Below are 288,358 nucleotides of genomic sequence, written 5' to 3'. Positions count from 1 at the left end.
CCGTTCTGCCACTCGGTGCAGGGGATGGTGCAACCTTCCGTGGAGCAGGGCGTTCCAGGTTTGCTCCACTGCTTTCGCTGTTGGCGACGCAGTATTCAGTCCGATATTCTGCACTGAACTCAAGTTGAGGTTTGAGCTTTGGAATATCCACTTGGAATTCCGTTATTCTCAATGCAACACAAGGTCCAGCAGCTACTGTCCGCAACGAGCCATCCAAGCTGCCATCCAGTTGTGTCAATTCTCTTATCTGGGATTCTCCAGGGACAGGTTGAATGGGACATCCCACCCTGACACTTCGATAAAGACCTTCCAGTTTTGTGTCAAGGTGTGATGTTATCTCCAGGGAGTCGATCTGCAGTTCCACCTGCTGGGGGCTATCTGCCCCAGGTTTTAGGGGCGGTTTAGATATCCTGGGAGGAGCTGGAGCACCCAAACTTTGAAACTGGCCGGGAAATCCCATTCCTGATCCAGCATGTTTACTGTCGGCCGTTCCATCTTTGACCTGCATCCCTCCGAATTCACACTGGAAGTTTTGAGATCGCCGATTTTCAAATTGGCCCTCTGCTCCTGGCAGCTCAATGGGCGATTTGATCTGATGGCTTTGTCCCAGAGAGCCCACTGTTTGGAAAGCAAGGGGAGTTTTCACTTCTTGGGGCTGGTCCGAGTGTTCTGCCGTTTGAGGGTCCAAGCCAGATTCTACTGCCAGGCAGACGACAGGAAATTCCGTTATCGATTCAGTCCCGGTTTCTTCCCCAACAGACAGCCCATCCTCTGGGGAGTCGACATGCAGTTCCATTTGGCATTCCTCAAGTTTGCTGCTGGATGGGGATTGCCACGATCTGGTTCCTGCTGGATGCTGTATTAAGTCACCACTCACCAGATGATGTTGAGCTGGTGTGGACTCGTCTTGAGAGTCAATAATAGGCGGGTTCGTCCATTCAGACAGTCCAACTGGAGGCTTAGTTTCACAAGGTTTGAATCCTTGGGAATAATTCTGGTTTGAATGCGCCCCAGTCTCTTTGCTGATGACACAGTGGGGGTGTATTTTTGTCGTGGCGTTTTGAAATGTTCCGGAATCTGCTCTGCTTATCCTGCAGGCCAGTGTTTCCTCTGCAGTTTTATTGGTGTCCTGGACACGTGTAGTTTTCTTGTCTTTGCTGGGCTCTCTCCTGAGCCCTGTACTTGGCTCCCCCTTACAGAGTTGCTCACAACGCTGGCGTGGAACCCCCAACACCTTCACATGTTTTTGCACTTTGAATTTACTGCCTTTTGGGGCCAATTCTCTCTTGGGCCGATGCCGGTGTCTTTTATGATACCCTTGGCCGTCGGCATCACAGCTTTCCCAGAAAGTATTGCAGTTACTCTGGTAGGATTTTGGCAGCGGATTCTGGCTCATTCCCACACCGATTCTTTTCACAATTTCCGAAGACTTACCGACTCTCTCATAAGCTTTGTTTAAGTTAGTCACCGCTTTGGTGAGCAGCTTAGCCAGTCGGCTGTTTTTGCTTAAGGAGGCTTCACTGGACAAAACACTTGCCACTTGCGCAATTTGCCTTTTGCAGTTGAGAAAGGCACAGATACGCCCTTCATCGGGAGAAGGGAGATTTCCCGTGGAGCCGGTGTCACTCCCTTGGACTTTCCCATTAATGCTTCCTGTTGGGCGTATTCCCACATATGGGACACACTTTGCAGATGTCCCTGGGTGAACCAGTGCCGGGGCTTTATGGTTTGGGAACCTTTGTGTCTGGAGTATTGACTGTACATTATCATCGGAACCCAATGAGTCTCTGGGTTCACCAGCAAGTTGAGCTGAGCTGCCCATTTTAATGTCTTTGTGTTGGCTGTTTCTGAGGGATGGAACTCCTTTCTCTTGGCTGGCTGCAGCTTTCTTTATTTTGTTCACGTCAGATTCCACATGCCGAGCATGGTCGTTTGAGGTAACCTTTGAATGGTCCTTTAAGCCACTGATTTTCTTACGATGGGCATTCAACTCTTTTGTGCACTTGTCCTGCGGTTTCAATGCTGATTTCTTCCTGCCCTTGTTCTTGACCTCAGTTAATTTGCGCAAGTTGTCACTTAATGCACTGGCAAATTCGCCTTTGGATTTATGTGTGTGCATGCCCCGGGCACCACCATCCGATTCATTCAGAAACTCCACCTCTGCTATTCTCTCCGTATTGTCAGGTGCCGTGGCCTTCTTGTTAGATTGGATGTTTGTCAACTGTCCAACATACGTTGCTTCCCCTTTGTAAGTGGGAAGAATACCCCGTGGAAGCTGTTTATTCAAGGGCAATGCGCAGAGCAAATCTTCCCGCGTACAGTTCTCGCTAGGCTGGGGACGTGGGCCACTTGATAGTTTATTTAATATATGCTGCCAATCATTTTTAGATGTGAGCTCACAAGTATCATCATCTGTACTTGCGAAAACGTGGTTTAGCTCTTTGCTCGCGACCTGCAATGCATCTTTAGATTCAACCTTTTTCACCGTGGGGGCAGGTTTATTGGTTCCTGTGACCAAAGCTCCCTTACAATCTCTCCCTGCTGTTTTTACAGGTGTTTCGGTTTGGGTTTCAGTGCTGTTTCTCAACTGTGTGCATCGTTTTGCAGAGTGTCCTGAACAGCTACCATTTGGAACGTGTATCAATGTGTGATGCTGATTGTATTCTGCAACAGAATCACCGTTTGCCATCACCTGCAGACGAGGAATCGCCGTTTGGCTGCCTGGGGTTAGCAATTCTGCGCGGATGGATGAGGAATCCTGCTGGTTCCTTGCATCTGGACCATCTGCAAACTCTGGACAATGACGGGTCAGTTGACCGAATGTAGTTTCTGCTGGAGGTGGGATCTGCTGACCAATGCTGTTGGCAATTGCGGCCGCTGAGGCCAGTTCTGGACCTGCTTTCAGCTCATTCTCTTCTGACCTCTCGAACAGATTTTCCCATTCAATCCGCGCCGCTAGGAAATCGAGCAAAGAGTCCACGTTGGGTGGTTCGTCCTGAGCTTCGTCTGTGTATTTACTGGAGGCGACTTCCTCCAGCTGGAAGTTGGAAAACAACCTGTCCTCGCTGAACTCTCCATTTTCCCAAGGGCTTGGCATGTCTTCTGAAGCCACTATTTCTTCCTTTAACCCAACATTCATGTTCGTCTCGGAGATCTCCACTACTGTAGGTGCACCATACCCATAGGCAATCTGCACACGTTGATCAGGCGAGTGATCAACAGTGCTTAGGAAGCTGAGCTGTGTTGATTCATTGCTGATATGAATGTCTTTGCTGGGGATAATAGGTGAAGAGTCTATCTGCCTCTGGGACTCGGTGGCTACTGATGCATCCTCAACTATGCTTGTTTCATTATCATCAAGAGAGCTTTGCAGCTCTCTCTTCCATTCTCCAGCCGTATTGCCAGATTCAGGAACATGTTCTTCGGTCAGGTCAAATCTCTTTGTTGTTACATTCTCTGCGCTGTGCGAGATTCCACCGGCGGCACAGCTCAAATCACCTAACTGGTTGCTCTGCACGCCTCCCGCCTGTTTATCATTCGCCCCCTTTGAATCAGAGAGTGTGGTTTCAGTTTGCCCGCGTCCCTTAGACTCTGCGAGACAGTCAGCAGTGGCACTAAAGGCCGGCTCCGCACTGCAGCCAGACGAACCACCTCCATGTGTGAGCGCACAGGAGCAGGGTTGCAGAGCTGCTCCTGTGGAAACAGGCGAGCTGTGTGGATAAGCAAGGTCGTGCGATCTGGGCACGGTGGCCCTGCAGCATTTGTCGAGGCCCAGCTCACTCTGGTATCTTTCATAATACTTCTCGTATTTCTTCAGCCTGCAGTAGAAGGCCTTTCTGTCTATCCTGCTCAACTTCTTCAGTGCCTGAATCTTGGAGACTCTCTCCTTGTCACACAGTACCAAGAAGGCTGAATACTTTTGCAACTTTTGCTTGACCTCGCTTTCGTATAACTTTATGTCTTCAAAAAAGGGTTCGTCCAAGGGTTTGTTGTCCGTGCTGGATTTGGGTGGAATGTTGTTTATTTGTACACCCGAGTTCATTTTCTCATCTAACCCGTTTATCAAAGTGAGGCCACTGTCTTGATTTGCTGTCTTTAACGCCTGCTGATTAGCAGTTTGAGAAAGGACTGCCGTGATATCCGGGGTGCTCTGCAAGCTGACCCCAGCCCCTGCAGCCACTGCTCTTGACACTGGCAGAGGTGCCAGCTCCCCTTGCTCCATTGCTGAATTCTGGAACCGTGCTGGCTCTCGCACAGTCCTATCAACTGCTCGAGGGCCGGCTTCAGCCGCACACAGCAACTGTGCAGGAGTGGAGGAACAAGCTTTCAGGAAGCAAAGAGTCTTCATTAGGCTGTTAATACTGTAAAGGGGTTCGATGGGCAGAGGAACAGGCTTGGGAATGGAGCAATCCTTTTCACCCTCTGCACAGCTGGGCCGCTTCAGTAGCCTTGGATCCTGGTTGGTTTTGGATGTTACCACTTTGCCAAGATTATTAACAGGAGAGGATGGAACGGGCGGAGCTGGAGCCTCTTTCTTTTTCCCAAAACGGTGGAAGACCACTTTGGCATTCTTTCCTCGGCCAAGTCTTTGAGCGACCGTACAGCTCCCCAGTTTCGGCACCTCTGTTAAAATAGGATAATGGAAGAAATAAAAGCTCAAATTAGATCAAATTTTTCGGTTATAAACATCCTACCCTATTCAGCAACATATATATGCCAATTATCCTCTCCAACAGGGTCCCAAATACCTTGGTCCTTTGGAATAATTTTCATTCCAATCCTGCTGGAATTGAAGTGAAGGGCTGGAAAACAGGCTGAATTGTGGCTTCCCAGCCTTACACGGGGGATTCCGACAGATTTTCTTTGATGTTTGGGGTGGTGGGGGTTGGGGAGGTGTGACGGTGTGGAAGAAACCTCAGCCACTCCCAAACAAAAACACAAGGCAACTCAAGTGTGGGACCAGAGATCCCCTACACCCACCATCTTCAGCCTCTGAGAGACTTGACTGACCTTCAAAAGTCAATACACTCAGAAGAGGCCTGAGACATGGTGGATGATGGGACCCACCTTGGGGGGAGGGGGGAGAGAGGAGAAGAGGCACAAAGTCTGTCTTTTGAAGGGAAACCCCAACACTTCTCAAACCCAACCCCAGGGGTGTGGCAGCAGTTACCAGACTTCCTGATCTGTGGAGAAAGGCTGATACCCATAATGACATGGACCACACTCGATGAGCCCCACCTACCCCAATGAGTTTGCCACCAGAGGGTACAAACCCAATTGGTGTCAAGATCACAGCACAAACAGCGGCAGGATATAAGCATTAAAGCATTGGCCACTGGACGGCAGATCCAGACAACTTTCTGTACACTGAGATTCCTTTCTGCTCCCTTTTTATATTCTAACGTTACTACTGGCTCTGGTTCTGGTGCAGAGGTAGCTCATCTCAGTGGGCTGAATGGGTGACAATGCTGCTGTTGTTGGCATCAGAGACACTGCTTTGGGGAAGATAAGATCTGCTGGCCTTGCTGCCACTGATAGTTCTTCAAGGATGCCTGCTTAATGTCTAATGTATGGGGATGCCATGTGAGAATGGGATAGGATGTGCCTGAGGTAGACCAGCTGGCCAAATAGCCAATGTTTAGCTGACGTATTGAGCATGACCCCCTTGGGCAAGTTGCTGAAGAGTACCTGAAAACCCAGATTCAATGGCCTAGGTAGGGGAAGACCGATGGAGAGAAATATGAAAGAAGCCAACAAGCCAGTCTACAAGTTACATCTTGCATCATGCCCAAAACCTAACCGCATTAGTAACCCACCAAAGCCCACAGCACAAATGTGGTCCCACCTTGACGTGCAAGCCTGGGATCTTGGCCTGGGTGCCCGGAAAACATCTGGCTCCTTCATAACTGGGCGCAGTGTGTGTGAAGAGGGAAGGTCAGATTAAAGGTAGAGGAGGAAGCTATTCAGCTCCTCAAGCCTATTCCAGAATTCAATTGGATCATGAGATGGGATCATCTCCATTTACCTGCTTCTAATCAACATCCCTTGATATCATTACACAACAAAGACCAAAAGACCACAAACCTGGAAGTTCCAATTGTTCCAGGCATTGTAGCCTTTTGGAGGAGACAGTTTCCGATACCCACTGCTATTTTTTTATGAAAAAGTGCTCCCTAATGACCTGAATGACCCGACTCTGATGTCAAAGTTGTTTCTCCTTGTTTTGGATTTCCCAACTAGAGGAAATGGTTTCTCTGTCACTGACACGCTGAAATCCCTTTAACATCTGATTAACTCTCCCCCTCTTTAATTCAAGGGAATGTGACAGGTACCTGCAACCTGGCCTCTTCATTTAACCCTTCAAGTCCTGCTTTCCTTTGGGTAAACCCACGTTCGATCCCACAAAAAATTTATATGTGGAGACAATGGTATGGGCTGGCATTCTGTCTGGCCAGTGCCACTTCCACGAACCCCGATTTTACAAGTGTCCACATAGTTAGCGTGCCAAAACCAGTTTGCCAAGGCGATCCTGGGTGTTGCTATAGGGATCAGGCCAGAGGTCAGTGGTGGAACGGGATTAAGCCAGCGCAGAAAGGCCGAGGGTGTTTGGGCCCAAAGTTTTTCCTTACCACACAGCGGAGTGCTTGTTGCAACCGAACCAAACCGCAAAGGTGCCACAGCAGCTTTCACCTCTTGACCTACGAACCTCGCTGTAACAAAAGCATAAGGCAGGCACTGCCTCGGGAATTCCATCGTCTCACACAAATCATTGAATTCGTATAAGTAAACCTAAACATGGTAGACACAATAAGAGGAATGTCGTTAAAATGAATGCAACAACAAAGCTCTCTAAATTTAGGAATTGTGCCTGTGACTGGGAAGATTTCGCATGTCACCATTATTTAAGAACAGTAAGAAGTCTTACAACACCAGGTTAAAGTCCAACAGGTTTGTTTCGAATCACTAGTTTTCGGAGCATAGTTCCTTCATCAGGTGAGTGATCACCTTCATTGCTCACCTGATGAAGGAGCTGCGCTCCGAAAGCTAGTGATTCAAAACAAACCTGTTGGACTTTAACCTGATGTTGTAAGACTTCTTACTGTGCCCACCCCAGTCCAATGCCAGCATCGCCACTTAAGAAGGGAGGGGGAAAATGTAAATCTACAGAGCTGTTGTGTGCCATGAAAGATTATCCCAAGAGAATCAGCACGGACTTTGTGATGGGCTGGTCATGTCTGATTAATCTGACTGAATGTTTCGAGGATGGAACTGGCATGGTGAATAGAGAAGTGTCCATGTCTCTGTCCCACATGAACCTCCAGAAGGCATTTAGTAATGTTCTGCACAAGAGATTATTAAACACCAAAATGCAATTAGAGGTAACCTTATGACACATGTTGGCAATTGTCAGAATGTAGGGATAAAGGAAACAGTATCTTATGGGCAGTGATGCGACAAGGCGTGTTCCTCAGGAGGTTTATATCACCGGAAAGGACAAGGGCAGCAGACGCATGGAAACACCACCACCGGCAAATTCCCTTCTGAGCCACTCACCACCCTGACTTGGAAATATATCGTCTTTCCTTCACTGTCGCTGGGTCAAAATGCGGGGACTCCCTCCCAACAGCACCGTGTGATGGATATCACGTTCACCGCAGAATTCGGATTAAAAATAAGGCAGTAATACAAACAGCATTCTAATTCAAGCATTCTAATTCAGCTAAAGTTCAGATAGAGGTTACGACCTGATGGGAGAGACTCCAAGCTGGTTCCAAAGACTCATTAGTATCAAACAATTAAAGGCTTTTCTTTGATAGACCATAAATCCTTTGAGACAAACTCCCCTCCCGAGAAGTATTCAAAATATAAGGACAGGGAATTGCCTAGATAAATAGATACACAAATCTTTCTCAAATTATACCGTTGGACACTTACGATAACACCTTCACAAAAGTGTCTGTTTTGATATCTGGAGAGATTGTCACCCTGACAAGAGGCAGGCACCAACCAGTGCCTCCCTTGCCAATATATCTTAGGATTCCTGACAGTCACACAGACACTACAACCATTAAAAGATCTATCAGTGATAGTACATCCAATTAGCCATTTGGCTATCGGTAATTAACCAACAATAAATGCCAAGGTAATAAATGCCTTCCTGAACCGATAAGCAAGTTTTATGTATATAAGGAGAGGGGATTTTAGCAGAAGTATCTCTCTCTGATCCTGACCCCCCTTTTAGGGCGAGAGTCAGTTCTGTTCTTCGGAAGCTTGTCTCGTCGGACAAAACCTGTTGTAAGTATGGTTTTGTATAACTTCTCATAGATGTATTAAGAAACTAATAGAGATGCTTTTAAGGATTTTTCCATGTTTATTCGATTCATTCGATTGAGAGAAGTTAGTATGTTAGTAGATAACTAGAAGGACTATTTAGTCCACTTATTCTTTAACTCTGCAATTCGGTATGTATCTATTGGTAATATTTTCACAATAAAGATACTTTGATTAAAATCATACTGTGTGAAAATTAATCTCGAGGTTGATCTCCTAGACACCAAGGAAGCCTAAGTCGGCAATAGGACCCACGACCTCAAGAGGTATCGATTTAGTTATGAGTGACGAATCTGAACTCTCCCTATAGAAAGTAACTGAGATCCTGTTTAACTGTCTGAGACCCGGAAAAGCATTCTTCCTTCATGAGATCTATTCTGAGTCTTGGCAGGAAAACAGGTTTCCCTCTTTTAATAGGTTAACCCAGGGCCTAGGTTAGTAATAGAGTATTATCAGGTCCGGAATAACCTAAATCCACGACAACCGTGGATGTACCTCCACCACCACCTTCTTGAAGGCAAGGGCGGCACAGTAGCGCAGTGGTTAGCACTGTTGCTTCACAGCTCCAGGGTCCCAGGTTCGATTCCCGGCTTGGGTCACTGTCTGTGCGGAGTCTGCACGTTCTCCTTGTGTCTGCGTGGGTTTCCTCCGGGTGCTCCAGTTTCTTCCCACAAGTCCCGAAAGTCGGCTGTTAGGTGAATTGGACATTCTGAATTCTCCCTCTGTGTACCCGAGCAGGCGCCGGAATGTGGCGACTAGGGGCTTTTCACTTAACTTCATTACAGTGTTAATGTAAGCCTACTTGTGACACTAATAAAAATAATTATATTATTATTAGGGATGGACATTAATTGCTGTCCTAGCCACAGCTCATGAGCATATATATATATAAAAAAAATCTAAGAAACCAATTAACTATCTTTTAATTCAGTTTGAGGGACTTTGATGTAAAAATTGGCTATTGTATTTGCTCAGAAAAGATTAGATTATTTGTAATATTTCTGAAGTAGCTCAACCTAATCTGAACTACTGAGGTGTCGGCCCTGCAGTGTCAGTTGGTAAATGGTTAGATATACTTTGGGATCCATTTGGTGATAATGCTGTTGTACTGATGCCAAAATCTGTACTGAAATGCAGTTGGGACGAGCGTGGGTTAAACAAGCCTACGTGATTCAGTGATCGAGTCAATCGAGTTTAAAATCCAAAACTCACCGCCGAGTTGACAATCTGCATTTCAAGCGGGTCCTTGAGGTTGGGTGGAATTTGAGACATGTGGCAATCAAATTTTGCCGTCGGGTTCACATCAGTCTTTCTCTTCTTCATACATGGTGGAATTGTCTTCACTTTCCCTAATAATACCTTTAAAAGCGGAAGAACATTTTTAAAACATCAGTTTGTGTAAAACTACAGCACACCATGAGACACCCAGAAGGGTGATAGCAATACTTTTCACTGCACCTCAGTACACTTGACAATAAATAAATCAATTGAATCAGCTTTTTAATGTGGACCTCTTGGGTATCTGGCATTTTTGATTAACCCGCATCAGCCATTCCTCATGCATGTCAGATAATAGAAACCTCTACTCTCCTCCCCAATTTCCATATTTAGTGTCAATTTTAAGAATATATTTTTATTGATATTTTCCAGTTTTTACAGGGTAACAGCTCAATCTATGGTCTACCTGGTATTCACCTATAAAGTTGTTTCTTATTTATAGAGATTTTTACATGTGGTTCTCCCCCCCCCCCCCCCCCCCCCCCCACTGTTGGTGGTCTAGCTTTCCCTCTGATGTTTGGCCTGGGCGTCACACACTGAGTTCCTGTCCTGTCAGTAGTTCCAGCTCCTCCGTCAGTTCGTCAAAGGTCGCGAGTCTGTCCCCTGTGTCAAAGTCCCAGCCTGCTAGCATCCCCCCCATTCTGTCTCCATTTTGCAAAGCTGGCATTGAGCATGACTGGTGGGAAGTTGTGGTTGCCGCAGATGGGGGGCCATGGGGGACATCTCAATTAAACCAAAGTGCTGCCTCATTTGGTTCCATGTCTTCAGTGTGGCTCCCACCACTGGGCAGGATGTGTACTTTGTCGGGGGAACGGGAGCTCGGAGGGTCATTCCCTTGCAGGAGGACTCCTCCAGCCTCACCTATTCTGTGTTGGGTTCTCGTATCCATCCCCTCACCTTCTCGGCTGTGTCTGCCCAGTGGTAGCATTGTAGATTCAGCATGGCCAGGCCGCCCACATTTTTCCTCCCATGCAGTGTTGCCTTAAGGATCCTTGGGTTCTGCCTCGCCACAAATGCAATGATCATTTTCTCTACCTTATGGAAAAAGGCCTCGGGGATGAAGATCGGCGTGGATCTTAACAGGAAGAGGAACATAAAGGAGCAGGTCATCCGCATAGAGAGAGACTCTGTGCTCCCTGCCCCCTCTTCGGATGCCCGTCCAGCTTTTCACATCTCGCAGAGCGATTGCCAGAGGTTCAACTATTGCCCGGGCGAACAGGAGCCAGGACAGTGAGCATTCCTGCCTTGTGCCTCTGTGCAGCTGGAAGTATTCAGAGCTGGCGGTGTTGGTCTGAACACTCTCCTTGGGGGCGCTGGACAGGAGTTTCACCCACACAGTGAACACCGTTCCCAGTCCAAACCGCTCTAGTACCCACTTCCACTCGACTCTGTCGAAGGCCTTTTCTGCATCATCCAGGGAGATGATCAGCTCTGGTGTTTGTGGTGATATGCATCATTGTAGGTACACAAGGGGTTAATGTAAGTACACGCAGACTAGCTAGACACTAGAGGGAGCACCAGAGACATGACACACAGATACTCAACCAATAGGTCAGTAAGAAAGGACACGACCAATGGGCATTCACAATGCACTCAGAGGTGACACTACCACAGGGGGGCATTACACCAACCCATATATAAAGGACACAGCACACATGATCTTCCTCTTTCCACTGGAGACACTCAGTGAGTACAGACATAGGGTTGATTCAACATTACACCCACCACTTGGATTGTAGCAGACTGGTTTGTCAGTCTGAGTAGCTATAGAAGGATTAACAGTAGTGGCGAACCCGAGTAGGAGAATTGTAATTAGTTCAATAAACGTGTTGAAGTTATCTTCACGTCTGAACCTTCCTTTGTCAGAGTGAACATCAAGGAAGCAGCTTATGCTACGCCAAGAGCATAACAAGACATTTTTTTTTTTCTACAGTGATGCATATCACCACAGTGTTCCCTCCTCGGATGTGGTCCTTATTACATTCAGCAGCCGCCTGATGTTCGCAGTTAGCTGTCTACCCTTAACAAAGCCTGTCTGGTCCTCTGCAACCACCTCTGGTACGCAGTTCTCCCGCCTAATGGCCTGGACATTCGTGAGTATCTTCGTGTCTACGTTGAGCAGCGAAATGGGTCTGTATGATCCGCATTCCGTCAGTTTGTTGTCTTTCTTGGGTATCAGCGATATCGTGGCCTGTGTTAGCGTAGGAGGCAGGGTATGTCAGCGAACATATCACGTAGGTGTCGGGCCAGGGCTGGTGCAAATGTTTTATAGACATCCGCCGGGAACCTATCAGGTCCCAGCACCTACCCGTCTGCATGGAGCTGATGCTCTCCATGATCTCTCCCAGTCCTATCAGTGCTTCCAGTTCCCCTCACTTATCGTCTCCCTTGGCTGGTATGTCCAGTCCATCGAGGAACCGTTTCATCTCCGCGTCCCCCTCAGGGGGCTTGGAGGTGTACAGCCCTCGGTAGAAGATCCCGAACGGTCGGTTGACCGCTTTTTGCTCGGTTGCCAGTCTGCCTCTGCCGTTCCTCACCTGCACTATCTCCCTCGAGGCTGCCTGTTTTCTCTGCTGGTGAGCCAGTAGGCAGCCAGCCTTTTCTCCATTTTCGTAAAAGGTCCCCCGTGTCTATCGGAGCTGGTGCACTGCATTCCTGGTGGATAGCAGATTAAAGTCCATTTATAGCTTTTTCCTCTTCGCCAGCAGCTCTACGGTCGGGGCCTCTGAGTATTTTCTGTCGACCTACAGAATGGAGTCGATGAGTTGTTGCCTGGTGACTTTTCAATTTCTGGGCTTTAGGTTGGCCCAGACAGACTCTGGCGAAGTGTCCCTTTTTGCCATAGACTCGCAGGCCCGCAGACCGTGCAATGTCGCTGCGTGCCTGCCTGGAATGCCCCCTTCAGACACGTCATCAGCCTCGTACGACTCGTGGGGGCCGCCATCTTGGCCGTCGGCTCCGGCACCGACTGACACGTGCGACCGATGGGGGCGGCCATCTTGGTTGCCACCTTCGAACCAGCCCGACATGTGCAGGCCGCCATTTTGTGAACCCAGTACCGCCGACCACGCAGGCTACCCGCAGCTTGGCGCAGTCACCCTCGACCAGTCGCAGCCAAAGCATCTGGAAAACTCAGTGATGGTCGTCCGGGTCAACGGGTACGAGACCCCCTGTCTTTTCGACTCCAAGAGCACAGAGAGCTTCGTTCACCCTGACACGGTAAGGCGCTGCTCCCTTCACATCTACCCCGCCATCCTCGGCTAGGTCGTGGAGAACGGAGTCCTAGGGCCCGACCCCGACCGTATGCGCCCCCTCACGGAACTCCCCCCTCCCCACAGCCTCAAGGCCCTCAAACGATGCCTGGGGCTATTCTCCTACTATGCCCAGTGGGACCCAAATATGCGGACAAACCCCACCCACTTATTCAAACCACCACATTTCCCCTGACGGCTGAGGCCTGCTTGGCCTTCAGCCGCATCAAGGCCGACATCACCAAGGCCGCAATGCACGTGGTGGACGAGTTCGTCCCCTTTCAGGTAGAGAGCGACGCATCCGACATCGCACTGGCCGCCACACTCAACCAGGCGGGCAGGCCAGTAGCATTCTTCTCTAGCACCCTCCACGCTTCTGAAATCCGACACTCCTCAGTCGAGAAGGAAGCACAAGCCATAGTGGAAGCCGTGTGGCACTGGAGGCACTACCTAGTCGGTAGGAGGTTCACCCTCGTCACCGACCAGCGGTCAGTCGCCTTCATGTTTGACCATGCACAACGGGGCAAAATTAAAAATGACAAAATCTTGATGTGGAGGATCGAACTCTCCACCTACAATTACAATATCAAGTATCGTCCTGGGGGAGCTCAATGAGCCCCCAGATGCCCTGTCCGGCGGCACATGCGCCAGCGTGCAAGATGACCGACTTCGGACTATCCACGAGGACCTCTGTCACCCGGCTTACCCACTTTATTAAGGTCTGCAATCTGCCATTCTCCACCGAGGAGGTCAAGGCCATGACCAGGGACTGCCAAGTCTGCGCGGACTGCAAATCGCACTTCTACTGGCCAGACAAGGCCCACCTGGTAAAGCTTCCCGGCCCTTTGAGCGCCTCAGTATTGACTTCAAAGGGCCCCTCCCCTCCACCAACCGTAATATATACTTTCTAACCGTCGTCGATGAGTACTCCCGCTTCCCCTTCGCTGTCCCCTGCCCTGACAGGACCTCGGCCATTGTGATAAAGGCACGGCACAGCACCTTCATGCTGTTCGGTTTCCCTGCGTACGTCCACAGCGACCGGGGCACATGGTTTATGAGTGATGAGATGCATCAGTACCTGCTCAATAAAGGCATTGCCTCGAGCAGGACTACGAGCTATAACCCGCAGGGAAACAGGCAAATGGAGAGGGAGAATGCGACGGTATGGAAGGCCATCCTTCTGGCCCTCCGATCTAGAAGTCTCCTGACCCCCCGCTGGCAGGAGGTCCTCCCCGACGCCCTCCACTCCATCAGATTGCTCCTCTGCACAGTCACGAACGAGACCCCTTATGAACGTTTGTTTGTCTTCCCTAGGAAGTCCTTCTCCGGGGTCTTGCTTCCATCCTGGCTGACAACTCCGGGACCTGTCCTTCTCCGGAGGCATACGAGGAGCCAGAAGACCGATCCCCTGGTCGAGAGGGTCCAGCTGCTGCACGCCAACCCCCAGTACGCCTACGTCGTGCACCAGGACAGACGGCAAGATACGATCTCCCTACGAGACCTGGTGCCAGCTGGTTCCCCTGCCAATGCGCCCCCCTCCCCGCTACCTACCGCCACCCCCAGCACCCCTTACGCCCCCCCTGGGTCTCCTGTATTGTCCCGCGCCTGCACTACCACCACCTACCACCCCCCTGCCTACCCCCACCCCGCAACTGTCTCCAACACGACGGACCCAAAGCTCAAGCTCCAGTTATAACCCCCCCCCCCCCCCCCCCCCCCCGCGGAGTCACCACCTGCATCAACCGTGCCCGCCACATCGCCAGAGCCGAGGAGGTCTAAAAGAAAGATCCGGCCTCCAAACAGACTGAACATTTAATGACCCCACGTCACCCCCGCTGGACTTGATTTTTTTAACAGGGGGTGAATGTGGTGAATGTATTCACCAAGTATGAACTGTCAGTATAGTGCTGTGACCTATGACCTGGAAATGATGATACGGTCTACTTCCAGGCACTGTACTGGAACCCCGGTGGGCTCCGCCTCTGGCTCTGCCCTCACCGGAACGATATATACCCCGGCCACCAGTGGGTGGCACTCATTTGTACAGCCAACTCTGGCAGGCGACTTCATGGATAATAAAGCCTAATGTTCGCTCGTTCTCATGGTCTCACAGTGAATTAACGGTATAACACTAGCCATGCCTGTCCTTTTCCTCGATCTGAGGTTCGATCGGACTGTCAGTGGGTGCTGCACACAGTTGAAGTCACCCTCCATGATCAGTCAGTGTGTATCAATGTCAGGGATTTCCGCCATGGTCTTTTTTATGAAGTCTGTGAGGTCCTAGTTGGGAGCGTACACATTTACCAGAACCATCGGTGCTCCATCCAGGATGTACCGTTCCCCCTTAGTCCCTAACCGGTCTTGTCGCTGTAAACCTCATCCTCTTGCTGATCAGAATGGCTACTTCCCCAGCTCACGTCCTGTAACACGAGTGATAGGTCTGTCTCACCCAGCTCTTTCTTACCCACAGTCGATCCTTCTCCCTCAGGTGTGTCTCCTGCAGGAAGACTATGTCGGCTTTCAAACTTCTTAAGTGGGCGAAGACTCTGGATCTTTTCACTGGGCCATTAAGTCCCCCGATATTCCAGGTGATAATCCTGGTGGTGGTTTCTGACCCCCCCGGTCCTGCCGAGAGGTACGCCACGGCCCCCTGTTACTGTCTGTCTTCCCATGTTAGCTATCCCTGCTAGTGTGGTGGCTCGCCTCCCGGGGCTGGTCAAGCCCTTAACTTAAACCCGCCGACTGTCCGCTTTCTCTGTCTGTACCCTCCTCTTCGCTCTTTCCTGTGACCTGGTCTTTTTTGATTCGAGCAAGGCAACACAGTCCCTCGCAAACATATTAACTGTCTGATGAGTCCCTATTTCTTTAGTGATCCTCCTCTGATCGGGCCGTTGGTCTCCCACTCTCCTGGGCCCGCCGGCTCATCCGCCTGCTGCTCATGGCCATTTCCGCCACTTCTGCCGTCCCTTCGACCTCCTGTTTTCTGGCCTTTTTGTGTGGTTGCTTTCTTCTCGCCGTTGAGGTTAATTTGCCTTCAATCTTCTGGGCGAAATTCGCCATGAGTGCCTACTTGGTTCTGGTCTGGGGGAAGAGCCCCCTGCTTTGCGTCTGCTCAGCACATCACCGTCACCGGAAGGCTCCAATATTCATCTTTGAAACATCCCGTACCAAAAAATAAAATTCTCCTCTCAAGATTTTTATCCGGCCCATAGGAGCTACGACAGTAGCTTCACAATGCTGTTCAGACTAGAAAAGGTTCTAAATTTAAAAACAACATTTTTCAATTACCCGTGACAATATGGAGAGCACTTTTTCACGGTGAATAATGGACATTGGCAGATAACCGAGAGCCCTGGATTATCACTCTGCATTCTGAACACTCTGCATTTACCCTGTAGCCAGCCATGGCTTGTGCAGTTGGTTGTACACTTAGCTTCTTCTCCAGAGACTTGCGAAGAATCCAGGCTGATGCTTCAGTGCAGTACAGTGGGAGTGCTACATTGTCAGCCAAGTTGACTATGGGGTGAGATGTTAAATAATGACTCATCCTCGCTCACAGATGGATGCTAGAGATCTCATGATACCACCTGAAGAAGTGCAGGAGAGTTCCTCTGACGTCCTGGCCAATGTTGATATCACAACCAAAACAGATGATCACACTGTTGTTTATTTAGAGTGCAACAATGGCACACTTCAAAAGTAGTTCATTGGTTGTGAAGCTCTTTGCGATGTCCTCAGGTTATGAAAGGTACAAATGCAAGTTCTTACCACTTTCCTCAGCCCAAGCCAAAAAACTGAAGAAGTGATGGAAAACCTGGGTGAGGCAGCCTACTGGATACGGGACTGGACTAATAACCCAGAGATTGTGGGGGCTCGTCGAACATAGGACTTAGGAGCAGGAGTAAGCCATTTGGCTGTCTTAGCCTGGCTCCACCTTTATATAAGATCGTGGGTGACCTGATTGTGGTCTGAACTCCACTTTCCTGTCCGCTCCCCCCGTAACCCTCAAGTCCCTTGTCTGTCAGAAATCTGTCAACTTAAGTCTTGAATAAATTCAATGACCCAGCCTCCACTGCTTTCTGGGGAAGAGAACCATTGATCCTCAGAGAAAAACATTCCACTCATTCCTGTCTGAAAAGGGAGACCACTTACATTTAAACTGCGTTTATACTTTAAAATAAATTCATAATCTCACTGTGGCAAAATGTGAAATTAAAAACTGAAGTGGTAATCTAGCAGCTAATCAGGACCAGGAGTAAACCATTCAGCCCGTCCTCCCCAAGACTGTTCCTCTATTCAATAAGATCGTAGTTGATCTGGAACTTAACTCCATCCACAGGCCTTGGCTCCATACCCTTGTTTACCTTTGGCGAGCAGAAATCTATCAATCGCTGAGTTATAGCGTCCATTGCTCTTTGTGGGACAGTTTAATTTTCACAACAAATGTTAAAAGTTTTAATGTCCCTCTAGGAAGGAGAAATTCACCCTCTATCTGGCTCAGTCTACTAATGATTCCAGTCTTATAATATGTGGTTGACTCTTCATGTCCTCTTCATGTTGAGCATACCAATTATAGTACAACCAAATAGAACAATAAGAGAGTTCACGACAAGGCCACCACAAGAACTGCTGTGGTTAAAGAAGGCCCATCTCAGCTTTTCCAGGGCAACCAGAGATGGGAAGTAAACGTTGACCGTGAGAACATTTTTCGGATCCCAAGAATAAATGGAAGGAAAATAGGTAATCCAATCAATGGAATTACAACCAAGAATGTGCGCATTAGATAGAATTACCTAGAATTCTACAGCAGAGACAGGCCATTCGGCCCAACAGGTTTGTGCCAGTTTATGATCCACACGACTATCCTGCTATTTTACCTCATAGGAACACAGGGCCACGAGGAGATCATTCAGACCATTAAGCTTGTTCCTCCATTGAATGACACCATAGCTGATCAATATATTATATCCATGATCTGCCTTAGCTTTGTGCCCTTACATTTATCCCTGGTGAGCAAAAGTCTAAGAATCTCAGATTTAAAATTATGAACAGAGATGGAATCTATTGAATGGCCTGAATCAGACTTGAAGATTATGGATAGAATTTTGTGCCACTCCCGGGGTGCGTTTGCTGGCAACACTCTGTCAACATATCATGGGTGGGATTCTCCCTCCCAACTGCCCCGTTTTCCGGCCCGGTGCACCCCTGCCGGCAGTGGGATCCTCCATTCCAGCAGCCGGCCAATGGGGTTTCCCATTCTGGCCATCGCGCGCCATCGGGAAACCTGCGGGCGTGGCTGTACTTCCGGCGGAGCGGAGGATCCCGTCGACAAGAGAATTGCGCCCCACATCTTTCCTTTGGATGACTATTTAGCTTACCCTTGAATGTATCTACATCATCAGCCTCAATCACTCTAGGTGGGAGAAAGTTCTACATCCTCACTCTTGAGTAAAGTGGTTTCTTCGGCGTTCATTCTTGGATTTATTGCTGACTCACAGTTTAGGCTTAATAGACGCACTGGCTGACCTGCCTGCTCAGGAGGCCCAGTATTCCCCAGCTGATGTTAACATTCACAAAATGTGCTTGGTTCACTGGAACGTTCAAAGAAGTTGGCTTTGTATTGATTTTAAAAGTCGGCTAATCTCATGAGATCGCCATCAGCAGAATCGCTGCGAAGGAATGTGCAGGAGCAAGGCAGGCACGAGGTTCACCCTGGGGAGCCGAAGGAGGATCGCTGAGAGTCAGCGACTTTGCAGGAAAACGGAAGTCTTTGTTTCAGAATCAAGGGAGTTTCTAAATAAATAATCGAAGTTGAATTGTACACTACTATGAATTTGCCAAAAGTTAAATAACCATACCTTAAAAAAGACAATTGTTTCTGTGACCAGGTTGTTTTGCTGATGGTACCTCAGGAGGACATCAATATGTCGATGAAGATAAACACCGCAAGATGGCTTTCCTAGTGCCCTCAGAGTAGAAAAGTTGATGTTCAATCCTTCCTGGTACAGTTTCGAAGCTGCACTGTAGGATGTCACCAAAAACAATGTGTTTTCTTCGAGTTCTTTGCCACGTCTGCCATCCTCGCGCAGCTTAGCCCTGGTGTTAAAAGTCGTTTGAAATGCAACACAATCACTACAGGATTAAGAGGTGAAGTCAACTGGTAAAGAACTTCTGCACTTCGGACTCCCCTTTCTAATTTCCTCCCTTCCTCTTTAAAGGTTGGCGAGGCCCATTTCAATGGGTCATGGCAGTCCGAGGGCCAATCACTTTGGTGGCTTTCCTTTGTGTGTGGGTCAACTCATTGAGTGTTTGAAAAAAATGAAAATGAAAATCGCTTATTGTCACGAGTAGGCTTCAATGAAGTTACTGTGAAAAGCCCCTAGTCGCCACATTCCGGCGCCTGTCCGGGGAGGCTGGTACGGGAATCGAACAGTGCTGCTGGCCTGCTTGGTGCGCTTTCAAAGCCAACGATTTAGCTGAGTGAGCTAAACCAGCCTGTTTGCAGGATATTCAACTGCATGGGCATCACAGACAAGCTTGATCATGTTCTCGCCCAAAAGGAAGTTTCTTTCATTTAAAAAAATAAATAAATTTAGAGTACCCAATTATTCTTTCCAATTAAGGGGCAATTTAGAGTGGCCAATCCACCTAACCTGCACATCTTTGGGTTGTGGGGGCGAAACCCACGCAGACACGGGGAGAATGTGCAAACTCCTCACAGACAGTGACCCAGGGCCGGGATTCGAACCCAGGTCCCTCAGCGCCGTAGGCAGCAATGCTAACCACTGTGCCACCGTGCTGCCCGGAAGTTTCTTTCATAATGAAAAGTATCAAAATTTCCCAATTACTTAACAACCTGACAAAAATTGGTTGGCGTTTTCACAATTTAAAATGACAATATTGTCTCAATTGCAACAACAGATTGTTAATTATGTAGAAAGGCAGACACGTTAATCATTCTTGCTAAAAGAGGAATTCTGGGAGTACCGTGTACAGTGTTGGTCACTTTACTTTAGGAAGTATAAACTTTAACTGGAAGTACTTCACAGAAGTTTGAGCTGAGGGGGAGGATGGAAGGGTTCTACAATTCATGGGCATTGTTTATCTTGCATTTCAAGAATAATTGGATACCATCGAACAATTGGGGGGGGGGGGGGGAAGGTGGAGCTATGGGGGGGGGTTTGGCATATTGTTTATGGGATGACTGTTGATTCTCTTTTGGTCTTTTTGTTTTGTTTTACTTGGAATGTATGGGTGATGTTTGGGTTTGTATATTGAAGGGGATGGATGGTTGGGGGACTGATATTGTATTTGTTATTGTAGGTTATCTTTTGTTGTGTATTTGATGAAAATGTGGAAAATTAGGAGAATAAAAAAAACATTTTTTATTCACCCGTTGATTCCTGTCATGAAGGGGTTGTCTTCAGAGGAAAGATGAAGGAGGTTGGGGCCGACATGCATTGGAGTTTAGAAGAATGAAAGGGGACCTTATTGAAACATGTAAGATCCTGAGGGAGTTTGACAGTATCCAAAGACAACTGGCCATGAAGCACTTAAAACTCCCATTTGGGGAGCATTGCATTCACATTTCTTTTAAATCCTGGGGAACCTGCCCTGATCCTTCTTGGGTACCTGTGCTTGCTCCCAACGGATATGGATCTTCTGGGCTTAACCACATCACACTGGGCACCATTCCTCTAGTAGCACCCATCCAGTTTCCTGTTCTCCCCCACTCCCCACCACCACCACTGCTTCCTGAGGCAGAATGTGTGGACAGATTTCCGGGGGGGTGGACACACACCAATTATGACCCCGAATTATACCTCAAGCTTTATGCACAGCCTGTCAGAATCATGGAGCAGCTTTGCTCAAAAATTGCAGATCGCACGGGCATTTTATACCCATTTCTGTCCTGTACGTACCTCTTCTCTGCAAAACGCTGCTCAAGTTTCACATTGTGTATGAGTTTCATGTCACCAAACCTCCACAGGAAGTTCAAATTGTAACTGCTGTCAAGCTTCGACCCATCTAACGTCGACTGTATGAAACTGTACTCGCGCCAATCCGTGTGACAAATTTCTAAGTAAGCTTGGAAACATAAAGTGGTTCATATTAGGGCAGTAGTGCAAAGACAACAACAAGAATTAGTTTTTTAAAAAAACAATTATTCATTTACGGGATGTGGGTGTTGGCCCGCATTTATTGTCCATCCCTAATTGCCTTTGAGGTGCTGGTGAGCCGCCTTCTTGAACCACTGGAGACCATGTGGTGTAGATACACCACAGCGCTGTTATGGAGGGAGTTCCAGGATTTTGACCCAGCGACAGTGACGGAATGGCGATATATTTCCAAGATAGTATGGTGCGTGACTTGGATGGGAACCTCCAGGCGGTGGGGTTCCCAGGTATCTGCTGTCCTTGTCCTTCTAGATGGTAGTGGTTGTGGGCCTGGAAGGTGCTGCCTAAGGATCCTTGGTGAGTTCCCGCAGTGCATCTTGTAGATGGTGCACACGGCTGCTACTGTGCGTCAGTTGTGGACCGAGTGGAAGTTGGAGGTGGTAGATGGTGCACATGGCTGCTACTGTGCGTCAGTTGTGAACCGAGTGGAAGTTGGAGGTGGTAGATGGGGTGTCAATCAAATGGGCTAGTTTGTTCTGGATGCTGTCGAGCTTCTTGTGTGTTGTTAGAGCAAGTGGAGACGTTTAGACAAGTGGAGAGTATTCCTTCACACTCCTGACTTGTCCCCTGTAGATGGTGGACAGACGTTGGGGAAGTCAGGAGGTTGAGTTACTCTGTGCAGGATTCCCAGCCTCTACCCTGCTCTTGTAGCTACAGTATTCATCTGCTTTGCAAATTTTTCCAGCTCCCGCACCATCACTACTGCTGGCGTGTAATGGGCGCGTTTGTTTCTGCAATATTCACCCCTTTCTGATTCCTTCAACGGACTACCAACCTGGATTTTCTTCCCAACGGGCTTTTTCAGCGAACCTTTCGACATAACTCCTTCGAACAAATGTTCTCTGGATCAGCCCACTAAGTTTGGAAACAAAATTCCGCTGGTAAATGGGCAAAAGGGATAAAAAGCAAAGGCCCTGGCAGGATTCACCTTTTGGGCGACTTCCTCTCACATGCAGTCACCGGAGAACAGCCACAGTTCTTATACGGCTAGTTCAATTCAGTTTCTGGTTAATCCACCAGGTTGTTGATAGTGGGGGATTCAGTGATGGTAATGCCATTGAAAAGCAAGAAGAACGAGAGGGGATCTGATAGAAACATATAAAATTATGAAGGAAATAGATAGGATATAAGCAGGGATGTTGTTTCCACTGGCGGGTGAAACTAGAATTAGGGGCATAGCCTCAAAATAAGCGGGAGCAGATTTAGGACTGATTTGAGGAGGAACTTCTTCACCCAAAGGGTTGTGAATCTGGGTAATAGCCTGTCCAGTGAAGCAGTTGAGGCTACCTCATTTAATGTTTTTAAGACAATTATAGATTTTTGAACAATAAAGGAATTAAGGGTTACGGTGAGCAGGTGGCGACGTGGAGCTGTGTCCACAAAAAGATCAGCCATGATCTTATTGAATGGCGGAGCAGGCTCGAGGGCCCAGATAGCCTACTCCTGCTCCTAGATCTGATATTCTTAAGATGGTTAGATTCTCACATATGGAGATAATCATTGCCTGGCACTTATGTGGCGTACATATTACTTCCCATTCATTAGCACAAACCTGAATATTGTCCAGGTGAGCACTCCCAGTGAGACAGAGAAGAAACATCCAGAGAGAGACACATCGAAGAGTGACTTTGGGAGCTGGGAATTTGAAGCTGGGTGGGAGGAGGTGCTTTTTATCCCTTGACTTGTTACACTCAAATTTTCAGTGATTGGCCTTGCCCTGCTGCAGGTGACTGCAAGGGAGAGAGCTGATTGGTGGGTAGCAGGTAAGGCAGGTAAGTCCTTCATATCGGGAGCTGAGCAGGAGAAATCCGGACTGCGATCTGGGAAGGTAAGTGGTATTTGTGTCTGTGTCTCTGAGCGGGAGAAATCCGGAATGCAGTCTGGGAAGGTAAGTGGTATTTGTGTCTGTGTCTCTGAGTGGGAGAAATCCGGAATGCAGTCTGGGAAGGTAAGTGGTATTTGTGTCTGTGTCTCTGAGCGGGAGAAATCCGGACTGCGATCTGGGAAGGTAAGTGGTATTTGTGTCTGTGTCTCTGAGCGGGAGAAATCCGGACTGCGATCTGGGAAGGTAAGTGGTATTTGTGTCTGTGTCTCTGAGCGGGAGAACGCCGGAGTGCGGTCTGGGAAGGTAAGTGGTATTTGTGTCTGTGTCTTTGTGTTTTCAAATTTTGGGGGAACAAAACTGATAAGTGACCTCACAGCAAACCTGTGACCTGATTGGCTGGTGGGAATCTGTGTTAAATTTGAAAAAAATATTTTAAAAACTAATTAATAAACTAGGTAGAGGAGTAACTAAACCTGAGGGCGGAGATTAATATTTAGCATTTAATTCTACTGTAAAAATCTAGCGCCAGTGACCACATAGTTAATTGTAACTTAATCTAATAATGATTTAATTATTTATTTTAAATTAATTAACTAGTGCTTAAATGTCACTCAGTGGGGTGCAGTGCTCGAACTGTGAGATGTGGGAGATCTGTGACACTGCCAGCGTTCCGGTCAACTACGTCTGCAGGGAGTGTAACCATGGTGTTGCCTGATCTGGAGGGTGTTAGCTATCTGGAGAGGTCGAATAGACGAGAGCTGTTTTCATTAGAACAACAGAGGTCGAGGGATGACCTGATAGAGGTCGAGGGGTGACCTGATAGAGGTCTACAAGATTATGAGGGGCATGGATAGAGCAGATGGGCATTTCCCAGGGTGGAGGGGTCAGTCACCAAGGGGCATCAGTTTAAGGTCCGTGGGGCAAAGTTTAGAGATGTGCGAGGCAGGTTTTTTTAAAAGTAGAGGGTGGTGAGTGCCTGGAACGCGTTGCCTTGGCTTAGTGTTTGGCATCCCAGCCACCAGCTTAAACATTCACTCCCTTCACCACTAGTCCGCCATGGCTGGAGTGTGTATCTTCTACAAGGTGCATTTTAGCAACTTGCCAAGGTTTCATGCACTCTTGACCTTTGACCTCCACCACTTCAAAGACCCTGTGCAATAGGGGCATGGGAACAGTACCACCTCCAAATTACACATCACTCCAACCTAGATATACATCTCCAACAGGCATGAAGATCATTCTTTGCCAATTCCTTGTTTTTCGCCCTAGGTGAATGCTTGATTCCTCTTGGCTGAATTTTGCTAGTTGTTGCAAAATGAGATTCAATATTTCCAGTCAATTTGTGGGCTCGTACCTACAAAATGTTAATCATGGAAGCCACTAATGTTCTTCAGGGAAGCAAGAGAGTCATTCCTCCCTGGTCCGGCCGACACTTGACTCACAGTATGCGAATAAGGTTTGATGCATTCTAACGGGGCCTAGCAACCAATTCAATTGCCAGAGCAACTATGGGTGGGCAATAAATTCATCCTCCTGAGAACAAGTACAAATAATTCCACCGCAAATTTCATTTCAGCCACTTACCTCTATCAGTACTCTTTTTCTTGGGTATTGTGAACTTTTTCAAATTGTCTAAGTTTGGGCTGATGTACGAGATTTCAGTCTTGCTGTTTGGCTCCATTCCTCATGGTTTTATACTGCATTAAAAGCAGGAATTCAATGAAGGAAACCAGCGTTGAGTGACAATCCATGCACATTTCAAATTATTTACCAGCCCAACTTGTCCACACAACAACACGTCGTATTAATGGACTAGCAATCTAAAAGCCTAGAGACCTGACTTTGAATTCCACCACGGCAGCTTTGGAAGTTTAAATTCAATGAATAATTCTCACGACAAAAAGACATGAAAGAAAATCTATATATCTATATTGATATCACCCTAGCTACATGATAAAATAATTAAAAACATGTTTATAATGGACAAAGGCTTTACACTGACCGATGCCATGATTGGCTACAACTCACACAAAAGTAATTTCTAGTCTTCAGAAAGCCACAACAGACTTGTTATCTCGAAAGAGGCGTTAATCCCCCTCAGACTGTGGAAATAAAATTCCACGACTTTGCAGTAAGGCCCCTTTACTTTTCTGAGGCAAAGCCCTGGTCAACGGCGACAATCCGTCTGCGAGGGCAAAGGACGTTGAATCCTCTGGTAGACTTATTAATGGATGGAACGTTGACCATCTGAAGAATCCTGATGAGGAATATACATAGAACATAGAACAGTACAGCACAGAACAGGCCCTTCGGCCCTCGATGTTGTGCCGAGCAAATGATCACCCTAACGCATCCACCATATACCAGTAACCCCCCCCCCCCCATTAACCTTATTTTTTAGGACACTAAGGGCAATTTAGCATGGCCAATCCACCTAACCCGCACATCTTTGGACTGTGGGAGGAAACCGGAGCAACCGGAGCACCCGGAGAAAACCCACGCACACATGGGGAGGACGTGCAGACTCCGCACAGACAGTGACCCAGCCGGGAATCGAATCAGGGACCCTGGAGCTGTGAAGCATTTATGCTAACCACGATGCTACCATGCTGCCCCAATCCTCTGCTTAAACTAAGGGGAAGAGATGGGAGTTACGTGACATGAAACCTCCTACCCTGCCCCCCCCCCCCCCCCCCCCCCCCATCCACCTCTCCAAGCTGCTAGACAGCGAGAACCAATAATCTAGCCTCGTGGAGCTGAAGAAAGGTGGTCTGCCACCTTCCAGCAGTAAAACAGCAGAACGAGAGCTCTGTCCAGGTTTCCATTGCCTGGCCCTCACCCTCACTCTTTTTACTGGAACATCTAAACTTCTGTATCAGTGCCTACTGCAGGACTACTTCATCTCAGGTTTCTTCTCCCATGTGGAGGTCAGCGCTACTGGTAAAGTGGATTACCCCACATCAGTAAATAATTCCTATTTTACCTGTAGTCTTTCCCCTGTACCTCTTTCTTTCCCTTATCAAATTTTTATTGCATGAATGCAAAAAGGGGATGGATGGTGGTGGTGGGGCGCGGGGGGATTGGGGGGGGGGGGGGCATTGCCAACACTCTTCTTGCATTTTGAGTGTGTGCAAATAAATTAACCCTTTCTCAAGTTTGCTGTGGGATTATTAGTAAGGGATGAGATCATTCCAAAATTAGAGGGTTGAGGTAAATTAAAGGGTTGAGGAAAGTTAAAATTGTCCAGCAAAATCAAACAAGGTGAACTGATCCAGTCGTTAGTCGGTTCATTTAGATCTCACGCTGCCAGTTCAGAAGTTGTGTGGATGTCCGTCATGACACCGAATCCCCTCCCCTGTCCATTTACTAGCTGGAAAAGCTCGGATTACAGCTAGAATTTCGGGAGAGGAAATAAAGAGAGGGAAGCACAGGAGAGGGAAAGAGCTCCAAACAAATTGGAAACGGAGCTAGCAGATCAAGGCGGAGAGAGGACGGACAACTGGAAGCGGCGAGGGAAGAATCTCCCTCTCCCCATTGGTACTCCTTATGCCTCTATCCTGGAACCACTCTCTGAGGCCCTCAGGTAATGTGACACTCACTCCTAAATATAAAGACAGTGACGTGGACTCATTTTTTTTGCCACTTTCGAGAAAATGGCAGGACAGTTAAAATGGCCATCAGAGATCTGTGGGTTTTTTAAATTGGAGGGCAGCAGGCAGGGGAAACCCAGAAAGTCTGCTCCATGCTGCCTCATCGTGTCCCGGAATATTTGAGCAGACCAAGACTGTCATCCTAAGTGCCTACGAGTTAGCTGCGGAGGCATAACGCCCGCAAAGCTCGTAAGAAGCCAACATCGAGCTTGAACGGCTGAAACAAATCACGTCTGACCGGTGGATAAGATCCCTAAGGATCCCACGTGTCTACCGGGGGGGGGGGGGGGGGGGGAGGGGGGTGTTGTGTGGGCTCGTCCTGTTGGGAAGAATTTGAAAATTGCAGACCTTCCAACTTGTGATTACACTGAAAGGAGCGGAGACTCCTTCCCATACTGGCCTCCCCGAATAGGCGCCGGAATGTGGTGACTAGGGGCTTTTCACAGTAACTGCATTGAAGCTTACTTGTGACAAGAAGCGATTATTATTGTTGTTATTATTATTATTACACCTCGGGGTGCAGCAGTCAGCGCAAACTGCCATGATCTCACCACCCTTAGACCCGAAATCTCAGGCAGACCTTTTCCAAACCATTCCCATGAGCACTGGAAAGATAAGCAGATAAGCAGGGTGATCCAGATAGAGGGACATTAAATCTGGAATGATAATGAAAGCACCGGATTATCATAAAACCCCATCTGGTCCACCAATGTCCTACAGAGGAGGAAACCTGCTGTTCTTACCCTGTCCCTCTAAAATGACCTACCAAGCCACTCAGTGAGACCCACAACCACAGTAATAAAAGCAATGTGAGTGGAGCTGGACGACGCGATCTGTAACTGTTGAAGGTGGCGGTTGACGACCACCTGGACAATTAACATTGGCTGTGTGATGCACAATCAATGGACACGAAACGTAGGTGAAGTCCGAAATGAAAGCCTTTAATCAGCAAGAAGTGAGCCCGGCAACAGACGTACAGAAATTGCCTGGCTGCTGGGGAACACGGGTTCTTATACCCCGCCTCGTAGGCGGAGCTACCTCCCTCTTTGCCAATAGGAATACAGAGAACACGATACCTGGGCCAATGGGCAGCGAGCCCTCTGCACCAATGGCAGCTCACACTCCCAGATACCGTAATACCCCTAGTCATACTACCACACTGTGCTAACCCCTCAGGAAGCAAGAAAGGAAACTGGTTACTTCTTTCGCCCCACCACTGGCAGCTGTGCCTTCAGCCATCTAGGCCTCATGCTTTCCCTAAATTCCTTCCAACTCTCCCTCTTTAGGGCCTCCCTTTGACCAATTTTATATCACCCTGCCCAACGTCGCCAGTTTTGCCCAAGTTCCCCGGTGAAGTGCTTTAATTGAGACAATTTTCGATATTCAGATCTATGGAAGTTCAAGATGTTATAATTATTGTTGGTTATTCTTCATAATAATTCACCGTGCTTCAGACACGAATCGATTTTCTGCAGCCTTGGTGGATGTGACAAGGTATTTTGCAAATACATGAACCTTCCTTCCACGAGATAGGAAACTGCTGCTTGAACGGCAAGTGCAGAGTCCAAACCCTTCTTTCCGAGTGAAGTGGCTTGTACCTCTGATGCACTATCAATGACCACAGAAACGAGGTTGTAGTCCAAACTGAAGGCTTTAATAGACGAGATGTTTCCCCCAGCAGCTCAGTACAGAAAAGAAGCTGTGGGGGATACACGGGCTCTTATACCCCGCCTTACTGGGCGGAGCTACCTTACAATTCTAACCAATGGTGAATAGTGTTACATACCATTGGGCCAATGAGCAGTGAGCCTTCTCCACCAATGGTGTCTCGGCATTGCTAGGTACCGTAGTACCTCTAGTCACACTACCACAACCCCTTTCAACTGGGTAGACCGTATGCACTGCTCACAGAATAGTCTCCTCCCAAACACAGGTTCGGCAATCGCTTTGCTAAACATTGCCACTCAGTCCACAAGCATGACCCTGTCGCTTAACATTTTTAATTCTCCATCCTATTGTTACTCTGACCTCTTGATTATGGGACTCCGACGCCGACTGAATATTGTGGAGGCAAACGAGGGTTTTGATGGCCAGCTGGAGAGCCAGCAAGATGCCTGCATTGTCTATTTTAGAGAATGCCGCTGCAGTTTGCGCCGCACCAGCACTTGCCAACGGCAAACCTTCTCCTGGGATCAAGGACCTTGGGTGGGGGGGGGGCAGAGTACTGTGGGCCAATCAGAGACAGGTACCTCTCCTGTACCCGGCAGTACTACTGCTGAGGTGATGGCTGCCTCGAATCAAAGAGGAGCCAAGGCACAGGGGTGGTCATGGGGGCAGGGATTGGCTTTCAGTGCGCCTGTGCACCTGCTTCCCGTTGTCAAGGCCCAGATCACTGCCTGCCTTTTAACAGGAGCACCTCCCTCCCCTCTCTCCACCCTGGGAGGCTATGAGCAAGTGCACTTGAGTTTGCTTGTTGTGCTCCCTGCATGACAGCACCCCATCCCACCCCCACCATTTTGTTAATATTAGCATTAATTTGCCACTTAAGGGCCCCAGCTGTTGGCAGGGCCTTCTCACCACGAACTTCACAGGGATGGTCACAGGAAGGTGGCAGGGTTCCCACCCACCACCACCCCCCCCCCCCCCCCCCCCCCCCCCCAAACCACCCTCCCATCACCAAACCCACGCACACAGTAGAGTACAAGATCCCACTCACTGTTGCAATGAAATCTCAAGGAATAGGATTTCAACCATCGATTAGTCATTTTAGATCATAACCATTCCTCTTGATTTCTGTACTCTGGTGCTCTGGTAACAGAATGCAAACACTGACCGTGAGATTCCAGAACCAAGTCATTCTGATGAATGGGGTCCTCAAATCGACTAGAAATACATAAATATGACAATGGGCAGAAACTTGAGGCGTGATCGGTGGTGAGGAAGGAGAATCTCTCGAGAATCGGGAAAGTTCCCGCCGGAGAGTCGCGTTTCCCAATTTTCCGCGCGTCCCTCGCCAGTGGCATCATGGGATTATCTCTTTTCCATAAATTTACATTCATTTTAATTTTATTAGTGCCTCCCCTCCCCACCCTGCCAAATAACCCCCCTCGTCGCACTTTAATCCTTTATGATACTTCTTAAAACTCTTTGACCAAGGCTTCGGCAATCTGGCCTAACATCTCCTTACGTGGCTCAATGTCACTCTTTGGGCGCGATTCTCCCAAACAGGGAGAAATCGTAAGGCTGGCATCATAAACGGGCGGGTTTGACGCCAGCCTCCTCCCCCCCCCCCCCCCCCCCCCCCAACCGACCGGGAACCGATTCTGGTCCCCGGTCGGGGCTAGCATGCCGTGGCCGTGAACTCCGGCATCGCGGGCTTAAAGGGCTTAGCCAGAGTTTGCGACGGCTGACGCGTCGCATGACGTCAGCCGCGCATGCACGGATTGGAAGACTCCAACCCGCGCATGCGCGGATGACGTTATTGGCTTTTGCGCGAAACCCGCGCATGCGCGGGCCGGGATGCCCCTCAGCCGCCCCGCGAATTGATACAGCGGGGCGGCGGAAGGACAAAGAGTGCGCGGGATTCGGACCCGCTGCCCATGATCGGTGCCCACCGATTGCGGGCCCATGGCACCCTTGGCACGGCCGTGGTACTGCCGTGCCAATCGGTGCCATGGTTGCCAAGATCGGGACTTTACGGCCGTTTTTACGAACGGCCAGACCAGGTGTGTTTGCCGTTCGTAAAAACGGCCGTAAAGGGCTTGGACTTCGGCCCATCGGCCAGCTGAGAATCGCTGCTCGCCGTAAAAAAACGGCGGCAGCGATTCGTGTCGAGCGTGGGGGGGGGGGGGGGGGGGGGGAGAATAGCGGGAGGGCGTCAGACTAGCGTGGCCTTAAAAATTTACGACCCCCGCTATTCTCCGCACCGTCGTGAGTGCGGAGAATTACGCCCTTTGTTTTAGAATGCTCCTGTGAAGCGCCTTATGACGTTTCATTACATTAAAGATGCCATATAGATACAAATTTAAAAAGTTTTCAAATACAATATAAATATAAGGGATGGCACGGTGGCGCAGTGGTTAGCACTGCTGCCTCACAGAGCCAGGGACCCTGGTCCAATACCAGCCTTGGGTGACTGTGTAGAGTTTGCATTTTCTCTCTGTCCACGTGGGTTTCCTCCGGGTGTTCCAGTTTCCTCCCACAGTCCAAAGATATGCAGGTTAGGTGGATTGGCCATGCTAAATTGTCCCAAAGATATGCAGGTTAGGTGGGTTTATGGGATTACGGGGATAGGATGGGGGAGTGGGCTTGGGTAGGGTGCACTTTCAGAGAGTGAGTGCAGACTCGATGGACCGAATGGTCTCCTTGTGCACTGTGGGAATGAAAGAAAAGTTGTTGTGGTTGGCAACAATTTGCTAAGAGTGTAGCCTGTCACATGAACACATGTAAATGGGGTTCTGCAATATTGCTGGCCAAGCACTGCTGGTGAAGCAAGAGCAAAAGCAACTGCACAGAAGTTGCTGGTCAAAGAAAAAGGTGAAGACACTGGGGTAGAACTTGACTTGTGCAATCATGTAACATGGCTGACAGCAACGTGGCAGCTGCATTCACAGCTCTTCCAATTTTTATTTCCATTGTGGAACATGAATGATGGCAAAGCACATAGAAGAGTGAGGAGACAAAGGAAGGATTTAAACTAGGAAACGTTGACAAAAGATTGTCAACTTTCCCAATTACTCCAAGCGAGTATCAGCCCAAAGCACTAGGTGTGGTGGTCAATCTAGCTGCATAAATTATTTGGGTAGACAAGCCAGTGGGTGAGCAACAGGCAGAGCTCCAATCTCTGCAGACCAGCAATTAAGAATGTCAATAGGTTGTTGAACAATTTAGTCAACTTAATGGAATACATATCAGAGGAGGGTGCCAGGAAATTGTGTCAGAGCCCTGGAGGCCAATGCAATTGGAAATAAAGATGGAAACTTTTAAGAAATTAAGTACAGAACATGACGGTAGCACAGTGGTTAGCAATGATGCTCCAGGGTTCCAGGTTTGATTCCCGGCTCGGGTCACTGTCTATGCGGAGTCTGCACGTTCTCCCCGTGTGTGCGTGGGTTTCCTCCGGTTTCCTCCCACAGTCCAAAGATGTGCAGGTTAGGTGGATTGGCCATCCAAAATTGCCCTTTAGTGTCCAAAAATGTTAGGCGGGGTTACGGGGATAGAGTGGAGATGTGGTCTTAAGTAGGGTGCTCTTTCCAAAGGCCGGTGCAGACTCGATGGGCCGAACGGCCTCCTCCTGCACTGTAAATTCTATGATTCTATGACAAATGTTCCATCACAACAGCTCGTTTTAATTATTATGAGATACGATATTACAGTTCAACTTGTATTTACAGAAGAGTCACCAGTACGTTATCGGTACTGACTGAGTTAACATGTTCCGGGCTGATGAGAGTCATAGAGTTTTTACAGCACGGAAAGAAGCCCTTCTGCCCTCGTGTCTGTGCCGGCCGTCAAGCATCTATTTACTCTAATCCTATTTTCCAGCACTTGATCGTTAGACTTGTACGCTATGGCATTTCAAATGCTCATCTAAATGCTCCTTAAATGGTGTCAGGGTTCCCGCCTCTATCACCCTTTCAGGCAGCGAGTTCCAGATTCCAACCACCCTCTAGGTGAAAAGGGTTTTTCTCACATCTCCTATAAACCTCCTGCCCCTTACCTTAAATCTATGCCCCCGGTTATTGACCTCGCTACTGAGAGGAAAGGTTCCTTCCTAATAACCCTATCATAAGACATAGGAGCAGAATTAGGCCACTCGGCCTATCAAGTCTGCTCCACCATTCAATTACGACTGATATTTTTCCCAACCCCACTCTCCTGCCTTCTCCTCATGACCCCCGATCCCTTTATTAATCCAGAATCTATGACCCTCATCATTTTGTACATCTCAATCAGATCCTCTCTCAGCTTTCTCTGCTCCAATTAAAACAGCCCCAGCCTAAACATCCTTCCTTCATAGCTGAAATGCTCCAGCCCTGGCAACATCCTGGTGAATCTCCTCTGCACCCTCTCCAGTGCAATCACATCCTTCCTACAGTGTGGCAACCAGAACTGCCCACAGTACTCCAGCTGTGGCTGAATGAGTGTTTTATTCAGCTCCATTACACCCTCCCTGCTCTGATATTCTATGCTGCTGTCTGGGAGAAGCAAACTAAGTCGGCTACGAAGCCGGCGACCCATGAACATCTTAGCGGGGGCCACTCCAGTTACTGTGTGCAGCGTAGTCCTGTACGAGAACAAAAAGCGTGCCAGCCTACTGTCCATTGAGCCTGAAATCTGCTTAATTAGCCCCCCGCTTAACCGTCTGCCAAGTCAATGGATGCCGGATGGTATGGGGCAGTGCCGACGTGCCAAATCCTGTTGCCCTTCATGAGAGTCTGCACTCGTGGAAGAGGCCCCATTATATGTTACGAGCACCTCTGGGATTCCATGGGTCAAAAAGGAAATGCGCAATTCATCAACAGTCACCCAGAGGTAATCGTTGCCATCTTTTGGACCTTCTAGCTATTTGGTGTGGGTGTCCAGCAGGGCAAGAAGCATGGAACCCCAGAATGGACCGGCAAAATCAGTGGGTACGCGAGTCCAAGGGCACCCTGGCCACTTGAAAGGGTGCAGGGGTGCTGGCGCAGGGAGCTTCTGGTTCTCTTGACAGATGAACCACTGCTGAGCCAACATCTCGATATCCGTGTCCAAACCCAGCCACCAGACACAGCTTCTCGCCAATATCTTCATTTTGCACATTCCTGGGTCCCCCATGCGAAGGTCCTTCAACACGATTTCCTGGCTCTTCGTTGGACCAACAATCCTTGTGTCCCACAGGAGGATACTGTCTTCTATGGTCAACTCGGAGAACTTATAGGAGAAAACCTTCAACACGCCTGGTAACCGTTGATGCTGGCCACTGTTTGGCACCAGTTGCCGCACCTTGGCAAGGTTGGGGTCTGTTTGCATCCAGTCACAAATACATGATGCAGTGACGGGCGATTGTCTATAAACTTCAGGACAGCGACCACCTCGTCCGCCGTAGGAGGATTTGCAGATTTGGTCTACAGAGGAAGCGGCTCAACGCATTGGCAATCTGGGTCACCGGGCGGTACTCAAAAGTGTACTCGTAAGCCGCCAATAACAAGGCTCCGGGCTGAATCCTTGCGGAAGCAATTGGTGGGATCGCCTTGTGTTCGCGGAAAAGGCCCAGCAATGGCTCATGATCTGTCACGATAAAGAAATGGCGTAATGATGACATTTCTTCATGCCAAATGTAAGTGCCAGAATTTCTTTTTCTATCTGCGTGTAGTGTAATATCCCACACCAAGCACATGGGACAGGTTTGATGATAGTCCTCGTGTGGCTCGAGGAGTATGCACTCCCCCATTAACTTGGGGTCTGTTGTATATAAGGTGGGCCTGACTGGAACAGGCCTCCAGAGAGAAAGGAGCCTCACCGGGTCCTGTGTGTATACATGTTTCTGTTGTGAATAAACCAGTACTTTATTTTTACTCAACACTCCATTATTAAACGTACTAATGCTCAGCCACAGCCAGCGTCTGGGAAGTAAAGGCGATCGAATGTTCACGGCCATCGCACATCTGATGAGACAGGACTGCCCCAATCTCATACGGCGATGCATCAAATGTGATGACAATGGCTTTGAAGGATTTAAATGCGTCAACACCGCAAGAGGACAACCACCGTTTCATTTTTTTTAAAAAACACCTCATCCTGGGCCTCACTCCAAACCCAGGCTGGTGCTTCTTGAGGAGCAGTTGAAGGGGAGCCAGAACGGTCGCCAAATTAGGAATGAATCTGCCATAATAATTGACCAATACAAGAAAGGAGCGAAGCTCCGTGGCGTCTGGCGGGGTGAGATCAGTTGGATGGTTCGAACTTTCTCGGATGCAGGCCATCTTGGTCCACCTGATAGCCTAAGTGGACAACTTTTTTTTGTGTGAAACACGCACTTTGCGCAGCGCAGGCAGACACCATACTCAGGAAAGTAATAACACCGCTTCGAGGTTCCGTAAATGTTCCTTGTCCAAGGCCCCCCGTGACTAGCATGTCATCTAAATAGACCGCAACATGCGGCAATCCGCACAGGATGTTTTCCATTACATGCTGAAAGGCAGTGCACGCCGAGGATACTCCAAATGGTAATCTGGTGTACTGGCGGAGACCCTTGTGCGTATTGATCGTGACGTATATCCGAGAGGACTCATCGAGCTCCAGCTGTAGATAAGCGTTGCTCATGTCTAATTTCATAAATGTGTAGCCACCTGCCAGTGTAGCAAAAAGATCCTCGATGCGGGGTAAAGGAGAGGTCCATCCTCAAACCAAGTTCACCGTCAATTTATAGTCTCCACAGAGATAGACTGTCTTATCTGGCTTCATAACAGGGTCCACAGGTGTTGCCCAATCAGTGAGGTGCACAGGTCGAATGATGCCCAAACTCTCCAAGCGCTGAAGTTTGATCGCGACTTTCTCCACTAAAATGTAGGGAACCGGACGGGCACGGAAATATTGGAGTTGGGCCTTTGGGTTCATCTATACCTTGACTATGGCCCCATTAACTGGACCAAGACTAGCTGGAAAACCTCGGGGCACTTGCTCAGAACCTCACCCAGACTGCCAGATCCCACTTCGAGGACATGTTGCCAATCCAGCTGCAGCTGATGTAACCAATAGCAGCCCAACAGGTTAGGGCCGCTTCCCTGCACGATAATGAGGAGGAAGGTGAATCAGTTACATAGAACATAGAACATAGAACAGTACAGCACAGAACAGGCCCTTCGGCCCTCAATGTTGTGCCGAGCCATGATCACCCTACTCAAACCCACGTATCCACCCTATACCCGTAACCCAACAACCCCCACCCCCCCTTAACCTTACTTTTATTAGGACACTACGGGCAATTTAGCATGGCCAATCCACCTAACCTGCACATCTTTGGACTGTGGGAGGAAACCGGAGCACCCGGAGGAAACCCACGCACACAGGGGGAGGACGTGCAGACTCCACACAGACAGTTGCCGCCCATAAACTACCGGAGTAAGAGTAGTCCCCACAATATTCAGTCCCTCTCCAGTATCAGTGGCCAAACTGTGGTGAATGTATAATACCAATAATCCACCATAGTATTTGTATCTGTGCCATACTGTTGCCTTTGTGGGCTTCTCCTGTGGGCCATTGTATGGCATTATCCATAGGGGAACATGTAGGGGCATGTATGGGCTCCGCCTATGGCTCCTCCTCCTGAAGGGAGGTATAAAGAGCAGTCGACCAGTAGGTGGTTCTCGGTATTGGATCAGTCACAGGCAGGCACTGTGCTAAGTTGATTAAAGCCACGGTTTACTTCTACTCGTGTCTCGAGTGAATTGATGGTTGCATCAATTTTTCAACTTAAACGCAACTATGGAATCGGCCCTCAAACCTGACCGCCTGGAACTCGACCCGCAGGCCGCGGAGGCGTAATAAACTTTTTCGCACTAGCTCCGCTGCTTCAAGGCCTATCTCGCAGCCTTCTCCACGCCTTCCGTCACCGACGAACAGAAGCTGAGCCTCCTCCACGCACGGGTGAGCCATCGATTCTCTGTTCAATTCGACGAGGCCTCCTCCTACGCAGACGCCCTCGTGATGCTTGAACGCCTCTATGTACGGCCCGTGAACGAGGTCTACGTGCGACACATCCTCACCACTCGCCGCCAGCGTCCCTGGTAATCACGAGAAGACTACCTACGCCACCTCAAAGTCCTCGCACGCAGCTGCAATTACCAGGCCGTTACGGCCACTCAACATATGGAACTCGCCGTCCGAGACGTCTACATGGCGGGAGTCCAGTCCAACTACGTGAGACCTGGATCAGACCTGATCCTGGACCTGGATCAGACGGTAAAGTTAGCCTCCTCTCTGGAAGTAGCGTTCCAGAGCCTTAACGCGTTCCCGGATGACCACGCAACCCCCTCGTGGACCCCCGACCAAAGACTACACCAGGCCTGTGCCGCACGGCCGCCCGCCCAACATGGGGGGCTACTCTGCTATTTCTGTGGCCTGTCCCAACACCCCCGGCAGCACTGCCCGTCCCGTAACGCGAACTGCAGCAGCTGATGGAGAAAAGGACATTTCGCCAAAGTTTGCCTGGCCAGGTCCAAGAACTCTAACTCACAGGCCCGATCCTCAGACGCACAGGCCTGCAGACCCCACAGCGTGGCAGCGTGTCTGCCGACTCCACCCCCTGCAGACGCGTCATCAGCCTCGCGCTATCCGTGGGGGCAGCCATCTTCCAGCCCTCATAGCAGGTGCAACTCACTGGGGCCGCCATCTTGGCCATCCTCCCCACGTGGCCGGCCACATGCGATCCATGGGGGCCGCCATCTTGCTTGGACGCCATCTTCCTCACCGCCCGCCATGCTCGACCAACGGGGGCCACCATCTTGGCTGCCATCTGCTACGCCGCTCGACGGGTATGATCAACAAGGGGAGCCATCGCGGAGCCGCCCCAGCACCTCTGACCACGCCGGCTACCCGCAACTCAGCGCGGTCACCCTGGACCAGTCATGCCCCAAGCACCTCTGGAGCTCTATGATGACCGTCCGGGTAAATGATAATGGATTCTAGAATTTTCCCCAAAACCGGCGTCAGGCTTGCTGGTCGATAATTTCCTGCTTTCTCTCAACCTCCCTTTTTAGTGGAGTTATATTAGCTCCCTTCCAATCTGCAGGATCTGTTCCAGAGTCCATAGAATCCTGGAAGAAGATCACAAATCATAGAATTTACAGTGCAGAAGGAGGCCATTCAGCCCATCGCATCTGCACCGGCCCTTGGAAAGAGTACCCTATTCAAACCCCCACGCCTCCACCCTATCCCCTTTATCCCCTCAACCTAACCTAAACTTTTGGACACTAAGGGCAATTTATCACGGCCAATCCACCTAACCTGCACATCTTTAGACTGTGGGAGGAAACCGGAGCATCCGGAGGAAACCCTCGCACACACGGGGAGAATGTGCAGACTCCGCACAGACAGTGACCCAAGCCGGGAATCGAACCTGAGACCCCGGAGCTGTGAAGCAACTATGCTAACCACTATGCTACCGTGCTGGGGATTTATCAGCCTTCAATCTCATCAATTTCTAATATTGATCTTCAATTCCTCCCTCTCATAAACCCTGCGTTCCCCAACATTTCCAGTATCTGATTTGTTTCCTTATTTGTAAAGACAGGATCAAACTATGTGATTAGTTGCTCAGCCATTTCTTTGTCCCCTATTATACATTCCCCTGTTTCTGACTATCCCACGCGGGATATGAGGGTATCTTTCTTTGGTGGGTGACCTCACATTTACCAACAATGAAATCCATTTGCCACAGTTTTGGCAATTCACTTCATCCGTCACTATCTCTTTGTCATGTTATGCTTCCATCAACACTGCGTATAATGCTACCGATCTTTGTTTCATCAGCAAGTTTGGACAGGCGACTGTCTTTCCACCATCCAAGGTACTTCGCAGGAGTGTTATTAAATTTGAAAACAAGCCACGCAAGGTGGTCAAACAGATAGGTTGTCAAGAAGCATGTTAAAGAAGGACAGAGCGATTTGCAGGCACTGGTGTTTCAGAAGGAATCCCAGCGTTGACGAGTAATGCAGCCAATACTGGAGCGATTAAAATAGGGATGTGCAAGAGGCCAGGGGGTCGGTGGGGGGGCGAGGATCACGGAGGTGCACGAGACTGGTGCAGATCACAAAGATCGGGAGGAGTGAAAATATTTAGCAATACTAAAGGAAAGGGATTGATCATATCCTCCACTCCACAAACTTTATAAATAATTCCATTCTGAAGAAGAGACCTACGGACTCAAAACATCATCTGTTTTCCTTCTCCGCAGATGCGACCAGATCTCTGGGGTTTTTCCAGCATTTTCTGTTTTTGTTTCAGATTCCAGCACCCTCAGTATTTTGCCTTCGTAAATAATGTACTTCCTTGTCAAAATTTCGGGGTACATTGGTGTTGTGGTTGGGTTGGAAAGGTTACATTCGGAAGACTAATGGAATGTTGGCATTTATTGCAAAGGGATGAAAATAAAATTAGGGATGTTTTACGGCAGTTGTAAATACAGGGCCTGGGTGAAACCACATCTGGAATACCGTGTACAGGTTTTTGTCACCTTATTTGAAAAAAATAAAGATGGTGCAATTGCTTTGCAGCAGCGTAGAGAAGGTACACTCGACTCATTCCTGGGATAAGGGGCTTATCTTATGAAGAAGGTATGAATAGGTTGGGCCAATTCCCAATGGAGTTTCGTAGAATGAGAGGCGAAATATTGAAACAAACATGATCCAGAGGAGACTTGATAGGGCGGAAAGTCGGAGGATGTTTCCACTTGTGGGAGAGACTAGAACCAGGGGACACAGTTTAAGAATAAGACGCCTCCGTGTTAAGATGGAAGTGAGGAGACACACACACACACACATGGAGAGCTGGGAAATGGACATGTTATTTCAGATGCAAACTATGAGGCAAGAATATAATGCTCTTGAGCAAAGAGTTAGAATCCATCAAATCCCTACAATGCAGAAGGAGGCCATTCAGTCTACACCCGAACCTCTGAAAGAGCACCCTGCCTAGGCCCAGTCCTATCCCCGTAACCCCATCTAATCTTTTGCACACGAAGGGGCAATTTAGCGTGGCCAATCCACCTAACCTGCACATCTTTGAACTGTGGGAGGAAACTGGAGCACCCGGATGATGCACGATCAATTGCACAAAGACTTGAGTTGAGTACAACTGAGGCTTTATTGCTCTAAGATGTGTGGCCTCCCACAGCAGCTGGCAAAATGGCTGCTGCATGGAGGACACACATATTTATGCTCTGCCTACTGGGCGGAGCCAGCAGGCAGGGACTACCAACGTACCTGTAGTACAGGTGCTACTATACATCCTCTAATAGAGGTGCAATAGTGATTTACCTCACCAGAGGAAACCTACGGAGACACGGCGAGAATGTGAAACATCCACACAGTCACCCTAGGCTGGAATCGAACCCGAGTCCCTGGTGCTGTGAGGCAGCAGTGCTAACCACAGTGCCGCTCTAATGGGTGGCATTAGGAAATATTATTCTTCCCAGAGAACCACTGGAGTCATGTATAGTCAATGATGACACGTATCTCTCTATAAAGGGCATTAGTGGGACTATTGAGTTTGAATCACAATCTGATAGTTGAACAGTCAGCTTTACCGATACCAGCATTTCACTTCAAGATTTAAAGAAAAACTGAATTTCAATTTTCAATCTGCTCAGAGATTTGAGCCCATAGTCAGGGGATTATTAGCCCTGGCTTTTTGGCTTACTGGGGCAATGGCATAACCACTACATTACCTGAAGCCAGGTCTCCGACTTCGGGGTCTTTGAGTCCCTCCAAGCTAATAATATCCGTCTCCGGTCTACCAGGGAGGCAAAGGCCAGAACGTCTGCCTCTTTCTCCTCCTAGATTCCTGGGTCTTCTGACACTCCGAAAATCGCCACCTCTGGAGTTGGTGCCACCCTTGTTTTTAACACCTTGGACATGACATCCGCAAACCCCTGCCAGAATTCCCTAAGCTTCGGGCATGCCCAGGACATTTGGACATGGTTCGCTGACCCTCCCACACACCTTGTGCACCTGTCTTCTACCCCAAAGAACCTGCTCATCCGGGCCACTGTCATGTGTGACCGGTGAACGCCCTTAAACTGTATCAGGCTGAGCCTGGCATGTGTTGTGGACACGTTGACTCTACTCAATGCGTCCGCCAGAGACCATCCTCTATCTCTCCTCCTAACTCCTCTTCCCATTTGTGTTTCAGCTCCTCGGTCTGTGTTTCCTCTGACCCCCATGAGCTCCTTATAAATGTCCGAAACCCTCCCTTCTCCCACCCACACTCTGGAAACTACCCTGTCCTGTATCCCCCTTGGTGGTAGGAGCGGGAAGGTTGAGACCTGCCTGCGTAGGAAGTCCCCGTGCCTGCAAGTACCCAAACTCATTTCCATCCGTCAATTCAAATTTCACCTCCAGTTCCCTCAAGCTGGGAAAGCTCTCCTCTCTAAACATAACCCCCCTCCTCTCGATCCCTGCTCTCTGCCATCTCCGGAACCCTCCATCTAGTCTCCGGGGGCAAACCGGTGATTATTGCAGATTGGAGACCAGACCGATGCTCCCTCTGCTCCAGCATGTTTCCTCCATTGCCCCCAGACTCTCAGGGCCGCCACCACCACGGGGCTGGTGGAGTATCGTGCTGGCAGGAAAGGCAGAGGGGCCGTTACCAATGCCCCCAAACTAGTCCCCATGCATGATGCCGCCTCTACCCACTCCCCCCCCCCCCCCCCCCCCCACCCACTTCCTAATCATGGCTATATTTGCTTCTCAATAATAATTACTAACGTTCGGCAGCACCAGCCCATCCTCTCCTCTGCTGCGCTCCAACATCCCCTGAAACAGATTGCCTTTGACCAACCAGTTGAACAGCAGCAAAGGGAAAATCCTGCGTGTCAATTGACTGACCATCACTTTGGCTGCAACAGGTGGGACATTGTGGGATCTGGGGGAATACAACATAAAGATATTCCCACTTACAAAAACAAGCCAGAGTCAAACCACGATCCCCAGCGTGTCATGGAGCATTACAGGGTGACTGTGAAGCACTGTTACCACAGCAACCCTACCACAAACCAACTTCAAAACAGAGAGCATGAGTAGACACTCACGCAGGTTAATAAAATATCGTCCGCCGCGGAAGGTATTCTGAGCTCACCTGTCTCTTTGTGAAATTAAAAGCAAAACACTGCGGGTACTGGAAATCTGAAGTATTCAACAGGTCTGGCAGCATCTGTGGAGAGAGAAACAGAATTAACAAGCGGAATTCTCCCAGCTGGGGGCCGGAACAGGGTCCCGTTGTCCAGAGGGCGGCAGGAAACCACGCCATATCTTCCATCCCCCGTGTAATGTATTATGTATCCGGGGACGGAGTGGGTTTGATGCCACACATCACGCCGTCCTGTGCGCCATATTTAGTAGCCCCCCCCCCCCCCCCCCCCCCCCCGAAACCAGTGACACACCGTTGAAGAAAGAAGATGGATCTCCAGGAACGCTCTGGGGCTGGAAGATGGACCTCCTCAAAGACACCTGCTAGATGCTTCGCCCACCCACTGCTGCAGTGTTCCAGGGTCACTGGGGCCTGCATCCCAAACTCCGGTGGCAGCCTCAGGCCTTCTTCCGGCAGGCCCCGGCTTTTGCACCCCAGGTAGGTGCAGACATGTTCTGTGTTTTTCTGCTGGATCCACGGAGAAACTGGCAGCGGTGAAGGTCCCATTCGAGGGATGCAAATCGGTTTCACACCAGCCTCCAGTGGAACTCCCAATCCACCACGGCGGGCTCCAGCAGAAGATCCCACCGCAATTCCACGCTGACGTGAAACCGGTTTTTGGGCCACCTGCCAAATTGCACCCTCCCTCCTTCCCTGCACACACCCATTGATCCTGCAGGCGGGGGCATGGGAGAACTCCGCCCAACACTCCGAGACCAATATTGACCCTTCTCTGCAGCAGCTGTCCGCCCTGCTGAGTATTCCCAGCAACTTTTGTTCCCCCGAGGAAATAATTTCTTTCAGCAGATCCCCACAACAGGTGCCGGCAATTGGAAACTGCAAACTCACAGAGCTGCCCCGAGGCATCCCGCCAGGTCGGTGCACAAAAGAAATACAGCATGCCAGAGAAACCACGGAGGTTTTAATTGTTTGCTTTCCCCTCGGAGGGGAAGAGTGATGGAGTAGTTAACCGTGGTGAACATCACCTCAGCCACATGCTGCATGGGAGACCGAGGAAGTGCTGCGAGGCTGCTTTTCCGACGGCAACCGAGTTCAGAGAAAAGACTGTGCCCGTCTGACACGGGCATCCCCAGATTTCAAGGGGTTTGTTCTCCAAATTTTAGAATCCTACATTTTGGGAATAATCAAGATTTATCCCTGAAATCAGAAGGTTGCCCTTCGGCTGGGAAGCCATTAATGTTTAAGGAAAGAATAAGATTGCAACACAAACACTTTCCCAAAAGTAAGCTAACCAATCAGGCTGCCACCTCAGTTGTCGCTACCCAATTATGCTGCTCCACATTCACTGACGATGGAGGTAAAACTACTGACTTGCTCAGCAAATGTATACCACCGCAGAGAGTCAGCAGGGCAGAGAGCAATCTAAACACTTGGGTTAAAAAGAAACCACAAGACTTTTTCTATCATTGCCAACATTCTGACAAGTGGTTGGCATCCGCGAATCAGAACCTTTACCCAACTACCAAAGGATTAATTCAGACAGCCTCAGTCACTATGTACAGGTGCACGTCATTAACCCTTCACAAGCCAGTTCCACTGCGGTACGGATTTGTGTAAAGCCGACTAGTTATTACAAAGCAAAATGCGACTATTTTCCAGTTGATTACAATTATTGATTATGATAACATGCAACCAAACGCCTCATGTCTTTGCTTTAAATTTCAGTTCCCTCATGTTGAACAGTAACAGATAATGCAGTACATTCTTTTTATAACGTGGTCCCGTAATCATGGAAAGATGCACCTCACAAATCCGAAATCAACAAGTAAAATTCCCAAACCATTTCTTAGCCGGGTCCATCCTTGTTTTCCTTTTTCTCCACCGTTCTTTAACTTTTGTTTTGTACTCATACCTCTTTCCGGATGACACGCCTCAGAAGCGCCTCTGTTCTGAGCGAGAGGCTGATGTGCCCACCTCCATTGAAGGGATTTGGATGGACGTTTTCAGGTCGTCCCTGAGCATCAATGGAATGGTCTGCATTTTTAGAGTTCGAGGTCCACAGCACAGAATGTGGTGAATGTGTAACCACTATAATTCACACTGTGCATTACTGTGTCCCTGTGGGCTCTATCTGTGAGCCGTTGCGCAGCTTTGCCCACAGGGGGAGATGAGGAGCATGTGCAGGGCTCCGCCCTTGGCTCCGCCCCCAGCAGGATGTATAAGTGCGAGTCCGCGAGTCCTGCGAGTCCGCCCTCAGTTCAGCATAGTCGCAGGCAGGCTCAGTTGTAAGCCGATTAAATCCACAGTTTACTTCGTGTTTCTGAATGAATTGATGGTCGCATCACAGAAAAGGCCCTTCGGCCCATCACGTCTGCACCGGTCAAAAACAACCACCGAACTATTCTAATCCCATTTGAAGTCCATCGTCTTATATATCTTTTTTTTAAATTTTAGATTACCCAATTATTTTTTCCAATTAAGGGGCAATTTAGCGTGGCCAATCCACCTACTCTGCACCTTTTTTGGGTTGTGGGGGCGAAACCCACACAGACAGTGACCCAGAGCCGGGATCGAACCTGGGACCTCAGCGCCGTGAGGCGGTTGTGCTAACCGCTAGGCCACCGTGCTGCCCTAGTCTTATATATCTTGACATTGCAAGTGCACATCTAAATACTTCTTAAATGTTAGGAGGATCCTCGCCTCCACCACCCACAGGGTTCAGTCCTCGCACCTCTACTGTTTACAATCTATATAAATGATCTACAAGCAGGGACAGAGTGTAACATCGAAAAATTTGCAGATGCCACTAAAATAGGTGGCAGAGCAGGCAGTGAAGAGGAGATACAGATTTTACAGACGGATATAGATGGGCTAGGAGACTGGGCCAAAATTTGACAGATGGAGTTTAATGTGGATAAATGTGACGTTATCCATTTTGGTCAAAAAAATAGTCAGGCAAATTATTATCTAAACGGAGAGCAGATTCAAAATGTGTCTGGGCAGAGGGATCTGGGTGTTCTTATTCATGAATCGCAGAAGATCTGCGTGCAGTTACAAAATGTAATAAGAAAGGGAAATGTAGATCCAGCCAGTCCCTGGTCAGCTGACTTTGCATTCACTTATAAGACTCTTATATACTAGTAAGACTCCTGGTGGTCAGTCGGTGAATTACAATATAACAATGCTATCACTAAGATGTCTTACAACACCAGATTAAAGTCTAACAGGTTTGTTTCGAATCACTGGCTTTCGGAGAGCAGCTCCTTCCTCAGGTGAATGGTCACAGAGAGATCACAGACGTAGGTTGAGAGATGGTAGATTTAAAACTGAGATGAGGAGGGATTACTTCTCGCAGAAGGTGGTGAATTTGTGGAACTTGCTGCCCCCTAGTGCGGTGGAGTCCGAATCATTAACTGGATTCAAGAGGGAGATGGATATATTTCTGATTTTAAAATGGGTTAAAGGGATTTGGGGAACAGGTAGGGAGATGGCTTTGAGACCAGGAAGAGATCAGCCATGATCTGATTGAATGGCGGAGCAGGCTCGAAGGGCTGAATTGCCTACTTCTGCTCCCTATTCCTATGTTCCACCCTTTCAGACAGTGTGTTCCAGACTCCTATCACCCACTAGGTGAAAAGATTTTACCTCACATCCCCACTAAACCTCCTGCCCCTGATCTTAATTCTATTCCCCCTGGCCATTGATCCGTCCGTCAAGGGAAAATGTTTCATCCTGTCTACTCTGTTTATGCCCGTCATAATTTTCTACATCTCAATCATGTCCCCCCTCAGCCTCCTCTACTCCAAGGAAAACAACTCCAATTTCTCCAATCTCTCTTCATAACTAACACTCACTCTGTCCCAGGCAACATGCTGGTAAATCTCCTCTGCCTCCTTTCCAGTGCTATCATGTCCTTCCTATAATGTGGATTCCAGAACTGCACACAATACTCTCGCTGTGGTCTAACCAACATTTTATACAGTTCCAGCGTAACCACCCAATTCTTAAGCTCTCTGCCTCGGCTAAGAAATACCATACGCCTTCTTAACCATTGTATCCATCTGCTCTGCTATCTTAAGGGACCTGTGTACATGCACACTATTACGACACCCGGGGCAAGTGCGTGGTCAATTCCAGCCCCACTCAAGTGAATTAACCAATAATTCTTATAAGAATTCATGCAATCTTCGGCCCTTGGCTGCCCAATAATTACAGTCACCAGGTTTGTAAGTTGAAACACAATTACTGTTTATTTATATCAAGAATAAAGATGAAATATGCAGTAAATGCAACTGAATAACAGCAAGCTAACCCCCTTGAACTGTCCCACCCTCTAAACCCCCCCCCCTCCCACACACAAGAAGACAAATACAGGGTGGTGGGGGGGGGGGGGGGGGGGGGGAGGGTAAAAATAAAGATGAAGGTCAAAACTTCGAATGATCATTCCTTAGCACGCGTTCCACACAGCATGCTGGTTGATTGAAGCCTCTGGTTGACAGCGGATAAGGGTCTCCCTTGTAGGGCCATTCATTCAGTACTCACAAGCAGCAGGCTTTCCTCTGGAGAGGCACTTTAGGTGTTATTCGGCTGGGCTTTCAGCTGGAGGTTCACCCTCAGGCCTATTTCCTTCTTGAGGCAAGTCGTCTCGCATCACACCCTGCTTCCAGCTCGTGGTTTTAACCCAGGCCTCTGCAGCCTCCGGAGAACAAGGTCCCAACTTGCTGGAGAGAGTCAGCCTCACTGTGGCCCTCTGAAGGGGCTGGTTTAGCACACTGGGCTAAATGGCTGGCTTTTAAAGCAGACCAAGGCAGGCCAGCAGCACGGTTCGATTCCCGTACCAGCCTCCCCGAACAGGCGCCGGAATGTGGTGACTAGGAGCTTTTCACAATAACTTCATTGAAGCCTACTCGCGGCAATAAGCGATTTTCATTTCATTTTTTCATTTAGCTGGATCTTTTGGGAGAGAAATAATTAGAACCCTCCATCCAAGCTGCAGAATCAAAAGATTTAGATTTATTGTCACGTGTGCTGAGGTACAATGAAAAGGAATGTTCTGCGTACAGTCCAGACAGATCGTCCGCATATGGAAACATAGAACATATAACAAATACATGAGGGTACATAATGAAAATACATAAACATAGACAGCAGGTGAAGTATACAGTATATAGTACTTCACCTGTAGAGAAGATGCATAGAAAGATCAGTTCAGCCCATAAGATCAGTTCAGGCCCAAAGACTCCTAAACGACCCTCTTATGAACTGGCCTGATTAATACTACACTCTTGTATACTTCACCCGATGCCAGTGTCTATGTATTTATATTGTGGACCTTGTGTTGCCCTATTATGTATTTTCTTTTTCTTTTATTTCCTTTCTCATGTACTAAAGGATCTGTTTGAGCTGTTCGCAGAAAAATACTTTTCACAGTACCTCTGTACACTGATTGACCCTCCTACATTAAAGTCTGAATAATTTTTATAAGCCACAAACAGCAAGGGCCCCAATACTGATTCCTGCAGTACCCCACTGTACACAGGCTCCCAGTCATGGAACACCCCTTGACCATCGCCCTTGATTCCTGCCACTCAGCTAATTCTAGATCCAATTTGCCAAATTTCCTTGGATCCCCATAGTCTCTTACCTTCCTTATCAGACTTCCATCAGGGACCTTATCCAAAGCCTTGCTGGAGTCCAAGTAGACTACGTCAAATGCATTGCCCTCATTTGCACATCTGGTCACCTCTTCAAAAAATGCAATCAAGTTGGTCGGACATGACCTCCTCTTAACAAACCTATGCTGACTGTTCTCGATTAATCCCTGCCTCTCCAAATGTAGACTGATTCTGTCTCTCAAAATTTCTTCTCGTAGCTTCCCCAGCACTGAGGTTAGACTGACTGGCCTGTCGTTTCCTGGTTTATCCCTTCCTCCCTTCAGGGCAGCATGGATGCACAAGTGGCTAGCACTGTGGCTTCACAGCGCCAGGGTCCCAGGTTCGATTCCCGGCTTGGGTCACTGTCTGTGCGGAGTCTGCACGTTCTCCCCGTGTCTGCGTGGGTTTTCTCCGGGTGCTCCGGTTTCCTCCCACAGTCCAAAGACGTGCAGGTTAGGTGGATTGGCCATGATAAATTGCCCTTAGTGACCAAAAAGGTGAGGAGGGGTAATTGGGTGACGGGATAGGGTGGAAGTGAGGGCTTAAGTGGGTCGGTGCAGACTCGATGGGCCGAATGGCCTCGTTCTGTACTGTATATTCTATGAATGATGGGGTTTTTTTGTGGAAATTGCATAGTGCTTATGACTTCCATACCGGAAAGCATATTCAGAGGGGCGGCTGTTCGGCCGCTCAGTTGAGGAGACTCCTCAGACCCCTGCCTACGTCCAGGTCAAAGGAGCTTTTGCCTACAGGGGGCGAGATCCCCAGACTTGCCATGGGGAGTAACGCTGAACTGGGGCTGGGAGGAAAAAGACAGGAAAATGTTGAATGCATCTGTCCAAAATTCTGGCTGGTGTGCAGGCAAGTGTTTCATTCCCCCTTGCCCTCACATTTGCATGGCAGTGTTCGACCTTAACAGCTGACTCAGGGAAAACAGCAGGAAACACACTGGAAGCCATCTCTATCCGATTTGCAAGTCCTCACCCATATGCCCCGAGAATAAATTTAAATAATATATTTATACTGAAAGAGAAGCCAAAATAAAAACAATTGACATGGACATCAAATCCTGGAAGGATGTATCATTTTTCAACTGTGGTGGGAGATTCTGACTGAAAGTATGGTTCCTGAAGCAGAATAATTTTGTAGAGCTGAGTGCAGTTCCTGAGATATTTGGTAAAATTTGTTTAATCTTTTCATAGAATCAGAGCACAGAACAAGGACATTTGGCCCATCACATCAGCTTTTTGACAGGGCTATCCACTTCGTCCAATTCCCTCGCTCTCTCCCCATAGCCCTGCACATTCTCTTCCTTTCCAAGCACGTATAAAATTCCCTGTTTAAAGTTACAATTGCAGACTTCCTGTGGCGGCCATGGAGTGAGCGGCCGTACATTTGGCGACTCCCGCTCAAGGCGGATTTCTTCGGTCTTTTCCCCGCCCGAAAGGTGAAGTGTTTGGGTGCAGGAGTGCCTGGGGAAGGTGTAACTCCTCCCGTGCGGCTTGTGGATGGATCCATGGACAATGGAGTGGGGCAAGAAGGAAAGAGCTGCTGCAGCAGGGGATTCATCGTGGTGTGCCACAGGATGGGATGGCGGAGGGCAAGGGGGCTGCTCCACCCGCCCAGTTGTCAGCGGAGCAGTTAAGAGAGTTCTTCAATGGAAAGTTGAGGAAAGAGGCCTTGGAAGACCAGCCAAGGTGGTGGAGCCGATTAAGTCGGGGATTGAGAGGATGGAGCAGAGGCTGCAGTCCCCGGCCCGGCTGATCCAGAAAGTGGTGGAGGTGGTGGGGGAGCACGAGGCACAGCTGGCCACATTGGCCATATCTCTCTAACAATTAAACAGGACAAGGATCTGGAGCAGTGTGGGTCTTACCGCCCAATATTGTTACTGGCTTTACGAATCAAGGACTTCATCCGGGAGTGATAGGCGAGGACGGGGTTTGTGAAGCGGGGTTTGTGAAGAGGGGGGGGCAGTTGATGGCGAATTAAGAGACTGCTTAATGTAATCATGATGCCTTCGGAGGGGCAGGAGGTGGAGGTAGAGGTGGCGATGGGCAGGAGGTGGAGGTAGAGGTGGCGATGGGCAGGAGGTGGAGGTAGAGGTGGCGATGGGCAGGAGGTGGAGGTAGAGGTGGCGATGGGCAGGAGGTGGAGGTAGAGGTGGCGATGGGCAGGAGGTGGAGGTAGAGGTGGCGATGGGCAGGAGGTGGAGGTAGAGGTGGCGATGGGCAGGAGGTGGAGGTAGAGGTGGCGATGGGCAGGAGGTGGAGGTAGAGGTGGCGATGGGCAGGAGGTGGAGGTAGAGGTGGCGATGGGCAGGAGGTGGAGGTAGAGGTGGCGATGGGCAGGAGGTGGAGGTAGAGGGGGCGATGGACGTTTGATCGCGTTTGATCGGGTGGTGGGAGTATTTGTGGGAGGTATTGGGGAGGTTCGGGTTCGGGCAGAGGTTTGTGGACTGGGTCCGGTTGCCATACGAGAAGCCGGTCGCAAGTGGCAGATGGACTGAGTGAGTTTGGAATATTTTGGGCTGCATCATGGGATGGGGCAGAGGTGCCTGCTCTTCCCGTTGCTCTTTGCCTCGGCAATAGAGCCACTGGCAATGACGCTTAAGGCGTCGAGGGACTGGAGGGTGATTGTGCAGGTGGGGTGCCGAGCACGGGGTCTCATTGCATATGGGTGGCCTGTTGTTATGTATCTCAGACCCGCTGGCTGTATCGGTGACATCAAGGGGATTTCGGAGGAATTTGGACAGCTGTCTGGGTACAGGATTTGGAAAGAGCGAGGTGTTCCCGATTGAGACTAGAGGGCAGGAGAGGAGGTTCGGAGAGCTGCCTTTCAAGGTGATGGGGGAGAGCTTTAGATACTTGGGTATTCAGGTGACTCAGGATTGGGTGCAGCCCCACAAGTTGAAACTTGACCGTTTGGTGGCGCAAATGCAAGTGGATGTGTTGCCGTTGTTGTTGGCGGGGCGGATGCAGACAGTAAAAATGGTGGTGCTGCCAAGGTTCCTGTTTGTGTTTCAGGAACCTCCCAATTTTCGTCCCAAAGTCGTTTTTCAAGAAGATCAATGCATTGATCACTGGGTTTGTGTGGGCGGGAAAGACCCCATGGGTTTGGAGGGTTTTCCTGGACCGGGGGAGGTCGTGCCAAACATGATGAACTACTACTGGGCGCCGAATGTCACTATGGTTAGGAAATGGGTCGTGGAGGAGGGGGTCATCAAGGGGTCAAATGGAGGCGGCATCGTGTCAGGGAACGGATGTGAAGGCTTTGTTGTCAGCGCCTCTGCCGGTTTCACCGGCCAGGTATTCCGTGAGCCCAGTGGTGGTGTTGGTCCTCAGGGTGTGGGGGCAGTGGAGGCAGCATTTGGGACTGGTGGGTACCTCAGTATGGACGCCAATCTGCGACAACCATAGGTTTGCAGCGTGGGGTTGGATGCGAGGTTTCGGGGGTGGCAGCGAGCAGGGATCGGGCGATTTGGTGACCTGTTCCTAAGGGGCAAATTCACCAGACTTGAGAACCTGGAGGAAGAGTACAAGCTTCCCAGGGGGAACGGTTTTAGGTTCCTGCAAGTCCTGGATTTTGCGAGGAGGTGCCATCCTTTCCTGGGCTGCAAGACAAGGTGCTAGCGAGGGACGAGATAGGGGAGGGGAAGGTGTCCGAGGTCTACAAGGAGCTGATGGACCTTGAAGGAGCCCTGGTGAGGGATATAAAAAGCAAGTGGGAGGAGGAGCTGGGAGGAGAGGTGCAGGCCGGGCAGAGGTCCTGCGCAGGGCGAATGTGTCCTCGTCATGTGTGAGGCGAAGCTTCATTCAGTTTAAAGTAGTTCTCACGGTGCACATGACGGTGGCGTGGATGAGTAGGTTCTTTGAGGGGGTGGAGGACAGCTGTGGGCGGTGCGCGGGGTGGCCCATGAATCACATCCACATGTTTTGGGCATGTCCGAAGCTGAAGGGGTTGTGGCAGTGGTTCGGGGACATGATGTCTGAGGCGCTGTGTGTGGAGGGTGTTCCAAGTCCAGAGGTGGTGATATTTGGGGTGTCGGAAGACGCGGGAGTCCAAGAGATGCCGGTGTTTTGGCCTTTGTCTCCCTGATAGCCTGGAAACGGGTCTTGATCGTGTGGAGGGACTCAGAGCTGCCAAAGGCCGGCATGGGGTGAGCAACTTCGCAAATTCCTCAGGCTGCAGTAGGTCAAGTTCGTCTTGAGGGGGGTGGGGGCAGTGGATGGGAGGTGGAAGCCGTTTATTGATTTCTTTAACGAGGTTTGAGAGGTCACCAAAGGGTGCAGGAGGGGGAATGGGGGGGGGGGGTTTTAAAATGGGAAATTTAGGATGGGAGAAGGGGAGGTATTAGGGGAGCGGGGGGGGGGGGGGAGGGAAGAGTGAGTGTTGGTTGTTTATAACTTTGTATGGTTGTTCTTCTGCTTTTGTTTATATGAAAATGCCTTGAATAAAATATAGATTTTTATAATATTACATTTGCTTTTACTTCCACTTTTCGTGCAGTGCATTCCAGAATTCTGCAACTCTGTGCAGAAGGCAAATTATCTCCCCCCCCCCCCCCCCCCCCCCCCCCAACCCCCCACCTCACCCAACACTTTCCTTTCCTAATACTTGAAATCTGAGTCCTCTGGCGATCAATCCTCCTGCCGAGTGAAAGTTTTCCCTTGCTCCCCTTGCCTGGGAAGGGCGGGGGGGGGGGGGGGGGGGGGGGGGGGGGGCTGTTTAATCACCACCAGTCAGCTATCAAAGCGGAGGAGCAGCCTGAGGTCCTCTGGGACAATGGCGACATTTACATTTTCATAGTTCTACACAGAAACAGGCCATCTGGCCAAACTGGTCTGATGGAACCATCAATTCAGCGAACATGTGTAGTTGGATCTGAACAGAGGCTTTAATACACTTACAACAGAGCCAACCTATTCGTCGTTGAACTTCAGATGAACTGCAGGCTGGCTCTAAGGCACTGATCTTCATACATCGGTCACAGGGGGAGGAGTCCTGGGCGGAGCCAAGGGAGGAGCCCAGTACAAACTCTCGCGTACTCCCAGAGCGACTCCCCCTGGTGGTCGGATAGTGCAACTGCACTTACAATGGTGGACAGTGAACATATATACACGGAGTTATATTGGCAACTATATACAGCATTGATCTTACAACGGGTTGATAACGAACATATCTACATGGAGTGATATTGGCAACAATATATAGTGTGAATCACATTCACCACGTGGTCTACACCAGTGTTTATGCTCCACGCCAGCCTCCTCATCTCATCCTATCAGCCTAACCTTCCATGTCTTTCTCTATCAGGTTCGTATCTGCTTTCCCCATAAACACACCTGTACCACTCACTTGGTCGGCAGTTCTCCAGTCTAACCAGTCTCCGGATAAAAACGGTTTCTTCTGAATTGCTCATTGAGTTGGTTTGTGACCGTCTTACATTCATAATCCCCTCGCTTTGAACTCAACACATGTGGAAATGCCTTCTCTACGACGACCCATAATTTTAAAGACCTCGATCAGGTCACTCCTTAGCTTTTGTTTGAAAAAAAACTCGTTTAAGATCCAGCTTGTTCAGTCCTACCCCATATTTACTATCCCTCAGTTCTGAAAAGGCAAAGACAACCAAAGTCAACAAGGTGGCTTTATCAAGACAAAGTAAGAAGTCTTACAACACCAGGTTAAAGCCCAACAGGTTTGTTTCAAACACTAGCTTTCGGAGCACTGCTCCTTCCCCAGGTGATCTTTCAGGAAAATGGGACCAGGAGCACTCACCATTTTTCCATCGTAGATGGAACTCCTGGGCTTGTGTCTTTGAGCCACATTTGGGTAAACATTCACCTGAGGAAGGAGCAGTGCTCCGAAAGCTAGTGATTCGAAACAAACCTGTTGGACCTTAACCTGGTGTTGTAAGACTTCTTACTGTGCTCACCCCAGTCCAACGCCGGCATCCCCACATAATTTCAAGACAAATTAATGGTTATCTTCAGTTCTCCCTCATTTTTCTCCCAAGGCTTATTATCCCTTGGTCACGTTACACACAGCCCTCTCCACCTTTATCTCCTCTCTTCGTTGCTGTGCTTCATGACCAATTCCTTTTACCCAGAGATTTATCTTGACTGTTTTGATTTTTAAAATCTTTTCCATTAGCCATTGAATCTAAAGATTACAGTGTACCGTTTTCACCGTACCATTGTGTTAGCTGTCTGCTCCTTAAACATTTCAAAACACACGTCAAAAAATTACAGTCTACTAAAGATTAATTTTACACTCACCAGCGAAGTGGACACTGCCTGTTGTATTGTTTACTGTATTCTGAACATTTCATAATACAGGTCCAATATGTAGGCAGTGTATCCAATATCTGTACCCCGCACAAACCTAAACGGTACAGATTCCTTCACTGCACCAGTACAACCGGAGACCAGTCTCTCTAACAGCTGGAGAAAAAACAGCGGTTTCTCTAACTGTTTGCCCAGAGCATCAAAACCACATCTTTCCTTAAGAGGGGCAGGTACCGGAACATTCTCAGCCTCGATCAACAAATCAGCATTTTCCACATCTGTGTCAGGGCTCACAACACTGTCACGTTCAAAACACAGCAGGCAGCAGATTTACGCTCACAGGAAAAAGTCAGAAAAGTGAAAGAAAACAAAGCAGAAAAAGCTACAGGTCCCCCCCTCCCCCACACATTCTGTTCTCACTGTTTACCTTGCTGGGATTTGAATATTTGACGGTAGCTATTTTACCACGACATTGCATTATCAAAGGGCGACTGCAGGCTCCACGATAGTCTTGGAAGCTAAAGAGACACAGAGAGCGGGATTCCACGACCCCCCGCCAGGTGGGAGAATCGCCGGGGGCGGGGGGGGGGGGGGGGGGGGGGGGGCGTGAATCCCGCCCCGCCGCTTCAACGCCAGCTGCTGAATTCTCAGGGGCCGGTTTTCGGGCAGGGGTGGGGTTCAGGCTGTGCCGTCGGGGGCCGTTGGCAGAGGCCGCCCCGGCAATTCTCCAGGTCCCGATGGGCCGGGCGGCCGCCCGTTCTCGGCCAGTCCCACTAGCGTGAAATGGACATGGTCCATCCCGGCGGGACCTGGCTGGTAGGCCGTCGAACGGAGTCCTCGGGGGGGGGGGGGGGGGGGCGCGGGAGGATCCCACCCCGGTGGGCCCCCCACAGTGGCCTGGCCCACGATCGGGGCCCACCGATTAGCGGACGGGCCTGTGCCGTGGGGGCACTCTTCCCTCTGTGCCGGCCTCTGTAGGGCTCCGCCAGGGCGCGGAGAAGAAACCCCCTGCGCATGCGCAAGAACACGGCAGCAGATCTGCGCATGCGCCAACTCGTGCCGGCCCTGGCGGCCCTTCGGCGCCAATCCGTCCGCCGCCGGCCTAGTCCCCGGAAGTGCAGAGGATTCCACAACTTCCGGACGGCCCGAAGCCGGAATGGTTCACGCCGCTCTTGGCGCCGGGCCATCCGGTCAGTTGCGGGAGAATTTACTCAATTGCACGAGACTCGCCGCTCTGTCCATATCTCACGCGGACCCGTAATTTAATTTGAATGATGAGATAACGCATGATTTTCCTGCTGTCCTGCCTCACTGCCTCTCAACAACAATTGGCCGTTGAACGCCAAAATGGTCAAGGATGAAGGGTTTCTGTTGTGCGAAACAGGAACTGTTCCCCTGAGAGCAAGGGGAGGTGTTCAAAATGGTGTGGATTTTTAAAAAAACATTTTAGTCAAGGCATTTTCAGAAGAACAATGATCAACTCATTAAACAACCATTAACCCACCGACAGCAACACCCCACCACATCTCGCCTTCCCATTTTAACCCCCTTCCTCCCCCAACCCCGCTCACCCCTCAATCCACCTTAAAAAAAATCGATAAACGGCTTCCACCTCCAGATGAGCCCCTCTGTCGACCCTCGCAAAGCAAACTTGACCTTTTCCAGGCTCAGGAATTCCGCCAGGTCACTCACCCACACTCCCGCCTTTGGCGGCACCGAGTCACGGCACCCTGGCAAAATCCCTCTCTGGGGTATCAGGGAGGCAAAGGACAAAACATCAGCCTCTCTCACCCCCTGGACTCCCGGCGCTTCTGACACCCCAAATATTGCCACCTCTGGACTCGGAACCAGCCCCATACCCGGCACCTCGGACATCACGTCCGAGGAGACGTGCCAGAAATCCCTCAATCTTGGACACGCCCAGAACATGAAAATGAAATGAAAATCGCTTGGGAAGGCTGGTATGGGAACCACATGTGGATGTGGTGCACGGGGGGGGGGGGGGGGGGGGCCCACGCACCGCCATCACCAATCCTCTACCCCCGCAAAGAATCTACTCATCCTCGCCACCGTCATATGAACCCTGTGCACCATCTTAAACTGGAAGAGGCTTAGCCTCACACATGACAAGGAGGTGTTCACCCTCCGCAAGGCCTCCGCCCTCGTCTCGCCCACACCTCCCCTCCCAGCTCTTCCTCCCATTTGTGTTTAATGTCCCCCACCAGGGCTCCCTCCCACTCCATCAATTCCTTATAGATATCCAACACCTTCCCCTGCCCTATTTCATCCTTAGACAGCACCTTGACTGGCAACCCCAGAAAGGATGGCACCACCTTCCTCACAAAGTCCCGAAACTGCAGGTACCTAAAGCCATTCACCCTGGGTAACTCATACAATCCTCCGAGTCCTTTAGCCCCGCATATTTGCCCCCTATGAACATGTCCCCAAAGCGCTCAATCCCCACCTGCCGGCAGTCCCTAAACCTCACATCCAGCACCGCCAACGCAAACCTATGGTTACCGCAGATTGGTGCCCCTTACTATACTCCCCATACACAACTGTGGCAAAATTTGGTTCCAACTCCATCAACAAGTTTGCTGATGACACGACCGTAGTCAGTCGAATCTCAAACAACGATGAGTCAGGTTTGGGGCTGATACAGCTGAAGGTCGTGGGTCGGGCGCAAAACTAAGGGGCTGGTCATCGACTTCAGGAAGCGAAGTACTGTACACACCCCTGTCAGCATCAACGGTACCGAGTTGGAGCTGGTTGACAGCTTCAAATTCCTAGTGTGCACATCACCAAAGATCTGTCCTGGCCCACCCACATCGACGATACGACCAAGAAAGCACAACAGCGCCTATACTTCCTCAGGAAACTAAGAACAGTCGGCATTGACTCGTACCAATTTTTACAGATGAATCATAGGAAACATCCTATCTGGCTGCATCACAGCCTCATATGGCAACTGCTCGGCCGAAGACCGCAAGAAACTACAGAGAATTGTGAACACAGCGCAGTCCATTATACAAACCTGCCTCCCATTCATTGACTCTTGTCTACAACTCCCCCGCTGCCTTGGGAATGCGGGCAGCATAATCAAAGACCCCTCCCATTCAGGTCATTCGCTCTTCCAACATCTTCCATCAGGCAAACTCTGAGAGCACGCATTAACAGGTTCAAAAACAGCTTCTTCCCCACTGTTACCAGAGTCCTAAATGACCCTCTTATGGACTGAACTGATCTCTCCACGCATCTTCTCTAGTGAGTAATAATAATAATAATCTTTGTCATGAAGTTACTGTGAAAATCCCCCAGTCGCCACATTCCGGCGCCTGTTCGGGTACACAGAGGGAGAATTCAGAATGTCGAATTCACCTAACAAGCACGTCTTTCGGGACTTGTGGGAGGAAACCGGAGCACCCGGAGGAAACCCACGCAGACACAGGGAGAACGTGCAGACTCCGCACAGACTGTCTCTGCCTTCAGCGCCTCTGAATATCTCCTGTCCACACTGCAAATCTCATCCACCAGCAGTGCCCTGTCCTTCCGCTCCGTTTTCTCCCTGCGAGAAATCATGCAGGCGTTGTTTAGTACTCCATTCTAAAAACAGAAGACTGATGCAATGGCTGCTCAGGGGAACTGGGGAGGTGAGCAGCCATTTCCATTTTGAGCTGCTGCCTCAGTGATCGGGGGGTGGGGGCTGAAGCGTTCCAGCGTCAGCCCTGGGCTCGGCTGGGGTGGGGGGGGGGGGGGGGGGGGTGGCTGTCTTTCTGTCTGTGAGGCTTTTAAGCCATCTTTAAATATTGTGCATCCCCATAACAGGGGCAACTATAGCTGCTCCCTCTCGGTTCTACGAAACACTTCCAGGATAGAGCCCAGTCCGTGGTTCTATGCTGAAGGTCACTTTAACTCTCTTTGACTGTGAGCAGTCTCCAGCTTCACAGCTGGAGGCTATTGCGAATGAGGAGTTGGCCTTTATATTGGTGAGATTGACCGTTTGATAAACAAAATATTCTCAAGTGGTGCTGGAGGTTGTGTTTGCTGCTTGCTGCTGCAGCAGCAAATGTCTGGAGTCTGTAGTGATCTGTACATCTGCGCATGCACCAGGGACCACAGCACAGACGTAACAGCCACAGCACCACTAGAGGGCAGCATTAGAGGCGGGTATAAAGGGTCTGACCCAAGGGAGGATCCGCCTCATTTAGGAGCACAGGGCTCGTGAGCAGCAGCAGCACACAGAGACAGCTCAGCATAGGCAGCTTACCTTAGCTTCTCTTGTTTTGCCTCTTACGTCTGGTTGCACCCTGGAGACAGAACAAACCAACTGAATAAAGTATTTGTGTTAACTGGAAGTCGACAATCTTTACTCAGACAGAGAATAACATAGAATCTGCTGCTCTTTCCTTCATTTTCTGTAGCCTGGAGTACGGAAAGGTAGGATGGAAGATGACCATTGTCTGCATCATGGTGTTGACGCCCTCAGCGATGCCCCTCAGTGACGTCATCATGCTCTGCAGTGCCTCGGCAATGTCTGCCTGCTTCTGGGACACATCCTCAGTCATTGGGAATTGATGTTGAGGCCCTCAGCCATGATCGCCACCGACTGACCCACACCTTGGGCACCACCACGCAAGGTGCTGATCTCGTGCTCCAGGCTTTCCAATGTGGTCGCCAGCAGTGTTGGCCTCGGTGCCAGGCATTATCGGCATCATCTCCTGCGCCCGTAGCCTTTGGGACTCCTCCAATCGGCTACGTACTGGCTGGAATGTTCCTTACATCCACTCCTAAATCTCACGGCCGTGTCCTAGCATCTGCATCAGCTCTGGGATAACCTTGTCCAGAGGCTCGGCATCTAACTGGGACTCAGCGGAGTCCTGGGATCCAGCAGAACTCCGAAAGATGTCCCCCTTGGATATTCCTGCCTCTACCCGACTGTGCCCCAGAACCCCGTCCACTAATGTCACCCACCGAGCTGTGTGTCTCTGTGCTGGTGGAAGGGTGGGTGATAGGTATGACGCTTTGATCATGTTCTCCTCAGAGCTCTCCTCTGAGGTGGTCTCTTGGGTCGTGGGAGGACTCAGAATGGCCCCGTCCCATTGGCTGGAGATCCTGCGAGACAATGGCCATGTGGTCAGTGAGACGGGAGGGTCATTTTGTCTGAAATGAATAACTCTCCTGAGGCAGGTCATCTGGGTGAAAGGGCAGCGGACCCTCACCTCTGCAGCGCAGACTAACCTCACAGTCGGTGACTGCTGTCTCCTCGGCCAACCCCATGATCTCCAGGGCCCACTCCTCATAGGGGATGAAGACTCGAATCTCTGGTACTCGCCTCCCCCACCATCTTGGTTCTTTCCCGCTTATTATCGGCTATCTTCTGTTGCGGGGACAAAGAGTGGGCTATGTGAGCCACGTGCTTGATGGATTGGGGGGGGGTGGGGGTTCTGTAGCAGGTAGCATGTGTGGGCACCGCATCTGGGCATGAAACGGTTGTGTTGCTGGGGGTCAGGGGGTTCTCTGAGACAAGCCCTAAGATTACATGTGGAGAGGGTGCGAGGTGGCAGCTAGTGATTTGTGGGAGGGTTGGGAAATCGAGGGGTGGCAGGTGGAACCAATGCCAGGAGTGAGGCGGTTACTTACCCGTGCGGCTCGATGCAGGTAGTTTGGCTCCTTCCTACACTGGGCAGCGGTCCCCCTCCTTGTCACGCTGCTCGAGCTATCAGCCGCTGCCTCTGCCTTCCGAGCGGTGTAGCTGACCCTGCTGTTGGTCCTCCAAGCCCCTCGGAGGAACCGGAGGATGTCCCCTCTCTCACCCGCAGCTTCGAGAAGCCTGGTGAGGTCGGCACCCCCAAAGCAAGGAGCAGGTCTGGGCGCTGCCGTCCTTGTGTGTCGACTGGGAGTGAGTGGCGAGTGCGCGTTTAAAAGCAGCTCCCCCTTGTTAACGGCGGGGCGTCCGGGCGAATCGGCCAGCGGGACAGCCAGTAATGTTGAGAATCTTGCGGGGGCTCATTTCCGGCACCGAGTGCTGCTAAATACGGACTGTGAACTCGCCAACGTGGCCATTGAGAACCACCCTGCTAATCCGCCCAAAGTGACACTCAGAAAGTGTTCCATTAAACCGCGCCCAATGTTTCAAGTCGTATGTGACTCTTCTTTGGAATCTGAAGGGTCACATTTGACTCTGTTTCTTTCTGCACAGATTCTGCCAGACCTGCTGACTCTTACCAACACACTTGGTTTTTAATTTCGGATTTTTGACATCGGCAGTGCTTTGCTGTTATTCAAACCACCTGTCTACTTTCTCCTTCTTTGGCCCTGTGTCAATTCGAGTCTAATTATGCTCTTGTGAGGCTTGTCAGAATGTTTTTCAGTGTTAAAGGTGTTATTTGAATACAAGTTGACATTTTTGTTACTGCAGGCTTCAGTCCTTTTAATTTAAACAGGCTCGCAGCTCCACGACTAAGACAGTACTGTCCAATGGAAGCAGTTGGCTAGCCACAAGTCAGGTTCCAGCAACACCATTTTAGCCATGGGTATTTATTTTTCTGGAAAGGCCCTTCCACACTCACGCAATACCGACAAATGAATTTCACTCGCAGAGAAAGCAAAATTATCATAGAATTGATACAGTGCAGGAGGCAGCCATTCGGCCCATCGAGCCTGCACTGACCCTCTGAAAGAGCACCTTACCCAGGCCCACTCCCCCACCCAATCCCCGTAACCCCACCTTAACCTGCACATCCTTGGACCACGAAAGGGCAATTTATCTTGGCCAAGCCACCTAATCTGCTGCTCATCTTTGGACTGTGGGAGGAAGCCGGAGCACCCGGAGGAAACCCACGCAGGCACGGGGAGAACGTGCAAACTGCACACAGGCAGTCACCCAAGGGCAGAGTTGAACCCGGGTCCCTGGCGCTGAGAGGCAGCAGTGCTAACCATTGTGTCACAGATCCACCGTCATCCCGTAACCCAGGAAGTAAAACACCCGACAATCTAACAACACTTGCATGTTCTGGTAGGGGCTGGTTTAGCTCACTCAGTTAAACCGCTGGTTTTTAAAGCAGACCATCAGCACGGTTCGATTCCCGTACCAGCCTCCCCGGACAGGCGCTGAAATGTGGCGACTAGGGGCTTTTCACAGTAACTTCATTGAAGCCTACTCGTGACAATAAAGCGATTTTCATTTTTTTCATTTTCATTTCTGCTTTATCACACATCTAACGACAGTGCATGTTGTTCATTTCTAATCATAAATACAATTAGCTGAAGTGTTGGCTAGTGTAGACTTGAGAGATGAACAGACACTTCCAACACTGATGAAGGTTCAACCCAATTTTATGAACTAACTTCTAACTAACTAGCACACAATGACTGTGGGTCTAAGTGATGCTAACTTAAACTAGAGACCCAAGCCTTGTCCGAACCAGTTGATTCTCTCAGCACGTGGTGTAAGTCTGTGCTGGGCTGAATAAGTTCCTGTTACACTCAGAGGCAGCACCCAGAATGAGCGGGAACCATGGTGCCCTCTGCCTTTATAGTGTGTGTATTCTAACTGGTGATTGGCTGCGGTGTTTGTACATGTTGATTGGTCCCTGTGTGTGTCCATCAGTGTGTGTCTGCACCATGATATACTGGTGTATATTATGACATTAGCCACATCTAGATTCCCAATTAGCCAGCTGCCTGTGGCTTGTGGTTAATAAATAGGATAAAACAGCACACTAAAACGGCAGGTAAAGAAGTGTTTACTTGTCTGCTAACATGGCAACATTAATTTGTGAGTTTCTTCTTTGGTTTTCCAACTGATGGACTAAGGAGAATGCTTCAGAATGTTAACGCTGCCACCTGGTGCCTGAAATCAGTATTTGAAATTAGCAGTGACTCGAACGTTATCTTTCAAATATTGTCAGAGGCTTACATTTTCATTCCGTTTGAAGTATTTATTCTTCAGTATCAGTCTCATTACAGTGGTCAATGTTCCTACTTTTTAAAATCTGCGGCAATTCCCATTCCATCAAGGAAATGGAGAGTAAAGTTAAATGTAGCATCAAGGCATGAAGGGCCAAACATGGCTGAAGACTTAACAGGAGGGGAATGGTATAATTGCAGAGGGGAATGGGGGTGTGAAGGCAAGGTGGCCTGGCGGTTATGTTATTGGACTATGGGAGCCTAAAGGACACAGCGTGGTGGTCCAAAGGATTAATAATCCAGATGAACGCGAGTTGAAATCACACCATGGCTGGTGTCATAAAAGTGATCGCCACCACGATCACTGGTGGTGACATTACCAAAACTGGTCGCCACATAACCAGAAGGATGTGGATGCTTTAGAGAGGGTGCAGAGGAGGTTCATCAGGATGTTGCCTGGTATGGAGGGTGTGGTGAACCAGTGCGCACCTGTATTAGGGGATGCAAGGTAAGACCTGACTACAGGTTCGCCGGTAGCCCCTGCCGGCTAGCTCCGCCCACAAGGAGCCGTATAAATACACGTGTCCTCCTCTGATCTGCCATTTCACCAGCTGCAGCAGGAGGCCACGCATCTGACTGCAATAAAGCCACAGTTATACCCAATCTGAGTCTTTCGTGCAATTGATCGTGCATCAGACGGTGCTAGCTATGAAGAAAGGTTGAGTAGATTAGGATTGTTTTCGTTGGAAAGACAGAGGTTGAGGGGGGACCTGATTGAGGTCTGCAAAATTATGAGTGGTATGGACAGGGTGGATAGCAACAAGCTTTTTCCAAGAGTGGGGTTGTCAGTTACAAGGGGTCATGATTTCAAGGTGAGAGGGGGGAAGTTTCAGGGAGATGTGCGTGGAAAGTCTTTTACGCAGAGGGTGGTGAGTGTCTGGAATGCTTTGCCAGCGGAGATGGCAGAGGCGGGCATGATCATAGATCATAAAATTTACAGTGCAGAAGGAGGCCATTCGGCCCATCGAGTCTGCACCAGCTCCTGGAAAGAGCACCCTACCCAAGGTTAACACCTCCACCCTATCCCCATAACCCAGTAACCCCACCCAACTAAGGGCAATTTTGGACACTAAGGAAAATTTATCATGGCCAATCCACCTAACCTGCACATCTTTGGACCGTGGGAGGAAACCGGAGCACCCGGAGGAAACCCACGCACATACGGGGAGGATGTGCAGACTCCGCACAGACAGTGACCCAAGCCGGAATTGAACCTGGGACCCTGGAGCTGTGAAGCGATTGTGCTATCCACAATGCTACCGTGCTGCCCATTTAAGGTGCATCTAGACAGATATATGAACGGGTGGGGAACAGAGGGAAGTAGATCCTTGGAAAATAGGCAAAAGGTTTACGGCGCAGGCTGGGAGGGCCGAAGGGCCTGTTCCTGCTGTAATTTTCTTTGTTCTTGACCAAGAAGCTGTTCAACAGTCATGAGTGAATCAGTTGTTTTTTTTGTTAATATCCTTTCATGATGGAAACCTGTCGATGTTATCAGGTCTGGTCTTTAAACATTAAATACACATCTGACCCGGGTTCCACAACATCTGGACGACTCAACGTCCCTCTCCTGCGGGATAGCGAGCCTCAAACCACTAACTTCCTGACGAGCAGCATTATTAACAGTGCCTGCACCATGTGGGCGATAGCAGAAGGCGGCCACCCACCATCGTTTCAGGACTATGCGGAAGGGTTGCAAGTGTGGCCTTGGCCAGCGATTCACACATGCTGAGAATGACAGGTCACTTTCACTGTAGGATGGAAACCAGCCAGGGGGGGATATGACGGGCAGAGCAGTGCAGCACAACTACCTTTGGCATTGCTCAGGAACAAGGCACAACACCACTGGCACCAAAGTCAGGCCCTCGGCCGCGAGTGGGGAGCGAGGAACATTTACAGCCGCATTTCCAACTGCAATCGGGCTAATTTTGCAAGAAAGTTGAAAAAGGTTAAAAAAATTATTCATGTTACAAACTGTATTTTTATTCACCGGTGTGCAGTTGATAGGAGGGCAAAACAAAATGGGGGCCGACAGCGCCTTTCTGAAGTGACCCCAGGGTCTTTCAGGCTTCAGTTCTTCCTTGGCCAGAAAATGTTGCAGTTTGGAAACTCCCATCAGGGAGCCAGTCAGAAGCAAGCAACATTAGTGTGTGCTGTCTGAAGTGTGACACATACCACAGTTACCAAGCGATGTGATCGGCAACATTGCTTGTGGGAGGTCAGCACACACAGCGAGGCTGATTCAGTGATTGGCCTCCTGTCATATTCCAACCTGGATCTTTCTGATTGCGTTGCTTTTCTACCACTGTGCCACCCCCTTCCATTGCCTCTGGTTAAAAATAGTCTCAAGTGCCTTACGAGGGAGAGCATATAATTTGTGGCATTGATCACACCGTGTGAGGGGCTACGCTGTTTGGAAGAGAGACTGATTCGCCAGAGGGCATGGGAGGAGCTAAAGGAGCTGGGGGAGTACGCAGCTGAGAGGGAGGGAGTATATCTTGGGGAAAGTAGCAGGTAGCTGGGGAAGCAGTGGAGTTGCGGGGCAGTGGGTACGTGAGGTAGAAGAATGAGAGGTATTAAGGGTGGCACGGGAGCACAATGGTTAGCACTGCTGCCTCATAGTGCCAGGGACCCAGGAACCCAGGTTCAATTCCAGCCTTGGGTGACTGTCTGTGTAATGAACTCCAATTGGCTTTATTGGTTGGCCAATTGGAGTATGAGCTCCCTCAATGATAGATCATTGAGGGGGCCCATATAATCACCTGTGTAGGCTTTGTGAGCCAGTCTTTAGCTGACTGGACTGCTAGCAGCACTGTTTGTAGCTGCTCCTGTAATATCGTTATTGTAAATAAATATTGGTGTGGTGACGGAACTTCTGCCTCCCGTGAATTACTACAGTCTGTGTGGAGATTGTACGTTCTTCCCGTGTCTGCGTGGATTTTGTCCCACAGTCCAACGATGTGCAGGTTAGGTGGCTTGGCCATGCTAAATTGCCCCTTAGTGTCCAAAAGGTTAGGCATGGTTCCTGGTGGTGGAGCAGAATTAGGCCGAGTGGCCTACGAGGATAGGGTAGGGTGTGTCTAGATAGGCTGCTCTTTTGCTAAGCTTCTTTATTTCTCACTGTAAATTTGGATTACACCATCACAAAGGGAGAATATAGAAAGCTTCCCTTGCAGACCGTGCTCCTTTGCTGCTGTCTCATGATGTACCATCAATTGAACGCGAGACGAGTTGCTGAACAAAAGTATGTCTTTAATATACTAGATGTTAAGCCCTGCGGTCGATTACAGTAGAAGGACGACTGCCGGGAGTACTGGGTATTTATACCCCGCCCTGGAGGCGGCGTTAACTCAGCCTCTCGACCAATCGGGGAGCCGTCACATGACTGGTCTCAACCAACCGGTCAAGAGGCACATGACCGACCAGGGCCAATGGTAAGCCGGTGTTCTGCACCAATGGCAGGCAGCTATGCTAATCATACCACCACATCTCATTGGGCTGTTTTCCAATTCACAGAACAAGGGACATCCTGTGCAGACAACAGGGGGCAGATACCTCAATTGCAGTTGCAATTGTCGATGCTTTATAAAGAGATGGCAAGAGAGCAGTAATTTTAACTGCCCGTGGCAGGGCTGGGACCTGTGGTTTTGGGTCAGAAGCCCATTTTACATCTTCCTGATTTTACCCTACAATGGACATCGATAGAGAGTAAAATGGAGCAGTGTACTAAACGGGTTGCTGAACTGAGCCCCTTCCCATTTCTTATCCAGCAAATTAGCTTAAAGTTACCCCACACCCCATCACGCGTAGTTCTCTATTATGGACGATGTTCATTTTGACCTTCTGAAGCAATAAACTATAGGTGACGGATTCAGCACCTCAAGGCAGTCCTTATCGCCCATTGTTCACAGCAGGTCAGGCACCATATAATGGAGCGAGAAGCCGAGTCAACACTTCAGGTCCACAATCCGCACTGGTTCGAACAAAGGGTCATGGACCTGTTTCTCTTTGCACACGTGCCGCCAGGCATTTCGATCATTTGCATTTCTGTTGGAGCAAAAATAACCTCTTTTGCCAGCCCTCCAAAAAGCAGCTCATCCCCAGCAGGAAACCCAGCAGCCGCTGCCTGAGATCTGGCTTGGCACAGCAATAAACATGCATTTAAAAAAGGAAAAATAGTTCAATTGTAAAGAAAACGTAAAAATCAATGTCAAAGCAACGAATTAGTAAAGTAATTAATAAAAACGACCGTTAAAAATTGCCAAGCAGCAGAGGTAACCAATGAAACCATTTGTGCCTTTACACAGAACAAGCAGAGCTAGGCAGAGACAGGTAAGGACCAAATCCTGGTTAGCAGGGAAGGGCAGAGGTAGATGGATTCTTGATTAGCAAGGGCATGAAAGGTCATCGGAGGGCAGGCAGAGAGTAAAGTTGAGGTTGGAATCAGATCAGCCGTGATCTTGGGGAATAGCGGAACAGGCCCGAGTGGCCTCCTGATCCTAATTTGTATGCTCCTATGTATCATGACATGCTCAGAGATAGCCACACTGGGAGCGAAGGTTAGAGAATTGGGAGGGGGGGGAGGGGGGGATAAACACCTGTACCCTCAACACGAGTGAGGGGAAGACAGTGAGGTTGGCATTGCAGGGGACAAGTTCCTGGCTCGATGCGTCACTCAACCTCAAGGATTCTGAACTCACAGGGCCACACGGATTATTATTTAAACGGGGAGAGATTGCAGAAAGCTGGAGCACCTGAGGGTCGCTGAACATTTTAAAGGCTGAGATTGGTAGGTTTTTAATCAGTGGGGGAATTAAGGGTCACGGAGATAAGGCAGGAAAGTGGACTTTGTGAGTGTTAGATCAGCCACAATCTTATTAAACAATGGAGCAAGCTTGTAGGGCTGCATGGCCTACTTCTGTTCCTATAGCTTATGGTCGTCCGATAAAACATTTCAATATCCGTGCTTGGTCAAGTCGGTTAAAGTTCAGGTTTCTCAGCTTCCTCAACAGCCTATTCCCTCCAAAGATTCCAACTCCATTCCTTCCCTTTCCAGAGACTTGAGCACAAAATCCAAGCTGACACTTCAGTGCAGTGTGGGCAAAGTGCTGCAGTGTCAGACCTGCCATCTTTCAGCTGAGAAATTGAACAAAGGCCCCTGTTGCCCTCTCTTTCAGACAGTAAAACCTCATGGCACAATTCGAAGAACAGAGAAGTTTTCCTCAGTATCCTGGCCAATGTTTCTATCTCCTTTTTATCGCTTTTCCTACATTACAATATTGACTTGATTGTCCTGAAAGGGGTTTGGGATATTCTGAGGTTCTGAAATTTCTAAGTAAATGGGAGCCTATTTTCTTATTTTCTGATGTTACGTAGGGCGCAACAGGTAACCACGTTTGGGAATGTACAGCACAATCCCTCCCGACCTATTGAGACTCCTGAAGACTTCCCTTCAAAATCCCAGGAGTCACCTTAATAATCACTCCAGTTGATGACTTGTGTCTCGATATACAGTTGGGGAGGGAGACACTGGAAGTGGAGTTACAAGTCATGGGAGCAAAAGATGCCCGTTATTTCCATGGAGGATAGAGAGGTGTGGAGCTGCTTTTGAAGAATAGGGACTCGGACAGTGCTTCCCAAACTGTTGTCCATTTCGATACTAAAAAATTAACACGACCCCAGGCACCAACAAAATTGCAATAAGACAGCATTGTCACATACAGTATATAATTAAAATGTGCGTATTGCAGATCAACATCAATATGAAATTCCGTGATGAAAGTCAGGCCCTCGGTAACCGGGATGTTGCTGGGCACTAAATTCGTGCCCATTGCGAGCAGGCATTCCAGGAAACCTCTCATGTAGTTATGTCGATCTATTGTTACTTCACAACATGCCTGATCAGAACCGCCGCAGGTAAAGTAGCTGTGCCAGCAGTAATTCATCAACCGGCAGCAGAACAATACAAGCTGGGGTGTAGGGGCGGTTGCCCATGTGGGCAGGGGAGGTATTATTGTGGCTTTATTTCTCCCAACCTCAATCATCGTTTCTCTGGTCTCAGTTGGAGTCGCAGACCGCAGTTTGCTTGCCGCCGGGCTTGGGGTGGCCAGGGGCTGAGGGAAATGGGAGATTGTTGTCACAATACACAACTAAGTATATAATGCAGTGCAGACAGGCAGTGATTGACACACAGGATGACCAGTAAGCACACAGAACACAGCAGCCAATCACCAGACAGGACACGAACACTATAAAGCCAGAGGACACTAGGTTTTCCACTCTCTCTGGACCCAGCCACTGAGACAGTCAGAGTTCGTGAGCTAGTCAGTGCAAACACCATGTGGTAGCTAGTAAGTCTGGTCAGGCTAGTACCAGGTCACCAGTCAAGTCAGCAGAGTGTCAACCCACAGTTGAATATGTATAATAGTTAAGAAGTTAAATAAAATCGTGTAGCATCTTATCAAGTGTTGGAAGTCTGTCCCTCGCTACACTGCATCGAGTGCAGTCCACATCGACCCAGCCTGCCCAACACATCATGGTACATGATGTACGTGAGTGATGCTGAAAATTGACGGACCTACCTTGAGTGAATCAGCGTTGACCAGCAAACAGCCATCCGGTGACATGAAAAACGTCCGCCCTCCTCCGCAGCTCCGCATCGCCGGCAACCTCGGCGCAAATTGGAAGATCTTCAAACAAAAATTTCAACTCTATCTTGAAGCTACCGACCCCGAGGCCGCATCGAATGCCAGGAAGATCGCACTATTCCTCTCCACAGCCGGGGACCACGCCATCCACATCTACAACTCCCTTACATTCGCTAAAGGCGAAGACAAGACGAAATTTAAAACAGTCCAGCTGAAGTTCGACAGCCACTGCGACATTGAGGTCAACGAGTGCTTCGAATGGTACGTTTTCCAACAGAGGCTTCAGGGTAAGGATGAACCTTTTCAATCCTTTTTGACCCATCTCCGCATCCTTGCGCCGTCATGTAACTGTGACTCGCCAACTGATTCCATGATCCGGGATCAGATCGTTTTCGGGGTCCACTCCGATTCCCTTCGCCAGCAGCTCCTGAAAATCAAGCAGCTCACCCTCACCATCGAAACGTGCGTTCTCCACGAACATGCTAACAACCGGTACTCCCACATCAGGGCGGCAGAAACGGCAAAGCTAAACCCCACGAGGCGGAACGGGTGCAGGCTATCGCACAAATGCAGGGCCCAAGTATCGACGAGAGTGGCCATTTTGCGCACTTTTCCCGGGCCCCTGCTATTGCGCGCCACGACCGAGGGGACGGCGAGACAGATGACCAGACTGTGCAGATGCGTATGTCATTCGACCGCACTGCGCATGCGCGTTGGCGCACGGAACGCGCTGATGTTGGCGTCATGACGTGTTCGAATTGTGGCTCCGCCCATTTACAGCGGCAATGTCCGGCACAATCACGATGATGTCTACAGTGTGGCAAGCTTGGCCACTACGCAGCCCTTTGCAGATCTGCTCCACTGCCCAGCAGCCAGCGAACCCAGCCGTCCGTTCAATACAACAGGCCATGCCAGACTCCGACAGCCTAACAGATCCTAATGCTGAGTGCCTCAAATCCCCATACCGGGTGGGCATCATCACAAAGCATGCGCTGCCTTTCTCCAAGATAGTGAAGCACCTCCCGATCCTCAGCGTGGATCCCGATGACGAGTGGTGTTCTGTCCTCACGGTCAACAAGGCTCACATCCGGTTCAAACTGGACACCGGCGCATTAGCGAACCTCATCTCGAAATCCGATCTCGACACCATCCACGTCAGACCAAGTATTCTTCCACCGGCCTGCCAGCTCCTTGACTACAATGGCAATGTCATAGCTGCCAGTGGCTCGTGCCAACTCGGAGTGTCCAATACGTCAATTAAAGCAACGCTGCAGTTTGAGATCGTAGGACCTGACCGAGCATCCCTGCTCGGTGCTCGGGCCTGCAAACTCCTGAACCTGGTTCAACGAGTCCACACCATGTCATCGTCACAGGCAACGGCCTCACCTGATGAAAACTTCCAGGCTGAAATTGATGACATCATCACGCAGTACCACAGCGTGTTTGACAGAATGGGCATGCTCCCATACCGATACAAAATCCTGCTCAAACCGAACGCCACCCCTGTAATTCATGCACCACATCGGGTGCCTGCACCCCTCAAGGATCGCCTCAAGCAGCAATTACAGGACCTCCAGGACCAGGGCATCATATCAAAGGTCACAGAACCCACGGAACTGGGTCAGTTCCATGGTCTGTGTCAAGAAGCCGTCAGGGGAGCTTCGGATCTGCATCGACCCCAAGGATCTAAACCGCAACATCATGAGGGAACATTACCCGATACCAAAATGAGAAGAGTTGACCAGCGAGATGGCTCATGCCAAATTCTTTACGAAGCTAGACGCCTCCAAGGGGTTCTGGCAAATACAGCTGGACGCATCCAGTCGCAAGCTGTGCACATTCAATACCCCGTTCGGTCGCTACTGCTACAACCGGATGCCTTTTGGCATCATCTATGCCTCAGAGGTATTTCACCGCATCGTGGAACAGATGATGGAGGGTATCAAGGGGGTGGGAGTGTTATGTTGACGATGTCATAATCTGGTCCACAACTCCCCAAGAACACATCGCTCGCCTCAAGCAGGTATTCCACAGAATCCATGAGCATGGTCTCCAGCTCAACAGGGCCAAGTGCTCGTTCGATCAATCAGACATCAAATTCCTTGGTGACCACATCTCGCAGCAAGGCGTGCGCCCAGATGCTGACACGGTTTCGGCAATGAACGCCATGAAGACCCCAGTGGACAAGAAGGCGGTCCTCCGCTTTCTAGGGATGGTCAACTTCCTCGGGAAGTTCATTCCCAACATGGCGTCCCACACCACAGCTCTCCGCCATCTCGTCAAAAAGTCGACAGAATTCCAGTGGCTGCCCGCTCATGAAAAAGAATGGCGTGAGCTGAGGGCAAAGCTCACCACAGCCCTGTACTGGCGTTTTCCGACCCGACCAAGGAGACCAAAATTTCCACTGACGCAAGCCAGGACGGTATTGGGGCGGTGCTCCTCCAACGGGATGACTCCGCCTCCTGGACCCCAGTTGCGTATGCCTCCAGAGCCATGACGGCCACTGAAAGACCCTGGGGTCACTTCAGAGCAACAGTACGCTCAGATTGAGAAGGAATTCCTGAGCCTCCTAACGGGAATCGATAAGTTTCACGACTATGTTTATGACCTCCCAAAATTCACGGTAGAGACGGACCACAGACCACTAGTCCACATAATCCAGAAGGATTTAAATGACATGACGCCTCAGTTACAGCGAATCCTTCTCAAGCTACCCCGCTGTGATTTTGACCTTGTCTACACGCCAGGCAAAGAACTCATTGTTGCAGATGCACTTTCCAGGTCAATTACCACACCCTGTGAACAAACGGACTTCGTCTGCCAAATCGACGTGCAGGTACAATTGTGTGCTTCCAACCTTCCGGCCTCTGATGAGAGGGTCATCCAAATCCGTGAGGAAACGGCCAAGGATCCTCTGCTACAGCGAGTGATGCAGCACTTCACGAATGGCTGGCAGAAGGGACAGTGTCCCCAGTTCTACAACGTCAAAGACAACCTGACGGTGGTGGACGGCATCCTGATGAAGCTCAACTGAATCGTGATTCCTCAGAGCATGCGAGCTATGGTGCTTGGCCAGCTCCATGAGGGTCACCTGGAGGTCGGGAAATGTCGACACAGAGCTCGGGAGCCAGTCTATTGGCTGAGCATCAGCCAGGACGTTGCCAACACGGTCCTCAACTGCCCTACATTTCAGAAGTTTCAGCCAGCTCAACCCAAAGAAACTTTGCAGCAACATGAGATAGTGACCTCTCCGTGGTCCAAAGTACGTGTAGACCTTTTCCACGCCAAGGGGCGTGACTATGTCCTCCTGGTCGACTACTTCTCCAGTTACCCAGAGGTGGTGAAACTGTCCGACCTGACGTCGAAGGCAGTGATTAAAGCCGGCAAAGAAACGTTCGCCAGGCATGGGATACCACTCACGGTGATGAGTGACAACGGTCCCTGTTTCGACAGCCAGGAATGGTCTGATTTTGCACACTTATGCAACTTCCATCACGTGACTTCCAGCCCCCACTACCCGCAGTCAAACGGGAAGGCTGAAAAACGGGTCCATATTGTTAAGAGATTGCTATGCAAGGCTGCAGACTCAGGCTCCGACTTCAACCTGGCGATGCTGGCATACAGGGCAACCCCACTGTCCACTGGGCTGCCTCCAGCGCAGATGCTCATGAATCACACTCTGCGAACCACGGTTCCAGCCATCCATGTTCCAGACCTTGACCACCTCACGGTCATACAAAAAATGCAGCATTCTCGGGCCCAACAGAAATCAGCATACGACGCTCATGCCACGGATCTCCCCGAGCTGGTCCCGACTGATCGTGTTCGCGTGCAGTTGCTTGACGGCGGCTGGTCAGCCACAGCTGTGGTGGTCAAGCAAGTGGCCCCGAGATCGTTCCTCATCCATATGGCTGATGGCTCCCTGCTACGGCGCAACAGAAGGGCGCTGCACAGTGTTCCACGCCCGCCACCTCACCGAGATGCCCTGCCACACACAATGCTTCCTCCGGACGTGCCCTACCACAAGGCCACCGATCTACTAGTAATCCTGCCGACCCCTGCGACCACCGCATTGGCAGCGGTCCTGCCTATCCAAGTGCAGGCGGCCCCTGATCCATCCTTGCGGCGATCAACCAGAATTCGTCGCCCACCACAAAGACTAAATCTATAGACTGAGCTTTTGTACATCTTGTTACCTCATCGTTTTGACCTCTGTAAATATCATTTTACGTTTCATCTGCGCTATATCTGCACTAGCGACACCTTTCTATGTATATAAGTTCATTTGAGCACATTCTGTAGTCACGCACATATACACATCCCCACGCACACGCACCTTAATATTTATTATCTAAAAAAAAGGGGGGGAGATGTCATAATATACATCTATGTATATAATGGAGTGCAGACAGGCAGTGATTGACACACAGGATGACCAGTAAGCACACAGAACAGAGCAACCAATCACCAGACAGGACACGACCACTATAAAGCCAGAGGGCACCAGTTTTCCCGCTCTCTCGGGATCCAGCCTCTGAGACAGTCAGAGCTCGTGAGCTAGCCGGTGCAAACACCATGCGGTAGCTAGTAGGTCTGGTCAGGCTAGTATCAGGTATCCAGTCAAGTCAGCATAATGTCAACCCACAGTTGAACATGTATAATAGATAAGAAGTTAAATAAAATCGTGTTGCATCTTATCAAGTGTTGGAGGTCTGTCTCTCGCTACACTGCATCGAGTGCAGTCCACATAGACCCAGCCTGCGCAACACATCAACTGTGGTTCAGGCAAAAGAGAAGGTAGACTGGAAGGGTGAGAAGACGAGAGGTTAAGTATCGTTGAATGACAGCTCACAGGGAAAGAGATTGGCTTTGGAAAGTGTGCGACACTGACATTAGAGAGGGAGAAGTGAGTCAGCATGGAGTTGAGAATTTCCCACAGAGCTTGGTGTTGCAGCTTTTAAATCACGGATCTACGTAGAGATGACAACAACTTCCAGGTGCGCAGTAACTTTATTTACAGTGCTTTTAAAATGTCTACTCCATGCTTCAAAACTCAGCTTCTAGTAGCTTCTGTTTACGTTTCTCTGATTTAACAGCCAGACTTAACTAAACAAGCGACTGAATGTAGATCTGGGGTGGGATTCTCTGACCCCCTGCCGGGTCTGAGAATCGCCGGGGGCCGGGGTCAATCCCACCCCCGCCGTGTCCCGAATTCTCCGCCACCAGAGATTCGGCGGGGACGGGAATCGCGCCGGTCGACGCCCCCCCCCCCCCCCCCGGCGATTCTCCGGCCCATGATGGGCCGAAGTCCCGCCGCTGTCAAGCCTCTCCCGCCGGCGGGAATCAAACCACCTACCTTACCGGTGGGAGCAGGCGGAACGGGCGGGCTCCGGGGTCCTGGGGGGGCGATCTGGCCCCGGGGGGTGGCCCCACGGTGGCCTGGCCCGCGATCGGGGCCCACGATCGGCGGGCGGGCCTGTGCCATGGGGGCACTCCTTTCCTTCCGCCTTCGCCATGGTCTTCACCATGGCGGAGGCAGAAGTGACCCCCTCCCCTGCGCAGGGATGATGTCAGCAGCCGCTGACGCTCCAGCGCATGTGCGGACTTACGCCGGCCGGCGAAGTCCCTTTGGCCCCGGCTGGCGTGGCGCCAAAGGCCGTCCACGCCAGCCGGTGGAGCACCAACCACTCCGGCATGGGCCCAGCCCCTCAAGGGGAGGGCTTGGCCCCTAAAGGTGCAGAGATTTCCGCACCTTTGGGGCGGCCCGACGCCGGAGTGGTTCACGCCACTCCATCACGCCGGGACCCCCCGTCCCGCCGGGTAGGGGAGAATCCCGGCCCTGTTATCAGACTCACATAATCAAACACAGAACAATTGAACACTACACTGGGAGCAGCATGGGCAACATGGAATGGCATTGAGAGGGGCAAGCAGAAAAAGAGTCAGTAAAATATGGAGGCCTGCAGTTTGGGTATACAGGGAAAGATTATTTCCACTTACGAGGGAATAGGGAATAGTGAATTTGCTCTACATCATCTCTGCATCTTTCTTCAGCAAGGCTTCCAGCCTGAACTCCGAATCAGTCTCTCCCTCCTTCCTATGTCCCAACTTCCCGGCTCGCATCTGTGCTGCTCCAAATACTTTTTAAGCTTAGGACATAAAAGTCCTCCTTTCTCCGGCTCACTCATTACCATCCTGCTGCCCGCCTCATTGCCAATAAAAGTGGTGAGATGGAAGCACTCCTGAAAATGTTTTTCTGGCACCCAGCTCTCAACACACTCTGTGGAAAGAGCGTAGCATCTTAAACTAAGGGCTTTGGACCAGGGTGTGCACCAGGGTTCAGAGAAAGGGTGGGAATTATGGTGGATGGGGGAGGGGCCAACCAGGAGGAGGGAAGGGGAGAGTGAAGGAGAAGTGAATCAAAAACCGTACAATGGAGAGAATGGGGTGTGATGTTAGCCAGCGACCAAGCAAAAGTGGATCTTTCAAGGAAGGAAATTGTCCAGGGGATCACTCATATCATGAGACACAGAGATGGGGGTTAGCTGGAAATAGAAGGACTGGGGGTGTTGGGTAGATGGCTTTGGGATCAACCAAGAGTGAGGGGTAGAACCTGGAGCCACGGACGGATCACAAGGTTAAATTTCAATGTCATTATCTGGGCAGTACAGTGATGGAACAGGTCACTAGTCTGTTGTGGAACTCCCTGATTTTCATCACAATAAAATCAACAAAGTGAAAATTGAACAGGTTCTATAATAAGTGAGCAATCTACTCCACCACATCAGTGCCCAAGACTTGAAAAAAAAAAACCAAAACCCTCCGTCCACGTCTGCCAACTGCCTCCTGCCATTTTTGGATCCCACAAGCTCCCACATTCCACTTCCACCTTGTGGCTGAATTGCGATGCATTGTGATTCGCCTACACTACTGAAAAAGTTAAGAGTGAGAGTGCTGGAAGCAGAAAACCACAAAGAAAGACACGTCCTCCTGAAAACAAAGAAGGGGAAGCAGCAGAGAGACATTGAGAAGAAGGTGGAGACAGGAACACTAACACAAAGAGATGGCCATGAATTCCAACTTCCCACGTCGGAGGACACGCACCACAACAACAACTTGCATTTATCGTCACACCTTTTTAAAGAAATAAAACGTCCCAAAGAATTTCACTGGAATGTTATTGCACAAAATTTGACGGCGACCTACTTAAGATATTACTGTATCGTGAAAGAGGTAGATTTTAAGGAGCATCTTAATGGAGAGAGGTATGCGGTCAGAATGCTGGAGCTCAGGACTGAAGCAGCTGAAGGCATGGCTGCCAATGGTGGAGCAAAGAGAATTGGAGATGTGCAAGAGGTCAGAATTGGAGGAATGCAGGCTTCAGGAGAATCAAGGGGCAGAGGTGAGTGCAGTGGCCATCACTAAGGAGAAGGTTCTGAGGAAACTGTCTGAAGGTGGATAAATCACCTGGACCAGATGGACTACACCCCAGGGTTCTAAAAGAGATAGCTGAGGAGATTGTGAAGACATTGGTGGTGATCTTTCAGGAATCACTGGAGGCAAGAAGGGTCCCAGAGGATTGGAAAATGGTTAATGTAACACTCCTGTTTAAGATGGGAGGGAAGCAGAAGATGGGAAATTACTGGCCGGTTAGCCTGACTTTGGTCACTGGTAAGATTTTAGAGTCCATTATTAAAGATGAGATTGCAGAGTACTTGGAAGTGCATGATAAAATAGGACGGCTTCATCAAGGGGAGGTCATGTCTGATAAATCTGTTAGAATTCTTTGAGGGGGTAACAAGGACGTTAGATAAAGAAGAACCAGTGGACCTGATCTATTTAGATTTCCAGAAGGCCTTTGACAAAGTGCCGTATAAGAGGCTGTTAATTAAGTTAAGAACCCATGGTATTAAGGGCAAGATCCTGGAAAGGACAGAGGATTGTCTGACTGGCAGAAGGCAGAGAGTGGGGATAAAGGTGTCTTTTTCAGGATGGCAGCCGGTGACTAGTGGTGTGCCTCAGGGGTCGGTGCTGGAACCACAACTTTTCACAATATCTATTAATGATCTGGAGGAAGGAACTGAGGGCACTGTTGCTAAGTTTGCAGATGATACAAAGATCTGTAGAGGGACAGGTAGTATTGAGGAAGCAGACGGGCTGCAGAAGGACTTGGACAGGTTAGGAGAGTGGGCAAAGAAGTGGCAAATGAAATGCAATGTGGAAAAGTGTGAGGTTATGCATTTTGGTAGGAAGAATGGAGGCATAGATTAACTTCTAAATGGGAAAAGGCTCAGGAAATCAGAAGCACAAAGGGACTTGGGAGTCCTTGTTCAAGATCCTCTAAGGTTAACATGAAGGTTCAGTCGGCAGTTAGGAAGGCAAATGCAATGTTAGCATTCACGTCGAGAGGGCTAGAATGCAAGAGTGAGGTTTGCTTCTGAGGTTGTGTAAGGCTCTGGTCAGACCCCATTTGAAGTATTGTGAGCAGTTTTGGGCTAAGGAAGGAAGTGCTGACCTCGGAAAGGATCCAGACAAGGTCCACATGAATGATCTCTGGAATGAAGAGCTTGCCATATGAGGAGCGATTGAGGACTCTGGGTCTGTACTCGTTGGAGTTTAGAAGGAAGGGGGGATCTTATTGAATATTACAGATACTGAGAGGCCTAGATAGAGTGGACGTGGAGTTTCCACTAGGAGGAAAAACTAGAACTCGAGACCACAGCCTCAGACTGAAGGGACTAACTACCCTTTAAAACTGAAATGAGGAGGAATTTCTTCAGCCAGAGGGGGGTGAATCTGTGGAACTTCTTGCCGCAGAAGTCTGTGGAGGCCAAATCACTGAGTGACTTTACGACAGAGATAGATTAATAAGGGGATCAGGGGTTAAGGGGAGAAGGCAGGAGGATGGGGATGAGAAACCTATCAGCCATGATTGAATTGCGGAGCAGTCTCGATGGGCCAAATGGCCTAATTCTGCTCCTGCGTCTTATGGTCTTTATAAAGCATACACTTTTTGTCACACATTCCTAATGTTTGTTCATGACAGCTATATTGGAAAAATTCATCCAACCTCCTGTGAACATTTTCAAAAAGCGCTGCTATGACAAAAGTCTTTCATTAGTCTTCCACCAAGACGGTGCAGACCCGATGGGCCGGGTGGCCTCCTTCTGCACTGTAAGGATTCTATGATTATGTTTGCATTGTCCCCAGTTGACACGGTTAACGCAAATGTCACACAATCCCGGCATACCTTGTTGATAACCCAGCGACTCACCACGAGCAGTGCCACAGAAGATCTGCTAGCAAGATGTTGAATGGCGTGGAGTTAAATCTGGAGCATTAGGACCATGAGATAAACAGAGAGCGGGCATACAGTAGCATGGGCGAAAACCGTTGAAGGGCAAATTCAGGACTGCTGTCAGGCAGAATCCTTCACACAAGCAGTCATCAGCACTGGGAACAGACTTCGAATGAGAGTAATGGTGTCGCCCAGCGGCCTGCTGGGTGTCGCAGTGCGATGGGGTAGGCCTCTCCCTCTGGATCAATGGGCCGAATGGGCTTTCTGGTTTCCGTTTTGTCTTGTTGGTCCTGTGCTTACTTGTGCAGATGTTTTACGGAATGCAGAACAAGAGGGAAACAATGCACAGAATGCGGCCTGCAACTGTGAGATGGAATGTGTTGTCCTTTAAACTGTTTGGAATCGTGATTTGTTTCTGAAATTAGATGCAAGAAACAAATGATGAACGGGCGTGATATTGTGGTCCACACTTTCAGTGGCACAGACATGCCAGATTTGAAGTCAAATTCATACTCACGTCAGCGATAGATTCAAATTTGAGTTCCTATTTCGCTCACAGACTTAATTTTTAAAATATTGCATTGCAAGAGAAAACTTCCAGAGCGCATATGAATATTGTGACTATCCAAACAATTGTCACAAATCACTGGTAATTTTGCCGCTTGTTTACATTTGAAATGGCTCAAAAATATGCTGATGAAAATTACAGCGCGCCACAATTGGTGCCATTCTGCTGGTGTTGATCCCATCCGCTTGGCTTTGCTTTGAACTATAGTGTTGGACCTTCAAAACTCTCCTCCATACCTCCCCGTCACTAACGCTGTCCTCCTTAACTTAGGGGGGTGCCCGAAACATCAAGCAGGTTTGAACGGGAACCCACCAATGAATCTTGTGTGAGAGAAAATATTTCCTGTACTCATGATATCCCCCAATGGGAGTTGTTATTAATTTAATAAATGTAACAAGAAACACATTCAAACAAAAAGGAAAAAGCAAGTAATTTTGCAAAGGTATGGGTTACCCAACATGATAAAACAGAATTGTAAGGCAGTTGCAGAGAGAATATTAAACTGTCCAATTACACATCCATTGACACAGTCATACCAATATTCTTGATCCGCATTTTTAAAAAAAAATATTTCGCTGGCTGGGCTAACATTTGTTGCCCATCCTCAATTGCCCTTGGGACAGTATTGATGAGCCACCTTCTTGAACCGCTAGTCTGCTGGTGCAGGTACTCCCACAGTGCTGTTAGGAAGAGTGTTCCAAGATGTAAATGCAATGATAGTGAAGGAACGGTGATATATTTCCAAGTCAGGATGGTGTGTGGCTTGGAGGGGAACTTGCAGATGGTGTTGCCATGTATTTGCTGTCTATGTACCTCTTAGATGGGAGAGGTCACAGGTTTGGAAGTTGATGTTGAGGGAGTCTTGTTGAGTTGCTGCAGTGAATTTTGTAGGTGATACACACACTGCTGCCGCTTGGTGGAAGGAGTGAATGTGTAAAGTGGTGGAAGGAGTGTCAATCAAGTGATTTGCGTTGTCCTGGACGGTGTCAAGCTTCTTAAATGTGGTGGAGACACACTCATCCAGCAAGGGGGGAGTATTCCATCACACTCCTGACCTGCCTCGTAGATGGTGGACAGACTTTGGGGAGTCAGGAGGTGAGTTACTCAATGCAGGAGTCCCAGCCTCTGACCTGCTCTTGTAGCCACAGTATTTAAAACTGGTCAGGTTAGGTCTCTGGTCAATGGTAACAACCAGGATGTTAACAGTGGGGGATTCAGAGATGATAATGCCATTGAATATCAAGGGTGGATGATTCATTTTCCTCTTATTGGAGATGGTCATTGTCTGGCATTTGTATGGCACAAATATTAAATATTACTTGCCACTTATCAGCCCAAGTCTGATTGTTGTCCGGGTTTTTCTTCATATGAAACTGACTGCTACAGTATCTGAAGAGTCACAAATGGTGCTGAACATTTGCAATCATCCCCACTTCTGACCTTATGATGGAAAGTAGTTTGTTCATGAAGCAACTGACGATGGTTAGGGCTCACACACTTCCCTGAGGAACTCTTACAGCGATGTCCCTGGACTGAGATGATTCTTCAACAACCACCACCATCTTCCTTTGAGGTAGGTATGGCTCCAACCAGTAGAAAGTTTTCCCCAAATCCCATTGACTACAATTTTGCCAGGGGTGTCATCAATGCCATGTTCCGTCAAATGCTACCTTGGTGTCAAGGGCAGTCACTCTCACCTCATCTCTTGATTTCAGCTCTTTTGTCCATGTTTGGACCAAGATTGTGATGAGAACAGGAGCTGAGTGACACTGGTGGAACCCACAATGAGCAGCAGTGAGCATTATTACTAAGTCACACTTGATAGCGCTGTTGATGACAGCTTCAATCACTTTGCTGATGAATGAGAGCAGGCTGATGGAGTGGTAATTGTCTGGGTTGGATTTGTTCTAACTTTTGAGCACAGAACGTAACAGGATAATTTTCCATATTGTTGGGTAGGTGTTGAAGCTGTACTGGAACAGCTTGGCTAGCAGTGCAGCATGTTCTGGAGCACAAGTCTATTTAGTACTATTACTGCAATGTTGTCAGGGTCTATAGCTTTGCAGTATCCAGTGCTTTCAGCTGCTTCTTGATGTCTCAAGGAGTGAATCAAAGTGGCTGAAGATTAACGTCTGCGATGTTGGGGGCCTTGGCAGGAGGCTAAGATAAATCATCCTCTCCCTACTTCCGGCTCAAGGTGGTTATTCTTCCACCTTTTCTTCTGAACTGATATGCTTGGCTCCCCATCATTGAGAAGGGATATCTGTGGAGCCTCCTTCTCCTTCTGTTACATATTTAACTGCCCACCGCCATTCACAGCCGGATGTGGCAGGACTGCAGAGGTTTTACACATCTGTTGGTTATAGGATTGCTTAGTTCTGTCCACCAAATTGCTACATTCACTCCTTGCCATGCATGTTGTCCTGAGGTGTAGCTTCACCAGGTTGGCACCTCATTTTTGGGTGTGACTGGTGTTGCTCTTGACAGGCCCTCCTGCGCTCTGCATTGAACCAGGGCTGACCCTTTGGCCTTAAGGTATTTGTCGAGTGAGAGATATGCCAGATCATTTGGTTACAGATTATGGTTGAGTACAATTCTGTTGCTGCTGATGACCCACAGTGCCTCATGGATGTCCAGTCTTGAGCAATTAGATCTGTTTGAAATAATTTAGCACGGTCGATTTTATTGTCACAAGGACTGTGCGGTAGTCACTCCTACCGATACTGTCATGGACAGATGCATTTGCGACAGTTAGATTAGAGAGGACAAGGTGAAGTAAGTTTTTCCTTCTTGCTGGTTCACTCACCCGTCCAGCAGTTATATATTCCATGAGTTGGCCAGTCGTGGTACTACTGTGCCACTCTTGGTGATAAGACTTCGAAGTCCCCCACCCAGAGTGCATTGTGTGCCCTTTCCACCCTCAGTGCTTCCTCCAAGTGGTGTTCAACATCAAATGATTTCCTTGCACATGTATGGCATGATGCCCCGAGACTTTATGGGGTCCGGAACGAATATGGAGAGCTCCTCGATCAACTTCTTCCCCACACTGTACCCCACTACTTCTGCTGAGTTGGTCTTGCCGGTGGGAAAGGACATAACCTGTGGTAGTGATGCCGTTGTCTGGGACATTAACTGTAAGCTATGATCTCGTGAGCATGTCTATATCAGGCTGTTGCTTGACCAGTCTGTGAGGCAGCTCTCCCAATTTTAGCACAAGGACCGAGATGTTAATAAGGAGGACGTTGCAGGTCAGCAGGGGTGTGGTTTCCAGTGCCTAGGTCGATGACAGGTGGTCCGTATAATTTTCTTCCTTTCCTGTAACAGTTTGGTACACCCGAGTGGTTTGCTCGCCAATTTAGAGCACAGTTAGCGGGCGGCATGGTAGCACAGTGATTAGCACTGTTGCTTCACAGCGCCAGGGTCCCAGGATCAATTCCCGACTTGAGTCACTGTCTGTGCAGAGTCTGCATGTTCTCCCCGTGTCTGCGTGGGTTTCCTCCGGGTGCTCCGGTTTCCTCTCACAAGTCCCGAAAGACGTGCTGTTAGGTAATTTGGACATTCTGAATTCTCCCTCAGTGTACCCGAACAGGCGCCGGAATGTGCCAACTAGGGGCTTTTCACAGTAACCTCATTGCAGTGTTAGGTCAGCGCAGCGGAGCAGTGGTTAGCACTGCTGCCTCACGGCGCCGAGGTCCCAGGTTCGATCCCGGCTCTGGGTCACTGTCCGTGTGGAGTTTGCACGTTCTCCCCGTGTCTGTGTGTGTTTCGCCGCCACAACCCAAAAGATATGCGGGTTAGGTGGATTGGCCACGCTAAATTTCCCCTTAATTGGAAAAAATGAATTGGGCACTCCAAATTTATTTAAAAAAACAACTTCATTGCAGTGTTAATTTAAGCCTACTTGTGACAATAAAGATTTTTTTTTAAAAGCACCAACCACATTGCTGTGGTTCTGGAGTCATATGTAGAGCAGACCAGGTAAGGAAAGCAGATTTATTTCCTCAGAAGAAATTTGCAATCAAGAGTTCTCCATGGCGAGGGAACTTTACATATGTGGTGACACGAGCAGCGCTGGTGCATAACCCATAGCTGTAAACTGCAAAGAGATGTTCTCAGCAGCATCTCACATTCAATCATAAGAGTTTTACAGCACAGGAAACATTTGGGCAGCACGGTAGCATTGTGGATAGCACAATTACTTCACAGCTCCAGGGCCCCAGGTTCGATTCCCGGCTTGGGTCACTGTCTGTGCGGAGTCTGCACATTCTCCCCGTGTGTGCGTGGGTTTCCTCCGGGTGCTCCGGTTTCCTCCCACAGTCCAAAGATGTTCAGGTTAGGTGGATTGGCCATGATAAATTGTCCCTTAGTGTCCAAAATTGCCCTTAGTGTTGGGTGGAGTTACTGGGTTATGGGGATAGGGTGGAGGTGAGGACCTTGGGTAGGGTGCTCTTTCCAAGAGCCGGTGCAGACTCAATGGGCTGAATGGCCTCCTTCTGCACTGTAAATTCTATGATCTATGATCCCAGGAAGAGTCCCTTAGGCCCATAGCGTCTGCGCCAGCCATCAAGCACTTATCTCTTCTAATCCCAATTTTCCAGCACTTGTATGCTTTGGAACTTGCACATCAAATATACAGAAAAAAATATATTACTCTCGATCACAAAATAGTAAATTAAAAATTGCCTGATGATTCATTCTGAAGCACTACATTCCCACTAAGTTATACTATCTGCATTGCTTGATTCAAATTATTGGACGATTTAATTATTTAAGAACAAATGAACATGTTTTCCAATCAGCCGAACTTATCTTTCGAGTTCTTGTTTGGAGTGGCGAATGGTACAAATTCGGTTAAACTACCGGATTGAGATAACAGTAGAAATCGTGTTACCAGGTGACTAAATTATTGTTTGTGTGAAGCAACAACTCCTAACTCATTTTTTAAATATTTGCCAAGGAGGTTTTGCAGCAATGCTGACATATTTCGAGTTACATTTCAAAGCCTTCAACCCATTTTAACCCTCATTTCCAAGTCAACACAAAGTCCCATCCTTTCTGTCAGGGGGAAGAGCGATTCCTCCCTTGCACCGCCCAAATCTCCAGTGCGTAGCTCACCTTCCGCCTTTCTTTCCTTGGCTGCTCTCCCAGCTCCTCCTCTCAGCCTCTCCACCGGCCTGGGCTCCAGACACACGGCCCCCCACCTCCTTCCTTCCTTCAAATCAGGATCAGCAAAGTCCAGGCTCCTCAAACAACACACTCACCGACTTCCTTCCCCCCTCCGACACCTCAGTCAAACCTGCCCCACACCTGACTGTAAACACTCCTGCCTGTCCTTGCTGCCTTCCTCATCATATCTCACCCTCACCTGCTGCTTTAAACCTGACTTCCAAATCCCCATCTCACCTGTGACTCTGGCCTTTATTTCGCCTCCCCCTCTTTTGCTGGAACCCTGCAAATCCTGCATCATTTTCATTTGCTCACCGACTATTGCTGGGTGGAGCAATGTGATCTTCAGGGTTTCCAGACATAAACAGTCTGGTTAGAAATAAATGGTTACAAGTTGCCAGCTTACTATTTCAGGGAGCAGCTGTGCAAGGCTTTACTGATTAATTCTGTTGCCTTTTGTTTCACCTGTGAATATTATGTTCTGCAGTTTTAAAAATATTTTGCATGATGAATCAGACCTGTTTATATCATGCAGGCTGACCCGAATATTATTCTGCTTTACTGCTAATGCATGCACACCAAGTGATTTCTGTTGCCCAGCAAAGAATTTAGTGATAAAATGTACTGAAATCAATTATCTTTACATTTTTATTCCTGGTTTTGCACTACTTTGGCGCTGCATTACACCCAAGAGCTGCATTGCAAATAACAATCAGGCTTTCATGTAATCAGTGGTTAAGTGATTGAAGCATAAACTAAGTTGCAGATCCACAAGGTGGTAAATTAGATTTTTTTTCCCTGAAACGTTGCCTCCTCTATTCCAGTGGGTACTTTGTGTCCCAGAGGACAAGTTGCTCAAGATGTGCATCGCCCGAGCTCGAAAAGACACATCTTTATAATGCTGTCCCTGGAGAACTGTCATTCTGACAAACAATCATTGCAAGAGCGTGCAATCCACTGTCCTGCTAATGACACCTGTCACAAAGGGTGAAAAAAATTAAACTGAGAGGTTTCGAGTACAGCGGCAGGGATGTGTTGTTGCAATTATGCAAGGCTTTGGTGAGGCCACACCTAGAATATTGCGTGCAGTTTTGGTCTCCTTTTCTGAGGAAGGATGTTCTTGCTCTCGAGGGAGAGCAGCAAAGGTTTATCAGACTGATTCCAGGGATGGCAGGACTGTCATATGAGAGATTGACTAGGTTGGGATTGTTCTCGCTGGAGTTCAGAAGAATGAGGGGGGATCTCATCGAGATTTATAAAATTCTAACAGGACTAGACAGGGTAGATGCAGAGAAGATGATCCCCATGGTGGGTGTGTCCAGAACCAGGGGTCACAGTCTGAGGATTCAGGGTAAACCATTTTGGACAGAGATGAGGAAACATTTCTTCACCCAAAGAGTGGTGAGCCTGTGGAATTCATCGCCACAGAAAGTAGTTAATGCTAAAACATTGAATATATTCAAGATTTGGCTAGATACAGCACTTGAGGAGAATGGGATCAAAAGTTATGAGGAGAAAGCAGGATTAGGCTATTGAGTTGGATGATCAGCCACGATCGTGATAAATGGTGGAGCAGGCTCGAAGAGCCAAAAGGCCTCCTCCTGCTCCTATCTTCTATGATTGCATCTGTGTAAAATACCAAGTCCTCTTTAAAGATCACACTGGAAAACCAATTGAAAAATTCCAGAATATCAGGCATATGTTAAAAATATGAGTTGTGCTGCTGTCTCTTAAATTAATTTTTTTTTTATAAATTTACATTACCCAATTATTTTTTCTATTAAGGGGCAATTTAGAGTGGCCAATCCACCTACTCTGCACATTTTTGGGTTGTGGGGGCGAAACCCACGCAGACACGGGGAGAATGTGCAAACTCCGCACGGACAGTGACCCAGAGCCGGGATCGAACCTGGGACCTCAGCGCCGTGAGGCGGTTGTGCTAACCACTAGGCCACCGTGCTGCCCTTCTTAAATTAATTTTATAGTGCAATGCATTTAATTTGAGAGCGACTCTAATGTTTTAAAAATGCAAATTGATTCTTTTCAAAATGATATTTATTCACCGATTGGTGAGTGGATCGATGTTATCATGTAATATTATCTGGTTGTCTGTTGAAGGCAACATCTTGGGTAAATATAAATAATTATTTCTGAACCGTGAAAGGCCTTCGACAGAGTCGAATGGAAATACCTCATAGAGGTACTGGAGCGGTTCGGGCTTGGAACAGGGTTCACCGCTTGGGTAAAGCTCCTATACAACGCCCCCATGGTGAGCGTACGGACCAACAATACCAACTCCCAATACTTCCAGCTGCACAGGGGCACCAGACAAGGATGTCCACTGTCCCCGCTGCTGTTCGCACTAGCAATCGAACCGCTAGCAATCGCGCTCAGGGCAGCAAAAAATTGGAGGGGGATCCGAAGGGGAGGCAGAGAGCACAGAGTCTCACTCTATGCAGATGATCTGCTCCTCTACATCTCGGACCCACAAAGCAGCATGGACGGAATCATCGCGCTCCTGAAAAAGTTTGGAGCCTTCTCGGGCTACAAACTCAACATGAGCAAAAGCGAGATCTTCCCAGTACACCAGCAAGAGGGGGGGGGGGGGGGGGGGGGGGGGGGCAGCACTAAAGGGGCTGCCGTTCAAACAAGCCCAACATAAATTCCGCTACCTGGGGATCCAAATAGCCCATGACTGGAAAGGGATCCACAAATGGAACCTCACCAGCCTGGCGGAGGAAGTAAAAAGGGACCTGCAAAGATGGAACACACTCCCACTCTCCCTCGCGGGGAGAATCCAGACGATCAAAATGAACGTATTGCCCAGGTTCCTCTTCCTGTTTAGATCCATTCCGATCTACATCCCCAAGGCCTTCTTCAAAGCGCTGGACAAACTTATCATGGCGTTCGTATGGGGGGGGGGGGGGGGGGTAAAAATGCTAGGATCCCAAAGAAGGTCCTACAAAAAAAAAAATCCGGGGGGGGGGCTAGCCCTCCCGAATCTACAATTCTACCACTGGGCGGCAACAGCCGAGCGAGTAAGGGGATGGATCCAGGAGCCAGAAGCCGAGTGGGTGCGTGCGGAGGAGGCCTCCTGCATGGGGACCTCCCTCCGGGCCCTCGCCACGGCAGCACTCCCATCCCCACCCAAAAAACACTCCAGCAGCCCAGTGGTGACAGCCACCCTCCAATCCTGGAACCAACTGCGGCAGCAATTTGGCCTGAACAAAATGTCGGACAAGGCTCCCATCCGCAACAACCATAGGTTCAAACCAGCACTGACTGACGCCACCTTCAAAAGGTGGTGGCAGGACGGGGGGACACTGACAGTCAGGGACCTATACACGGACGACAGGATCGCAACACTGGACGAACTGACAGAGAAATTTCGGCTAGCTGGGGGGAACGAGCTATGGTACCTGCAGCTCAAAAACTTCCTACGAAAGGAGACAAGGACGTACCCACAACCGCCACGACAGATACTACTGGAAGACCTACTGGACGCAAGTATCCTAGAGAAAGGGAACTGTAGCGACATGTATGACCGACTGGTAGAAAAGGACGACACCGTACTGGACGCAACAAGAAGGAAATGGGAGGACGACCTGGGGATGGAGATAGGGTGGGGACTCTGGAGCGAAGCACTGCATAGGGTCAACTCCACCTCCACGTGCGCAAGGCTCAGCCTGACGCAACTAAAAGTGGTACATAGAGCCCACTTAACGAGAAACCGTATGAGTAGGTTCTTCCCGGAGGTGGAGGACAGATGTGAACAGTGCCAAAGAGGCCCGGCCAACCACGCCCACATGTTCTGGTCTTGCCCCAGACTTGTGGAGTACTGGACAGCCTTCTTCGAGGCTATGTCCAAAGTGGTGGGGGTGAGGGTGGAGCCATGCCCGATAGTGGCGGTCTTCGGGGTTTCAGACCAGCCAGATCTATTCCCGGGGAGGAGGGCAGACGCCCTTGCCTTTGCCTCCCTGATCGCCCGCCGTAGAATCCTGTTTGGCTGGCGGTCAGCAGCACCGCCCAGAGCTGCAGACTGGCTGTCCGACCTCTCGGAATCTCTCCAAATGGAGAAGATCAAATTCGCCATCCGAGGGTCAGACGACGGCTTCCACAGAACGTGGGAGCCATTCATGCAATTGTTCTGGGACCTGTTTGTGGCCAACGTACAAGAGGAAGAATAGTCGGGTGGCCAAGAATCAGGGGAAAATGGACGGGAATCGGGGGAAGGTAGCCGGGGGGGGGGGGGGGGGGGGGGGGGGGGGGGGCAGGGCTACGGGTTCGTTACGGGGGTTTGATGGCTAGCTAAGGCCCAAAACCAAACTAAATAAATGCCAATAAACATGTGCCTCGGCCATATTGGGGAATGTAAAATATGTATGCCGGCTAAAGGGGGAGGCCACAGTTATTATTACGAAGATGCTTACCTGTAAATATATACGTTAATTTTTGCGTGTTCTTTTTTTTTTCTCTCTCTCTAACAATTTGTAATTTGTTCAATATAAAACATGAAAACTGAATTAAAAACATTTATAAAAAAAAAAAATTCTGAACCGTGAACAAATGAGTTAGGATTTTTCCAAGGGAAGTCAGTTCCTCTGTTTATCAGAGAATCCACTTGAACAAATCAGGAGTGTTTCCTTGGAGGTGCCTGCTGAACAACAACCTCCACCGCTTTATAATGAAGGCTGCGTAATCGTGTCCAAGTCACACGCCATTCATTCCTTCATTGTCGCTGGGTCAAAACTTGTGAGAGTATCTTCACCACATGGGTTGCGGCAGTTTAAGAATTAAAAAGCCTGCACCGCATTCTCAGGGCAGCAGGAGGTGAACGATAAATTCCGTACTTGCCAGTGAAGACCACATCTTGAGAATGGATTGAATAAAAACAAAATCGTTGATGCAGAAATGGGGAGTGCAAAGTGTGCACCTGGATGGTTGAATGAAAATCGAGCGTTCTTCCTCATCCCTGATTTATTATCCAATGATAATTGGATCAGGCAGGATGCAAACAACAAACCCCCTGTGTGATGTCCAATCGATGGTCCAATTGGAAAGTCTATCCCCATGTTCCTGGGAATATTTCTTTGAAATATAACATTCGATGTGCAATTGCCAATCTTCTTTTCTGAGGCCTCCGACAATCTGGCCTAAATCCTGTTTCCAAATCATGGGTCTTTAGAGGAACTTAAAATCAGTGTCAGTTTAGTTGAGGCCTACAAAGTAAATGAAAGGACTAGACTGTGTAAAATGTTTGTCTTGCGCTCATCTTGAACTCAATTAATGGCAAGAATACCAAATTTCAAACAACCACAACAATTTATAGTCCAGGAGAAAAGAGCGATTGTTTGCCAGTTGTCCCTGATTGGCCAAGGAGTTGCCACGGAGAAAGCAATGGGGGAACTATAGGTCCTCCAAATTCCCCGGTAATTCAAAAAAGGAACAAAGCTTGAACATATTCCTTTTGTTTGCAGAGAACGGATCCCTGTGTATGAAGGTATGTCGCTGCTAGCAAGGGTAAATGATAACAGCCGATTACCTTAAATTGGGTGTTAGTGTAGCTACTAGCGCATTCAGGTGCTGCCCAATCGCAGAATCACAACTAACAGTAAATATTTTGTTTTGTCTTTTGCCAGTGTGGGCTGGTTGAGTACAGTCCGTACACAGCCTATTATGGACAACTGAGAAAACATGCAATTTAAGTTGGTCAGCCAATTGCATACAGCCTATGTTTGGGTATGACACGGGCACCAAAATTCATACACAATTGTAGGGTAGGCAGAATAACTTTTTAAACTGATAGCCGCATCCAGTTAGTGGCAAATGCCACTCTTGTCATCACTGCATAGTAGCAGCGTGAAATAGCTTCCTTGCCAACCAATCAGCACCTTTTGCTCCTGGAGTATAGATTATTGAGATTGTTTGAAATTTGCCATTCTTGTGTTTGTCCTGATCAGCACAAGAGGAAAAGCTTTGTAGACATGTCTCCCTTTTCAGCAATAATAGTAGAACTGTGGAACAGGTTGCTGAGCTGTATGCCGATTCACCATGTACCTTTGAGCCGGTCCAATTCTGACTGGGCTAGAAATCACACCGCAGAAGAGATCGTATCAAATATTACAGGCGATGGTTAATGTGGTCTCCTGTTTTGATTAGTTTTGATCAAATAGAGGAAACTGAGATGCATTTTCAGATTTTCTTATGTGCGAATTGGTTTTGGGTTTCTGATCTGTATTTCTGCTTTTATTGTAGCAGAGTATGTGAGACCTGCAGGTGGCGACTTGCGGGTTGGGGGGTGGCGGGTTGTTGTCATGTGGGTCAGGAGCCTCTCAACCCGCTGCACGGGCATTACAATCACACAGGGCTGGCTGACCTTTGCCTAGTATCGTTTTTACATAGTTCAGTCCATCCCTCACTGGAGTTATGCCGAGAAATGGTGAGAACCATCTCAGAATTTCAGTGAAGAGAGAAGAAAGACTTGCTAACCACAATGATCACTGGATGTCTCAAAGTGCTTTACAACCAATTAAATACTTTTGAAGTTGAGCCACTGCTGTAATGAAGGGAGTGGGTGTTAAAGGGTGCGATCGAACAAAATGGAAACAGAGACCCATAGCGAGCGCGTTTAGCCGCACCTTTGCCAGCACCCACAGCGCCAAGAAACACAATGCTATCTAACACGACTGGTTAGATTGGGGCCTCAGCGGGGAATGCGTGCCCGAGACCGCGCTTGGTCCCGTTTCCTGCATTGAAGAGCCCTACTCGCCGAAACTCCTCAGTGCAGGGAGAGGTCGGGACGCTATTTTTAAATCGCGTCCCATCTCTCGCCCCCCCAAACGTGAAACCTCCCAAAGCCCCAATTCACTTATAAGGGGGTCCTCAGCAAGCCCCCCCCCATCTCATGTGTAGAGGGCACCCCCAGGCCTGACCATCACCATGCTAAAAATGCCAGCTTGACACTTTGGCACTGCCAGCTGGCACCTTGGCAGTGCCAGGCTGGCACCCAGGTGGCACTGCCAGCATGCTAGGCTGGCAGTAGCAATACCAGGGTGCTACCCTGTCCAGACGGTAAGCACCTGGAGGCCTACGATCCCCTTGGAGATCCCCACAAGTGCCGTTGTGGGGACTAGTACTGAAAGGTACTCACCGGCAAAGGGGATATATCCCAATGGCCTGGTTACCTCAGGGAACTGCACATTAGAGTTAGACTAGCTGTCTCACTCTAATATGCCAATTTGCCAAAATATGATTCCGCCCATAGATCTCGCGAGGCAGAGCAAGCCAGGTAGATCCCGGGAGCGGGGTCTCCTGGCATTTACCGGTCACATTGCCCTGTGGCACGCTGCTTTTCAGGTGTAGCATGGCAGATAGATCGCACTCAAAGTCTTTGAAATATTGAACAATTTCTTTCTATATGGATCTGAACTACAGGTACTGACTTGCTTTAAATTTAGCGGGAGATTAAGAGAATCTCTCGAGAAACTGTGTCAATTGGCCGGAGGACCAGTCAGCAAAGGGCAAGATTTAAGATAATTGACAAAAATAACAAGGGAAATGGAGAAGTCTCTTTTTCAATGAGTTCTGATGACCTGGAATCGTCTGTGAAAGATTTAATAGTAACTTTCTAAAGGGAATTAGATATATACTTCACAAGGAAAATAATGCAGGTCTATGGAGAAAGAGCCAACGGTGTTGGACTATTTGGATAGCTTTTACAAAGAGCTGTCATACGTACAGAGGGCTGAATGACCTCATTCTGCACTGTACATTATTTTAACTGCTGCTGTTTTCAGTCAATAGAGACAATTTCCTATTAAAGCTCAGGGTTTATTGATGACAGGGACAACAGCTATATATTTCAATGGAGAAGATGCGGAAGGCATCACATGGAGTTGATCCATTCATAAGGAGTCTACTTTGTGCAAATAAACAATTTGCATCACAGATAGAAAAAGCCCAGAATGATTCAACAGTGGAAACAGGCAATGTCGCAACTACACAAATGATTTGTGAGCACCTTAAATAGAGAGATTGGTGAACTCTCTCATCGGGACTCTAATCACGGATTAGCAACCGAGGTGTTAATTAATGTCTCCCCGTCCCCAGTACAGATTGTTCTGCATTTTGCTTCAGATTGCCAGAAATTGCACTTTTCCTTTTTGCCAGAACTGGAAGAAAAGAATAATTGTGTGCGGATTGGGTTAAATATGTGTCATAATGAGAATGGAAGTGTAGTCGGTGTGAGCTCTGCAGCTACATTCGAACAGGCAAAATGACACCAAGAAACCCGTCTAGACTTCTCTCTGGGGGAGAATTTTAAAGAACCTGATTTAGCCAGTCAACCCTTACAAGCTCATTCAACCTACAGCAAACAGATTTCTTACACATATGCAGGCACACTATTTCAATTTAATTGGACCCTTGTACAAAAGGCAAAGTTATGACCAGAAAATAGGTGAATAGAATACAACTATTTGAAAAATAAGAAATAAAAATAGGAAAATATTGGAAAAAAGGAGCAGGAGGAGGCCATTCGGCCCTTCAAGCCCGTTCCGCCATTCATTATGATCATGGCTGATTATCCAACTCAGTGACCTGTTCCCGCTTTCCCCCCATATCCTTTGTTCTTTTTGCCCAAGTACTGTATCTAATTCCTTAAAAACACAATGTTTTGCTCTTAACTGTTTTGTGTGGTAGAGATTTCCACAGGCTCACCATTCTCTGCATGAAGAAATTTCTCATCTCAGTTCTAAATGGTTTACCTTGCATACTTCGACTGTGACCCCGGTACTGGACTCCTCCACCATCGGAAATGTCCTTCCCGCATCTACTCTGTCTAGTTCTGTTAGAATTTTATAGGTTTCTATGAGAACCACCCTCCCCCTCCATTCTCCAGTGAATACAATCCAAACCGAGTCAATCTCGGTAAACCTTTGTTGCATTCCTTCCATAGCAAGAACATCCTTCCGCAGCTAAGCAGACCAAAACTGCACACAAATTGCACTTTTCCTTTTTTGCCAGAACTGGTGTGGTCTCACCAAGGCCCTGGATAACTGCAGCAAGACACCCCTGCTCTTGTACTCAAAACCTCTCGCAATGAAGGGGACCTTCAGCCACTGAATACAGTAAGTATTACATGCATCACAATTGTATTGAAGCACCTTCAGAGGGCAACATGATTTATGTTGAAAAATTGCACTGCGATGGCCATTTCAAAATGTTTTGTAATGTTCTTTTAGACATTTTGGGAATAAAGTATATTTTTGCAACAACAAAAAAAGTGATACAATGAAAATAAACCTTCCTGGTCCTACTTCAGATGGTTGAAATGTAAGGTTAGCTTCTCGGACCAAAATGAACGCAGTCAGCAGCCCATAAAGCTTGAACATTACTTACAGAATCCCTGTAAGGGTAACTGGGCCATCTGATTCTACCCAGCGATCAGATAACTTGGAAAGGGCTAACTGAACTGAGAAGGTGATTTGAGCATCTTGCATTTACCAGTACAGTCATTACAACAACAAGCACATGAAAAGGAACGGGTAGCACGAATATTTTTTTTAAAAATCACATCCGCCCGTCACGCACATGTTGTGGCAGCGACTCTAAAGTAGTGCAGAGGGTTCATAAAAAGAGCAACAAGGTGGAGCAGGCGCGGAATAAAAGATACCGTGAGAGGCGGTGTAAAGGAGGCAAGAAAATGGTTCAGAAAATGAAGACAAGTCTCCTCTGGATCAGCAATAAGTGGCTGTATTTTCAATGCCATTTAAGCTTATGCTGGCTTTAAACTGCAAAAAAACATCCTAGATATCTGGACTTAAAAGAAAGAAATTGATGGGCTTGCGGAGCTGGTCTTTTATAAACCATATCCAACTATAAACACCATTCTGGTCACCCCCTTCCCCCTCCTTTCTACTCCTGCACAGCATCTCAGCGAGGCAACTAAAATTAAGCCATGAAATAGAATTTAAAAAATAGAAACTGACACAGCAAAATACTCACGGGTCTACCGCTGCTGCCGTCTCCGCTTGTAAACTGTGCGCTCATTCTATCTCAAACCCAAACTATCATGGGATCTGCAGTTAATCGGCGCATGAGTTGATGCGGTTTGATAGGGTTAACGCCGTCTCCCAACTGAGAGTTAATCTCCATGCAAGGGGAATTGTCGAACCTCGCCTATCTTGGAAAGAAGGTTTGCAATCCCATGCTTCATATTTACCGGGATCTGCACCGTGACAAGGCAGCGCCTTCTTGACTTGATTGCATTGGAACATTTGCAAGCAAGTGTAAGATAAAGTTTTGCCCAAACACATTTCCTGTTGGAGACGATTCCCTTTGCAGCATTGATCCCTCACTAATGTTTGTAAATCTTGAAAGTTCTAAAATGTGCTGCATATTAGATTGCATTGTGCTTGCATTTACCAGTATAGTCATTGTAACAACAAGCCCATGGGGAGGCTATTTGGTAGCGAGAGTTCTCCTTCACTCTTCCTGATTTTTAAAATATTTCCTCAGACTGCTGGGGCTGGATTCTCCGATTCTGTGGCTACGCCAATGTGGGGACTGTGGCGTTTTACGATGCCAAAATCGGCGCCGAACCCTCACCGATTCCAGGACCGGTGAGGTGCGAGCTGCGGCGCAACTCCTGGCTCCCGCGCCAAAAACGGCCGGGGAATTGCCGGGTCCATGGCCACGCATGGGCGATGGGCTGGGGGGTTTCGGGGGTGGCATTGGGTAGGGATTGAGCGGTTTGGGGATCTGTTCACTGACGGCGGCTTTCCGAGCCTGGATGAGTTGGAGGAGGAATTTGAGCTGCCCGTCGGGAATGAGTTCCGGTATTTGCAGGTGAGGGACTTTGTTCGGAGGCAGGTACCGTCCTTTCCTCGCCTGGCACCCCAAGGGCTACAGGACAAGATGATGTCAAGAACAGGGGTAGGGGAGGGGAAGGGGTCGGAAATTTACAAGGAACTGATGGATTGGGAGGGAGCCCTGATGGGGGTAGTGAAGCACAAGTGGGAAATGGAGTTGCGTAAGGAATTGGAGGCTGGGTTGTGGGACGATGCCCCAAGGAGAGTGAAAGCATTGTCGTTGTGTGCCAGGCTTAGCCTCATCCAGTTTAAGGTGGTACACAGGGCACATATGACTTTGGCCAGGATGTACAGGTTTTTTGAAGGGGTGGAGGATAGGTGTGGGCGGTGAGCGGGGGGGGGGGGGGGGGGGGGCACAAATCACGTCCACATGTCTTGGGTATGTCCAAAGCTTGGTGGATTCTGGCAGGCATTTGCCAATGTTATGTTGGAGGTCTTCGAGTGTCAGAAGACCCGGGAGTCCAGGGAGTGAGAGAGGCCGGTGTCTTGGCCTTTGCCTCCCCGGAGACGGATATTGTTGGAATGAAGGGACTCGGGGGCCCCCGAAACCGGGGGTGTGGGTGAGTGATCTGGCAGAGTTTCACAGGCTGGAGGGGGGGGGGGGGGGGGGGGGGGGGGGTTGGTGGGGTGTTTTGTTGAGTTGGTTATTTGCAGCCCTGTTGGCTTGATTTGATTTGTGATTATGTTTGTTGTGTTCATATATAAATGCCTCAATAAAATATTTTTCTACAAAAACAATAAACAATAGCAGTTATGTCAGCTGTACCACACGCCAGGTGCGAGAATGAAGTATTGACCAGCACAGTGTGTCATGACAATACATTACAGCCTCGAGATACTTATAGGAAATTGAACATTTTAAGGAATATATATGTTTTTTTTTAAATACAAGCAAAGGCATTAAGCAAAAGATGGCTGAGAATGTAACGTAACCACTTCCTGGTAAATTCCTACATAGATTCTACTTGACCGACTAGTCCCGTGAGAAAATGGAATGTCGCACCTAAATGCATCAAAGCCGACTTCAGACAGAGACGTTTGAAAGGAAGAGATGAAACGCAAAAGATGAATCTTAATCTCCTGTAGTTGTGAAGAAAATTGTGACGATCAAACCTCAGCAGACATCCAAAACCCATCTCCTGTTGAGCTATATCTCAGTATGTGGTCTGAGTTGAAGGAAAACGGATCTGGGCGAAAGACATATTTGTTTTTCCCTATCAGGAATACACAGGGGAGGGACACCATGGTGGCGCAGTGGTGAGCACTGCTGCCTCACAGTGCCGAGGTCCTGGGTCACTGTGTGGAGTTTGCACATTCTGCATGGTTCTCACCCTCACAACCTAAAAAGATGTGCAGGGTGGGTGGATTGGCCACTCTAAATTTCCCCTTAGTTGGAAATAAAGAATTGGATACTCTAAATTTAAACAACTGGGAAATGATTTTTTAAAAACTCAGCGCAGACCTGATCTGGCTGTGGTCCGCTGGTGTGTCATTGTGTGAGTGATACAGAAACAAGAAATCTGCAGAGTCAACATGACCTATGTAGACAACTTAGATATCATTGCACTTTTTGTAATGACCATTTTGAAATCTCTTCAATGTTTGGGCAGCATAAGTGGCTCGCACTGTGGCTTTACAGCGCCAGGGTCTCAGGTTCACATTCCCCGCTGTCTGTGCGGAGTCTGCACGTTCTCCCCATGTCTGCTCCAGTTTCCTCCCACAGTCCAAAGACGTGCAGGTTAGGTGGATTGGCCATGATAAATTGCCTTTAGTGACCAAAAAGGTGAGATGGGGTTGTTGGGTTATGGGGATAAGGTGGAAGTGAGGGCTTAGGTGGGTCGGTGCAGACTCAATGGGCCGAGTGGCCTCCTTCTGCACTGTATGTTCTATGTTCCTTTGATTGTATTGAAGCACCTTAGAGTGCAACATGATCTATGTGGAAAACATGTCTATTGCTGCACTTTCAGTGTAGAAAATTGTAAAATGGTTCGTAATTTTCTTTCAGATATTTTATGAATAAAGTATATTTTTGCAAACAAAAGACAGACAGAAACAATAAGAGACAGCAGTCAGTCAGCTCTGCAAAGATAAAGAGCTGGAAGAAAGCTCAGCAGAAGTCACTATCAAAAGGAAATTGGTCAGCCTCTTTAGCTACTCTTCGAAACCCAGTGTCTCCAAACTAACTATAAAACTGCCAAAGTGAGCCCTACCGAAATCACCCAACTAAATAATCTCAACGTAAGCCAAATACTGATTAATAAATATTTTTTTCTTTTATCTGGACTCTTAAACTCTCACTTCTGATCAGAATGTGTTTGTGTGTGTTGCATTTATTATTTTTCTCGGGTTTTAGTAACTGATAAACTCACTCTTTCTTTGACTTAAGAAAGCCCGGTTAAATTGGCTCCTTCTAAACAATTAATACATTTGGACTGGGAAAAAGTATCCACAGAGGAAGGGATTCATTTCAAATAAACCTTGCTGCGACCAACTGAGGGGGTTGAATAAAGAAAGGGAGCCAGCTCAGTCCTCCTCACCCGGGACCATAATAAAATTGAGGTGCTGTTTGGGAGTTTCAAATTAGGGGACTTCAGCCAGGGACCAGCAGTAACAAATGGAAATATCCAAGCAATATCAATTAACTACATGGGATTGTCAAGAGTCTAGGTTACCCTGTTGCCTTTGTAATATTAACTGCTTAACCATCAAGAGACCAGTCAAATCAGAAGTTTAGCAGGAAGGAACGTCCTTCAATATACATTCTGGTTAAGGTCGGGTATAATTCACAATTAATTTTTAAAAATTAATTCAAGGGATGTGGGCTTCGCCAGCTAGGCCAGCATTTATTGCCCATCCCTAATTGCCATTGATAAGATGATGGTGGGCTACCTTTTTGAACTGCTGAAGTCCATGTGGCGTAGGTACATCCACAGTGCTGTCAGACAGGGAGTTCCAGGATTTTGACCCAGTGACAATGAAGGAATGGTGTTATGTTTCCAAGTCAGGATAGTGAGTGGCTTGGAGGGGAAGTTGCACGTGGAGGTGTTCCCATGTGTCTGCTGCCCTTGTCCTTCTGGATGGTAGTGGTCATGGGTTTGGAAGGTGCTGCCTATGGCGCCTTGATGACTTTCTGTAATGCACCTTGTAGATGGTACACATGGCTACAACTGTGGGTTGGTGGTGGAGGGAGTGAATGTTTGTGGATGGGGTGCCAATCAGGCAGGCTGTTCTGTCCTGGATGGTGTCAAGCTTTTTTTTGGACAATAAATTTAGAGTACCCAATTTATTTTTCCAATTGAGGGGCAATTTAGCATGGCCAATCCACCTATCCTACACATCTTTTGGGTTGTGGGGGCGAAACACATGCAAACATGGGGAGAATGTGCAAACTCCACACGGACAGTGACCCAGAGCCGGGATCGAACCTGGGACCTTGGCGCCCTGAGGCAGCAGTGCTAACCACTGCACCACTGTGTTGCTTCTTAAGTGTTGTTGGAGTTGCACCCATCCAGGCAAGGGGAGAGCATTCCATCACACTCCTGACTTCTGCTTTGTAGATGGTGTGAAGCCTTCGGGGAAGCAGGATGTGAGTTACAAAACTCCTAGTTTCTCCTAGGACTCCTAGCCTCTAACCTGCTCTTGCAGCCACTGTATTTATACAACCAGTCCAGTTCAGTTTCTGGTCAATGGTAACCCAGGATGTTGGTAGAGGGTGATCCAGCAATCATAGAACATAGAACATAGAACAGTACAGCACAGAACAAGCCCTTCGGCCCTCGATGTTGTGCCGAGCAATGATCACCCTACTTAAACCCACGTAACCCGTATACCCGTAACCCAACAATCCCCCCCTTAACCTTACACTACGGGCAATTTAGCATGGCCAATCCACCTAACCCGCACATCTTTGGACTGTGGGAGGAAACCGGAGCACCCGGAGGAAACCCACGCACACACGGGGAGGACGTGCAGACTCCACACAGACAGTGACCCAGCCGGGAATCGAACCTGGGACCCTGGAGCTGTGAAGCATTGATGCTAACCACCATGCTACCGTGAGGCCCTTGAATGTCATGGGGAGATGGTTTGATTCTCACTTGTTGGACACAGTCGCTGCCTGATGCTTGCGAATGTTCCTTGCCACTTATCTGACCCAGATAAGTAGGTGATCTAAAATTCACCTCTTAATGGCATAACTCTATTGGAGGAAACTCTAACTCTGATTTTATTTTTTAATCTATATTTATTAATATTTTACATTTTTGAAATTGATCCAGCAAGGTTAAAAAATAATAAAATACATAAGAAAAAAATGGCTGAAAATACATAGGCACAGGATGGCAGGGGAGAACGACATCATAACTGGTTTGGTACAATCATTAGGCAAAATTGCATGCCCTCATGACCCCACCAAGACAAATATAACAGAACGATGCGCACCCTCCCATGCCGCACACAACTACAACCATTACAAGAAGTCAGGATAAATTTACTGCATCCAGATTGGGTGCACGCCAACACACAATTCTCTCAGATCCAGCAATGCCACAGGCATCAGTGACCCAACATAGCTGTCTCCTTCAGGTACCAGGCCCAACTGCACCCACGTAGAAGCCAAGAGTGGATTCATTGTGCCCAGCTCTACAAAAAACTTAAGAAAATCCATGAGAACCCCAGATCTAAGGGGAAATTATATACATACCCCACAATGCAACCTAACTCCCTTCCAGGCCTAGAACAGAACCAATATCATTCATATAATTACAAAATTATAAAGCGAGGACTGGCAGCAACAAATCCGACTTGTTCTCGGATCCAGGCTCTTCCATAGAAAAAGCAGAGAGGAAAGTCTAGAACTACCAGGGCTAACCCACTGGGTAACAAGATCTCAGGACCCAACCCAGGCCCTGGCTCACCACAACGCTACACCTGCACCACAAGAACTGGCTCAACTCCACCTTCTCAAGGGCAAGAGTGGGCAATAAATGCTGTGCTTCCTGCAATGTTCACACTCCATGAATGAATAAAAGCAGTTTTTGAGGTGCATTAGGGGGACACTGGTAGCTATTTGTCTGTTCACTCTCTTGAATGGATAATGATCCAAAACAACAACCAGGAGGGGAAAAAAACAACTTTACATTAAATACAAAACGTCGCAAGGACCAACTACACTTCACGTCTAATGCAAAACTTAAAAACTCAAAGCATTAAACTATCTAATGACCCAAGTTACCTCACTAAACAATGTAAATTCTAATATTCCAAGTGACTATGTAATGATAAACAATTAGATTTTAAAAGGCATTGCTTTCAGTGTCACCACTGGACTGACAGGTCAGAAATTACTAATAATTGAAATGTGTTCAGCTGAGTGGAGACAAGCTGGCTCTTCACTGGAATGGAGAGTATTGTCGATCAGGATGTGGATCAGTGCGGGCTGTGCACTATTAGAGAAAGTAGCTGAACTGTCTGACCTCTGGGCTACTGAGCTGCGCCTGATTACAGGAGAGGGGGCATTAAGGCAAATACAATTTTCTTTTAAATTAAGGGGTAGTCTCTGCTGATACAAGACATATCTTATCTAGCAATCACACACTTGAATATTTAACCCGTTACATTCTGTATTGGCTCACACTGCATTTAAAAGCAAACACTCACGGGGGAATGTTAAAACATAACAACAATCACAGGTTCAGGCAGGAAAGGACCATTGATCCCCTATCACCTTTCCACAGGATTCCTTCAATCCATTTCTTTTTTTTAAAAATGTGTTTTATTACAAACATGTATCATAGAACATAGAACATAGAACGATACAGCGCAGTACAGGCCCTTCGGCCCTCGATGTTGCACCGACATGGAAAAAATCTAAAGGCCATCTAACCTACACTATGCCCTTATCATCCATATACTTATCCAATAAATTTTTAAATGCCCTCAATGTTGGCGTGTTCACTACTGTTGCAGGTAGGGCATTCCACGGCCTCACCACTCTTTGCGTAAAAAACCTACCTCTGACCTCTGTCCTATATCTATTACCTCTCAATTTAAGGCTATGTCCCCTCGTGCTAGCCACCTCCATCCGCGGGAGAAGGCTCTCGCTGTCCACCCTATCTAACCCTCTGATCATTTTGTATGCCTCTATTAAGTCACCTCTTAACCTTCTTCTCTCTAACGAAAACAACCTCAAGTCCATCAGCCTTTCCTCATAAGATTTTCCCTCCATACCAGGCAACATCCTAGTAAATCTCCTCTGCACCCGTTCCAAAGCTTCCACGTCCTTCCTATAATGAGGCGACCAGAACTGTACGCAATACTCCAAATGCGGCCGTACAAGAGTTTTGTACAACTGCAACATGACCTCATGGCTCCGGAACTCAATCCCTCTACCAATAAAGGCCAACACACCATAGGCCTTCTTCACAACCCTATCAACCTGGGTGGCAACTTTCAGGGATCTATGTACATGGACACCGAGATCCCTCTGCTCATCCACACTACCAAGAATTTTACCATTAGCCAAATATTCCGCATTTCTGTTATTCTTTCCAAAGTGAATCACCTCACACTTCTCCACATTAAACTCCATTTGCCACCTCTCAGCCCAGCTCTGCAGCTTATCTATGTCCCTCTGTAACCTGCAACATCCTTCCGCACTATCTACAACTCCACCGACTTTAGTGTCGTCTGCAAATTTACTCACCCATCCTTCTGCGCCCTCCTCTAGGTCATTTATAAAAATGACAAACAGCAACGGCCCCAGAACAGATCCTTGTGGTACGCCACTCGTAACTGAACTCCATTCTGAACATTTCCCATCAACTACCACTCTCTGTCTTCTTTCAACTAGCCAATTTCTGATCCACATCTCTAAATCACCCTCAATCCCCAGCCTCCGTATTTTCTGCAATAGCTGACCGTGGGGAACCATATCAAACGCTTTACTGAAATCCATATACACCACATCAACTGCTCTACCCTCGTCTACCTGTTCAGTCACCTTCTCAAAGAACTCGATAAGGTTTGTGAGGCATGACCTACCCTTCACAAAACCATGCTGACTGTCCCTAATCATATTATTCCTATCTAGATGATTATAAATCGTATCTTTTATAATCCTCTCCAAGACTTTACCCACCACAGACGTTAGGCTCACCGGCCTATAGTTACCGGGGTTATCTCTACTCCCCTTCTTGAACAAAGGGACCACATTTGCTATCCTCCAGTCCTCTGGCACTATTCCTGTAGCCAATGATGACCTAAAAATCAAAGCCAAAGGCTCAGCAATCTCTTCCCTGGCTTCCCAGAGAATCCTAGGATAAATCCCATCCGGCCCCGGGGACTTATCTATTTTCACCTTATCAAAACTGTTAACATCTGTTAGTGCTGGAGCATGAAGTAAAAGTTTAAATATTGTTTTCTTTTCTTTTAAAATAATGTTTGTTTATAAAATAACCAAGCCTTATTTCTTATTATCACTCGAATCGCACTTTCACACCGCATTAAAACTTAAAAGCGTCACGCGTCTGGTTCAGTATCAGCCTTTGTTGAGGGCTGGCCAGGCATCCGTAATACATTCAAATACTTGGTTTTTCATTAGGACCCCTCTCCTCCACCCTCACATACATTGTAATCACTCATTCCCCCCACCACACACACATACCCTCCACGCTGGGATTGCTGTTCTCGTGCGGGGCACAGTGGTTGCTGAGTGAGAGCTTGCTAAGGGGAGTGAGGACGGAGTGACTGCTGGGTAAGGAGTAAAGATTTAAATTGTTTGCGCGGGCGCAGTGGTTGCCGGTTAAGTGTTTTATTTTTATCTGTATATAAGTTGGGTGGTTGCTAAACCCGAGACACTACACTTGTAGTGTCCCCCACCCTTCCACCTCCTCTAACCTAAGGGGTTGAGTGAATAGCAGGTAAGTTCTTTCTTTCTTTTTCTTGTTTTTATCTGCAAGTTATCTCGAGCGGATGGCAGGGAAGGCAGTGCAATGTTCCGCCTGCAGAATGTTTGAGGTGAGGGACACCGTCAGTGTCCCTGCTGATTTCACCTGTGGGAAGTGCACCCATCTCCAGCTCCTCAGAAACCGCGTTAGGGAACTGGAGCTGGAGCTGGATGAACTTCGGATCATTCGGGAGGCAGAGGTGGTCATGGATAGTAGCTTCAGGGATGTAGTTACTCCGAAGAATCAAGATAGATGAGTGACAGTGAGAGGGGCTGGGAGGAAGCGGTCAGTGCAGGGATCCCCTGTGGTCGTTCCCCTTAGTAGTAAGTATACCGCTTTGGATACTGTTGAGGGGGACGACCTACCAGGGGTAAGCCACGGTGAACAGATCTCCAGCACTGAGTCCATCCCTGTGGCTCAGAAGGGAAGGAGGAAGAGCAGGAGAGCAATAGTTATTGGGGATTCGATAGTTAGAGGGACAGATTGACGGTTCTGTGGCAGCGAAAGAGACTCATGGATGGTATGTTGCCTCCCGGGTGCCAGGGTCCGTGACATCTCGGACCGTGTTTTCAGAATCCTTAAGGGGGAGGGGGAACAGTCACAAGTTGTGGTACACATTGGTACCAATGACATAGGTCAGAGAAGGGACGGGGATTTAAAACAGGAATTTAGGGATCTAGGGTGGAAGTTGAGAGCCAGGACAAACCACGTAGTCATCTCTGGTTTGTTGCCGGTGCCACGTGCTAGCGAGGTGAGGAACAGGGAGAGAGAGCAGATAAACACGTGGCTGCAGGGGTGGTGTAGGAGAGAGGGTTTCAGTTACGTGGATAATTGGAGCACATTCTGGGGAAGGTGGGACCTGTACAGACAGGACGGTTTGCACCTGAACCAGAGGGGCACCAATATCATGGGCGGGATATTTGCTACGACTCTTCGGGGATTTTAAACTAATTTGTCAGGGGGTTGGGAAAACGAGCTGTAGTCCAGAAGCCAGTGTTGAGAGTAGTGAGGTACTGAGGAGGGTATCAAGGTCTCAGGCATGTACCGGTAGACAGGAAGTGTGTCTACTTCAATGCAAGGAGCATCCGGAATAAGGTAGGTGAACTTGGAGTGTGAATTGGTACTTGGGACTACAATATTGTGGCCATTACGGAGACATGGTTAGAACAGGGACAGGAATGGTTGTTGGAAGTTCCGGGGTATAGATGTTTCAGTAAGAGTAGGGAAGGTAGTAAAAGAGGTGGAGGAGTAGCATTGTTAATCAAGGATAGTTTAACGGCTGCAGAAAGGCAGTTCGAAGGGGATCTGCCTACTGAGGTAATATGGGCCGAAGTTAGAAATAGGAAAGGAGCGGTCACGTTGTTAGGAGTTTTCTATAGGCCCCCAAATAGTAATAGAGATGTGGAGGAAGAAATTGCAAAACAGATTATGGATAGGTGTGGAGGTCTCAGGGTAGTTGTCATCGGTGAATTTAACTTCCCAAATATTGATTGGAACCTATATAGGTCGAACAGTTTGGATGGGGCAGTTTTTGTATGGTGTGTGCAGGAGGGTTTCCTGACACATTATGTGAATAGGCCGACAAGAGGTGGGGCCATATTGGATTTGGTACTGGGTAATGAACCGGTCAAGTGTTAGATTTGTTTGTGGGAGAGCACTTTGGAGATAGCGACCACAATTCGGTGTCTTTCACTATTGCAATGGAGAGGGATAGGGCCGTATGCAGGGCAAGGATTATAATGGGGGAGGGGTAATTATGATGCGATTAGGCAAGAATTAGGGAGCATAAGATGGGAACAGAAACTGTCAGGTAAAGGCACAAATGAAAAGTAGAACATAGAACATAGAACATAGAACACTACAGCGCAGTACGGGCCCTTCGGCCCTCGATGTTGCGCCGACCTGTGAAACCATCTGAAGCCTATCTGACCTACACTATTCCATTTTCATCCATATGTCTATCCAGTGACCACTTAAATGCCCTTAAAGTTGGCGAGTCTACTACTGTTGCAGGCAGGGCGTTCCACACCCCTACTACTCTCTGAGTAAAGAAACTGCCTCTGATATCTGTCCTATATCTATCACCCCTCAATTTAAAGCTATGTCCCCCGTGTTGGTCATCACCATCCGAGGAAAAAGACTCTCACTGTCCACCCTATCTAACCCTCTGACTATCTTATATGTCTCTATTAAGTCACCTCTCAGCCTTCTCCTCTCTAACGAAAACAACCTCAAGTCCCTGAGCCTTTCCTCGTAAGGCCTTCCCTCCATACCAGGCAACATCCTAGTAAATCTCCTCTGAACCCTTTCCAAAGCTTCCACATCCTTCCTATAATGTGGTGACCAGAACTGCACGCAGTACTCCAGGTGCGGCCGCACCAGAGTTATGTACAGCTGCAGCATGACCTTGTGGTTCCGAAACTCAATCCCCCTGCTTATAAAGGCTAGCACACCATATGCCTTCTTAACAGCCCTATTAACCTGGGTGGCAACTTTCAGGGATTTATGTACCTGGATGCCGAGATCTCTCTGTTCATCTACACTACCAAGAATCTTGCCATTAGCCCAGTACTCTGCATTCCTGTTACTCCTTCCAAAGTGAACCACCTCACACTTTTCCGCATTAAACTCCATCTGCCACCTCTCAGCCCAGCTCTACAGCTTATCTATGTCCCTCTGTATCCTACAACATCCTTCAGCACTATCCACAACTCCACCGACCTTCGTGTCATCTGCAAATTTACTAACCCATCCTTCTACACCCTCTTCCATGTCATTTATAAAAATGACAAACAGCAGTGGCCCCAAAACAGATCCTTGCGGTACACCACTAGTAACTGAACTCCAGGATGAACATTTGCCATCAACCACCACCCTCTATCTTCTTTCAGCTAGCCAATTACTGATCCAAACCGCTAAATCACCTTCAATTCCATACTTCCTTATTTTCTGCAATAGCCTACCGTGGGGAACCTTATCAAACGCCTTACTGAAATCCATATACACCACATCAACAGCTTTACCCTGATCCACCTGTTTGGTCACCTTCTCAAAAAACTCAATAAGGTTTGTGAGGCATGACCTACCCTTCACAAAACCGTGTTGACTATCGCTAATCAACTTGTTCTTTTCAAGATGATTATAAACCCTATCTTTTATAACCTTTTCCAACATTTTACCCACAACCGAAGTAAGGCTCACAGGTCTATAATTACCAGGGTTGTCTCTACTCCCCTTCTTGAACAAGGGGACAACATTTGCTATCCTCCAGTCTTCTGGCACTATTCCTGTCGACAAAGACGACATAAAGATCAAGGACAAAGGCTCTGCAATCTCCTCCCTGGCTTCCCAGAGAATCCTAGGATAAATCCCATCTGGCCCAGGGGACTTATCTATTTTGACATTTTCCAAAATTGCTAACACCTCCTCCTTTTGAACCTCAATTCCATCTAGCCTGGTCGACTGAACCTGAGTGTTCTCCTCGACAACATTGTCTTTCTCCAGTGTAAACACTGACGAAAAATATCCATTTAACGCTTCCCCTGTCTCCTCTGATTCCACACACAACTTTCCACTACTATCCTTGATTGGCCCTAATCTTACTCGAGTCATTCTTTTGTTCCTGATATACCTATAGAAAGCCTTAGGGTTTTCCTTGATCCTATCCGCCAACGACTTTTCGTGTCCTCTCCTCGCTCTTCTTAACTCTCCCTTTAGGTCCTTCCTGGCTAACTTGTAACTCTCAAGTGCCCTAACTGAGCCTTCATGTCTCATCCTAACATAAGCCTTCTTCTTCCTCTTGACAAGTGCTTCAACTTCCTTAGTAAACCACGGTTCCCTTGCTCGACAACATCCTCCCTGCCTGACAGGTACATACTTATCAAGGACACGCAGTAGCTGTTCCTTGAAAAAGCTCCACATTTCGATTGTACCCATCCCCTGCAGTTTCCTTCCCCATCCTATACATCCTAAATCTTGCCGAATAGCATCATAATTGCCTTTCCCCCAGCTATAATTCTTGCCTTGCGGTATATACCTATCCCTGCCCATTGCTAAAGTAAACATAACCGAGTTGTGATCACTATCACCAAAGTGCTCACCTACATCTAAATCTAACACCTGACCGGGTTCATTACCTAGTACCAAATCCAATGTGGCCTCGCCCCTTGTTGGCCTGTCTACATACTGTGTCAGAAAACCCTCCTGCACACACTGCACAAAAACTGACCCATCTATAGTACTCGAACTATAGTATTTCCAGTCAATACTTGGAAAGTTAAAGTCCCCCATAACAACTACCCTGTTACTCTCGCTCCTGTCGAGAATCATCTTTGCAATCCTTTCCTCTACATCTCTGGAACTATTCGGAGGTCTATAGACAACTCCCAACAGGGTGACCTCTCCTCTACTGTTCCTAACCTCAGCCCATACTACCTCAGTAGACGAGTCCTCAAGCGTCCTTTCTACCGCCGTAATACTTTCCTTGATTAACAATGCCACACCCCCCCCTCTTTTACCATCTTCTCTGTTCTTACAGAAACATCTAAATCCTGGAACCTGCAACAACCATTCCTGTCCCTGCTCTACCCATGTCTCCGAAATCGCCACATTAAACTGCAAAATATCTAAAAGAACATTACAAAACAGATCCCAGGTACCAACCCATGCTGCAAGCTCACCCACCTTATTCCGGATGCTCCTGGCGTTGAAGTAGACACACTTCAAACCAGCGTCCTGATTGCCGGTGCCCTCTTTCGAACTTTTAACCCTATCCCTGACCTCACTACTCTCAACATCCTGTACACTGGGACTACAATTTAGGTTCAAGGAACAAATACTGCGTGTCCTTGATAGGTATGTCCCTGTCAGGCAGGGAGGAAATGGCCGTGTAAGGGAACCATGGTTCACAAAAGAGGTTGAATGTCTTGTCAAGAGGAAAAAGGAAGAGTATGTAAGGATGAGAAAACAAGGTTCAGTTGGGTAGCTTGAGGGTTACAAGGTAGCAAGGAATGAACTAAAAAAAGGGCTTAGGAGAGCTAGGAGGGAGCATGAGAAGTCCTTGGCGGGTCGGATCAAGGAAAACCCCAAGGCTTTTTATTCTTATGTGAGAAATAAAAGAATGACCAGGGTGAGGTTAGGGCCGGTCAAGGACAGTAGTGGGAACTTTTGCATGGAGTCAGAAGAGATAGGAGAGGCGTTGAATGAATACTTTTCTTCAGTGTTCACCAAGGAGAGGGGCTATGTTTTTTAGGATGAGAGTGTGATGCAGGTGGGTAGGCTGGAGGAGGTAGATGTTCTGAGGAAGGATGTATTAGCAATTTTGAAAAACCTTAGCGTCGACAAGTCCTCTGGGCCAGATGGAATATATCCTAGGATTCTTTGGGAGGCAAGGGATGAGATTGCAGAGCCTTTGGCTTTGATCTTTGGGTCCTCACTGTCCACGGGGATAGTGCCAGAGGACTGGAGAGTGGCGAATGTTGTTCTTCTGTTCAAGAAAGGGACTAGGAATGACCCTGGTAAATATAGGCCGGTTAGTCTTACTTTGGTGGTCGGTAAGTTAATGGAAAAGGTCCTGAAGGATAGGATTTATGACCATTTGGAAAGATGCAGCTTAATCCGGGATAGTCAACACGGATTCGTGAAGGGTAAGTCTTGCCTCACAAATTTGATTGATTTCTTTGAGGATGTTACTAGGTGTGTAGATAAAGGTGGAGCAGTTGATGTCATATACATAGATTTTAGTAGGGCGTTTGATAAGGTTCCCCATGGTCGGCTCATGAAGAAAGTCAGGAGGTGTGGGATAGAGGGAAATTTGGCCAATTGGATGAGTAACTGGCTATCACATAGAAGACAGAGGGTGGTGGTGGATGGAAAATTTTCAGACTGGAGACCAGTTACCAGCGGTGTACCACAGGGATCAGTGCTGGGTCCTCTGCTATTTGTGATTTTTATCAATGACTTGGAGGAGGGGGCTGAAGGGTGGGTCAGTAAATTTGCTGATGACACCAAGATTGGTGGAGTAGTGGATGAGGTGGAGGGCTGTTGTAGGCTGCAAAGAGACATTGATAGGATGCAGAGCTGGGCCACAACATGGCAGATGGAGTTTAACCCTGATAAGTGCGAGATGATTCATTTTGGTAGGAAAAATTTGAATGCGGATTACAGGGTCAACGGCAGGATTCTGAGGAATGTGGAGGAACAAAGAGATCTTGGGGTTCACGTCCACAGATCTCTGAAGGTTGCCACTCAAGTGGATAGAGCCGTGAAGAAGGCCTATAGTGTGTTAGTGTTTATTAACAGGGGTCTTGAGTTTAAGAGCCGCGGGGTTATGCTACAACTGCACATGAAACCTGGTGAGACCACATTTGGAGTATCGTGTGCAGTTCTGATCAGCTCACTATAGGAAGGATGTGGAAGCATTGGAAAGGGTGCAAAGGAGATTTACCAGGATGCTGCCTGGTTTGCAGGATAGGTCTTATGAGGAAAGGTTGAGGGAGCTAGGGCTTTTCTCTTTGGAGCGGAGGAGGATGAGAGGCGACTTAACAGAGGTTCATAAGATGGTGAGGGGGATAGATAGAGTGGACGTTCAGAGACTATTTCCTCGGGTGGATGTAGCTGTTACAAGGGGGCGTAACTATAAGATTCAGGGTGGGAGATATAGGAGGGATGTCCGAGGTAGGTTCTTTACTCAGAGAGTGTTTAGGGTGTGGAATGGACTGCCTGCTGTGATAGTAGAGTCGGACACTTTAGGAACTTTCAAACGGTTATTGGATAGGCACATGGAGCACACCAGAATGACAGGGAGTGGGATAGCTTGATCTTGGTTTCGGACAAGGCTCGGCACAACATCGAGGGCCGAAGGGCCTGTTCTGTACTGTACTGTTCTATGTTCTATGCTGGTCAATGTCTGGGGTCTGGTGGGAGGATGGGATCGTTATTATTGATATGGGGATTGACAGTACATTCGTTACTGATTATTGTTTATTGTTGGGTGTAAATTTGGGAGAAAATGTGAAAAAGGGGAATAAAAAATATTTTAAAAAACATGTATCAAAACAGGTTACAGCAAATAAACACCCTGGGAAACCTACTTCCCAACAATCAACTATACAGTCTATACAAATCCGCCGTGCAATCATGAGGCGAAAGCCAAGACATCGGCCATCCTCCTCTCTATGAGCTCCGGCTTCTCTGAAACCGCAAATATCGCCACCAAAGGGTCCAGGTCCACCTCCTCCTCCACTATCCTGGCTAAGATTGTGAACACTCCCGCCCAGAATCTTCCCAATTTTTCACAACCCCAAAGCATGTGCGCGTGATTCGCTGGCCCCGCCCACACCTCTCACACTCATCTGCTACCCCCTGAAAGAACCCACTCATTCTCGTCTAAGTCATATGCACCCTGTGCCTTCAATCCATTTCTACCAATACTGAATCCCATCTGTTGATTAAAATTTGTCTAACCCCTTCTTAAAATCTGTTAAGACTTCTTGATCGACAATCCCTGCTGTTAATTTGTTCAGTAATCATCCTGTTTAGTAAGCAGCCACATTCCACATTTATTATTTCCTTCTGTCATCCTTGATTTTCAGATATGACCCCGAGCACTGTAAAGCTATAAACAACAGAAGACCTTACTTGGATTTAATCTGTCCAAACCTTTCAATAATCTTAAACACTTCTATGATACACTCTGCTTTGTCTTTCCAAGGGAGGTAATTAGCCTTGAGCCAGTCAATCCTCTGATGCCCGATCAATTGTACAAAGACTAAGGTTGGATATAACTGTGGCTTTATTGCAGTAAGATGTGTGGCCTCCCACAGCAGCTGGCGAAATGGCTGCTGAATAGAGGACACGCTCCTCCTACTGGTCCTACCTTACGTCACCTAATACAGGTGTACACAGTGGTTTACCACATCCTCCCTCAAATGTCTTTCCCATTTTAAAAGGCCAAGTTTCAGGATGACAGAGAGGTCAAGGGAATTAAATTCACGTTATTTTCAGTCTTTCATTTGAGCAGGCGAAATTCGATGAGGTTACATTCCTACACAGCGACATTGTAGCTGCATTGGGGAAGATCTCCTTGATAATCAGTGGTGTTTTCAACTCCCTGTTAATAGACACCGTTGTCACTTTGAGGAGAGTGCTCGCGGCCAGTCTCATTGGGGCTGGTTTAGCACACTGGGCTAAATCGCTGGCTTTTAAAGCAGACCAAGCAGGCCAGCAGCACGGTTCGATTCCCGTACCAGCCTCCCCGGACAGGTGCCGGAATGTGGAGACTAGGGGCTTTTAGAACAGTACAGCACAGAACAGGCCCTTCGGCCCTCGATGTTGTGCCGAGCAATGATCACCCTACTTAAACCCGTATACCCTTAACCCAACAATCCCCCCCATTAACCTTACACTACGGGCAATTTAGCATGGCCAATCCACCTAACCCGCACATCTTTGGACTGTGGGAGGAAACCGGAGCACCCGGAGGAAACCCACGCAGACACGGGGAGAGCGTGCAGACTCCACACAGACAGCGACCCAGCCGGGAATCGAACCTGGGACCCTGGAGCTGTGAAGCATTGATGCTAACCACCATGCTACCGTGAGGCCCCTATTTCACAGTAACTTAATTGAAGCCTACTCGGGACAATAAGCGAATTTCATTTTTTTTCCATTCTTTTCATTGCTGACACTGCAGAAGAAACATGGCTGCCAGCCCACATCACACCGCTCTGATCACATGGCTGTGTTTTTATTGGACAAAACAAGTCTCTCCTTATCTGGCACGTGGAATGCACAATAGCAAAACCAGCAGCAAGAGCTAGGCAGTCATCCTGTGCATAAAACGCACAATTCTTGTCAAATGTGTTTCTTGTGAAATAAAAATATTGCATAGTGTCTTCACATAACTATATGAATATTTTATTGATGCTATGTTTTCGATCATTTTCATGTGCTCCATGAAGGCTATAAACCCCAGCCTAGCAAGGTGGTAACACAACGAGGAAGCTTCTGTTCTCTTCATTTACGCCCGGCTCGGAGACAAAGTCTTTGAGATTCTGATTGATCTTGTGCATTTCCAGTTTCTACTTCAAATTTCTGCACTGGTGGAATCGTTTTATTTCCAAGGCCATCACGCATGGCTGACATCCTAAAACTTATTAGAACTCAGAATATTTTTTCCCTTCATTTTTTTTTTGAGGATGCCGGCATTTCTGGCAAGCTCAGATTTATCGTCCATCTTTTCCTTGTACTGAGATTGTGGTGGCTGCCCTTCTCTTTGAAACACCAAAATCTGTTCAGTGCAACAGATTGGCCATTTCATGGGACAGGTAAGAAACAATCATTTTTTATTTTTTTAAAATAATTTTTATTCAGATTTTCACAAAATATCAATAACAGAAAATATTAACAAAAAAAAATATTAACAACTAAGAAAAACAAGAAAGAACAAACCCCCCCGGATAAATACAAAAAGAAGAAAGAGATTAACACCCGTCCCGTCATAACCAAAGAACACGTGTACACGCCCCTTCAACCCAACCCACCAGAACGACCCCCCCCACCCCGGGCTGCTGCTGCTGGCCTTTTTTCCTACCGTTCTGCCAGGAAATCTAGGAAAGGCTGCCACCGCCTGAAAAACCCCTGTACTGATCCCCTCAGGGCAAATTTCACCCTCTCCAATTTGATGAACCCCGCCATATCGCTGATCCAGGCCTCCACGCTTGGGGGCCTCGCATCCTTCCACTGAAGAAGAATCCTCCTCCGGGCTACTAGGCCAGAACACCGGCCTCAATCGCCTCCTGCACTCCCGGCTCCACTGCAACCCCAAATATTGCGAGTCCCCAGCCTGGCTTGACCCTGGATCCTACCACCCTTGACACCGTGCTTGCTACCCCCTTCCAAAATTCCCCCAGTGCTGGGCATGCCCAGAACATATGGGCATGGTTCGCTGGGCTCCCTGAGCACTTAGTACACCTGTCTTCGCCCCCAAAGAACCTACTCATCCTCGTCCCGGTCATATGAGCCCTATGTAGCACCTTGAACTGTATGAGGCTAAGCCTCGCACATGAAGAGGAGGAGTTCACTCTTTCCAGAGCATCCGTCCACGTCCCCCCCTCAATCTCCTCACCTAGCTCCTCTTCCCATTTATCCTTCAGCTCCTCCACCGAGGCCTCGTCTACCTCCTGCATCACTTGGTACATGTCCGAAATCCTCCCCCCTCCAACCCACACCCCCGAGAGCACCCTGTCCCGTACCCCACGTGGGGGCAACAGAGGGAACCCCTCCACCTGCCGCCTGGAAAACGCCCTTACCTGCATATATCTAAAAATGTTCCCCGGGGGAGCCCGAAATTCTCCTCTAACTCACCCAGGCTCGCAAACTTCCCGTCTACAAACAGGTCCCTCAACCTCCTAACACCTGCCCTGTGCCAACTCAGGAACCTGCCATCGATTCTCCCTGGAACAAACCGGTGGTTCCCCCATATCGGGGACCCCATCGAGACCCCCACCTTCCCCCTATGCCGTCTCCATTGCCCTTCAAATTTTGAGGGTAGCCGCCACCACCGGGCTCGTGGTATACCTCGTTGGAGGGAGCGGCAACGGCGCCGTTACAAGCGCCTCCAGGCTCGTGTCCACACAGGACGCCATCTCCATCCTCTTCCATGCTGCCCCTTCCCTGTCCATTACCCACTTACGCACCATCGCTGCGTTGGCAGCCCAATAATACCCACAGAGTTTGGCAACGCCAGCCCCCCCCCATCCCTGCCCCACTCCAAAAACACCCTTCTCACCCTCGGAGTCCCATGCGCACATACAAATCCCGTAATACTCCTGTTGACCCTCCTAAAAAAGGCCTCCGGGGTAAGGATGGGGAGGCACTGGAACAGGAACAAAAACCTCGGGAGCTCCGTCATCTTGACTGACTGCACCCTGCCCGCCAGCGACAGCGGCAACATGTCCCATCTTATAAACTCCTCCTCCATTTGCTCCACCAGCCTTGTAAGGTTAAGTTTGTGTAGGGCCCCCCAGCTCCTGGCCCCCTGGACTCCCAGGTAACTAAAACTCCTCTCCGCCCTTTTTAGTGGGAGCCTACCAATCCCCTCCTCCTGGTCCCCGGGTGCACGACGAACAGCTCGCTCTTACCCAGGTTGAGCTTATACCCTGAGAAGTCCCCAAATTCCCTGAGAATCTTCATCACCTCCGGCATTCCCCCCACTGGGTCCGCCACATACAGCAATAAGTCATCCGCATAAAGCGACACTCGGTGCTCCTCCCCACCCCGCACCAGTCCCCTCCAGTTCCTCAACTCCCTCAACGCCATGGCCAGGGGTTTGATCGCCAACGCAAAGAGCAAGGGGGACAAGGGACACCCCTGTCTCGTCCCTCGGTATAACCAAAACAATCATGTGTAGGTTATGGAAACTCTAGGAATGAATCACTTTGGATGGTTTATACGTACGGAGGCTATACAACCAATCCAGAAGGTATCAATGCATAACTTGACTAAAAGTAACCAAGCATGCCATGAGAAATCAGCAAAAGAGCTGATGGAGCACAATCGGTTTCCCATCGCACTCGCCGAACCGTGCAATATTTTTGTGAAGTTATTTTCTGATATAATTTTTGAAGCCAGCAAACAGGCCAAGTTACCAAACGGAACGTGGAGGATTGTGAAATACGACGTGTCAGTCAGTGTCCTTGAGACTTCATAAGACCATCCAGTTATTACCCAAAAAAGAACTCAGGCTCCATATCTAGAAGGACGTCAACCCAGTTGACTTGAACCGAGTTCAGCTGATAGGAAGAGGATCATGCCACCCCCCCCCCCCCCCCCCAACAACACAAAAAAAAGCATGGGCTGATTTTAAAAACTGTATCTTCAGCCTGGTTTAGCACAGTGGGCTAAATAGCCAGCTTGCAATGCAGAGTGATGCCAGCACAGCGGGGGTTCAATTCCCGTACCAGCCTCCCCGAACAGGCACCACAATGTGGTGACTAGGGGCTTTTCACAGTAACTTCATTGAAGCCTACTTGTGACAATAAGCTATTATTATTATTATTATTAAGTCTCTGCAGACTACAGCTGACCATTTTGCAGGTGCTTGTTGGTACAATTCCTTGTAACGCCAGATACCTGTGCATTCTATTGCTTGACTTGTATTGCAAAAAGCATAGTAAAAATTTCAGTGATTAATGGAAGCTTGTATGTGATTATTTATCATGGTCCTCTGTCAGAACTCTGAATTAAAATGTAAATTCCTTATGCATGTCAGTTTTCGAGTTCTCTAAATTACTTGTGATGTGTTAGGCAGGTTGGTTCGACTTTGACTGCAACTGGATGCAGTAAAACTAGAAACAGACGTCTGTCACAGGAGATGATCCAACACTGTTTTATTTAACTAGTGGACTGCTGTACATGTTCAGCTGTGGGTTGACACTCTACTAATCTAGCTGATGACCTCTTACTGGCTTGACCAGACTTACTAGCTACCGCATGGTGAGAGGGCTCACCAGCTTGTGCACTCTGACTGTATCAGTAGCTGGGTCCTGAGAGAGGGGGCATCTTAATGCCCTGTGGGCTTTATCGTGGTGGTGTCCTGCCTGGTGATTTGTTGTTCTGTGTTGTGTGTTCATTGGTACTCCTGTGTGTCAATCACTGCCTGTCTGCATATCACTATATACATGAGTGGATATTATGACATCTCCCCTTTTTTAAAAATAAATTTTGGAAAATGGAGGTATATACATCCCTGACTATGTACAAGTGGTGAGTTAATGAATATATGTACATGGGAAGGTGTCCATCGTGCAGATACAGAGCAAACTGAACAAAAGTTACAAGAATTAAGTCTATAGATTCAGTCTATGAGGCGGGCGACAAATTCTTGTCGATCGCCGCAGAGGTGGGGCAGGAGATGCCGGCACTTGGACAGGCGGGATTGCTGCCATTGCGGTGGTCTTGTGGACAGGCGGGATCACTGGCAGATCGGTAGCCTTGTGGCAGGAGACGTCCGGGGGAAGCATGATAACCGGCGGAGCAATGCGGTCAGGTGGTGGGCAGGGAACTTTACGCAGCGCCCCCCTGCTGCGCCGGAGAATGGAGCAGTCAGCCATTTGAACAACGAAAGAGCTGGGGGCGGCCTTCCTGACAATAGCACCTGGGGCTGACCAACCTCCCTCAGGCAACTGGATGCAAACAACATCTGCTGAAGCCAGCGCAGGCAGATCCGTGGCATGAGCATCATACGTCATCTTCTGCTGGTCCCTGGATCGCTGCACTTTTTGCAGCACCGTGAGGTGGTCAAGGTCTGGAATATGGATGGCTGGAACTGTCGTCCTCAGGTTGCGGTTCATGATCAGCTGCGCCAGAGACAAACCAGTCGACAGAGGGGTTGCCCTGTATGCCAGCAGCGCCAAGTTGAAATTGGAGGCTGAGTCTGCAGCCTTGAACAACAACACTTGACAATATGGACCCCTTTCTTGGCCTTCCCGTTTGATTGTGGGTAATGGGACTGGAGGTGATGTGACTGAAGTTGTAAGATCGTGCAAAGTCGGACGACTCTTGGCTGTAGAAATATGGACCGTTGTCACTCATTACTGTGAGTGGTATCCCATGCCTGGCAAACATCTCTTTGCAGGCTTTGATGACTGACGTGGACGTGCGGTCCGACAGTTTCACCACTTCCGGGTAACTGGAGAAGTAGTCGACCAAGAGCACGTAGTCACGCCCATTGGCGTGAAAGAGGTCTACCCCCACTTTAGACCACGGAGAGGTCACAATCTCTTGCTGTTGCAGTGTTTCCTTGGGCTGAGCCGGTTGAAACTTCTGGCAGGTTGGGCAGTTGAGGACCGTGTCGGCAATGTCCCTGTTGATGCCCGGCCAATAAACCGCCTCCCGAGCTCTGCGCCGACATTTTTTGACCCCAAGGTGACCATCATGGATCTGTCTGAGCACCATAACTTGCATGCTTTGAATAATGACGATCCTATCTAGTTTAAGAAGGATTCCCTCAACAACCGTTAACACGTCCTTAACATTAAAGAACTGGGGACATTGCCCCTTTTGCCAGCCATGGTCGAGGTGTTGCATCACGCGCTTCAGTAGAGGATCTTTGGCAGTTTCTTCGTGTATTTTGACCACTTGTTCATCAGTGGCTGGGAGGTTGCTGGCACACAACTGCACCTGTGCCTCTATGTGGCGAATGAAGTCGCCCTGTTCACACGTAGTGGTGATGGATCGGGATAGGGCATCCGGGATGATCAGCTCCTTACTCGGTGTGTAGACGATTTCGAAGTCATATCGGTGGAGCCGAAGAAGAATTCGCTGTAGCCGAGGTGTCATATTCATTTAAATCCTTCTGGATTACGTGGACTAAACGCTTGTGGTCTGTTTCCACCGTGAACTTTGGCAGGCCGTATACGTAGTCATGAAACGTGACTATTCCTGTCAGGAGACCCAAGCACTCCTTTTCGATTTGGGCATATCGTTGCTCGGTCGGCATCATGGCCCTGGAGGCATATGCCACTGGAGCCCAGGACAAGGAGTCGTCTCGCTGGAGGAGAACCGCCCCAATGATGTCCTGGCTTGTGTCAGAAAACGGCAGTACTGAGGCTGTGGTGAGCTTCGCCTTCATCTCAAGCCACTCCTTTTCATGTGCGGGCAGCCACTGGAACACTGTTGACTTCTTTACGAGATGCTGGAGGGGCGTGGTGTGGGCTGCCATATTGGGAATGAATTTCCCGAGAAAATTTACCATCCCGAGGAAGTGGAGGACCGCCTTCTTGTCCTCCGGGGTCTTCATGGCATTGATCGCCAGCACCATGTCGGTGTCAGGTTGCACACCCTGCTGTGAAATGTGGTCACCCAGAAACTTGATAGTGGATCGACCAAACGAGCATTTGGCCCTGTTAAGCTGGGGGCCATTTTCATGAATCCGCTGGAAGACCTGTCTGAGGCGGGCAATCCTCGGGTGTTGTGGACCAGATGATCACGTTGTCCACATAGACTCGCACCCCATCGATGCCCTCCATCATTTGCTCCACAATGCGATGAAATACTTTGGAAGCTGATATGATACCGAAGGGCATGTGGTTGTAGCAATAGCGGCCGAATGGAGTGTTGAACGTGCACAGCTTCCGACTGGACGTGTCCAGCTGTATTTTCCAGAAGCCACGGGAGGTGTCCTGCTTGGTAAAGAATTTGGCATGCGCCATCTCACTGGTTAACTCTTCCCGCTTTGGGATCGGGAAGTTCTCTCGCATGATGTTGTGGTTCCGGTCTTTGGGATCAATGCAAATGCGGAGTTCACCAGAGGTTTTTTTTACGCAGACCATGGAGCTGACCCAGTCTGTTGGCTCTGTGACCTTTGAGATGATGCCCTGGTCTTGGAGGTCTTGTAGCTGCTTTTTCAGATGATCCTGGAGAGGAGCTGGCACCCGGCGTGGTGTATGGATCACTAGGGTGGCATTCGGTTTGAGCAATATCTTGTAGCGATATGGGAGCGTGCCCATTCCATCAAACACGTTGTGGTATTGCGTGAGAATGTCATCTATCTTGGCCTGGAGATTCACATCGGGCGAGGCAGTCGCCGGTGTCGAGGACATGGTGTGGACTCGCTGGACCAGATTCAGGAGCTTGCAGGCGTGAGCACTGAGCAGGGACGCCCTGTGAGGCCGGACGATCTCGAGTCGTAATGTTGCCTTGATTGCCTTGTAAGATGCCCCGAGCTGACACGATCCACTGGCAGCTATGGCATTGCCATTGTAGTCAAGGAGCTGTCAGGCTGGTGGAAGAATGCTTGGTTGGGCACGAATACTGTCGAAATCTGACTGTGATATGAGGGTCGCAGATGCGCCGGTGTCCAGTTTAAATCGGATGCGAGCCTGGTTGACTGTGAAGATAGCACACCACTCATCGTCGGGATCCACACTGAGGATTGAAAGGTGGTTTTCATGTGCGGTGGAGACCAGCTCGTGTGTGATTATGATGCCCACCCGATGTGGAGACTCGAGGCAGTCAGCATTGGGGTCTGTTGGGCTGTCGGGATCAGAATCCTGCATGCCTTGTTGTACCGAGCGGACACTTCTGCGCCGCAGCTGGGATTGCTGGCCGGTGATCGGACCTGCATAAGGCCGCATAATGGCCAGGCTTCCCACACTGTAGACATCGCCGTCCATTGGCTGGACATTACCACTTTAAATAGGCGGAGCCACAATTCGGACACATCATGACGCCGATGTCAGCGCGTTCCTTGCGCCATCGTGCATGCGCAGTGCGGTCGGCTGACGTACGCACCTGCGCATTAGTGTTTTTGGCCTCGCCGTCCACCCGGTCGTGGCCGCATGTGTAGGGGCCCGGGAAAAGTGCGCGAAACGGCCACTCTCCTCGATGCTCAGGCCCTGCATTTTTGCAATGGCCTGCACCCTTTCCGCCTCGTTGCAGGCCAGTTTTGCAGTTTCTGCCGCCCTGATGTGGGAGTAACGATTCTTGGCATGCTCATGGACTACGCATGTCTCGAGAGCGACGGAGAGGGTCAACAGTTTGATTTTGAGGAGCTGCTGCCGCAGGGAATTGGAGTGGACCCCGAAAACAATCTGATCCCGGATCATGGAATCAGCCGTTGAGTCATAATTACAAGACTGCGCTAGGAGGCGGAGATGGGTTAGGAAGGACTGAAAAGGTTCGTCCTTACCCTGAAGCCTCTGTTGGAAGATGTACTGTTCAAAGCTCTCATTCACCTCAATGTCGCAGTGGCTGTCGACTTTTAGCAGAACTGTCTTGAACTTAATCTTGTCTTCGCCATCGGCAAACGTAAGTGAGTTGTAGATATGGATGGCGTGATCCCCCGCAGTCGACAGGAATAGCGCGATCTTCCTGGCATCCAATGCTGCCTCGAGGTCAGAGGCCTCAATATACAGGAGGAACTTTTGCTTGAAGATTTTCCAATTGGCGGCAGGGTTAGAGATGCAGAGCTGTAGAGGAGGCTGGGTGTTTTCCATTACGCTCGATGGCTGCTTGCTGGTTGTTTCAGATTCACTCGAGGTAGGTTTTTTAGGATTAATAGTACTCTGGTACCATGATGTGTTAAGCACGTTGGTTCAACGTGTACTGCAACTGGATGCAGTGAAGCTAGAAACAGATGTCTGACACAGGAGATGATCCAACACTGTTTTATTTAACTAGTGGCCTGCTATACATGTTCAGCTGTGGGTTGACACTCTACTAATCTAACTGATGACCTTGTACTGGCTTGACCAGACTTACTAGCTACCGCATGGTGAGAGTGCTCACCAGCTTGTGCACTCTGACTGTATCAGTAGCTGGGTCCTGAGAGAGGGAGCATCTTAATGCCCTGTGGGCTTTATCGTGGTGGTGTACTGTCTGGTGATTGGTTGTTCTGTATTGTGTGTTCATTAATCCTCCTGTGTGTCAATCACTGCCTGTCTGCATCTCATTATATACGAGTGGATATTATGACAACTTGAACCAAAATTTGGCACACAGTAATTTTGGTGAAACAAACTGAGAGAATTTATTCACAACCAGGTGATTGAGTAAACATAGAACATAGAACGATACAGCGCAGTACAGGCCCTTCGGCCCTCGATGTTGCACCGACATGGAAAAAAACTAAAGGCCATCTAACCTACACTATGCCCTTATCATCCATATGCTTATCCAATAAATTTTTTTAATGCCCTCAATGTTGGCGAGTTTACTACTGTTGCAGGTAGGGCATTCCACGGCCTCACCACTCTTTGCGTAAAAAACCCACCTCAGACCTCTGTCCTATATCTATTACCCCTCAATTTAAGGCTATGTCCCCTCGTGCTAGCCACCTCCATCCGTGGGAGAAGGCTTTCGCTGTCCACCCTATCTAACCCTCTGATCATTTTGTATGCCTCTATTAAGTCACCTCTTAACCTTCTTCTCTCTAACGAAAACAACCTCAAGTCCATCAGCCTTTCCTCATAAGATTTTCCCTCCATACCAGGCAACATCCTGGTAAATCTCCTCTGCACCCGTTCCAAGGCTTCCACGTCCTTCCTATAATGAGGCGACCAGAACTGTACGCAATACTCCAAATGCGGACGTACTAGAGTTTTGTACAACTGCAACATGACCTCATGGCTCCGGAACTCAATCCCTCTACCAATAAAGGCCAACACACCATAGGCCTTCTTCACAACCCTATCAACCTGGGTGGCAACTTTCAGGGATCTATGTACATGGACACCGAGATCCCTCTGCTCATCCACACTACCAAGAATTTTACCATAAGCCAAATATTCCGCATTCCTGTTATTCTTTCCAAAGTGAATCACCTCACACTTCTCCACATTAAACTCCATTTGCCACCTCTCAGCCCAGCTCTGCAGCTTATCTATGTCCCTCTGTAACCTGCAACATCCTTCCGCACTGTCTACAACTCCACCGACTTTAGTGTCGTCTGCAAATTTACTCACCCATCCTTCTGCGCCCTCCTCTAGGTCATTTATAAAAATGACAAACAGCAACGGCCCCAGAACAGATCCTTGTGGTACGCCACTCGTAACTGAACTCCATTCTGAACATTTCCCATCAACTACCACTCTCTGTCTTCTTTCAACTAGCCAATTTCTGATCCACGTCTCTAAATCACCCTCAATCCCCAGCCTCCGTATTTTCTGCAATAGCCGACCGTGGGGAACCTTATCAAACGCAATGGCCTTTACTCCCCGGAGTATCTTGGACAGAGGTTAACACTAGTTGAGGTCTGGTCTGATTTTTTCCGTCTGATTTTTTTTCTTCCCTCTTCTGCGAGCCTGTACAATTGTGTCCTATACAATTATTCCACTCTATCTACCATATTTGGGAAAAGCATTTGATTCGCATCATTCATAACACAATCAATATGATCAACACATCATTCACAGTTTCTCAACATACCATGGATACTGTCACATGGATACTGTCACAATGGAGGAAAATGCCAGATTACGTACGAACATATTGGACTTTTATTTACCCAGGCTGCGATGCACCTGTGTACAGCTTCGACAAAGAGTCATCCAGACTCGAAATGTTAGCTCCCTTCTCTCACCACAGATGCTGCCAAACTGGCTGTGATTGTCCAGTATTTTCTGTTCTTGGTTCAGATTCCAGCATCCGCAGTAATTTGCTTTCATCTTCATGTCCCCAAGCATATAGGACAAGTTGGGGGAAGAACTTCTCCTCCCCCCCCCCCCCCCCCCCCCCCGCAAAATGAAAGAGGAAGGAGGAAAGTCTACCCTAAAGAAGGCCGAGCGTGCAGCAAGTATGGGGAGAGTTAGCAGGGAAACCCATGCAGGGGGAAACCCTGGTAATTTAGATGTAACCAAAGTAGCAATTAAACTTGTAAAAATGCTGGGGTTTGATCCAGTCAATTTGTTATTTGTTATGGGCCAGGGTTTAGAGAACACCAAAATATATCATGGAGTTCACCTGACCTACAACTGCATAGATTTTGGTTATGAGGATCATAAGGGCCTACTTTTCAGGTATTATGCAACCGAGGCCTCAAGCACTCGTAATCAAAAAAACTAAGTTTATTCTACAAATTCAGCTAACATTTTATAAACACACAGTAAGCATTTTATCAACGACAAACACAAATACCCCACACAGCTACAGTACTCTTATAGTTAACACTTAATAACTTCCCTTTATTGTTTCACTCCATAAATCAGACTATCCCTTTTACCACAAAACAATAGGTTTGAATTCCTTCCAGAACATAGTTATTAGTTTGAAGTTATCAAGTGATCTGGAGACACCTTTTTAACATGTAGAGAGGCACCAAGATCCTTGTAGTCTGAATACAGCTTCCAACTGTCGAAATCAAAAGTAAAACTCAAACAGCTTCCAGTTCAAAATGAAAGTAAAAACCAGAGCCACCGCCCAGCTCCACCCACACAATGACATCTCTGCAGCCATTTGAGAAGACAAACAGTTCTTAAAGAGAGATTCCCATGACAAGAGGTAGGCAAAGAGTTAAGCCTGACCAGAACAGCTCAGCCCAACAGAAATGATTATCTACATGGCAACAGTCTTTATAAAAGACAGCATGTTGTTACCAACCTGGGAGCCAACAGCCAAGTAAAACACCCAAACCCCACTGATGATACTTACCCCAGTGTCACAGAAAGGGACTGACCGTGTTACCAACCAGAGATGACTATAAGATAAATAACATTGAGACTTTGATACCAAGCTTATCTGCAAATTAATGCAACCTACTGCTGAAGATAATGATGCAAGCAAGGTTATAGAGGGCCTGAAAACAGTTGGGGGTCATCTGGGTTTTGACGTAGGCTAGGAGAATGCATGCATGCATAAGAGTGTTCGTCGTTCTAACATTTTTTTTTTCCTTTTTTCGATTAAATGAGAATAAATCTCATTTCATTCCAGCAAAGATGGGAAGTGTCACGATGATGGAAAAAAATTTCAAATTCTATCGGGACATATTGGACTTTTAAATAAGACATGTGTTTTTAAAATTAGATATAAGCCAAAGATGGCTGAGGAAGTAAATCCTGAGATTGTGAATTAGTCACTACCCGAATTGTTCTGGTGTGGGTGTTACTAAGAGACAGGCAATGGAAAATCACACCCCTTCTCCGGACAGAGACACATCAAAGGCACAAAAGCCACACAGACATTAAATGCCATCTCGTGTGCAAATAGAAGCTGATTATCCTGTCAGCAGGAATCATAACCTACAGTGACACCACTGTTTAAAAAAGGAGGTAGGCAGAGAGCAGGAAATTATAGGCCAGTGAGCTTAACTTCGGTAGTAGGGAAGATGCTGGAATCTATCAAGGAAGAAATAGCGAGGCATCTGGATAGAAATTGTCCCATTGGGCAGACGCAGCATGGGTTCATAAAGGGCAGGTTATGCCGAACTAATTTAGTGGAATTTTTGAGGACATTACCAGTGTAGTAGATAACGGGGAGCCAATGGATGTGGTATATCTGGATTTCCAGAAAGCCTTTGACAAGGTGCCACACAAAAGGTTGCTGCATAAGATAAAGATGCATGGCATTAAGGGTAAAGTAGTAGCATGGATAGAGGATTGATTAATTAATAGAAAGCAAAGAGTGGGGATTAATGGGTGTTTCTCTGGTTGGCAATCAGTAGCTAGTGGTGTCCCTCAGGGATCCGTGTTGGGCCCACAATTGTTCACAATTTACATAGATGATTTGGAGTTCGGCAATGTGTCCACGTTTGCAGATGACACTAAGATGAGTGGTAAAGCGAAAAGTGCAGAGGATACTGGAAGTCTGCAGAGGGATTTGGATAGGTTAAATGAATGGGCTAGGGTCTGGCAGATGGAATACAATGTTGACTAATCCATTTTGGTAGGAATAACAGCAAACGGGATTATTATTTAAACAATAAAATATTAAAGCATGCCGCTGTGCAGAGAGACCTGGGTGTGCTAGTGCATGAGTCACAGAAAGTTGGTTTACAGCTTCAACAGGTGATTAAGGCGGCAAATGGAATTTTGTCCTTCATTGCTAGAGGGATGGAGTTTAAGACCAGGGAGGTTATGTTGCAATTGTATAAGGTGTTAGTGAGGCCACACCTGGAGTATTGTGTTCAGTTTTGGTCTCCTTACTTGAGAAAGGACGTACTGGCACTGGAGGGTGTGCAGAGGAGATTCACTAGGTTAATCCCAGAGCTGAAGGGGTTGGATTATGAGGAGAGGTTGAGTAGACTGGGACTGTACACGTTGGAATTTAGAAGGATGAGGGGGAATCTTATAGAAACATTTAAAATTATGAAGGGAATAGATAGGATAGATGCGGGAAGGTTGTTTCCACTGGCGGGTGAAAGCAGAACTAGGGGGCATAGCCTCAAAATTAGGGGAAGTAGATTTAGGACTGAGTTTAGGAGAAACTTCTTCACCCAAAGGGCTGTGAATCTATGGAATTCCTTGCCCAGTGAAGCAGTTGAAGCTCCTTCATTACATGTTTTTAAGGTAAAGATAGATCGTTTTTTGAAGAATAAAGGGATTAAGGGTTATGGTGTTCGGGCCGGAAAGTGGAGCTGAGTCCACAAAAGATCAGCCATGATCTCATTGAATGGGGGAGCAGGCCCGAGGGGCCAAATGGCCTACTCCTGTTCCTAGTTCTTATGTTTATAAGCTATGTCCTTGTGGATTTTCGCCTTGCAGGAATATACTGAAAGACTGGAATAGAAATCAGCTGAAAAATGTGGTCAGGGTGCATTGGTGCTGGGTGTGTCAGAGTGTGTGACACAGTAACAAGAAAGACAGCAGAATCACCTCTGCTCTGAGGCAGAGACAAATACAAGTCTTGTTTTCTCTCTGATTGCTGAAGCAAGCCAAGACAGCAAAACTACAGCTGAAAAGGAAGCAGGACAACTTATCAGCTAAACTGCGGACACCCTGCAACTGTAAATCAACTATTCAACTGCTGAAGCCAGTGCTGCTGGAATCATGAATCTCAAATGGCTGCAAGGTTTCACCAACTACATGGACAAGTCAAAGACTGATTCATACATCTTATTTTATAAATGTTTTTATTCTCCATTTTCACATTTTCCTCCAAAATTTACACCCCACCCACAAACAGTAAATGGTAACAAATACAAAATCAATCCCCTTAACAATAACGACGATCCCATCCTCCCACGACCCCAAACAGCCCACCTGTCAAGATATTCATCCAATAAAGCAAACCCTCCCATGGTGGAAACAAAAAACAAAGGAGTCAGGGACCACCCATGGTCACCATAGAGTCCGCTCCCTGCCCCATCCACACTTAACGGCGGCCAACCTCTGAAAGAGTACCGTACGTGATGCCCAAGAGTTGTAAACCCCCCCCTCCAACTCCTCCCATCCACTGCCTTGTGTAAAACTCCTCCCTCGGTCCCTTCCCAACTTTCCATCCTGGCTAGACCCCTCGGACCATGTTCTGCCAGGCTCCGATGGCTGCAGCCCCTCCCCCCCAGCTCACTCCCGTTCACTGGCCGGCTTAAACCGGCCAGCGCGGAAGTCCCTGCCCAGGTCCCTTTCCCGGCCCTAGGAAAGCCCAGAAATCCCCTTTTAGCACACACATCCAGCATATCCACCTACACCCCAAAGAGCCCACACATCGAGTGCAAGTCCCCCCACTTCCCTTGTCCAAGTATATACAACATTGGCTCCTTTAGCCCACACACCCGCACGCAGAGAAACAAAAAAGAAAATACAGTCCTGAGGTTACATCGGCACATGGCCATTTCTCAATTTATCAGTTCTGCCACAGTCCTTCTGCCTTCGCAAACTATTCCGCTGCTTCCGCTGTTCCAAAATAAAAGTCCTTGAGCTTATGTCACCCTCAGCTTCGCTGGATATACATCGCCGCTCTGCACCGTGCTAATGTACAGTGCCCTCTTCACCCGGTTGAACGCCGCCCGCCTCCTCGCCAGCTCCACCGTAAAGTCCTGGTGTACACGTATACCAGCTCCAGCCCACTGTACCACCCGCTTCTGCTTAGCCCAGGACAGGACCTTCTCCTTCACACTGTACCTACGGAAGCACAGAGTCACTACCCTCGGCGGCTCACTCGCCTTTGGTACAGGCCTCCACGACCGATGAGCCCAATTCAGTTCATATCGGGAGGGGTCCTCCCCCAATAGTTTCGCCAGCATAGCGGCAAAATGCTCAGTCGGCCTCAGTCCTTCAACTCCTTTGGGCAGCCCCACAATCCTCAAGTTCTGTCACCTGGATCTGTTTTCCAGGTCTTCCATTTTCCCTCGCAGATCCTTGTTAATCTCCATCACCTTCCGCATCTCCTTCCCCATCAAGGTAAGTTGATCACCATGCTGCAACACCGTCTCCTCCATTTCCTTCAGCTCCTCACCTTGCACCTGCACCTCCGCCACTGCACCCGCCACCGGGGAAATCGCCTCCTCCACCAGCACACACCTCCCTCATCGCCTCCAAGTGTTGTGTAAACTGCCTTTCGAATTCTGCAGCCATCACCTTGGTTATTTCTTCAGCTGTAGGCAGTGCGGTGCGCCAGCCTCCATTTTCCTAGGTAACCTCTCCACTCCCCGACGGACCCTCAGCTGCCTTTTTAACGGCCGTCTTCTTGCTGATCCTGGACATCCTCTTCTGCTGTGCCTCCTGTGTGGCCTCTATGTTTCTTCTGCCTGCTTTTTCTGCGTCCATGGAGCCTGGGAGCGAGCTTAAAGCCCCGACAATGCCGTTCCCGAACGGGAGCCCTCTGTTGCGCGGCTGCCTCTCGCCCGCCGTCACCGGAAGACCATACATCTTATTTTAAACTTATTTTTGGACCCAATTTTAATTTCTAATCTGTGTGAATGTATATGAATGTGCTTTATTATTATTCCTCGTGTTTAGTAGCTAATAAATTCATATTTGAACACAAAAAAGCCTAGTTAAATTGGCTCCTTTTAATACATACATCTATTGGGACTGGGAAAAAAGTACCCCTGAGAGAAGCGATCCATTTTTGAAATAACCTTGTTGCGGCTAACTAATGGAGGGGGTGTGGGGTTGAATAAAGAAAAGGAGCAAGTTTATCCATCAAATTAGACAGCATAACAATTCAGCGGTATCCCATCTGGAATTTAACAAATTGAGGGATCTTGTCCAGGGTAACAAATTTGGGGGACCTTGTCTGGGTAATTATACATAATCCAATCAATAGACTGTTGATACACAATCAATAGTTATACCTTGAGGTGCAATTAACAAAGTCTAAGACATGCAGATAATGTGGAATCTAAATTGTTCTTTGATAACATTTACATAGAGTTCAGCAACACAACCAATAATTTGCGAAGAGTCTAGTAATTTTAAATTTTCCTCTCCCGTCTCTTATTGTTAAGCAGCATGTCAAGCGTCCACCATGTGGGCGGCACGGTGTGCGCAGTGGTTAGCACTGCTGCATCAGCACCAGGGACCCAGATTCAATTCTAGCCTTGGGTCACTTTGTGTGGAGTTTGTCCGTTCTCCCAGTGTCTGCGTGGGTTTCCTCCGGGTGCTCTGGTTTCCTCCCACAGTCCAAGGGTGTGCAGGTTAGGTAGATTGGCTATGCTAAATTGTCCCTTAAGAGTCCCACAGATTAGGTGGGGTTATTGGGTTATGGGGATAGTGTGGGGAGTGGGCCTAGGTTGGGTGCTTTTTCAGAGGGTCGGTGCAGACTCAATGGGCAGAATAGCCTCCTTCTGCACTGTAGGGATTTTAAGCTGTACACTCCACGGCCAGACTCAATCATTATGAGCTGTTTTCATTTCTATTTAATACTTCTGCAGTGTACAAATTCTTACCCTTTGTCTCCGTATATAGCTAGTTTCATACATTATCTCCAATCATTGCATGACACATGTATTTATGCCAAATCTAATCAATGCAAACAGGTCTTCACATACCAATTAACTCTTTATCCATGGTCCACACAAACAATTATAAAGTACAGTACCTCAAATTCACAGTTGAAGGGAAAATGTAAAGAAACCCACATTCCTTACGAGTAGGCCAGACAATAGAATCAACAGTGCAGAGACCATTTGGCCTGGCTCTTGGAAAGAGCACCCTACTTAAGCCCACACCTCCAAGCTATCCTTGTAACCCAACCAACTAGAGCAATTTAGCATGGCCAACCCACCTAACCTGCACATCTTTGGATAGTGGGAGGAAACTGGACCACCCGGAGGAAACCCATGCAGACATGGGGAGAAGGTGCAGACTCCACACAGACGGTGACCCAAGCTGGGAATCGAATCTACTAGATGGATTCAGAACTGGCTTGGCCATAGAAGACAGAGGGTAGCAGTGGATGTTTTTCTGAATGGAGGTCTGTAACTAGTGATGTTCCGCAGGGATCGGTACTGGGACCTCTGCTGTTTCTAATATATATATAAATGACTTGGAAGAAAAATTAGCTGGTCTGATTAGCAAGTTTGCAGTTGATACTAAGATTGCAGCAGTTGCGGATAGTGATGAAGATTGTCAGAAGACAGCAGGATATAGATAGGCTGCAAAATTGGGCGGAGAAATAGCAGATGGAATTTAACCCGGACAAATGTGAGGGGATGCATTTTGGTAAATCCAATTCAGGTGGGAGTTATAAAATAAATGGCAGAACCATCAGGAGCATATACACACACATAGATCTGGGTGTGCAGGTCCACAGTTCTTTAAAAGTGACAGCTCAGGTGGAAACGGTGGTAAAGAAAGCATATGGCGAGCTTAACTTCGTCGAATGGGATATAGAGTATAAAGCTCGCAAATTATGTTAGTTATATAGAATGTTGGTTAGGCCACATTTGGAATACCTGTGTCCAATTCTGGTCACCACACTACCAGAAGGACATGGAAGCTTTGGAGAGAGTACAGAAAAGGTTTGCCAGGATGTTGCCTGGTATGGAGGGTATTAGCTATGAGGAGAGATTTAATAAACTGGGGTTGTTCTCCCTAGAGAGACGAGGCTGAGGGGGCGACCTGATAGAAGCTTATAAAATTATGAGATATATATAGGGTGAACAGTTGGAAGCTTTTTCCCAGGGTGGAAATGACAATTACAAGGGGGCACACGTTCAAGCTTGAGGGGGGGTAGGTTCAGTGGAGATGTGTGAGGGAAGGTTTTTTTTTTTTACAGAGTGGTGGTGGCCTGGAATGCACGGTAGTTGAGGCAGATACGTTAGTGACCTTTAGGACTTGTCTGGACACATGAACAGAGAGGGTATAGAAGGATATAGGCATTTGGTTTAGAGATGACTCGTGATCAGCGCAGGCTTGGAGGGCCGAAGGGCCTGTTCCAGTGCTGTACTGTTCTTTTGTTTGTCTCCACCTTTTGAAGGTGGCGTCCATGAACCTGTGGTTATTGCAGATGTCCTTAATGGACATTTTGGTTAGTCCGAAGTGCTGTCGCAGTTGATTCACCGGAATGTTGCTATCACCACTGGGCTTGTTGAGTGTTTGTTCGGTGGGGATGGGAGCGCTGCCATAGCCAGAACCGGAGGGCGGTCCCCCTGCAGGAGCCTTCTCCATAAGCACCCACTCAGCTTCTGGCTCTTTTATCCACCGTTACCCTCTCTGCAGTTATTGCCCAGTGGTAATATTGCAGGTTTGGGAGTGCTAGTCCTCCCCATTGCTCATTCTCTGCAACATTGTTTGGGGATCTTTGAGTTTTTCCTCTTCCCCACATCATGATCAATGTTCTAATGAATTGAAGGCGGCCTTGAGGATGCAGATCGGTATGCATCTGAAGAGGAGGAACCTGGGCAGTATGTTCATCTTGCTCATCTGAACTCTCCCTGCCAGGGAGAGTGGGACCGAGTACCACCTCTGCAGTTCCTTTGTTTACTAAACTAAATTTGCAGAGCAGAAGGGAGACATTCCCCCTCTCTAGCTATGTTATGGCTGACCAGAACACACTTGGTGCAGATAGCGGGAGGCAACAGCAGAAATCATTACCATTTCCCAGCATCTTTAATCTTGATCACAATTTTCACATTTGTAAATATTGCAACAAGAATGAAATAAACTCCAGTACCTACCAACTCTTATTGTTCAGCCACGAGATGAATTGCCCAGCTATCACTTAACCCCAAAATATAATTTACCATTAGTTCTGCATCGGCACCGGCAGTCAGCTTCACAATACATATTACTGCACACCAGCACCAATATGATAGTGAGATTTAGCACACAATTTGGTAACAAACGCTTACCTGTCAAAAGTAATATCATCTCTTAGTTATCCAAAATATTGAAGCATTTATGAAAACTGCATAAACTATTCATGGATCAGTAAGCCTATGCTAAGTATAAAAATGTGTGAACTGGGAATAAGGAAACAAAAGGATGATGCCAATTTTTCCCTGGCAAATGTGCAGCTGTTTTAAAGCAACCAAAAAAAAATCAAACATAAATGGTCACTAATTTCACAAGACTACCATATTTATTGGTACTCACGTACAGTATCAAATGCATTACAAACATACCAGCTGCACTAGACCTCACAAATTACAAATACAGTAAAGCAATTGTATTTTGTATATATAAATACATATTTCATAGCAACATCACTTTTGAATTTGAAGACTTCAGGGAAGAGATCGTTTTCCATATAAAAATATTGTAAAGTTCAATAAAAATAATTTTGTTTCATGGATTATCAGTGACCTTTAGAAATGAACATATGACAAAGATAACTTTCAAAGTGGTATGTGTTTTAATTTATGAACATTTTATAATACAAATACAGCAGCATATTTTAAAATGTTAAATTCCCAAGATGTATTAGCACACATACACAGTTAAGGTCTGCAGAAGCAGAAAATGCTGTGGGATCTCTGGCAGCTCAGCAGAAAAATAACCATTTCCCACAGGAAATTGTTTTTCAACATTATTTTAAAGGGCCTAACTGAAACTACAATACACTTAAAACCAGGATGTACACATATGTTTATTTATATATATATATATGGACCTATATATATATATTTGTGCGTTGATTGGCCTAAAACAATTAATGTTCTGTAACCATTACCTGACCACCATTTCAAATCGCAATTACAGCAATTGTTTCTCCCCGAAAAATGATCTCTTCCGAAACAAGGGCTTGATGTTTAGTTGTCAAGGGATAACATTGAGTAGCAAACAAAAATCATGTACAACAGTCAAGGCTGAAAGTTACATATCACTGTTTGCATCAGTATTACCAGTATTTTTATTGGCAGAATCAGCTACTTGCATGTCTTACTCTTCTGGATTTAAATCACTCCCACAAGCCATAAAGGCAAACAATCAGCATCAAGTCTTAACTGTTTGTCTCTGACATATTATGTCATCACACACAAAACAAAAAGGCAGTTTGTGTATTTCAACACAGCATTTTTCTGAACATGAACAAATGGTTTAAGAACTCTCAAATACAACAGTAAATTTTGCAAAGAAGCAAACTTTCACTTTTTAAAATACATTATGTATTTAGTTATATAGAATGGTAGAAGATTGGTTCAAATAAAATACAAATGTCATAAAATGTTACATTGCTACTAAGTTTTTTGTTGTTCAGCACCCCACATAAAAATAATCTTCAAACAGAACAGAATATATACACACAAATTAGGACATTACCAACAGCTTCAGTTTTTAGCTAAAAGTTGCACATTACTGATCATGACGAACAGGATAGTAAATAAAAGGTTGAGGAGATGGTCTAACAGGATAGTAAATAAAAGATTAAGGAGATGGCACAGCTCATCTTCCTAGATAGACAATGATTCAAAGCTTAATTTATGTAATTATTTTTTACATAATTGAGTTTTTTTAATGTTAAAAAGTGAATGTTTACCTGAGAAATAAACTTTTACTTTTAAATAGATGAATAAGTACTTAAGCAAATCTTGAGTTTATCAAAGCAAGGTTCTGAAACATTGAAATAGTGTAAAGTGCTTGGTTCTTTTTGTGACTAACTCATGCTGTCATCGCTATACTGTGTATATATTCATGCAGAATAATTACCTAATTTACCACAGTGACCAGCAAAGGTTTTGCCAAGTGTACAAACCTTTTGGTCGGCACACCAATAGTGCAATTTAACAAGTGTATTAGATTTGAAAAGCAATGCTTCCTGTTTGGTACAAATAGATGCCACATCACTGCATTAAATGCAACAATAAAGGATAGTAATTAGGGGAGAATGTGTTTAGAAAATAGCAACTTGCCAAACTATAAGCAAGAAATTTGCTAAGTAGTTTAGTATGAAAAAAGTGTTCCCAAATAAAATGATTCATACACCTGCCAGTACGAAAATTAATTCTAACCACTTTCCTCTCAAGGAGATCTATTTGGTGATTCAAAAGCTATATATGTTTTATGACTTTTTCACACAATAACATAAAAGGCAAAAATGTAAAATGGGTGATTTTGAAGTAACTTTTAGATTAAATAGTTCAACTCAATTGATCATGGTTTCAGTATTTGAAGTACAGGAGTGTTATTACTAGGATTGCTGCAATGGGTAATTATGGTCATGTGATTTTTATAACATTTAAGCACTGGGGGAAACTTTTAGATTTTATCCCTCCTAAACTTTTGATATATCGGAGGAGAACCATTTTTGAACAATACAAAACTGGGGTGATGTATCGTTAGTTACAGGTGCATCACTAGTCTGTCACTGGTCATAGTACTGCAGTCATTTGAGATGAAATAAAAGCTCCACAAAGCAGTATATTGGCACAATATTAAAGCAATTCAGCTTCAATTGTGATGTATTTCCTAATGTGATTTGGTACCATCATTTAAGCTTCATGGAAACATTGATGAAAATTATTATTACTGGTTTACCCATTAACGCAATAGTTAGATAAGTCTTCCAGTGATAAAAAAAAACTGAAGAATCTAATATAATTGCATATTGTGTAATATTTTTAAGCAGGTAATATCATTTTAAGGCCTAAAAATTGCAAATAAATATCAGATACATAAAAACTAAAAACTAGCCGTACATAATTTTTGAACAGATTACTAAAAAGGTAGATTGCCTCACTTAGCCAGGCAAATAAGTCAGTGCAAACGTTGAAGGGTAGAACTACTGAATGTGCAAAGTTGCAGGATTTTGGTCAAACAGTTAGGCACCAAGAGATCCTGAACAATTTAATAGTGCAACAGTTTAAATAGTAAACTTACTGTGAACTAGCCATAGCAAGATTACTATAAATGCTTTTATACTTCACAACATGCTGGTTTCCAAGCATGTTGTGTAGATGAATGTTTGTTTAAAGGTAGCATTTACTCAGACACCAATTCAACCCTCATGTTTTGTACAAATCACTCATTCGGAACAACTGAATTGAAGGGAATGTAACCTTGGGTGTACTCGCTGTAATATGTTTCAACTATAATGAAACCACAATTTTCCACTTGCATCACTACAGAATTAGCTTTTAAAACTAAAAGTAGCTACATAATTATCTTAAAGCTTATTAAAACATTTTCTTTATATTATTATAGCTGAGAAAATAGAAAGTTTTCTGCTGATTATGCTGTGGACGGAACCACTACAAAAAGAGCATTCTGCACGGAGATGACTATTGACTCAGTCATTACACTGGTTCCTTCAGTGTGCAAAGCAGACCCATAAACCATGTTGCAGTACTCTCATTCTGTTCACTGTACTACAGAATAACTGTGACAGCCAGATTGTAAAAACAAGGCAGTTCGGACTGCCTGACAAATTTGTACAAGCTTTTGTTAACCATGAATGCTAATATTACAAACCAGTGTTTAGTCATTTGGGAAAACAAATTTATGCCACTTCAAATTTGCAAGCCATTAAATGGTGAATGAAAATGTGACCATTACAGATTATTTACTTTTACTGATTTCCACCAACTGATAACATACAACTGCACACAGCTACAGATCTGGAAGAGGTTTGGATGAATTCAATAACCCCTTGCATTAATAATCTAAGAGTATACAAACTTATGAAATGCTCATACATATAAAAAATAGAAATGGACCAAAATAATTTGAAGCATAAGCAGTTTCTGGAATTGAATTTACTTGGCCTAGCTTGGGGGAGGCAGCGAGTTAATTTTGTCCATCTGCAAATTGCAAAACATCTTTGGTTGTATTTGAATGCAATATTTTAATCAAATGTCTTGACATAAATAATTGAAAATATTTATAATGGCAGAAGTGACAAAAACTTCCAAGCTTAAATATATATTTTTTAAAGGACAGGATTATAAACAGGTAAACCCTGTGGAGTATTTTAATCAGTAGAATTCAGCTGCTGGAGCAAGAACAGCAGCAATAAAACTGATCGGAGTGTTTTGTTAGGATGGATTTGCTGGTGAAAGGTGGGATGGGTGGTGGAAAGAGTCAGAAATTTCATTCTTAGTCACAACCCATGAGCTGTGCTTGTCACAGACAGTAGGTTGCAGGTAGGGATGGAGCTAGGATGTCCCTGTGCATTGAATTATCTGCCAACATTCCATGTCCAGATGTACAAACAAATGGCTATTTTGGGGAAATTACATTGCATCAGCATTCAAATATGTTAATAGCTGAAATAACTTTTTTTGTTTTATTCCCTAATAAACTAAAGTTCTACCTTGTTCTGTAAATGAGACTCCAAAACCAAATGCCTTTTCTTCTCCTCCAAAAACATTAAATAAGTTTAGAAAAACAATAATTAGACAGTGGGTTCTAAGTTCTAAATTTTCAAAATGTTGCCTTACTTTGTTATATCTAAATAGGAATTTTTAAAAATCCAACACATTTTTGCCATTTTATAAAGTACTGGTAACTCAATGCAGGATGAGTCAGCATTAATAGTCAGGCTATTGTCATGGTGGCAGCAATTCAGTTAAATCAGTTTACTTCATAAATTTTCATTTTAGATGAATCTATGTAAAGCACAATACAAGGGAAGATAATGAATTAAATGGTTTCTTCGTGGTTCAACTACTATTTATATCACATTTATATCGCATGCAATAGGGGGAAGGGCCAGACTGCAGCAAGACAATATATATATAAAATATATATATATATATATATATATATATATATATAATAGCTCTAATATAAAATGTATTAATTTCCAACTGCCCAAAACAAGGTGAGAATTTAAAAAAAAAATTGCTGAGTAAATTTCTGCCAGTGACATACGATTGCAGTGTAACTATGTGAAGATGAAATTTCTTATTTGTAAACTGATACAAGCCCGCAAGTTGGTTAATAAAGTAAGGCCCATTAATCTGCTTCCAGAAATGTTATTCAATACGTATATGTTTGAATAATAAATTCTGTAAGGCCGACATTGTCCATCTTTCAGTATAAATGATTAAACATACATGAAGTGCCTACTGGTTTAATTACAGCAAAGTGACATTGTGTCTATAATAATGAAGAATGTAAATTGATCTGATGCATTTTGCATTGAAGGGCAAGTATCAGACATTTTCACAATGAATTGAAAACAAGTTATTTCTGACGAGTTACGGAAAAACATTTTGTTCTCCCAAGATACTTTTTTCAACTCTTGCAACTGACAGTACAAATTGTAAAACTGCGTTGCACATGGACTCAAAAAAGAGCTCTTTTTAGCATTTAAATTTAAACAGATGCCTTCACCCTAGTAAAAAACGTTATGATTTGATAAAAATAACCGGAAAGCTTCTTCAAAGAGTTTAACTTATTTTATGTGACCTCAATTATTCAAACGATACCTTATTCAAATCTTCCGAGACTTGGCGTTGATGCTATTGCATAAAATTTATTCTAAATACTTATTAATGGCAGAATGTAGAAAACAGAATGTTAACTGAATTGACATTTCAGTTTAAGAGAGATTAGAATAAATCTCTAACTAGCTGCCGTTATTAAAAGGAAAGTAATTGCAGCAATCGGAGAAAAGGAAATCAACAGTTTAAATTGAAAACAGAATTTCATCTTTCAGTTATGAACTTCATGGTTAACTGAATAGTCCATGCTTCTACTGTATTGGAGTCTTTGAACGCATTATATTTTTAATAAAAGGCAAATGATCTCTTTCAGAATATAAATCATCAGAAAATAAAAGCAGCTCTGGTTGTACTCAACCATTGTTTAGTTAAAGAATGACCCAAATAACTACTGCATGTGACAAGAAATATATTTCTGGAAATCTAACATAAATAACCTTTATCAAAAGATGATACATTTTTAAACATTGACATTCATTATAAGCTAAACTTGGATTGTTTTGCAAATCTTTCTCATGGATAAATCATTTAAAAAAAACTATACTAGTTGTTTATACGATCAAATATAGCCTTCAGAGTAAGATGAGTTTAGAAGCCAGTGAACAGATACAAGGCAATCAATGCATACTTTCTGTTCTGATTTTTAGTTTCCATCATTTTAAGGTGGAACCATTTGTCCATATTTATAATGGAAACCGCCGTTGCAAAAATTGTCACTAAATTATATCATTCTGCCACTGGTGGTGCTGCAGTCGCACATTCATTGGGAATAGGTTAACAATTAGTATTGGTTTACACCAAAATTTATAAGGAAAATGTGATTTGAGCAGACATTAGATATTTTGATAAAGACAATATTTCTTAATATTCAAGTAAATTTTTCAGTATTACAGAAAAAACAATTCTAAATGAATAGAGTTTACCATGAAAAATAGTTTTACGTCATCAAAAATTGCAACTGATGCACTCACAAACCAATAGTAAGCAACAGTCAGGACGGTAGGGAAACCAAATGATAAGCAGAAGATAATGCCAAAGCTAAGATAGCAAATATCGGAACACTGATATCATAAAATTTGATTTCCGGAAGGTCAGAAACAGTGTTTGTATTTGAGTTGCCAACATTTACAGATCTAACCTGGAACTGACTGCAGTTGATTAGTAATACAATAAAGACTGATCAAATGTATTTTAAAGAAATGTATAGCAGTTTTGGTACTGGGAAGGCAATTGAGGGCGGAAAGAGGAAAGGGGACTCACCACAGACATGGGCACTTTCCTCGTACATTAATTTTTGAAAATTCCAGGATTCTCTGAGCTTTCTATATTCACCAAATTCTTGATCAAAACTCTACCACTATTTAAATTGATTTGGATGCATATATGTGAAGTACTAAACCTAATTACTGAATTGATCTACACAAATTTATTACAATATTTAAATTATTACATTTAAAGCCAACATCAATTTCATGGGAGTACATGTAAAAAATACATTAAGTTTTGTTTTTGATGCTTTTTCAATCTTATATAGATCAAGGGAACACATGCTTGGGTTGTGTGATGTACAACTTCAGAAAACTAACAAAGAATAACAAAATAATGGAATTGTCCATTTACACACTCTGGCCAAGGAAATAAATTAACAGCTAAATATGCAGACACTCAGCATATCAACCGATGGTATCGTGGATTTAAATACAATACACTAATTTTAAAGTACCAAAGAAAAGGCAAATAATAGTACTATTAGTATTCTAAAAATTATCCTTCAGACACCAGCAACAATTTTCCACTGATTTACTAACCTATTAGCAATTTCTCTCCCTAGTAACAAATGATGTTCATAGCCTCTCTCCAAACATTTTACTTGAATCTGAAATCACAATTAACAAGCTGCACGAAAATTTATCTGGCTATTTCACAAGGATTTCAAGGCAGCCACAACTTATTTTTTTTAACGTCTCTCCCTCTCCCACCCTAAAATATTCAGATAATACCGGAAGAATGAAATGTCAGAGAAGGTAGCTTAAAATTTCTACCAGATTTCAGTGAAGACCTAGGGAAAAACAATTAAAGTTTAGTATTGTGTTGCAGCATATTTTTGCATTAAAATATTATTTTATTTTCCTTAATATACTGACAAAAGTGATGCATCACTTTTGTATGTCCCCAATTCTACTTTAAGACACTAAGATTGCACATTGATTCAGCCATTTCAGAAGGCACAAAATAACAAAAAGCAACTGAAAGGTTAAACAAGACATTAATATGCACATTAAGCTACATTATCCGCATTCTCACTGTACATAAAGTACTTGACAAACTATTGACAGAATTAATAGGCGTGAAAAAAGTGTGCAATAACCTTGTGAATTGGCCTTGCTTCAAAATCTTCAAGATAGCTAATATAGCACAGTGGCCAGTTTGGAAGAATGGAAAAACTATGTTGACAGAATTTATAAAAAGTAACATTTGTATCGTAATGCCTTCACTGCAAACTCTGAGGGACAGCAGGATTTAAAAGTAAAAAAAAGTAGTTGACAGTAGTTCTGATGAAAAATTATGATCTGAAACACGAGTTCGATTTTCTATGCAATTGGCCGCGGGTGTCACAGCGGCGGGATGTTCTGGCTCCGCCATTGCTGATGCACCCCTTATTGCTTGGAAACACACAGCGAGGATGTGCCATCAGCGGTACCGGCTGGAAAATTCCAACCGTTAACGCTGTCTCTCTCTCTCCACAGATGCTGAGTATTTCCAGCAGTTTTCATTTTCATTTCAGAGTTCCAGCATCTGCATTATTTGCTTTTGGAACATAGTGCGTGGCATTATAATTGGTTCGGTCTGAAATGGGAAAGTTTAAAACTAAACATGCAATGATTGTTTTTGCATTCCACACATTGGTTACAGTTGGAACAGACTGTGATTGATTCTACTTTGCAGCATGATTGCAATCATTTAACAAAGTGCTCATTTATATAATTTAAAAAAAATCAATTGCCATTTCTTTCCCAGTTTAGCCATCAGAATTGAAATTACTCAACATGAATGCTGGACTAAGATGATTTGAATATTCCCTCCTTGTATCTCATATTTCTATAAGTACTGCAAAGGTTGATATTTAAATTTAACAGAACATAAAATTCTAGCTCTGCAGATTTGTCTTTGGGCTATTAGCTATAATCTTGCAGTTTTGAATGGAATTTTACTTTTGTTCTGCGAACGTGGGAGGATAACGGCAAGGCTGCATATATTGCTCATCACCTTCATGCTCTGAGAAAGTGGTGTGGGCCTTCTCTTTTAACAACTGCAGTCTTTGTGATGGTATTTCTACAATGGTGTTAGGTAGGGAAATCCAGGACACTGACCCAAGGAGGATGAAGGAACAGCAACATATTTCTCAAATAGGTTGGGTGCATAATCTGGAAGGGCCCAACATTGCTGCTCTGACAAACTAAAATTTAAGCATGAAATAAGAAAGGACCATTACATCCATCAAATTCCTTCCTTCCACAAACCATGTACAAAACCATTAACCTTCTAATTTACTCTATTCAACAAATTTAGCCCAACCGAGTGGTACAAAAAAAAGTAAATCTTCCAGGAAAATGAAGCAAAATCTAATTAACTCCAATATATAATCTATGTAAATTTTATTGTTTAATCCCAAACATCTGCTTTCAACAATGTACCAATAGCACAGGAACCAGCATGTTACACAGCATTTGACTATGTATGTTGAAATGGTTCCATTATTCATGAAGGGTGGTAGGGACAAAGTAGGGAATTACTGGCCAGTGAATCTAACTTCAGCGATAGGGAAACTATTGAAAAAGATTCTGAGGGACAGAATTAATCTCCATTTGGGGAAGCAAGGATTGATCAAAGATAGTCAAGCATGGCTTTGTCAAAAGGGAGTTCATGTATTAGAAATTGATTGATTTTTTTGAGGAGGTGACTAAGTGTATAGATAAGGGTTGTACAGTTGATGTGGTTTTCATGAACGTAAGTAAGGTTTTTGACAAGGTCTCACACGGGAGACTGGTCAAGGTGGTAAGAGCCCATGGGAACCCAGGACAACCTGGCAAATTGGATCCAAACTTGGCTTAATGTGGGGGCGCAGAGGGTAATGGTTGAAAGTGGTTTGTGTGACGGGAAGCCTGTGTCCAATGATGTTCCACAGGTATCAATGCTGGTTCCCTACATTAATGATCTGGACATGGATGTATGATCAGTAAGTTTGCAGATGACACCAAAATTGGTGGTGTGGTAAATAAAGAGGAAAGCCTTAGATTACGGGACAATACAGATGGGCAGAACAGTGGCAAATGGAATTTAACCCTGTAAGGTGTGAGGTCATACATTTGAGGACTAATAAGGTATGGGAATGTGCAATGAATGGTAGGACCCTGGGAAAGAGGATCGGAGGGACCTTAGTGTGCATGCCCATAGGTCCCTAAAAATAGCAGGACAGGTAGATAAGGTGGTTTCGAAGGCATATGGGATACTTAGCTTAATTAGCTGATGCATACAATATAAGAGAAGGCAGGTTATGATGGAGCTGTATAAAACGCTGGTTAGGCCACAACTGGAGTAAGCATTGTGTGCTGCTCTGGTCGCCACTCTATAGGAAGTAATTGCACCAAAGAGGATACAGAGGAGATTCACCAGGATGTTGTCTGGGCTCAAGCATTTCAGCTTGAAAAAGAAAGATGGATAGACTGGGGTTGGTTCCCTTGGAGTAGAGAAAGTGGGGGGGGGGTGACCTGATGGAGGTGTATAAAATTATGAGGAACGTAGACAGGGTGGATAGGAAGGAAATTTTCCACTGAGTGGAGGGGTCAATAACCAAGGGGCATAGGTTTACGGGAATGGGCAGATGGTTTAGAGAGGATGTGAGGAAAATCTTTTTCACCAAGAGGGTGATTGAAATCTGGAACTCACTGCCTGAAAGGTGGTAGAAGCGGGAATCCTCAACATTTAAGAAGTATTTAGATTAACACTTGAAATGCAACAGCATGCAAGGCTACAGGCCAAGTGCTGGAAAATGGGAAGAGTAGATAGTCCTTGATATGTGGCACATACATGGTGGGCCGAAGGGCCTCTTTCTGTGTTGTAAAAACTGACTCGGGGGAGGGAAGGGAACATTATAGCATTCATACAACTTGCAATTTTCTATTACATCTGCCAGACGATTCAGTCTTTTGATAGATGACCTTATCACCTCGATTCTATTTTTTCCATCTTCCTCTCCAACTAAATTCTATTCATATCGTCAAAATCCTCAAAAGTTCTAAACACCTCAAAGCAAAGATGTAGTAGTAAAACATTGTAGCATTTTACAGGTTAATTATTAGAGTCTTCTGTGGCTGTATTTAGAATTGTATTGTTTATCAATATTAGAGTAACTACTGTGCTGTTTAGATCTTTGCACTATAGTCCAATTCCTGATTTTGATAATAGGTGCTCTCGGTACTGAACTACCTGCTTATTGGAGTTTTGATTATGTAATCTTGATCTGCCTACAAAGCATGCAAACATATTTCCTACTTTTTCTTCCTCAAAAAAAAGTGCATAACAAATTGAAACAATTTTTTCTGGGAATATTTAGTTATAATGCATTAAATCAAACTTTCAATCGAAAGGATCAATATTTTGAAAGACAAAGATAGACTATCCCAAAAGGGAAAGCAAAACTATTTTTTCTAAATTGTAGCATGTTTACAAATTCTATTACACTTTATACAATAGCAGTTGGACCCTATGTTACAGTACTCTGGTGTGCAAGTTGCAAACAGAACTCCTGACATTCACTAACAATGCTTCAGATTTAGAATGTACAAGCATCTCCATGTTTGAAAGTGCTTTAAAAAAATAACAAGACTGAGATACTTGTATTATGATAGTGGTAAGGCTGCAAGCAGTCAGTAGACAATTGTATTCAGGTCTGCAGCAATTGCGATTTGCCAACACGTAATAGACACAATAAATTAATCTGCGCTGCAAAATTCCTTCATGCTACCATCTGCTATGATGTTAGCACAGTGTATATCATGAATCTGTGGAATACATTACCAGAGTGTTGTGGATGCCGGGACATTGAGTAAATTTGAGGCGATAAGACAGATTTTTAATTAGTAATGGGTTGAAGGGTCATGGGGAACGGCAGGAAAGTGGAGTTGCGGCCGAGATGAGATCAGCCATGATCGTATTAAATGGCGGAGCAGGCTCAAGGGGCTGAATCGCCTACTCCCGCTCCTAGGTCTTATGTTATGCTCAATTAAAACTTACTATTAAATTTAAGTAAATACAACCCGAAAGAAAATCTAGAGAGCCAATAGCAATACATGATACACAAACTGAGTTGTGTTGTGTGCTTTGCAATCAATGCAATCAAAGCAAATTGAAGCAGTTGGAGAATTGTAAAGCTCCAGTGATCCGATGCTGGACCATTACCTGGCTCGACTCGTAATTTTGTTTTTTTGTGAGGAGTGAATCAGCAAAACAAGTGTGTTTGAAGACTAATAGCACATATTATGTGGAATGGACGTACTTGCAATTTTGTTGAGTGTCAGCATAAAATACTTCTCAGATATAGCACAGATTTGATGCAAAACAACGGTTTTGCTTTGTCTCAAAAGTGTGCCTTAACCGACCTCCGATTAACAATACCCATCACAAAATATTTCCAAATCATTCTTCTCTAAAGGAAACTGCCAGTTTTATAAAGTCAATGCATTAACTAAGCACTACACCAAGTTAAACTAATTTTATATTGAATCTTTACAGCCAGCACTATGAGGACTTTCAGTTTATTAATCTGAGATGTCATCAAACTGTTCAGAGAACTGAAAATGTCCCAAACTCCTCCTTGATCAAAGCATAAAAGCAAATTGCTGTCCTTAATCCAGTTGCTACAAAGTCTTCTGAGTTTAACTGTCCTCTATTAAAATAATTGGGCTGATTAGAAGAAAACTCAATAGAAGAAAAACACCAGGTAACGAAACTTTTCCCTACAAAGTTACCTCACTTATTACTGAGAATCACAGAATGGCATTGATCAAAGTTATGAAGCAATATACAAATCCAAAAGACACATCAACCAAGCCGAAAGAGAACAATACACAGGAGAAAACAAATTGAGAAAGGCAGAGTAAAATAAATTTTTAAAATGTAATCATTGCACCGTTGGAATGGTTACTGGGTCTTAATTTCAACAGATTGGCTATGCTCAGCAGCACAGTAAATAAGAAAGATGAATATAGCCATAGAACAAAATGTGGAACAAATATGAGAATCTAAGTGCAGCTAACCAGCTGTAAATGGCAAATTGCTATATAGTTGCTAATACAGGAAGATGGACTGATGGTTGGGTTGTACCATCAAAATCACTCAATTATAACCCATTATCCTTCAGCTGGTCAATCATTAGTTAACTAAATTACAAGGAATAAGTTTATAACTAATTACTAAAAAGGACTTGCCTTCATAAAATCCATTGCTAATGATCTTTAGTAAATTCCATACTGCATCTAAAAATGCTTCATACAGTTTATACATATTACTTATATTACTTATAATATAATATAATATAATGAAGTCTACTTATATTAATGACTGTACTGCAATCATTCGCAATAACCTTCATTTTACAGAATCTTTGTATGGGTTATTTTATAAATCGAGCACACAAAAAATATTGACCATTTTTAACCAAGATAGTACTGATTTTGATTGCTTTACAAATATGCACATCACTGAAGGCACAAATAAGCCTGTGTGTGCCTGCACAGTGCCCGTGTGCAATACATTCTACATGATGCAAACAGATAAGGGTAGCACCCCTTATTTCAAGGATGGCTTTCCTGCTGCATTACTGTGGATTATAAATCATTACACCACTCTAAGTCAGAAGAGACTGAACTCAAACTTGGCATAAATACATATGCATGGGTAATGAAACACACCACACATGTCCCTTTGGGAAGTGGCAGGACACTTTTCAAAATGTAAACAGATTAAACAGAACATTTTTCTCTTTCCCCTTTCCCCCCCGCATTCCACCCAAATAAATATATATATATAACTTCATAACAAGAGTTTAATGACAACTTTCTAACAAGAGCTGATGGTGACATGCCCACTAAGATATATTTTCTCCATATCCTATAAGGAAAGAGTACAAGTTGCGTATAACTGTAATTTAAAAAATCATTTTGATTGTCAGCCTATGAACTTACATGACATTTTACAAGTCATGGTGGTTTGTCTGGATTTCTATTCGATTGTCTCATGCAAAGTTTGAATTACAAGGGATGAAGGACTTTGACAGCAAAATGAGGGCTAACTTGCAGGTTATCTGTTAGCTCTGCTAGTTGGAGGTACTAATTTCCCAAATATCCCCAGGTCCTGCCTGCATGTTACAGAAATGGTCGCTAATGTCTTGCAGTGCATTTAGTTTTATAGAACACAGTAATGGAACTTTGAAAATACACAAGGTTGAATTCATTTCAATTGATGTTATAAAGTTACATCATGTGGCTTTGATATTAGGTCACAGTGCAAAATACTGTTATAATACTACAGAATAACCTGTGTGGGAGTACCAGTCATAACTATGTGCACCTGCAAATCAGAAAAATCCCCAATTATGTCAACAATTACGTTACCCAAAGTCCTACACTTTTCTGACGAAGTAGAGGATTAATGCTGTGCACCCAGGACTGGAGGCGACGTTCTTAATCCAGTCTACATCATTATAAAAGTAACTGCAGTATGAATTAGCATGGCTATTCCATACATGTCAAAGATAAGGTCACCATAGTCCCAGATGACCCCCCTTTGAGGGGGATAGCTGACTAATGGTGACTTAACCTGAGGATCACCACACCTCAGGCTAGGAGCAAGGTTGAGAAGGCGAGACCTTCACGAATAACACGTCATAATAATTACAGTGGTTGTTTGTACTGTGGTATATTGTTAAATTTGTTTGGTACTCAAGTGAAGGGAATGCTACAGTTTGCCATTTTGTTTAGATAAGTAACAGGCACTGCACTGGTCTGTCTTTGTGCATAACAAAATATTGGTGAAGTGTTGTCCCCAGTTAATATCGGGAAAGCAGTGCAGCATCCAATTTCAATTCTTTAAAAATGCTAGTAAATACCCGTCATAGTTGTTTTCCCTATCAGATACATTAACAACTTATTTCTCTGCCTCTCTCCCCTAACTATGTCCGAATAAAAAGGAAGAATTTTACACATTCTTACAATTCCGAGTGGACAGTTCTTTCTTGTCTGGGAATAATCCTATGGCACACTAGTCTGTGATTCACTTCTCATGGTTATTCAACAGAAGTATGGAATAACAGATCTATAATGCACTTGGTCTTGTTGGTTACAAATTGATTAAAGTGCATCAGGCAAGCTAAACTGAGCTACCCAACAAGTTATTGCCTGCTTTTGAACCCCATTTTTTTTCAATAGGGGGGAAAAGACGTGCACTGGATGTGATACACATTGTAGAGTCAGTACTGCATAGTCAAGTACTGATCAATTTTTGGTAAACTAAAAATCACATATAGTACATGCAAAACGTACATTACATTTTGTGCTGATCTGAATTTTTAGAAGACTTGAATTTTAAATTGCCACAAATGACAATTACAAAGGCTTTGATAGCTTAAAAGCTGTTAAAAAAAAGCTTGATTCACGCAGGAAGAAAATGGGTATGCAGCTCAAATACCGTGAATCAAGTGAAATAAGTTGCTATAACTTTACTTACAGCAGACAGGCTGTAACTGTTCATGTAGAGAATAGATGTGCATTTTTTTAAGTGGACAATTTTACAATTCAAGATGCCAGTCTATTTCTGTTTGTACGAAAAAGATAAAGCAACTGTATTTTTATATTAAAAGTGCTGCTTGTTTGTACAATTAAAAAAATTATGAAAGTTTGACTGAGTTGTTTTTTTAAATGCAATGTTAACCACAGCAAACTTTGGGTTCTCTTAAGGAGGTTGAAAAGGGCACATAAATCCTTCTCCACAAATTTACTTTTCTGAAGGATTAACCAATGGAATAAAATGGAGCCAGATAATTCTTGCATTGTACATGCAATCACCTAGCATGGTTTGGTGCTAAAGGCAGGGTGGGGTGGAAAAATACAATGATAATGATAATTTGAGGAGGGAAGTGGGAAATCAATAGTGGGGGTGGGAAAGATGAGAAATTATGATAATTGGGGGTGGGGCAGGCAAGATGACAATACAATGATCTCGCGGAGGGGGCGATGAGATGACAGACCAGGTGATGAGACCATGGCGATGTTCTCCATGGGGAGATGAGGCAAGATAATGAGGAATGGGGCTAGGAGAGACAAAGTGATGATTTGGGCAGGGGGGCAAGATGACGATGATGAATGAGGGAAGGTTATGTGAAAGTATATATTTTTATATATAAATATGTATTTGCCAGAGGTGCTGTAGTGAATGTTCACCAGAGATCTCCTTAGTATGGGGTTTGTCTTTTGATAAGAAGCTGAGTAAATTGTGTCAATATTCTCTGGAGTTTGATGGGGGTGATCTTATTGAAACATACAAGATTCTGAAGAGATCTGACAAGGTAGCCACTAAGTGGCTGTTCCCCTGGCCGGGGGATCTATAACATGGGGCAGTCTCAAGGTAAGGGAATGAATCATTGGGACTAAGATAAGGAAATATTTTTCCATTGAAATGGGCTGCGACGCTTTGGGATTCTCCTCCCAGAGGGATGTAGATGCTCCATAGTTTAATATTTTTATAGCGGAGACAGATTTTTGATTCCTTGGCATCAAGGGATATGGTGGGTGGGCGGGAGAGTGTAGTTGAGGCAGATCACTCAAGATTGTATTCAATGACAGAGCAGGCTCTTGGGCTGTATGGTCTACTTTTGCTCCTATTGCTTGTGTTCTTATGCAGATTTGAGGGGGTGAGGAGAAGGGGATCCGTGGGGAGGGGGACCCGACGATGGGGATCTGCGGGGAGGAAGACCCAATAACGGGGATTCGCGGGCAGAGGGACGACAACTGTGATATGCGGGTAGAGACACAAAGAGGATTTGCAGGTCGACCGAGACTCGAAGAGAGGGCTCTGCAGGTTGAGAGAATGATGGGATTCTTGGAGACAGAGGATGATGGGGATTCATGGAAATAGAAAAGATTTTGGAGATTTTCCAAGGGGAGAGAGAATGATGGGGATCTGCGGGAGAGAGAGAATGACGGGAATCTGCGGGAGAGAGAAAATAACAGGGATCTGCAGGAGAGAGAGAGAATGACGGGGATCTGCGGGAGAGAGAGAATGACAGGGATCTGCGGGAGAGAGAGGATGGCAGGGATCTGCGGGAGAGAAAGGATGGCGGGGATCTGCGGGAGAGAGAGGATGGCGGGGATCTGCGGGAGAGAGAAGATGACGGGGATCTGCGGGAGAGAGAGGATGACGGGCATCTGCGGGAGAGAGAGGATGACAGGGATCAGCGGGAGAGAGAGGATGACAGGGATCTGCGGGAGAGAGAGCATGACGGGAATCCGCGGGACAGAGAGCATGACGGGGATCCGCGGGAGAGAGAGAGCATGACGGGGATCCGCGGGAGAGAGAGCATGATGGGGATCCGCGGGAGAGAGAGCATGACGGGGATCCGCGGGAGAGAGAGCATGACGGGGATCCGCGGGAGAAATAGAGAGGATGACAGGGATCTGCAGGAGAGAAACGGATGACAGGGATCCGCGGGAGAGAGAGGATGACGGGGATCCGTGCGAGAGATAGAGAGGATGATGAGGATCAATGGGAGAAATAGAGAAGATGATGGGGATTGGAGCGCAACAATGACGGAGATCGGGGGGCAACAATGGTGGAGATCGGAGGGCAACAATGGCAGAGATCGGAGGGCAACAATGGCAGAGATCGGAGGGCAACAATGGCAGAGATCGGAGGGCAACAATGGCAGAGATCGGAGGGCAACAATGGCAGAGATCGGAGGGCAACAATGGCGGAGATCGGAGGGCAACAATGGCGGAGACCGGAGGGCAACAATGGCGGAGATTGGAGGGCAACAATGGCGGAGATTGGAGGGCAACAATGGCAGAGATCGGAGGGCAACAATGGCGGAGATCGGAGGGCAACAAGGATGGAGATTCGAGGGCAGCATTGATGGAGATTCGAGGGAAACAATGATGGAGATAGGGAGAAATGGGAGGCAGTGATGACGGAGTTGACTTTTTATTATGTTAAAGGCGCTATATAAGTACATTGGTGTAAAATAGGAAAACTCTGATGATTGGGCTGTGGGGACGTGCAATCGGGGAGGGGGGGACACGATATCAAAGGGACTACTGGTATGCGATGTCAATCCTCCTCTTCATCCTCTGCACTGTCTGCGGCGGTGGCTTCTCTGCTGAGCTCGGCCCTCCTGTCCCTGCGCCTTTCCTGGATGGCCCTCATCTCCTCGGCGTATCTGAGGAAGTTGTCGCCGAAGCGGGCCCAGGCTTTGTAGGGCACGGTGATGGAGTGGCGGTACGAGGGCTTCACCTCGCTCAGCCGCAGGAACACCCCGTAGCGGTTGGAGCCCGGGTCGAAGAAGAACCTCTTGTTGTCGACAGGCACCGAGATGCCGGCGGGCAGCTCCGGCGGCTCGGCAGCGCCGGCCTCGTCCCGCGGGGAGCCTCCGGCCGCCGCCGGGGCTGCTCCGTAATCCTCGAGGAGCCGGGCCAGGGCGTCCCGGAACTCGATGAGGCCCTGGGCCGGGAGGGCGATGGTCTGGCCCTGGCTCTGGCCCGGGCTCTGCCCCGCGTAGCCCCAGCCGGGGCCTCGGCTCACGGTCTGGCGGATGCGCAGGAAGCGGCCCCGCTGATTCTCCTTCAGGTCCAGGTAGTACTTGCGGTTCTCCCGCACCAGGTACTCGCTCTTCAGCACTCGCTGGGCCTGGGCCTCGGGTTGGGCCGGCGCCGGGCTTGTCTCCTGCTGCTGCGGCTGCTGCTGCGCCTCCTCCTCCTCGTCCTCCGGCGGCCGCCGCCGCCGCCTCAGGCCCCCGCCGCTGGGCAGCCCCAACTGCGCGTAGTGCTCGATGAAGTCCCCGAGGGAGTCGCGCATCTCGGCCGCCACCGGCATGGAGACGGTCAGGCGGCTCTTGCGGCCTCCCGCGCCCACCACCTCGGCGATCTTCAGGAAGCGGCCCTTGGCGTTCTGCTTGACGTCCAGGTAGAAGCGCTTGTTCTGGATGTCCACCCGCTTGGAGGCCAGCTCCTGGGTCTCCAGCAGCGGTGGCGGCGGCGGGCCGGCCACTGGGCTCCGATCTCTCAAATCGGCCGCCTGCGGCGCCTCATCGCCCACAACCGTCTCCGTCTCCTCCTCTTCTTCCTCCTCCTCGGGAGGCGCGATGATGGCCGCCGGCTGAATGTCCGCCGCGGCGGCGCTCGTTCCCTCTCTGCCGGGATCGCTGGTCGCCATGAGAGGGCCCAGGCCTCGCCCTGTCCCCCGTCCTCACTCTCCGCCGTCCTCACTCTCCGCCGGCCGGCTCGAGCCCTCCTCTTCCCAACGGCCGCCGCTCGAGGAGCCCGACTGCGCAGACTCCGCACCCGCCGCGGGAGGGTACGCCCACATTACCATGGCAACCAGGCGCTGGCGAAGGGGCGGGGACTTGGGGAGAAGCAGGCAGAGATGGGTTGGGCAGCGGAGAAGTGGGGAAAAGGGCGGGGTCGTTTTGGGGAGGGGGAGAAAATGGAGAGATGGGCAGTGGGTTGGGTTTTGGATGGGGGCGGTGACATCGGAAGGGTGCGGGGCTTTAGATGTAGGGGCGGAGCCATGTTGAGTGGGCGAAGGTGTGAAGCTGTCGACCTGGAGAGGGGGCGGAGACATGGAGGGGGCGGGGACTTGGGATAGGGGGCGGGGTTTAGATGGGGGGCGGAGCCATGTTGAGTGGGTGTGGGCTGGCGGCCTGGAGAGGGTGCGGAGACAGGGAGGGGGCGGGGACTGGGGGAGGGGGCGGGGTTTCGGGTGTGGGGGCGGAGACCTGGGTCGTTGCCTTGGTAAAGGGGACGTGGTCTTAGCGAAGGGAGCTGCAGCAGACTGGTTTAAACATGCGCCGAGAACTCGATCGCAATGCACCTTGCGCCTGGCGGAGCTGGGCACCGCGGTTTATTCATTGACTGTCCGGAGGCGGCGCCACCTGGCCAATCGAGCGCCGGGAGATCGAGCAGGATCCCGCGCGTGCGCGGGGCGGGCAGGAGAGCGAAGATGGCGGATGAGTGAGTGAGAGTGAGTGCCCTGGGTCGGCTGGGTTGGCGGCCTTGTCTCAGTGTCTGGGGTGAATTGTCTGCGGCTCTCTTTCTTGCAGCATGTGCAGTTCATGAAATAAAAAACAAAGTTCCGCGAAAACTCATCAGTTCTGGTAGCATCATGTGGACAGAGACAGAGTTCAAATTCCGAGCAAAATATGACTCTTCTTCAGAACTGAACAGAGTTAAAATTGTTCCCTGCTTCGCTCTTTCTGCAGACGGTTGAGCAGTGCACCTCCCGATACATCTGCATTGATGTATCCACATGTTTGGCTTTTCCTGCAATGGGGGTGGATTATAAAAGTAGTCTTGCCACATGCATGGACCAGGTGAGATTCCACCTGGAGTACTACATAGAGTTTTGATCTTAAACCAGGATATATTTACTTTGAAGGCAGCTCAAAGAAGGTTCCCTAAGCTGATTCCTAGGATGAAGGAGTTGGCTTATAAGGAAAGGTTGGGTCTGTTGCTCATTGGAGTTTAGAAGATTGGAGTTTAGAACGAAATCCTACCAACTGTCCTGGCTTGAGACAATTCACATCTCTTTAACCTGGGGTTACCCCTATCTCTGGATCTGTAAAGACTTAATTACCTGCAAATGCTCGCATTCAAAGCATTGTCTTGCATCTTTGACTTTGTCTATATATATGTTTCTGGAGCATACCACTTCATTCACCTGAGGAAGGAGCAGTGCTCCAAAAGCTAGTGATTTGATACAAACCTGTTGGACTTTAACCTGGTGTTGTAAGACCTCTTACTGAGTTTAGAAGAATGAGAGGTGATGTTATTGAAACAGATATGATTCTGAGGGAGTCTGACAGGGTAGGGCTTATTTTACTGTTGTCATGTAATTGTCCTGGGTTGCATGGATCCAGGGCACGGATTTTCATGTAATTTGGGCATTTAAATCTTGTACATGCGTGGTAACTACTCTCGCCCCATTTCCGTCCATTCACAGCACAAGCAACAACTCTCATTCCGTCCCCCCTCCCCAACAAACCACAAATAGACTCTTGACAGGCTCCTATGCCACAATCCCTTACTTTGTTCTGCACGAGTTGGTCAGCTTGGGGTAAATGCTGACAGCTGTTTCCTCTTGTGGGGGATCTAGCCTGGGACCGGACACACTTAAAATAAGGTGCTTCCCGTTTAAAACAAAGATGAGAATTCTCTTCTTCAGAATGCAGTGGAGGCCGAGTCATCGAATATATTCAAGGCTGAGTTGGACGGATATTTTATTGACAAGGTTATGGAGGACAAGCAAGAAAGCGCCGTCATGAGCTTCGCTGTGATCCTATTGAATCACCGAGCATATTTGATGGGCCGAGTGGCTTACTTCTATTTATTTCTTATGCTTCTGTTTCTTGTGTAATATAAAAGCCCCAAACATCATAGACAATGAATATGTCTGGAACAGCACTGTCACCTGAAACCAAGTCATTAAAGTTAAGATCTGGAATACACTGCCTGAGAGTGTGGTGGAGGCACGTTCAATTGAGACATTTAAAATGAAATTAGACTTATCTGACAGGGAACAATATGCAGGATTACAGGGAGAATGGCACTAGCTGACTTGCCCATTTGGAGAGCTGGTGCAGGCACAACAGGCCAAGTGGTCTCCTGTCCTGTAACAGTTCTGTAACATTTCATTGGCTGTAAAGCACTGCCCTGAAGGTGTGAAAGGATTTATAATAAATGCAATTTTTTTTCTTCCAATGGCCACATCAGGCATTGGTAAACTTGGTAATTTCACAGTTGTTTCTGTAGACTGCTGGTCAACAGTCCTGGGCACATCAACAACTTGAGTGCCAGCGATAGCATGAATAATTTCTATTGTCTTTCAGATAAGTGGTAACGCTCTCAGTTCAAAGATTGTGCGTTCGGGTTTCACTCCAGACATTTAATTAAATGCATTAGTTAGGCTGTCAGTTCACTGCAGTCCTGTGAGAGGGCTGCACTGTTGACAGTGCCATCTTTCAGGTGGGCATTGTACTGAGATCCTGTCTTATCCTCAGGTGGATTCAAAAGACTATAGTATGACCAATGACCAGAACACTGGGAGGATTCTGCTACTTTCAAATTTAGTCTTGCAATCTTTTATGCCCATCTAACGAGCCTGAATTTATTGTTCTTCTGAAAGATGGCATTGCTAAGAGTGGAGCACTGAAGTGTCAGCCTGGATCATGCACTCTCTCTCCAGAATGGGACTTTCTGTCACATAGCAGAATGCTTGGGTGGAAAAAGAAACTTTAGACCTGTGGTTCACAAATTACTCTATTGCTGGGGTTTTCTTCTCATGTTTAGATCTGTTATAGACTAATTGATAGAGATTGATTGCCAAGATTAGGTAACAACATCCCCATCGTTGTACAATATGGCTACTAGGATAGTAGAAGGCAAGCTAGATGGACTTTTGTCGAGCGATTCTTATCCTATTGTGTAGCAAATGAGTGAGTGTTGGCAGGTTTTCACCAGTAACCCATGCTCACGTTCTCAACAAATGCTGTCAAGGTCCACGGTCTGTCCTCAACATTTACCTGGAGCTGTTTAACTGCAAACACAGTATTACTGGTTCCTCAACCTTTTCGGAAACTGCACTGAATCTCTGGCAGCAGATCCTGCCCGAGACTTTACACCAATGGTTCATAAGGATTCTGGTGAAGATTTTTCAGTGATGGAAAGGCGTGAGATTGGTGAACTCCTTTCTGCTTGTTAACATGGGTTTCTTTACCACGTTTGTTCATCTGAGAAAGGCCTTTGATTGCGGACCTTTTGCAGTCATGAATGAAGTTAAAGGTGGCTGTGTGCCACAACTCACTTCAGCGTGTTTTTTTTCTTCATGCTCTTTCTTTGATGCTTTCCATGACGGTGATTCTGGCATCAAAATCAGATATCACATGAATGGGAAGCTGCTCAGTCTGAGACAACTTCGGGTAAAGACCAAGGGTTCCATGGACATACTTTGCGATTTCCTGTTTGCCGATAACTGTGTGCGACCTGTCAGTTCAGAATTGGACATGCAATGTCACATGGACTTGTTCTCTAATGCATGTGACCACTTTGGCCTTTGGAGCACCAAGAAAACTAAAGTAATGCACAGACCTTCTCCAGGAAAGCCCTACCTTGATCCCAAGTCTTTTGTTTACGGCCAGAACCTGTCAGCAGTGGATAAGTTCAATAATCTCGGCAGCACACTCTCTTGAGCTCTCTATATTTAGACAGTGAGACACATGCGTAAATTGCCAAAGCGAGTAGGGCCTTTGGCAGACTTTGAACATCAATCTAGTTCCTTTTTTGCAGTAGAATCTTCTGGAGGCAGAATGGCCTTTGCAGTCACCTACACATTCGACAGAACTCTACCATATTCCCTAGATGATCAACATGGCCATTCTCACCTTGTAGAACAAACAAGACCTGTAACCCACTGAAGATATTTTAACACTGGCTGCAGTCAGAAATAACCACCTTTTCAAGAGTGTGTAAAAATATTTTGGAGCAAGTATAAATAAATGCTCACTTGTCTCTGGGGCATGTTTGTGAGATCGAGTTGAGATACTGAAAAATATGTAGTCAAAATTGAAATGGTAAAACCAGTATGTTTTGAGAAAGCAAGCATTTGGCTTCTTACATTTCTGGAAATTTGACATCTGTTTTCCCGTGATCAATGAAGGGCAGAAATGAATCAGGACGTGAGATGATTAAATACTCCGTGTTTGACAGAATCTTTCCCTGAGTTCTACCTCCGATCTGGTGTGTAAAAACATTTTTTTTGTACCTTGGCAGAAAACCTTGGAAAGGATACATTAGACGATGAGAAGATGACTGATCAGCAACGCCAACTACCGGAATGGATGGCATTGGAAGAAATAGAAAAAGCTGAAAAACAACAGAAGGTACACGGGAATAACTAACAATTGTTCTACCAATTTGTGCATGACTTCATTGTTTGAAAGATATGACTTGAACATTTTAAATTTGTTTTGCACAAAAACTCCAAGTTGTTGCATTTTGCTTCCTAAATAAGTGGGTGTATTTTTAAAAACTTGATAGTAACATGTAAAAGCCGGAAATAAAGGGTGTGCAACTTTACCATGTGTTTGTACCAAGAAGATGCATTGACATGATCAGTGAGAGAAATATACTCTTCCATCCAATGTTACTAATATTGCCGTTATATCATATTTCACAAGCTTTGGGCGGCACAGTGGCACAGTGGTTAGTACTGCTGTCTCACAGTTCCAGGGACCCGGGTTCAATTCTGGCCTCCGGTGACTGTGTGGAGCTTGTACATTCTCCCGGTGTCCCACAGTCCAAAGATGTGCAGGTTAGGTGAATTGGCTATGATCAATTGTCCTTTAGTGCCCAAAAGGGTAGGTTCGGTTGGGTTACTGGGTTAAGGGGATAGGGTGGGGGCCTGACCCAAGGTAGGGTACCCTTTCAGAGGGTCGCTGCAGACTTGACAGGCTGAACGGCCTCTGTCTTCACTACTGATTCTATGATTCTTTGCTTGTTGCAGGAATTAAATCTTTTGAAATCTCCCTTATTATGATCTTGACTCCTAAGTCCCTTCCCATAACTAGAGTAATCCCACTGAACCTATTCCAAACTTTTTGCTTTGGCTATATCTATCCTTTAATGGAGTTCCTCACAGCTGCGCACAACACTCCAGTTGCAATTAATTAATATAATTTGCAATTCACCATATCCGTCATAGGTGCTCATGAACCATTTGGGTTTTTAATGCCAATTTGGGAGATTTTTTTTCAGGAGCCAGCCAGAAATTGAGTTTCACAACTTGTCAATAGTAAAGTTTTAACTTCTGATCTCTAGTAACCCCATTGTGTTGACTGAGATTTTTATCAGCTTGATGTACTATAGTTAGTCATGAGCTCCCAGCGATGTGATTCATCTCTTATTCACTCTTCAGCTCAGTGCAAAGGGATTTTGCATGGCCCGCATGCCTGTTTAGTTCCTTACGTTCTAGTGCTGTGATTTTGCTCCCAATTACTTCTATTACTACTTCCTTCCCTATCTAGCTGTGCATTTTGTACCTGAGAATCTTTATTGGTAATTATTTTTAAAATAAATTTAGAATACCCAATTATTTTTTTTTCCAATTAAGGGGCAATTTAGTGTGGCCAATCCACCTGACCTGCACATCTTTGGATTGTGGGGGTGAAACCCACGCAGACACGGGGAGAATGTGCAAGCTCCACACGGACAGTGACCCAGGGCCGGGATTTGAACCCAGGTCCTCAGTGCCCTAGGCAGCATTGCTAATCTCTGTGCCACGTGCCACCCCATTTATTGGTAATATTGACATAGTGGCGACCAAATGAATCAAGGATTCTAGTTCACCATGTCTTTGTTACACTCCTTAACACGTAGAGCCAGAATCACTGTGACACAGAAGGAGCCTCTTGATTCATTGAATCTGTCAGTCTATTCCCAACAGCCTTGCAAATGCGTTTCTCTCTTGCCTATGTGCAAACTTCACACAGTTGTGAATTGCGCTTTCACGTATCTGATCGTCAGTCCAGAAGTAAAACACTCGAACACGTCAGTAACGAATATTCGTTTATTTACGGCCGGGACAAATCTCTAAGCAGTCGGGTAACCACCTTCGAGAAGTGCCAAAGTCCAAAATATGGACTGTCTCTTTATACAATCACAGCTTAGAGGTGGTCCCCTTAAATTCCTAGATACACCAATGATTTGGCAAGGATCCAGAACATGTACATATATGGAATTATTCTTCGAGGTCGGGAGGTTATTTTTGACATAATCATTAGCACAAGTCACTATTAATATTAATACAAAGGTTTTTGTATCCCATGGCCATCTGGCTTATCTCATTCCAAGGCCCTTCCTTTTACATTTCAATGTTTATTTGTTCCAACTGGTCAAACAAGCTTAATTACGTTATCTCTGCAATAAAGTAACGGTTCCCATTCATTCCATTCTTTGCCTTTTTGACCTCTCTGCTTTCACAGATGGGGGTCAGAACATTAATTAGTACCAATGCCACACTCCCTATATTCCATCCCATAACCTTCTGACATCTTTGCTTTCACAGATGCCGGTCAGACACACTCCCTTTATTTCATCCCTTGACCTGTTGACATCTCTTTCACAGAGCTTTTCAGAACTGTTATATTAACCCTATCAGCGAAGTTCCAAATGAAATCCACTTCTACACAGTCACCCAAGGTCAGAATCAAACTTGGGTTCCTGGCACTGTGAGACTGCAGTGCTAACCACTGTGTGCGACCAAAAGATAGCAGTTCCTGCAACTGCCCCTGATTTAGCCAATTCCCCAATAGCTGCATTGTGATTTTCGGAGTCTTATGCTGGGCCCCATCCCTTTGCAACCATGACTAATTCTTCTATTGAGGAAACTGACACCCTTTTTCTAGCCATTTGGTACTGCTGTTTATTCGAGCTGTGGTTTGGGAGAAGAAAAGGTTCCATTGGTTAACCGAGCTTGAAGTGTAAAATCAACTTGCACTCTTTCCATTTGGCAATTTGCTGCCCAGTTATTGCAGGTCAGTGTAGTATTTATTGTTTAGGGAGTCACAGTAGGGAGTCTGCTCTGTGAGACAGTGGATTAGTATGGGACGGCACGGTGGCACAGTGGTTAGTACTGCTGCCTCACAGCGCCAGGGACCGGGGCTCAATTCCGGCCTTGTCAAGACCCCTCAGGATCTCATACGGCCACTGTGTGGGTTTCCTCCGGGTGCTCTGGTTTCTTTCCACAGTCTGAAGATGTATGAGTTAGGTGGATTAGCTGGGATAAATTGCCCCTTAGTGTCCAGGAATGTCCAGGTTAGGTTATGGGGTTACATGGTTAGAGTGGGGTGGATGGGGGAAAGGACATGGGTAGAGTGCTCATTCAATGGGTTAGTGCAGACCCGATAGACCGAAAGGCATCCTTTGCACTGTGGGGATTCTGTGATTCAAACTCCACACTACAAGGTACCACTTCATTGAATGGCATGACAAGTAGTTGTCCATTTAAACACACAAGCATACAAACAAGGAGAGGGCGTAAGCTATTCAACCCCTCGTGCTTGCTCCGCCATTTAATAAGATCATGGCTGATTTGATAGTAATCTCTAATCTTCTTCCCGCCGTCCCCGATATCCTATCACCCCTTTCTTATCAAGAATCGATCTACCTCTGTCTTAAAAAACTTAATTGCTGTGTTAATGGAAGCCTACTTGTGACAACAATAAAGATTATTATTATTATTAATAAAAATATTCAAAGATTCTGCTTCCACCACCTTTTCAGGAAGAGTTCCAAAGTCTCATGATCCTCTGACTGAAAATATTTTGCCTCCCCTTCATTTAAAATGGGAAACCCCTTGTTTTCAATGAGTGATCCCTAGTTCTAGATTCTCCCACAAGAGGAAACACCCTCTCCACATCTGCCCTGTCAAGACCCCTCAGGATCTCGTACATCTCAATCAAGTTGCAACTCACTCCTTTAAACTCCAGTGATACAAGCCTAGCCTGTCCAAACTTTCCTCATAAGCCAACACACCCGTTCCACGTATTCGTCTGGTAAACGTTCTCTGAACTCCTTCCTTAAGTAAGGTGACCAATACTGTAAACAGCACTCCAAATGCGATCTCACTCATGCCCCATATAAATTAAACTCCCTACTTTTGTATTCAATTCCCCTCGCTATAACATATTAGCTTTCCTAAATGCATGCTGAACCTGCATACTAGAGGGGGAAAAACAGGTATTTCTTCTTTTCAAGGTTCCTTGTATTCAGAAAAATGCTTTGGAGGACAGACTTCCCTTCCTAGAATTTTCTGGGTCCATTATCTGCAGTTATGAAGCCAATGACTGTTCTTTCCTATCGGAAGATCTAAGGTAAGAGTTGTGAAAGTGAGTTATATTTTGTCTCTGTAGATAAATTGAATGCCCTTATATTTCTTGTATGTTGATTTGGATGAAGCACAGTGGCTGATGCTTAAATTGTCTCTTAGTTGTTATTTCCAAGGCTTGATTCATGAAGAGTTGCTCACTCTCATTAGTCATCCTGCTATCATATCCCTGAAAGGTGCTCGTGAACCATTTGGGTTTTAAAAAAATAATAATTTTTATTGAAAAATTTTGAATTTATACAACAACATCAAACCATACTAAATTACCAACAGTAACAATAATGACAACAATCATGAACCTTCGCCCCTCCTCAATGAACAACCCAACATATTAACAACAACTTAATATCTTTGAGCCAGGAAGTCCAGAAAAGGCTGCCACCGTTTATAGAACCCTTGTACTGATCCTCTCAGGGCAAATTTGACCCTGTCCAACTTTATAAATCCCGCCATGTCATTGACCCAGGTCGCCACACTTGGGGGCCTCGCATACTTCCACTGCAGCAAGATCCTCCGCCGGGCTACTAGCCAGGACTAAGGCCTCTTTCGCATCCTGCACTCCCGGCTCCACCGCAACTCCGCAAATCGCGAGTCCCCACCCTGGTTTGACCCTGGATCCAACCACCCTCGACACCGTCCCCGCCACCCCCTTCCAGAATTCTTCCAGTGCTGGGCATGCCCAGAACATATGGGCATGGTTCGCTGGACTCCCCGAACATCTGGTGCACCTGTCCTCACCCCCCAACGACCTACTCATCCTAGTCCCGGACATGTGGGCCCGGTGCAGCACCTTAAATTGGATGAGACTAAGCCTCGCACATGAAGAGGAAGAGTTGACTCTCTCCAAGGCATCCGCCCAAGTCCCGTCCTCTATCTGCTCCCCAAGTTCCCCCTCCCATTTAGCCTACAGCTCCCCCACTGACGACTCCTCCACCTCCTGCATTACCTTATAGATGTCCGACACCTTCCCCTCTCCGACCCACACCCCCGAAAGCACTCTGTCCATCGTCCCCCGCGAGGGCAGCAAAGGGAATCCCTCTACCTGTCGCCTAGCAAATGCCTTTACCTGCAAGTATCTGAACATGTTCCCTTGGGGAAGCCCAAATTTACCTTCCAGTTCCCCCAGGCCCGCAAACCTCCCGCCAATAAACAGGTCCCTCAATTTACTGATGCCCACCCTTTGCCACCCCCTAAATCCCCCATCCTTGTTCCCCGGAATGAACCGATGATTGCCACCCATTGGAGCCTCCATCGAGCCCCCTGTTTCCTCCCTATGCCGTCTCCACTGTCCCCAGATTCTTAGGGTCGCCGCCACCACCGGGCTCGTGGTATACCTCTTAGGGGAGAGCGGCAATGGCGCCGTTACCATGGCACCCAGGCTCGTACCTCTACATGACGCCATCTCCATTCTTTTCCACGCCGCCCCTCCCCCCTCCATCACCCATTTACGCACCATTGACACATTGGCCGCCCAATAGTACCCCAAAAGGTTGGGCAACGCCAGCCCGCCTCTATCCCTCCCTCGCTCCAGGAAAACCCTCTTCACTCTCGGAGTCCCATGTGCCCACACAAAGCTCAAAATATTGCTAGTCACTCTCCTAAAGAAGGCCCTGCGGATGAAGATGGGCAGGCACTGAAAGAGGAACAAGAACCTCGGAAGCACCGTCATTTTGACGGACTGCACCCTCCCCGCCAATGACAATGGCAGCATGTCCCACCTCTTGAACTCCTCCTCCATCTGATCGACAAGCCTGGTGAAATTATGTTTCTGAAGAGCCCCCCAGTCCCTGGCCACCTGCACCCCCAGGTACCTAAAACTCTCCCCTGCTCGCCTAAGCGGGAGCCTACCAATTCCTTCCTCCTGGTCTCCAGGGTGCACCACAAACACCTCACTCTTGCCTAAATTTAGTTTATAACCTGAAAAGGTCCCAAACTCAGCTAGCAGCTCCATCACCCCCGGCATCCCTCCCACCGGGTCCGCCACATACAGTAACAGGTCATCGGCATACAACGACACCCTATGTTCCTCCCCACCTCGCACCAAGCCTCTCCACCCCTCTGAATCCCTCAACACCATCACCAGCGGCTCGATTGCCAATGGAAACAACAAGGGGGACGGGGGCAACCCTGCCTGGTCCCTCGGTAAAGCCGGAGGTACTCCGACCTCCTCCCATTCGTGGCCACGCACACCATCGGGGCCTCATATAGCAGCCTCACCCATCTAATAAACCCTCCAACAAATCCAAACCTCCCATAAGTACCCCCACTCCACTCTATCGAAGGCCTTCTCCGCATCCAGCGCCACCACTATCTCTGCCTCCCCCTCAATCGCCGGCATCATGATGACATTCAACAATCTCCGCACATTCGTGTTCAGCTGCCTTCCCTTCACAAACCCTGTCTGGTCCTCGTGTACAACCCCTGGCACACAGTCCTCTATCCTGGTGGCCAGGATTTCTGCCAGCACCTTGGCATCTACATTGAGGAGAGATATGGGCCTGTATGAACCACACTGCTGTGGGTCCTTGTCCCTCTTTAAGATTAACGAGATCAGCGCCCGCGACATCGTCGGGGGCAAAGTCCCCCCTTCCCACACTTCATTAAGTGTCCGCACCAGGAAGGGGCCCACTAGGTCCACAAACTTTTTATAAAATTCCACCGGGAACCCATCCGGCCCCGGTGCCTTCCCTGACTGCATCTGCCCGATCCCCTTAACTAGCTCCTCCAGCTCAATCGTCGCACCCAACCCCTCCACCTGCTCCTCCTGCACCTTCGGGAAAGAAAGCCCGTCGAGGAACCTCTCCATTCCCCTCCTCTCCCCCGTTGGCTCTGACCGGTACAGTTTCCCGTAAAAGTCCTTGAAGACCTCATTCACCTCTACCCCCTTCCGCACCACATTCCCACTCTTGTCTCTCACTCTAGCAATTTCCTTAGCCGCATCCCGCTTGTGGAGCTGATGAGCCAGCATCCTACTCGCCTTTTCACCATGTTTGTACACTGCCCCTTGTGCCTTCCTCCACTGTGCCTCCGCCTTTCTAGTGGTCAGCAAATCAAATTTAGCCTGCAGGCTGCACCTCTCCCCCAACAGTCCCTCCTCTGGTGCCTCTGCGTACCTCCTGTCTACCTCCAGCATCTTTCCCACCAGTCTATCCCTCTCACTCCTCTCACTCCTCTCCCTGTGTGCCCGGATGGATATCAGCTCCCCACGAATCACTGCCTTCAGGGCTTCCCAGACCACCCCCACCTGAACCTCCCCCATGTCATTCACCTCGAGGTACCCCTCAATACTTGCCCGGACCCTCCGACACACCACCTCCTCCGCCAACAGCCCCACATCCAACCACCACAACGGGCGCTGGTCCCGCACCTCCCCCATCTCCAACTCTATCCAATGCGGAGTGTGGTCGGAGATTGCAATGGCCGAATACTCGGCCTCCTCCACTCTCGGAATCAGTCCCCTACTCACCACGAAGAAGTCTATCCGAGAGTAGAGCCTATGTACATGGGAGAAGAAAGAGTACTCCCGTGCCCTCGGCCTCACAAACCTCCATGGATCCACCCCACCAATCTGGTCCATAAACCCAGCGCCGGCTCTAGGGTTGCTGGTGCCCCGGGCAAGTTGAACTTCGGCGCCCTTGGGGGGGCGGGGCCGGCGGGGCTGAGGGGGGGGGCGGGGCCGAGGGGGGCGGGGCCGAGGGGGAGGGGGCGGGGCCGAGGGGGGGGGGTGGCGGGGCTGAGGGGGGGGGGGGCCCGAGGGGGGGGGGGGGCCCGAGGGGGGGGGCCCGAGGGCGGGGCGGGGGGGCGGGCCCGAGGGCGGGGCGGGGGTCGGACCCGAGGGCGGGGCGGGGGGCGGACCCGAGGGCGGGGCGGGGGGGGCGGACCCGATGGCGGGGCGGGGGGGACGGGGCGGGGGGGTGGACCCGAGGGGGGCGGGGGGGACCGAGCGGGGGGGCGGACCCGAGGGCGGGGCGGGGGGGGCGGACCCGAGGGGGGCGGACCCGAGGGGGGCGGGGGGGACCGAGCGGGGGGGCGGACCCGAGGGCGGGGCGGCGGACCCGAGGGGGGCGGACCCGAGGGGGGCGGGGGGGACCGAGCGGGGGGGCGGACCGAGCTGGGGGGCCGCCCTGGGGGCGGGCGGCCACCGCGCATGCGCTGGTTGGCACCGGCCCAACTGCGCATGCGCGGGACCCGAGTCTCTGGCGCCCCCGAGCACATGGCGCCCCGGGCGACAGCCCGAGTTGCCGGTGCCTTGAGCCGGCCCTGCATAAACCTTCTCAGTACCTTTGCTGCCGCCGGCCTCCTACCCGTCCTAGAGCTGGACCGATCCAGTGAAGGATCCAACACCGTATTGAAGTCCCCCCCCCCATGATCCGACCTCCCGCCTCTAGATCCGGGACCCGTCCCAACATACGCCTCATAAAGACTGCATCGTCCCAATTTGGGGCTTACACACGAGCAAGTACCACCTTCCCTCCTTGTAGCCTGCCCCTAACCATAACATACCTACCCCCCTTATCGGCTACCACCTCCGATGCCTCAAACGACACATTTTTCCCCACCAGAATCGCCACTCCCCGGTTCTTCACATCCAACCCAGAGTGGAAAACCTGCCCCACCCACCCCTTCCTCAGACGGACCTGGTCCGCCACCTTCAGGTGGGTCTCCTGAAGCATTGCCACATCTGCCTTTAGCCCCCTCAGATGAGCAAGTACCCTCGACCGCTTCACCGGCCCAATCAATCCTCTCGCATTCCAGGTGACCAACCGGATCAGAGGGCGTCCCGCCCCCCTCCCCCGTCGACTAGCCATAGCCTGTCGACTGCCTGCCCCAGGCCAGCACCCCCCGCCCGACCCAGTCCCCACAGCGACAAAACCTCACCTCTGTCCCCCCGGCCCCCACCAGCTCCTTCCTGACCCTGCCAGCTGCAACCCGGTATTAACCATTTGGGTTTTTGATGCCAAGAGTTGCTCACTCTCATGAACCAGTGATATCAATCTTGTCCCTGCAGAGAGGTATCAATCAAAAATGGACTCTTTTCTCCCAGAGCATGGAAGAAAATCATAGATGCTGTCATCATTTCTAATTGTTGTCTTGCATGAGTGGCACTGGTGCAGGTGTAGGAGCAGATATTTTGTGAAAAATCTGGTGGAAACCAGGAAAGAATAACAGATCAGTGGGCAAAATATTTGTGCAACATGCTCCTTGGTTGGGTGTTAATTTTTTATTTCTTGCACTTTGAGAATTGTAATAAAAATTGAATCACATATATGTGAATGTTTGGTTTTCTTTTAACAGTTATTATTTTCACAGAATTGGTCCGAGGGATCGACTTCTCTCTTGCATTTTAATTTCAGATTTTTAATATTTAAAAAAAATAAATAATTTTAATTAAGATTTTCACAAAATATAAACAACAAAACAATATTAACAAAACAACCGTGGTAAAAAACCAAAAAAACACCCAAACAACAAAAGGGAAACCGCCCCCCCCCCTTGCTGCTGCTGCCGGCCTATTTCCCTACCGTTCCGCCAGGAAGTCCAGGAAAGGCTGCCACAGCCGGAAAGGCTGAACACCGGCCTCTTTCGCCTCCTGCACTCCTGGCTCCACTGCAACCCCAAAAATTGCGAGTCCCCAGCCTGGCTTGACCCTGGATCCCACCACCCTCGACACCGTCATTGCTACCCCCGTCCAAAACTTCCCCAGCGCTGGGCATGCCCAGAACATATGGGCATGGTTCGCTGGGCTCCCCGAGCACCTAGCACACCTGTCTTCACCCCCGAAAAACCTACTCATCCTCGTCCCAGTCATGTGGGCCCTATGCAGCACCCTGAACTGTATGAGGCTAAGCCTCGCACAGGAGGAGGAGGATTCACTCTCTCCAGGGCATCCGCCCACGTCCCCTCCTCAATCTCCTCACCCAGCTCCTCTTCCCATTTACCTTTCAGTTTCTCCACCGAGGCCTCGTCTACCTCCTGCATTACCCGGTATATGTCCAAAATCCTCCCTCCTCCAACCCACAGCCCCGAGAGCACCCTGTCCCGTACCCCACGTGGGGGCAACAAGGGGAACCCCTCCACTTGCCACCTGGCAAACGCCCTAACCTGCATGTACCGAAGCATGTTCCCCGGGGGCAGCCCAAACTTCCCCTCTAATTCCCCCAAGCTCGCGAACCTCCCCTCCACAAACAGGTCCCTCAACCTCCTAACCCCTACCCTGTGCCAGCCCAGAAATCCACCATCAATGCTCCCTGGAACAAACCGATGGTTTCCCCCGTATCGGGGCCTCCATCGAGTCCCCCACTTCTCCCTTATGCCGTCTCCATTGCCCCCAAATTTTGAGGGTAGCCGCCACCACCGGGCTCGTGGTATACCTCGTTGGAGGGAGCGGCAACGGCACCGTTACCAGCGCCTCCAGGCTCATGCCCACACAGGACGCCACCTCCATCCTCTTCCATGCTGCCCCTTCCCCGTCCATTACCCACTTACGCACCATCGCTGCGTTGGCAGCCCAATAGTACCCACAGAGGTTGGGCAGCGCCACCCCCCCCCTATCCCTGCCCCGTTCCAAGAACACTCTTCTCACCCTCGGAGTCCCATGCGCCCACACAAATCCCGTAATACTCCTGTTGACCCTCCTAAAAAAGGCCTTTGGGATAAGGATGGGGAGGCACTGGAACAGGAACAAAAACCTCATCTTAATGGACTGCACCCTCCCCGCCAGTGACAGCGGTAACATATCCCACCTCTTGAACTCCTCCTCCATCTGCTCCACCAACCTTGTGAGGTTGAGCTTGTGCAGGCCCCCCCAGCTCCCAGCCACCTGGACTCCTAGGTACCTGAAGCTCTTCCCTGCCTGCTTCAGTGGGAGCCTACCAATCCCCTCCTCCTGATCCCCCGGGTGCACCACGAACAACTCGCTCTTGCCCAGGTTCAGCTTATACCCAGAGAAGCCCCTGAATTCACTAAGAATCCTCATCACCTCCGGCATCCCCCCCACCGGGTCCACCACGTACAGCAACAGGTCGCCCGCATAAAGCGACACTCTATGCTCCTCCCCGCCCCGCACCAGGCCCCTCCAGTTCCCTGACTCCCTCAACGCCATGGCCAGGGTCTCAATTGCCAACGCAAAGAGCAAGGGGGACAGGGGACACCCCTGTCTTGTCCCCCGGTACAGCCGAAAGTACTCCGACCTCCTCCTATTCATGGCTACACTCGCCATCGGGGCCTCAGAGAGCAGCCTCACCCAACGGACAAACCCCTCCCCAAACCCAAACCTCCCCAACACCTCCCACAGATACTCCCACTCAACCCTAGCAAAGGCCTTCTCCGCATCTAATGCCACCACTATCTCCGCCTCCCCTTCCACAGCCGGCATCATAATAACGTTGAGGAGCCTTCGTACGTTTGTATTCAACTGCCTTCCCTTCACAAACCCCGTCTGGTCCTCATGAATGACCCCCGGCACACAATCCTCTATTCTTGTGGCTAGGATCTTTGCCAGCAGCTTGGCGTGTACATTTAGCAGCGAGATCGGCCTAAATGAGAGATTTTTAATATTTACAGATTGTAAATGCCAGCTCTTTTTCTGAGTGAAGTATAATTTCTGTTTTGTTTCAGGTCTTCTATTCCTAAGGAATCAGCCATTGGGTTTGACATAGAGTGGCCTCCGACATATATAAAAGGAAAGGTTGGAAAAGTCGCACTTGTTCAGCTGTGTGCCTCTGAGAACAAGTGCTACCTGTTCCATATCTCTTCCATGACAGGTTAGAGCTTGATGTGTTTTTAGTATTCATTTTCCTCCCTTTCTCTCACAAAGGCAGGTGGGTGGGTGCTGGCAACCCGTTTGTATCTCACAGAAGTAACTATTCTTCTTGTATAAACTGGGTGATGAGTGCTAACAAACTGTTTCGTGGCTAAGTCCAATTCCATTTCCAACGGACATCCACACACTTGCAGGTCCTAGCATCGCTTACAGGAGGAAGGAGGTTTATAAATTTCAGTGTGACAAGAGCCCATCAAAACTAATCCATCTAGTCTGGGGCGGCACGGTAGCACGGTGGTTAACACAGTTGCTTCACAGCTCCAGGGTCCCAGGTTTGATTCCCGGCTTGGTTCACTGTCTGTGTGGAGTCTACACATTCTCCCCGTTTCTGCGTGGGTTTCCTCCGGGTGCTCCGGTTTCCTCCCACAGTCCAAAGATGTGCAGGTTAGGTGGATTGGCCATGCTAAATTGCCCTTAGTGTCCAAAAAAAGGTTATGTGGGGTTACGGGGATAGGGTGGAGGTGTGGGTTTAAGTGGGGTGCTCTTTCCAAGGGCCGGTGCAGACTCGATGGGCCAAATGGCCCCCTTCTGCACTGTAAATTCTATGATCTATATATAGAACGATACAGCGCAGTACAGGCCCTTCGGCCCTCGATGTTGCACCGACATGGAAAAAAAACTAAAGGCCATCTAACCTACACTATGCCCTTATCATCCATATGCTTATCCAATAAACTTTTAAATGCCCTCAATGTTGGCGAGTTCACTACTGTTGCAGGTAGGGCATTCCACGGCCTCACCACTCTTTGTGTAAAAAACCCACCTCTGACCTCTGTCCTATATCTATTACCCCTCAATTTAAGGCTATGTCCCCTCGTGCTAGCCACCTCCATCCGCGGGAGAAGGCTCTCGCTGTCCACCCTATCTAACCCTCTGATCATTTTGTATGCCTCTATTAAGTCACCTCTTAACCTTCTTCCCTCTAACGAAAACAACCTCAAGTCCATCAGCCTTTCCTCATAAGATTTTCCCTCCATACCAGGCAACATCCTGGTAAATCTCCTCTGCACTCGTTCCAAAGCTTCCACGTCCTTTCTATAATGAGGCGACCAGAACTGTACGCAATACTCCAAATGCGGCCGTACTAGAGTTTTGTACAACTGCAACATGACCTCATGGCTCCGGAACTCAATCCCTCTACCAATAAAGGCCAACACACCATAGGCCTTCTTCACAACCCTATCAACCTGGGTGGCAACTTTCAGGGATCTATGTACATGGACACCGAGATCCCTCTGCTCATCCACACTACCAAGAATTTTACCATTAGCCGAATATTCCGCATTCCTGTTATTCTTTCCAAAGTGAATCACCTCACACTTCTCCACATTAAACTCCATTTGCCACCTCTCAGCCCAGCTCTGCAGCTTATCTATGTTCCTCTGTAACCTGCAACATCCTTCCGCACTATCTACAACTCCACCGACTTTAGTGTCGTCTGCAAATTTACTCACCCAACCTTCTGCGCCCTCCTCTAGGTCATTTATAAAAATGACAAACAGCAATGGCCCCAGAACAGATCCTTGTGGTACACCACTCGTAACTGAACTCCATTCTGAACATTTCCCATCAACTACCACTCTCTGTCTTCTTTCAACTAGCCAATTTCTGATCCACATCTCTAAATCACCCTCAATCCCCAGCCTCTGTATTTTCTGCAATAGCTGACCGTGGGGAACCTTATCAAACGCTTTACTGAAATCCATATGCACCACATCAACTGCTCTACCCTCGTCTACCTGTTCAGTCACCTTCTCAAAGAACTCGATAAGGTTTGTGAGGCATGACCTACCCTTCACAAAACCATGCTGACTATCCCTAATCATATTATTCCTATCTAGATGATTATAAATCGTATATTTTATAATCCTCTCCAAGACTTTACCCACAACAGACGTTAGGCTCACCGGCCTATAGTTACCGGGGTTATCTACACTCCCCTTCTTAAACAAAGGGACCACATTTGCTATCCTCCAGTCCTCTGGCACTATTCCTGTAGCCAATGGTGACCTAAAAATCAAAGCCAAAGGCTCAGCAATCTCTTCCCTGGCTTCCCAGAGAATCCTAGGATAAATCCCATCAGGCCCCGGGGACTTATCTATTTTCACCTTGTCCAGAATTGCCAACACTTCTTCCCTACGCACCTCAATGCCATCTATTCTAATAGCCTGGGTCTCAGCATTCTCCTCCACAATATTATCTTTTTCTTGAGTGAATACTGACGAAAAGTATTCATTTAGTATCTCGCTTATCTCCTCAGCCTCCACACACAACTTCCCACCACTGTCCTTGACTGGCCCTACTCTTACCTTAGTCATTCTTTTATTCCTGACATACCTATAGAAAGCTTTTGGGTTTTCCTTGATCCTACCTGCCAAAGACTTCTCATGTCCCCTCCTTGCTCGTCTCAGCTCTCTCTTTAGATCCTTCCTCGCTTCCTTGTAACTATCAAGCGCCCCAACTGAAACTTCACGCCTCATCTTCACATAGGCCTCCTTCTTCCTCTCAACAAGAGATTCCACTTCTTTGGTAAACCACGGTTCCCTCGCTCGACCCCTTCCTCCCTGCCTGACTGGTACGTACTTATCAAGAACATGCAATAGCTGTTCCTTGAACAAGCTCCACATATCCAGTGTGCCCAACCCTTGCAGCCTACTTCTCCAACCTACACATCCTAAGTCATGTCTAATGGCATCATAATTGCCCTTCCCCCAGCTATAACTCTTGCCCTGCGGGGTATACTTATCACTTTCCATCACTAACGTAAAGGTCACCGAATTGTGGTCACTGTTTCCAAAGTGCTCACCTACCTCCAGATATAACACCTGGCCTGGTTCATTACCCAAAACCAATTCCAATGTGGCCTCGCCTCTTGTTGGCCTGACAACATATTGTGTCAGGAAACTCTCCTGCACACATTGTACAAAGAACGACCCATCTAATGTACTCGAACTATATATTTTCCAGTCAATATTTGGAAAGTTAAAGTCTCCCATAACAACTACCCTGTTACTTTCGCTCTTTTCCAGAATCATCTTCGCCATCCTTTCCTCTACATCCCTAGAACTATTAGGTGGCCTATAGAAAACTCCCAACAGGGTGACCTCTCCTTTCCTGTTTCTAACCTCAGCCCATACTACCTCGGAAGAAGCGTCCCCATCTAGCATCCTTTCCGCCACCGTAATACTGTCCTTGACTAGCAGCGCCACACCTCCCCCTCTTTTGCCCCCTTCTCTGAGCTTACTAAAACACCTAAACCCCGGAACCTGCAACAACCATTCCTGTCCCTGCTCTATCCATGTCTCTGAAATGGCCACAACGTCGAAGTCCCAGGTACCAACCCATGCTGCCAGTTCCCCTACCTTATTTCGTATACTCCTGGCATTGAAGTAGACACACTTCAAACCACCTACCTGAACACTGGCACCCTCCTGCGAAGTCAAATCTGTGCTCCTGACCTCTATACTCTCAATCTCCCGTACCCCAAAACTACAATCCAGGTTCCCATGCCCCTGCTGAATTAGTTTAAACACCCCCAAAGAGCACTAACGTTCTACTCCTTTCCCCCCTTCCCTTCTGAGCAACAGGGACAGACTCCGTGCCAGAGGCCCGTACCCCATGGCTTACCCCTGGTAAGTCGTCCCCCCCACAAGTATCCAAAACGGTATACTTGTTACTCAGGGGAACGACCGCAGGGGGTCCCTGCACTGACTGCTTCTTCCCAGTCCCTCTTACAGTTACCCATCTATCTCCAGTCTTTGGTGTAACTACTTCCCTGAAGCTCCTATCTATGACCCCCTCTGCCTCACGAATGATCCGAAGTTCATCCAGCTCAAGCTCCAGGTCCCTAACACGGTTTTTGAGGAGCTGGAGTTGGGTGCACTTCCCACAGATGAAATCAGCAGGGACACTGACGGCGTCCCTCACCTCAAACATTCTGCAGGAGGAGCATTGCACTGCCTTCCCTGACATCACCTCTAGATTTAAAAAAAAAACAAGAAAAAGAAAAAGAAAGGAAGAGCTTACCTGACATTACCTCAAACCCTGCTCCCGCTGAAAGGTAAGCAAATTTAAAGGCACTCACTCACCTTCACGACAGGCCCCTGCTCCCGCTTCCCAACCACCGTGGGGTGGTTAGAGGAGGAGGTAGGGTGGGAAACACTCACGAAGTGTTTCGGGTTTAACTGTCACTAATATAGCCCTCACCACTTATACACTCCAATACAACTATTTCAGTGCTCCCTGGCCGACCTCTGTCCATGTGATGCAATTTAGAAGGTTAGAACTGCTGTATAAATCGAAGTTGTTGCTTGACCATGAGCCAAGATGTACCAATCTCCATCCATCTCCAGATACAATATTCTCCCTGTGATCCTGTTCCAATTGTTAGAGACAGTAAATGTCATGGCAGCGAATTCAATGTTAATAAGTAAATGTAGCCCTCATTCTGTTGGGAGGGTCATATAGTCAGCATCAGAGAACACTAAATTGAGAATTTGTATAGATTAGCGACTCCCACATGATCGGTTCGAGATGTTGGCTGCTATTAATTGAGGTGGTTGCTGATTAGGGGCATATCAGTGGGTCAATCTGAACTGTTCCAATACACATCCATCTCAAATGCAGCCTCCTCAGAGGTTTGACTACAAGTTGCTTGCTTGCGGTATTGAACTAGGAAACACATGGATTTGGAGAAACCAGAGGGCGAGAAATACAATTAAAAAAAACTTACATCTCAATGAATGATGGAATAGCAAAAGATTTGGAAAATTAAACATTTTCCCGGCCAGAGGTTCCCAACCTTTTTGCTTCTGAGGCCTCCCTCCCAAGTTGAAAGTTCCACGCACTCTTTGTAAAATAGCGCAACTAGTTTTTTTTAAGAGAGTTCCTCCTATCATGTAAAACCAGCAACAAATTTGTGCCCAACAGTAAAGTAGCTGGACCATCCTATATGTTACACGCCTAAGCTCTAGGCTCAATTCCCAATATAAACAGTCAACTTTCATGGCTGCCCACTCTTCATATGAGTGATTCAGCATTGAGTTCAACCTCAGATTGTAACCTCAGCTCCCCATTTTGCTCATTTTTCTCTGCAGGATTCGGTTTTACTCTTTTATCATTGCTTTTGGACAGCCGTTCACCATTCTGTTATTCACACCTCCTCGCGATAAATCTTTTGTTTATTCTCCCATTACCACTCCCTTTGGCCCTGTACCACCAACTCTTCTGTCATTTTATCACTCCTGTCTTCCACCCTATTAGAGACCTTCCTTTTTATTCTTTGTCCATCCTCCACCCCTTTCACTCACTGAGAACTTATTACATTTCTCATTTTTCCCAGCTTTTACAAAATATTATTGATATGAAGCATTAACTCTGTGTCTCCATAGATGCTGCGAAACCTGCTGAGCATTCCCAGCATTTTCTTTTCTTTTTTTTAGTTCCACTGATCCGTTGCTCTACTTCCCAAATTTAAACATGGTGGCAGGAGTGTGTATGCCACACGGCCTGCTGGGAAAATAATCTGCTGCCAATTCTCACTCATGGATTGTGGAGGAGCAGGGACAGGATCTTGCTCCTCTCCTCCAACATCAGCAAGTGGCATCGCATGGACCAAATGGCTTCATTCTGCACCGTAACAATGTGATTAGTGCAATGAATTAAACCTATTTTTTGGGGAAATGGGTAAAAGAAACATATAGCTGATTTTGAGTTCTTATTCTTGATACCAAACAGGATACCACTGTCGTCAGTAGTAATCATTCTTGCTCATTTTATTATGTTGTCTCTGCTTGCAGAATGGGACTTCTAAAAAGGTTTTGTTCCTGAAAGATGGGAGAACCCTTGAAAAGCTCTTGTGGGCCCCAAGGGGATCATGCAACCCTGGTTGAGCACCCCTCTCCTGCGCAATATTTTGCCATCGACCAGAGGAGTTGAATCTGTATTGATGATCCGAATTTGGTTTTAGGATTTCCAAGTGGACTCAAAAGATTATTGGAAGATGAGACAGTTAAAAAAGTTGGTGTTGGAGTTGACGGAGACCATTGGAAACTGATGAGGGATTATGACGTTAAACTGAGAGGCTTTGTGGAACTAACAGATGTGGCTAATCAAAAGGTAAAACCTTATTGATTTTGTATTTACTGTGGGCTGAAATGTCTCCGATTCAAAATCTGGAATTCTGAAACCTTTAGAGAGTAGAGATAGTTAATTTAATCAACTGTAAGCTAGGAAGACCTTTTAAAGAAATTTATTGAAGTATTTTTCAGATTTTGCTGTAGAAACCAATGATATTTGATTAACGGTAACAGATCCAGATCATTAAATAGGCACTTCACACTGTAATCATTTGGGCCAGTGTTAAGCACCTCAAATTTCCTCTCTCGCCATAAAGTCCTGATTCTTCTAAATTAACTCTGTTTCCAAGTTTCACTTTTGCTGACCTGCTATCATGCCACTACCAATTCGTGCCTGTCTTTAATCACAGGGACGTTACTGTGGTGAGGTCGGCTAAACTGGTTCCTTTTAGTGGTGCCATCACTGCAACAGAAAACTTTAAATAGAAAGATCTTGAAGTTATGTTCTGCCTTTCATATCTTCAGGACATTCTGAAGTGCTTCGAAGCCAATGAATTATTTTTGAAATGCAGTCACTGTTAGATAGGAAGCCAATTTTGTACACAGAGAAGCTCCGATAAATAATGAGATAAATCATCGTTTTATTTTGTGTGGTATTGGATTGAGAGTTAAATGTTGTCAGAACACCAGGAAAACTCCACTGCTCTTGCTGTAATTGTGACTTGGGATCTTTTATAGGCAGAAGATTTAACATGTAATTTGAACGATGCCACCTTTGGCAATATAACACATTCTCCACTGTGGTATGTTACACGTAACTCGGAGTCTGTTACTGTGGCAACAGGTACTTTTACTTGCACCGAGCCAATGTTGACGCATTTATATAGCACCTTTTGACAGGGTAGATACAGGGAGGGTGTTTCCACATGCCGTAGAGACTAGAACTAAGGGATACGGTTTAAGAATAAGAGGTCAAGTTGCCCTTTTGAGACTGAGATGAGGCAAAATTTTCTCAGAGGGTCATTAGTCTGTGGAATTCAGTTGCCCAGAAAACAGTGGAGGCTGGGTCATTGGATTTGCTCAAGGTGGAGCTAGGCAGAATTTTGATAGACAACGGGGTCGAAGGTTATGGGGGGAAGTTGGAAAGTAGAGTTGAGACTGAAAGAGTACAGCTCCAAAATCTGAAGAAGATGCAACTATAACAATGATAGTGGGTATCACTGAGTCATATGGCGCGATTCTTCTGAAAAATGACTAAATATTGTTTGGGTTGGGAATCGCAGGGTGATTTCCGCTGTGTATATGGGCGTGATCCAGATTTCAATTCATTCGCACTTCGTCATTTTTTGGAGATTAAGAAGATTCTCACTGAAATATCCCACAGTTAGAATTTATTCTGGAGTGGGGAACTAAAGACGCTGGGAAGGCCGACACCTCAGAGATCGGAGCGCCCTTTTTTAAAGGGTGCCCAGAGGCCAAAGTTAAGTTGAAGGTCCCTCACACACCACACCCACAGACATCGTGACCCTCCCCGCAGACAGGGGAAACACCCCCAACCCGTCCCACCAATCACTAAATGTCCATGCTACTCTCTTCTCTCTCTCTCTCTCCTCCCCTCTCTCTCTCTCTCTCTTCTCCTCCCCCCCCTCTCCTCCCCCCCCCCACACACACACACACACACAAACTCAAGTCTTCATTCCCCGATACGGGGTTGCTGAGGGCCCCCACCTTGAAGGCTACAACCCCATTCAGACGCCACCCACCCACCCTCATGTGCCTGCTTCAGGCCCCCCGAGCCAGCCCCCTCCTCCCCATCATCCACCCCTTTCACCCACCCCCTACACCCCCCCTCATCTCCCCCTTCATCCACCCCTTCATCCACCCCTTCACCCACCCTTTCATCCTCTCCTTCATCAACCTCCTTCATCAACCTCCTTCATCCACCCCTCCAACACCCCCCATTCATCCCCCCCATTCATCCCCCATTCATCCCCCCATTCATCCCCCCCTTCATCCCCCCCTTCATCCCCCCCTTCATCCCCCCCTTCATCCCCCCCTTCATCCCCCCCTTCATCCCCCCCTTCATCCCCCCCTTCATCCCCCCCTTCATCCCCCCCTTCATCCCCCCCTTCATCCCCCCCTTCATCCCCCCTTCATCCCCCCCTTCATCCCCCCCTTCATCCCCCCCTTCATCCCCCCCTTCATCCACCCCCTTCATCCACCCCCTTCATCCACCCCCTTCATCCACCCCCTTCATCCACCCCCTTCATCCACCCCCTTCATCCCCCTCCTTCATCCCCCTCCTTCATCCCCCTCCTTCATCCACCCCCCTTCATCCACCCCTTCATCCACCCCTCCATCCACCCCTCCATCCACCCCTTCATCCACCCCTCCATTCACCCCTCCATTCACCCCTTCATCCACCCCTTCATCCACCTCTTCATCCACCTCTTCATCCACCCCCTTCATCCACCCCCCTTCATCCACCCCCTTCATCCACCCCCTTCATCCACCCCCTTCATCCACCCCTTCATCCACCCCCTTCATCCACCCCCTTCATCCACCCCCTTCATCCACCCCCTTCATCCACCCCTTCATACCCCCCTTCATGTCCCCCCCTTCATGTCCCCCCCTTCATGTCCACCCTTCATGCCAAACCCCCGCCCGTCGCGCCCCCCGCCCGTCGCGCCCCCCACCCGTCGCGCCCCCGCCCGTCGTGCTCCCTGCCCGTCGTGCTCCCTGCCCGTCGTGCTCCCTGCCCGTCGTGCCCCCTGCCCGTCGTGCCCCCTGCCCGTCGTGCCCCCTGCCCGTCGTGCCCCCTGCCCGTCGTGCCCCCTGCCCGTCGTGCCCCCTGCCCGTCGTGCCCCCTGCCCGTCGTGCCCCCTGCCCGTCGTGCCCCCTGCCCGTCGTGCCCCCTGCCCGTCGTGCCCCCTGCCCGTCGTGCCCCCTGCCCGTCGTGCCCCCTGCCCGTCGTGCCCCCTGCCCGTCGTGCCCCCTGCCCGTCGTGCCCCCTGCCCGTCGTGCCCCCTGCCCGTCGTGCCCCCTGCCCGTCGTGCCCCCTGCCCGTCGTGCCCCCTGCCCGTCGTGCCCCCTGCCCGTCGTGCCCCCTGCCCGTCGTGCCCCCTGCCCGTCGTGCCCCCTGCCCGTCGTGCCCCCTGCCCGTCGTGCCCCCCGCCCGTCGTGCCCCCCGCCCGTCGTGCCCCCCGCCCGTCGTGCCCCCTGCCCGTCGTGCCCCCTGCCCGTCGTGCCCCCTGCCCGTCGTGCCCCCTGCCCGTCGTGCCCCCGCCCTTCGCGCCCCCCGCCCCTTCGCGCCCCCCGCCCCTTCGCGCCCCCCGCCCCTTCGCGCCCCCGCCTGTCGCCCCCCCGCCCGTCGCGCCCCCCGCCCGTCGCGCCGCCCGCCTTTCGCAACCCCCGTCCTTTGTAACCCGCTACTTTCGCCCATACCATCCGTCACCCGTTCCACACGTCGCCCGCCTCCTCCCATCCTTTGCCCTCCCACCTCCCATCCTTTGCTACCTCCTCACGGTAGCATGGTGGTTAGCATCAATGCTTCACAGCTCCAGGGTCCCAGGTTCGATTCCCGGCTGGGTCACTGTCTGTGTGGAGTCTGCACGTCCTCCCCGTGTGTGCGTGGGTTTCCTCCGGGTGCTCCGGTTTCCTCCCACAGTCCAAAGATGTGCAGGTTAGGTGGATTGGCCATGCTAAATAGCCCGTAGTGTAAGGTTAATGGGGGGGGATTGTTGGGTTACGGGTATACGGGTTACGTGGGTTTAAGTAGGGTGATCATTGCTCAGCACAACATCGAGGGCCGAAGGGCCTGTTCTGTGCTGTACTGTTCTAATGTCTTCTAATGTCTTTTGCCCCCTGTCAACGTGGCACTACCCTATGTGCCAAGGTGCACTGTCCTGCCCTGTCCCCGGCCACCTGGGGGCTCCATTTGCCTCTGGACTCCTAGATTGGTCATCACGCCTGGTCTCCGTTGCTGGTGACCAGTGCTGATTGGCGCTGGCTTCATCCTGCACCGGTGGGTCCAGATCAGTGAGTGCTGGGAGACTATGGCTCGACCAGGCTGCGCATATTTAAATTAGTTTAAAATATGTTATTTAAATTTGTTGATCTGGATCACATCCAGCAAGGACATGATTCAGATTGCGTGTCGCTGCTGGTCGGGAGCATCATGATTGGTTTGACGGCAGGCATGAACCCCATTTAGGGGCTCTCCCGCTGTTCACTGGGAATAGGGCGGATTGGTGTTAGGTGCAATGCGGCTGGAAAATTGTGTCAATAGTAGCTAAAATTCCAGGTTAGGTTAGGCTACAATTGGAGTACTGTGTGGCATCCTGGTCTCCACACTATCGGGAGGATGTGATTGCATTGGAAAGGTTGCAGATTAATCAGGGTATGAAGAGAGGCTGGCTAGGCTGGGATTGATCTCCTTGGGGCACAGAAGGCCGAGGGGAGACCTTACTGAGGCTATAATGGATTTTTTCTCTTAGTTGAGGGATTGATAACCGGGGGCATAGATTTCAGGTAAGGGGCAGGGGTTTAGAGGGGATTTGAGGAAAAACCTTTTCACCCAGAGGGTAGTGGGAATCTGGAATTTACTGCCTGAAAGGATGGTCGAGGCAGGAACCCTCACAACATTCAAGAAGCATTTAGGTGAATACTTGAAATGCCATAGTGTACAAGACTTTGGACCAGTTGCTAGAAAATGGGATTAGAATAGAGAGGTGCTTGATGGCTGGCACAGACAGGATGGGCTGAAGGTCTATATCTGTGGTGTGAAACTCTATGACTTTACAACCACAACCAGATCAGCTATTATCTTATTGATTGGTGGAACAGGCTCAAAGGACTGAATGGCCTCCTGCTCCTGATTCCTATCTTCTTATAAACCAGCTGAGAGGCGACTGGAACTATTATCCTGACCTATCGTGTAAAACTCTAGTTATTTTTAGAAGCCTAATGTATACATCCTTTCTGGAAGCCTGTGCAACATTTTTAAAGTGGGTGCTCTGATTTATTTTCATAAGGCTAACCTGAGTTAGATATTACGTTACAAAGGGCGTTGAAAGATTTGTTTTGGTTCTAAAACCTGTTCTCCTGTGGTACACCGTAGTTGAAATGTGCAGAACAGTGGAGTCTGAATGGGTTGGTGAAACACCTCTGTGGAAAGCAGCTGTGGAAGGATGTATCTGTGCGCTGCAGTGACTGGGATACATTTCCACTCAGTGATCAGCAGCAGCGATATGCAGCAACTGATGCCTATGTATGTATATGTCAACTTCAATTGTAAATACCCAGCACTGTTATTTCAAATCTTAATTATTTAATCAAGTGCTCTGTTTAGCTGTAGTGCTCAATGTAGCTTGCACCAGTGATTAGTAAATTCCTATGTCTTTGCATGCTGTGGCATAACATTTTAAATTGTTTTTAAATTTCCTTTTTAAAAAGAGTTAAAATAACAACAAAGATGTATATGGTGTATATGAAGCTTAATGGTAATATTCTGCTACTTAGTGGTACATTGGAACAGAAGTAAGGCATTCAGCTTCTGTCGCCTGCTCTGCTCTTCAGTTAAATCATGGCTGACCTGTATCTTGACTGTATCTTGTTCATCTTGGTTAAATCCCTCAATCCCTTACCCAACAAAAATCAATCAATCTTAATTTCAAAATTTTCAGTTGATTCCCAGCCTCCACAATCGTTTCGGAGATCTGTAGAACTTTACTTTGCATGCACTTGACTTGCTTCTGAATTCTGGAGCATGGATGGGAGGCACTGTGTCCAAGATGGGCACTTTGTTCTGGTATGGTGAGGTTGGAGTCTGAATGATCAATTGTTGTTCCTGCACACCTTCATGATGTGGAATAATATACTAATCTTTATTATTGGCACAAGTAGGCTTACATTAACACTGTGAGGAAGTTACTGTGAAAAGCACCTAGTTGCCATACTCTGGCGCCTGTTTGGGTACACAGAGGGGGAATTCAGAATATCTAGTTCACCGAACAAGCATATCTTTGAGACTTGTGGGAGGAAACCGGAGCACCCGGAGGAAACCCACGCAGACACGGGGAGAATGCACAAACTCTGCACAGACAGTGACCCAAGCCAAGAATCGAACATGGGACCCTGGCGCTGTTAAGCAACAGTGCTAACCACTGTGCTACCGTGCCACCACGGTAAAAAAGCATGTCATTAGCAGAGCCTGCTTTACCTAAGTGCCTTATTTGCAGGGATTGTTGTTGGAGAGTTTTTGAAAAGGAATGGTTGGGGGGGGGGGGGGGGGGGGATGCGACATTGCGTCCTTAAGTTCAAGGAAATGACCCTGTTGTGCTACAGGGTTGCAGAGTTGTGGACAGAATTGTCCATGTGTTGAGGTTTTACTGCTGGTTGTGTTGTGGGCCAGATAACAAACCATAACCAGAGTGAGGGGAAGAAAATTGAGAACAGAGAGCAGGGAATTGGTCCAGGCTGCCCTTGCATGGCTTTAAACAGCTGGTTTTAGAGCAGCACTGTGGAGAGCTGGTCACTTATTGAGTAAGTGCCATCTTGGCCATGGTACAGTATACTCCTAACACAGTGCTATTGTTCAAATATCAATGGGGAAACTCAGAAGATTTAATAAAAAAATCTGATTTCCTGGAGTATTTTTGGAGCCCTGTACACGCATTATACATGCCAGCAATTAATTGCATTGTACTTTTTTAAAAAATGCGTTTCTTGTTGCGTAATGCATTGGCATTTAGACTCGTGTACTCCATTCCCAGTGGTATGTTTTAGATCTGTTGCTCAAGGCAGGACATTATCACATGTTAGAAAGGTAAAATAAGTCTGTGGCAATATTTTATAACTGACTAAGTTTGGACTTATTTATGTTTTTTCTTTCTCCAGGCTGGTTTTCTAATATCCGAAAAGTTAAATAGTCTGGATACTCGCCGAGGAAAACTGTTTCTTAATAAAAGTGGTATGTTGTGCTCGGGTTGGACAAGTTTCCCAAAAGATGCGTAGCTTGGTAACCAAAATCTCCTTAAGCTTGCTGAACTCCATTATAACATTAGGAAGGAATTTCTCGAAATTGGCACAGGTTTTTTCCCACTGTTTGTTTTGGCTCTCTCACAAATTATGATTGCTAGCAGCTGCAGTTGCACACTCCAGTGAAGTTTGAAGGGCCTGATGCTCTTTTCTCACCTTGCCTTTTGGATGTTCCTGTCAGATCGTCATTCTCTGTGTATGATACAAAAGGAAAAGACTGATATTTGACAAAAGCTCCAATCTTTTATTTGCTTCCAGATTTTTGCCTCTTTGCTTGCTAATTCCGTTTTTTGTCACACACAACAAGAAGTAGCACAGTGGTTAGCAGTATTGCTTCACAGTGCCAGGGTCACTGTTTTTGCGGAGTCCGCACATTCTCCCCATGTCTGCGTGGGTTTCCTCCGGGTGCACCGGTTTCCTCCCACAAGTCCCGAAAGACGTGCTGTTAGGTGAATTGGACATTCTGAATTCCCCTTGGTGTATCCGAACAGGTGGTGGAGTGTGGCAACTAGGGGATTTTCTCATTGCAGTGTTAATGTAAGCCTACTTGTGACACTAAGAAAGATTATTATTATTAATAAATGTGTCTGTAGCGCATATCACAATTTGTTAGATTGGTAGGCTGCGTGATCTGCTGCTCCATTCTAAAGCAACCTTATGTGTAACCAAACCTGCCCCACCAGGCTGCCTGCTTTATGTGGAGAATTCCCTCGCCGTGTATACGTAACCGATATAATCTAGCAGTCGTACGGAATGCCAGTGGGAGATTCTGTTGTTTTATCCCAAACGGTACAGCTGCTTAAAAAAAATATGGGTAGCGGGACCTCTGGGTTTATGTTAACACTGTCACTGTTCAATTCTCATGGGAGTCACCGAAAGGAGTTTTTGCAATTCCTTTGGAGAAATAGAAAATGACTAGCATCCGCAAGACTGGCCTTTGATGTCTTTTAATATTTAGCTTCAGAGTGCCATTTACAGAGACCAGGACAGTGTTGAATGCAGAAGAAAATTGGAAACCAGGAAGGAGAAAATCTAAAATACAGTGTAAAAATTAAGCCCACAATGATTGCACAATATGTTGATGACTCGATTTTGTCTTCACCTGCTTCCTACTCAATGGTTTCAGGTACTCAGTAATAATTTATTGCTCCATCTGAAGTGAAGTTCCAAGTGGAAATAACACTTTCTGAATTAGTGGTGCTTCTAACACTGTTGGATTCCTAAATTAACAGCAGCTTTATTTAGATCATAAACTGAGTCCTGCACATATAGTTTAGTACCTGAAACGGGCACTCACCCACTGTGCCATATGAAGGATCAAAATAATTAATTTCTGTTCCCATTTCTTTCCCAAGAATAAAAATATCAGATTAGAATTAGCATTGTAGGGCAGCACGGTGGTGCAGTGATCAGCACCACTGCCTCATGGCGCCGAGGACCCGGGTTTGATCCCAGCCATGGGTCACTGTCCGTGTGGAATTTGCACATTCTCCCTGTGTCTGCGTGGGTCTCACCCCCACAAGTCAAAGATGTGCAGGGTAGGTGGATTGGCCACACTAAATTAGCCTTTAGTTGGAAAAAAAAATAATTGGGTACTCTAAATTTATTTTAAAAATTAGAATGAGCATTGTGCCTAATGTTGACAGCCAAAATGAGCTGTACATGTGGGTGTAATATCTGCTAATTGATAATTTTCTACCCCTTTGTGTTTTCAGACCAGAAATTGGTCCCTTCCCTTGATTTCAGGTCTAACTTGACCTCTGTTGCCTGTGAGATGCAGAAACTAGCAGAGTTGGTTCCTGATTCCATCATTAGTGATGTGCAGAGGTTAGTGATGAGCAGCTAATGGGTTACAGCATATGCTGATCTGCTAATCATAGTGTTGTTCTCTTAGCATCTCAAATAAATGCCTGCTTTAGTGAGTCCTTCACATTGGGTTTCAACTTCTGTTTTATCTTTCATTGGTTTAATCGCTGTCTTGCAAGTAAACATTTGGTCTTACAATCTAGAACAGCTATTCACGACGCACCTTTGGGTAAGCATGTCTTTACTGCGGCCCTTACTACGTCATGCCCCCACATTTATTTTTTCCATGACTCGGAGGGTGTGTTTTCAGGCAATGTGCTCCAAATCCCTATCACTGCCTCCATCAGAGACTACAAAGTAATTTAGGGAAAGGGAAACTTTCTTCCCTCCCCCTGCTTTCAGAGTCACTTCTCTCACGTGGCTCTCATCTCACCCCTCCCCCACATCTCTCCACACCCACCACCCCCATTTCCCTGCTCCCCTCATGTGGCCCAATGAACATTTTTCAATATCTCAGTTGGCCCTCCCTATTTTTCTAACGAGGGGTAAATGTTGACCAGGACACCGTCAATGACTCCCATGCTCCTCTTCAAAATAGCACATGGTATTTTGCACATCCACCTGAGGGGGTGTGGGGGGGGGAGGGGGGGGGTTGGTTTAATGTCTCATCTGTAGTATGGCACTCAGTACTCCATTGGAGTTTCAGCTTTGATTTTTCTGCTTAAAGCCTGGAGTAAAAGTTGAACCCAGAACCTTGTGAGAGTTGAGAGTGCGACCAACTGAGCTATGGCTCACTCTCACAGTGGGATTTGTCCTGGAGGGGGGAGGGGAATGTGGAGTCAGGCTCTGCATGGGATCAAGTTCACATCCTTGTGTGTGAGGTTAAGTTTGATCCAGTTTAAGGTGGTGCCCTGGGCGCACCTGACTAGGGTGCATATGAGTGGGTTCTTCCCATTGGTGGAGGACTGGTGTGAGCAGTTTTCTAAAGGACCGGCGAATCGCACGCATGTGTTTTGGTCTTGCCCTAAGTTTGTCAGCTTCTTGGTCACCTTTTTTGATACGTTATCAGGGATTTTGGGCGTCAGTTGGAGCCGTTCCCGTTGGTGGCCATCTTTGGAGTGTTTGACTTGCCGGGGCTGCAGACGGGAACGAAGGCAGGTGTCTTGGCCTTCGCTTCGCTAATAGCCCAGAGGCGAGACTTGTTTGGTTGGAGGTCCCTGGTGCCGCCTAAGTCCTTGACTTGGTTGGGTGATTTGATGGAATTTCTACACCTGGAAAAGATTAAGTATACCTTGAGGGGGTCGGTGGACGGGTTCTACTCGAGGTGGCAGATTTTCTTTTTTTTCAGGGAGTTGGTTACCGGCAGCGGTTAGGGGGAGGGGAAGGGGTTCATTTTCTTAATTGGGTTAAGGATTGGCTAAGGCTTTGTTGTCTTTATGGTGGTGGAGGAAGGGTTTCGGGGTGTCGGGCTGGGTGTAGTTTAAAGGATTGGGCTTGTATTGCTGGTGGATTTGTTTGTTTTTATGAAAATTTTGCTTGAATAAATATTTTAAAAAATATTACCAGGTCCACTGACAAGAGTTGGTAATAATGAGTATGCTTAAAAACAAAGAGAAGTATCAATCATAACAAAGAGGAAACATTTAAATTGTAATATATATTTAATGCATGAAAAAAAACTATTAGACTAATTATCTTCAGTAAAAATGGTTTCAGATGTAGTTCAAATGTTTATGTCAGGTGGATAAAATGTTTGAAAAAAGCATTCATCCCCAATAATTTCTGAGAAGATTGATTCAAAACCTCTAGCTCTCTGAAACTGTTGATCTTAGCTCCATAAATGCTGAAAGCCAATGTTTTCTGGCTGTTCACGAATATTTTGTTTCCCATAAAAAATTCCCCTTATTTGCTGTAGGCTCACATGTGAATGGCCAGACATTTGTGCAGGTTTGTCATCAGAAAGCAGAAGTTTGTAAATATTGCATGCATAAAGGGCAGCACAGTGGCACAGTGGTTAGCATTGTTGCCTCACGGCATCGAGGTCCCAGGTTCGATCCTGACTCTGGGTCACTTTCCGTGGGGCGTTTGCACATTCTCCCCGTGTTTGCGTGGGTTTCGCCCTCACAACCCAAAGATGTGCAGGTTAGGTGGATTGGCCACGCTAAATTGCCGCTTAATTGGAAAAAATGAATTGGGTGCTCTAAATTTAAAAAAAAAATTGCATATATAATTTTGGTGTGATGGAAACCAATTTCAGAGTTAAAATCTCTAGATGTGCATATTTAATGTTTCACCTCTGGATAATCAACCACCTCAAAGTATCAGATAACCAAGGGAAGGTCCATTTGAGTGGATGTTCATTTGAAAGAACAGGACATTTTTCCTATCAGCAATGCTAGTATGGAATTGATATAAATTACAGACACTTGTTAGTGTTTACATTTGACTTTAGCATGCCATGTACTAGTATATGTTTCTTTTTAATCAGAGCTACGGACATCTTGACTGTCATTTCTGAAAATCTTTCTGCTTTGAGGAACGTTTTGCTCGAATCAACATCTGGAACTAGTGCAGACAACCGACCTTCAAATGATCATCCTGAAAATTGTTTTGGAAATATCCATAATACAAGTGGAAGCCACCAAGAAGTAGAGCAAGAAAGTAATTTGGCTGACTCACCACGTAACAGTGGAGTAACTTGTGTGCCACGATTGGAACGCCAGGGCACTGACATAAATGAGGGTGAAGTTAGTGCAGAACACAATCAGAAGAAGCATGAGGATTATCTGATGTCTTTACCCATTACGGAACATGATCTTCAGATGTTAGAGCACCAAGCAGAAGCACACAATGCAGTGGAACATACTGTTTCCTCTTTGCCGAGCAAGGTAAAATATAATGCAGCAATATTTTCTTTGAACATTAATTGCACTGCCTTTAGTGCAATAAAATTCTTTTGATAAAGACCCGATTTATAATGAAGCAAAATACAATTTGTCTGGACATGCTGGGAGTGCATAACATTGAACTGGTAATAGAGTAATTTGGGAACAGAGTGGAAATGAGGACTTCTGAAGATGGAAATTTGGTGAAAGTGGGAGTGCAATGGGAAGTAGTGTGATACACTGCACGCGCATGGAATGCAGATTGTGTTTTTTATATCCCTGAAATGTAAGCTTAGATTTCTCAACTTATATAGCTGCGAGCCAAGCTGGCAGTTTTCTGTGGGTGGATAAGGGGTGGGGGGCAGGGGGAGGGGACACAGCATGTCACCAGTTAACAAGCAAGTGAGGTTGATTTGAGCAAAAAACACCAACTTGTGTTGCTCTGGACTTGTGAAGGAGGTGGAGACACTTCAACAGGTTAAGGCAGGAGAACATTTTATGGAGCAAAGGTTTGAGAGGGTGGTCACCCCGATGACAGAGAGAGAACAGGCAGTGGAGGAGGAAGGATTGATAACTGGCCTGAGGGGCAAGAAGGGAAAGGTTAGAGAGGGCGAACCCAGAGAAATTTACGCTTGGAAACATATTTGAAGCTCTAGCTTTCTGGAGTGAAAATGGGAATTCTGGATCGCCTGTCACATAAATATTTGTGGCACCAACTGATGGTTTGACTGATGGAAGAGATTATGCAAATATTGAGAAATACAGTAATAATGTTTTGATGTTAGAATGGCTGACTTGACCCGTTGCCCCCAAATGTTCAGCAGTATACAATATGTCCACATAGAATGTTGGTTAGGCCACGCTTGGATTACTGTGTACAATTTTGGTCTCCATATTATAATGATTTAAAGGCACTGGAAAAGGTGCATAAAAGATTTACAAGAATGGTACCAGAACTGAAGGTGATATAGCAATCAGAAAATATTGAACAGTCTAGGCTTTTGTTCTCTTGAGAAAAGAAAAGTCTGAGGGTAACATGATGGGAAGTTTGGTTGGGTAGAAACAGAAGATATTTCCACCTGAGGGGAAGACCACAACTGGGGACCATAAATGCAAAGGTAGCTACTAATAAATCCAATGAAGAATTCAGGCGAATCATCTTTACCCAGAGAGTGGTTAAAATGTGGAACTTGGCACCACAGAAAGTGGCTGAGGCATTTAAAGGGAAGCTGGATAAATGCATAAGTAATAGAAGAACAGGTTAATGGGGTTAGATGAGGTTTGAGGAGACCTATGTGGAGCGTGAGCCAGTTGGACTGAATGGTCTGTTTCTGTTTGTGTATATTCTGTCCATGTCTTAGTAGAAAAAGCTGCTTTGTCCTGGGCGATGCCGAGTTTCTTCAGTATTGTGTGGCTGCAACCATCTAAGTGAGTGGTGAGCATTTTGACCCATTTCTGACTTGGGCTTTGTGGACAATGGGAAAGCTTTCAGAACAGGCTAACTGTATAATTTTCTACAATTTATTTGCTTCTGAATGTCAACAATAACAATTGCAATAAGAAGTGTCTCTAGCGTGTATCATGATGCTGTTTTGGTGGATTGTGTGATCTGCTGCTCCATTTTGAAGCATGTTGATGCAGGGGCAGGTGTTGATGGTTGGGAATAAAGCATCATTTTATTTACATTTCACACATTGTAATTCTGCAGGCACCTAATGCTGATGAAGAAGCAGATCTCTCCTATGTGATTGAAAGTGACGAGGAGCTGGAGAATGAGATGCTCAAGGTAAGGTCAAAATGTGGAGGTATGGATCAGGTTAGGGTGAAATGTAGAACGAAGACATTCGTAGAATGTCTGTAGAACAGGCAGTGGAGGATGAAGAATTGATAGCTGGCCTGAGGGGCAAGAAGGGAAAGGTTAGAGAGGGCAAACCCAAAGAAATTTACGCTTGGAAACAGATTTGAAGCTCTAGCTTTCTGGAGTGAAAATGAGAATTCTGGATCGGCCTGTCACATAACGGCAAAATATAACTCGCCCAACCTACTCAACTGCAGTCTCTTGATTTTATTTTATTTCGGCAAAGACAGTGCAGTAGCTCAGGTCATTGAAACCTCAATAGCCACCTGTCAGCTAAACCTTCATGTCTTATTTGACCAAGCTCAGTTCCTTCCTCATTGGAATTCTCATGGAAACACGGTGACAACGTAACATATTTTATTGAAGGGAAATAAAAAATGGAAACTTAATCACATGCAACTTCTTTTAGTCTCAGGTGATGCCAGAAGTCTTGTCTGCTGAACAGGCTCCAACTTTTACCCCCTTAAGCTATTCCTAATGACCAGTAAAAATGTCATTAACTATAGTAGAAGATCTGTTTGCCTGACCATCATCATTTTGGTGCCTATTGTTACATTTAGAAAATGTACCTTGTCATCGTGGAAATTTGCAAGACGTGGATCTTAATACTAAAGAAAACTACATAATTATTCAGCGTCTCTCGAAGGCAGCTCAGCACCGCCTCCTCGAGGGAAATTAGGGATGGGCAGTAAATGCTGGTCTAGCCAGCGAAGCCTACGTCCCTTGAATGAATAAAGGAAAAATGCAGAACGCTGCCATTTGGCCCCTCATGTCAGCTTTCTTGAATGAGGTATTCGATTAAAATCTTTACATTATTCATGAGTCATTCTTTATAATATGTCTGATGTCTTTACCCATTACTGAATATGATCTTCAGATGTTAGAAGCACACGATGCAGTGGAAAAATATTGTTTCCTATTTACCGATCAAGGTAAAATATAATGCAGCAATATTATTTTTGAGCATTAATTGCACTGCCTTCAGTACAATAACATTCTCTTGATACTGACCCGATTCATAATGAAGCAAAATAAATAATACCTGGTCATGCTGGGAATGCATAACATTGAACCGGTAATGGAGTAATCTGGGAACAGTAATTTGGAAATTTGATGGGAGTGCAATGGGAAGTAGTGTGATATACTGTGCATGCATGGAATACAGATTGTGTTTTTTATATCCCTGAAATGTAAGCTTAGATTTCTCAACTTGTTTAGCTGTAAGTCAAGTTGCCACTTTTCTCTGGGGGAGCGTGTGGACACACATACGACATATCGCCAGTTAACAAGCACCTGAGGTTGACTTGAGTAAAAACTACCAATTTGTGTTGCTCAAGCTCTGGACTTGTGAAGGAGGCGGAGATACTTCAACAGGTTAAGGCAGGAGAACATTTTATGGAACGAACATTTGAGAGGGTGGTCACCCCGATAACAGAGAGAGAACAGACAGTGGAGGAGGAAGGATTGATAATTGGCCTGAGGGGCAAAAAGGGAACGGTTAGAGAGGGTGAACCCAGAGAAATTTACGCTTGGAAACAGATTTGAAGCTCTAGCTTTCTGGAGTGAAAATGGGAATTCTGGATCGGCCTGTCACATAAATATTTGTGGCACCAACTGATGGTTTGACTGATGGAAGAGATTATGCAAATATTGAGAAATACAGTAATAATGTTTTGATGTTAGAATGGCTGACTTGACCCTTTGCCCCCAAATGTTCAGCAGTATACAATATGTCCACATAGAATGTTGGTTAGGCCACACTTGGAGTACTGTGTACAGTTTTGGTCTCCATATTATAATGATTTAAAGGCACTGGAAAAGGTGCAAAAAAGATTTACAAGAATGGTACCAGAACTGAGGTGATATAGCAATCAGAAAATATTGAACAGTCTAGGCTTTTGTTCTCTCGATAAAAGAAAAGACTGAGGGTAACATGATGGGACGTTTGGTTGGGTAGAGATAGAGAAGATATTTCCACCTGAGGGGGAGACCACAACTAGGGGCCATAAATGCAAAGGTAACTACTAATAAATCCAATGAAGAATTCAGGTGAAACATCTTTACTCAGAGATTGGTTAGAATGTGAAACTTGGCACCACAAGGAGTGACTAAGGCGTTTAAAGGGAAGCTGGATAAATGCATAAGTAATAGAAGGACAGGTTAATGGGGTTAGATTATGTAGAGATGAGGGGAGCCATATGGAGCATGTGGAAATTGTCTGGTTCTGTGTGTGTATGTTCTGTGTGTGTATATTCTGTCCATGTCTCAGTCGAAAAAGCTTCTTTGTCCTGGGCGATGCCGAGCTTCTTGAGTGTTGTGTGGCTGCAACCATCTAAGTGAGTGTGAGCATTTTGACCCCTTTCTGACTTGGGTTTGTGGACAATGGGAAAGGCTAATTATATAATTTTCTACATTTTATTTGCTTCTTAGTGTCAACAATAACAATTGCAATAAGATGTGTCTCTAGTGCATATCATGATGCCAGTTTGGTGGGTTGTGTGATCTGCTGCTCCATTTCAAACGTGTTAATGTTGGGGGATAAAGCATCACTTTATTTTCATTTCACGTTTTGTAATTCTGCAGGCAGCTAATGCTGATGAAGAAGCAGATCTCTCCTATGTGATTGAAAGTGACGAGGAGCTGGAGAATGAGATGCTCAAGGTATGGTCAAAAAGTGGAGGATTGGATCAGGTTATGTTGAAATATAGAATGAATACATGGCAACAGTAACGGCAAAATATAACTCGCCCAATCTACTCAACTGCAGTCTCTAGATTTTATTTTATTTTGGCAAAGATAGTGTAATAGTTCAGGTCATTGAAACCTCAATAGCCACCTGTCAGCTAAACCTTCATGTTTCATTTGACCAAGCTCAGTTCCTTCCTCATTGGAATTCTCATGGAAACACGGTGACAACGTAACATATTTTATTGAAGGGAAATAACATTTTTAACTTAATCACATGCAACTTCTTTTAGTCTCAGGTGATGCCAGAAGTCTTGAGTCTGCTGAACAGGCTCCAACTTACCCCCTTAAGCTATTCCTAATGATCAGTAAAAATGTCATTAACTATAGTAGAAGATCTGTTTGCCTGACCATCATCATTTGGTGCCTATTGTTACATTTAGAAAATGTACCTTGTCATCGTGGAAATTTGCAAAAACGTGGAAATTTGCAAAAAAACCTGGATCTTAATGCTAAAGAAAACGACGTAATTATTCAGCGTCTCTCGAAGGCAGCTCAGCACCGCCTCCTCGAGGGAAATTAGGGATGGGCAGTAAATGCTGGTCTAGCCAGCCAAGCCCACGTCCCTTGGATGAATAAAAGAAAAGTGCAGAGCGGCGCCATTTGGCCCCTCATGTCAGCTTTCTTGAATGAGGTATTCAATTAAAATCTTCACATTATTCATGAGAGTCATTCATTGTAATATCCTGTTTGGCTTTTACTGTTGAATAAAGATATAGACAGTTTTCCTTCTGCTTAGAGAGGTGGTAAAATAGGTCATTTACTTTGCATCCTATGCTTTCTTCAGTTTTGATGCTACTGCGTTGCTCGGAGTTAGAATAGTTGTTTCCAGTCACTTATGATCTGTTTTAGTTTGTAGTGAAGCCCTTACTTTTTAATATGCGTTCTTAAAGTTTGGATTATATGAGGCTCCATTGTTGTTCCTGAGTTACTCAAAAGAGCTGACTGTCCAGAGAACACGAGAACAGTGGTAGAGCAGAAAGCTGCCTGCTTCTATGTTCCATGACTTTACAATTTAAATGAGCAGTATAACTCATGCACTCACTATTCACAGAAGTATATTAAGGGTGCTGTCAAGTTCAAATGTATCCACAATCCTGATGCAGCTTTGCTGTGTTGTTCAGTTTTGCAGCATTGATGGTGTCTGTAAAGCTTTTCCATGCCTAACTATTGACAAACATAATGGGTCAGCTTATACGATCAAAAGTTTATGATTTGGTAACCCAGTAATTGGAGATTACAGTGGAGGATGGCAGGTATTTTCAGTACACAGGGGAGAAAGGATGTTTTCGGTCAGAGCATCGCTATTCAGAGATAAATTTACAAACAGCTCATTTAGAGATACCCACTAGATGGCACCCAAGTAGAAGTTATTCATCGGACAGAACTGCAATGCAGAAGCGATTTTCCCATGGGTGTTCATGCAGTGCTATTCTAACTAACTGGCAACCAAGTTTTCCCATGTACTGTGTTTTTGGATACGATGAGGGAGTCCCACCAGAATGTGGAAACTTGAATTAGCCTGCTTCACCTGGCACTGGCACAGATGGCCCATTGGGTGGCCATGTAGAGAATTGCTCTTCAAGGCAGCATGTTAACTGCAGTTTCTCCCTGCAGAATATACTGTTTCCTTCCACACTTCCCAGCTGAACGCAGGCAGAAAAAACAAATTGCCATTGAGTCAGAATTTTAATGATGCTACTCAACTGTACACAGCTACCTGGGGAGAGGATGTGGTGGAAGCTCAGCGTGTAAGAAGAGCCACCGAAACATACAGCACAGAAGGATGGCCATCAGCCCATTGTGTGTTTGTTAAAGCATATCTTTGCTGACGGTGGGAACTGTACAAGCTGGATGTGTCGCACCTCAGCAGAGCTGGGACCAATGTCTTCAAGGGATGGTTTGCTACTGCTGTCATGGAGAGTTTAAACTAACATAGCTGGGGTTTGGGAACCAGGATGTAGCTTTAGGAAGGACAAATAAGGTGCACAAAAGATTGGAGGGGCAGAGAGTACGGCGGTAAAAAATAATGAGGTGTTAGGTGGGTTCAAATGAAAAGGAAATACAGTAAAATATAATTCAGGTTTAAGCGCATGTAAGTGCACATAGCGTGAATAATAACGTTGGTGAACTGCAGGTGCAACTATCCCTGTGGGAATATGATGTCATGGCGCTAATGGAGATCTGGCTCAGAAAGAGGCAGAACTGAGTACGAAATATCCATAAATGCAAGCTGTTCAGGAAAGATAAGGAATTAAATAAAGGAGGAAGGGTGGCAATATTGATTGAGGGGAATATTGCAGTGCTGGAGAGATGATGTCCTGGAGCTGTCAAAGACAAAATCTATTTGGTTAGAGCTATGAACAACAGAGGTATCATTACGCGCTTGTTAGGTGAATTGGACATTCTGAATTCTCCCTCAGTGTACCCGAACAGGCGCCAGAGTGTAGCGACTAGGGGATTTTCACAATAACTTCATTGCAGTGTTAATGTAAGCCTACTTGTGACAATAATAAAGATTATTATTATTACATTGCTGGAGTGCATTCCATAGGTCACCAATTAGTGGGAAAGATATAGAGGAGCACATTTACAAGGAAATTACAGAGATGTGCACAAGCTATAGAATAGTGATAATGGAGGTTTTTAATATATCCTAGTTAACGTCGGATAGCAATAGTGTAAAGGACGGTGGTGGGGGAGAGTTTCCGAAGTATTCAAGAGAATTTTCTTAAACAATACATTTTTTATCTAACAAGGAAGGAGGTATTGCTGGGACTGGTTCTGGGGATTGAAGTGGGCCAAGTAAATCAAGTCTCAGCAGGGGAGTATTTAGGGAACAGTGATCATAGTATCATAAGGTTAAGATTAGAAATGGAAAAAAACAAAATACTTAATTGGAGGTGGACCAAGTTCATTGGGTTAAGAAAAGGAAGTATGAAGGACAAAAAGTGAGTATGAGAAGACACTGGCAACTAACATAAAGGGGATCTAATTGCCTTCCAGAGGCATATAACTAGTAAAAGAAGGGTCTGGGACTGATGAGGGACCAAAAAGGGGACATGTGCATGGAGGAAAAAAACATGGATGAGTTACTGGAATGTTTCTCCCCCAGTAAGACTGGGTTGTTTTTATTTTTGCTCTGCGCTCAGAAGCTGCAAGACACTTCTCTGATTTTCTCTCTCTCTGATATAATTAGAACTCTCTGAAAAATCCAGTGCAAGAACTCTTTTCTCTCCCCAGTAAGGCTAGTGGTCATTCTGGTGAAACTGTAAAAGGTGTGAGATTAAAAACTCGGGCTGGGAGTTGGGTCTGAGGTGAGACAAAAGAGACTTAAGAAAACAGACTTGAAGGTGATCTTTTGAGTTGAAGGCCCAGTTTAAGAAAGGCTAAAATGCCTCTCTAGAAGAGATCCTACTGCCTGTGAATACTGAATTAATGTTTCTGATAGAAGACCATCACCAACGTTCTGCTAGAAGACCATGGGTGGCTTTGATTGCTCAGCGTGCTGGGAGAATAGCCTGCTGCAAAAAATGCAACATCAAAAGCAAGGACTCTTATCTTTCTTTTTATCTTAACCCTTATTACCTTCACCCCTTTTCGCCTCTCTGTGTTTGTTTGTCTTTGTGTGTGGGTTGAGGGTGGGATGGCTGAAGGTGTATGGCTAGTAGGTTAGCTTGCTGTTATTCCGTTGTAGGTACTGCATATTTAATCTTTATTTCTGTTATAAATAAACTGTAATTGTGTATCAACTTACAAACCTGTTGACTGCAAATTATTGGGCAGCCAAGGGCCAAAGATTTAGGGAATTTTATTCAAATTATTGGTTAATTCACTTGAAAATGAAATGAAATGAAAATCGCTTATTGTCACAAGTAGGCTTCAAATGAAGTTACTGTGAAAAGCCCCTTGTCGCCACATTCCGGCACCTGTTCGGGGAGGCTGTTACGGGAATTGAACCATGCTGCTGGCCTGCCTATTTCTGCTTTCAAAGCCAACGAATTAGCCCTGTGCTAAACAGCCCCAACCTGTGTTGGGATCCGGGCAAGTGGGGCTGGAATCGACCTGCACTAGCCCAGGATGTCGTAACATGATGCATACGTGCAAATATATTCATTCCAAACTAGAGTCCTTCATTTAAAAAAAAATGTTTTTATTGGAATTTTTTTGAAAAATATATATCAACAGAACAATAATAATAATAACAATAATAAACACCCCCCAGCACCCGTAACAACGCATGTAACAAACCCCCCCACCCCCCCCAAACCCAATAAACAACAAAATAAATTAACAATAAGCAAATTAACTTAAACAATACCCCCCTGAACGCCCCCCCTTTCCCCCCTCCCCCCTGGGTTGCTGCTGCTGCTGACCTAGTTCCTTATCGTTGAGCCAGAAAGTCGAGGAAAGGCTGCCACCTCCTAAAGGACCCTTGTACCGACCCCCTCAGGGCGAATTTGACCCTCTCCAGCTTAATGAATCCCGCCATGTCATTGATCCAGGTCTCCACGCTCGGGGGTCTCGCATCTTTCCACTGCAGCAAGATCCTCTGCCGGGCTACTAGGGACGCAAAGGCCAAAACACCGGCCTCTTTCGCCTCCTGCACTCCCGGCTCCACCCCAACCCCAAATATCGCGAGTCCCCAGCCTGGCTTGACCCTGGACCCTACCACCCTCGACACCGTCCTCGCCACCCCCTGCCAGAATTCCCCCAGTGCCGGGCATGCCCAAAACATATGGGCATGGTTCGCTGGGCTCCCCGAACACCTAATGCACCTGTCCTCACCCCCAAAAAACTTGCTCATCCTCGTCCCGGACATATGAGCCCTGTGCAGTACCTTGAACTGGATGAGGCTAAGCCTCGCACATGAAGAGGAGGAGTTCACCCTCTCCAGGACGTCCGCCCATGTCCCCTCCTCAATCTGCTCCCCCAGCTCCACTTCCCACTTAGCCTTCAGCTCCTCTACCGACGCCTCCTCCACCTCCTGCATCACCTGGTAGATGTCAGACACCTTCCCATCCCCGAATCACACCCCCGAAAGCACCCTATCCCTTACCCCCCGCGGGGGCAGCGAAGGGAACCCCTCCACCTGCCGCCTAGCACACGCCTTGACCTGAAGGTACCTGAACATATTCCCCGGAGGGAACTCAAACTTCTCCTCCAGTTCACCCAGGCTCGTAAACCTCCCGTCAATGAACAGGTCTCCCAACTTCCTAATGCCCGCCCTGTGCCGCCCCAGGAACCCGCCATCAATGTTCCCTGGGACAAACCGGTGGTTCCCCCGCAGCGGGGCCTCCACGGAGCCCCCCACTTCCCCCCTGTGTCGCCGCCACTGCCCCCAAATTTTGAGGGTAGCCGCCACCACCGGGCTTGTAGTGTACCTCGTTGGAGGGAGCGGCAACGGCGCCGTTACCAGTGCCTTCAGGCTCATGCCTCCACAGGACGCCCTCTCCATCCGTTTCCATGCTGCCCCCTCCCCATCCATTACCCACTTACGTACCATAGAGACGTTAGCCGCCCAATAGTACCCAGAGAGGTTGGGCAGTGCCAGACCCCCTCTATCCCTGCCCCGCTCCAAAAAGACCCTCCTTACCCTCGGAGTCCCGTGCGCCCAAGCAAATCCCAGAATGCTGCTGTTCACCCTCTTAAAAAAGGCCCTCGGAATGAAAATGAGGAGGCACCGAAACAAAAACAAAAGCCTCGGGAGCACCGTCATTTTAACGGACTATACTCTACCCGCCAATGACAACGGTAGCATGTCCCACCTTTTAAACTCCTCCTCCATCTGCTCCACCAACCTAGTAAAATTAAGCTTGTGCAGAGTCCCCCAGCTCCTAGCCACCTGAACCCCCAGGTACCTAAAAGTCCTCACTGCCCTCTTTAGCGGGAGCCTACCAATCCCCTCCTCCTGATCTCCCGGGTGTACAACAAACAGCTCACTCTTGCCCAGGTTTAATTTATAGCCCGAGAAACTCCCAAACACAGCAAGAATCTCCATCACCTCCGGCATTCCCCCCACCAGGTCTGCTACATACAGCAGCAAGTCATCTGCACACAGCGACACTCGGTGCTCCTCCCCACCCCGCACCAGACCCATCCACCTCCCCGACTCCCTGAGAGCCATGGCAAGAGGCTCAATTGCCAACGCAAAAAGCAAGGGGGACAGGGGGCACCCCTGCCTTGTCCCACGGTGGAGCCTGAAGTACTCGGACCTCCTCCCATTTGTCGCTACACTCGCCATCGGGGCCCCGTACAGCAACCTCACCCATTTAATAAACCCCACCCCAAACCCGCACCTCTCTAACACCTCCCACAAGTACTCCCACTCAACCCTATCAAAGGCCTTCTCCGCATCCAGTGCCACCACAATCTGCGCCTCACCTTCTGCTGCCGGCATCATTATCACATTTAGCAGCCTTCGCACGTTAGTGTTCAGCTGCCTCCCCTTCACAAAACCCGTCTGATCTTCATGTATCACCCCCGGCACACAGTCCTCTATTCTAGTGGCCAAGATCTTTGCCAACAACTTGGCATCCACATTCAGCAGTGAAATTGGCCTACATGATCCGCACTGCAAGGGGTCCTTATCTCGCTTCAGGATCAGGGAAATCAGCGCCCGTGACATCGTCGGGGGCAAAACACCCCCCTCCCATGCCTCGTTAAAGGTCCGAACCAACAGGGGGCCCAACAGGTCCGCGTATTTCTTATAAAATTCAACCGGGAACCCATCCGGTCCCGGCGCCTTCCCCGACTGCATGTGGCCAATCCCTCTGACCAGCTCCTCCAACTTGATCGGCGCCCCCAGTCCCTCCACCTGCTCCTCCTGCACCCTTGGAAATTGCAGCCTGTCCAAAAAGCTCTCCATTCCCCCTCCCACCACCGGCGGCTCCGACCGGTACAGTTCCCAGTAGAAGTCCCTAAAGACCCCATTGACCTCTGCCCTCTGCCGCACCACATTCCCACCCCTATCCTTCACTCCACCAATCTCCCTAGCCGCGACCCGCTTGCGAAGCTGATGCGCCAGCATCCTGCTCGCCTTCTCTCCATACTCGTAGACCGCTCCCTGCGCCTTCCTCCACTGTGTCTCCGCCTTCCTGGTGGTCAATAAATCAAACTTGGCCTGCAGGCTACGCTGCTCCCCCAGCAATCCCTCCTCTGGGGCCTCCGCGTACCTCCTATCTACACTCAACAGCTCCCCCACCAGTCTCTCCCTCTCCCCCCTCTCCCTATGGGCTTGGATGGAGATCAGCTCCCCCCTAATCACTGCCTTCAGAGCCTCCCACACCATCCCCACCCGGACATCTCCAGTATCATTGACCTCGAGGTACCTCTCGATACATCCCCGGACCCTCCTACACACCTCCTCATCAGCCAACAACCCCAGGCCCAGACGCCAAAGCGGGCGCTGGTCCCGCACCTCCCCCATCTCCAGATCCACCCAATGCGGAGCATGGTCCGAAATCGCAATAGCCGAATAATCGGCCTCCTGCACCCTCGGGACCAGTCCCCTACTCGGGACAAAGAAATCAATACGGGAATAAACCCTGTGCACGTGGGAGGAAAAAGAGTACTCCCGAGCCCTCGGCCTCCCAAACCTCCAGGGATCCACTCCTCCCATCTGGTCCATAAACCCCCTCAACACCTTGGCCGCCGCCGGCTTCCTGCCTGTCCTTGAACTAGAACGATCCAGTAGGGGATCCAGCACCGTATTGAAGTCCCCCCCCCATGATCAGGCCCCCCACCTCCAGGCCAGGAATGCGGCCCAACATACGCCTCACGAAACCAGCATCATCCCAATTTGGGGCGTACACATTTACCAACACCACCCTCTCCCCCTGCAGCTTACCGCTCACCATCACATATCTGCCGCCACTATCAGCCACCACCTCAGACGCCTCAAACGCCACCCTCTTCCCCACCAGGATCGCCACCCCCCCCGGTTCTTTGAGTCGAGCCCTGAATGGGAAACCTGCCTTACCCACCCCTTCCTCAGATGGAACCCCCCCCCCCCCCCCCCCCCCCCCCCCCCCCCCCCAAGGCTAGGACCCCACTGCATCAGCTCCTTGGCACCGCTTCAGCACGGGAAAACGGATTTGATATCCACGCCCCCTGCCACCAGCTCCACCCCCCTCGTCCTGCAGCGCGGGAAACCAGAGAAAAGCCCGCGCTTTCACACTGCCCCCCCCCCCCCACCCCCCCCAACGCAGCTCCCAAACAGCAGTCCCAACCCATCCACCAACCCCGTACAAACAAAAACAGATCAACCACAAACCCCAATACCCCCCTTAAGACACAAAACCATAACCAACATCATCCGAAAGCGAGAGAGAAAAAAAACCAAACAGTAACCAGCAACAGCATAAACAGTGATACAGAAAAAAAACACCCACAGCCCCCAATCTGTAGTTCGAGTCCAACTTTTCAGCCTGCACAAAGACCCACGCCTCCTCCGGGGACTCAAAATAGTAATGCCGGTCCTTGTAGGTGACGTGCAGGCGGCAGCATGCCGAACTTCACCTGCTTGCCGTGGAGCACCGCCTTCGTCCGGTTGAACCCGGCCCTCCGCTTAGCCACCTCCGCACTCCAGTCCTGGTAGACGCGCACTACCGAATTCTCCCACTTGCTGCTCTTCACCTCCTTGGCCCATCGCAGCACCCACTCTCGGTCACTGAACCGATGGAACCGCACCAACACCGCCCGCGGGGGTTCATCCGCCTTGGGCCGCCTGGCCAGTACTCTGTGGGCCCCCTCCAGCTCCAGGGGCAGATGGAAGGATCCTGCCCCCACCAGCGAGTTCAGCATCACGGCCACATAGGCCGGCAGGTCCGACCCCTCCAGCCCCTCCTCGAGGCCCAGGATCCACAAGTTCTTCCTCCTCGATCGAAACTCCATCTCCTCGAAACGATCTTGCCACTTTTTGTGGAGCGCTTTGTGCATCTCCACCTTCCCCACGAGGGCCGAGACCTCATCCTTACGCTCAGAGGCCTGCTGCTGCAACTCAAGTATCGCTGCACCCTGAGTTGTCTGGGTCTCCAGCAGCTTACTAGACGTTACCTTCAGGGATTCCGTTAACTCCCCTTTCAGCTCTGTAAAATAACGCAGAAGGGCCGCCTGCTGTTCCTCCGCCCACTGCCTCCACTCTTCAGGGGCTCCACCGGCCGCTATTTTGTCCACCTTCCCCCGCTTTTCCAGGGGAGCTGCTGCCGTTTTTCTCCTCGCCCCGCTCCGAGTCCGCACCATAAATCCCGGGGGGTTGTGCTCCAGACCCCTTTATCCACCGGGAATCGTCGCATCAGCGCCGTTTGGGGCCCTTAAAAGAGCCCACAAGTCCTATTAAAACGGGAGCTGCCGAACGTGCGGCTTAGCCCCGCATAGCCGCAACCGGAAGAGTCCTTCATAGACACATTTACTGGGTCATAACCTTCAAGCTCCAGGGCATTGTTTGGGGGTGGGGTACCCAAAAGATGCGCTGGAGAATCCCCTTTGGAGGTTCCCAGGAAAGATTTGCACAGCATTTGGCCGGAAATGGGAACTTCACCTGGGCAATTGTCCAGAAGGACACACTTCACCTGGGCAATTACCCTGACCTGGGAACCATCTAAAAAAATGTGATTTAGATCCAATGCTGATTGCTACCCTGAGCAAGTTCAGGCTCATTGTCCATGATCTTTAAAACCTGGCAGCACATATAAGCATTAATGATAATCAAATTACAGATTGCTGCCTCATTAATATAATTGGGGTTTTGACAAAGGGTCATCTGGACTCGAAACGTTAGCTCTTTTCTCTTCCCACAGATGCTGCCAGGTCTGCTGAGATTTTCCAGCATTTTCTCTTTGGCCATTAAATGAATGAAGCTTAGGTTTTCTGTTTATTTTACCCGTGGCCCGCTCATCCTCCTTCAGGCACTGCAGGATCTGGACAGCAGTTCTGGAATGGAGACTGAAGAATATCTCAAGAACTTACCTGACAAGCTTGATGAATCAGAGGAATTTTGTGGGGCGGAGGATGAAGAAGATGAAAGCATCGAGGAAGAGGAGGACAAGTGGGGTAAATTTGCTTAGAAAGGTGGTTGGAACAAAATGGCGATCGAAATTGCGGAATTTGTAAGGTTATATTTTTATATTAAAAATATCCAATATGTAACATTCTCTTGTATTATCAGTTCTGCATGGTGCATTCCCTTCCCACAGCTATCCCCAAATCTTTGGACCCTCCTCATAGAATCAGTTCAATTAAGTAATTTATAAAATATGTATTCATATAATAAATTTGCACTCTTTTGTAATGAAAGTATTCAGGGTATGTTGCTGTTATATACATGTGTGTTTTGTTATTTTTGATCTAGATGCTTCAATACCTGAACCAAATGCAAGACAGATCAAGTGCCTCAAGACTTATTTTGGACATTCTAATTTTAAACCGTAGGTTTTATTTTTACAAAACATTTGAGTCACTTGGTGTGAATTTCCAACAGAAATGCAAGGAACTCGTGGACTTTGTTAACATTAAGATTGAGATGATACCACCATTCAGCTACCGTTGCTGCTTCATTTCCCGTTGCCCTCGTTCTGAACACATATGTTCCTTTAGTTACCCTCCTGCCTCTTCTCCTGCTATTCCAAGCTCATTTTACTTCTAAGTCCTAGCTCCTCCCTCTTGTCCCCATTCCCACTAAATTCCTGAAAACGCTACTTCACTTCTGGGTCTCCTTGACAGTTGACTTTGTAATTTGTTCCCTTTCTTCTCAGAAACGGTCCTCTCCCTTTGTAAATCTGTCACCACCACACTTCTTCTCAAAGAAATCATCCTTGTAAATTGCCATACTACCTTTAACCTACCTTTCAAGTACCTGAACACCTTGTCACTACTCAGATGTGTGCTCACCTATCCTGCAACTCAATCATTCCAATTGGGTTTCCATCCTTGCCACAGCGCTGAAACACTCTTAAACCAAACAACAGCCACTGTGATATTGTTGAACTACCCTTCCTCTGTTTTCCCCACTTCTCTATGGGCTTTGAATGATTGACCGCATCAACCTCATCCCCATTGGTACTGCTGCATTGTCTAGCTGACTGGGACTGCCCTTGCCAATCTGATCATTACCAGAAGATCTCTGGCAACAATTTATCTCATACTTCTAGCATTACTTCTAAAGTCAGCTAAGGGTCTATTTGAACTCCTCCTATTTTTCAACTTCATGTTGTTCCTTCACTACATCATCTGCAGATATAGGATCAACTTGCAAATGCACGCTAACTTCTCATAGCTGTACCTATACACCATTACTCTTTGACTTTCCAATGCTATTGTGTTGTCAGACAGTTTTTTTGATATCCAGCCTTGAATGAACAGCTTTCCTTCAGCTGTTCTTTAGGAAGACTGAAGCCACTGTTTCAATCTCTACCATAAACTACAAGCCCTTATCTTTGAGCAAGATTTTGTTCCTCACATTCTCTTCATCACAAAGGCTGCGTCCATTTACTTAAGTCACAATACCCGCCTCTGTTCCACCAATCTGCAGAAACCCTCTGCCATGCCAATGCTCTCCTGGCCTCCTTCCCCACTGTATGTACATTTGAGCCCACACAGATCTGTGCTGTTCTTTCATGTCCTGCTCACTCATCAACGTTGGCGTTGCAACTCTCCATTGGCTATTGATCCTCTAACTCTTCAGAATTGAAATTCTCATCCTTGTGTTGCAATCTCTTCATGCTTTCCCTTTCCTAATACTATAGCCTCTCCCAGCCCTACAAGCTCTCTGTTTTCTAATGTGACCTGTTGTACATCTGCCCATCCCTACCCTCCCGACATCCCCCCACCGCATTTGCCTTCCACTTGCGGTGTGCTTTGAGTTGCCTTGGTTTTGGACTCTGAAATTACTTCTCTAAACCCCCGACCCCTTCACATTCCTCGTCTTTTAAGATTTTTCTTAAAAACTATTACTTTGAGCTTTTGGTTATCCTAATATTTCTTTCTTTGGCTTAGTGTTCATGTTCTTATGTCTCTGTGAAGTGCTGTGTACATTAAAAATGTTAGATAGGTGCAACCTGCTGTAGTATTAGTAAAGGTGAAAAGTGTTAGTGGATCAATCATGAGGTGTTAAATGACATTTTGTCATGCCAGTTGGACTGACGGTTCCATTCTTGAATTACAGGGTCCAGTGGAAGGTTATCTACTCAGTACTTCAGGAGAGAAGAGATAATCTTGTTGTTATGGCAACTGGTAACTATTGGAAGTATATATTGTAGTAAATATGTTTTAATTTATTCTTCTGGATATGGGCTTCACTGGCAAAGCTTTAATTTATTGTTCAACTGTTTTTAAAAATTTATTTACAGGATGTGGGCATCACTGGCCAGGTCAGCATTTATTGCCCAGGCCTAGTTGCCCTTCAAAAGGTAGTGGTGAGCTGCCTTCTTGAACCTCTGCAGTCCCTGTGGTGTAGGTACTCACATAGTGCTGTTAGGGAGTTCCAGGATTTTGATCCAGCGGGAGTGATGGAATGGCGATACATTTCCAAGTCAGGGTGGTGAGTGACTTGGAGGGGAGCCTCCAGGTGCTGAGGTTCCTAGGTCTCTGCTGCTCTTGTCTTTCTAGATGGTAGTGGCCGTGGGTTTCGAAGGTGCTGCCGAAGGACCCTTGGTGAGTTACTGCAGTGCATCTTGTAGATAGTACATACTGCTGCTATTGTGCGTCGGTGATGGATGGATTGAATGTTTGTGGAAGGGGTAGGAATCAAGTGGGCTGCTTTGTCTTGGATGGTGTTGAGCTTCTTGAGTGTTATTGGAGCTGCACTCATCAGGCAGATGGTGAATATTTCATTACACTTCTGACTTGTTTTTGTAGATGGTGGACAGGATTTTGGGGGTCAGGAGGGGAGTTAATCTCCGTAGGATTCCTAGCCTTTGACCTGCTCTGGTAGCCACAGTATTAATTTGGCTAGTCTAGTTCAGTTTCTGATCAATGGTAACCCCCAGGATATTGATTGTGGAGGGATTCAGTAATGGTAATGCCATTGAATTCAAGGGGCGATGGTTAGGTCCTCTCTCGTAGGAGATGGTCATTGCTTGGCACTTGTGTGGTGCGAATGTAACTTGCCACTTTTCAGCCCAAGCCTGGATATTGTCCAGGTCTTGCTGTATTTGGACATGGACTGCTTCATTATCTGAGGAGCCGCGAATGGTGCTGAACATTATGCAGTCATCTGCGAATAACCTCACTTCTGACCTTATGTTGAAAGGGAGGTTATTGATGAAGTAGCTGAAGATGATTGGGCCTAGGACACTACCCTGAGGAATTGCTGTAGTGATGTCCTGGAGCTGAGATGATTGACCTCCAACCACCACAACCATCTTCCTTTGTATTAGGTATGACTTCGATCAGCGGAGAGTTTTCCCCCGATTCCATTTGACTCCAGTTCAGCTAGGGCTCCTTGATAACATACTTAGCCAAATGCTACCATTATGTCAAGGGCAGTTACTCTCACTTCACCTCTGGTATTCATTGCTTTTGGGAATGTTTGAACCAAGGCTGTAATGCGGTTAGGAACTGAGTGACCCTGGCGGAACCGAAACTGAGCGTCTGGAGGCAGGTTATTGCTAAGTAAGTGTTGCTTGATAGCACTGTTGATGACTCCTTTCATCACTTTGCTGATGACGGAGAGTAGACTCATAGGGTGGTAATTGGCTGTGTTGGATTTGTCCTGTTTCTTGTAGACAGGACACACCTGGGCAATTTTCCACATTGCCGGGTGGCTGCCAGTGTTGTAGCTGTACTGGAACAGCTTGGCTAGGGGTGCAGCAAGGTTTGGAGCACAAGCCTTCAGTACTAATGCCGGCATATTGTCTGAGCCCATTGCCTTCTGCCGTTTCTTGTCATTATATGGAGTGAATCATATTGGCTGAATTCTGACATCTGTGATGCTGGGGACCTCTGGAGGAGACCGAGATGGATCATCCACTCGGCCCTTCTGGCTGAAGACTATTGTGAATGCTTCAGCCTTGTCTTTTGCACAATTTGTACTGGGCTCCTCCATTATTGAGGATGGAGATATTTGTGGAACCTCCTCCTCCAGTGAGTTGTTTAATTGTCCACCACCATTCACGGCTGGGTATGGCAGGACTGCAGAGTTAGATCTGATGCATTCATTGTGGAATCAGTTTGCTTTGTCTATTACTTGGTATTACAGTGGTGGAGGGAGTGGATGCTTAAGCCAGTTAATAGGTTGCCAGTCAAGCAGACTGCTTTATCCTGGTTGGTGTTAAGCTTCTTGAGTGTTGTTACAGATGAACCCATGTAGGAAAGTGAAGAGCATTCCATCACTCGCCTGATTTGTGCCTTATAAACGGTGGGGAGGAAAATGGGAGTCAAGAGGTGCAGAACTCACTGCACAGTACCCAGCGCCTGACATTCGCTGATTATGAATACAAGGGCCGCATGGTAGCGCAGTGGTTAGCACTGTTGCTTCACAGCGCCAGGGTCCCAGGTTCTATTCCCGGCTTGGGTCATTGTCTGTGTGGAGTCTGTACGTTCTCCCCAGGCATTCCGGTTTCTTCCCACAAGTCGTGAAAAACGTGCTGTTAGGTGAATTGGACTTTCTGAATTCACCCTCTGTGTACCTGAGCAGGTGCTGTAGTATGGCGACTCGGGGCTTTTCACAGTAACTTCATTGCAGTTTTCCTGTAAGCCTGCTTGTTACCAATTATTAGGTAATTGGAGAAGGCGCGCAGTGTTCCCATTTTGCTTGTGGAACTGCACCGCAGGATAATTAACAACTAAAGGGGAAGAAAGAACTCATTACAATGTATGTGTACCATATAGATCGCTTACAACTTTTCTTACGTGGTATAATTTCAGAAACAAATTCCTTCTTTTTTTTACTGAACAGGTTATGGTAAGAGTTTATGCTACCAGTTTCCTGCTATTTATACAGGAGGGGTTACCATAGTGATTTCTCCCCTCATTTCTTTGATGGAGGACCAAGTATTACAATTGACGTAAGTTTATTTAACTATTTTCCCTCCTTTATTCTTTTTCCTTTCTCTTCTGCTGAAGGGCGGCACAATGTCACAGTAGTTAGCACTGCTGCCTCACAGCTCCAGGGGCCTGGGTTCAATTCCAACCTCGGGTGACTGTGTGGAGTTTGCACTTTCTCCGTGTGGCTGCGTAGGTTTCCTCGGGTGCTCTGGTTTCCTCCCACAGTCCAAAGAAGTGCAGGTTAGGTGGATTGGCCATGCTAAATTGCCTCTTAGTGTCCAAAAGGTTAGGTGGGGTTACTGGTTTACGGGGATAGGATGGAGGCGTGGGCTTAAGTAAGGCTTAAGTAGGGTGCTCTTTCCAAGGGCCGGTGCAGACTCGTTGGGTCGAATGGCTTCATTCTGCACTGTCGGGATTCTACAGTTTCTTGCTGGGGTAAATTCCATAAGTTTAGTTGTCATCTGCCTGGTTCTTCTGAGACGACGAATATTAGTAGATTACTTGACTATATGGGAAATCACTGCCAAGCCTTGTCCTGCCTCCATGCAATGTTCACACAAATGCACTTCCAACAGGGACGCTGATCATGGTCAGCTTTACCCCCTCCTAAACCCATGGACTACCGATGTAGACATCGGGTGAAGCCACCCATTGTAGTGCCTCAGTTCAGATCAGCTTTCATTTCAGAATGAAGCTCAAACAAAGGAGATTACAACATACAAAAACAGTGGACAGGAAAAGTCCAGTCAGCCCATAAACCTGCTCCATACCCTTGATGGCTGGAGTATCATTGATTCCACTCCCAGCCCCACAGGCAAACTAATATAGAAAATCTCCAATAAGGGGAAAAATATATCCTGGAAAATTCCTAGTCTAAATTTCTAAAAACTCGTTCAAGAGTTCACATGGACCAAGTGTTATCTATTAAGAACTTGCCTATTATATGATTTAATCTCTGGTCCAGTCAAAAAATGGTCCAGCTCCTTTTGAAGACAGCGCAAGAGTCTGCACACCCACCCCCCCAGCCAGCAATGTGTTCCAGGCACTTGTGTCCTCTGGACCACACCCAATCTCCCAAAATTGGAATAATCTACCAATCCTCATGCCAAATGCCAAATGCAGCCCTTTCATTATTTTATCAACCTCTCTCAGGTCACCCCTAAGTCTGCACGTCTCTGGAGTGAATAGACACAGTTCTGTAAGCCTACCTGGGTAACTAAGGCTATTTAAATCAGGAATCATTCCTGTAGCTCTTCTGAAAACCTTCCCAGGCCATTGTATCATGTGAGGGGCCCAAAAATGAATGTCGTACGCAGATATGGTCTGACCAGTGATTTTTATAATTACAGTCTGTATGATTCAGCTACTACCCTGATTTTGCAGAATGCAGTTTTTAATTCAGTAGTGGCACTCCCACTATGGAGAAAAGTGATTGTTGTTTAAACTCTGCCCTACAATCTTGTGCACATAAATGCTGAGCAGTTCAGACATGGAACCAGACTTAACAGACTGTGTTTATGGTCCATGTAAGCAAATTAAGATGGAATACATTTATCCATCTTGTTCCCATAACTCTTTATCCCCTTTTCCTCCAACTAGCTATTTAATTTCATCTCGTTTGTTGGCAGTGTTGCTGCCTCAATCACTAACCATGGAACTGAATTGGACAGCCTCTCAGCTGTGTCAATATGTTTCTCTTGCACTCTGTTCTAAATCCTGACAACTTATTCTAGACCCCTCAACAACTGGAAAGGCTTGCTTCTATCTCCCTCAATTTTAAGCACGCCACCTCATTACCTGCATTGTTGCAGTGAAAAAGTCCAATTTTTCTAGTCTCTCTTTGTTTTATGAATTCCCTCATATCAAACAGCATCCTGGTGAATCTTTGCTGTAGCGCTCAAAAACCTCAACATTCCTCTCATTGTTTAGTGTCCAATACTGTTCGCAATGCTTTAACAGAGATCTCGTTAAGGTTGGCATGGTGAGCCAAAGGGAGGAAGACGCAGTAAAGGTTAGAATCAGGGGAGTGAAAAGTGCAAGAGAGTTAAGTTTGGGGAAAGGAGGATGGGTGAGGTAATTGAAGAATTTGAAGTGTGGATAAGAAGTCAACAGAAGTTAAGAAGGAAGCAGGGACTGGTGTGAAACAGAGTTTCAAAATAATTTGTGGCGAGTGGGAGACTGGCAACGAGATAATGAGAATAATTATGTCTAGACTCAAAGAGTCCCTACAGTTCAGAAGGAGGCCATTCAGCCCATCAATCGCACCAACCCTCTGAAAGAGTATTCTATCTGGGTCCTCTACCCTGCCCTATCCTCATAATCTACACATTTTTGGATACTAAGGGGCAATTCAACATGACCAATTTACCTAACTTGCACTCTTTGGACTGTGGGAGGTTACGGTGCACCCGGAGGAAACACACGCCGACACGGGGAGAAAGTGCAAACTCCACACACACAGCCATCAGAGGCTGGAATTGAACCAGGGTCCCTGGTGCTTTGAGGCAGCAGTGCTAACCACCGTGCATGTAGAGGTAACCAAAACCTGGTCAGTGGCAGAGGGACCGAGATAGTATTGGAAGAACGCAATGTCAAAGGATAAAATAAGAACTATCGGTGATGGATGGAATGTGGGCTTTGAATCTCCAGAACAAAATTCTAAAGTTTCACATCCACCTGGTTCACTTTGACTGAGTAGATGGGAAAGGACCTGTAGCCAACAGCAAGAGAGAAGATTTTGTTGGGGGCAAATGACTTCAGTTTATATGGCTTCAATGCTGAGGAGGAAATTGAAAATGGGCCATGACTTGATGTCAGACAGTAGGTTGCTAGCATGGATATCACCATGGGTCTAAGAGAGGTGGTGCAGAGATGGGGCTTTATGTGTCAGTATACCTCTGGAAGGGGATCTAGTGCTTGCAGATAATGTCCCCAAAGACCACTGTGTGTCAATGGGTAAGAGGAGGGAGTTACAGTTAGATCGACCTTTTGGGGGACTAAATAGAGAAATCACATCTAGAATAATGTTTGCAGTTATTCCTTTTTAAAGTGCATGATAATAGTTTAAGCAATATCCAAAATGATAGCCTTTTCAGTACTGATGTATAATGATGCAAGTGTTATGACTATATTTTCTGGTTTGCTCTCCAAAAACATATTATTGAAATAAATGCAGTAGACTATCAAACCGTCTGGGAAATATGGTAATTTAGATGCTACACTGTTGCAAATGATTACCACAAATTCTCACTTTGTTCACTCTTAACAAGACGATGCAGCTTCTTTCTAATTTAAAATGAGATATCAATAAATATCAAATATATCTTTGTTACTGTCCCATTAATGTAATTATTGTTTGCTTTATTTTGTGTTTATACTTTGTACTGCGGGGCAGATTTAGCAATCATGGAAATTGTGAAATACTCCAAAACGATAGAAGTGACTTGTTCATTCAGAACTCTGCTGCCTCTGCCCCAACTTGCAACAAGTCCTGTTCACCCATTACCTCTTTATCCGTTATCTACATTGGCCTCCCACCTGGCAGCACTTTGATTTTGATTATCTTATTGTTTTCAAATCGCTTCATGGCCTTGCCCCTCTATCACTGACCACCTTCACCCCTCTAAGGTATCTGTGCTCCTCCAATTCTGGCATCCCTGATTTTCATTGCCCCACCATTGGTGGCTGTGCCTTCAGCTACACACCTGCAAAGTGTCATGTGAAGCGCTTTACTACTTCAAAGGTGCTATATAATTACAAGTTAGTAATAATAATGCACCCGCACAATGCCCACATGAGAGCAAAGTAGCTTTCTGCACCCAAAATAACACCCTGACTAGAAATGTCACCAGTTCCAATTGCGTTTATAGATGCTGTTGCCATCAGTTTTGCTCTGAAACATCAGGAAAAATAGCTTGTATTACATCTTCTTTTAAACTTGTAAATAGGCTTTTCATAGAGGTGTAAGGAAAAATGGAGTTAATTATAATTCCAGGAACATTTACCATATCGTTTGACCAGCCTTGTCAAGTTGTTTAGATACAGGCTTTCCATCAGAGGCAACACTGTAGTATGACAGAGGCATTAACTACACCAGTTGTCAGCATTTGTCATCTACAGTCATTGCTTCTACTTGATGATGAAGCCAACTGAATAAACTGCATTAATGCAACAAAATGGCTCACTATCCCCGTATCTGATGTTCTTTTGTAGCATGTCCAACATAGCAGCTTGTTTCCTTGGTTCTTCGCAGTCGAAAAATCTTTCCCATGAACTGACAAAGTAAGTATGCTGCCAGTGAATTTTAATGTGCTGCTTGTGAAGTTAAACGGAAGAGAAAACAACACAGCTAGTTTTTCTTTTCATCCTTGGATGATATGTGGAGATTTGAACATCTGACGTTGTTCAGCCTTTTGGAAAAATTAAGCTCTGTCCAAGGACTCATCATTGATTGGAAATTAAAATGATTGTCAAGTCTAATCTTTTGTTAGCACATCTAACTTTTGAAAACTTTAAAATGTTCATAATTTATGTAAATTTCTGAGGTGAAGGTGGCATCTGTGTAAATAATAGCAGTAAGAAGGGGAAGATAAGCTGATGCATTATGTAAATCTTGTGGCCTTTTTCCTGTTTTGAATGCTTGTTTTCCCTTTTAAAAAGACCTGCGTGCATGTTACTTGTTGCTTTAAAATTAGTTCTGCCTCAGTTCCTTGAAATGTGACTTGAGAAGAATCAAATAACCAGGCTCCTTTCTAAAAAATAGGCATCAGCATTTGACACACTTGTTCTTGTGAGCTGCAAATTTTGAATTTCCTACTTGGAAAAGCACGCAATCAATTCATACGACATTGTCAATAAATGCTTGACATCCATAAAAAGTGGCTGCCTCTCTGCTGTCGGGATATAAAACTGTTTGCATATGTGATTTGAATTAGGCATAATCAAAACGCCTCTGGCATGTGTGATGTGTGCATTTCTTGGTTGTTATCTTTGTCATTTTGCAAACTAGATCATAGTTCCAAAACTTCCAAGATCGGTGTGAACTAAGACTTTGTACAATGATTGCAAGAAAGGTTAACCTATTTCCGAATGTCCTGCACCACAGAAGAAAGCATTTGTCTCATTGTGCTTTTGCTAGCTCTTTGAAAGAGCTGAGCAATTAGTCCCATTCCCCCTGTGCTTTCTCCATAGACCTGAAACTTTTTCCATTTCAACTTTTGAAAGTTACCACTGAATCATCTCCTGTCTAGGCATCTCTTCTTCCAGGCAGTGTATCCTAGATCAGTGCATCTCAAACTATCTGATGTGGTGTACCTGCAGTTTTTTTTTTCAATGTGCCAGGGACCGGTAAGCGAAACAAGCCAATCCAGGATACTGTCTCTTTCCTTTCTGGAAACACTCCAAGTACCGGCAGACGATGGCTCGAGTACCGGCACCGGTACTCGTACCACACTTTGAGAAGCACTGTCCTAGATCATAACTTGCTGCACAAGATAAAATTCTCTTCATCTCTCTTCTGGTACTTTTTCCCAAAGAGAAAAGAAAATGCAAAGATATTCTGAATGCTTTTATTTAAGTATTAAGTTAATGTTGCAGTAAAATAATGAAACGAGCTGAGCAAAACAAATGATAAAGGAAGCTCTCATTCACTGGTAACTATAAAAATTCTGCAATCAAATGTATCACATCAAAAAGTAGTATAAGGCGGAAGAACACTTTGTCATGATGAAAATTGCTTAAGTTTGTTACCAAATTACAAAATACCAGTAGACATTACAGAAAGTGTTTACAGGTTGATTGTAGTAGACTTTTTGTAATTGTACTTGGGCTTCACATTGTGGGGAAAGATTATTATAAAATGACTCCTTCTGTTTTAATCTATAGGGGCCATTTCAAAGTTATTTACATGACTCCTGAATTCTGTTCGGGATCTATTTCGTTAATCAAGAAACTCGATGACAGTGTGGGTAAGGTGCAACTTAATTCCTTTCATGAGTTTTCAATGTGCACCACTAAAAGAGGATAAATTAATTTTTTTAAGAGATCTTATGGTTGTTTCATTGTGTGTCCTGCGGTTCAGACACGTTTCTGAAATCTGTTAAAGGTGTGCTGTGACTCAACGTCAAATGTTATTACTGACCCGTGATCATGAGTGACTGATGCTCCTCTCCATGTGGGCTATGAATTAACACTAAAGTTTTGATTTCAGGCATCTATATTGGCAAATTCTTCACTTAGTTATTGCAATGGGACAATGGTCACAAATCAACATTATTAAGTTGTGGGGTCTACCCTGGATGCACTGAGCACATGCGTTTCCTAATGGGCCTTTCATAAATAGGGTCTTTCAGAAGTAGCTCAGAACAAAATGATGTAGGGAAGGAAAATGGGGAATAACTGGACCGAGTTGCCCAGACATAATGTGGTTCCCATTTGAAAGTTGTACTTCTGGTCCTTATTTTTATGTGCTTTGATAGTATATTATTCGTGAGAGTTAAATAGAAAAATATATGGCAGTTTAGGAAGTGGAGAGTTGGCTGTAGTGTAGGAGTTTCTCTGCAGTACAGGTTGAGCGATGGGGAACTCAAAACAGGCATCACAAAATGCCACCAATAACACAAATGTGTAATTATATTAAAGCAAGTTTATATTGGAACTTTCCTTAATTGGTGACAAAAAGATTAATGGAAAATGTGTGACAAGAACACAGCAACAGAAAATGCAGCAGATGTAAGATTTTTAATGTATTCGAACTAGTCATACACCATCCAACCATAGTTGATGGGGAAAATAAAATTACATGCAGCACTCAGATGAAGGTGTTGTGATGAGATCGTGATATTAAGACAGCCCAGAGGAAGACCAGCTATCCCATTGTGTGCCCACCTCTCCTAGATAGTATCCCATTAGTTGCTCACTTGAATTATTTCTCCACAGTCCTGCAAAATTTTCCTTTTCAAAGTATATATACACAGTTTATGATGACCCACTTTTGAGGGCTTATTTCGGGAGCTAATCAGCTTCAGTGTGAGATGCCAGCTTCTTTTTGATCTTGGGGTGTCTATATTCAATTGATCCCAGAAATGTCAAGGATTACTCCTTTGATATTTCTGTGGATCAACACAATCACTTCATTTCTGGGCATACGATTGAGGGCATTAAAATGGATTGGGTTGCACTTGTTTTGAATTGAAAACCAGAGAACAGGCTTTTATGATCAAGAGCCAATATCAGATTTTTATTCCGAATAATTTTCACAATGTATATGCAGTCACCAGTGGAGATATTGGTCCGTAGTAATTGTTTTCTAACTGATCCTTCTCTGGTTTGATGCTATTTTGTTCCTTACAATTCTGATGTACCATTACTTATGGTTTAGCTCACTCAGCTAAATCGCTGGCTTTTAAAGCAGACCAAGCAGGCCAGCAGCACGGTTCGATTCCCGTACCAGCCTCCCCGGACAGGCGCCGGAATGTGGCGACTAGGGGCTTTTCACAGTAACTTCATTGAAGCCTACTCGTGACAATAAGCGATTTTAGTTTCATTTCATTTCATAACTGGGTGGGATTCTCTGATCCTGAGGCTAAATGTTGATACCTTCGTAAACGCAGTCGCGTTTCTCGACGTCGTCAACATGGCCCCTCCAGGTGGCCAGCACCGCACTGGAGCAACCCTCATCGCTCCAGCTGCTGATCCCGGTGTCAACTGGGCGCCGCAGGATCTGCGCATGCGCAGTGGCACCGGCGCCAACGCACGCATGTGCAGTGACTCTGGTGCCAATGCGCGCGCATACGCAGTTGCTCCCTTCTCCGACGCAACATGGCGTAGGGCTAAAGGGGCCGGCATGGAAGAAAGGAGGCCCCCAGTCCGAGAGGCCGGCCTGTTGATCGGTGGGCAGCGATTGCGTGCCAGGCCACAGCGAAGGCCCCCACCTGGGGTCGGACCCCCCTCCCCCACCACAGGCCGCCCCCGGACCCTTCCACGCTGAGGTTCTGCCGGGTAAGACCACACGTGGATGGCGCAGGCGGGACTTGGATTTTTTGTTACGGCCACTTGGCCCATCCCGGGCCGAGAATTGGCGGGGGGTCCGCGTAGGGCGGCCCTCGATTGGCGGCCATGCCGGCGCCAATGGCGCCGATTCCCTGCTCTGCTGGGAATCATGTCGGGAGGGGCGTGGCGCGATTCACGCTGGTCGTGGCGATTCTCCAGCCCGGCCCAAAGCTGAGAGAATCCTGCCCACTATGCTTAGAAATGCTTACCTCCTCACCAAATTAAAGGTCATTACTTCAAATAAAGCATTACAGAGGGTAAGAATGTATGTTTTTTCCCAATAATTTCTTCATTGCAACTGATACGATAATGCCTTGAGTGATCTAAAATGTTTCTTTTTAGTGCTGCTTTGTTTTTTGTGCAGTGTTTATAATGTATGTACTCCAGGATGGTATGAGGGCAGCACGGTAGCCTTGTGGATAGCACAATTGCTTCACAGCTCCAGGGTCCCAGGTTCGATTCCGGCTTGGGTCACTGTCTGTGTGGAGTCTGCACATCCTCCCCGTGTGTGTGTGGGTTTCCTCCGGGTGCTCCGGTTTCCTTCCACAGTCCAAAGATGTGCAGGTTAGGTGGATTGGCCATGATAAATTGCCCTTAGTGTCCAAAATTGCCCTTAGTGTTGGGTGGGGTTACTGGGTTATGGGGATAACGTGGAGGTGTTGACCTTGGGTAGGGTGCTCTTTCCAAGAGCCGGTGCAGACTCGATGGGCCGAATGGCCTCCTTCTGCACTGTAAATTCTATGATATCTATATTAGTTATGGAGTAAGAAGGTTAAATGTTGAAATCAACACAAATTTAGGTTCCCAAGATCCAGTTATTGTTTAAAAAAAAAACTTACCACCATTTAATGTCAGGCAGATGAGGATTAGTGGCATACCAATATGATATGTTGGTGCACAAAGTTCCGATGTCTACAGAATATTAGAACTTTGGACCACATGATGTTTTCCAAGAGATGGTTGCTGATCTTTAATGATATTACTGTAGAAAGTCATTGAGAAGCTCTCTCATGGACATGCCAAGAGAATTATTTAAAGGGACCAGCCACGCCCAACCCAATTTTGTGAACTTTCAATCGGTCCTCCAAAGAGTGGAATTACTAATAGTCTGGGAGCATTTCTCGACCTGCCCTCTCATCCTGGGAAGGATCATAGGGTGGAAATAGAAGTAACGTGTTCTTTTGACCAACAACTAATTTGCAGAGATGCTCACTGGTGAGAGTTGATAATTAAATATTGCCCAAGTAGAAGCAGTTCAACATATTTGTCGTTTTGATTTGCTGCAGGCATCACCCTTGTTGCTGTGGATGAGGCTCACTGCATCTCCGAGTGGGGACATGATTTCAGAAATTCATACAGAAAACTGGGAGTTTTAAAAAGTTTTCTGCCACAGGTGAATTGATAAAATACCGTTGCCAAAATAAATTTAAAGCATTTTTCCCTCAAGAAATTATAGTAAGCAAGTAGTAACACAAGTCATTGCTTAGATATAAAGTAATTTGGTACTTTGATACAGCTGTTCATGTACAAATAGGAATGATTATTGTACTAGACTTGGAAATGCTTATGATACAATCATATTTAGATTTAGATTTATTGTCACGTGTACTGAGGTTCAGTGAAAAGTATTGTTCTGCATCTAGTCCAGTCAGATTGTACCATACATGAAAAAACATAGGGCATACGATAGATATACAATGTAAATACATAGACATCGGGTGATGCACGGAGTATGGTGCTACAACAGTAAAGAAGATGCGTAGAGAGATCAGTTCAGTCCATAAGGGGGGTATTCAGGAGTCTGGTATCAGCAGGGAAGAAGCTGTTTTTGAATCTGTTAATGCATGTTCTCAGACTTTTGTATCTTCTGCCCGATGGAAGAGGTTGGAAGAGAGAATACCGCGGATGGGAGGGGTCTTTGATTATGCTGCCCGCTTTCCCCAGACGCGGGAGGTGTAGACAGCGCCATTGGATGGGAGGCGGTTTTGCATGATGGACTGTGCTTGTGCTTGTAGTTTCTTGCAGTCTTGGGCCGAGTAGTTGCCTTGTCAAGCTGTGATTCAGTTCGTCAATTTTCCCCCTTTTGCTCCCCTAAACTAGCCCAACACCCCTTTCCCTCCAACCTCCTCCAAGTCTCCTTTCCCATTCGCTAGTGACAAATAGATCCCAAAATAAGAGCCTCCACCTGACATACAATCTCTCTTCCCACCCCCTGAGAGAGAACTTGATCTTCTCCAATCGTAAAAATTCATACAAATCCCCCATCCACGCCAAGACCTCCAGCAGCACCCCCGACCTCCCAACTCAATAAGATTCGCCACCGGGCAATCAGAGACCCCTTCCCTTCCCTTCCGGCAGATCCGAAACAAAGGGCATGGGGACATCCTCATCACGGAAGAGAGTCTTGAAAATCGCTGCCTAGAAACCCCCCAATTTTGTGCACCACCAAAAAATGAGTGTGATTTGCCAGCACCCTCCCACATCTCTTGCATACATCCTCCACTTTCAGGAAGATCCCACTCATACGGCCCAAGTCATATGAACCCTCTGCATCTCCTTGAACTGTATAAGGCTCATCCTTGGTCAGGATGTGGTCAAATTTATCTGGTGCATTATTTCACTCCGGGCCTTCCACCCAAACCCATTCCCTAGTTCCTCCTCCCATTTCTGCTTTTTTCCTTCCACTGGACATGCATTCTCCGTCTAAAGAAACCAGCCATAAATATTCTCAATCCAACTACTCCCCCAGCTCATCTGAAGTTAATAACTTACCTAACAGTGTATGCTTTGGCAGTTGAGGGAAAGAGGGCAGATCTTTACATGCAAAATCCCAGACCTAAAAATATCTAAATTCGCTCCCCCTTGGCAACTTGAACTTCTCCTGCAATTCCTCCAGCCTCGCGAACTCACCTCTACGAACAGGTCCCTAAACCGCTCCAACCGTTCCCTGTACCAACTTCTGTACACAGCATCCATCCCTCATGGTATAAACCTGTGGTTCCCATATATTGAGGCCAATGCCAACATACATCCTATATCAAAGTGTCGCCTCAACCGATTCCAAATTTTAAAGATGACACAATGACGGGACTGCTTGTGTACCTACCCGGAGAAAACTGGAGCAGGACCATCGTCAGGGCCCTCGAGCTTGTCCCCACATTTGTGGCCACTTCCAACTGCACCCATTCTGACCCCCCTCCTCCCACCAGTGGCTCACCTCCATGTTTGCCGCCCAATAATAGTACAACAGGTTTGGGGGCGCCAGGGTCGCATGGTGGCGCAGTAGGTAGCATTGCTACCTCACGGCGCTGAGGTCCCAGGTTCAATCCCAGCTCTGGGTCACTGTCCGTGAGGAGTTTGCATATTCTCCCCGTGTTTGCATGGGTTTCGCCCCCACAAACTAAAGATGTGCACAGTAGGTGGATTGGCCACGCTAAATTGCCCTTAATTAGAATAAATGAAAAAAAAAATGAAAATAAATTTAAGAAAAAGGTTTGTGGGTGCCAACCCCATCGCCCGCTGCCCTCTCTACAAAAACATCTTCCGAATCCTAAGCGTCTTGCCTGCCCAAACAAATTCTTAAATTAATTTATCACCCTCCGGAAAAACGCCTTGAAAGAAATATTGGAAGCGACTGAAAAATAAATAAAAACTTCAGCAAAACGTTCATTTTCACGGTTTGAACCCTCCCTGCCAGTGGCAGGGCATTTAACCTCTTCAAATCCCCTTTCACCCCCTCTACTAGACTGGCCAGATTCCATTTATGCATTGTAGCCCAATCATGGGATACTTGAATACCCAGATACCAAAACCTTATCCTGGCCACCTTGCATAGCAGGGCTCCCAGATTGACACTTCTCCCCTCGGCATTCACCGGAAATACCTCCCTTTTCGCCGTGTTGAGCTTATTCCCAGAAAATGCACCAAACTTCCCCAGAAGGGACATTATTATCCCCACGCATTCCAGGGGGTTTGAAATGTATAACAATAAATCATCAGCATACAATGGCACCCTGTGCTCCCTACCTCCCTTCACAATCCGTTCCCACTCTCTTGAAGCCTGCAGTGCAATCACCAAGGGCTCAATGGCCAATGCAAACAACAACGGTGACAGCAGGCAATCCTGCTTTGTTCCCCTATGCTACCTAAAATACCCCAAATGCATCATGTTCATCCTCACACACGTCGTGGGGGATGCATACAGCAACCACACCCATGAAACAAACGTCGGTCTAAACCCAAACCTCCTCAGGATCTCGAACGGGTACTTCCATTCTACCCGGTCAAAGGCCTTCTCCACATCCAATTATATGATAACCTCCGGTGCTCTACGCCTTGATGGCGTCATTACCACATTCAACAGCCTTCTGGGGCTGGTTTAGCACACGGCTAATTCGCTGGCTTTGAAAGCAGACCAGGGCAGGCCAGCAGTACGGTTCAATTCCCGTACCAGCCTCCCCGAACAGGCGCCGGAATGTGGCGACTAGGGGCTTTTCACCGTAACTTCATTTGAAGCCTACTTGTGACAATAAGCGATTTTCATTTCATTTCATGTTGCTTGACAACTGCTGCCCCTTAAACCCTGTCCGGTCTCCGAGACCATATCCAGCTCACACCCTTTCAACTGCCTTGCCAATACCTTCGCCAACAACTTCACATTTGTATTCAGAAGGGAGATGGGCCTGTAAGACCCACACTCTGTCAGGTCTTTATCCTTCTTTGGGATCAATGAAATAGAGGCTTGTGCAAGTGTGGCCAGCAGCTTTCCCCTTGCCAAAGATTCATTGTACATATCCAGGAGATGGTGCGCCAACTCTGCCAAAAGCTGTTTATAACATTCTACTGGAAAGCCTCGGTGCCTTCCCCGATTACCTCAACCCCACATACTCCATTATCTCCTACAACCCCAATGGCCACTCCAGTCCCTGTCTTCCCATTCCCCACCTCCAGAAACACCAACCCATCCTAAAATTGCCCCGTGTCCGTGATTGTAGCGTGAAGTCCGTTCATCCGTTGTTGCAGCGACTGCATGGTCTCGCCAATGTACCAAGCTTCGGGACATCCTTTCCTGCAGCTTCTGTTGACGTGTTGAAGGCTGCGAAGAAGACACGTCATCGATGAAGACGAACATCTTGCCAAGGTCACCCCACACCCCCACTACCTGCCTTCAAACAGCCGCGCAACCTCAAACAAACCATTGTTTTCAGCAAACTACCCAGCCTTCAGAACAGTGACCACGACACCACACAACCCTGCCATGGCAATCTCTGCACGACCATTACACGTGAGAACACCACCCACCAGGTACGCGGTACATATTTGTGTGATTCGGCTAACGTTGTCTACCTCATACGGTGCAGGAAAGGATGTCCCGAAGCATGGTACATTGGCGAGACCATATAGATGCTGCGACAATGGATGAACGGACATTGTGCTACAATCGTCAGGCAGGAGTGTTCCCTTCCAGTCGGGGAACACTTCAGCAGTCGAGGGCATTCTGCCTCTGATCTTCGGGTAAGCGTTCTCCAGGGCGGCCTTCATGCGACAATGCAGAATCACAAAGCAGAACTTATAGCCACGTTCCGCACACAAGAGTACGGCCTCAACCGGGACCTTGGATTCATGTTGCATTACATTCACCCCCCACAATTTGGCCTGGGATTGCAAAACCTATCAACTGTCATGGCTTGAGACAATTCACACCTCTTTAACCTGGGGTTACCCCAACATGTGGGCAGCACGGTGGCGCAGTAGTAGCACTGCAGTCTCGCGGCGCGAGGTCCCAGGTTCGATCCCGGCTCTGGGTCACTGTCCGTGTGGAGTTTGCACATTCTCCCCGTGTTTTCGTGGGTTTCGCCCCCAGAACCCAAAGATGTGCAAGGTAGGTGTATTGAACACGCTAAATTGCTCCTTAATTGGAAAAAATGTATTGGGTACTCTAAATTTATTTTAAAAAACCTGGGGTTACCCCTCTGGATCTGTAAAGACTTAATTACCTGCAAATGCTCACATTCAAAGTATTGTCTTGCATCTTTGACTTTGTCTATATAAATGTTTCTGGAACCTAACTCTTCATTCACCTGAGGAAGGAGCAGTGCTCCGAAAGCTAGTGATTCAAAACAAACCTGTTGGACTTTAACCTGGTGTTGTAAGACTTCTTACTGTGCTCACCCCAGTCCAACGCCGGCATCTCCACATCATCGTAAATTATTACAGTTTTGTATTTCAAGTTCATAGTGTTTGCAGTTTGCACAATGATTTGTTAGTCATAGGAAGAGTTCATTGGCTGTTTGGAGTGCATTGGAGGAAAGTTTAGGTGATTTTTAAAGAGGAATTTGGAACTTTCAAAAACAAATTATTACTTTACATTCCAGAATATGATTTTGATTTTGTTATCGGAACTGGGTAGACTAGGCTCATGGTTATGGTGTTGCATCAGCAGCCAAGTGATTAAGTTTGAATCCTACCATGGCAAGTTATAAAACTGTGGACTTGCAAGCATAAAGAAAGTGTCCAAAATACAACTAATCCCCTGATGTAATTCAAGGAAGGGAGCCCTCACCTTTACCTGGCCTGTCCTGCCTGTGACTCCAGCCCCACAGTGTGTGGTTACCTCAGTGCACTCGGAGGTCCCATCGGAATTAACAATAAATGCTGCCTCGACTGTGGCACCCACATCTGAAGAACGAAGATGAATGCTATTGTTTAAATGGGACATTTTTCTTTTGCTGTTAACATGATCATTTCTTGTTACTAGACTCCAGTTGTTGCCTTAACTGCCACTGCCAGCCCTTCAATTAGAAGTGACATCATAGAGAGTCTGAAGCTGAAGAATCCTCGGGTTGTCTGTACTACTTTTGATCGACCAAACTTATATTTAGAAGTTGACCGTAAATCTGCAGACATCCAGCGAGATTTGAAGCCTTTTTTAATTAAAAGGGACAAGTACGTATTGACTTGAGTTTATCAGCTATGTGGAAAATTACACAATCTATGCTATTTCACAAGCAGTATAGTCTCTAACATTTTGAACATGTATGTTTTGCCTCGAATGGCAGGTTCACGTTTGAGTTTGAAGGCCCCACTATAGTTTACTGCCCCTCCAGAAAAAACACAGAAGTAGTGGCTGCAGAGTTGGCACGGATGAATATTGCTTGCGGCACGTACCATGCAGGCATGGGCATCAAAGCCAGGAGAGACGTCCATCATAAGTTCATGAGGGACGAAATTCAGGTCTGAAACAATTTAATCACTTTTTATTTAAATTATTCGGGCTGTTGCCACAGTGGATTGTACTTGGCGTGTAAAGCTGAATTTTGGTCACTATTTTCAGTTTATCAATATTGATGATTTTATATTTCCTTTTTTGTTTGAGCGTTAATGTTAAATTAAAAAATGGCAATAGTAATAGGGTTGTGTGGAGAATGATAATCTGGAGATCAGATGAAGACACAATGTTGGAGAGTAGAGGGAGCTTTGCTTTGCTGGCAAGGGGAATTAAGGGAGCCTTAATTGTGGCTGCACCAGATGCTTGCTCTTCAGTTTCCAAAATGAAAGTGCTGCCCAGCAGCTATCAACACCTGAATGCTATGGATATCAGCAAAAATAAACTAATTTGGAGAAAGTAGTAAAAACCCAAGGAGCCAGGGTGTTTCTTAGCTGTTCACCTTAACATGTCAGACTGCATCCGTGGAGAGAAAAATCGAGTTTCTCCTGAAACTGATACTATAAACAAAAGATGCTTTAAAAATCTACTTTGAGACAAAGCTGCTCAGCTTACAACCTCATAGAAGTGTTACTCAGCCACGGCCAGTACCAATGTCGACATTACACTTATATAAGATATAATCCTGTATAAATAAATACACAAACATTGAAAAATCACATCAAACAATAATGTATTACAAGGTAATAAAGATGTCAATCAAACAAAGCCTGCAGGTTGAGCCCTGGTAAGCCGAGTGCATTAGCCATCCTCAGTGCTCTGCCTTCTTCATAATGGGGCCATCTGGAAAAACAAATGCCAGGCATCTGTTCTAACAGATTCTTGGAATACATTTCAAAGTCTCTTTGCTTTTTATATCAGTTTCAGGAGTATTTCAAAGACTTACCTATGATTGATTTGTTCTGTACCTGGTGTATTTGGCACAATGGATGCAGTGGGGAGATGGAACAAGCATGGCGGCGAGAGGTGCCGGGGGGGGGGGGGGGGGGGGGGGGGGGGGGAGATTGAAGGGAAAAGGAGGAATAGAGGCGATATGAGGGGGCATGGGAGAATGGAGGGGCAAGGGGATATGGGGGACATGAAGGATACATGGAGCTATGGGGGAATAGATAGTGTAGGTGAGAGAGGGGATGAGGGTATAAGAACCATGTGGAGTATGGGACTGATGTCCTGGAGCATTAAAGCCTGGCCTTCTAACCAGCCCACCTCAACACCTGGTCACCTCTTCCCCTGCCTCGGGCCTGCCTAGGGAGGCAGCAGAACTGAATCTTGTCCACCTGCGCCTCACCGTCAAAACTTCTGTGGGAATGGGAGGAGGTTGCGGGTTTTCGGGAAAAGAGTGGAATATTTGGCCCAATGTTTCAGAATTGTGATCTGAAATTTCATTGACCTGAAATGTTAACTGTGTTCATCTCTGCACAGATGCAACCTGACTTCCTGAGTATTTCCAGCATTTCTTGTTTTTAATCTCTTTTTTTGTGTAATCTTAAAATAGGCCAGATTATAATTCGGAGTGGGGAAGAGAGCATGGTTGGTGTGGGGAGGGGGTGGAGGGGGAGGATTTGCAGAACAAAATCCTTAAAAGTATATTTTTTCTTGAAGGCCCTGCCAAACGTTATGGCTGGTCCAGTTTTAAGTTATCCAGTAGGTTACCCATCCAACACCAAGCTAGAGTCACAGACTGGCTATTTGTTAGTCTGGAAAACAGAGTGGATGGAGGGGGAGGATCCTGCCTGCTCCTGCTAGTCCACAAGAAGTTCTGTCCCTCTTGTCGCCTTTCATTAGCCTAGTTTCCTAGGTACTGGGTAACTGGGCCTGAAGAAGTTAAAATTAAAACTAGTTAAAATGGATGTATGGGGAGAAGAGTACTCGTAACCCAATGTATCACCCATTCACCTTCAACTTCACAAATTTGAAGTGGTCACAATTGAATAAAACTTTGATGCTGTCATGAAGTTATTATACTGGGCCATCATTTGTTTTGGCATTGACCATGTTAAACGTGGTCTTGAACATATAGATTTTTAAAATGTATATGTTGCACGTTCCTGAATGTGGGAGCTGTTGATATCAAGCTAAGGAAAACTGGGAATCTGGAACCTGAGTTAACAGGGAAAGCAACTGTGACTGGGAAATGGCATATGGACTAAGAAGGAAGTCAGAGTGGGTGAATTCAATGGCAAATCACGTATAGGAGAAATAATGAGAGCGAAAGAAATATTAGAGACAAGAGTGGAAAATATAGAACGGGAAAAGTTAAAGAAAAATAAATTCAATGTTAGATTTGAAATTTCCAAAATCTCCCAACAATTCATCTTGGATGAATGAGACTTCAAAAAGTTAATTTTCGGAGCTAGAGGGGTTGACTGGCAGTAAAAAGCTTTATCGTGTCATCAAATGGATACTGAGACTAATATGGACAAGACCTAACTCTCTGCTAGTTCTACCAAGCAAATACAGCAACCTGACGCCATCCAATCCATTTCAGTGGTGAGCCAGACAGACATCTTGGACAGTAACTTCTCATTTTCTGCATCAAATCTTGCATCTGCCCTTGCCTGAATTTCCTGCAGCATTTGGATATAAATTACACTGAGGGCTATTACCCTTACCATTGCCTTGGCAACAATTTATGGGCCATTATTGTTAGAATACGTGGTTTTCTGTTCTAGTTAATTATTTATACATAGGTCACATGTAGTTTTAATTGAGTGCTTCACCTTTTCAACCAAACACTTTTTTTCTGCCAGTGTGTGGTAGCTACCGTTGCTTTTGGTATGGGAATTAACAAGCCTGACATTCGTAAAGTCATTCATTATGGAGCACCTAAAGAAATGGAATCCTACTATCAAGAGATTGGGAGGGCTGGACGGGATGGTTTGCCCAGTGCTTGCCACGTCCTGTGGTCTCCTGCAGACATGATGTTAAACAGGTACAAAAGTCTACTGTCGCTCTGTTTTTAACTGGATCAATAAGTGGCATTTGTTTATTGGCAGATTGGAATCTTCACTGTACATGGTAGGGGGGTGGTTTTTGTTTCACCCAGCTGCATTTTTGTTTAATGAGGCTATTATTAATGTTGTTAAGCATTTAGTACTTTCTCACTTTTCTAATGGAATATACAGCTATCAAAGATTTGAATTTGAGCAAAATTAAATAGCTTCTGATCCCAAGCACTTTTCACTTTCCTCGCTTAAAACTATGGAATAGCTGCAGTATGAAATTCTAATCAATTCTTCCCTCTTCCACTCTTAGCCCCCGCCCCCACATGCCTTCTCCTTTGTTGGTGTAGCAGTGCATTTCAAACTCCATCCTCAGAACGATGCCCTATATTATTATCTCTGTTAAATGTAATTTTGTGACATAGGCTTCAGTTCAAATCATTATCTCTACAATCACACTATTCTTACCAGTACAAGATTAGGTAACATTCATGTCTATAAAAAGACTTGTGAAGTAATTCTTAAATTTATTATTTAAACCATAAACCCTGTACATATTTTGATAAATGGATGCTGGAAATCTGAAATAAAAACAAAAATACTCGATAAGCTCAGCAGATTTGGCAGCATCTGTGGAGCGAGAAGCATAGTTAACTAAATAATCCTTCTACATGTTTTAATATTTTCTTGGGGGAATAGTCACTTGTGATTCCGAAGGTGCTGACTCTTGTTCTGTGTATGGCTCCACAGGCACCAGCAACCTTCTGGTACCAAGAAGTCATTATCGGTGAATCTAGACAGGGAGTGCTATGAGGTTATTTGACATTGGAAGGCATTATCGCTGAGCTCAAACCTACCCCTGTCTTTCCATGCACCCCTTTCTGGCAGGGGGTTAGGTTCAGAATTAGAAACCTCCATTAAGTTGCAGTGCCCCATTGCTGCACTGACTAAGATCAGTACATTTAACAAAGATTTTTATGGCTGCAACATTCTGTTCTATTTTGCTTAGTAGTGCAACTTTGAGGCATTTTAGATATTGAAGTTAATATTTTTACTGATGCAAAACTAATGTGAACGTATGAAAACAATTATTCTTGGAAATCTGTGTACATAAGATGTGCAGCATTATTTAGAGGAGAATAGAAAAGGCTCTTGGTTCAATCAAAAACTTACCTGTGTGTGTGGATACCAAGATGACATAGCACACGAACCTTGCACACTGCTTTGAAGCAATGGGTTGTGACTAAGTTTCTGTTCTTAACAGCACTTTTGGGGTATACTGACCAAGCCAAGGCTTAACTATAGGGAGGGAGACACATTCAGAAAGTAAGTCATGCTAAATGCATAGTAAGAAGTCTTACAAAAACAGGTGAAAGTCCAACAGGTTTGTTTCAAATCACTGGCTTTCGGAGCACTGCTCCTTCCTCAGGTGAATGACCTGAGGAAGGAGCAGTGCTCCGAAAGCTAGTGACTTGAAACAAACCTGTTGGACTTTAACCTGGTGTTGTAAGACTTCTTACTGTGCTCACCCCAGTCCAACGCCAGCATCTTCACATCATGCTAAATGCAGTGTTGCATACCATCCAGTGGTTGGCATTGCTACCATATCAGCATGATTTACTCTCCCAGGGAATGGTGTACAGCCAAGGGGGATCAAATTTGAAGGGTGTGAAATAATTTAGACAAATGTGGTCAAAAACATGCATGTCTATTGAGAAAGTAACAAGTGTGTACACTGTAATCGATGCAGTCATTGTTTCTTCTTCAGGCGGCTGCTGAGTGAGATTAAAAGCCCAAAGTTCCGTGCCTACAAAATTAAGATGATGGAAAAAATAAAGAAATACCTTACATCACCCAAGTGCAGAAGAAAGTAAGCGTTTAGTTCCAATTAGTCATCGTTTTATCCATTTTCCATGCCAGTCAGTGCCAGCTCGGCTCAGTTGCTGGCACTCTCATCTCTGAGTCAGAATGTCATGGGTTCAAGTTCTGTGTCAAGACTTGAACACATAATAAAGGCTGACACTTCAGTGCAGTATTCAAAATGCTAACTTTCGAACATAAAATTGAGCTAAGGCTCTGTCTTTTGCAGACAAAAGCCATTGTTTTCTGCTCATGCCACAAACGCTGTTCCCTCATAACCAATTCCATTCCCCTCTATGCCCAGTGTCTCAGGCTGGACTTTACTTTTGCAATCTCGGCTTTCTTTTTGACCCCTATACTTCTTCAGAAAGACTGGCTATTTCCCACCCCTCAGGACTCTGGTCCTGCCTCAGCTTATCTGCTCTTTACCATTCCTGCTTTTGCGATCTCTATATTTAACTATTCTAATACTGTCCCATATTTAACTAACCGTAAACCTAAGCTAATTGAACACTTTGCTGTCTAAACCCTAATTTGCACCAAGTTCTTCTCCACCACCAACCTCTGCTTGCTGTGCTACTTTGGCTAACAGTCCACCAACACCTCTATTTTAAAATTCCCTAGCTATGTAACCTCCTTCAGCCATTTAACCTTCCAATAAATCTGTGTTCCTCCAACTCTGACCTCGTACATCCCCCGGTTCTTTTTCCCCAGTGTGAGCAGCCAAGTCTTCAGTAATCTGCCCTTAAACTCTGGATTTTGCTCCCGGCGGCAGTATGGTGGCACAGTGGTTAGTTCTGCTGCCTCACAGCACGAGGGACCTGGGTTTAATTCCGGCCTTGGGTGATTGTCTGTGTGGAGTTTGCACTTTCTCCCCGTGTCTGTGTGGATTTCCTCTGGGTATTCCGGTTTCCCCTCTCAGTCCAAAGATGTGCGGGTTAGATGGATTAGCCATGGTAAATTGTCCCTTAGTATCCAAAGATGTGCATGTCAGTTGGAGTTATGGGAATAGGGCTGGGAAGTGGGCCTATGAAGGTTGGTCTTTCAGAGAGTCGGCGTAGACTTGATTGGCTTAATGGTCTCCTGCTCTGTAGGAATTCCAAACCTCTGCATCTCCACCTCCCTCTCCTCAGGATGGTGTGTAGCTTGGACATGAGCTTGCAGATAATGTCCTTCTAGTTGTAGAGATTGTGGGTTTGGAAGGTGCTGTTGAGGGAGCCTTGGTGTGAGTTGCTGCTGTGCATCTTGTAGATGATGTACACTGCTGCCAATGTGCATCAATGGTGGAGGATGTGGATGCTTGGGATGGTGCATGGGGTGCCAATCAAACGGACTGCTTTGTCCTGAATGTTGTTGAGCTTGTTGAGTGTTGTTGCAGCTGCACTCGTTTAGACAAGTGGAGAGTATTCCATCACATTCCTGACTTGTGCCTTACATATGGTGGACAGGTTCTGGCGAATCAGGAGGTTATTTACTCTTTGCAGATTTCCCATGACCTCATGGCTAAATTTCTGCTCATTGTGACCCCAAGGATGTTGATATTGGGGATTCAGTGGTGTTCAGCGATGAAGTCAAGGGAAGATGGTTGGATTGTCCCCTGTTGGAGATTGTCATTGCTTGGCACTTGTGCATGAATGTTACTTGCCACTTATCAGCCCAAGTCTGAATGTTATCCAGGTCTTGTGCACATGGGCACAGACTGCTCAGATCTGAAGAGTCATGAATGATGTTGAACATTGTGCAATCATCAGTGAACATCCGCACTTCTGACCTTATGATGGTCTTGAAAAAATAGTTGCTAATGGCTGGGTCTAGAGCAGTACCCTGAGGAGCTCCTGCATTACCCTGAGGAGCTCCTGCATTACTCTGAGGAGCTCTTGCATTGATGTTCTGGGACTGAGACGATTGATCTCCAATGACCACAATCATCTTCCTTTGTACTCACTAGATATGACTCCAACCAGTGGGGAGATTTCTCCCTGATTCCCATTAACTCCAGCTTTTGATCGGGCTTATTGATGCCATACTTGGTCAAATGCTGCCTTGATGGCAAGGCCAGACACTCTCATCTCACTTCTTGAGTCCAGCTCTTTTGTCCATGTTTGGACCAAGGCTGTAATGAGGTCAGGTGCTGATTGACCCTGGCAGAACCTAAACTGCGCATCAGCGAGCAGGTTATTGTTGAGTAAGTGCTGCTTGACAGCACTGCCGATGTCCCTTTCTGTCACTTTGCTGATAAACATGATGATGCTCATTCATTTTCTCTTCCACAGTTAAACAAAATTCCCTTTCTTTTTTTTTAAAAATTTAGATTACCCAATTATTTTTTCCAATTAAGGGGCAATTTAGCGTGGCCAACCCACCTACTCTGCACATTTTTGGGTTGTGGGGGCGAAACCCACGCAGACACGGGGAGAATGTGCAAACTCCACACGGACAGTGACCCAGAGCCGGGATCGAACCTGGGACCTCAGCGCCGTGAGGCGGTTGTGCTAACCACTAGGCCACCGTGCTGCCCTAAAATTCCCTTTCTTAACCTATATTCAACTTTGAATTGAAAAATATTTGCCACCTGAACATTCCGGTACAAAACCTTAACCTATATATATATATATATATGCTCACCTGATGCTAAGTGACTACAGATTTTCCATTCCCACAGTATTATCCTGTCCCATTTTGAAGATGCACAGCTCAGGAAGGCTACCCTTGGGATCATTGGGACTGATAGATGTTGTGACAATTGTAGATTAAGGTAAGTGATCGAGCTGTGGATCACAGATGGAGTTAGATCAATGATTGAAATGTTATTTTGGGAATAAATATAATTTGTGAGCTGTCAAGCTTCCTAGAGATCAAAAACATGTTTCCCATTGTAGTTGTGTTTTATAATCCATCCTGTTAAGTCCCTTGTACCAGTAGACATTGTACGAAATTCTATGCATCTGCTTAAAAGAAGTGCTAGTCATGGTTTTGTTAATAATTCTCATCTTTATCACTAATATTGACAAGAAGATATTTGATAATATCGTATGTGACCTGTGGGGACCATTTATATTAAATGTACAATATCCATAATGTTTTGAAAGATTTAACTGGGAGAAGAGGGAAGAATGAAGCTGCAGTATATACCATACAGTACAATGTACAATTCACTATCCAAAATAAATCTATTTATAATGCCCTACAGCAGCTGCTACGCTTTTACATTGGAGAATTATGCCAACAATGCTGTAAAAACACAATAAGGATATTTTAAAACAGATCTGTGATCTGAAATTCTAACTGTATATTGGATGGCTATCTGAATAGGCAGCATTCCATGAGTTTAGATGATTATATAAGTAATAGTGGTTCAGGTGAGTGGAGAACATATGAACGCAGGAGTAGGCCCTCGGCCCTGCAAGCCTGACTCACCATTCAGTGGGACAGTGGTTGATCTGATTGTAACCTCCGCTCCACTTTCCTGCCTACCTCCAATGACTATTCACCCCCTTGCTTATCAAGAATCAATCTGCTTCTGCCTTAAAAGTATTCTGCTACCTTTTGAGGAAGAGAGTTCCAAACACACTCAACCCTCTGAGTTGTTAATATTTCTCCTCATCGCTGTACTAAATGGACTACCCTTTACTTTTTTTAAACAGTGGCCCTGAGACCTGGATTTCAAACAGTGGCCCCTAGTACTAAAAGATTCTATGGCACCATTCAACAAAGAGTGAGAACAACTTCTGGTGTTTTGACCAGTGTTCAACCCCCGGCTCAACCCACCAAGAAACAAAACAGCTAGTTATTCATCTTAATACTTGCTTGATCCTGCTCATCACAGATTGACTGCTCAATTTTGTGACGTAACAGTGACTGCACTTCTAAAGTGATTCATTAGTTCGGAGTATTTAGGATAGCTCAACGACATGCTAGGTGCTATATAGTTGCAACTGTTTAGCAAAGTAGATTATAAATATAAGGACAGTTGGGATCAAATGGCCCCTCCCTAAAATAGAGGCAAAAAAGATTGCATTGTTTTTTTTGGGTTTGCTTTACATTCTATAAGAATTTAATATTTTCCTTGTTTTCTGCTGTAGAATTGGTAGCTGCATTTCTGCAGATGACACGGAAAATGAGATGCAAGATTTTGGAAAAGAAGTGTTTCAATTGCTATCTGCAGTCTGTGTTTTAGGAGAAAGATTTGGAATTGGTGTCCCTGTTTTGTTCTTGCGAGGATCGGTAAGTGTTTTGCCATTAAAATCAAATGTACAAAAAAAAATTGTATATGTCAAATCCCAAGGGTGATTTTTCATATTTGGCTCCAATTAACTTGTTTCCCAACCTATGGCAACTGTTGTTTATTTCTATTTCTTGATGTCTTGTAGTATTTCACTTATGGTGTCATGATCAAGTCAAATAAAGCAAGATTATGACACCGATGATAACTGGACCAGGAAATGCAGATGTGATTCCACCCTGCCGAGATATTATGTCTTTATTTTTAGTTTTCCATTATTTATTTCTGTGTCACACTTATAATGGAAACTACCCATGTACTATGACTACAACCTCCTCCTTGTGCAGTGCCACAGGCAGGGAAGATTTATTACATGTGGCTAGTTTACATGGATTCTATTATAAATGTCAATATAGAAATTTTGTATGAGGAAAATTGACATAAAAATGCATGCAGATGTCAGATTTTTAATACGTGTGTTCGATATAATGTTACTGGAAAAGAGAAAAATGATGTGTTGCAGTTAAAAGTCACTCCAACTTTGACACAGGTGCTAGAATTTATTTTCCAAGATTCAGTCTATCATAATACTGGCGAGCAGCTGCATATACCAGTAGCAATCCTCTCAATGTGAGACAGGGATTACAGGTGTAGGCCCTTTGTTATTGGACCACAGCTCTGTGCTTCACATATTGACTTTACACAGCCATTCTGTACATGATCAAAGTTTTTACACAGTGCCTCTGCTGCATCTCATAGAATCATAGAATCGCAGTGCAGAAGGAGGGCATTCGGCTGATCGAGTCTGCACTAGCCCTTGGAAAGACCACCCCATTTACACCCACACCTCCACCCTACCCCCTTAATCCAGTAACCCCACCTAACCTTTTGGACACTACGGAACAAATTACCTTGGCCGATTCACCTAATCTGCATATCTTTGGACTGTGGGAGGAAGCCGGAGCACCCGGAGGAAACCCCGCAGTCACGGGGAGAAAGTGCAAACTCCACAGTCACCCGAGGCCGGAATTGAACCCGGGTCCCTGGAGCTGTGAAGCAGCAGTGCTAACCACTGTGCCACCCTGTCTGCCCTGAGGCCACATACAGCACCTGGGCAGGATTGCAGATGGATGACCTGCTCCCAAGCCTTCGATAATGCTGGTGGTAATAACAAGTGTGCGATGACATCCCATGGATCTCTTGGCTGTTGTCTGATTTTGCTTCCTTTCCCACAGCAGCATTGTGAGTGAACGTGCATCTCTGACAGTTATGGCACTTTTTTTTGGTGACCTAATGTTTTGTGGCACTGCGCAGCCAAAATTTTAATTTCATTATTTACAATACCTGTGGACAGGTGCTGTTACTTTGACCTGTTACATTGTGATTCAAGGGGGTATCTTTTTGGATGCAAAAATTGATGATAATCTCAACACCAGCAACATAAATGTAAGTTTGTGGAGCATGAGTGGAAAGTTGGATGGATGAAATGAAATGAAAAAAAAATGGAAATCGCTTATTGTCACAAGTTGGCTTCAAATTAAGTTACTGTGAAAAGCCCCTAGTCACCATATTCTGGCATCTGTTCGGGGAGGCTGGTACGGGAGTTGAACCCTGCTGCTGGCCTGCCTTGGTCTGCTTTAAAAGCCAACTCTTTAGCTCTGTGCTAAAAATTCCATGTTACCTATAGGAATACCTTGTGTGAACGTATATGCTGTTTCAAATCAAATTTAAGTAAAACATCTCTGAGTATGTTATTTTCAATAATGTTGAATATAATTTGAGCAGACTTTTAACAAGATGCAGAATGATAGAGCATGGAAGGAGGGTGCTCAACCCAGCAAGTCTGCACTGGCTCTTCGAAAGCTATCCAATTAGTCCCACTCCTCTGCTCTTTCCCTGAAGCCCTGAAAATGTTTCCTTTTCAAGTAAATATCCAATTCCAATTTGAAAGTGCTAGTTACATATGCCCTGTGGTTACCAATCATCCTACAGTGGAAGCTGTTTCTCTTTAATCTATTAAAACCCATCATAATTTGTACGCACCTCTATTAATTTTCCCTTTAACATCGCTGTCACACCACAACACTGAAGCCCCTCATCCCTGGTTCCATTCTCGTAAATCTGGCCTTCGCTGCCTCCGAGGTCCTGACCTCCTTTTATAAGTTGTGATGCCCAGAATTGGGGACACTACTCCAGCTGAGGCCCAACTAGTGATTTATAAAGGATTGGCGTAACATCTTTGCTTTTGTACTTTGTGTCTATTTAGAAAGCTAAGAATCCTGACAGTGGTAAACTAATATGCCATGTGTGCAGGAGTAATTGGGATATTGAGCGTTTGGCTTTTTTGATGAATGATGAACATACTTTCCTTGTGCTCGCAGCACTCTCAGCGTTTACCAGAAAGACATCGTAATCACCATCTGTTTGGCAGTGGAAAGAACCATCCTGAAACCTGGTGGAAGGCCTTGGGTCAGCAGCTCATCAGTGAGGGCTTCCTGCAGGAAAATCCCAGCTTTAACAAATTTGCCACCAAAAGCACTTTGACTATGAAGGTCAGCATGATATATTTCATATTTGTACGAGGAACACTGCAAAGGAAGCTGAGTTGTTAAAAATTATTCAAATACGCTTTGTGCAATGTTCTATGTTCAATCTGGTGGTGAAAGAGGGAAATGCTGTACTTGCCAAATGGATGTTATGTAAAATTCACAGAGCTGGTTTTTTATCAAAGATGTGGATTTGACAGCATATGCTGAAGCCAAATTGATTAACTATGCCCATTCTACAGAGATGAACCAATGTTTGTACTTGTAAGTGTTTGTATTTGGTTTCCTGGCAACTGGAACGTGTACTTCAGCTCTCAATCCCGTTCAAAGTCATTTTTCCCCAAAAATAATTCTTGTATTTCTTGTATTCTTATGAGGGAAGGAACTCTGCTCTCTTTTCCAAAGAGAACTGTCCATTATTTCTTCAAATGGCAACATTGAATTTGAATTATCAGTAGCTGTTTTTAAGTTAATATCAACCTTTTGCTTCTTTTCGTATGTTTACCACTGCTCTTACCTTCTATATTCAGTAACTTCTCCTTTATACCAAAAGTGTGTTCCCAAAATAATTTATTTTCCATTTTCAAAGTTAACAGATGTTGCTGAGCAAAATTCAAAAAAGGAAGACTTGCATTTATATAGCAACTTCCATGATCATGGGACTTCCCAAAGTGCCCGACAACCAATAATGTATTTTTTAAATCACTGTCGTAACGTAGGTAATTCTCGCAGAAAAAATATTGCATAAACACAATGTGATAATGACCAGATAATCTCTTTAGTGACGTTGATCAAGGGATGAATAATGGCCTGGACATGGGGGTGACTCCCTGTCTTCTGTGATTTTTTTCCCCGTCCACTTGGCAGGGTAGGTGCAACCTTTGTTTTTAACTTGTCATTCAAAAGATGACACCTCCAACAGTGCAGGCCACCCTCAGAATTGCAGTGGAGTATTCTATGTTTTATGCTCATTTCTAATGTGGGAGAAAGGTTTGTATTCCCTAGAATTTTAAACAGTGATTTAATTGAGGTTTTTAGGATTTTAAAAGGAATTGACAGGGTAAATAGAGAGAGATCTTTGATGCTGGTGAGGGAATCTAAGACAGGGGAATATCCAAGAGACAATCCATGCAAGAGAGAAATTAGGAAACACTTTGACACACAAAAGATTATGGAGGTGCAGAACTCTCTCCCACAAAAAAGCAATAGATACTAGATGAATTATTTTTAAACATGAGATGGATAGGTTTTAGCTAGCCGAAGAATATTAAGTGATAAAGAGTCAAGGTAGGCAGATGGAGTTCGCCTGCAGATCAACCGTGATCTCAAAAATGTTGTAACATGCTCGAAGGATTTGAATGATTTGTGCCTGTTCCTGTCTTCAAAATGATTTCCGCTCCACTCATGTTTCACCCACAACCTGACCTACTCTAGTAATGTGAAGAAAGTAGCATTTTGAATAAATTAGTCCTCATTCACAATGCTGACGGTCAGTGTCCTGCAGATTTTTAGTTTTTAGTTGTGACACTGGGTTGCTGATGTTGGTACAAAGTAGAAGGAAGTATATTCTGCATCTGACTGGTGCTACTTCATATTGGTGCTTGCTATTGCCATTGACTGGCAACTTAGAATAGTAATGTCTGGAGGCTGTTATTGTGATGGATCCCTGGAAAATGAAAATAAAACTGATTTGATCCATGCATGCTTCTGGCTAGGAGCCTCCCCTGCTGGCTGTGTGGACCAGCTATTGATTGTGAATGATGCTTGTGATTTTGCAGCATGCAGATTGGTTGTTGATGCTACTTGCTTATAAATACATGCAAGTAAAATTAGCCCTTAAAATTCAACAGTGCAATACATTTTCCTCATAAAAACCTTGAACACAGTTTTTTAGTGTATATATTTTATTGAAATACCTTTCAAATACAATCATGGGAAATTAAAGTATATGCCGAAGGGACATAAGGCTGGTTCTGTGGAAGAATCATTTAGTATAAAATACACAAAATCATTGCATACAAAGTTGCTGGAAAGGATTTTGAACAACGCATTAAACAGTCTATGCAAATGCTTCAGGTCCCACTAAAATAGTAACTGAAATCTACATTCTATGATAAGTTATGGCATGCGAATTCTTATTTACACAGGGAAGAACCTGGTTAAATAAGGCCGCTGATGAGTCCTGCCGTACTCTTTTACTTCAGGCCACTAAAGACCTGTGTCCACCCATTCTACCAAAAGCGTACGTATTGTGCACTTATTGCATTGAACAGTATCTTCCTGAGTGTTTACTTCATTTTTAAATTGCACATATGTTCTTCGATTTCACATGTGATTTAATTTGTTACAGTCAGGTTTCATCTCCAACCTCATCCACGATATCCTCTCACCGATCTTCTCCATTGGCCAACCAGTTGGATCTTCAGGTCTCTATTGTTTGCTTTTGATTGAATTTGCTTCTTGGGAAGAAATCACTTTAAATTGTCTCTCTGATCTCCTGTTGTAGAATTTGCACATATGGGAAGTATTTAATTTTTCCAGTTCTTAAACTAATGATCACTTTAGTATGCAGCCTTCCTCACTGCTACTGAGGACAATGGACAGACAGTAAATCCAAGCATTGTGTTATTTATTGAACACGTTGCAAGAATATTCCAATATGTACAAGTTCAAACTTAAAAAAAAAAAAATCTTCTGTTCAGGTAAATATTTTCTTATTTGATTTATGTTGTCTTATCCATAAGTGCCTATATACAGGCCTTTTTAGAACTGATCGCATCTCCTCGGATCAGCAATTTATTTCCGTTTAATAATCTTGTCCGCATAAACCTGCACACCTGAAATGTTAACAATTACCAGGCTGACCAGAGATTACAACCATATGGAGCTGCTAACTTTATTCATAATTAAATAGTGATATAAAGCCAAATGTACGTGCAATTAAAAAAAAACTTCACAAAGACAGTGTTATATATTCCAGAATATAGTTTTCTCTGTCCCTACTTGATTGCGCATAAGTTACCATGTGTGCACGACTAAGCAAAAATAATTTGCAAAGGGGCCTAATACTTAAATAAATTGCCCGTGCACTCCACAAAACGAATGAATATTGCTTGGGAGATTTGACCCCTTTGGATGGCTGTATTTTAATCATAGAAAATGTAAAATAAACAAAGCCAGTTTATTTGAGTGGAAGGTATCTACTTGCATCAAGGAACCAAATCATTTTGTTCTTTAAAGTAAACCAGAAGCTCACATTTTGCTACACTAGCATTGATCAAATTGAAAGGCATCAGTGATGGAGATTAAAGTATTTATAGTTGCGCACCAGTTATTAATCTCGAACACGCCACAGGTGTAGGGTGAACCAGATGCTGCGCATCTTTTTACACTTTGTTCCTTCATTTTTGCAATATTTTAAAATAATTTGATCTGTCCATTAATTCGAACTGGGCAACATAAACAGCCCAACAGAGTCGGAATTTAATTGAATCAAGTGACCAAGTTAAATTATGTGGACTTTTTTATGGTCGAGAACTGCATCTAAGTGTTACTTAATTGTTCACACTTGCCATTCTAGTTTCTCTTTTAAGTGAGAATGAAAATTAATTACAAATATGAGCCATTTGTGCTATGCGTGTACTAACCTTACTCGTAATGGCGTTGACTCCCCAAAGTAATTTAATTTGGGGGCTTAAGAGACTTTTATCCAGTATGGTTTGAATCTTCACCCATATGGTGCTTTGACCTACAAAGCTATCTAGTCACTTAACCTTCTAATAATAAGACTACAAAGGGCATACTTGCATCAGCAGTTTTTCATTGTGATTCACGAGCAATTGCGACACAGTAATTGTGGGATAATCCTGTTTGTGGGATAAATTCATTTGTGCTTTACCCAAGTAAAATGTGGATGAGAAATATTACTCCACATAGAAGTGATGCAGTACAAACAAAAAAACCTTCAATAATAATAATATTTATTAGTGTCACACAAGTAGGCTTACATTAAATTCTCAAGTCGCCACCCTCCAGCGTCTGTTCGGGTTCACTGAGGGAGAATTCAGAATGTCCAATTCACCTAACAGGCACGTCTTTTGGGACTTGTGGCAGGAACCCGGAGCACCCGGAGGAAACCCACACAGATACAGGGAGATCATGCAGACCCCGCACAGACAGTGATCCAAGTCGGGAATTGAACCTGAGACCCTGGCGCTGTGAAGCAACAGTGCTAATCACTGTGCTACCGTACCGCCCATGATCTTTATAAAGATGATCTTTCTAATTATTGACTTTTGGCAGAAATTCCTCTCTGATATTATAAAATTTTTTCAGAAACAAATGTCCATTTGACAATATGAAAATGGTGATTTTTTTGTTTTGTTTTGGAACATGGTATGGACATGGGCACTCAATTAGCTTTATGGGATATCCACTGACCAAGAATAATGTTTGCCTGGAGGGAGGCCAGTTAGATTTCTTAAGTAATGGGCAGCACGGTGGCGCAGTGGGTTAGACCTGCAGCCTCACGGCGCCGAGGTCCCAGGTTCGATCCCGGCTCTGGGTCACTGTCCGTGTGGAGTTTGCACATTCTCCCCGTGTTTGCGTGGGTTTCACCCCCAGAACCCAAAGATGTGTAGGTTAGGTGGATCGGCCATGCTAAATTGCCCCTTAATTGGAAAAAAATAATTGGGTACTCTAAATTTATACAAAAAAAAAAGATTTTTTAAGTAATAGGAATAAAATAATGCTGTGCATTATGTGCATTATTAGCAGTAATGTGTTAAAATAGTTTGTTGCTAACATTGAACAACAGTATAAATTGTCAAAACCAAGCAATGCTGAAATTTTACATGGCCCAGGACATAAAAAACAATTAAAAATGTGTTTTTTTAATATAATCTAGTTACAAACTTAAAACTAATACTTGCCTGAAGGATAAGCTCTAAAGTGCGAAGAATATTATTTTCCCAGCCGTTTTCGGCAGCCTTCCACTCTATCTTTGCATCTTACACTGCTCCTTTATCTCCCTCCTGCCAATTTGCAGAGACCTGTTCTGCTCCCTGCCAACTTACCGCCAACCCAGTTAATACTGTCACTTTTCCTTCACCCCTTGCCAAAGCTCACGGAGGCGTTTCTGTTCACCACTCGCCAACTTGCCCAATGGCCTACCCTCACTCCTGCTTGTTGCTAGTCAGCTTCACCTTATATGTATGAATTCCTCATTCCATAAAAACAGAATTAAGTTAGAAATGTTGAAGTGTAGGACTTGGAGGGATGGAGTGGGGGTGGGGGGAGGACATGATTTTCTTGACTGGGAATGGCAGACATGTAGTCAAAGTTTATTCGCTTTTTGTTTGATTCACCTCAGTTAGCCCATTTCAAACAAAATGTAATTATTTTGTCGCTCAGCTTGGCTTTCTTTCATCCCACCGTATCACTTTGCATTCTGGATCGGTGGTCAATTTGAAAAGAGTGTATTATTGTTGACTTCCTTAATTCATAACTTTTTCCACCAAACAAATTGTACTATTTTTCAACTTTTAGAAAAAGTCATTACGTGATCGGTTTGGACGAGAGAAGGGAAAAGAGAATGCAAAGCTGTTTTCCGCAATTACAGTTAAAAGGTACAACTGTTGTGATTTTTTAAATGGGTACATAATGTTGGGCTATGAGGCTAGATATTCTGCCCATTCATAATTGATGGAAGATCTGGCCCTTGATGCTTTAACCAGCAGGCTGAGGTGAGCAGCTGATTTTATTGATAATGTGAAGACTGAATCATAACCTTGGATGCATGACGCGACTCCAATTGCCACCATGATTCACAAACTGACAAATTACAGAAAGGTTCAGGTATTTAACGATAATTCCTAATGAAAGCAACAGTTGCCTCCTTTTGGGATGGGGAATCCGTAGTGAGAGATTTTAAATTCATGTTCAATAAACTGACAGTTCAGTAAATTGCGCTGGAAAACCACTTCTTTCAGACTCTTGATTAATTAATATTTCAGCCATAAGCTAACGTACTTGCAGTATCATTCGGTTGTTCTCGTGTATCTTTACAAATAGTTTGCATGCCAGTGTGAAGATCTTGGAATGCCCTTTATACGTTAGGCTGTTAGCATTTTTGTTTGTAGATTATTAAAGGACACATCTGTTCTAGTTGGATCTGAAATAATAAAGCCCAAAAATAATGGCAACACGCTGAAGTATCCATGGCATTCAATGGCTATGAACTCTAAAATCACCGAGCAATAAAGTGTTAGTGTGCAACAGTGAGCTTTATAAACACATTGCAGAGTGCTTAGTCAGGTCCATGAGGGCTACACTCCTGTAAGCTTAAATCCATAAAGGGAATCCTCCATTACATAAGCAGATCAGCAGTGACTGGTTTGTTCCTTTAAGTCATGACACATGATGTTGTGTCTTGCATGGGCAAACATAAACTTACAGTGTGCTGGTTTTAATGGTTTATCGTAAATTAAGCATATATCGGTAGCATTGTGGATAGCACAATCGTTTCACAGCTCCAGGGTCCCAGGTTCGGTTCCGGCTTGGGTCACTGTCTGTGCGGAGTCTGCACATCCTCCCCATGTGTGCGTGGGTTTCCTCCGGGTGTTCCAGTTTCCTCCCACAGTCCAAAGATGTGCAGGTTAGGTGGTTTGGCCATGATAAATTGCTCTTAGTGTCCAAAATTGCCCTTAGTGTTAACATAGAACAGTACAGCACAGAACAGGCCCTTCGGCCCTCAATGTTGTGCCGAGCCATGATCACCCTACTCAAACCCACGTATCCACCCCATACCCGTAACCCAACAACCCCCCCCCTTAACCTTACTTTTATTAGGACACTACGGGCAATTTAGCATGGCCAATCCACCTAACCCGCACATCTTTGGACTGTGGGAGGAAACCGGAGCACCCGGAGGAAACCCACGCACACAGGGGGAGGACGTGCAGACTCCACACAGACAGTGACCCAGCCGGGAATCGAACCTGGGACCCTGGAGCTGTGAAGCATTTATGCTAACCACCATGCTACCCTGCTGCCCCTGTTGGGTGGGGTTACTGGGTTATGGGGATAGGGTGGAGGTGTTAACCTTAGGTAGGGTGCTCTTTCCAGGAACCGGTGCAGACTTGATGGGCCGAATGGCCTCCTTCTGCACTGTAAATTCTATGAAATTCTAAATTCTATGAAATATGAGATTGGCAGTATCGTTCCCACGCAGGCGTAAAAAACAAAAGTACGATTTTCTTTTAGTGTCGTAATGTTGCTCCTTTGTTTTGTATTTGGAAGACCGAGAAGGATATTGCAGAGAGCAGAATACAGGGTAGAGCGAGAGCAATTCTGTTTCAAACTATGCTTTTTTAAAATATGTTTATTCAAAATTTTTTATTGTAAACAAAATAATAAAACAATTAACCCAAGTTACAATATCAAAGAGCAAGACAAACCAGCAAAAGTACAGATTAACTTAACCCCACAGAATTAAACGAAACCCCTTAACAACTGGCGGTGACTAGCTCTTTAAAAAAGGAAATTAATGGCTGTCATCTTAGTTAGAACCCTTCTATCAACACCCTGATGGTGTACTTAGTCTTCTCCAAATGTACGAAAGACATGAGGTCACCCAATCAAGCCGAGGCACTAGGCAGAGTAGGACTCCACCACCCAAGCAGGTCTCGCCTCCGGGTTATTAACAAGGCAAAGGCATGACTATCCGCCTTCACCTCTGCCGGCGAGTCTGACACCCCGAAAAAGGCCACCAACGGACATGGCTCCAAATCAGCATTGAGTATCTCTGACATAGAGCGGCACGATGGCGCAGTGGCTAGCACTGCTGCCTCACGGCGCCGAGGACCCGGCTTCGATCCCGGCCCCGGGTCACTGTCCGTGTGGAGTTTGCACCTTCTTCCCGTGCCTGCGTGGGTCTCACCCACACAATCCAAAGATGTGCAGAGTCGGTGGATTGGCCACGCTAAATTACCCCTTAATTAGAAAATTAAAGGAAAAGAGTATCTCTGACATGATGTTGAAGAATGATCCTCGCTTTAGTCTTGTGCACCAGCTTGAATTGGATCAGACTAAGCCGAGCACATGAGGACGTGGAGTTGACCCTGTGAAGAGCCTCGCTCCATACCTCATCATCCAGAATTGGACCCAATTAATCCTCCATTGCCCCTTTACCTCAGAAATAAACACAGTATTTGAATTCATCTTAAATACATTTTATGAATGGAATAACATGTACCTTACTGAATCTCACTTGCCTGCCAGCCCTGCGCAGTTGGCAGCACTCGCCAGAAAGGTTATGGGTTCAAGTCCAACGCCAAGACTTGAGCACGAAAATCAAAACTGGCAGTCTAGTGTAGTACTGAGGGATTGCTGTGCAATTACTGAGGGATTGCGGTGCGATCTTTTGGACAGGAGGTTAAACTGAGGCCTCTGTCCTCTCAGGTGGACACAGAAGATCCCATGTCACTAGTTAGCAGAAAAACCAGGGGAGTTATCCCCTGTGTCCTGGCAAACATTTATTGCTCAATCAGCATATAAATAAGATTAACTGGTCATTAGCACATTGCTGTTGGAACTTGCTGTGCCACATTTCCTACATTATGAAGGGTAGTCACTGTTGTGGAGTCATAGCATTTTACAGCACATAAAGAGGCCCTTCGATCCATCGTCTCTGTGCCAGCCATCAAGCACTTATCTATTGTAACCTCTTTTTCCAGTACTTGGTCTGTATCCTTGTATGCTATTACGCTTCAAGTGCTCATCTAAATGTTGTGAGGGTTCCTGCCTCCACCAGCCTTTCAAGCAGTGAGTTCCAGATTCCCACCACCGTCTGAAAATGTTTTTCCTCAAATCTACTCTAAATCTCCGGCCCCTTACCGTAAATCTATGGCGCTGGCTATTGACCTCTCTACTAAGGGGGAAGGTTCCTTCCTATCTACCCTATCTATGTCCCTCATAATTTTGTACACCGCCTTAGCCTTCTCTGCTCTAAGGAAAACAGCCTTAGCCTCACAGCATCAGGGACCCTGGTTCAATTCCGGCCTTGGGTGACTATCTGTGTGGAGTTTGCACGTCCTCCCTGTGTCTCACCTGTGGGCTACCTCCAGGTGATTGGTTTGCTCCCACAGTCCAAAAATCAATAGGTTAGGTAGGTTGGCCATACTAAAATTGCCCCTTAGTATCCAAGATGTACAGGTTAAGTGGGGTTTCAGCAAGAGAGTGGGCCTAAGTAAGGTATTCTTTTGGAACAAGGTCGGTGCAGACTCAATTCGGCCGAATGGCTTCCTTCTGCACGGTGGGGATTCTATGATTCCAATAGTGCGGCGACCAGAACTACATACCGTACTCCAACTATGGCCTAACAAGCCTTTTATACAGCTCCATAAAACCCTCCCTGCTCTTATATTCTATGCCTCGGCTGATAAGGGCAAGTATCCCTCATGCCTTATTTAACCACCTTATCTATCTGTCTTGCAACCTTCAAGGAATCTATGGACATGTACACCAAAGTCCCTCTGATCCTCTGTACTTCCTTGTCCTATTTCCTTGGGGCAGCAGGGTAGCATGGTGGTTAGCATAAATGCTTCACAGCTCCAGGGTCCCAGGTTCGATTCCCGGCTGGGTCACTGTCTGTGTGGAGTCTGCACGTCCTCCCCCTGTGTGCGTGGGTTTCCTCCGGGTGCTCCGGTTTCCTCCCACAGTCCAAAGATGTGCGGGTTAGGTGGATTGGCCATGCTAAATTGCCCGTAGTGTCCTAATAAAAGTAAGGTTAAGGGGGGGTTGTTGGGTTACGGGTATAGGGTGGATACGTGGGTTTGAGTAGGGTGATCATGGCTCGGCACAACATTGAGGGCCGAAGGGCCTGTTCTGTGCTGTACTGTTCTATGTTCTATGTACCGTTCATTGTGTATACCCTTGCCTTGTTAGTCCTCCCAAAATGCAACACCTCACGCTTTACAGGGTTAAATTCCACTTTGCCACTGTTGTTCAATGAAGGTACTTAATTGGCTGCAAAATGCTTTGAGACCTCCTGTGGTAGTGAAAGGTGCCTTTGTAAATGCAAGTCTTTTTTTGAATACAAAATATGAACTTCTCCTCTATGTTCTCCTCAGTCACCTTTTTGTTCCACCTTCACCTGGCTCCCCAGTAAAGCCCATTCCTTCCGAACGAGTCGTATCACCCAGGGAACTGGAACTGCAGGTATGTTGTTCAGCAGAATGTTATTTTGTTTCCTTGTCATCTCAAAACTACCGTGTGCTTTGGTGTAATTATTTCTGTAGGCATATGGGGAAAACCCCCAACACATTTATTTTTTATCTGTTTACTTTCACACTATCAGTCGAGTAACCACAGAGCACACCAAATAACATTCTTCATAATCCTTACACTGCACAGTATATACTTTACAAGAGAGCTGGCTTACACTCCTTTCCAGGACTTCGAGTGTCACTTTAACAACAATAATCTATATTGCACCTTTAACGTAATAAAATATCCCAAAATATTTCGAAGGAGCAATATAAAACAGTCTAACTCCAGGCCACATAAGAAGGTATAAGCTCAGATGATCAAAATCTTGGTCAATAAGGTAGGTTTTATGGAGCAGTTTAAAGGATGGGAAAGTGAGAGAGAGGTATAGGGAGGGCATTCCAGTGTTTGGGCATGGGCAACTGAAGGCACAGCAACTAATGGTGGAGCGCTAAACTTGGGGGTGCACAAGTGGCTAGGATTTGAGGAGCGCAGATAGTTTAGAGGATTGTGTGACTGGAGGAGATTAGGGAGGGAGGGGCAAAGCCATTGGAGGATTTGAAAACAAGGATGAGAATTTTAAGATCCAAGCCATAGCTTGACAAGGAGGCAATGTAGATAATGAGCACAGATTATATGACACTTGGTGTAAGCTAGGACACAGGCTGCTCAATTTTGGATGACCTCAAGTTTGCGGAGATTAAAATGTGGGAGATCAGCATGAGTTTGCTGGAATAATCATTGCTAGAGGTATGCACAAGGTTTTAGCAGCAGATGAACAAAGGCGAATTTGGGCAATATTACTGAGGTCGAAATAGGAGATATTAGTGATTGCATTAATTGATGTTCAGACTGCAAGCGGACTGGAATAATTTGTCTTTGCACTTGCGTTTTTATTTTGGGGGGGACGAGGGATGGGAAACATCTAAACCTCAGTTGTCTCTTCCTTTACACTGTGCATAGTAATGATCTGGAACTCACTGCCGAGGAGGGTGGCGGAAGTGGGTACAATGAAAGCTTTCAAAATGAATTAGATAGCCACTTGCGGGAAATGCATTTGCAGGGCTATGGGGATAGAGCGGGAGACTGGGACTGACTAGATTGTTTTGTAAAGAGCTGGAGTGGACTCGATGGGCTGCATTGCCCAAACTGGAGAATGTTTTATTATTTTGATTTCTTATATAAAGCACCCAGATGGATAGGCTTGTAGGTCTACCGGATGATAGTGGTGTGAATTTAACCTCATTTTAGGGTTTCCGGCTGGATTTGATCCAGTTCTTTGTGTTCTGCTGATTTTACCAATTACTAAACTATCCTTGTCTAAACCCTCAGTTGTTCAATTTTGTTACTATTTGATTGCTCCCCCAGTGAAACTTCCCTTCCTCCCATCCCATTCCTCTCCATTAGCAACACCCAACCACTTTATTTCTTGCGCACTAAGCATGGACTTTCTGCTGGTTTTCAGGTTGAAGGAGAAAGTTGGTGTCAAAATCATTGAAAGAAGTAGGGTCAGATTTATGGGATTTTTCTTTTTAAATGGCCCACTGGTTCCACCAGTGCACCAGCTCTGTCAGCTGAACAATTTGCTCTTTGTGTATTATATCCCTGCTCCTCCATGTTGATCTTAGTTCTTCATCTGCAGTAATTGTGACCAGCTTTACAGCATCTCAGTCAATCTTTAATTTCACTTTTTGGCCGTTTTCATTTATTTTGGGGAGCACTTAAAATGGTTTAATGGGCTCCTCCTCCAAGGATCAGTGAGTTTTATTGTGTGATTAGCTAAACTATACAGACAAGAAGGCCCAACTGCTGATTCTTGGTTTGTACTGGTTTGACCTGGGCAGCATTACAGGTGCTAAAGTTGGCTTTGGTGGCCTTGGGTTAAAGAGAAACCATAGCTCCTGTTAGAAATACATGTGTCAGATGGAAACTGAACTGGGCTCGGCTTTGATGGAATACCAATGTTCAATGTTGAAAAGTCGCACCTGGCCAGTTGGATAAAGTGCGAGACTTAATAAATCAGATCCTGGCCTGGAGTTAGTGATTTATTGAGTCAGAAGGAAGATGTAACAGAAAATTAAGCAAGTCGGAGATTTGCGAGACTAGGACCTGGAATGGTAGGGTAGGCCTCATGAGGAAAAATGTTGGATAAGCTAGACTTGTATCCGCTGGAGTTCAGAAGAGTAAGAGATGACTTGATTGAAACATACAAGATCCTGAGGGGTCTATCACAGGGTGGATGTGAAAAGGATGTTTCCTCTTGTGAGAGAACCTAGAATTGGAGGTCGCTGTTTAAAAATAAATATTGCCCTTTTAAAACTGTGATGAGGAGAATCTTTTTCTCTGAGGGTCATGTGTCTTTGGAACTCTTCCTGAAAAAGTGGTGGAAGTAGAGTCTGAATTTTTCTAAGGCAGAGCTAGATAGATTCTTTCTATTTTTATAAATTTAGAGTACCCAATTTTTTTTTCAAATTAAGGGGCAATTTAGCATGGTCAATCCACCTAACCAGCACGTCTTTGGGTTGTGGGGGTGAAACCCACGCAGACAAGGGGGGAATGTGCATGCTCCAGGGCCGGGATTCAAACCCGGGTCCTCAGCGCTGTAGTCCCAGTGCTAACCGCTGCACCATTGTGCTGCCCTGAGCTAGATAGATTCTTGGTGAACAAGAAGGTTAAAGATTATTAGGGATAGGTGGGAATGTAAAATTTTTTATTTTTTTTATTTTTAAATTTAGAGTACCCAATTATTTTTTCCAATTAAGGGGCAATTTAGCGTGGCCAATCCACCTACTCTGCACATTTTTGGGTTGTGGGGGCGAAACCCACGCAGACACGGGGAGAATGTGCAAACTCCACACAGACAGTGACCCAGAGCCGGGATCGAACCTGGGACCTCAGCGCCGTGAGGCGGTTGTGCTAACCACTAGGCCACCGTGCTGCCCTGGGAATGTAAAATTGAGGCTAAAATCTGATCAGCCTTGATCTTATTGAATGGTGGAGCTGGTAGGGGGGCTGAATGGCCTACTCCTAATTTGTATGTTTGTAAGTCAAGTATATTTTAAGAATTGGTTATTGGTGCACTCAGCCAGTGCCAATATTCTTTCTTCCTTAACATGATAGATGCCCCCAACGCAGTCTGACATATCATTACATTGATGTTGAGGTTCCGTGAGACAGGCTCTGGCATTCTCCTCCACACGGGCAAAATGTAACATAGGTGCCTATGTCAGAGACACTGGTCCCCAGTTTACTTTCTTTGTTTTGAAGAGGCATATCTGAAATTCAGCACATGGACCCTAAGTAACATTTTACCTAACGCTTTTGTTCTTGTATTGTAGAGTCGAGATATCCCTTGCATTCTTGTTTTATTGAGATTCTGTCTTAAGTTCCAAGAATGTAAATTTCTCTTGGTACTTTCAATATAAAATGCCATAGAAAATACAACCAATCCCCTACACAAACAGTAGCTTTAATTCTATATGCCTGCTCTGTTCCTTTAACTCTTTATGCTCCTTTCCTTTATCCGCCTATCTAAATTATTCTTAAATGTTGAAATGATCTCTGGTTCAGTCACTAACTCTGGATCAATGAACATTGGCCTCTGAGGTAATTAGAATATTTCCAGGAGGTTCCTTCTGTGTCTTAGTAAAGATATAACCAGATGTACTATTAAACCAATTGGGTAACCTCATTTTATGCAGAGTTAGTTGATATTGTCTGTCTGCTTGGCTCAGTGATCGCACTCATCCATTTCACTCAGCAGAGTTAATTCCAACTCTGGAATTTAAGTAAATAATTTAGGCTGGTATTTTTCTGTGTTTCTCAGGAGTGCTGCAGTACAGAATGTGCCTCCTTTTCGTAAGCTGTTAATCTGCGGCTCAATCTGCTTGTTTGCTTGGAGATGGACATAAAGATCCAGTGATGTGTGTTAAAAGGAGGTTTCCCAATTCCCTTGCTAATAATTACTGCCCAGCCAGTATAGTGAAAAACTGTTCAATTAATAATGATTTTGTCAAATAATTTCAATCACTTAACCCTTTATACTTCTTCCAGCTGTTGTAGCAAGTTAGGCAATCAGATTTCCATTCGTGAGCATACAACAAATATTTTCATTTCATAATTTAGGAATATGAACTTTCAGATTTGTGGGATAGGTCTTAAAATCACTGCAAAAAAACCCCATAATTCCTACTTAGAATCTTAGCATGGTGTTCTTCGCGCATCACCAGAGAGAACACCTGTAGTTTCACTAAACATCTGCAAAACATCTGTAGACATGTGTTTGCAAGGTGTACAGCTGTCATGTTGATTTTGAGCATAAACCAATTTTGTAATCAGCAAAAAAAATCACTAGTACATTGTTAATGATTTTACATTCAAGAAAACTGTCAGAATGAACTGATCAGGCTGAAGTGAATTCCAAGCTCTTGGACATATATGTGATGTACCATTTATATATGATATTCTGTGGATATTCGCAAAGTTAATATTTTGGAATCACTGCATTTTTGACAAAAGAGACGACCAGTGTCTGAGATTCTTGTGGATAATATGGTGTGAAGTTGTGCTGGAGCACTTTGTCTCATATAATTTTAGTTTGTGAAAGTTGACATGCTGGGCCTGCAACAATAGCTGATGACCACAGCATCAATTCAGCAAATGAAGTGCCAATTTGTTTTTTAGATGAAGTGGTAAGAATTTGTGCAAAATACTTTGTTTGTCGGGACTTTCCCCTCTCCTCAGCAGTGTCACGAGATCATAGTGCAAACAAATTTGTTTAAAAATAGGCCAACTATGCATACTCCGTTAATGTTTAACGTGACAGGTGTAGAAATAAGCTTTTGTGGCAGAAATACATTTTCATGTTGGGCAGTGTAGCTTATTTGACCTTACACTAGTAGTACCTGTTATATGTTTTACTCTCAATTGCACTAATGCTCTCATCCATCATCCACTGAGAGCTCATCCAAAACATTGCTGCCTTGACCCTTTCCTGCATCAAGTCCTACTTGCACAGCATCCCCTCCTCAGACTGATTGACACTGGTTCCTGGTTTCCTACTGCTTCAGATGTAACATTTCTATCTTTGTGTCGAATCCCACTGCTGCCTGACTTCTCTCTATAACCTTCTTTCTCCCCGAACTCTACATTCCTCTGCCTCTGCCTCTCCTCCTGCCCATTATTCGCAATGATGTCTTTGGTTGCCTGCAGCCCCCCATAAATCTTCTATGTCTCCACCTTCTCTGACAGCCTCTTTATGACTTACTACTTGATTTAATGTTTTGGACACCATCCTGATTTTTTTGTCCATCATTTTTGTTCATTTTTCTATTCCTTGTGTCTCTGCAAATTAGCTGTTAATCCCACTGCCTGTCCCCAACCTTTTTATTCAGGATTTTCATTATAATTTATCTTGCTTTTCATAAATCCTATGTAAATAAAATATTATCTTTTTATGAAGAGTTTTAGAAAATATATTAAATATTCAGATTATAGTATGTGCTTTGTGTTATGTTATTACTTTTCTGCTGTTTTGCCAACAGGGGAAGTTATATAGCAAATTATTGGCAGCAAGGCAGAAAATTGCCATTGAGAAGGATGTTCCACCAGCTATTTTGGCTACAAATAAGATTCTATTAGAGTTGGCCAAGATAAGGTAAATAAAATGTAATTGAATTGAACCTGGAGAACTGAGTGCAACTCACCTAGTACAGCTGATCAATCATCTAATAATACTTTTCTCTTTTAGTCCACTAAAATGTGATGGATGCTGAGAGGTCTGTTGTTTGTTTAGTTGATATTTTATAATTGTAGTGTCATTTAAAATCACCAGTTAAGGTGTCGTGGGATCTGTCGGATTTGAGAGCTTAATCACAGCATTGTGGGGTTGCCAAATGAAAAGAAAGAAAAACTGTGACAGCGCATTAAAAATTCTGCTACAATGTAAAACAGTGAAACAGGATTAGAACAGCTCTGTGGATCTATGCAATGGAATAATTCAACCAGGCAATCTATTGTTGTGTCGCATGTGGGTGGCGAAAACCACTTTGAATCTTTCAGGTCAAACTATGTGCAGCATGTGTAGAGTAATGTGAGGGAGAGGGCGGGGGGAGAAGAAAATTAGAGTGGAGGGGAAAGACAGCAGGATATGAGGGAAGGTGGAAAAGAAAGAGTTCTGTGGAAAGGAAACGGACATCATGGGGATCGAGGTATGGAATTCCCCATCATGGGACGGCACAGTGCTGTTTCAGCGCCAGGGGCCCGGGTTTAATTCCGGCCTCGGGTGTCTATGTGGGTTTGTACATTCTTCCCGTGTCCTGGAGTTTGTACATTTTTCCCGTGTCCTGGAGTTTGTACATTCTCCCTGTGTCTGTGTGGGTTTCCTCTAGCTGCTCCGGTTTCCTCCCACAGTCCAAAGATGTGCAGGTTAGGTAGATTGGCCATGCTAAATTGCACCTTAGTGTCCGGGGATGTGTAGGTTAGGTAGATTAACCATACTATATTGCTCCTTAGTGTCCATGGATGTGCAGGTTTGGTTATGAAGTTCCAGGGATAGGGTGGGGTGTATGGGATCGAGTGCTCTTTCAAAAGATGGGACGCAGACTAGATGGGCTGAATGGCCTCCTTCTGCACTGCAGAGATTCTATGACTTATCTGGTTGGGGAGGAGAAATACAGCTTGTTGGAGCAGTGGTCCTATGGCTGGGAAATGGGGGCCAGGCGAAAGGAGCATAATTTCAAAAGCTTCCCTAAGGGGCTGTGATTTCAAATTGTAGGCTGCTGCTTGCAATTGCTCTCCATTTGTTTGGTGTCTGTCACATAACGTGTTACAGTGTCATCTCCAGGTTCAAAGCCATGAACGCCTTGAGCCCCATTCGCTGTTTCTAATATGATAGATTAGAATAAAATAAGATAAAAATTCTGATGAAGAGTCATACGGATTCAAAACTTTAACTCTGTTTCTTTCTCCACAGTCGCTGCCAAACCTGCTGAGCTTTTGCAATTTTCTTTTTTTCTTTACTGCGAGATTGGAAGTTTGTCTGAAAAGCGAGTTAATCTTTGACGTGTAAACATTTACCCAAATTAAATCCCATCTCCCAACTTCTACAGCAACTACTCCTTCCTGTTTCCAAAAACCTTAAACTTTTTAAAGTGTGATGCAAATTGCTGGGGTATTGAGTTGGACTCTACCTGGGTAAATTGGAGCTCTGTTAGGGATGAGGGTACTTCTAATTTGATGCAGAGTTACCTTAACATCAAATTTATTGGTGCAGCTGGAGATCGGTAGCCACTTGGCAAAAAATGCCTCAGATCAAGTCTGCAATTAAGGAAACTATTTGTTTGAGAGAATCAAGGAAATTACAGCACAGAAAGAGGTCCCTTAGAACACTATTCTTATAGCTCAAGTGAGGCTACCTATTCTAATCCTATTTGCCTTTACCGTTTAAATATACCTTTATCCCCACCTCAGTATCCCTTCTTGTTCTAAAAGCTCCTATGTGACTTTAAAAAAAAAACGAATTTCCTTTGTTGTTTTGCCAGCAATAGGTCTGAGCGAATATACCTCTTGTTAGCAATTTGCGAACCAGTGAAAACGGCTGTTCACTATTTACACTCTCAAACCTTTGATGTTTTTGAAAAACTGTTTAAATTCCCAATAACTAGGGCAGCACTGGGGCGCAGTGGGTTAGCACTGGGGCGCAGTGGGTTAGCACTGGGACGCAGTGGGTTAGCACTGGGGCGCAGTGGGTTAGCACTGGGGCGCAGTGGGTTAGCACTGCGGCCTCACGGCGCCGAGATTCCAGGTTCGATCCCGGCTCTGGGTCACTGTCCTTCTGGAGTTTGCACATTCTCCCCGTGTTTGCGTGGGTTTCGTCCCCACAACCCAAAAGATGTGCAGGGTAGGTGGATTGGCCACGCTAAATTTCCCCTTAATTGGAAAAAAAAATGAATTGGGCACTCTAAATTTAAAAAAAAACTCCAATAACCGTCTTTGTTCTGTGGCGCAGAGATGCCGGTGTTGGACTCGGGTGGGCACAGTAAGAAGTCTTACAACACCAGGTTAAAGTCCAACAGGTTTATTTGGAATCACTAGCTTTGAGTCAAAGTATCGTCTTGCATCGTTGGCTATGTCTTTACATGCTGTGTTTGTGTAACCTACCTATTCACTAACCTGATGAAGGAGTTGGGCTCTGAAAGCTAGTGGTTCCAAATAAACCTGTTAGACTTTAACCTGGTTTTGTAAGACTTCTTAATTTGTTCTATGGGGTTGGGAAGAAACAGAATATCAAAACTCTTTCGGAACATCTTCTCATCCACTTTGCAAACTTGGGCCAGACTGGTAAGAGAGCTCTTTCACTTTTCACTCTTAATTTCCTCCAAAACTTAGGGACATTTCTGTTGAATTTGTACAGAACAATGTAACCAAGCCAGAGAGGAATGCACAACTCCACTCACACACTTTGCCAAGATTTTCCGGTTGAGCAATGGAGCCAAGGCGAACAGACCTCTTTGTGTGGCTGCCATTAAGTGATATCAGCCATGCCTCTTGGAGGGAAGTGGCACTGATTCTGTCAAATCACTGACCCGAGGAGTGCAGAACAGTTGTTGCAAAACGTTTCACATCCAGAGCAGAGCAGCCAAAATTAAAATAACTGTACATCAGCCCTCTCTCTTTTTCTTGTACAATCTGGGCACAAGCGCTTCCATCATTCATAAAGCAGCATTCGTTTTGCTAACCTTTCTCTATGGCCTCCGGTTAAAATGAGCTCTTAACTATTAAAAAAAATAATAATAGTGTATTTCATTTTTGTTTTGAGCTCTTTGGTTATTGGTTATAGAAATGGTTAAGGATAAGGAGGAAAAAAGGCTTTTTCATTGTGTGTGGTAGTTGGAGGCGCAGAGTCAGGCAATGAAATCTCCCAAGAAAGATCAAACTAGAATTAACCCTGGGGGCCAAACATTTTCTTTTAAGTACCCTTTATTTATTGTTTTCCCAACAGAAATAAATAGAACATAGATCTGCATCTAAGCACTAATTTTCTCCAACAAAAAATCAATTCCACTCATGAAGCATGGCCTGACTTTATTTTAGAACTCCGAATTGCGGAGTTAAGCTGACTGATTTTGCTGGTGATGTTGGCAGCGTTTTATGTCCGATGCAGTTCATGCCTCATCTTGCAGTGCTCAGTTTTTCAGGGCTGGGAAGACTCTGGACTGCAGACAGGCACAAGCATCATTAAAATGTGAGTCTGATCACTGAATCCGAGGCCTGTGGCCTGTGTCCTTGAAAGAAAAATGACCGCAGGGTGTTTCCTGGGCTACAAGCAGGCTGATTTTCACCTACACTTTCTTGCATTTTATTTAATGTGTTGGCTAATTTTACTGGGTAGGTTTCCATTTGCACTTTATATCTGTAATTTTATTTTATTTTTCTCAATCCTTTGCTTTAATTGCTACCATTATTTAAATTGCACCACAGAGATGAGGATGAATATTCCCTTGAGGATCATGAATGGACTGCATAATTGAGATGAGATGGGGGAGATTGTGCGAAGGCAACAAATGCATCCGTGATAATATGATGTGTTCTGACCACACCCATTAGTACTGTAGCCCTTATGTTTACAGATCCCCGTTGGAAGGGCACTGTCATTATCTCTTTTTCACACAGTTGTGCTGTCTGCTACATCGTAAAGGGCAACAAAGGGTCCCGGCATTAAGTTTTCATGCCACTGCCATGCTTCAGACACTTGCCACAGTTCTCTCAAATGAAGTGACTGATGCACAGCTTACAGGGGATAATACCATAGCTTTTGCAGTGCCATCGCTGATGGAACTCACAAATTAAGGGAGTGAGGTTTAAGAGCATGCTTTTTTCTTAACCTTGTTTCTGATGCTTGAATGCTCCCTCACTTGCAATCAGTCACAAAGGATTTGGGTGATTGCATTGACTCAGCTGGCAGGCACAAGAATTCTTCATCAAAGAGAGCAGTGTGCTTTGCATCCACAGAGTTATTATGGACCATTGATTCCACTTTCCTGCCAGCAATAGGACTTGTGCCCTAATGGCAAGCCATATCCTTTATCAACTGCTGCCTAACTGGATTTTGCACTCCCCAGCTGAAGGAACTTTGGGCAAAGCTCTCTGGGCAGGTTTTTTAAGTGGCAATAGACTCACCAAATCGGGTGGAAAGGAGTTCCTCTTGCAAAATTCTTAGACATGTTCCCCTCTCCCAGATGGACCTATGCCGAGTACCAGCTCAGGTCCATTGTTGCAAATTTCATGCAGTATTCAAACCATCAGCTTCTCATCCCATTTGTTAATAGCACAAATATATTACGTTTAGGAACCAGTCACTTTGCATGCACAAGGTATCGACAATCGTAAAGTAATATAGCAAGAGATGGGGAGCCAGGATCTAATCTACAATGAATAGTGCTAAAGCGTAGAATCTTGTACCAAATACATGAGGTGTACTTTACCAGTGTTAGGATGTTATCTGGCATTTTAGTTTCCTGAATTGTGTAAGTTTTAACCTTTTCATTTTGAATGTCAATTTATTTTAAATGTCAATTTATTTTACTCCCAACTTCGAAGGGTAGGTCGATGTGTCCTGTGCCAGCTGACAAGTTTTAATGTAATTAACACCATGTCTGATACTGGCCTTGTGGCTTATGTACAAGCAATTTAAAGGATCTAACAGAATTAAGTGGTCAAAAATGTTGGAATGCTGCATGAGACTTATCGCATTACCTTGTGGCTGGATGTCTTAGAACTGTTGTTACCACATTGAGAGTTCACATAAGTTGCATGTTAAAATACAAATATCTATATGGATTATTTTATCTTCTTCTACCCACAGGCCAACTACTTCTGACAATATGAAAAGAATTGATGGTGTATCTGAAGCTAAATCTGCTGTGTTGGCTCCCCTCCTGAGTATGATCAAGGAGTTTTGTCAAGCTAATGAATTGGAGGTATGCTTCAAAAAGGCATACCTTTTTTTGCTCCGTCATTACTTTCAGGTTTTATTACAGTACTTCAGCGTCTTGTAGAGATCAGCTAATCACAGTTAATATCATGGTTAGGTAGGTAGACCACCATCGACTGGCGGCTATTTTAAGCTGCCTTTTCAGTTTTTCTTATTAAATACTCCACTCTTTTCACTATAAAGTAGCTTTTTGGTATTTGCATTATGATTGAGAAGTTAATATTTGCCAGGCTGAGGTAGTAAAAACTATCTAATTAACTAAAATATCGTCATCTAACATTGCTAATTAGCCATAAATAAGTTCTCCGTATCAAATTTAATGTCATCAGACTTATTTGAGAATTTGTTTCTGAACAAATTTTGGAAAATTAAATTTGCTGGAATATTAGGAGGGTATTGAACATGGTTCTGGCACCGGCGGAGGGGAAGGAAACAGAGGTGGTTGTGCCATTGGACACTGAGAAAGCATTTGACCAGGTAGAATGGGGGTACTTGATGGCAGTTCTGAAGCAGTTTGGGATTGGACCCAGATTTGTTGACTGGGTAAAGCTCCTATATAAGGGCTAGAGTCCGCACAAATAACATCAGCTCGGAATACTTTCCTCTCCACCGTGGGACTAGGTAGGGATGTCCTATGTCCCCCCTGCTGTTTGCACTCACGATTGAGCCATTGGCCTTCGCGTTAAGAGGTTCAGGGGTATGGAAAGGGATAGTGAGGGGGGGGGGGGGGGGGGGGGGGGGGGGGGGGGGGGAGGGGAATAGAGCATAGGGTGTCGGAACCAAGTGTGTCAATAGGGGGAATACTGGAGCTGCTTCGGGTGTTTGGGTCTTTCTCGGGGTACAAATTAAATCGAAACAAGAGTGAATATTTTTTTTATAAATGTTTTTATTCAGTTTTCATATTTTATATTGAACAAATTACAAATTGTTAGGAGAGAAAAAGAACAAAAAAAAAACAAACAAACACGCAAAAATTAACATACATATTTACAGGTAAGCATCTTCGTAGTAGTAACTGCGCCCCCCCCCCCCCCCCCCCCCCCCCCCCTCAACATGTTTATTTAGTTTGGTTTTGGGCCTTAGCTAGCCATCGAACCCCCGTACCGAACCTGTAGCCCCCCCCCCCCCCCCCCCTCCCGCTACCTTCCCCCGACTATTCTTCCTCTTGTACATTGGCCACAAATAGGTCCCGGAACAGTTGCATGAATGGCTCCCACGTTCTGTGGAAGCCGTCGTCCGACCCTCGGATGGCAAATTTGATTTTCTCCATTTGGAGAGATTCCGAGAGGTCGGACAGCCAGTCCGCAGCTCTGGGCGGTGCTGCTGACCGCCAGCCAAACAGGATTCTACGGCGGGCGATCAGGGAGGCAAAGGCAAGGGCGTCCGCCCTCCTCCCCAGGAATAGATCTGGCTGTTCTGAAACCCCGAAGACCGCCACTATCGGGCATGGCTCCACCCTCACTCCCACCACTTTGGACATAACCTCGAAGAAGGCTGTCCAGTACTCCACGAGTCTGGGGCAAGACCAGAACATGTGGGCGTGGTTGGCCGGGCCTCTTTGGCACCGTTCGCATCTGTCTTCCACCTCCGGGAAGAACCTACTCATACGGGTTCTTGTTAAGTGGGCTCTATGTACCACTTTTAGTTGCGTCAGGCTGAGCCTTGCGCACGTGGAGGTGGAGTTGACCCTATGCAGTGCTTCGCTCCAGAGTCCCCACCCTATCTCCATCCCCAGGTCGTCCTCCCATTTCCTTCTTGTTGCGTCCAGTACGGTGTCGTCCCTATCTACCAGTCGGTCATACATGTCACTACAGTTCCCTTTCTCTAGGATACTTGCGTCCAGTAGGTCTTCCAGTAGTGTCTGTCGTGGCGGTTGTGGGTACGTCCTTGTCTCCTTTCGTAGGAAGTTTTTGAGCTGCAGGTACCGTAGCTCGTTCCCCCCAGCTAGCTGAAACTTCTCTGTCAGTTCGTCCAGTGTTGCGATCCTGTCGTCCGTGTATAGGTCCCTGACTGTCAGTGTCCCCCCGTCCTGCCTCCACCTTTTGAAGGTGGCGTCAGTCAGTGCTGGTGTGAACCTATGGTTGTTGCAGATGGGAGCCCTGTTCGACATTTTGGTCAGGCCAAGTTGCTGCCGCAGTTGGTTCCAGGATTGGAGGGTGGCTGTCACCACTGGGCTGCTGGAGTGTTTTTTGGGTGGGGATGGGAGTGCTGCCGTGGCGAGGGCCCGGAGGGAGGTTCCCATGCAGGAGGCCTCCTCTGCACGCACCCACTCAGCCTCTGGCTCCTGGATCCATCCCCTTACTCGCTCGGCTGTTGCTGCCCAGTGGTAGAATTGTAGATTCGGGAGGGCTAGCCCTCCCCTGGTTTTTGTTTTTTGTAAGACCTTCTTTGGGATCCTAGCATTTTTACCCCCCCATACGAACGCCATGATGAGTTTGTCCAGCGCTTTGAAAAAGGCCTTGGGGATGTAGATCGGAATGGATCTAAACAGGAAGAGGAACCTGGGCAGTACGTTCATTTTGATCGTCTGAACTCTCCCCGCGAGGGAGAGCGGGAGTGTGTTCCATCTTTGCAGGTCCTTTTTAACTTCCTCCGTCAGGCTGGTGAGGTTCCATTTGTGGATCCCTTTCCAGTCATGGGCTATTTGGATCCCCAGGTAGCGGAATTTATGTCGGGCTTGATTGAACGGCAGCCCCTTTAGTGCTGCCCCCCCCCCCCCCCCCCCTTGCGGGTGTACTGGGAAGATCTCACTTTTGCTCATGTTGAGTTTGTAGCCCGAGAAGGCTCCAAACTCTTTCAGGAGCGCGATGATTCCGTCCATGCTGCTTTGTGGGTCCGAGATATAGAGGAGCAGATCATCCGCATAGAGTGAGACTCTGTGCTCTCTACCTCCCCTTCGGATCCCCCTCCAATTTTTTGCTGCCCTGAGCGCGATTGCTAGCGGTTCAATTGCTAGTGCGAACAGCAGCGGGGACAGTGGGCATCCTTGTCTGGTGCCCCTGTGCAGCTGGAAGTATTGGGAGTTGGTATTGTTGGTCTGTACACTCGCCATGGGAGCGTTGTACAGGAGCTTTACCCCAAGCGGTGAACCCTGTTCCAAGCCCGAACCGCTCCAGTACCTCTATGAGGTATTTCCACTCGACTCTGTCGAAGGCCTTTTCTGCGTCCAGGGAGACGATCACCTCTTGTGTTCTCTCCCCGGAGGGGGTCATTATCACGTTCAGCAGGCGCCTGATGTTCGCGGTAAGCTGTCTACCTTTGACAAAGCCCGTCTGGTCCTCTGTGACCACCTCAGGTACACAGTCTTCTAGCCTCTTGGCTAGGATTTTGGCCAGTATTTTGGCGTCTGCATTCAGCAGAGATATGGGTCTGTATGACCCACATTCCGTTGGGTCTTTGTCTTTCTTAGGTATCAGCGAGATTGAGGCCTGTGCTAACGTGGGTGGCCAGAGTGAATATTTTGTGGTGTCTCGGCCAGGGGTGGTGGCAGGGGTATTGTGGACAACCATTCCATAGGCAGGGACTCACTTTAGATACCTGGGGGTGCAGGTTGCTCGAGATTGGGGGGGGGGCAGGGGCTCCATAGGTACAACATTTCCAGTTTGGTGGGGAGGGTGAAAGCTGATCTGGCAAGATGGGATGGTCTCCCTCTGTCACTTGCGGGTCGGGTTCAGGCGGTTAAAATTAAGGTGTTGCCGCGATTTCTGTTTATTTTCCAATGCATGCCGATTTTTCTGCAAAATGCATTTTTTAGAGAGATTGAAGGAATGATTACCTCGTTCATATGGGGAGGGAAGGTGGCCCAAATTAGAAAGGTGCTGCTACAGAGGGGAAGGCAGGCAGGGGGCTTGGGTCTTCCGAACCTGATGTATTATTACTGGGCGGCGAACGTGGAGAAGGTACGGAGCTGGGTCAGAGGGGTTGTCTCCCAATGGGTCAGAATGGAGGAGAGTTTGTGTAGGGGGTCGGGATTGAAGGCGCTAGTAACAGCGCCGCTCCTGATGGCCCCGGGGAGATACTCGGAGTCCTGTAGTAATAGCTTTGTTGAGAATTTGGAGCCAGTACTTCGGGTTAGGGCAGGGTGAAGGGAAATGTAATTTCAGGGGAACCATAGATTTGAGCCAGGGAAGTGGGATGGAAACTTTCGGAGATGGGAGGAGAAAGGAATTAGGACACTAAAAGATTTGTTTCTTGGGGGTCGGTTTGCAGGATTGTAGGAGCCAGGAGCGAAGTATGGGCTGGAGCAAGGGAAAATATTTAGATATGTGCATGTTCAAGACTTTGCCAGAAAGGAGATACATAGCTTCCCAGTAGAGTCGGCTTCCCATTGCTGGAGAAAGTGCTGACGCCAGGGGGACTGGAGAAGGGAGCAATATCGGCGGTTTACGAGGCTATTTTGGAAGAGGAGAAGGTGCCACTGGAAGGCATCAAGGCAAAGTGGGAGAAAAGAGTTGGGAGAGGGTATAGAGGAGGGGTTCTGATGTGAGGTGCTCTAGAGGGTGAACGCCTCCACCTTGTGTGTGAGGTTGGAGCTGATACAGCTGAAGGTGACATATAGAGCATACCTTACAAGGGCGACGATGAGCCGGCTCTTTCAGGGGGTAGAAGATGTATGTGAACGTTGCCGGGGGGGGGGGGGGGCGGCGGGCGGCGGGCGCAAACAATGTTCATATGTTTTGGTCCTGTCCCAAGATGGGGGATTAGGTTTTTAGGGTAATCTCTAAAGTGGTGCATGTGAAACTGGACCTGGGCCCTCGGGAGGCCATTTTCGGGGTGTCAGACCAGCCGGGGTTGGAAACGGGTGTGGAGGCAGATGTTGTAGCCTTCGCCTCATTGATCGCCTGAGATGTGGATCCTATTAAGGTGGAAATCAACCTCTCTGCCCTGGCATGGCAGGGGGACCTGCTGGAATTCTTGACACTTGAGAAGGTCAAATTTGAACTGATGGGAAGGATGGAGGGTTCGACGATTCATGGGCGTTATTCATTATGCACTTTCAAGAATTGGATTACATCAATATTGGGGGGGGGGGGGGTTGGAGGTTGGGAGAGTTGGGGGGGGGGTGGGGAGGTTGGGGGGAGGGGGACTGTATGTGTTAATGGTGACTATGGGTGATTCCTGATTTGTTTTTGTCATTTGTTTATGTTGACATGCAGGCTGATGTTTGGGGTTTGGTGGGAGGATGGAATTGTTATTGATATGGGGATTGACATTGCATTCGTTACTGATTATCAGAACATAGAACACTACAGCGCAGTACGGGTCCTTCGGCCCTCGATGTTGCGCCGACCTGTGAAACCATCTGAGGCCTATCTGACCTACAGTATTCCATTTTCATCCATATGTCTATCCAGTGACCACTTAAATGCCCTTAAAGTTGGCGAGCCTACTACTGTTGCAGGCAGGGCGTTCCACACCCCTACTACTCTCTGAGTAAAGAAACTGCCTCTGACATCTGTCCTATATCTATCACCCCTCAATTTAAAGCTATGTCCCCTCGTGTTGGTCATCACCATCCGAGGAAAAAGACTCTCACTGTCCACCCTATTGTTTATTGTTGGGTGTAAATTTGGGAGAAAATGTGAAAAAGGAGAATAAAAATATGTTTAAAAAAAAAGAAATTGACATTTGCTGAATTCACTTAAAGCACGTTTATGCCAAATTCATTACTTTTCACTAGATGGACAAGTTTTTTGTTTTGAGTCACGGCGTACAACAACGTACAGTCCAACTGAGCTCGGCCTTTGACCCCGTGTCGGGTGCCACACATTCAACATTGGTAAGAAGTTATTCTAAAAATATCACTTGTTTTATCCTTGGCTCCCTTGTAGAAACTGCTTGTCTTCCAATTATTATTCCCTCATTAGTGGCACACCTTACATCAGGTTCTTAACAGTGTGAGCTTGAGTAAGAAGTTTGCAGATGATATAAAAATTGTGGTTGATAGTGAGGAAAGAAACTATTAACAGTGTCAAGGTATCGCTGGACTGGTCAGGTGGGTGGAATAGTGACAAAAATAATTAAATCCTGAGAAGCAATAAGTTTGGGAGTGTAAAGAAGTCAAAGAAATATATAAGAAAAGGTGGGATACCGCCAATGGGGATCCTCGACAGAATAGTCTCTATGAGGGAAAAAAGGGAGGGCAGAGTCTCGGGTATATATAAGGTGCTTATGAGGGAGGAAGGGTCCCAGACAGAGGAACTGAAACTTAAATGGGAGGAGGAGCTAGGCGGGGAAATGGAGGCTGGGCTGTGGGCAGAGGCCCTGAGTAGGGTAAATTCGACCGCGACATGTGCTAGGCTCGGGCTGATCCAATTTAAGGTCGTTCACCGGGCCCATATGACGGTGGCTCGGATGAGCAAATTTTTCGGGATAGAGGACAAATGCGCTAGGTGCGCGGGAGGACCAGCGAACCATGTTCACATGTTTTGGGCATGCCCTGAGCTGAGGGGGTACTGGGAGGGATTTGCGGGGGTCATGTCCCATGTGCTAAAAACAAGGTTGGTGATGAGTCCAGGGGTGGCAATTTTTGGGGTTTCGGAAGACCCTGGCGTCCAGGGGGAGAAAGAGGCCGATGTGTTGGCCTTTGCTTCCCTGATAGCCCGGCAACGAATATTATTGGCGTGGAGGGACTCAAAGCCCCCGAAGACTGAGTGGTGGCTTGCGGACATGTCGAGTTTCCTGGGGATGGAAAAAATTAAGTTCGCCTTGAGGGGATCTGTGCAGGGGTTCACCCGGAGGTGGCAACCATTTATTGACTTCTTTGCGGGAGAGTGAGCGTCAGCAGGGGGGTGGGGGGTGGGGGGGAGGGGGGGGGGTAGAGTAGAGTAGGAGGGAAAATATGGCGGGTAGTACCGGTGGGAGGGGAGCGGGCTTGTGCAATATGTTACGATGGAAGTATTGAAAGTACGTGGATGTTTGCACATTTTTGCCTTTTTTTGCTTTCTTTCTGATGATGTCTGTAACTGTTTATAAAGCCAAAAACTACCTCAATAAAATTGTTTATTTAAAAAAAAAGAAAAGGTGGGATATTGAGAAGTGCAGAGGAGCAGTGGGACCTTGGAGTGCATGACTACAGAGCCCTGAAAATAGCAGGACAGGTAGTGAAGGTGGTTAAAAAGCCAAATTAATTACTTTCCTTTATGAGCTGAGGCATAGCAAGGAAGCTGTGCTAGGACTGGATAAAACACCGGGGACCTCCACCTAAGCAGAACTCACCTCCAGGCTGTTAGTGAGGCGAAGGCTAGGTCATCTGCCCTTGTCCCCGTCTGCAGCACCAGCCAGCAATGGGCACGGCTCAAGCTGAACACCCAAAATCCCCGACATTGTATCAAAAAGAGGAGACCCAGAAACTGCTTGGGGCAAGACCAAAACATGTGCGTGTGATTTGCCGGCCCCCTAGAGCACCGCTCACATCTATCCTCCACCCCCAAGAAGAACCCATTCATTCGCGCCCTATTCAGGTTCTCTTATGCACCACCTTGAACTGGATCAGGCTGAACTTTACATATGAGGATGTGAAGTTGACCCTATGAAGAGCCTCGCTGCATACTCCTTCCCTCAAAGACCAAACCCAGCTCACCCTCCCAGGCCCTCTTTACCTCCTCCAATGACGCCTGCTCCATTGCCAACATCTACCCATAGACTTCCGAAACCTAACCCATCCCTACCCCGACCAAGGGCAGGACCCTGTCCATAAGTGAGGGTGATGGCACCACAATCCTTGCGTTTAAAAAAAAAAAAAAATCACGTACCTGAAACTTCTCTAACAACCCGTCTAGCCAGTGAGCCTACTTTCCAGAAGCATGTTCCTCAACCTCTCCCTCTCCCACGCCCTGAACGATGAATCTAAGCCAGACGGCACAAACCTAGGTTCCTGCAAATTGGACCCAGCAGTGATTAGGGGCTGGTTTAGCACAGGGCTAAAGAGCTGGCTTTTAAAGCAGACCAAGGCAGGCCAGCAGCACAGTTCAATTTCCGCACAAGCCTCCCGAACAGACGCCGGAATGTGGCGACTCGAGGCTCTTCACAGAAACTTCATTTGAAGCCTACTTGTGACAATAAGCGATTTTCATTTCATTTCATTTCATTTCATGGAACCCAGTTTAAAATGCTGCCTAAACTGATTCCAGATTCTCAATAAGTGGCTATCACCATCGGGCTAGAAGAGAATCTAGCAGCGGAAAGTGGGAGTGGTGCAGTAACCAGGAAACCTCCATCTGCTCCCATATAGAGTGCAGATCCTTGAACCACTCCCACCCTGTATCAATATTTTCCTCCCAGTAGTAACAGAACAGATTAGGTATTGCCACCCCCTGACTGTTTATCCCTTTGCAAAAAGTTCTACGAACCCAAGGAGTCTTCCCAGCCCAACAAAAGTAGATATCAATTTATTAACCCTCAAATAACAGCCACAAGAAGAAAGACTTGGAGATCCTTCTCGCTAAGGTCAGAGGGAGGGCATCCTATCTTTTCAAATCGACCTTCTCCCCATCCACCAGACTAGAAAAGTTAAGTTTATGGAGCATGATCCAGTCATGGGCCATCTGGACACCCAGATACCAGAAGCTAGTCTTGACCGGACAAAATGGCAGGTTCCCTAGATCAGGTCCCTTAAAAAATTCACTCTTGCCCAGATTTAGCTTGTACCCTGAAAAAGATCCAAACCTCCTGAGCAGCTGCATTATCTCCCCCACAATTGAGAGAGGGTATGTAATATACAGTAACAAATTGTCCATGTATAAGGACATTCTATGCTCCTTCCCCCCCAACGCTCTATCCCCTTCCATCTGGTGGACGACCTCAACGCAATGGCTAACGGCTTTATTGCTAAGGCAAACAAAAGCAGAGACAATGGACACCCCTGTTCAGTTGAAAATAACCCTAGCTCAGGGCATTAGTACATACACTCGTGGTGGGGGCCCTGTACAAAAGCCCAATCCATGAAATAAATTTTGGCCCAAAGCCAAACTGCCCCAGGATCTCAAAGGTAGAAAATTATGAGGAGCCCAAACAGGTGTAGATAGAAACACCTGTTTCCCTTGGCAGAGAGGTTAACAATAGGAGACAATTGTGCAAGGCATTGGTTGAGAGTATTGTGTACCGTTTTGGTCCCCTTATTTGAGGAGGGATGTATTTACATTAGAGGCGGTTAAAGGAGGTTCCAGAGATTGATTCCAGAGATGAGGGGTTTGTCTTGTGAGGAGAGATTGAGTAGTTCAGGCCTATATACTCTCTTGAGTTTTGAAGAATGAGAGAATATATAATTGAGGCATAAAAGATGGTAAAAGGTATTGACAAAGTAGACGTAGACGTGCTTCCTCTTGTGGGGCAGTCTGAAATGAGAGGTCATAGTTTTAGGATAAGGGATAGCAGATTGAAAACAGAGATGAGAAGAAATTACTTCACGCAAAAAGTTGTGAATCTGTGGAAATCACTAGCCCCGAGTGTGGTGGAACCTGAACATTGAGTAAAGGAGGAGGTAGACAAATTTTTAATTAGTAATGGGTTTGAAGGGTATGGAGAACAGGCAGGAGAGTGGATTTGAGGCTGAGAGGAGATGAGCCATAATCGTATTGGATGGCGGAGTGGGCTCGAGGGGCTTAATTGCCTAATCCTGCTCCTGGTTCTTATAGGTTTAAAACAGTTTACAGAGAATTAAAGGACAGTTGAGAATGGAATTTTCAACCAGAGGGTGGTGGTGGTCTGGAACGCATTGCCTGGAAGGGTGGTTAAAAAAAAACTTGGATGCACACTTGACGTGCCATAATTTCAAAGACTATGGACTAGGAGCTGGAAAGTTGGGTAACTCTTTGGCGGACAAAACAGACATGATGGGCCAAATGGCCACCTCCTCTGCTGTACGTTTTCTGTGCCTCTATGGATCCACATGTTGGTCCTCTGCCATGTCGCAAAAACTGAGTATATTTAAAAGTTGGCTAACATCTAAATGCTATATTAATATTGGTAGTGAAATGGTAACTATTTACTTGAGGTGAAAGGACTACTCAGAAATATTTCAAGAACGAAGCCTTTTAGTGGCACCATCTGTATTATTAACTGGATAAATCATTTCATACAATCAGATTATTTTGTCATATATGCCAATACACAAGATTTAAATATGTATTTATGATCAGTTTTGTGTGTACATATTAACGTGTAAGTTGTTATTGCGCTATCACTGATACTATACCATGGATTTAATTCTGGAAATGGTTGTGGTGATTTTTGTAGGCTATAATCTGGTGATTTTCTATTTCCTCCTGTTAGTTTCACACAAGAATTGGAGATTTAAGCAAGACAGCTCTTCCCGTAGTTGGTCACTATTTGGCCTGTACACCAAAATCTAGTCACTTTATGGATGTTAATCAAGCCGGACCTCGTCATTCAGCTCAGGAACTGAACATTAACACTACCCTGAATCCTCCAGTTACCTCAGGTGAAAATAATTTAGTCTTGTTCAATGATTCAAACTTTTCTCAGAAATGTTTTATTTCTTTACTCAATCTACAAAATCAGTTAAATAAATAGATAGATGCTGCTTAAAATTTAGGATAGAGCCAAGCAGATCTTAGTAATTGAAAGTATTCTTCAGTTGATGAATGCATTGTGTGGATTAGACATTGGGACCAGAGAGAAGGTCCAGCTTCAATTCTTGGTCTTTGCCAAGACAGCTTATCTCATCTGGTGTGGAATTGGAGACACTGCACTTGGAGTTGAGCCCATAGGCGAGGGAAGGGAAATTATTTGCCACTTCCAAGTTCCCACCACTGTCCAGTCATGTCTAGAGCAGGTGCTTATATAATATGTCAATTTGTCCACATGCATATTGTCCACGTACACATAGGAAGGAAAGTCATTTGGGTAAGTTACTGGAGAATAACTGCCACATATAGGATAAAGAAATGAACAGTATAGGTACCAAATAGAAAGAAAAGATATCCAAACAATATCACAGATTGTAAATGACAGATTTCCACCTGTGAGTTCACGACCTCAGCCGAGCGGCTGTATGACGGGATGGAAGGGGCAGTAGCGGGGAAAAAGAGCAAATATGACAAATCACGTTGAGTTGCTCTGACACACTTATTTTAGAATTTGCCTTAGTGAAGATTGGAGAATTGTGCTTTGTCGTAGGAGACCCAAAATTAAGGGGAATAAAATGTTGGGGTAAACAGCAATGTTCTCTTTATTGCCCATGATGCCTCTCTGCAGTGACCAGCAGGTTTGGATGAGATTGGTGTTGATGGGTCACGAGGCATGATCACCGAAAGACCAGCTGCTGAGCAGTTGACAAATGTCTAGAAATAAATCCCCTTCTGACATCTCAGAACCAGAAGTGAGGGACCAGGCTGAATGCAAATTTACAATATGTACATACACCATTGAAGCGAGTAAATGTCTTCAACATAAACAAATGTTCTTTCTGAACCAGTGCATATCCATAAAGCACGATGGAGCATAACCAGACTACAGTCAGTGCAGGCATGAAAATTATAACTTAAAAATATGCCCTGCAGGAGTCTTTTGTTGGTTCCCCCTCTCCCTTTCTGCGAGAGATGTCTTCTCAGATTGCTTTTGGGTAATTCTCGCTGGCCTTTTCTTCACATTCTCTGTATCTACCACTTGTGTCTCTACTTGTTATGTTCTGCTTGGGTATGTATCTGTGCTTTGTTTTTTTCCTTCTGTGTGCTTTTTAAAAGTACATTCTTGGTATGTGTGGGAGTCTTCAGGGGACAGTTAGCATGGGGCTGAATCACATATAGACCAGACTGAGTAAGGAGGATCCATTTCCTCCTCGAAATGAGCACAGTAAGAAGTCTTACAACACCAGGTTAAAGTCCAACATGTTTGTTTTAAACACTAGCTTTCGGAGCACTGCTCCTTCCTCAGGTGAAGTGAGATGGACGAATCAGTGAGATTCTCTGACAATCCGACCGCTTTGTGGCGACTTTTACCAATGCAACCTCCTAATTTCCATAGACCTTTTTTGTTTTATAAGCTTAATTCAAATTTTCAGTCTGCTGTGGCGGCACATGAAGTCTAGTTTATTAGAGCAGGCCTCTGGACTATTACTGCACTTATTGCGCTTTGTGTCTCGAAATTTGCTGCAACATGCTTCCCTGGGCTTGAAGCCTAATATCAGTGAAATCAGAAAATGGTAAAGAAAAAGCAAGATAGACTTTTAAATATTTACACACAACGGCAACATGACTTTGTAGCTTAGTGTTGACCAATCAGATCTGCATGTGGAAGCATACCACTCCATGCAGTCCACCATTGAATTAAATGCAATTTTTAAGCCACCCTTTGCTAACAGATTTAACGTAATCCCCCTAATCCAAAAGTATTTTTATATTTGAGAAACCAGAAATTTAAAATTTCAAACAGAATGGGACAGTACAAGTTATTGGTGCTGTAAGCTCCTGAGCTGGTGAGTGGTGTGCTTGGCGCTTAAGGCCACAGTCCCCCAGAATTCCTGATCTGTGCTATGATGCTCACGGTGCAGCAGAGTGGAAGCTGAGCACTTTTTGACAGAGATAAAGGACAACTGGGCAGGGGCTAATCCTGGTGACAACTAGTCGGGTGTTGCCAAAAGCTTGAGGGCCAGGCCGCTATCCATTCTCTGGGCTGGAAACAATTTAGAGAAAGCTGCCAAAGTACCAACAGATTTTTTCTTTTTACCCATTTTGTCCCTGTATTACTGCATACTTACAAATGTGTCCCAAACTCTTCTTGTGCCTGTAGACTTAGAATCTGTTGAGACACAGCATGATGGTGAGCACATGGGGCACCCACAAAGTCCTTGCATTGAAACAAAATCTCCACCACCCAGAACTACTGCACCTTGTCCCAAAGAGGAAGAACTAATGTGGATTGAAACGGCAGTGAGTATTTTACCTAAAACCCTAATTTTTCTTTTTCATTAAAATGAATGGAATGTCTCAACCATCATAATTGTTGAGGGTATTTTTAGGCCAACAATCAAAATTAAGAACTAATTGAAAAAAACTATAAAGTAATCTGAAGACCTGGCATTATAATTAAGTTGTGTTCTGATTTTTCATTGTGTTACACTGCATGAGCATAAATTAAACTAAATTTATGAAGGTTTGGTAATCATTGAATGGAACAGGACACATCTGTAATTACCAGTGGAGACGGAGAAACGCAGCCAACCTTAGTAGCAATGTGAAGGCAGAAGTAACTGTTATGAAATACTAATTGCTTCGTAACAGTATGAAATGCAATTGTTCTTTGTTTGTTTGTGACAAGATTCCATTTTAGGCTATTTGAGTTATACTTGTTTGGGATATTGCTTGTTGATATGATGTTGTGCCAGTAGATGGCAGTAGAATCCCAGAGATTGATTTCTTATTCATACAGGGGATTTGCTATGTGCCATGAATTACTGAGGTTATTATATTTTTGGATTTTAATAAGTGAACAAATAGGCAAAACACATTTTCTTTAATTAGTGGGAGGGAGAGAAATCACCATTTGCTATAAATTATATGCATTCCAAACATTACAGATAATTTTACATCAGCCTCTCATATTCGACTCGTAATTTTCATATTTCTTCTTCAGCTCAACAAAGTGAGCAATTCCTGTGCAGGGAAACAAAACAATTTTTTTTAAAAATTCCTTTTGGGGTCCCTTGAGTCAGCAGCAAACAGTTGCAGGCCAGGGATAGCATGGGTACCTGGAGGCTGATAGCTTCTCCAAGTTCCTCAATAACTTGTCTAATCTCCAAGGAACACCCTGACTTGCATCAGTATTGGTTTTTCCACTTCACACTCTGCCATCTTTGTGTGATTTCCATTTTAATCCATTCTGTGCCGAAATATAGATGAATGCTTAAAATTATAATCTGGGTTGATGTATTTTTAAGGATTTTTTTTATACCTCAGTAACTCAAGCCCCTTATTTCTAACAAGATTCTGGGATGAAGTATATGTTTAGATTTTTTTTTAATGTATGTTGTAAGGATTCTTCCTCTTTATTTTCTGTTGGTCCCCTTATTTCCGCTTTTATTTTTTGTTGTTATATTTTTGATCCATGATGATTATTACACATGTCTTTTTAAGGCGAGAGGCCTATATCTTTAATTCAAGCAGGAAGAATCTGGAAGGCTGCGCTGGTTTAAACTAGAGTTGCAGATAGCCAACATCAGCGATAGAGAGAGCGGTTGGGACTCGGGTTGATTGACTGGCTGGTGGGCGATTGATTGGCCCAGAAGGCTGTGCTCTGCCAGGTAATAGGTGGTGATTAGATCTGATCCCACTGGAATGCTTTTCAGAGTCCCAAGATTTGAGTTTGCTTTCAGTTTTGATTCTGGCAGCAAGAAGGAGTCGAGATTCTGCTAACTCTTCAGATAGATCCAACTAACTCTCCCCCGAAGGTCACAGTGAGGGTTGACTCTCTCTCCAGAAAGCTGTTTTCCCCGGAACAACAGAGGCCTGAAGGCAAACTACGAACTGAAAGCACAATTTGATGAGAAAAAAAGTGCCTCTCCAGGAAAAGCTGTGAGGAATGCATTTTAAACTATAGAGTACCTGAATTAATGTATCTACAATGAAGACTCTAATCTGCAAGCTTGCTGTGAAGATACGTGTGCCAAACCTATCATCTGGAACAAATACATTTTCTTCCCTCGACATGATTTTTACCTCTTTCTGCCCCTCTGTGTTTGTCTGTCTTGTGTGTGTGTGTGTGTAGGGAGTGGGAGCAAGTTAAAGTGGGTATTAGCTTGTCGATAACCAGCTGTATTTACTGCATATTTCCTGATAGTTCTTGTTATAAATAAAATAGTAATCTTCTTTACATTTACAAACCTGGTGACTGAATATTGGAAAGCCAAGGGGCAAAGACTTTGTGTATTCCTATAAGAATTATTGGTTCATTCAGCTGAGATGTGACTCCGGGGCACGTGAGGCTGGAATTGACCGTGCACTAGCCCAGGGGGTTGTAACAATATCAGCAAATTGCCTGAAGCATCATATCCAGTAAATAAACATTCTGATTGATTTTATGACTCATGATGTAGAAAAGATGTTCTCCATTGACATCTCCAAAAGTAGATAACTGAGCCTCAATCGATGTTCGAGAGATTTTACTGTGTGTAAATTGGTTGCCATATTAGTCTACAGAGCAACAGTAATTTCACTTTAAAAGTAATTCATTGGCTGTGATACACTTGGGGACGTCCTGAGGACACAAAATATGCACAGTGAATATAAACAGTCTTAAATGCCTTGTTAGTGCAAACTTGCTCTTTTCCAAGATTCCTGAATTTATTCCAACTGCAACTGGTCATATTTCTGTCTTCAGGGAAAGCACACAGGCAGCTGTCAAAAAGTTCCGTCCACCGCATCCTCCCTTAGTTTGGCGCCATGGAAACAGCCTAATGCTGGCACAAAAGATTTGTTTGATGATTCACACACACAGGTGAGTCAGTTCCACTAATGGCCACTTGTGATATTTTGGGGAGAAATGAGCTTCTGCTGATTGATTCAGCCTCATGTTCAGTTCATTAATATTTGTATAACCTTTCAAAGCGTAACCACACGTTTCCTACACAATAATTAAAATACTTTGTATTAGAATACTTTACAGCAATAATGAATAACCCCTGCCATTGACACTTTCCTTTGTTTTAAGTGGTTGAAGAAGGATTTTCAGGAGATTTCTTTGTGATAAATTATCCTAACCAAGGGTAACATGCCTAAACTCGGAAGCCGGAGAATCCCGCCCATTATCTTTTAATCAATTTAAACCGTGCTGTTGATGCTGGAGTGATTCCATATGGACTCCAGACTGAATTTCTTAAGACTATTGGATCTATCTGATATCAGGGGGCTGAATTCTCCACTTCGCTACGCCGGAAGCACGAATCGTAACCGGGCAAAGAATTGTGTGAAATGTAAAATCAAAGATTCCGACGCTGACAGCGATATCAAAGTTTCTGACAGATCCATGCAAAACCATCATTTACATGGATCACAATATCATCAGCGGCTTGTATGCTTCACACTTTCACAACGCTTCACCCCTCTTGGCCGGAGGTCTCACGGGCATAAATTAGTGCAAGTCTTGACAAGTGGGGCCTGGGCACCAGGGCAGCATCAGGGAAGTGGGAGGCTAAAACAACACTGGGGGCTGGCTGCCTGGGATGGGGCAATAACGGAACAATTTGGTGCCAAGTGTGTGGACCCATGGGTGTCCACCTCAGGAACAGGGTGGCTTGGCTCAGACCACCATTGCTGCAGTCTGTCTTTGAAATGCACCCTTTTGATGCTACATACAGGCTCCTGGCTGCTCCCACTGCCGCATGTGTCCTTTGAATGCTCAGAAGGCCTCTGGTCACCTTGGAGCCCACCCAGGCTGCCCCTCTAGGAACCCTGATACACCAGCGGTATCATCATGGGATTAGCGTAGCCAAGCTCAATCAGGGGCCCACCAGATGTTGGCACTCCTCAGAAGCGCTGCCACACTGCACAGGAAGCAGGGGATCAGCAGAGCTCACTCCAACCAGTGGACACCTGCACTGTGCCCTTTGGAGCCCTTCCTGGTTCTCTGCCCCTCTCAATTTTAACCCAAACTGAGCTTCAGACCCAATATCTGTCACAAAGATTACCTACCTCCACCTCCATAGCACCACCCATGTCTGTCATCAGATCTGTGCTGTTGTTATCACCAGGCCAGTTTGCCTGTCTGGCCTCCTATCCTCTATAAACCTCTGCTCATTGAGCATTCGACTCTCTATATTCTAGCCCATACCTAGTCTCGCTCATCCATCATCCCTTTCGTCACTAATCAATATTGACTTTCAGTCCCTCAAGCTCTCCAATTCAAATCTTCCAAATTCATTCAACGCTACAACCCTCTCCCTATTCCCAGCCTCCCCCAAACTTTCCACTGATTCTGGCCTCTTGTGCGTTCTGTCTCCATATGGCCCACTGTTGGAAGTTGTGTCTTCAGCCACCTTGGCTGCATTCTGCAGAATTCCCCATCTAAGCCTGTCCACCTCTTCCCCCCCCCCCCCCCCCCCCCCCCCCCGAGGCCCTCATTTATGACCATGCATTTGCTCTGTCATCCTGATATCACCGTCTTCGTCTCAGCATGCTTGTTTCTGAGAGAATTTCAGGGTTGTTTTTCTATATTAAAGGTGTTAATACAAGCTTTTGTTGTAGCTGAGTGTCCAGCAGACCATTGACATTGTCATTGAGCAGCAGAGAAACAGTGAGAGATACACTGAAAGGGCAGTCATAAAAATCATGGATTTTGCAGTACTGATGATCTGCCCTCCAGCAGAGGGCAGTGGAGCGGAGCTGCTGATTGGCTGTTGTGGGGAAAATTTGCATCAGTGCATTCCGGTCACTGCATCCAGAATGTGTACCTGAGCAAGACACCCTCCGTGTTCAAGTGAAGGCAAGCATCCAACAGAGGGAAGTAGAGCGGACCTGCTGATTGGCTGTTGCGGGAAAATTTGTATCAGTGCATTGTGGTCACTGTATCTTGAAGGTGGTTTGTGGAGGAGCTGTTGTCAAGTGACCATTAAACCCCAAACACTTCTTCAGCGTTTCCCTCCCTACATAGAACATAGAACAGTACAGCACAGAACAGGCCCTTCGGCCCTCAATGTTGTGCCGAGCAATGATCACCCTACTCAAACCCACGTATCCACCCTATACCCATAACCCAACAACCCCCCCCTTAACCTTACTTTTTAGGACACTACGGGCAATTTAGCATGGCCAATCCACCTAGCCCGCACATCTTTGGACTGTGGGAGGAAACCGGAGCACCCGGAGGAAACCCACGCACACACGGGGAGGACGTGCAGACTCCGCACAGACAGTGACCCAGCCGGGAATCGTACCTGGGACCCTGGAGCTGTGAAGCATTTGTGCTAACCACCATGCTACCGTGCTGCCCTCTAACCAAAAAAAACCCAATCACTGTAAGGATCCCAGCCGAGTAAAGATAAAGAGGGAGACTCGAGGGCAGGTAGAAGTTGAACCATGACGTCACAGCCTGCAGGTAAGTGATTGGCTGGTGACTGGTAAGTAGTTTTTCTTTTCCCTAAGGTGTTCTCGTGTGGGGAGCAGTGGTTGCTGAGTGAGTGCTTACTGAGAAGGGGAGTAAATTTTTAAAAAACTTACTGTTGGGAGCTTCCAGCTAAATCCAGTCGGAGTGAGGACAGAGTGACTGCTGGGTAAGTAGTAAAGATTTAAATTGTTTGCGCGGGTCCATAACAGCTGATTGCTGTTCTCGTGCGGGGCGCAGTGGCTGCTGGTTAAGTGTTTTATTTTTTGCCTGTATTTAAGTTGGGCAGGTCCTAAACCCTAGACACTACACTTGTAGTGTCTCCCACCCTTCCACCTCCTTTAACCTAAGGGGTTGAGTGAATATTAGGTAAGTTCTTTCTTTTTCTTGTTTTTATCCGCAAGTTATCTCGAGCGGATGGCAGGGAAGGCAGTGCAATGTTCCTCCTGCAGAATGTTTGAAGTGAAGGACACTGTCAGTGTCCCTGCTGATTTCACCTGTGGGAAGTAAAGGGGCAGCACGGTAGCATAGTGGTTAGCATCAATGCTTCACAGCTCCAGGGTCCCAGGTTCGGTTCCCGGCTGGGTCACTGTCTGTGCGGAGTCTGCATGTCCTCCCCGTGTGTGCGTGGGTTTCCTCCGGGTGCTCCGGTTTCCTCCCACAGTCCAAAGATGTGCGGGTTAGGTGGATTGGCCATGCTAAGTTGCCCGTAGTGTCCTAAAAAGTAGGGTTAAGGGGGAGTTGTTGGGTTACGGGTATAGGGTGGATACGTGAGTTTGAGTAGGGTGATCATTGATCGGCACAACATCGAGGGCCGAAGGGCCTGTTCTGTGCTGTACTGTTCTAAAATTCTAAAAGTGCACCCATCTCCAGCTCCTCAGAAACCGCGTTAGGGAGCTGGAGCTGGATGAACTTCGGATAATTCGGGAGGCAGAGGTAGTCATAGATAGTAGCTTCAGGGATGTAGTTACTCCGAAGAATCAAGATAGATGGGTGACGGTGCGAGGGGCTGGGAGGAAGCAGCCAGTGCAGGGATCCTCTGTGGTCGTTCCCCTCAGTAACAAGTATACCGTTTTGGATAATGTTGAGGGGGACGACCTACCAGGGGTAAGCCAAGGTGAACGGATCTCCAGCACTGAGTCCGTCCCTGTGGCTCAGAAGGGAAGGAGGGAGAGCAGGAGAGCCATAGTTATTGGGGATTCGATAGTTAGAGGGACAGATAGACGGTTCTGTGGCAGCGAAAGAGACTCGCGGATGGTATGTTGCCTCCCGGGTGCCAGGGTCCGTGACGTCTCGGACCGTGTTTCCAGAATCCTTAAGGGGGAGGGGGAACAGTCACAGGTCGTGGTACACATCGGTACCAACGACATAGGTAAGAGAAGGGACGGGGATTTAAAACAGGAATTTAGGGAACTAGGGTGGAAGCTGAGAGCCAGGACAAACCATGTTGTCATCTCTGGTTTGTTGCCGGTGCCACGTGCTAGTGAGTTGAGGAACAGGTAGAGAGTGCATATAAACATGTGGCTGCAGGGATGGTGTAGGAGGGAGGGTTTCAGGTACGTGGATAGTTGGAGCACATTCTGGGGAAGGTGGGTCTTGTACAGACCTATACCAATATCCTGGGAGGGAAATTTGCTACGGCTCTTCGGGGGAGGGGGGGGGGGGTGTGTGTGTGTGGTTTAAATTAATTTGTGTGGGGGCTGGGGAAACGAGATGTAGTCCAGAAGCCAGTGTTGAGAGTAGTGAGGTACTGAGGAGGGTATCAAGGTCGCAGGAGTGTACCGGCAGACAGAAAGGCGGGTTGAAGTGTGTCTACTTCAATGCAAGGAGCATCCGGAATAAGGTAGGTGAACTTGGGGCGTGAATTGGTATGGTTTGCCTAGGCCCTGTGTGACTGCAGCAAGACTTCCTTATTCCTGGACTCAAATCTCCTTGCAATATGGGGCACCATAGCATTTGCTTTGCTAATTGCTTGTTGCACCTTTCAGTGATTTATGAACAAGGACACCGTGGTCCCTTTGGAGATCAAAACTTCTCAATCACTTCCTGTTTAAGAAATATTCTGCATTTCCGTTTTTCCTGCCAAAGTGGATAACTTCACTTTTTTCCACATTATATTCCATCTGCCATGTTCTTGCCCCACTCACTTTGTTTGTCGAAATCCCTTGAAGCTTCTTTGCATCCTCCTCACAACTCGCATTCCCAAACGTTTTGTGTCATTAGCAAACTTGGAAATATTACATTTGGTCCCCACAACCAAATCATTGATATAGATTATGAATGGCTGGGGCCAAGCCCTGATCCTTGTGGTAGTCTAGTAGTCAGCCTGTCAACCTGAGAATGATCCAGCTACTAACCTCTTTTATGGGATCTTACTTAAAAGCCTTCTGAAAATCCAAATTCTCAAAAACCACTGGTTATCCGTTATCAATTCTGCTAGAAATATATGCAAAAAACTCCAACCAGTTTGTCAAACATGATTTCCCTTTCATAAATCTGTGTTGACTCTGCCCAGTCCTACCATTATTTTCTATGTGCCCAGTTATCACACCCTTTAGAATACAGAGGGCAGCACGGTGGCACAGTGGTTAGCACTGCTGCCTTTGGAGCTGAGGACCCGGGTTCGAATCCTGGCCCTGGGTCACTGTCCGTGTGGAGCTTGCACATTCTCCCCGTGTCTGTGTGGGTTTCACCCCCACAACCCAAAGATGTGCAGGGAAGGTGGATTGGCCACGCTAAATTGCACTTTAATTGGAAAAAAAATAATTGGGTACTCTAAATTTAAAAAATATATATATTCTCATATCTTCCCTATTGCTATAGTTCACTGTTTTCTCTCTTAAATAACGGGGTTACATTTGCTACCTTCTAATCTGCAGGCACCATTCCAGAATCTATAGAATTCTGAAAGATTATCACCAATTCGTCCATTATCTCTACAACCACCTCTTTCAACATTCTAGGATGTAGGTTGTCACCAGTCCCATAAATGTCTCCACTACTTCTTTACAAATACTAATTTCCTACAAATACTGATTTCATTCAGGTCCTCAATCTCACTCGTCCCTTGACTCCCTAATATTTCAAGGAAGTTTTGGTATTTTCCTCTGCGAAGACAGACACAAAGTATTTGCTTAGATTTTCTGCCGATTACTTAACACCCATTATAAATTCTCCATTCTCTGTCCGTAATGGACCCATACTTGTCTTTCCACATCTTTTCCATTTTCCATATCGAAAGAGGTTTTCGCCGCCCATTTTTATTTTCCTCGCTAGTTTACTTTCATATTCTATTTTTCCTTTTATTCATTTCTTGGTTCTCATTTGCTGAATTTTAAAATTCTCCCAATCTTCAGGCTTACTACTTTGTTTTTGGCAACTTCCTTTGATTTAATAGAATCTTTCATTATTCTTTCCAACGAAGAGTCAAACGGATTCGAAACATTAGCTCAGTTTTCTCTCCCTACAGATGGTGCCAGACTTGTGGAGTTTTTCAAGCATTCTCTATTTTTGTTTCAGATTTCAGCATCCGCAGTATTTTGTTTACTTGAATTTCACTTGGTAGCCATGGTTAGATCACTTTTACTGCTGGTTTTTGATGCCTTAAAGGAATGCAATTTTGTTGCAAACCATGTAGAACATAGAACAGTACAGCACAGAACAGGCCCTTCGGCCCTCGATGTTGTGCCGAGCCATGATCACCCTACTCAAACCCATGTATCCACCCTATACCCGTAACCCAACAACCCCCCCCTTAACCTTACTTTTTAGGACACTACGGGCAATTTAGCATGGCCAATCCACCTAGCCCGCACATCTTTGGACTGTGGGAGGAAACCGGAGCACCCGGAGGAAACCCACGCACACACGGGGAGGACGTGCAGACTCCACACAGACAGTGACCCAGCCGGGAATCGAACCTGGGACCCTGGAGCTGTGAAGCATTTATGCTAACCACCATGCTACCGTGCTGCCCCTAATTATTAATTCTTTAAATGTTAGCCATTGCCTGTCTACTGTCACCTTTTGATGTAACTTCCCAATGTACCTCAGCCAGCCACCACATCTTCAGTTTCCTTTGTTTAGATTGCTCTCAAAGAGCACTCTACCTGGGCTCACTCCCCCACCCCATCCCCATAACTTCACGCATTGATCATGACTAATCCACTAACCTGTAAACTCTGGGAGGAAACCAGAGCGCTCGGAGGAAACCCATGCAGACACGGGGAGAATGTGCAAACTCCACACAGACCATCACCTGGAATTGAACCTGGGTCACTTTTCCTTAAAGGCTCCTTTACAATTAGATTATTAATTTCTTTCCTTCCACATTGCACTATACAAGATCTAAAATAGCATTTTCTTTAGTTGGGTTCTCAACATGCTGTTATAGAAAACCATTGCATATACATCTCAGGAATTTGTTCTTCACATTAGTGCTAATTAGGTTTACCCAGTCTACATGGAGATTGAAGTCCCCCATGATTACTGTATTACTCTTGTTACATGTACCTTTAATAACCTGATTAAAACCATGCCCTACACTACCACTACTATTTGATGGCCTATAAACAACTCCTAGCATAGCTTGTTGCCCCTCGCCCTTTCTTATACAGTTGACAATTTGTCACTCGATCTCTGTTTCTGTTAGGTGGATTTATGTATGTCTTGATCGCCGTTATATTTTAGTGCAGTGTACCATGTTTAATTAATTCTCTTCTCCCTGCATGCATACACACACTTTCCTTTTCCATTGTCTTGAACCTTCTCTCTGGTGTGCATCAATCTTCAAGAGAGTTGCCAGATGATCTTTGATACTTCCTGTATTTATATGTAAGCGACCACCCTCCGATTCCTAAGAATAGCCTGAGTTGACCTACCCTCTGATTTTCTGTACGTTCTGAAAAGGAGCACTTTGATCCGACAGCTTGGCCGAGATTAGGGTGTTGCTGTATGGAGGAATCATTGACATGAATCTGCATCGTAAAAGGTTGTGATGTATTGGAGCAACACTGCTTTGTGCCTACAGGTTGCCATTACCTTTTCTGTTTAATCAGTAAATTGGTTTGGTTTTCTTGACTCTTGTGTGAATTACATTGTAAGCTCTCCTTGTGTGATTGAAGCATAAACCGTGATGTTGAACTGACAGGCACTTCAAATGTCCTTCTATCACATTGATGAAAGCTTCCATTATGCATTGCTATTTATTTGACTCTTTAGTCTATCCAAAACTTATTGGTCTTTCAGTGCAAAGAGGTGTCCTGGCCGAGAGTTGCAGACTGGCACATTCCAAGGTCCAGCAGTACGTGTTGAGGGAAGCACTAAAGCTGGGGAAGCCACCATAAAGGCATGATGGGGAAAGACTGCTGTCTGAGGCTTTTAAGCCGTAGTAAGCGGAGAGGCTAGTATACGCGTAGTACCTCTTGGGCAGTCTGCTTGGCATTGAAAGTATATAGTCAATTCGATTGCATTGAGGCACCCCAGAGTGCAACATGCTCCGTGAAGAAAAGTTGAATATTATTGCACTTTTGCGTTATGACCATTTTGAGATGTTTGGGAATGTTCGTTTAGATATTTTATGAATGAGGTATTTTTTGGGATAACCTGTTTCGTACCATTACACTGGTGTGAACCATGGAAAGACATGGATTGGTCAATCAACTGTAAATACTGATTTTAACAAAATACAATTAGAGTCTCAAGTAATAATTTTTGTTGTTTTGTAGAAGTGAGCAAAATTAAAAGAATCCTTTGGGTCGATATTCTTGGTTCCACCATTGACAGCTGTGCCATCAGTCACCTCAGACTCTCGCTCTGGAATTCAGACTCTAAGGGTGGGATTCTCCGGTCTCCGACTCAGGCGATCGGCCGGAGAATCCCCGTTGCCGCCGATTTCGGAGACGGCGCCGCTTTTGTGATGCTCCGCCCTCCCCAAAACGGCATACGCCGTCGGGACGGCCTCAGGACGTCACCTGAGACACTCCCCCGATGCTCCGCCCCCGATAGGCCGGCGTGGGGCGCTGTGCTTTTTTTTTCGGGAACCCAGCGTGGCAGCTGCGGACTGTGTCCAGTGCCGCCACAGTCAGGGTGGGGGGGGGGGAGCTGATCCACGGGCAGGTTGGGTGCACTGGTGAGGGATGGACAGGGGGCGGCGAGCCTGGCCAAAGGGGAGCAGTTTTTGGCAGGCTGGGTCCGTGTGCGGCCGGGGTGACGTTGCGCAGCGCGGTCACAGGAGGCCGCCGCCGTGCACATGCGCGGCCATGGACCCGGCAATTCTCCGGTCGTATCCGCAGCTAAACCCGGGGGCTCTAAGCTGTGTGCCTGCTGGCTCCCCACTAGACGGAGGATCGGTGCAGCTTTTGCGCCATTTTTTCGGGTATAAAACACCACTGTTATCATGCCGGCGTCAGTACATAGTCTCCCAAACGGAGAATCCAGCCCCAAATCTTGCCATTGTCCTCTCCAACTTTAACATCCATCTTAAAATCTCACCCCTGCCCAGGTTTGTGGATACCGCTTCTGGTAGCTCTTCTTTTGGATTGACATAGTGTTTTGTTTATGCCTCTGTGAAGCCCTTGGGAACCTTTTGTTTTTTATATGAATCGTGCCATGTTCGTACAAATAGTGGTAATGAAGAAGCAAGCTTGCTCCTGATTCAAACATTACTCCAACTAAAAATCTGCAATTTATTCTCTCCAGGGGAAGGATGCAGAAAAACCTGCCGGGACTTCCAGTCAGCCAGTTGACGGGAGTCAGAGCATTCAGAAAAGCATATCCTCTATTAGTTTAGCATCATGGAACCAGCCATCGATTGATGCATCTGTAGATGATTTGTTTGATGATTCACAGACAGAGGTGAGACAAAGTGAGACAGTTTATTTGACGACCATTTATGTGAGACTTTATGGATTGAGATAACCTGTGCTGAATGATTCAGGTCCATGCAATTCTTTCACGCATTCACACACCTTTTGTTTGATAGTAACTGCATTTCTTAATACTGTATACAAAAATGTTGTGTGTACAAAATCCAGTAAGCCCAAGAGCAATGATGTAAAATAGCTTCACATTATCTTATTATTACGTAACCTTTAGAAATTAGTATATTACAGTTCCAGTCAAGCAACATCCTTTAAAAAATGTTTCATCTTTGTTTTAAGATCCTTCCTTAGCCATGCCTCTCTATATCCAACCCTACAATGCCTCTCTATATCCAACCCTGTTGGGAGTTGTCTATAGACCTCCGAATAGTTCCAGAGATGTAGAGGAAAGGATTGCAAAGATGATTCTTGACAGGAGCGAGAGTAACAGGGTAGTTGTTATGGGGGACTTTAACTTTCCAAATATTGACTGGAAATACTATAGTTCGAGTACTATAGATGGGTCAGTTTTTGTGCAGTGTGTGCAGGAGGGTTTTCTGACACAGTATGTAGACAGGCCAACAAGGGGCGAGGCCACATTGGATTTGGTACTGGGTAATGAACCCGGCCAGGTGTTAGATTTAGATGTAGGTGAGCACTTTGGTGATAGTGATCATAACTCGGTTAGTGATCATAACTCGGTTAAGTGCAACACCACCAGAAGCAAGTCCAAGTGCAATGCCCTCTCCCAGACAGATGAGCCTAGCTGAGCAGCAGCTACTTCACCAGACTCGATAGATCCAGAATCGAACAACGGTCACTGTTCCTCTGACCTAGGCCGGGTGCCTGAAATTAAGTACAGGTTGTCTTAGTCGATAGGTGTAGTTAACTAGTAGTGTATGTTGCATAAATAAAGTGCCCTTGACCTTGAACAAACTGGTGTTTGGCTCTTTGATCGATAGCCGGTTGAACCTTGTGGTGGTATCATTTGGTACCTGCCGATTCTGAGCATTAGAATATAGATATCAAATAAAGAAGGGCAAACCCACTGACTGCCGTAGTTACAGCAGAGCCACAGAAAAAGGCAACACTGGGTGTCGCACATACTTTGTTTTATAATGCTCCTGTGAAGCACCTTAGGACATTTAATTGCATGAAATGCGCTATATAAATATAGGTGTTTACTATCCCAAGATAAATAGTCAAACATTATGGACTGGAGTCGGATGTGCCCCTGACAGGTCTGGAGAGTAGGTCCTCTTCCCAAATGACACGTGAATCACTCGGCCTTTTAACCACAGTTCAGGTTTCATGGTCATTTTTTCTGCTTTCAGCCACATGACCACATTTCATAGAATCAAATTCACGACTCGTCACAGTGTTACATGAACACATACCCCCTGAGTTTCTGATCAATATACTGTGGTATATTGACTTTATTCATTGTATCAGCTATTTCCACTATTCAAATATCCATGCCCATTGCAACAATGTAGATAATGTTGCTCTGAATACTAACATGCAGAAGGAATGAATGAAGTAAAAACAAAATGAATATTAACTCCATCAATTTCCATCAGGAAATGATCCAAAACTACAGAGCAAATTAGTATGACAGATTGAAGATTAATGTAAGGGAATTATATAGCCTACTGTGTCAGTATTTGCATTGAATTTATGCAAAGGCTGGAGAAAACCAGTTTAGTACATTTTCAGAATAATTTATCACTGCATCCACCATGCATTGCTCATTGCTTTACTATTTCAAGAATCTCAAAACATTCAGCAGGCCCAGTGACAACCACAATGGAGCTGGTAACATTAATCAACATTCAGTCACCAGCCAAAGCCATCCGCTGTGACACTGAGTGATTGGAAGAGGCACAGACTAGGCAGTCACTTTGACAACAGGGCCAGCTCCTGAGAAGTCAGTCCAAGGTTAGTACATATAGCGTAGCTACAGGAGTCTCATGAAATTCATCCATCTATACAGATATCCTTGCATTTTGTAGCAGGCAAGCATTTTGTTTGAACTGTCGATATATTTTCGCAACACGCTTGATAGTTTAACAGCTGCAATTGAGTTGCAAACTACAACCAAACACTTTTGCAATTCAGAGGAGTTCTTAAAACAATTCACAGCCTCATCAGACTTTTAGTTGTATTTTGCTATGTTCAATTTATACAATTATTTTGAATTCCTGTGTTAGACTGCTATTACTTTATGTAGAAACAACATGCAATTTTGTCAAACTAGGTCAACCATGAGGGAAAGCTTTGATCGGAGTTTAAGCACAATGCGACAATAGCACATCTTTGTCACACGACTCCTTGAAGTTGTGGAATTGGAAGAGTACATAAAGGCATTTTATATGATGCCGCATTATCGTACACGCGTGATTATAATCTTGATTAATGATGGGATGAATGTGCAGAAAACGATGGCATCCTCTGGGAAAAATGATTGAACTGAGTGAAGAGCGTCATCCTTCTACTTGTCACAGGTAGATGGGGAAAGCTTCAACAAAACACCATTTCATGAATTTTTGTGATTGATTTTTGCTACCCAATTTCACATGATTCAGCTAAGTCGAAATTCCAAAAGGGTAATTCAGAATTCACCAGCGAGCTTGTCCATAAAGAGAAATGGTGTTCTCCTGGCCTCCAGGCCAACACCCTTCTGCAACATCTCTAATTTGCGACTCCCATGTTTTGTTAGGTGTTTTGCGTGGTTTTGAAGGAGAATGAAACCAAAACAAAATTTGTCATAGGAGAGAGGAAAACGCTGAGGGGACAAATGTGATTTTTCTTTTGCTACAAATGGGGAGTTTTTAGTGACTTTTAAAATCACATATCAGTTCACGGCTCACGGGCCTGATGACCGACTCCTATTCCTTCAGGAGACCTACTGGTGCTGTTACTGAACAAGTTTCTTCTTTTCCCTCTGATGCAGGGCTTGCTACAGAAGGCCTGTATGGATTAGGTGATCATATGCACTGGCTCGATTAAACATTGTTCTTTCTGACCTTGGCTGTAAGCCAAGCCAGCAGTCTTCTGCTTCACGTACTGTCACAAAAGAGGAATCAGATTTTGTATCCAGAACTGAACTGCTTTCAGTTGATGGCATGTTTATTGAATGCTTTGATTTCGAATTCAAATTATTATGTTGTCTGAAGTTGAGACCTTGATAAGTTTAAGGAAAAAATTCAAGAGTTAGGCTTATAATGTCAAGTGATATAACTTGTGGAATGGTGTGTGGTTGAGTCTTATCTTCCTCAAGCATGGAAAGGTTCACTATATTCTACATTATCTGCAGTTTTCACACAACGTTAATCTAAAGCCCATTCCAGTTGAGTATCTGCAGACTAGTTATGATACCTGGTGGTTGAGAAGGCGGGGTCTTCAAAAATAACCTCAGCTGATATGGGAACCTGCAGTAACTAAAAGGGCGACACCAGCTTGTGAATGGTGTGCGTGCTAACTCCTCGATTGATGTGTATCCATGCATGCAGCTTCGAGGGATCATTGGTACCAGCAGCATTCAAAAAACTTGACACCATCCATGGTGGCTAAGTCTGTTTTTTCAATGCCCCACCTGCTAATTCAGATGTCCACTCCCTCCGGCACTGCTTACAGTGCCTCCAGAGTGTACTATCTATAAGTTACACAATGGCAAGTCACAAATGCTTCTTTGGAAGCACCTCTCAAGCCGTGACCTTCACCACCTAATAGGATATGGGATTTGGTTGAGAGATTTATGGAGAACATTCGTAAGTGTAGAATGAGGAATTTAGGGATTTGTGTAAGCGGTTGATTAGGGTAATGTCGGTTTGCTGATAAGGTGGAGCAGGTTCTTGCCTGTTCATGACCTGAGCAGTCAGGCAGAAGAGTGTTTCTGGTGGAGTCTAGGTTGTCCTGAAGAGGAAGAGTTGGCATTGCATGGCTGCTGATCCATGTCTACAGAAAACTACCAAAAGACATCATGTAGGAGAATACTAAGGATGGTATTTCAGATCGCTCCAGAGGTGGGCAGTCAGAGACAGAAGAAGACATCATTATACACTTTATCTGTAAATCCAAAAATCAAACAAATCCAAAAACTGCACCTTTGTGAATTTCATTGACCTTTAGCCCGGGAAGTCTAGTTGTTTGTCTGCACTGTTTACCTTGCGGTATTTGTAGTGAACATCTCAAAAAGAAACTTATTACAGATACCGTGTACTTATTATTCACTGATGCATCTTATTTTTCTAGCCATTTTATTTACTTTAGACTAACTAGCTGAGACTTAGTCCGTTGTAATGTAAATTTATACTTGGATCCAAAAATCAAAATTATCTGAAATCCGAAATACAATTGGCCCAAAGGGTTTTGGACAAAGGATACTCGACCTGTAGATCAACTGAATGTTGGCGCAGGTTGGAGTGGAAGCCAATAAGGCGATGCCACAGAACTGGACTGTTACATTATATGCATCAGAAATAATGCAACTGACTCAGTGCGTACAGCGGATCAGTCACAGCCATTCTCACTGAATAATAAATAGAAGGTACCTGTAATAATGATATATTCTTCAGTCTCTGTATGCCGATCTCTGGAGTTATCTGAGGTTCCGTAGAACAACTATGCTGGCAGATCATACAGCTCAGTCAAATTATACAGAAGCAAGAATACATTGGCAGATTAATATTGCACTTGCCTGTATTTCATCTGTTACAAAACATATTCTGAAGTTGGCTTCTTCAGTAACATACGAGCACAAATTCACGAGGAAAAACTTTACATGGCAACAAATCTCAATGAACTATTATTTTTCTGACTCGTATAGCATCACAGAGTTAAGAAAGTAAAGAATGTGGCATAGCCTGGTTATATATCTCTGTGTTGACATCCATTGTAGCATAAAGGAAGACAAGCGACCTAACAGTGAAATTGATTCTAAAAATGGCTAGTCAAACAAGATTGGACATAACTGTAGCCAGGCCCAAGATTGATTCTTCTGTATTCTTCCATCAGATTTAATGTTGCCTGAGAGAAAAATCCGATTCCTGAAGTATCAGACCAAATTAATCCACCACTCACAGGTGACTCTGTACTCAACCCTTTCACCAAGAAGAACAGAAACCATTTTAAATTGTTATGGAGTTGGCCTGTTTTAAAATTGATCAGAAGGGATTTTAGACAAATATCTCTTGCACGTTTCTTTCAATCCTTTTTAAAGAGATGGTCATTTTTAAAATACAGAAGAATTCCTACCCAGAAACAATAGCTTAATAAGACGCAAGGATCCCGAGACCCAATGTAGGGGGAAAAAAAAAAATTGCAATTATTTGATGAAAAAAAAACTGATTTTTCATTCTGTTTGCAACTTGAGCAACTAAGATACCCCTGCTGTTCTCTCAGCAGACAAATAAAATTTGCAAGCTTCCTTCACCAACTGCAATTAACCTCAATTGACATCAACATTTAAAGACTGACCTTGACCTTGACCAAGATATGCATTGAATCCAGCACCTCGCTGGGTTAAAGAACTTGATTTTTAAAAAAGTTAATCTAATGTTTTTGACTTTCCAGTTTACAATTAGGGAAATACTTTGAACAAAATGTAATCATTCTACACTTCCCTATTATTATCTAGTGATGTAATTGTGTCCTTCTGTATTCTGAAAAATGAAAAGAGATATATGTGAGAGACAAAGGGGCAGGAATAGTGTACTCTCTGCTGATTAAGGATAATTGCACTTTTCTACTCTCATTTAGAAATTGCAGTTCTGAGGTGTAATTAATTTAAAAGAAAAAAGCTTGCAATTACATTGTGCCTTTCACAACTTCAGGTTGTGAAGCACCCAAACACTAATGTACTTGTGCCCCAAAGTACTGTACAGCCAATCAAGTACTTCTGAAGTGTAGCCAATGTTGTATTGGGACATGGAGAAGCAAATTTGTGTTCAGCACAAAACCTTCGTTTTAGTTGTTGGTTGAGTGAAAAGTATTGGTCGTGTCACTGGGAAAGCTTCCCTGCCCATCTTTGAATAGTGGTCATGGGTTTGTTTACATTCAGCTGAGTGGCAAACCCTGATTCTAATGTCTCTTCCAAAAGGTGGGCTCTCCTGACAATACAGTACTGAAGCACCAGCCTATTTTCTCTGCCAAGTTTTTGGGGCGGGCCTTAACCCACAACCTTTTGACTCAGGCTGCCACTGAGCCACAGAGAGGGTCATCTAGCCTCTCCCAAATAGTTTTGATGCCCACCGTCCCATAATTAGAACAGTCCCCACCCACCAGAGCAATCTTCTGGGAGAGGTGAGAAACCTCATTTTAAAAAGGCCAATTACGAGAGAAAAATCATCGAAAATTGTTCTCCTATCCCTTCCTTAACCTCCATAGGCAAGTGATTATTTGAATAACACTCTTTCAGACAATGGCTCATTAACTTGTATGTACAATAAACATCTGAGCAACAATGGCAAATAAGCTAATTACAGAAGTATTAAAACAAATAATGTGTTGCAAAATTATCACTTCCAACAGAAGGTTAAAAAAATTAAAAGTAATAAAATTTCCAGGCTCTTGTGAATAAATAATTAATTGAGGACATTAATTTGAAGAAGCATGATACCATGTCCTGGTGAGCTGGCTGACGAGGCACTCGCTTTCCTTTCTGTATTAAACATTACTGGTTGCTAGGTTTATGCTTGTAGATCACCTCACCTTCAAGGTAATAATGCGCTGAAGAATGTTTACGGTATTAACTCTCAACTTTGCTTTTGTAGTCCATGATTTTGAGATGCACGTCTTCTTGAGAAGTGAGCTACATTTGCCACTGTTACCTTGCCTGCAAGTTTGAGAATCGTGTGGAAATGCAGGCTGATCATGACAATGGGGGATTGTACATAACACCTAAACCTGTGAAACTTTGCCAAATGTGTATTTCTTGTAGCACAGGCTCAGCATGGAGCAGTCAGCTTACTCCAAGGGACTCTCTGCTTCCCAGGCAGTTTAAGTGAGAAGTATGAATCAAATTTCGAATTTGCAGCATATTATTTTTGCAATATTAGTTAGTATCAACCCTGTGCACTGAGGTATTTACAATATATGTATCAGTCACTAGTGTGCAAGTCTGCTGAGGTAGGTTCACTAACTGATAACACCGTAGCACTAATTTTGACAATTCTTGATTGTCACCCGCTATTGTGAAGGACTTTGTCCTTGATTTGAACTAGCATCCCTGAATCATATTAGTCCTTGATGGCTGATCGTTTTATCCTCTTCTTGGGCGGTCTCTGGGGACTAAGGATGACTTGCTTCCACTCCAGTTCGGTGGGTTCTGAAATGGCTGATAAGTGCAGTGTGCAATCTGCACATTCTGCCACATGTGGTGCTTGAAGGGCTGGGTAGCTGGGTGGTTTGTTCGTTCCCCCCACCACTTGACTTCACCTCTGCACGTTCCCGATGAAATCTTGATCAGTGTTCAGTGCCTTCCCAAATTAACCTTCTCCATTCTGGGCAGTCGAAGTCAGGGTTTCCCATGAGTTGGTGGGGATGTTTGACCTCTTCAGGGATGCTTTGAAGCTCCCTAAAGCATTTCCTCTGTTCTCCTGGGAGTTGCTTGCGAATGGCATAGCTGAACAAAATGTAATTAATGGATGAAGTGTCAGATAAAGAAAATAAAGGTGAATGGTATAAATAGAGGATAATTAGATTGAACTGTAGCATATCTTGATTGGGTCCAAAATGTTTTTGAGTGCAATGGGCAAGTAGCAGAGTCATGCCGATGATTGTAGTACAGGTTTTACTGTAATTCAGATTGGATTCTTGAACATCAAAGCTGTACCATCGGCAATTAAGGCCAAGTGTCAATTGTATCTTTGTGTCTTTCAGGGCTGCAGTCAGTCAATAAAAAGGAAGCTCCCAGATTGGATTAGCTCTTCAAATCCACAGAAAAGCTCCTGTACCACCAAGAAGAAAGTGAAAAAAGAGAAAGGACTTTTCAATTGAACCTTATTTTACTGTCCTAAATCTATCATCACTACTCAACCCATCTTGGAAAAACAAAAGCAAACCATTCGGGACAGGCTCTGCATTTCACATGTTTTGCAAACATCCTAATTTAGCTGGATACACCTCGGTTAGGAACATTCAGCTAGGGATGGAGAAACGCAGCAGAAAATAGCAAGATAATAATTTTGCTGTACTAAATTTTTTATTTTTATCAAAATTTTGAAGATCAGAACTCACCATTAAGTTGCTTTTAATTACACTCTTTATGCATTGCAAAAATATTCACAATGGCTGTTTCGTTGCTATTGTTAGATCCATTAATATATACTGCTGAATGCTCCAGCAGAAGACTATTCTCCACTGCTTATGCTTTTGGAAATGCAGTGTAAGTGGGATCATTTCTGCAATAGCATGAGTAACAAAGGGGATTTTTTTCATGATGGTAGTTTCTCGTTTGTTTTGAAAGTCTTGGTCTGTATTTTACAGTAAGATTCTGTACTGCAACAAATGCTTTGAGAGCACATCCTTGTGCTACTCATGGCCACTGTCAGTTTGTGATCCTTGAAGGATTCTGGCAGACTGTCCAGAAGAGCTGCATTGTTGCATGACATGTACTGAGGATAATTCTGTTAACTCTGCTACATAAGTTAAAAAGGAATAAAAACAACATATTAAACTGGTGCCATAAGGATGTTATTTGCAGAACATTTCTAAATATGATGTCTTCATGCAAAATACATCTTTTATCCAGTTTTTCCTTAACTACAAGTCAACTGTGCAAATGTTAGCACTTATGACCATCATATGATTTTGTTTTCACGCAAAAGACATTGAATATTCATCAGATAATAGTTATTACTTTGTGCTTCTGTATTCATTTTTGTAAGATTATGAAAGTGCCATCGTGTTGTGAAGCATTGATGCACTTTGCCACAAAATGTTAGAACATGTGGAATTGCTTTCCCGTGTGGAGAATTTCCCAGTTTTAGTCGTGCAATCAAGAACAATGTCAAGTTGTGCTCAAGCATTTCCTCATGTCAGGGGGAAATGTGGGTGTGGTGATCTTAAGTTGCTGTGAAGTACTCCTCAGTCGCAACTAACCTTCAGAATCTTAGCACCGGTCAAATGTTCACTTTTTCTTGTCCTGAGGTATTTGGAGGCCCCATGAACCATGGGGGGGAAACTGTCAATGCATACGGGAGAGATGTTATTTGCAGAACATTTCTAAATATGGACTGTTTTAGGTCCACACATAACTGAACTAGAGAGATGGGCACAGTTTTCTTTGACTCTCTTTTTGGACAGAATGTAGGAAGATTCTTGTAAATAGTGCTGAAACAATAAACTCCAAAGGGATTTATACTGTGTTTTGCCACCTTTATTAAAATGGGGCAAAATGCCTAACAGTAAACATGAGATAAATGTCAGCACTTAGTAGGTCTGCATGGCAGCAGACTGAGTATATATGATACAATGTTCTCTTTGTATTTTTTGGAACAAGTCAGTTTGTTGTCGGATAAAGTTAATTGGCAATAAATAAGTTTCTATCCACCACTGGTGCTAATTGGTTTAACTCATGCTTATTAAGCCCAGAACAATTATGGAAGTTCTGATCATGTAAGGTCCTGGAATTCTGACAATGCTTTTCCAGCTTACACTGATTGCACAATGTTCAGCACCATCTGCGACTCCTCGAATACTGAAGCAGAACATGTCCAAATGCAGCAAGACCTGGACAATATCCAGGCTTGGACTGACAAGTGGCAAGTAACATTTACATCCACACGTGCCAGGTAATGACCATCTCCAACATGAGAGAATTTATTTATCACCTCTTGACGTTAATAGCATTATCATATCTGAAACCCCACTATCAACATCCTGGTGGTCACCATTCACCAGAAACTACTGGAACATTCACATAAAGACTGTGACCACAAGAGCAGGTCAGAGGCTAGGAATTTTGTGGCAAGTAACCCATCTCTGATTCCCTAAAACATGTCCACCATCTATAAGACACAAGTCGGGGTGTAATGGAATACTCTCCATTTGCCAGCGTCTGTGCAGCTCCAAAGATACACTTAAGCTTGACACCATCTAGGACAAAGTAGCCCACTTGATTGGCACCTCATCCACAAACATTCACTCACGCCACCACTGACACACCGTGGAAGCAAGGTGCATTACAGGAACTCACCCAGACTCCTTAGACAGTGTCTTTCAAACCCTAACTGATAACGTCTAGAAGGGTAGCAGACGCATCATCTGGATGTTTTCCTCCAAGACGCACACCATCCTGACTGAGAAATATGTCACCATTCCTTCACTGGGGTAAAATCCTGAACCTCCCTCCAAATAGCAACTCTGCAAAAAGCCTCCGAAAGAGAGGACGAGGCCTCAGGCCTCGCGGTGAAGGTGGAGATGCACGAGGCGCTCCATAAGAAATGGCAGGAGAGGTTCGAGGAGATGGAGAACCGGTCGAGGCGGAAAAATCTGCAGATCCTGGCCTTCTGGAAGGGCTGGAGGGGTCAGACATGGGGGGCCTATGTGGCCATCATGTTAAATTCGCTGATGGGAGCTGGGTCCTTTCAGGGGCCCCTGGAGCTGGAGGGGGCCCATCGAATATTGGCAAGAAGACCCAAGCCAAATGAGCCACCGTGGGCGGTGCTGGTGCGGTTCCACCGGTTTGCTGACCGGGAGTGTGTGCTGAGGTGGGCCAAGAAGGAGCGGAGCAGCAAGTAGGAGAATGCGGTGGTGCGGATCTACCAGGGCTGGAGTGCGGAGGTGGCAAAGAAGAGGGCCGGGTACAATCGGACGAAGGCGGTGCTGCACAGGAAGGGAGTGAAGTTCGGCATGCTGCAGCCGGCGCGTTTGTGGGTCACTTACAAGGACCGGCACTTTTACTTTGAGTCCCCGGAGGATGCATGGACCTTTGTGCAGGCCGAGAAGTTGGACTCTAACTGAGGGCTGGGTGCGGGGCTCTGCAAGCAATTGTGTTATATTTTGAGCGGGGGTTCTCGGTTTAATGTTGGTTCTTTGTTGTTTTTAGGGCGGGTGGGGCACTGTTTGCTGCTTGGGTTTGTTGGATGGGCTCGAGGAGGGGGGGGGGGCAGACCTGCAGTGTGGGGGGCTGATGGTGTGGAGGGGGGTTGGGGCCCCGCGAGGGGTCCTGGTCGGTAAAGGGAGCTGCTGTAGGGGAGGTGGGGTCGGGCAGGTGGAAAGCGCGGGCTTTTTCCCGCGCTAAGGGTTGAAGGGGGCGGGACCGGAGCTGGGAAGCGCGGGCTTTTCCCCGCTTGACAGCGGGAGGGGGAGGAGGAAAGCCTGCTGGTGGACACTGGGGAGGAGGGGAGGAGGGGAAGCCCCACGCTGGGAGGGGTCGGAGGAGTGGCGGGAGTAGCCGGGGTCAGCAGGAGTCAGCTGACTTACGGGAGCACAATGGAGCCCTGAATTGGGATGATGCGGGTTTCATGCGGCGCATGTTGGCCCGGATTCCAGATTTGGAGGCGGGGGGGCCTGATAATGGGGGGGGGGGGGATTTCGATACGGTGCTGGACCCGGCACTAGATCAATCCAGATCCCAGGCCAGGGAGGAGGCCAGCGGCGGCTAAGGTGTTGAGGGGGTTTATGGACCAGATGGGAGGGGTGGATCCATGGAGGTTTGCAAGGCTGAGGGCCATGGAATTTTCATACTTCTCCCATGTGCATAAGGCTTACTCCCGGATTGATTTTTTCGTTATGAGTAGGGCGCTGATTCCTACCGCGAGGGTGGAGGATGCTGAGTATTCGGCGACCGCCATTTCTGACCATGCCCTGCACTGGGTGGACCTCGAGCTGGGGGAGGAGAGGGACCAGCGCCCGCTTTGACGCTTGGAGGTGGGGCTGCTGGCGGACGAGGAGGTAGGCGGACGGGTTCGAGCGTGTATCGAGAGGTACCTGGAAGCTAATGACAATGGGGAGGTCTGAGTGGGGACGGTTTGGGAGGCGCTGAAGGCAGTGGTTAGGGGGGAGTTGATCTCCATTCGAGCCCACAGGGAGAGGAGAGAGCAGAGAGAGAGAGGGAGAGACTGGTGGGGGAGATGGTGAGGGTGGACAGGAGATACGCGGAGGCCCCGGAGGAGGGATTGGTGAGGGAGCGGAGTAGTCTCCAGGCTGAGTTTGACTTGTTGACCACCAGAAAGGTGGACGCTCAGTGGAGGAAGGCACAGAGAGCGGTGTATGGATATGGGGAGAAGGCGAGCAGGATGCTGGCGCACCAGCTTCGTAAGCGGGATGCAGCCAGGGCGATTGGTGGAGTTAAGGATAGGGGAGGGGATGTGGGTCGAAGGGGGGTAGACATTAATGGGGTCTTCAGGGACTTTTATGAGGAACTATATCGGTCCGAACCCCCGGCGAAGGAGGGGGGGATGGGGCGCTTCTTGGACTGGTTGAGATTCCCGAGGGTGGAGGAGGGACAGGTGGAGGGACTGGGGGCGCCGGTTGAGCTGGAGGAGCTGGTCAAAGGGATAGGGAGCATGCAGTCGGGGAAGGCGCCGGGGCCGGATGGGTTCCCGGTCGAATTTTATAAAATGTACGCAGACCTGCTGGGCCCCCTGTTGGTTAGGACCTTCAACGAGGCAAGGGAAGGGGGGGCTCTGTCTCTGACGATGTCTCGGGCGCTGATCTCCTTGATCCTTAAGCGGGACAAGGATCCCCTGCAGTGTGGGTCATACAGGCCGATCTCACTCTTAAATGTAGACGCCAAGCCGTTGGCAAAGATATTAGCCACGAGGATAGAGGACTGTGTGCCGCAGGTTATCCACGAGGATCAAATGGGGTTTGTGAAGGGGAGGCAGCTGAACACTAACATACGGAGGCTCTTGAATGTTATAATGATGCCGGCGGTGGAGGGGGAGGCG

At 46.3% G+C, this 288,358-nt stretch overlaps 3 protein-coding genes across 12 annotated transcripts in view; 1 reads left to right on the top strand and 2 right to left on the bottom strand.

Annotated features, from left to right (window-relative positions):
* The window catches only part of LOC119963487, a 110,330-nt gene extending 17,269 nt beyond the window's left edge, over nucleotides 1-93,061 (bottom strand). Inside the window, exons 1-8 of one of the 5 annotated variants that reach the window (XM_038792678.1) lie at nucleotides 53,292-53,422; nucleotides 41,348-41,422; nucleotides 24,447-24,559; nucleotides 20,783-20,948; nucleotides 18,719-18,956; nucleotides 9,544-9,690; nucleotides 6,630-6,789; nucleotides 1-4,623 (exon numbers count right to left, since the gene is read on the bottom strand). The exon at nucleotides 1-4,623 is cut by the window's left edge and continues 2,546 nt beyond it. In XM_038792678.1, the coding sequence (XP_038648606.1) occupies nucleotides 1-4,623; nucleotides 6,630-6,789; nucleotides 9,544-9,690; nucleotides 18,719-18,956; nucleotides 20,783-20,948; nucleotides 24,447-24,543 (5,431 nt within the window). In that variant the 5' untranslated portion in view covers nucleotides 24,544-24,559; nucleotides 41,348-41,422; nucleotides 53,292-53,422. Of the gene's footprint in view, nucleotides 4,624-6,629; nucleotides 6,790-9,543; nucleotides 9,691-18,718; nucleotides 18,957-20,782; nucleotides 20,949-21,812; nucleotides 21,893-24,446; nucleotides 24,560-41,347; nucleotides 41,423-53,291; nucleotides 53,423-77,162; nucleotides 77,626-83,181; nucleotides 83,237-92,949 lie in introns of those variants that run through there. The other 4 variants (XM_038792679.1, XM_038792680.1, XM_038792681.1 and 1 more) reach the window with 4 other exon arrangements.
* Nucleotides 93,062-143,112: 50,051 nt separating this feature from the next.
* On the bottom strand, nucleotides 143,113-148,545 carry purg (purine-rich element binding protein G). The gene has a single exon (XM_038792677.1). It carries the CDS (start codon nucleotides 148,503-148,505, stop codon nucleotides 147,405-147,407), a length of 1,101 nt encoding a protein of 366 aa, XP_038648605.1. The 5' UTR covers nucleotides 148,506-148,545; the 3' UTR covers nucleotides 143,113-147,404.
* On the top strand, nucleotides 147,848-285,017 carry wrn (WRN RecQ like helicase). 6 transcript variants are annotated; one of them, XM_038792670.1, is made up of 38 exons: nucleotides 149,319-149,661; nucleotides 153,003-153,021; nucleotides 153,116-153,225; nucleotides 157,100-157,215; nucleotides 164,847-164,992; nucleotides 171,020-171,168; nucleotides 176,248-176,397; nucleotides 178,026-178,098; nucleotides 179,882-179,993; nucleotides 182,461-182,860; nucleotides 184,566-184,643; nucleotides 187,299-187,376; nucleotides 197,369-197,513; nucleotides 197,812-197,887; nucleotides 199,624-199,691; nucleotides 202,357-202,465; nucleotides 206,658-206,726; nucleotides 208,329-208,411; nucleotides 211,781-211,887; nucleotides 217,252-217,439; nucleotides 217,553-217,727; nucleotides 220,470-220,651; nucleotides 222,430-222,531; nucleotides 225,184-225,276; nucleotides 226,604-226,745; nucleotides 229,125-229,295; nucleotides 231,437-231,531; nucleotides 231,640-231,715; nucleotides 234,837-234,916; nucleotides 239,420-239,507; nucleotides 245,099-245,211; nucleotides 250,420-250,534; nucleotides 256,229-256,327; nucleotides 260,821-260,989; nucleotides 263,299-263,438; nucleotides 265,885-266,001; nucleotides 275,302-275,457; nucleotides 283,344-285,017. In XM_038792670.1, exons 1-38 carry the CDS (start codon nucleotides 149,617-149,619, stop codon nucleotides 283,458-283,460), a joined length of 4,551 nt encoding a protein of 1,516 aa, XP_038648598.1. In that variant the 5' UTR covers nucleotides 149,319-149,616; the 3' UTR covers nucleotides 283,461-285,017. The 6 variants fall into 6 exon arrangements, with proteins under 6 accessions (XP_038648604.1, XP_038648600.1, XP_038648603.1 ...); XM_038792676.1 differs by lacking the exons at nucleotides 149,319-149,661; nucleotides 153,003-153,021 and adding an exon at nucleotides 147,848-147,926; XM_038792672.1 differs by lacking the exons at nucleotides 149,319-149,661; nucleotides 153,003-153,021 and adding an exon at nucleotides 149,094-149,302.
* Nucleotides 285,018-288,358: the final 3,341 nt, after the last annotated feature.

Source organism: Scyliorhinus canicula, chromosome 3, assembly GCF_902713615.1.
Source record: "Scyliorhinus canicula chromosome 3, sScyCan1.1, whole genome shotgun sequence".
Lineage (NCBI taxonomy): Eukaryota > Metazoa > Chordata > Chondrichthyes > Carcharhiniformes > Scyliorhinidae > Scyliorhinus > Scyliorhinus canicula.
This window is presented reverse-complemented; position numbering and strand designations above follow the sequence as displayed.

Coding starts and splice junctions, on each gene's coding strand:
- purg (XM_038792677.1), bottom strand. CDS start 148,505: ATGGCGACCAGCGATCCCGGCAGAGAGGGAACGAGCGCCGCCGCGGCG.
- wrn (XM_038792670.1), top strand. CDS start 149,617: ATGGGGGTGGATTATAAAAGTAGTCTTGCCACATGCATGGACCAG. Junction 157,216..164,846: donor TTCCTATCGGAAGATCTAAG/GTAAGAGTTGTG, acceptor GTTTTGTTTCAG/GTCTTCTATTCCTAAGGAAT. Junction 263,439..265,884: donor TAATGTGGATTGAAACGGCA/GTGAGTATTTTA, acceptor TTCTGTCTTCAG/GGAAAGCACACAGGCAGCTG.